Source organism: Diabrotica undecimpunctata, chromosome 6, assembly GCF_040954645.1.
Source record: "Diabrotica undecimpunctata isolate CICGRU chromosome 6, icDiaUnde3, whole genome shotgun sequence".
Classification (NCBI taxonomy): Eukaryota; Metazoa; Arthropoda; class Insecta; order Coleoptera; family Chrysomelidae; genus Diabrotica; species Diabrotica undecimpunctata.
This window is the reverse complement of record NC_092808.1, coordinates 126,439,892-126,728,249: the sequence shown is the minus strand read 5'-3', so window position 1 is coordinate 126,728,249 and position 288,358 is coordinate 126,439,892. Positions and strand designations below refer to the sequence as shown.

The 288,358-nt window shown below is 33.2% G+C and overlaps 5 protein-coding genes and 1 non-coding gene across 12 annotated transcripts; 4 read left to right on the top strand and 2 right to left on the bottom strand.

The window, feature by feature from the left end:
* Positions 1–68,344: 68,344 nt before the first annotated feature.
* Positions 68,345–96,475, bottom strand: KLHL18 (Kelch like family member 18). The gene is made up of 11 exons (XM_072535356.1): positions 96,059–96,475; positions 95,803–95,995; positions 95,601–95,731; positions 94,113–94,253; positions 91,876–92,064; positions 89,673–89,843; positions 85,454–85,810; positions 84,915–85,081; positions 82,714–82,825; positions 78,998–79,105; positions 68,345–70,992 (listed from the first exon to the last, which is right to left on the bottom strand). Exons 2-11 carry the CDS (start codon positions 95,989–95,991, stop codon positions 70,782–70,784), a joined length of 1,776 nt encoding a protein of 591 aa, XP_072391457.1. The 5' UTR covers positions 95,992–95,995; positions 96,059–96,475; the 3' UTR covers positions 68,345–70,781.
* Positions 71,500–75,620, top strand: LOC140443864 (uncharacterized). The gene is made up of 2 exons (XM_072535355.1): positions 71,500–72,248; positions 73,309–75,620. The coding sequence occupies exons 1-2, from the start codon at positions 72,143–72,145 to the stop codon at positions 75,381–75,383; spliced, it is 2,181 nt and encodes a 726-aa protein (XP_072391456.1). The 5' UTR covers positions 71,500–72,142; the 3' UTR covers positions 75,384–75,620.
* A 5,886-nt stretch (positions 96,476–102,361) lies between the features above and the next one.
* Positions 102,362–188,934, top strand: Rtnl1 (reticulon). Of its 6 annotated transcripts, none has more exons than XM_072535349.1 (5): positions 102,362–103,271; positions 126,362–126,397; positions 183,176–183,592; positions 187,274–187,379; positions 188,732–188,934. In XM_072535349.1, exons 1-5 carry the CDS (start codon positions 102,473–102,475, stop codon positions 188,784–188,786), a joined length of 1,413 nt encoding a protein of 470 aa, XP_072391450.1. In that variant the 5' UTR covers positions 102,362–102,472; the 3' UTR covers positions 188,787–188,934. The 6 variants fall into 6 exon arrangements, with proteins under 6 accessions (XP_072391450.1, XP_072391451.1, XP_072391452.1 ...); XM_072535351.1 differs by lacking the exon at positions 102,362–103,271 and adding an exon at positions 116,733–117,093; XM_072535350.1 differs by lacking the exon at positions 126,362–126,397.
* Positions 188,935–197,992: 9,058 nt separating this feature from the next.
* On the top strand, positions 197,993–227,524 carry LOC140442814 (acetylcholine receptor subunit alpha-L1-like). Its single transcript, XM_072533786.1, has 8 exons — positions 197,993–198,121; positions 201,959–202,152; positions 202,918–203,027; positions 207,582–207,804; positions 209,675–209,843; positions 215,269–215,421; positions 219,347–219,516; positions 227,276–227,524. Exons 1-8 carry the CDS (start codon positions 198,049–198,051, stop codon positions 227,504–227,506), a joined length of 1,323 nt encoding a protein of 440 aa, XP_072389887.1. The 5' UTR covers positions 197,993–198,048; the 3' UTR covers positions 227,507–227,524.
* Positions 222,011–222,129, bottom strand: LOC140444795 (5S ribosomal RNA). Its single transcript, XR_011951345.1, has one exon. It is a non-coding gene; the product is annotated as a 5S ribosomal RNA (ribosomal RNA).
* A 14,050-nt stretch (positions 227,525–241,574) lies between the features above and the next one.
* Positions 241,575–273,884, top strand: LOC140443861 (neuronal acetylcholine receptor subunit alpha-5-like). 2 transcript variants are annotated; one of them, XM_072535347.1, is made up of 8 exons: positions 241,575–241,735; positions 247,584–247,777; positions 249,935–250,044; positions 251,792–252,026; positions 258,695–258,863; positions 260,323–260,475; positions 264,443–264,612; positions 273,609–273,884. In XM_072535347.1, exons 1-8 carry the CDS (start codon positions 241,660–241,662, stop codon positions 273,819–273,821), a joined length of 1,320 nt encoding a protein of 439 aa, XP_072391448.1. In that variant the 5' UTR covers positions 241,575–241,659; the 3' UTR covers positions 273,822–273,884. The 2 variants fall into 2 exon arrangements, with proteins under 2 accessions (XP_072391448.1, XP_072391449.1); XM_072535348.1 differs by lacking the exon at positions 241,575–241,735 and adding an exon at positions 241,774–241,877.
* Positions 273,885–288,358: the final 14,474 nt, after the last annotated feature.

The following is a 288,358-nucleotide window of genomic DNA, read 5'->3' as shown; positions in this document are numbered from 1 at the left end:
CAACAAGATGATAAGAAATCAAAGATATAGCTCATGAGAGGGTTCAGAAATGAGTAAAGTGTTGTTTCTGAACTCTTCGGGATTCAGAACAAAAATCTAACAGGAACGATCAGAGAGGTGACTCGGGTGGTGGACTTTATATCGGTACCAAATATTGAACCATGGAATGTCCCAAGAGGAACAGACTTTGAGTCAATTAAAAAATGCTTATGTGGAGCTCAGAAGAAGATCAGGAAAGAAGCAAAAATAGCTTTTGGAACGCAAATCAAATAAAATCCCCATAAAACCAGAGTAGTGGAACTCCTAAAATCCAAGGTTAAAACAAACCTCCAGCAAATAAAGAGTCGAGAAAAAATAGGAAGTCTAATGAGCAGGCTAGGTCATGTAGCAATATCACAAAAGAGGGAACAGACACAACCAATATACAGACACCACACATAACAATATCAGGTTTAAGCAGACCTGATTATCAACAAACTGAAAAGCAATGGATTAGGTTCCTATCGGGAACTATAATTAATTTCTACAGGAGCCTGTGGGTTCTGAAATTGAAGTATCGATTTGGTAAAAGGTATAAAGGGATAGAGGAAGTTAGCATCAACTATAGTTAATACCAATAATATGCCTAAGCGCCTCATGGCCTTCGGCCGCGTTACCGTGAAATAAACCCGCCTAAGGAAACAAAATCAAGACTATAAGATGGACGACTGGTTGTTAAAAACTCGGAAGATCGGGCGGAATGCCCAAATTTAAGACTTATTACTGACTAGAATCATCATCATCAGTGGCATTACAGCTCGTTATGAGCCAAAGCCTTCTTTAGAACAATCTTCTATTCGCTCCTGTCGCTAGCAACTCTTCTCCATGGGTTAACTCCGATGGATTTTAGATCATCCTCTATGTTATCTTGATATCTAAGTTTTGGTATTCTTCTGGGTCGTCTTCCCACTGGTCCTCTTTGGTCGAACATTTTTCTGATCTTTGCATCTTCATCTCGCCTTGTGTACATATCCTATCCATCGAAGGCGTGCTAATTTAATACATTTTACAACGTTAGGTTCCTTAAAACTTCTGTATAACTCAAAGTTCTTGGACCCCATTCTTGGACTTCTCCATATATTTTCCTTGAAATTTTTCTTTAGAAACGTTTAAGCAATTCTTGGTCGTTCTGTGTAAGTGACCACGTTTCTGACCCGTATGTTAATACTGGCCTTATTAGTATTTTATATATGGTAACTTTAGTTTTTCTGGGTAGTTTTGGGGCCATCTGTTTCCTCAAGCCATAATAGCACTTATTGACAAGCACTATTCTTCTTTTAATTTCTTCGCTGACATTGCTGTCTTTGGTCAGCAGCGAGCCCAGGTAGACGAAGGTGTTCACACCTTCCAGTTCCAGATCATCAATTAATAGTCTAGGTATCTAGTTGTCTGATCTAGTATAATACATATACTTAGTTTTCTGTGCGTTTACTTACTGACTAGAATGGTGACCTTCAAAACTTGGTTTTGGAACGATGGTTTCAATCAAAGTTCTTCAGGTGATCCTCCACAACAGAAGACCGTTTTGCAAGACTTTCTGTTGCTATTAAAAGATTCGATATAGCTTTCATACAAGATTCCTGGTTTTACCAATGACAAATAAGAGATCTATCAAGCATATTTGGAGAACTTACTTATATATAGCCGATCTGCCAAATTGACGAGCATAGTCAAACGGCATATTAACATACTGCTGTTGATGAATTTCTACTCAACGACGATAAGGATGATAATCGCAGAGGAAGCAAATACAAAGGACATAATTCTTAGATCATCGTATCTTCTGTATGACGATAGCAACCAATCACCACCAAAAGAATTGGAACGGTTGGTAAGAGATTGCAGGAAAACTACACTGATCATCGGCTGTGATACGAATACGCACTATTTGGCCTGGGGTAGCACACATATCAATGAAAGAGGTGAGCCATTGTGAGTGGTATACGGCCAGTAGCTGGCCGTATACCATGTATCACAAAAAATTTATTTAAAAATTCCTTTATTAAAGGTATAATGTTAAAAAAACCCGTTATATTACACAACGTTTTCGGAATTAATATTCCATCATCAGTGATATTTGGATGTATATTGTTTTAGACCACTTAATACATGGGTAAAAACCCTTTAAATGTTGATAAATTAACTTTGAGTTACATTATTTACTATTACATTATTACATTACTATTACATTATTACATTACTATTACATTATAAACTAAGATGTTACAACTAGAATAGATAATATGGCAACGTAAGACTCCACTGGAGGTTGTTAGTCCTGAGACGAAGTGTCTACGAGCACTTGTTGGCTATCAAAGGGACGATAATGCATCCACTGGACAGCGTTCGAAAAAAATTGGCCGGAGATAATGCCAAAATTCTAACAGGAAGGTGCTTTGGTGAAATAATAAGCTTGTAGCATTTTGGTTTTACCCCGTATATCATAATAACCGAAAAATATTCTTAATCTTTTTACGTTTCTGAAATTGACGATCCTAAACATTTTGGAGTCTTGTGTATTATAAACATTTGTCTATAATAAACAAAGTGCTCTCTTGTTTGATTGATGCATGATAATATCATGATAACTGAAGTATGCCTAAATATGTTTGCTAAATTTTAATATAATATATTATCAATATAAAAAAGTACAAAAATCCAGTTCCCTGTTAAATTTAATGTGGGGAAACAGTTGAATAAAATTGTACCGCCAATTTTAGTTTAGAAGAATCAACACATAAACTGTATATTTACAAAAAGAAACCGAAAGATCTTTAAACACTAAACGGAAATAAATAAAAAACACTCATAATTAAAGCTCGGATTTATAGGCAACAAAAATTGAAGAAAAAGGCGCCTATATAGGCAAAGATTTTTATTAAAAAAGGCAGGAATATTAACATTTAGGCAAAATATAGGCAATAAAGGAATATAACTTATTATTTATTGTACAAAGTGAATTAACTTAATATTAATTTAAGGCAGGTATATTTACACATCATAATCATAACATTAGTATAAATAAACTAGTAACTAAATAACTGTAAATTAATAATTAAACATTGTAACCACCTAAAATTTTATCATTAATAGAAACCACTAAATGTTTTTCTATATTTTCGGTCTTAAAACTATGTCTTCGATCACTTAAAATTAATTTGTACATTGAAAACGAACGTTTGACATCGACAGATGTAATTGGAGCATATTTCAGAGTGGATAATAAATCTGGCATAATTTGAAATTCCTCGGAAAATGTCCCATTCAAAACTTTAGCAACATTAGATAAAAACGAAAAACCTTCATTCTTGTCGAAAACATATTTCATTTTTTTTTTTTTTTTAATTAATTGACCGTTACTTCCAGGTGCCGATTTAATTTTCGTCTTTAAATTATCTATTAATTTTACTGACTCACATAAATTTATCTCTTGTTTTTCTAATAAGGTAATTGTGGTAACTATTAATTTATAATTGTCATTAATATAAGCGAGTTCCTGTTTCAATTTGGGATTTTTAATATTTTTTTTGCTTCTCGAATGGCTTCGGAAATATCATCATCAAATTCTGACATAACTAATTCTATTTCATTGCAGTGTTCAAAGTAAAAAAAACTGCTTCGGGCCAGGTTCCCCACCTTGTAATTACTGGTTTAGGTGGCAAAGGGACACCGGGAAGTCTTTCTTTATATATTTGCACCCTCAAGCCTTTACAAAAACTTTTTTCATAAAATTTATAAAATTATTTACCAACGGAAACAGATTTCTTATTTCTTCAGCAATTCTATTTACTTCGTGGGCTACACAAGTGCAATGAATTAAATTAGGATAAAAAATCTTTAAATTAACTGCAGCTTTTAACGTATATGCCGCAGCATCTGAAAGCATTAAAACTATTTTATTCACTGGTATAGCGTTGGGTAAAAAGAGTTTGTTTTTTCCAATTCTTTAACGGCAACTAAATAAGGTTTTCTGGCAAAGTTTTCGTTTAAAATTCCAATCATTAAATTAGATATACCTGCCGCATACATCTGTCGTTTCATCCACGATAATATACAAAAAATTGCCCTCTAACTCCCGCTTAATTTTTAAAATACATTCCACATAACATTTTTCCACAGTATGTTTTCTCAATGTACTCTCGTCCAGTAAGGATTTATTAAGATATTTTTCGAAAAAGCATTTAAAACTGGGGTTATTATTTATTAACTTTATATAGAGGAACGTTGGATGCAATCATCATCTGGCATAAATCAAATTTAAATGCGTCTTCCTCCTTTTTTTTTGAACTGCTTACACTATCTCGCAGAGATATTTGGGCTAACTTAGAGGAATTTAATTTTTCCAAATTACGTTTATGAAGTGGGGTTCCACAATGCTGGTCAATAAAGTACTTTTTTCTACTTGAAATCTGAGAATTTAAAAAAAAAATAATTAGAATTCTAAAACCGCTTTAGAATTTAGTTATGTTGTGGGACGAGAAAAAAAGAGAAAAAATAAAACTTACCGATTTGCCGCATGGTTTACAAAATGCTCCATCTCCTTCTAGAGAAAGTTCCGAATAAGGTGCGATCCATAGCCTTAATTTAGATGTCATCTTTTCACACAAATGTCTAAAACGTTTTAAAACGTGTTCTTTGCTTTTCGGTATACGCAACAAAACTAAACTAGGATATAGCAATTTGTGACTAAACTCTGATACAGTAACCGACTGTACAACTGATAATAAACTAATAAAGCTTAGGGATTTCCAAATAGTTAACCCTCAAGTCTCGATCAGGTACATTTTCCTAGAAATCTGTTATATAAACAAACCATTGATATTTTATTATTGACCCAAAATTTTATTATAGAATGGTTTAGTAATAGAATAATATCATGAGTAGTACCATGAAATTTTAAAAAAGGCACAAATAGGCGGAATTTACGAAAAAAGGCCAAAAGTGCAAAAAACAATTATAATAGGCAAAAAAGGCATTTTGCCTATAATCCGAGCTTTACTCATAATTAGACTTCGGCAAATATGCATATTGCATATTTTGCATATTGTGCATATTTTATGCAAATATTTCATATTTTGGCATATTTGTATAAAAGTTTGCATAAAGTGCATAAAAGTTCAGATTTTTATACTGTATTTGAAAATTTTTAAACATACCAATTTATTTCAATTCTTGTATAAAATTTTGTAGTCATTTTAATCAAGAAATGATCTAAGTACGTAATCTCTACAGGTACAAAACATTTACAATTTCAAAGAAGATCAATTTAAGTAGCCCTCAACATTCTTAGAAAGTCTCGGTCACTGAGGCATTCAGTTATTGGATAATCGCTAAGGGTTCGCTCATTTGCATTTTATGATCTAATCCCCAAATCTCTCTACAATTTATTGTATCTTAACAGCAGGTAAACGGCTAATAGTTTTGTTCCTAATTTAGGGATTTTCCAAAATCTCCCAGTTTATTGAATTAGGTACCTAAACATTTCTAATTTGATGCTCAGATTTGTAAATCATTTTTGTTTTGATATTCAAAGCGTAAACACTCGTTGTGCGTAACAAAAAGGAAGATTGTGATTTTATAATGCCTAAAACAACCAGTGCTTCAACTTGGATTAAACCTTATAAAGAGCTGTCTATGGATATGGGAAAAATCTACTGTTCAGTCTGTGGCAAAATTGTAAGTATCTAATATTTTCTATTAAATATCTAATATTTCATACATACAGGGTGTTTCCAAATGACACTTACAACGTTTGACTGTAGATACTTCTCGAAAAATTGAACAAAACGATATAGTTAATGAGGGGGCAAACTTATTTACTTTTCGAGATACAGGGTGTTAAAATTAAAAAAAATTAAATTCTTTTAGTTAATAACAACAATAACTTTAAAGCCAATAAACGTATTTACTTGAAATTTAGTACTCGTAGGTTGTTTTTAAATGAAAAATAGCTTCCTTTGGTGAGAAAAAATTGTCCATGGTACAATACAATGGTGTGTATTTAGAAAAATTTTTCACCTTTACTTTTTTTTATGAAGTCAGCTATTCTAAAACACAATTATTTTTATTGTAATTGAATTAACAAAAAAAAAACTTTTGTTGAATTTTAAAATAAGTTATATGATGTACTAATGGTTAGTAACAAAAACTAATTTGTGGATTATTACTGCATTTAAAACACTTAGCGAGTGTTTTTTTTTCCAAACCAGTTATTTGATTAACCAAAAACACCTTGTATATTTTTATATTTTAAAGGTTGGGTTAAAATAAAGGTTTTTATTTTTATTTATAGATAGCATGTGAGAAGAAATTTCAGATAGACCAACATGTGAGAACTGCTTCACACATTGCAAAAAAAGGAAAAATAGGAGGAAAACATCAAACTTCAATGGCTAAATGTTTCCAATCTACTTCAAAAAAATTAGATGAGCAAGAAACTTTTAATGAAGACTTGTGTCGCGCATTAGTGTCTGCAAACATACCGCTTTCAAAATTAGCAAATGTAAATTTTAGTTCGTTTCTAAAAAAATATTGCAAACTTAATGTTCCAAGTGATCGGTCTCTAAGAAGAAATAATGTGAACGGGCTATACTCGTCGGTGTTAATTAATATTAAGGAAGAAATTGCAGATAATTATTTTTACATATCTGTAGACGAAACCACTGATTCCTCAGGAAAGTATATTGCTCATTTATTGATTGGTGTTCTTAAAGAAGATACCTTACCAAAATCTCATCTTATTTCATGCCAGCAACTTGAGAAAACAAATGCTTTAACAATTTCGCGTTTTATACAAGAAACATTAGCAACTTTTTTTCTTCCGACAACTATTCCTTCTAATAAATTACTGCTTATTTTATCGGATGCTGCTCCTTATATGGTGAAAGCAGGACAAAATTTAAAAATATTTTTCCCAGATTTAATACATGTTACTTGTGTAGCGCATGGATTAAACAGAGTTGCAGAGGAAATACGAAAAAAGTTTCCTCTTGTAAATACCATGATATCCAGTGTCAAAAAAGTATTTCTTAAATCTCCTATAAGAATTCAACTTTATAAAGAAATGCTACCTAACATTCCTCTTCCACCACAACCTATTTTAACGCGATGGGGAACATGGTTAGAAGCAGCTAATTTTTATGCAGATCATTTTGTTAAAATAAAGAACATAATTGATACGTTAACAGATGAAAGTTCCCAATCTCTTTTGGATTCTAAACAAACTTTTCAGAGTAACTTGCTTCAACAAGAACTTTCATTTATAAAATCAAATTTTAGTTTTGTTCAAAAAACAATTACTCAGTTAGAATCACCAAAACTGTCATTGTTCGAAAGTACAGCATTAATAAAAGAATTTGCGTCATGTTGTCGGAACGTTAGAGGTAATATTGGAAAAGATATTTTAAAAAAATTTGAAGCTACTATGGAAAAAAATAAAGGTTACCATATTCTTTCTGAAGTAGTCAGTGTTCTAGCTGGAAATATTTCGGAAACAATTAATTTAGAACCAAATGTTTTGGTTAGTTTGAAAAATGCTCCCGTTACATCAGTTGATGTTGAACGGAGTTTTCTCCATATATAAATATATGTACTCAGACAGAAGCCACAAGTTTTTGTTAGAAAATTTTGAACACCACTTGGTCATTTATTGTTACCATAATTCTAAATAAGTTTATTCATACTTAAAAATGATGTAGTTACTTAAAATAAATGTAAATCTTAATGAATAGTAGGAAATATTTAGTTATGTACACTTTTTTTTTTAAATAAAATTGTTACTATTTTACGATTTTTTTATTTATTTGTATGCATATTTTGTAAAATATTTGCATATTTTCGGGTAAACACGTGCATATTTATGCGCATATTTTCTACATTTTTATTTGCATATTTGCCGAAGTCTACTCATAATAAACAGGAAATTCGTGTTTTAGAAACCAAAATATTTAACTTACTAGACACTTAGTGACAATGAGCATATACCTAAATGAACCTTTAGTTTCGTACATGCTGACATTCATAGTAAAAGTCTGTAGAACTAAAACAAACAGTGATACGATTTGCATAAATACTAAAGATCCTGCAGCTGAATTAAATAGTTCCACAACTTCGTGTGCAAGTATTAATTTTTCTTTAATAATTGTTATATTTTTCACAAAAAGTCGTGCACTTTGTATTCTTTTGGATAACAGTTGTTTTAAAAGCAGTGTTAATGAATTGTAGTTTGACTTTAAAATATTACACGTCTCTAAAACGATTATAACCAAGTAGTTAACTTCCAGGATTAAGAATGACTTTCCAATAAAAGCGCATATAACATTCCACTTAATTTGATTATAATCAAGCTCATTTAAATATATCCATCGCTCAACAACCCAAAAAATAATTAAAAAAGATGTGTATAGTTTCAAAATTAAACTGGTAGATTTAGTAGCATGTTGATTAAGTTCAGCTAGTTTTTTCAAAAATAGTTGCAACTCTTTTCTTTTCCAGATTTTGACAAATAAGTTGTTTAAATGGGAAATTATTACCATGGTAGACCCCAAAAAGAACAATGTCATGTTAAGCATTTCCATTTTCCTTTCTTTAAGAATATCTATACAAAATAGTAAAAAAGAAGCAATATAAAAACCAGATAAAATTGAACATCCTGTGCAGTAAACTACAGTGCCCCTGTATGTTTCTATAGGTAAAGGTCCCAGGTATTGACCAATTTTTAATACTGAAATTTTCCAGTTCATAATTTCAGCGTTTTAAATGCTTTTAATGTTCATCTGCCACATACCATCAAATATAGACTAATAGGAATTTCCCGTAACGTTTTTTATTCAATATGTTTCAATATTAAAATTATTCATAAAAGCTTTTTTATTATAAAATGAAGAAATACATTTACATCTGTAAAACAATCGAAAAACTATTTGTCAAAAATACAATATTTTTATTGTCTTTTAATATGTTTGAACCTATTTGGCGCATTTTTTCTAAAACGAATATTGTTGTTTAATATTCCCTATCTTTATCACTTATAAATATCCAATTTATGATATTTAAAATATTCTTCTAAAATCGTATGCTTTTTTGATTTCGTAATTTAATGTCCAGGTTCACTAGTTTTTTCGAATAATTCAAATTACTCTATATCGATCGTAAATATATCAAATACACTATTATTTTAAAACAATTTTACAATCCTCACGTAACGCAATTCAGTGGTTGATAAGTGGGAACCTTTAATGGACATGTAGGAGAGGTGTGAATACCCGTGGATCAACAGTGTAGATTTGTTAATTTAAAATGTCCTACATATGCATCGAAATGTCCTACATATGTAGCGATTTTACCACCAGAGTCTCCATTTGGTCTGCCCATCGTGTTAGGGATCTTTCTTTTGGTCTCCGGTCTTCTACCTTTCCTTCTACTATCAATAGTCCCATAGTCCCCGTTCTTTTAGCTATGTGACCGAATTAATTTAGCTAGGCTCGGTTTACTGTTTTAATAGCCTGTTTTTTATATGAACCTGTTCCAGAATTGACAGGTTGGTTCTATATTCTCTCCAGGACATGCTTATAATTATTTTATAGATCTACATTTCGAAGGCTTCCATCTTAATTCTATTAATTTTTTTAAGACTCAATGTTTCAGCTGCTAACTTTGGGAGATTAAAGCTTTAGATGGCAAGAGCGCATTGCTGGGCTTGACAGTATTACTTAGCAACTCCTGGAAACAAAGATGGACAAAAAGATGATAAGAAATAAAAGAGATGGCTCATAAGAGGGTTCAGAAATGAGTGAATTTTTGTTTCTGAACTCTTCGGAGTTCAGAACAAAAATCTAACGGGAACAATCAGAGAGGTGACTCCGGTAGTGGACTCTATATCTATATCAAATATTGAACCAGTGAATGTCCTGAGAGAAACAGATTTTGAGTCAAATAAAAAATGCTTATGTCAAGCTCAGAAGAAGATGAGGAAAGAGACAAAAATGTTTTCTGGAACGTAAATCAAATAAAATCCACATAAAACCAGAGTAGTGGAACTCGTAAAATCCAAGGTTAAAAAAAACCTCCCGCAAATAAAGAGTCGCGAAAAAAATAGGAAGGTCATGTAGCAATATCATAAAAGTATTTAAAAGGGCACAGACACAGGTAATATACAGACACCACACGTAAGAAGATCAGGTCCAAGCTGACCTGATCATTAACAGACTGAAACAAGCAATGTATTACGCTCCTATCGGAAGTCAGAATTAATTTCTACAGGAGACTGTCTGAAGAAAATACGCCCTATCTGACCTGAGATAGCATACACATAAATGAAAAAGATGAGTCATTACCACAGTTTGTTCTGGAATATAATTTAGACATACTAGATATTGGAAGCAAACTAACTTCCGTAACTTCACAACGAAAGGATAATAATTGACATAACAATGGCCACGACTCACGTGGCTTGAACTGGTAAAAAATGTCATATCAAATGAGGTGTCTTGTTTAAACCATTAACACGTCTGCTTTTTAATACGAGATAATAAGCTTATCAAGATAAATTATAGTAACTCTTGTAAAATAAACTGGGAAGCATAAAACAAGTCTGGAGTATTTTTTAGGAGGGGTTAAAGGGGCGATAAGGCATACACTGGAGATGGACATAGCTGTCTAACAATTTTAAGTGATCTTGAAGCATACCAAGCAAGTCTTGAATATTGTTTAGGCAGGGTTAAAGGGACGATTAGGCATCCACTGGACATAGACGTAATTGTGTAACAATTTCAAGCGGTTGCCGTATCAGCGTTTGAAAAAAATTAGCCGGAGATAATGCCAAAATTCCAATAGGAAAGTGCCTTGGTGAAATAATAAGCTTGTAGCATTTTCGTTTCACTCCGAATGTCATAAGAACCAAAAAAGATTCTTAATCTTTTTGGAGTCTTGTGTATTATTTATAATAAAAAAATTGCTCTCTCGTTTGATTTCGTTTTTTCGCCTAGATATTTACGAAGGAAATAAATAATAATCTGTCTGCTTATGCTGACAAGAGAATGATTTTTGGTGATGATTACAGAATGAATCGATGGAGTTCCGCTCAGATTTGTCCGGTTTTTAGTATGATTTGTTGCAATTGGGAACGTAGGAAGTAAAAAAAGTTGGAAAGCAATAATGTAGTGCAGTACTACGAATATATAAGTACAACAGTTAAACAAAGATAAAATAAAGTGATAAGTGTACAGCAATATTATGTAAGTTGAAATAAATTTTAAAACTTTTCCGAATGTTGGAGATAAGATCGCTAAATGTCTTATTTCTGGTCAACTGAAGAAATACACATGCTCACTTTTATTGCCAACATATCTAGCGCAGTGAGATTTGTAAATGGCATCGTTCTTATAGCCGATCGTATGGATGATGCAATAATAATGTTTAAAGAATTAGATCACGCTTCCTTGGAGGTCGGACTAAAGATTAATATGAACAAGACGCAAATAATAAGTAATCTGGTACTAAATCGAAATATTGCTGTTGATGGAAGGGATTTGTGGCGCACTCAGGGGGGTTTTGGGGGTTAAACTAGAATACAATAATTGTATAAATACATAATAATTAATAACATTTTTCATAATATTTAGATATAGATAATTAATATTAGGCTCATGACAAAAGTAGACAGAACGAGTCTGTTGCGAGTAGCATGAGCCTACAGGACTGTATCTGCTGCAGCCTTGTGGGCTATCACGGATTGTGTTCCTCTGCATGTGTTAGCAGTAGAAAAGAGACATCTCTATGAGAGAAGAGAGCATTTGACAAAAGCTATAAAAAAAAGAAGAAAGGGAAAGATCAATGGAAAGATGACAAGAAGGGTGGAATAACAAGGAAGATGTTGCCCAGTGGATCAAGATGCTGATTCCGAGACTAAGGGACTGGGTAGATTATCTATTTTAGGGCGTATCTTCATAGGTTCAGAAAGACAGATACAGATAAATGCCTATACTGCGTATATTCCGACATTGTTACTCAGACAATGCTGGAGTGTAATAGATGTACAGTGGAGAGAAACAGAATGTATAAAGAAATAGGTATGAACCCTGTGACCGAAGAGAGATGATCATGAAGATGACGGGAAGTACGGAAAGATGAAATAGTGTTCACAATTACATCCTAGCAGTCATCAAAAAGAAAGAAGAAGAAGAGAAACACCAACCGGACCAACGACAGAGATAAGATCTAATTACTATTTTAATGGGAATAAGCCACAATTAAAGGTTAAAATAAGTTTATTGACGTTTCAATCTCCACTTTGGAATTCGTTCTCAAAATAAGGTAGGTGCGCTAAATATTGCCACTGTTCTTAATAGTGCCACCCCCGTATTACAAATACACGCTGCGCTAATAGTATCGACGCTGCAACTAAGGTGGCAACAGTGGCAAGTGTCTTTGTATATCAGCAACGTGTTTTCTATTCGGCGGTTTTAGTCTATGGCACAGTATATGGTATCCATCAGATGTAGAAGCTCGCTATTTGTTATTCGTGTCCTCGTTTTAAATAAACCTGCTTTTCCCGTTGACCCTACGCAAGACATATAAAAAATTTTTGGATTTATTGTAATTAAGTTTAGGTCAGTACACTCCAGTGGTTATTATTTTATGAATTGCATGAATTATTTCAAATGAAATTTTAACTTACGGATTTTTCTTCTGAACGTCATTTGTTCCTAATATTGCCATTACTAATAATTCCTAACATTGCCAGTGACAATATCAGGGACTAAATATTAAACTTTTTTGCAGCATGCCAAGAAAACTGAGTGACCAGAAAAAGATCTACGCTCGGCGCTGCAAATCATAGCGAACGGAATGTCAATCAAAGGGGTTGCCAAGCATTATAACATTCCTCGCTTAACGCTAAGTCTTTATCACAGAACACATAATCCCGTAAGAAAGCTTGGAAGATCTCCGGTGTTGTCTGCAGCACAAGAAAATGATCTTATCGAAAGAATTTACACATTAGTTGAAGTAGGTATGCCTATTACAAGCAAGATTCTCATGAAAAGTGTGTTTTCTTACGCTACAACAAATCATATACCAATCCGTTTTGTAAAGAGTCAAATAAAGCTGGTAGAATATGGCTTAAGTAATTCTAGTGCAGCCGTCCACACGTAGCTAGGCGATGAACTACCACACTGACCACACTAATGAATACTGCTCGAGCCCAAAAAATGAATATAATATTCGTTGAGAGTTCTTTCATAAACTGAGAGATACCATAGAAAATCTAAACCTATTTAACAAACCTGGTAGCATATATATTACGGAGAAAAAAGGATGCAGATTGACAATCCATAAGCAAATTGTTTTTGTTAAAAGGGGAGCAAAACGGGTACATTTAATCGCACCCGAGCACGGAGAAAATATGTCAATTGTAGGTTGCGGAAATGCGCTTGGTCAACCTGTAATGCATTTTGTGCTATTTAAAGGCCAAAGGTTTAAACCTAAATGGTCTGATCACTTGCTCCCTGGCTCAAAAGCTATTGTCACAAATAAAGGTAGTACGACATGCGAAGCATCTGTTTTGTGGCTTGACCATTTCTTTTCATTCAGAAACCCTGGTCCTACCCTACTAATATTTGAGGGAGCTTAAAGTCACCTAGATATTTCCATAGTTGATTCAGATAACCGCATGGACATAACTTTATTCTGTCTTCCTAGTAACACGTCACACGAGTTGCAACCTATGGACAAATTAGTGTTTAAAAGCTTTAAGACATTTTGGGACCAAGAAGTTCTACAGTTTTTAACAACAAACCCTGGCAAGGCGATTACCAAAATGAGGTTTGGAGAAATTTTTTACTCTATTTTAGCTAAAAGCAATGACACCATCAAACATTATCTCCGGTTTTGAATTTACCGACATTTATCCGTTTAAACCAGACGCTATACCTGAAGCTGCCTTTGCACCACGTTTGATCACTCACAGAGAAGAACACGAAGTAAATCACAGTAGCTTGAAGATGACAAAAAAAGTTTACTTGTCCTCACTGTTCTTAAGTTATATTTTTTGGAAATGTTTGTTCCATTTATATTATTTAATTGCCTTTATTTTTTTAGAAAAATGTGTTACTGTTAACTGTAGTTCTGCAGTGCCTAATATTGACATGAGTGGCAATAATAGGAGATCTATAATCCTAATATTGCCATTCGCAACGTCAATAAAAAAGTATTCTTTATTTAGTTTTTCGATATAATTAAAATATATTGTTAAAGAAAATACATTTCCTTACTACTACTCAAATTTGTTTTCATTTATTAATAAAAGTGTATGATTTATTTAGGACCAAACGGTAAGGTAGCAATATTTGGCTCACTTACCTTACAAACATGAATGGCAAACGTGTGGCTTATTTCCGTTAAAATCGTAATTACTTTAAAATGCAACAAGAAAATAGCTTCAGAACAATAGATAAGATCTAGATAAAAGAAGGGAGTGTTCCAAAAATGTCGTCATCCTTACAGCGGCCACCTCACTTTCGGAGTACGGTACGTGCGACAGTCAACTGCGCACAAGTAAGAGAGAGTGGTTTTAGTTGGTAGGCAGGATAATAGATACCTGAATCTTTGGCACTGCTATCTTTAGTACTTTAAATTAAACTAAAACCCAAATTTTGGGGACTCAAAATCGAGGTAGCATAAAAAAAATTCGAAACTCCCCCTCAGGCAAATTCCGGATGCGCCACTGGAAGGGATATTGTGCAGACTACATTGTATAAGTACCTAGGACATAAAATTCGGTTGGGCAGAGATAACCAGACATGTGAACTCCCACGTCGCATAGGATTAGCCTAAGCAGTCTTTGGTAAATTAAACTATGGATTTAAATCGGATCTACCCATATGCCTGAAAAGTAAAAGATTTGACCAATGTGTGTTACCTTCTTCTTCTTCTTCTTCCTACTTTATAAATAGGCTTAATGACTGTTTTACTTCGGTTTTTAGCCTCAATTGACGTTGTCTGACCATCTTTTCCTCGGTCGTCCCAATGATCTTCTTCCATTTGGCGATTTGTCTCTTGCTATTCGTACTATTCTATTTTCTGTCATTCTTTCGATGTGTTGATTCCATTTCACTTTTCTTCTTTTGGTCCACGCGTTTATTTCCTCTATACCACATCTCACTCGTATTTCCTCACTTCTTACTCTGTCTCTTAGAGTTTGGTTTGTTATTTTTCGTAAGACTTTCATTTCTGTTGTTTCCAGTACTCTTTGTGTTTTCGCCGTATCTGCTCTTGTTTCCGCTGTGTACGTCATTATCGGTCTTATTGTTGATTTATATATCCTGGTTTTTGTTTCCGTTGTGAGGTATTTGTTTCTCCAGATTGTGTTGTTGAGACATCCTGTTGCTCTGTTTGTCATGTTCACTTCTTTTTGTACTTCTTCTTCCACTTTTCCGTAGCTTGACAGTTTTATTCCCAAGTATTCAGTTTCCATCACTTATTCTATTATTTTGTTATTTACAACTAGTTTACATCGTCTCGGTTCCGCTGATATCACTATCGGTTTAGTTTTCTCTGTTGAGATCTCCATGTTGTATATGAGCGCCGTATCTTCGAATTCTTTAATTAATCTTTGTAGGTCATCTTCATTTTCGGCTGTTATTATGGCGTCGTCGGCGTAGCATATTATCCTTATTTCCTTTTCTACCATTCTATATCCTCTTCTTTTTTTAACTTTCTTTATGATTTCATCCATTATCAGATTAATATCAGATTAATAATGGGCTCAGCAAATCTCCTTGTCTAATGCCAGTTTTATATTTGATAGGTTGCGATAGTTTTCCTTTACATCTTACCATAGCTATGTTATCTTTATATATATTCTCAATGTTTTTTACTAAATCCAGTGATATTCCCTTTTCATATAATAAATGTATCGCGTCCCGAATTTTCACTCTATCAAACGCTTTCTTCAAATCTATCAGACACATATATGCTGGTTTGTTGTATTCCAGCGACTTTTCTTTAATTTGTCTTATTACAAAAACTGCATCCGTGCATGATCTTCCTGTCCGAAATCCTTGCTGTTCCTCTTGCAGAGATATTCGTTCGTTTATTTTTGTCGCTATTATTCTTGTTGTCAATTTGAATGTTGTATTTGATAGATTTATTGCTCGATAATTATTGGGGTCTTTCTTATCTCCTTTTTTGAAGAACATCACCATGATCGCTCTCCTCCATTCATCTGGTATTCTGTTCGTGGTAATTATTTTATTAATAAGAAGTTGCAGTTGTTGTACAAGGTGATCACCTCCATATTTTAAGAGTTCATTTGGTATTTGATCTTCTCCTGGTGCCTTTCTGTTTTTTAATTTGTTTATTCCTTCTTTCACATCGTTTTGGGAGATTTCGGTCTTTTCCTTAGTTATTATATTTGGCGTTTTTGGTAAAGGTTCTTCGTTTTGTTTTTTAAACATTTTTGTCAGGAAGGCCACCCGTGTATCCTCTTGTACGTGTTCTATTTCAACTAGTTCTTTCATTTCGCTTCTTTGTTGTCTTATGAAGCGCCATACTTGTTTCTGTTGTCCATAGAAATCCATCTCTAGTCCTTTTATGAATCTTTCCCAGTAATCTGTTTTTGTTTTTCTTACCAATTGATGGGTTTCAGTTCTTATTCTTTTATATTCTTCATATGATTCATTCGTTTTTTCTGACTTATATTTTAGGAAAGCTTTCTTTTTTTGGTGACATTTTTGTTTAACCTCTAGTGTAAACCATGGTATTATACCTGTACTCATTTATGTAGCGGAAACATAAACACTCACAAAAAAGGTAGTTAATAAGATTCGCATGACTCAGATGGCTATGGAGCGCCAGATGTTGGGTGTCTCTCTGGGAGACCGAATCCCAAACGAAGAAATACGTCGTAAAACAAAAACAACAGACGCTATCGAAAAAATGGCGTCATTAAAATGGAATTAAGCAGGACACGTCGCCAGATTATCAGACAACCGATGAACAAAACGTATTTTAGAGTGGAGACCAAGGCAAGAAGCAATACGGAGCTGAGGACGCCCACCAACTAGATGGACTGACGACCGGAAGCGAATAACTCGATGCAAGCCGCACAATACAGAGAGAGATGGGAAGAGTTGAGGGAGATCTATGTCCAACAGTGGACGCATACAGGTTGATAATGATGATGATATCTAGTGCAGTGCAGTGCAAAATTTTTCTATAGGCACTTTTAATTTTTTCGGGTATCCCATAATAGTCTTTGTTTGTAAATACAGCCCAACAGTTTTCATGTCAGTGCTCTGGTGATCAAAGGGAATTGTTGTGCCCTTTTGTTCAGCTTATTAAAATTTAAATTTTTTTGTAGATAGTAAGATCTAATGCCTATAATATCATGATAACTGAAGTATGCCCAAATATGTTTGCTAAATTTTAATATAATATATTATTAATATAAAAAAGTACAAAAATCCAGTTCCCTGTTAAATTTAATGTAGTGAAATAATTGAATAAAATTGTACCGTCAATTTTAGTTTAGAAGTAGAATCAACAAGTAAACTGTATATTTACAAAAAGAAACCGAAAGATCTTTAAACACTAAACGGAAATAAATGAAAAACACTCATAATAAACAGGAAATTCGTGTTTTAGAAACCAAAATATTTAACTTACTAGACACTTTGTGACAATGATCATATACTTAAAACCTTTAGTTTCGTATATGCCCACATTTATGATAAAACCCTGTAGAAGTAAAACAAACAGTGATACAATTTGCATAAATAGTAAAGATCCTGCAGCTGAATTAAATAGTTCCACAACTTCGTGTGCAAGTATTAATTTTTCTTTAATGATTGTTATATTTTTTACAAAAAGTCTTGCACTTTGTATTCTTTCGGATAACAGTTGTTTTAAAAGCAGTGTTAATGAATTGTAGTTTGACTTTAAAATATTACAAAACTCTAAAACCATTATAACGAAGTAGTTAACTTCCAGGATTATGAACGACTTTCCAATAAAAGCGCATATAACATTCCACTTCATTTGATTATAATCAAGCTCATTTAAATATATCCATCGCTCAACAACCCAAAAAATAATTAAAAACGATGTGTATAGTTTCAAAATTAAACTGGTAGATTTAGTAGCATGTTGATTAAGTTTAGCTAGTTTTTTCAAAAATAGTTGCAACTCTTTTCTTTTCCAAATTTTGACAAATAAGTTGTTTAAATGGGAAATTATTACCATGGTAGTCCCCAAAAAGAACAATGCCATGTTAAGCATTTCCATTTTCCTTTCTTTAAGAATATCTATAAAAAATAGTAATAAAGAAGCAATATATAAACCAGATAAAATTGAACATCCTGTGCAGTAAACTACAGTGCCCCTGTATGTTTCTATAGGTAAAGGTCCCAGGTATTGACCAATTTTTAATACTGAAATTTTCCAGTTCATAATTTCTCGAATATTTCCGTATAACGATGCAGCGTTTTAAATGCTTTTAATGTTCATCTGCCACGTACTATCGAATATAGACTAATAGGCATTTTCCGTAATGTTTTTTTATTCAATATGTTGTAAAATTATTTATAAAAGCTTTTTTATTATAAAATGGAGAAATACATTTATATCCGTAAAACAATTGAAAAACTATTTATCAAAAATACAATATTTTTGTTATCTTTTAATATGTTTAAGCCTATTTGGTGCATTTTTCTAAAAATAATATTGTTGTACAATATTCCTTATCTTTATCTTTTATAAATGTCCAAATTATGATACTTAAAATATTCTTCTGAGATTCCAAGCTTTTCTTATTAAGTAATTTAATGGCCAGGTTCACACAGTTTTTTCGAATAAGTTGAAATCATACTTCATCAATCGTAAACATATCAAATGCACTACTATTATTTTCAAACAACTTCACAACCCCCACATGGCGCGATTCAGTGATTTACAGGAAGGAACCTTTAATGGACATGTAGGAGAGGTGTGAATACCCGTGGATCAACAGCTTTGTTGATTAAACATGAAATCCTTCTCCTCATTCCTTGAGCTCTTGTCAGAGCGTGCTGACACTCTAAATAATATAAGCTTGTTGCCTCTATAGGCTTCGATCCTGTGCTATATGGACGGCTTCTTGTAGGGATTTTTGGTGGGAACCGAACTCACCAAAGTCTTCAATTGGTCTGCCCATGTATTTAAGATCTTCTTCTTAGTCTTGGGCCTTCTACCTCTTCTTCTACCACCAATAGTTCCATGGTCTCCGTTCTTTTAGCTATGTGGTCGAAGTAATTTAGGTGTGTTCGTATTACTTTTTTCCCAGAACCTTTTTCAGAATTGACAGGCTGGTTCTATGTTCTGTCAAGGACACGCAGAGAATTCTTCTATATCAGAGATCTGCTAACTTTGGCTGATTAGAGCTTTAAACGGTAAGAGCACACTGTCCGGCCTGACAGTATTTCGTTTCAACTCCTGGAAACAAATATGGATAACTAGATGATAAGGAATAAAAGACATGGCTCATGAGAGGGCTCAGAAATAAGTAAATTTTTGTTTTTTGAGCTTTTTTGAGTTCAGAAACAAAAATCTAACAAGAACAATCAGAGAGATGAGTCCGATCGTGGACTCTATATCCTTATCAAATATTGAACAGAGAAGGATGTCCATTCTCGAGAGGAACAGACCCTGAGTAAAGTAAAAAATGGCTGTGTGGAGCTCAGAATAAGATCAGGAAAGAGGCAAAAATAGCCTCTGAAACGTGGATAAAACCAGAGTATTAGAACTTGTAAAATCCGAGGTTAAAAAAAACCTACTGCAAATAAAGAGTCACTAAAAAAAGGGGGTCTAATGAGTAGGCTAGGTTGTATAGCCATATTAGAAAAGTATTTAAGAGGGCACAGACACAGGTAATACACACACGTAACAAGATTAGTCTCAAGCAGACCTGATCATCAATAAACTGAAACAACAATATATTAGGCCCCTATTGGAAGTCATTATTGGATAAAAGGTATGAAAGGTCTGTGGAAAGTACTTACTTATATATAGCCGATCTGTCAAAGTGCGGAGCATAGTCAAGCGACATATTAAAATACTGCCGTTGATAAAATATATCGAGTATTTACATCCCATTTGTTTCTTCGTCTAGCATTCGAGTATGAGCCAGATATTGAATATTATGCTAATTCGAAAGCGATGATGATTAGTATGAACAAGAAATTCCCCCATTGTTATAAACTTAAATGAAACGCTCCCCATAAATTAAAAAATTAGTTAGCCGGCAAATGTTGGGCGTCAAGAAAAGTGTAATAGAAGCCAGAAATAGAAACGCCATATGAACCATGGAACTGCTTAATTATCGGTACGGATATAGATTCAAACCTGTTCCTGAAGTCCATTCGCACATTGAATTCATACTTTTAAATGACATCGTCCGGAGCAACAGAAATAGTTTACAATAATGCCGCAAATGGTCACCAATGAATGGGGTGGTGTTTTGTTATTTTTATAGGCCATCATCGTTTACAGCGCTCCATTCCGCTTTCAATAATAGACACCATCCACACATACAGTAAGTTAGTTATTTTTTATTTAGCTACCAAATTATTCACGAGAAATAATTTATAATATGTCAAAACAACGTTTGCCTGGTTAGCTAGGAGAATTATAAAAAATATGTAGGTACTGCAAAAAAGTAAAATTCACTGTAGGGGAGAGTAGGGTAAAGTGGAATAGCTAAACTTTCAAATTAAATAAATTTTACATTTTTCGAAATAAGATTTTGTAAAAAACATATCTTATAACCGCAACGTTTATGATCATTATCTCGAAATATAAATTAAATTAAGTCAATAAATTTTTTGTTATGCGAGGGTTTGTCAGGCATTGTCTTTTTTCACTTTGCCCCACACGGTTGGGTAAAATGAAATAGTTGGTGGGGTAATGTGAGATATAACTAGCATATATAAAAAGTCTTTAAAATGAAAATTTAATTAAGAAAAATGACACAAAAGTACCTATTCTAATATTTGTTGCAAATGATAATTTAAAAATAATAAAACCATTTATGAAAATTTAATTATTCCATGGCGAAGCGCAGAAAAATTGCTGAGAACGCCGACAATTTCACTTTTTAAAATAACACTGTCGTCAGGTATATCTGGAAACACAAATGAGTCCTGGTGGTTTCTGTAGTTTCTCAGGTAAGTTATGTCATATGCTTCTTCCTCGTAAATGTTTTCTAAACACTGCCCTTTAATTTTTCCAATAAATTTCATGGCTGTTCCCTTTCTTATCTCTGTTAAAATTACCACGACATAATCATCTTTTTCAATATTCTTCTGTATTAAAGTAAATTCCTTATCTTTTCGACGAAGTAACTCTGTTGTTTCGAGTTCATCATCTAGTGAAATAAATTCTTCTGAATCAGAATCCTGGCATATATTCGTGGACTCTTCGGAAGAGCTTTCAGATTCCATCGATGTTTTTCGGGACTTCATTTTTTTAGCTTTACTTTTAATATTTTCTTGGCTCAAATTTCGTTTAACATTTTTTACGGTTTTTGTATTTGATTTTTCGAAACTCTGCTTTAGCTGTAACAAATACGGGGAAGATGTTATAATAGCAGTTTTACCATGCCTACGTTTTCTACCCTTTTTTGTCAGTTTTGATGTTGCTTTTGGTAATGAAAGAATATCACTTGGAGATCGTAATTCTTTTAAAGGAGATGTCTGTGAGCTGTCGGAAGTGTTCTTTACATTATAAAATAAACGACAAGAAATTGATAAATCACTCTTGCTCGGAGGTGTCTGGTTGTTTTCATTATTGTTACCTGCTGATGTTTCAATATTAGGTTCAACTGTTTCTTTAGTTACCTGATTGTTTGAATCACAAGAAGCCGAAGGTTCACAACTCGTTGGCTCAGGTTGAATAGAAGCTATTGCTAGAAAATAATCTGGGGTTTTTTCAAAAATATTTTCTCGTTCTGTTATTTATGACGGTGCAAAATCTATGTCTGAAAATTTGGTATTATCGTATGGGACAATACCTGCTGACTTAAAACCATTTTCTGCATTTGAGTGTGGCTTACCGTTGCATACGCTTTACCAAATATTTGACCTACATCTTGTAATTCAATAAGTTTATTCGATTTGTTTCTCTGCCAGTTTCTAACCTCTTGAGTATAATAATTGTTTAAAGAATACATGAAACTTACGTCAAGTGGCTGGAGCTTGTGTGATGTATGTGGAGGAATTACTAAAATATGAACATGGTGTTGTTTTGCTGTTTCAATTAAAGCCAAATTTTTAACGTGTGTTGAATGTCCATCTAATATTAGGAGTACAAGATCATTTTCAGTTGGATGTGTGTGTTTCAGAAAATGAGGGAACCAGATATTGCTCATTATTTCTGTCTGCATCCATCCAGATTTATGGAAAGTCACAATACTTCCTGGAGGCAAGTTTATCTCGTAAATAGGATTTCTTCTCTGACGAGGAATAATAAGAAGAGGTGGAACGTCATGACCTGCAGCACGAACACAAATTTCGGCTGTAATTAGAGTGCCTCTTTCACCAGATGTCAAGTTTCCCACCTGCTTTTTACCCTTTACGGATATAATTTTTGTTGGCTTATTTGGGATAGTAATTATATTTGGTATATATACTGATGTGTTTTCTGGTGTTCTCAATGTCAGTTGGGGAAGCCTTTTTAAAAATAGGTACAACCAGTCTTTACCAGCTAAACAGTTTTGTTTATGAAATTTGTTTGGAATTTTATTAATTTCTGCATACTGGAAAGCTAAACTTCTTAGTTCTAAATAAGAAAGACCAAAAAATAACTTATCCATACCAATCGGCCTAGCTACTTTCTTGACGCTTCTTCCTCATTTTTACCGGATTTGATTCTCCGATTTAACGTAGCAACAGGAATTCCGTATTGCCTAGCAGCTTGATTTTGGCTAAGGATGCCAGTTCGCACAGACCTGATTGCAGATTTCATTGCCTCCACAGACCATTGTTGTTGGGTCGTTTTTCGTTTATAATTTCGCATTTTACACCTGGAAAGACAGATATTCTTTATTTAATGGTGGTAATTAAGTATAATTACATGTGGGGCAAAGTGAAACGATATTTCAGTTTGCCCCATCTATTAACATTTCACATTGCCCCAAATGGATTTAAAAGCAATACTGGTCCAGTAAAAATTATTAACCCTAACCTAACAATCTATATTTTGTATAATAGATGGTTAACTATAATTGTTTTTGTGTGTTAGTTTCAAAAATATGTTTAGTTAAACAAAATAGAAGATTTAGCAATTACACTCACCTGCAGATATTACAAATTGTCTCCCAAAAATGTATAGACAGTGATATTTTCAGTAACACCGACAGACGACTACCACAAAATGGTCGATAAACACGTACTGCTTCTAAACATTGACTGGATTATAAGCAGTGGCGGCTCCGTTCGTGGAAGAATTTGAAAACGTGCTATTTCACTTTACCCCACCATTTCACTTTACCCTTCGCTCCCCTATATTCAAATCCAAATTTTTAAGATTTAGATCATCTAAAAGGCGTTCTAAGTCTTTTGTACTACCTATTAATATGGCATATTATATGTGTTGATATAATTGTTTTTCAGTAATTTTAATATTCTTTTGAGAGAATCGATTACTGGCTACTAGGCCAATTAAGTTAGATTTTTACTCGACACAACTCTATAGATGGGTTTGATAATTGAAATGTGTAGTATGAGATAAGTAATACAAAAAGAATCTCATCTAGGTATTCATCAATTTTCTAGCGAAAATATGTTTGAACGAACAATCAAAACGCCAAACTCATTATTTTACTCACAACTTAAAAACTTGTCTATTTACTTATAGATTTGACGTCAACAGACAACATTTTCAGAAAAAAAAGATGCCCAAAATGAGATTATGCTTAATTAAAATTGGATGATTAACAAAAAATATGTTGCAGAATAAACAACAAAATCGTTGTTTTTTTATTATTTATTAAAATTTGTTTTGAGGGTCTTATCGTGTTTGAATTGTGTGCAAAAGCTGGGCCAAATCGGTTGAATAATTTTTGCGAAATTTAATTTGTTTGTAAGATTTTTTTGAAAAATGGGCGCAAATTTCTAACGCCGATCCAGAGAATTTGATGAAATGTATCTCAATAATCCGGGGCTTATTTTCTTTGTTAAGACCTATATTATTGTTGTTTGTTTGTGTTTATATGACTGCCGACACTAAATCCATTCGCCAATCTTACAATTTTTATTCATTTTTTCATTAGTTATTGTTTCGTATACAATCTTATCCTAAATCTATTACTAGTATTGATCTCTAATATATAGTCTTTTTGTTTGGTAATTTGTTTCTAGTTTTTCTTTCTATTAGGTGCTTTTTTAGTTATTTATATATAAAATAGGTGATGAGGTCCTCAGAGTTCAATATCAAACTCTTCTGCAGCTATCTACTTAATTCAATAGCTACTTTACTATGGACTATCAAAGTTCCTCATTTTTTCTCTTTTTTTTATTATTATTTTTTTATTTATTTCTTATATTTTTTTTGTTTTATTTTTTTTTATTTATTTTTTATTTAATTTTCTTTTTCTATTGTTTTTTTTATATTTTTTTATATTGTAATAAATTACAAAGAAATACTTACTCTATATTTACACTTACAATTTGAGTTTAATATCTAAAAACTCGTTGTTTTCTAATGTTAATAAATAATTTAATTTAAATTAATGGGATGGTGGACATCGGTCAAAGAATACAGCAAATTAAAAAAATTATTAATCTTATTAGATATAAGAGAACAGTCCAAAATTTTATGTTGTAGGTTACCCATCTCACCAGAAGTACATTTTGAACTATCAGCTAGATTCATTTTAAACATTATGTTGTGTAAGACAGTGGTTAAATTTCATTCTGCATATACCTAATTCTTGTCATATCCTTTGTCGACTAAATTTTAGAAAACCAAGATTGATCGGTAATATGGTTTTTGATTGCTCTGTAGTGGTTTCCTGTATTTATATTCTCATTAATATACCTTTCTTTCCATTCTTTCTTAAGCTCTTTGAATATGTCTGATTCTATAGCTCTAGACGTACAAAGATAATGAGTTAATACTCTTTGTGTTACCGCGTTATTTGCCAATTTATCTAGTATTTCATTTCCAGTTATTCCACAGTGGCTTTTAATCCATGTCAACTTAACAGTTTTGCCTTGTTGCTGAAGTTCTTTAATTTTATTTATTATATATAATTCAATGTAATTTACTTTTGATTTAGAATTTATGGCACTAATTTTACTTAAAGAACTTTTGCTGTCACTATAAATTATAAACTTTGAATGATTTATATTAGATAAATATTTTAGTGCTTCCACTATCGCTATTAATTCAGCTGTGTATATATTCATTATGAAATTGAGTTTAACATTTTACTGTTTTTATTATTGTTATCCCAGTATGCACATCCCACACCTTCGATACTTTTGGATGCATCTGTATATAGCATATAACAATCTTTGAACAATTGTGAACTGTCGGATATAAACATTAATTTTCTTAAAGATAAAGGCAAATTACTATAGTCCCTTAACAAGTATACATGAACTTCCACAAAAAAAAATCTAATTGTCATAATATTAAACATAAACAGCGGCAACGTTGCGGTGAGCGATCTGCCCCTGACGCCGTCAAGCTAGAATCGGCTATTTATAGAACCGACCAGCCGGACTAGCGCGTTAGTGTTCGAGAATGATCTGGATTGCTTTGAACGGGATAAATACGCACGGCGCGGCGACATTGCGCTTAGTTTAAAACTGAACGCGTAACCAACGTCCAGCGGTTGGGTTAGTAGAGAACAACAAAAATAACATTATGGCAAGCAGTTGTAAGAAGGTAAAGACATACCACTTTCATTCGGAATGGGAAGAACAATACTTTTTTACAGAAGTTAAAGATAAAAATGTGTGTTTGTTATGTAATACTTCGGTCTCCGTTGCTAAAAAAGGAAATATTGAGAGACGTTATAAAACTGTACATTCTAATTTTGAAAAATCATTCCCACTACATTCTGCCGCCAGAAAGGAGAAACTGAAACAGTTAAAAAAACAGTTAATTGGACAACAATTAATATTTTTAAGAACAGTCGACAAAAATAAGGCTGCAACTGAAGCATCGTACCGTGTGTCCCAGATAATTGCACAAAAAAAAAGAAACCTTATGAAGACGGGGAAATGATAAAACAGGCGTTTTTAGAAGCTGCTGATTCGTTATTTGCCAACTTTAGAAATAAAGACGAGATAGTTTCAGCCATAAAATCTATGCAACTTTCTGCTAATACAGTGATGAGACGTGTAGAAGTAATGAGCAATGATATTTTTTACAGTTAAGAACTGACTTAGATAACTGTGTTTATTTTTCACTTCAACTGGATTAATCAACAGATGTCGTTGACACTGCCCAGATGGTCGTGTTCGTCAGGATGGTTTTTAGTGATTTTACGATTAAAGAAGATCTTTTGAAGGTCATTCCACTGAAAGGACACACTACTGGACAGGAGTTGTTTTCTCATTTAAAAAATATTATTTCTTCCGAGAAAATTTCAATATCGAAAATGGTAGGCTTGACAACCGATGGCGCTCCAGCTATGGTGTGATAAGGGTCTGGTGGCGTTATGTCGTAAAGATGAAACTTTTCCGCAATTTCTCTGTTACCACTGCATTATCCATCAGCAAGCATTATGTGCAAATTTTCTGAAACTAAACAACGTTATGAAACTGGTGTTAAAAATTGTGAGCAAGATTAGAGCTCAAGCGTTACAAAGAAGATTATTTAGAACCTTGGCCGATGAAGTTGACTATAAATACGGGGACCTACTCCTTCACTCTGAAGTCCGATGGTTAAGTAGAGGACGGGTGCTGAAACGTTTTAATGATGTCCAATCTGGCATAGTTCAATTTTTCAAACAACGCGATGAACCGACCCCGGAACTAGAAAATTCAATCTGGCTTAGAGATTTTGGTTTTCTCGTGGACATTACAGAGAAATTAAACGAACTTAATTTGCATTGCAGCTTCAGGGGAGAGACAAAGAACTAGCGGAAATGATTTCTGATATAAAAGCATTTATCAAAAAGCTGGAGTTTTGGGAACAAAACCTGATTAACAGCGATTCCAAGCATTTTCATATTCTTTCAGAAAAAATATCTCAAAATCCATTAGAACCCTATGACAACAAATATCATGTAGAAATAATTTCTACCCTGAAGAGTAACTTCAAAAATCGTTTTAAGGATTTCAATGAAATGGCTTTAGTAGCGCAGTTTGTTGTTTCACCCTTTATGGAAATTGATATCCAGCAGTTTGCAGCTTGTGTTATGCAGAACTTTGGCGAAGACATCGCTGCAACAGAAATGGAAGTCATTGAGTTTCAAAATGATTTAGCCTTAAAATCGTTAGTCTCAAGTACTGAATGTATCTGGCCTATTGTAAGTAAAGACAAATATTCAGTTCTATGCCGTCTTGCCTTGAAAGTGAAAGCATTATTCAATTCAACCTATTTGTGTGAATCTTCTTTTTCCAATATGAAGTTTATTAAGAACAAATATCGCAATCGACTTACAGATGAACATTTGGATAATTGTATTCGAATGGCTGCATCAAATTATACTGCAAACATTAAAAAAATTATCGATGAGTCTGAGTGTCAGCCTTCTCATTGAACGTGCTTCATTTTTCAATGTTTATGTTTATGATAGTGCGTTACTTTTTTGTTGTTATTATTAACTATTTTTAAATCATACGTGACATGCCGTTGTGGCTGGATAAAAGTTTGTGTTTATTTTTCAAATACCTTCGTTTGATCGGTAGGAATGTAGCTATGAACAAGTACGTTCTAATAATATTAGTTATTTTGTTATTAGTTTATTATTAGTACCTATGTATTATGTATTACCAGTTAAACAGTAAAATAAATACATATAATGATAGATTAACTGTGGATTATTTCATTTACGTTGCGTTACGTGGCATCCGTGTGGGTAGCTCGCTGTTTATTCCAAAATTAACAAAGTAGCTCAACATATTGAAGAGGTTGGCGACCACTGTTCTAGAGTATTAGGAACGTCATTTTTAAATAGAAATCTACTATATTTAGAGTTTTCTTTTTTATCCAATATTTTTCTGTTAAGTCTGCTAAAAACAGCTGGTGTATTTTGGATATTAAACTTGATTTTTTCTCGTACAATCTAACTAAAAGTCTGATGCCAAGTTTTTTGACGTGACAACGTCTTAAATTAGGTTGTGGCTCGGAGTCATTCATGAAAAAGTGTAACGCCCGCTCACGTCTGTTACAGTGAGTCACCGAACGAGAGAGAGGCCCGCCGGACCGGCGAATGCCTTGCGTCTCTCTCCCACTCAAACATGATCGGTCCGCTGCGCGCGCAGCACTAGAGAATTAGGCGCGTTGAATCGGTGCGTGCTTCCGTGCTTGTGTCTGTCTTTCTCGAGCGTTCTTGGCGTTCAAGACACATTACAGCAGAAACACTTCCTTTCATTTCATATTTCTCCTATCATCGTCCTATCCTCAACAAAATCACTCAAATAGAAATTAGTTAAGTTTAAGTTTACATATACAATGTTTTAGTAAACAAAATATATTTCTATAGTTAAAATTTGTGCAATTCTTATTTTCATTCAATTCCTTGTTCCTATTGTGCAATTTAATAATATTCATATCAATAAATATTCTACCGAGAAAAAGACGTTGTCACGTAAAATCTTCGCCCGTAAAACCGACTTTACAGGCGACCGATTATATCCATTGGCATTTCACTGCATTCGACTTGTAGGATACTAATGAGTGTACTTCTTAGGGCTCCTATCACAGACCACTAATAATAGAGGTAGGTGATTTGTGGCTCCTATACACAATCTAAGGCATTTAATAACGATTTTGTCTATTCTGTTTAAATGGCACTGTGATGCGTCACTGTATAATATTGATCCATAGCTCTCATATTATTTTTAAATAATAACAAAGAAATATTTGAATCTGCTCCCCATCGTAAGTGTGACACGAATAGAAGAAGATTTATTCCCTTTTCTGTTTTTTTAACTATATTGTCTATATGTTCTTTCCAGAGAAGCTATCTATCTAGAGTAATACCCAAATATTTAACATAACTTTGCACTGGATAGGAGACATTGTTTAGTTTATTAAGCTGTAGTTGGGTATTTCTTTTCGTTTTTTTGTAAAAATACATTATTTAGTTTCGGAATCAGAGATATTTAGTCCATGTAATTCACTCCATGTTTTAATATGTTTGGCTCCTTCTTCAATGGATTTGACTACATTTTCTATTTTAATGTGTTCTTGATAAATGAATATATCATCTGCAAATTGTAAAATTCTTGTGAAGTTCAAGTTTTTATTTAGATCAGCAGTATAAATTAAATATTATAACAACGGGCTAATATTCCTCCTTGAGGTAAACCATCCATTGCTAGCCTTGGACCAATTGTGTTACCATTTACCGATATATAAATTTTTCTACAGTCATATAATTTTATTATTTTTTGACAAAAACATTCGGGCAGACCTATTTGTGTCATTTTGTTATACAGTATACTTAAATTAACGTTGTCGTATGCTGATTCAACATCTAATAAAAGAACTGTTACCGAAGAATTTGACGTGAACGCTATATATCTGTTACCAAGTGGCTCACTGCTTTCACAGTAGAATGATTTTTTCAAAATCCAAATTGTGTGTGTGATATTTTATTATTTTTTTTAACCATCTTTTGAGCCTACGTTTTATCATTCTTTCCGGTGTTTTTGTTAAGCAGAAGTTTAATGAAATACCTCTATAAGATTCTGTCGAATCAGAATTTCGATTTTCTTTAAGTATGGGAATCACCCGGTACTCTCTTCAACTATCTGGAATATCTTCTGATTACCATATTTGATTAAACATTTTTAATAGTGTTTCTTTTCCTTTTTGATGTAAATTTGCCAACATAATATAATGTATATTATCTATTACCGGAGAAGTGTTTTTCTTGTTCTTAAGACTTATTTCTAATTCATATAAACTAAATGGCATTGAAAGTGGATGATTAGAGTTTTTCCTTTTCATTACAATAATTTTTGAAAATATGTTATCTGGACATAATTTTCTCAAAAACTCCTCAACCCGTTTTCCTTCGGTCATTGGATTTATTTGTGGTTTAAAGATGTTTTGTAAACGTTTGACTTGATTCCACATATTTTTTATTAGTGTATTTTTGTTTCACAAAAATTTCTCAATACATTACGCTTACTCTTTAATATAACTTTTTTGATTTCTGCTACACATTTATTATAATTTATATAATTTTGTATATTGGACTGCAAATTTAAAGTAAAACAAGTTGTTGTTCTTGAATAACCTTTTTACAATTGTCATTCCACCAAGTTTTCCTAAATCGTGGATTAGTCCTGTTGTTTTCTCCGGTATACATATTTTACAATATTCGTTTAATTTATTTAAAAATTGTTGGTAGCTTAAATTACTATCGAGTTTCATGAAATTATCAGTGATAGAAGAGAAAAGAGATCAGTCCGCTTTATTTATATTCCATTCTAATTTTGTATTTACACATTCAGCTTTATTAACATTAATATTTGACTTTATAACAATAACAAAATAATTTGATCCTAAAGTATTGTCCACAACATCTATTTGCCGTTATTTAAAAGTACGAGATTGGAGTCCTCAGTAGCTTCTAACAGATTTTTTCCTATAGTGTCTACAATACTACAACCCCAAACATAATTGTGGCTATTAAAATCACCACCAATTATAAAAGGCTTCTCCATACTATTAAAAAACTTTTTCCATTCATTTACCGTAATTTTGAGATTTGGTTTTACATAAATAGAATAAACGTTAATCTTTTTACCGGTTTTAATTTTAATTGATATGCTATTACATATTACGTCATTGATTGGATGAAAAGTAGGACTATTATAAAAATTAATTTTTTTTCAAAAGTATGGTCACACCTCCATATCCATCATTCCTATCGTTCCTAAAGATATTATAACCCGTAAAGTTAATTAAGTTACTTTTCTTTAACCATGTTTCCGATATTAGTCCTATATCGTTTTTATTGTCATAGAAAATTTTTTCTAAATAACCCTTATTTGTTTTAATTGACCAAGGATTCCATTGAAGAAATGATATGTTAGCCCCCAAATGACAGAAACTCCATCTCCCGGAAAATTTATACTACGTACGTATGTACTTTCCGAAACTGATATATGTGAATGTAATGGCATTTATGACGACCTTAACCACTGGATGTTTCAATGTCGGTAAGTTGGTATAATCAACAAGCCATAAAATTTTTATTTCAAGCTATCTCCCAACAAAAAATCATACTGCCGAGGAACGTTGCTTCTATTCTCTATTTAGATAGTCGAAATCCAACTGTTGGGAATTTATATTTATTGTACAGCCAGCAATTGACGGATTTGTAGTTTACTGTTTTTATTTGCGAAAAACCAACTCAAATTCCTACAATATATAAATTAACAATATAAAAAATTAATTAATTCCCATTACTTACTGTTCTCTTGCTGTCTGCTAAAATTATTTAAATTTTTCCCTAATCGGTGACACGTTTATTTTCTGACGTTTTTATTCTATTTGACATAGTCTATAGAACAGTGGCAACGGGAAATTTCGGGTAACATGATAGAACTTAAAATTAACTAAATACATTGTATAAAAATAACAAATATTCGTAACACTCCCACCCGGTACAGTTCTATGCAAAAGAGAAACTGTACCACGTACCACTTATTTTTCATCATCTTTTTAGTCTCCATTTATTGATATTACTGCTAATTTTATAACAGGACGTTCATATATTCCATTTTTTGTTTGAACTATTGCTCGTCGCACTTGCCCATCAGATGATTTTTTAACTTCAATTACCTTACCCTTTGGCCAATTGCATCTTGGTAAATCTTTATCACATATAATTACAATATCGCCCTGTTTAATTGGTACAACTTGTTTATGCCATTTTGCCCGAAGTAGTAGTTCAGGTATGTATTCAGAAATAAAGCGTCGCCAACATTTATTTGCAAATTGCTCTCTGTACAAATAATTAAATTTAAATACTTTAACATCTTCGTTTAAAAATCCAATTGGTTTATCTCCGTTTGAAGATCCAATTAGAAAATGATTTGGGGTTAGAGATTCAGATTCTTCAGATTCTATTGGAAGATAAGTAAGTGGTCTTGAGTTTACTATGTTTTCTGCAGCTATGAGACAACTATAAAGTAATTGGTCAGTAGGGTTCCTGCTTGGTAAAGAATCATATAACGAAATTTTAACCGCTTTCACTAGGCGCTCCCAGGCCCCACCCATATGTGGGGAAAGGGGTGCGTTGAAGTGAAATTTTAGCTCTGGGCTAATCAGTGAATTGGCTATTAATTTACTGTCAACCTTTTGCAGTTCTTCTCTCAATACTCGTTCAGCTGCAATGAAATTCGTACCTCGATCACAATATATATGCCTTGGTCGTCCTCTTCTGTTAATAAAATTTGTCAAACATAGCATAAAACTGTCCACATCTAGTTTGTAAGCTACTTCGAGATGGACTGCTCTAGTCGTGAGACACGTAAATAAAGCTCCCCATCTTTTTTCCGTCCGTCTTCCAACAGTTACATTTATTGGACCAAAATAATCCATGCTAGTATGTGTAAACGGAGCAGTAAATGTTGCAAGTCTACATGGCGGTAGAGGTGACATTTCTGGTGGTTTTGGCTTAGCAAATTTGACCTTGCAATTTTGACAATTGGTCCTAATCTTTTTAACTAGTTGTCTGAGTTTTGGTATATAAAATTTTTGTCTTATCTCATTTACTACAATTTCATGATTTCTATGGTGATATCTTTTGTGATAGTCTTCAATAATTAGTAAAGTTAAACGACTTCCTCTTGGTAAAATTATTGGCCTTTTTGTTTCTGAAATAACATCTCTAGCTTCATCTAATCTTCCTCTTATACGAAGTAAACCATCTTCATCCAGATATGGCGATAATTTATATAAACTGTTTGATTTATTAACTGTTTTCTGTAAACTACCAGAATTATTAGTTTTTAATTGTTTTATTTCATTTTTGAAATATTCACATTGAGTTTGCTTTATTAAAATATTTCTAGCACCTAAAAGTTCTTCCGAAGTTAATATTCCTTTAGGCTCTACAGATTTCATCAATTTTGCATAAACAATTCTTAAAAATCGAAACATATATGCAGTTGCTCTTAAAATTCTATTAAATTGACTGAATCTTTCAAAATCTATTAAACGTCGACTATTAAATTTTACTTCATGAGTGGTTAAAATTTCATCAGGTTTTTCCTTTTTAAGGGTGGTGTCTGGAGGCCAACTGTTTTCTAATTGATACAGAAAATCAGGACCTTTAAACCAACACCTGGTGTTTTTCAAATTGGGACGATTCGTCCATTTAGTAGCTTCGTCGGCTATGTTATTCTTAGTAGGTACATATCTCCAATGTGATATCATTGAGTTTTGTTGAATTTCGGCCACTCTGTAAGCAACATACTTTGGTAATTTTCTTGGGTCTTCATTTCTTAACCAGCTTAAAACTGTTGAAGAATCTGTCCAATAAACAATGTTGTGCACAGTTATGGAAAGATGTTGACAAAGGCTTTTAGCAAACCTTGAACCCATTACCGCACCATTAAGTTCCAATCGAGGAATAGTTTGTGGTTTTAATGGTGCTACATGTGTTTTCGCTCCAATCAAAGTACACTCTATGACATCTTTTTTCATTATTCTTAGATATGCCACACAAGCACTTGCGTGTTCGCTGGCATCTACAAAAATGTGCATTTGCGTATTGGTATCCTTCCAGTTTTCGAGTTTATTAAGAAAATATCTTGGAATTGAAACTTTCTCTATTTCTGGAAGCTGTTTTAACCAAACAAGCCATTTTTGAAACTGTTCATTGGTTATTGGTTGATCCCAAGAAATGTTACTCCTCCATATTTCCTGTAAAAGAATCTTTACATAAATCAAAAAGTTTGCTAACAAACCTAAAGGGTCATATACAGACATTAAGATTTGTAAAATTTCTCGCTTTGTTGGCTTTCTTAATCCACTTAAAACATCTTTGTTTCCTTTATTACATTTTAAATTGAAAATAAAATTATCACCCTTTAAATCCCACCACATTCCTAGAACCTTCTCTATGCTCTTATTGTTTCCTAGATCTAGGTTGACTTCTTCGTTATTTCCGTGGGAGGTGTTCATGATTTTCATTAATTTTTCAGAGTTTGATCTCCAGTTTCTTATTTCAAAATTTCCGCTGGCGTGAATTAAGGCAATTTCTTTTGCCAATTGGATGGCTTCATCCTCAGTGTCTGTTGATTCTAAGAGATCATCGACATAATGATTATTTACTATGGAATCAACAGCGCTAGGATATTCTACGCTAAATTTCTTCGCATTAGCGTTTTTAACAAACTGTGCACAACTGGGTGAGCAGGTAGCCCCGAAGGTCATCACAGTCATTATATAAACTTCCAAAGGATTATCAGAGCTACCATTGCGCCACAAGAATCGTTGTGCATGTTGATCTTCTTCTATTATACCTACACGAAGAAACATTTCCTTGATGTCTCCAGAAAAGCCAATCTTTCTTTCACGAAATCGTAGGAGGACGCCTAATAGAGAAGCAAGTTGGTCATCTCCTTTTAATAACATAGAATTTAAGGATATTCCCTGTACGGTTGCTGCTGCATCCCAAACTAATCTGAATTTGTCAGGTTTATTAGGATTAAAGGTCGGAAATATGGGAAGATACCATGTTTTTTCTTGATGCTCTAAGAGTTCTTGTTCTGACAGTTTTCTAATATATTTCTTTTCTAGAAAATCTTGAATTTGTTGATTAATTTTGGTACCTAGTTTTGGATTTTTCTTAATTTTTCTCTCTATACACTCCAGTCTTTGAATAGCCATGGGTTTACTATTAGGGAGTTTCAAGTTGTCGTATTTCCAGAGTAATCCAATTTTATATTGGTTACCAATTTGAACTAGGGTACTTTCTTGTATATGAATAGCCCTATCTAATTCTTTGGAAACAGACGGTTTAATATTTTGAACTCCGAGGCTTTCAACTGAAAAGAAATCTTTTACAGTATTGAAGAGTTCTTGGTTAGTAATGCTTTCAGAACTACATTCGCAAATGTGGTATGAGTAGTTTAATTCCACATCGTTATTTGAAAACATTGCAAAAATGGTCCAACCTAACCTGGACTTTGCAGCTATCGGTTGAAGTTCTAGACCTTCCTTCACTCGAAGTGGTAACGCCAAGTCCCAGTTATCTAAGCCTATCAAGATCTGAGGAACAGTGTTCTTATATAATTTGAAAGGCAAGTTTTTTAGATAGGGAAAGCTTTCTTTAATTGCCTTTGCATCGAGAGTTTGTTTTGGAAGGCCTAATTTTCTTACCGTTCTGGCTGGTCGGTGGTCAAATTCTTTGGCCCCATTATAATCACCAGCAATAGAAAAAAATACTTTTTCTGACGCATCTTCTAAGCGTTCTTGATTTCCTGTGCATTTTAAGCAAAGTTGTTCTGGGTTTCCCATTATATTTAGCTTTTTAGCAATACTTTCTTCTAACAAAGTAACGGAAGACCCTTCATCTAGAAAGGCAAATGTAGTGACCTCCCTAATTCCATTTCTTAAAACAACGGGAAGTATTCGAAAGCGTGTTCCTTGATGTGCATTACTTTCTTCATCTGCAGATAAGAGGTGTGATTCTACTGTTTGCATACCGCTTTCCTTTTTGATAAGCTTTGTACTTTTATTGGATACTTGTTCTAAAAATTCATGAAGAAGAGGATGATGCTTCTTTTGGCATTCTTCTTTGTTGCATTTTACAGGATACTTACAGGGAAATCTGTGTTTCTTTAAGCAAAGCCTACATAAATTTAAGGCTTTAACAGCCTCCCATCTTTGAGATAATGAATATCTCTGAAATTCTGAACAACCTGCAATCTTTTTACAATCTCTCTGATTACACAGTTTACAATTATGTGTTTCACTGGAGGCATTTGGTTCATGTATATTAGCATGCACATTATTATTAAATTGCCTTTTTTTATTACTTTGGTCATTAAGGGCTAGTGTAGGTAGAACAGAACAAACATTTGTTGCCAGATTATACAACCAATCAGCAAGTTCCCTTAATCCCTGAAAATTTTGAAAAGCACTGCGATATATCGCCCAATTAACTTTAATTTGTGAAGGTAGTTTCTCTAATAGTTCATGCATAAGGGTAGGGTTATTAAGATAGTCTTTTAAATTGGATGATTCCAATAAAACACATAAATTTTTAACTGCTAAAGCAAATTCTACCAAAGTTTCAAGTTTTTCCAGTTTAGGAGGTGGTAATCTAAGAATAGAATTTATATGAGCTTCAATAATTTGCTCTGGTCTTCCAAAAAGAATTTTTAATGTAGCTATAATTTGGGGCACACATTGAGGTAATATTAAAAAACTTGAAACACTGACTCTTGCTGGACCTTTTAAACATTTTTGTAATCTTAATATATTCTCATGATTATCTACTTGACATAGCTCAGTAGATCTTTCAAAACTACTAATAAAAACGGGCCAGTCATATGGATTACCATTAAAAATAGGGAGATCTCCAGGATCCCTTCTTTTATATAATATACCTGAACTTTTATCGTTATAAGTTGGCAGAGGCTTACCAAGTGTTCGTGTTAAAGGGGCAATATTGTCGATAACGGGCTTATCTATATTTAGAGAAAGGAATTTATTGACCAAAGGGTTAGTTTCAATTATTTCTTTTTCATCGATGTCTTGACTAGCATTCGAGCACTCATCTTCTTCTATAATTCTCCTAGACTCCTTGGTTAACTCTCGTTCTTGACGTAATAGATCTCGTTCTTCCTGCAGAAGTTGCAGCTTCATTTTTGTTTTGCTGCTTGTTGATGAGGAGCTTTTTAAGGAGGTTGCAGAACAAGACTTCTTGATTTTGGAACCTTGTGGGTGAGACTTCTTAGTGGCTGCGTCTATACAAAGAGGGCACTTCCAGCTGTCATCACCAATTACTTCGGAATCATCCTGTACATTTACGCATTCAAAACAGCACCATTTTTTACATTCTGTACATTCTACCATCCGTTCTTCACGATATGGTTTGCCGCACACAGGACATAGATCAATTTTGGTTGGTCCAACAACTGATGGACCCATATTCGTAGATCTTGTAAGATTGTATGATTCAGCAATCGCGTGTGATAAACAGAATTTGAGCTTGTTGGGAATTTATATTTATTGTACAGCCAGCAATTGACTGATTTGTAGTTTACTGTTTTTATTTGCGAAAAACCAACTCAAATTCCTACAATATATAAATTAACAATATAAAAAATTAATTAATTCCCATTACTTACTGTTCTCTTGCTGTCTGCTAAAATTATTTAAATTTTTCCCTAATCGGTGACACGTTTATTTTCTGACGTTTTTATTCTATTTGACATAGTCTATAGAACAGTAGCAACGGGAAATTTCGGGTAACGTGATAGAACTTAAAATTAACTAAATACATTGTATAAAAATAACAAATATTCGTAACACCAACTATTAGATAGATTTTATGGGAATTTTTCAAACGTACCAAACGGAAAATCTAAACTGCCTTTTTCAGTGTTGTGTGAATCCGAAATACGTTAGTTGTAGTATTTCACATTGTCTTTCCTTTTATGTCATTTACCTTTGAATGTTGCCTGTACTGTTCGTGTAAAAAAAAGTCACTATGAACGGCACCTTAGCGTGAAGCGTGTGTTCCTGTTGAATCCTTATTGTATAGTCACCCAATAGTATTTTCAATGGGAAGGTTAGGAAATTGAGTAAATGAACGAACGGTTAATAAATTGTCAGAAAGATATGTTAGCCATCACGATTTAATAATAATTGTGAAATATTGTTTTTCAATAATTCCAACGTTTTTTCATCTAAATTGTGATTAATCTGATTTAAAGTTGTTGAAATTAAGTTTACTATAATTTCTTCTATATTACTTTGATTATCGTTTTATATATGTGTACCCCGGAGGCTCTACACATGGGTAAAGCATACTATGTCCAGAGACAATTTTACGGCAAGTTACCGACTTTTTAATAAACACCAAGTCCACTTCCAGTCAGAGGTAAACAACACCATGTGAACTAGGTGTTGTTTACCTCTACTATATGTGTGCACCGTTATTTACCATCCGGACATAGTGTTATGTACCCTTGTACACTTCCCGTCATATAAAAATGGTACACTTTTTTTTTTTAATGTAAACCAGTGTTCAGACCAGAGATATATAAGAGAGCCTCCCTTATATATCTCTGGTTCAGACTGGAGACAATGGTTCGTGAAACAATTTATTGTTGCCATCACAGATAACGGAATTGCACTTAATCTAAATAAAAAAAATAACGTTTAAAAATGTGTTTAGATAAATATTATTTTTATTATTAACAACAAAAAACGGTATCTAATAAATTTAATAACCAGAGAGACTGTTGAGTTAATGTCCAAAATGTTTGAAGAATTTTTTAATAATGGAGATATGACAAAATACTATTATTTCAGCAGTTTCGAATTATAATACATATATTTAAATTCCACACTTGTTCACTGTAAAAGTTATTCATTTTGTATTAATTTCAAATTTAATTTTTAATTTTTTCAGTGTGTTTTATTTATTCTAGTATGCCACAACTCAATACAGTTTTGTGCTACACTTTACGAGAAACGAATGACAGCTCTCGATTTGAAATTAAACATAATAATTTAAAGTCATGTCTAAATTTTTTATTTTTTACATTATTTAATTAAAATATTTTCATAAATTATAATAAAACACGATTCAAGTCCTTCTTTTAGCTGGTTTGATATAATATATTCGTTATAAGAAAGAAGAGGACAAACATGATAATTTGTTTGGAGATGAAAATTCGGATATTGATAAAATATATGAGCCTCTAAGTGGTGAAAGCTCAGAATCGGACGACAATGATATGAGACGTATAAGTAAACCAGCGAAAACAAAGGTAAAAGAGAAAGCTATTATTACTCCTACGATTAGTGGGGCAATAAAAAAATCTCCTTCTTCAGGACGATTTATCCCTAAGCAGTGATGCAGGCAATTTCAATGAACATAATGAAGTTATTTTAGAAGAAGAGAAAAGTGTTAAAAGAAAGGTACAAAATATAACTAAGTGCAAACAAAAAGGTAAAAAAACGTGTAGTAAATGAACAAAATTGGGCCTGCAATGTTCGCAAACGAAAAATAGCTGGTGGGAAAGAGTATCTCAGTAAAAGAGGAAAAGACATGTTAAAGCCTCCTTGCATGTGTCACATGAAATGCTCTGAAAGATTGCCAGAATACGAAAGACAAAAAATTTTCAACTCATACTGGACTGAGACAAACGTTTCAGATCTTAAAAAGCAATTTATCTTCTCATGTATCGACATCCAACCTACTCTTCAATCAAGAAAAAAAGATCTAAACTCTACCAAATCTAAAAATAATACACTACACTACCATTTTACAGTGAACAATCAGCTATTGAAGGTGTGCAAGTTTATGTTTTTAAACACACTTTGTATATCTAATTTAGTAGTAGTAAATATGTTGAAAAAAATTGAGCCAGGAGGTTGAATAAAAACTGGTCAAAGAGGTAGACACACGCCAACCAATAAAACTCCTATCGAAACCATAAATAGTATACATCAACATATTAAATCATTCCCAAAATACGAGAGTCATTATTCCAGAGAAAGGAGTAAGAGAGATTATCTGGGCACAGAACTTACAATAGAAAAGATGTATCAACGTACATTGATGAATGCAATGAAAGACATTTAGATCCAAAGCTCAGAGCAAAAAAGTGGTTGTACGCAGATATTTTTAATAAAGACTTCAAGTTGTCGTTTAAACCGCCTGAAAGAGACATTTGCGATACATGCAGTACATTCACCGCTCAATTAAAAAATAATCTTACTGCAGATGAACTAACCAGTGTACAGGCTGATCATGATGCTCACCTAATTGAATCTAAAACTCGCTATAACTTAAAACAATTGGACTTTATAATAGCTAAAGAGTCACCAAAATACAAAGTACTATCTGGTGATTTGCAAAAATGTTTGCCTTTACCACTAACAAACAATTGTATTAGTAAGGAAGCTTTGGACATTAAATTTTACATTACATGATGCCAGTGATTGTTCTGTACAATGTATAATGTGGGACGAATCGAAAGGAGACCGAGGTGCAAATGAAATTGCCTCGTCAATTTTGAAATGGGCTGACAATACAATTCCAGGTAGTCAAGTAGAGGACATCACTCTTTGGACCGATAACTGCTATGGACAAAATAAAAATATAAGTGTTATTATATAATAAATATTATTATAATGTGCTATTTTTGGATACTGCAAATAAAGACGATCACTCAAAAGTATTTACTGAAAGGGCACACACATATGGAAGCAGACACTGTTCATGCTTTAATCGAAAGAAAAAGAAAGAAACTCTCCAATTTGGCCATTTTAACACCATGGGACTGGCAACAACTACTTAGGCAAACATCAGGTAAATACACAGTGCACAATATGGAACATGCAGATTTCAAAAACTTCAAAACGCTGTTCGATAAGAAATTATTATCTAATCCTCCTTTTGTAAGTAGAAAAAAAAAATGTTAATATGTCATCTAATCCTCCTTTTGTAAGTAGAAAAAAAAATGTTAATAAAGACCCTGTTCTACTGTCGACATGCATTTTCCTACAAGTCCAACAAGAACACATTGGAAAGTTCTTTTATAAGACCGATTTCAATAATCAAAATATGTATGAAGTGGACTTCATGAGGTATCGAAGACAGCAAGTAACGTTTCCAGCCCAATTAAATTAAGTCTCAGTAATCCCATTACCAATCACAAAACAAAAGTATAATGACTTAATTGCACTACTGCCTTTTGTTCCGTCAGTTTGTCATGCGTTTTATCAAAATTTAACACATAGCGATGTAGCCACAAACGATTACCCACAAGAAGATGAAGATGATATGGAGCATCTTTAACAATTTTGAAACTTGTCAGGTATATAACACTTCATGGAATGAAAGACGATTATACACACCACAATAATAATATATTAATCTTGGTTTAATATAAGAAACATTTGAGTATTTACTGATTACAAATTTAAAAAAATTTAAAACTGCTCTCCTGAAAAAGTAAGAAAATGGACATAGTGTCCTTTACCTCCGAGGTACCGATATGTGTTTTATTATGATAAGTAGAGTTGTTAAAATTATAACAAGGCTGACTTTGTACTTTTGGAGTTTGCAAGATTTTTCTGTGCACTTCCGTTATTTCTGTGTCTTCGTTACTAGAATCAATACTACTTGATCGTTTTTGTTTATAGATTGTATATTTGTTGGAAGTACTTTCTTGTTCTTTACTTACTGTGAATTAATATTTATTATTAGCTTCGTAATATGTTATATTTTCAGTATTCATAATCTTTTTAATTAATATACTCTTATTTTTCTCTTTCCGTACAATTTGCTCCCTTGTCAGTAGGGCTATGTTTTCCTTTGCACAATACACAAAATAAATTGTTCGGATTGGAACAATTTGATTTATTATGTTCTTCACCGCATCTTTCACACCTGTCTTTTCCCCTACATTGAGTACGTGTATGCCCAAATCTCAAGCACTTTAAACATTGTATGATTCTGGGTGTGTAATTTTCAACATCGTATACCATTTTTTACGTTTGTAGGTATAGACTGGCCTTTAAAAGTTACTATTACAGTTCCTGTTTTTACGTAGATAGTAGACCCATTTTCTTGTACCACTTTCCGCATTAGTCTTTTTACGTGTAAGACTTCAAACCTCATTCTAAACCTAGTTGAATTAATGATAACAAATCATCCTCTTCTATCTCTTTATCTACAGATTTAATAACACCTTTCCTTTGAGTAAAAAACGTTGGAATATATGCCTCGTACTGTTTGCTTTTTAAATTTTCAGATTCAATTAATTTATTAGCACTAGCAACATTATTCAGTTCGTCCTTAATTTTATTCCTACCATCTACCGTAATTTGTGTTATATTATTTTCAATTTCAGGTACTGAATGTAAAATTAATCGGGCCGTGCCTATCTTGTGTAATTTGTCGATATTACCGTTTTTATTTTCTATATGTACTTATGGTGCATTATCTTCTAATTTATATCTATTATTTAATCTTAAATTTATAACTTTATTTAAATTTGGATTACCTGATCTATCTATTTTATTAAATTGGGTCAAAGTTGCATCGTTATTAGAATCAAATTGATTACCTACCTCGTTAGTGCTGGTTGTTTGGCTTTTTTCGTTTGTTACCTTATCATTTACCCTAATGTTGCTATATTTTTTAATTCTTCAAATTCCATCATCATATCTTCTCTTAATTCTATATAAAATTTCCCTTTATCTGGAAGCTTCGGTGGAATTTCTTCCATGTTGATTTTATAGATATTTCACTTCCTACACACGAAATATACACTTTCTTACAGACCACTAAGTTTAATGTGTCTTTACACTATAAGTGATACCGTAAAAGTGAAGAAAAAACCTTTAAAATTGATATTTTTTTTCTAAGAGCTTCAAAATATCCGCCTTTTGATTTGACGTATATTTGACAGAGGAAGACGTATATTAATAACCTATTGTTTTTAAGTTAAAATAAAATAAATTCATAATATGTTGATTAAAAGAATTAGTGTATTTATAGTGTCAATAAAAAGAAAATACTACAGCCATTCGACTTTTTTCGCAAGGTGTGGTTTGTATAAGAGTAGAAATTATATGGTAAAAAATTAAAACGGTGAAGAAATCTAAATTTAATGTCACTGTTTTTAATGTAATTTTTTCTAATAAGGGTAGTTTTCACCCCTAAAAATAAAAAGCATTAACGCAGTCAGTCCCAGACACCAGTCCAATTTTTAAGTGGAATTTAAGTATAACCTAAATCCAAATTTCCATGCACATCAGTGGAGACAAGGTATTCAATGACATTGTTTTAATTATAAATATCCTAGGAAGTGAGATTTAGAGGTTAAACTGTAATAAAATCTTAAATTATGCGGTTTCACGTTAATTGACATTTATTTACTACATTAAAAGATTATTTGAATTAACTACCCGCTTTAATTTACAATTATACGATTTTTTTTCTAATAGGGGTCGTTTTCACCACTAAAAAATAAAAAGCAACCAACGGCGCAAGTCCAAAAGTGAAGCGGAGGGTAAGTAGAACCTAAATCCAATTTTTCATGCAATTCGGTGTTGACACGAAAAATAACACGGTATCGCCGTATTTCACGTTCATTTACTGACCTACTATAAAGATGTAATTAGTTTATTCTATGCAATTTATATCTTTTTCAAGCAGGTATTCGATAGTGTATAGATAACAGGTAATTAATCCTAAAATATAATTAATCCTACTAAGTATGCCCATAAATCTAGGTAAACTTATAATAGAAATGATCATGTAGGTAGATCTCAAGGTAGCTGTGCATAAGTATAAATGAGGATCTAAGATGCACATAATTTGCGAAAACCCTATATAGTTAAAACGGAAACCTGTAAACTTGTTTCGAATATTTATTCGCATACTTCGTGAAGAACAATTTATTGAATTGTTATACTAAGCTATAAATCTGTAAAATAATGATTAGGCCGAGACGAAAATTATTAATCGGAGAGGAAGGCTAGACTCTTTCAAGGATCGAAGAAAATCAATTAAGAAAATTGAGCGAAAAATATGAAAAAAGATATTTTGGTAAAACCATTGTAATGACCGTACGCGCATAATTGAACGGTGTTATACATCACTAGATTAAGCGCCATTCCAGAAATTGGACATAGTATAATATTTTGGTGTGCAAGCAAGTAATCTGTACCTACTAGGTACAAAAAATCACTGATATCATAGAAACGGTAACATATAACCGAATGTTCCAGATGTACCGACCGATGTACGGAGAAGCGGCGTTCATACAAGCGAGAATATAGGTGGATTACTTCAGATAATTATATAAATTTTCTTATTGAGTGAGTTAGTTGATAAGAGAATAATGTAAACTTTAAATAAATACGGAAACTAATTGTCGAATTTATCATCAGATGTCGCTATTGCGTCCATATCGAAGCCATTTTAGTGTTGCTTCTACTACGACAGGAAAGATTGTTTTAACTATCTTAACTATCTTTCCTTTTAAATAAATAGTTTATTTAAATTAGAACTGATCGTTTTATTTAAACACGCTACAATATTGTTGTGATATAAAATTTTAGAATGTGACTTAATATTGTTTGAAAACCATCAAATTATCTTAAAATATTAATTCAAAGTTTTTATGATATAAAGGTCAAAATTGAAAGTAGTGTGTCTATAAAACTGTTGTGTGATTTTGTGTTTAATATTGTGTGATCTGGTAAAAGCACGCACAGAACTCCAGAAGAGCAAACAGTTGAACTTCCACATATTGTTACCAAGCAATTTAATCTAGTACCTACTCGTATTAAGACAATTACAGTATTACATCAACTGTAAAATAATTATAAAATATGTCAATACTTTGGAAATAAATGTTGGTAAAAGGTGCTGGTTTATGACAAAAAATCCACCAGCAGTAAATTTCGGCATAAGATATGTCGACATATCTGTAAGTTGTACAACACTAGCGTTATCATTTTTCTTAAGAATTTGCAAATAAATGCACATTTGTCTAAACTTTTTTGCTTTTTTCTCGACTAAATCACAGGATAGGATTATAACAACGCAGTCCATCTAAAACAAAGACAACTATTAATATTATAATACATTTTAGTAAAAATGTAGTAGAAAAACACTCACAACGGGAAAAAGATAAAGAAATAGTAAATCCCAATATCAATTAAAACTATTTGTTGTTGTTTGTCTGAGTTTATATCACTGTTGACACTAAATCCATTATCACTCATATGCCTTCATTTATCGTTGCCAATGTCCGTTTATTTGCGCCCACCAAATTTACTCTAGGTATTTTGTAAATTAAATTTGTCAAATTAACTTCTTCTATTAATTTTCTGTTGATCAATGTTATTTCCGAACCGGTGTCTATCATAATTTTAATTGGTTTGTCTTTGATAAAACCCTCCACAAATTTTAGATTAGCTCCACTTCTTTTCTCATTTTTTCCTGCTAATTTAATAAATTCCTTCGGGTGACAAAAGATTCCTGTTTGGTTTGTTTTTGTTTGTTTGAGCGCCTTCGTGAAATAGAAGGCGCAAAATAGACATAGACTATTTAAATAAATTTTCAAGACATCCTGGTAAACAAAATTTATGTATTATATTACGATAAGATTATATTAACAGAAAGTTTTGCTTGTCAATAACTGATTTTTAAACAATCGCAGGTAAAATCTTTTCATATAGAATTAGAAAGCCCATACTCATTATAATCTTTTCATTGTTTGTATATGACCTAGGATTAACATATTGAAATTAACCTTTTGTTATAGAAATGAATTATGTATTTTTAACCAAAGAGAAAGCCAAGTTTAAAGCAAAAATTTTAGTTTCTCTGGAAACAGTAATGGGGTTTTTTCTTAATGATTGTAAACAAAATAAAGCTTTTGATTGGACAGTTTTTGTTTGAATGGAAGAATTGATAGTTGATATATGAGAGAAACAGGCAGTTGTTTTTTGATCATCGAAAGCAAAGGTCAAGTCTAGATAGAGGGTGTGTTTCGTGAGTTTGGATACCGGCATTGTGAAAGGAAGTTGGCAGAATTGTGGAAGGAGATTACAAGTCAATAAAAAGATATCCTTGGATCTAAAGTGGAGTTTCTGGAATACGTAGGAAATAGTTTAATGGCACCAAGTTGACAGAAAGAGGTCCTTGTGTCATTGAGAAGTAGCTGAGTGTTTTGGAGAATTAAATTTCAAGTGTTAATTGTTGGAGAATTGAGTCAGGTGTTTCGTACAGTCGCTGCAGGAGGATTGCAGATACAAAAAGAAGAAAGCCGAGGCGAATAGTGGCAGATCACATTGCTGTGGAGCGTGGACGATTCTGGGTATGGTCCAAATACAATCTACGAAGGAAAGGTCAGTGATTTTCTGTTCAGAATTGAAAATTTTGTAACTGTGAATGAAGTATGTTGACATCATTGTCGTTACCATTTTAATTCAAGAGTAGAATTCATTTGTAAAATGTTTTAAAGTTTTGTTTTGCAATAAAGTAAATATTGAACAATTAGAAAGATAAAAAGTTTTAAAGATATTCATTGAAATTGGCTTTAAATTTGTTTTGTCTTCAAGAAGACTTAAAATATTCTTTTTGTGTAAATTTTATTGTATTCATTTACGCTGATTGATAAGATAACGGCAAAATTTGATAATTGTTTTATTCTTTTTTAAATAAAATAAAGAATACCAATTTTTTGTAACATACTATTTTTATTATTATCCTTTTTTCTCTATCCCGATAAAAGACAACTAGGAAATCTTTGAACCCACACAACATAGGTTAATATAAGGAGATTTTTCACCCTGAGAACAATTAAGTTATGTTTTTGATTTGCTCAATTAATCAAGTAAAATCATTAATAACAATAATATATATATATATATATATATATATATATATATATATAATAATAATAATAATATCTAGGGCCTACGGTATACAAGGAAGGTAACATGGCCAGTGCTACGCTTCAACCGCCTATTATTACCCCTGGTTTTACCCAAGGTACTCATTTTATTCAGGCTGAGTCGACCTGGGGCCTATAGACATTTTTAAAAATGTCTAGTTGTTCTTGCCGGCGGTAGGATTCGAACTCCGGACCACCGGCGTGCGAGGCAAGCATCCTACCGCTTGCGCTACGCAGGCCCTACATATATATATATATATATATATATATATATATATATATATATATATATATATATATATATATATATATATATATATATATATATATATATATTTCAAATTATTTTTCGACCGTACTGTTTTAAATATTGATTTATAGTATCAGTAATCGGTCAGGAAATAAAACTCATTTTTGTTCATTCTCAATATTTCGTCTCAATATTTCGTCATGATTTTGTGACTTCTTCAGGAGAAAACTGTAAATTTATTAGAATAATTAATTATTATATGTAAACAAAGTGAATATTTTAATACTTACAACTATAAGAATAACAATTTAAATTTTTTTAGCATATCTAAATAAATGACATATTTTTTTGATTTTATTTAGGAGTTATGGTAACCGCAATATTTTATAGAGTGAATTCCCATTGTACAATTTTTAGTGAGTAGGTTAAAATAAACAATTGTTCACAATTGTAAATTATCACCACTAAAATTTATTACCGCTATCATTATGTAAATCTTTACTCACTGGATTAATTTCACTAATTTTATTTTCCACTCTTCTATTAATTTTTCACATTTATTTACAGTTTTGGCCCATATTTCTGGAGTTGCAGTTTTAACAGCTTCTTGCCACATTTCCCTAACTGCATCGTCACTGTATCTACTGAATCCAACGTGATTATCATAATATGTTTTACGTATATCCCAGATGTGTTCGATGGGATTAAACTGGCAGTGATACGGCAGTAACCGTAGTACTTAATATCCATAACTTGATACAATTTGATCAACTATCAAGGGTGTTTCAAAAAGGTATGTCATAAATTAAATCACGCATTTCGGGGACAAAAATAAATTGATTGAATCCAACTTACCTTAATACAAAAGTGTACACAAAAAAAATACAGCCCTTTGAAGTTACAAAATAAAAATTGTTTTTTTGCATTATCTCCTAAACTACTTGACATTTTGTAATAAAAATGAACACGTTACTTTCTTGTTCTGAAAGCATTTTTCATACAAAAGAAACAAGAAAATCTAAGCGCACAGAAAAATTTTGTGCAGCCCTAAATCCCCCCAAACTTTTGAGTGCGTTCAAATCAAATGAATTTTGTGGCATCATTAGTTTAACACATTATTTTTAAAACTTTTTTGTCTCTTATCACTTTTTCGAAAAACTAGTTTTTTCCTAGTTAGCCATAAAATTACAATTAGTTTCTACGGATACAATAATTACAAATAGTTCCATCAATAATAGTCAATAATTTGAAGCTATCATTTATTGTGTGAATAAGATTAATATTAAAAATTTTGATATTACAATAGCCTACACATTTCAGGAAATGGCAGATATGAATTTAATTTTGGGTAAGTTGGATCGGAATAAATTATGATTTCAATAAACTATCGGGAATATCGTAGGTGAATGTCAAGGAAATAGTTCAGCAGCCGCAAGGCGTTATGCAGTAAAATACCCCAATCGAAATACACCCGATAGACGATCATTTCTGACCATTGATCGTTGTTTACGGGAAACGGGTACACTCCAACCGCAAGTTGCTGGCAATAGTGGTCGTCCAATAATGGATGCAACTGATGAAGACATTTTAGAAATCGTTGAAGAAGCCCCTGGAACAAGTACAAGGGTAATAGCTGCTCTACTAAATGTTCCCCACGTAAGGGTTTGGAGACGTTTGAAGGATCAGCTACTTAAACCCTATCACTTAACAATGGTTCAACAGTTATTGGTTAAAGATTATCCTAAAAGGATTGGATTTTGCGATTGGTTATTAATGAAAAACACTCGAAATGTTAATTTTATTAGAAATATTTTGTTTGCTGACGAGGCTACCTTCAGTAGAAATGGAATAACAAACCATCATAACGAGCACATTTGGGCCGACTAAAATCCTTACGTCAAAAAAACGACTCATCACCAAAGGAGTTTCAAAGTTAATGTTTGGGCAGGAATTGTGGATAACAATCTAATAGGCCCAGTATTTCTTCCCAACAATTTAAATGGTGATAATTATTTGCAGTTCTTAGCAAACGATTTACAAGTGTATTTGGAAGAAGTGAATATTGCAATAAGACAAAATATGTGGTTTCTACAATATGGCGCTCCACCGCATTACAGTAATGAAGTCCGGGAATACCTTTGCAGGCAGTATCCTGGTCGGCGGATTGGATGGGGTCGTGACGCACCTATTTCTTGGCCACCCAGAAGTCCAGGCCTTAACCCCATGGACTTTTGCTTTTGGGGGTTTATGAAAGAGAAAGTGTATTCTGTAACAATAGAGGACGAACAACAATTGAGGGTTAGAATAATTGAAGCTGCAAATCAATTTCGTCAGAAAAATATCATTTTTCAGCGCATTCGGTTTTCCTTATTAAAACGATACCGAATTTGTATTGAAAAAAATGGGGGTCATTTTGAACATTTATTGTAATATTATATTTATAGAGGTTATAGACATTTTTACTTGTATATTAATTGTACTTGTTAATTCATTCAAGCCATTTATTTAGTTGCACGTAATTTTTTAAAGGTTAATGAAAAGGGCCGAACTCAATAAAAACTGTTTTTTGAAAAAAGTAATAAGAGGCAAAAAAGTTTAAGAATAATGTGTTAAACTAATGATGCCATAAAATTCATTTGATTTTAACGTACTCAAAAGTTTAGGGGGATTTAGGGCTGCACACCCCCTTAAAATTTTTCTGTGCGCTTAGATTTTGTCGTTTCTTTTGTATGAAAAATGCTTTCAGAACAAGAAAGTAACATGTCCATTTTTATTACAAAATGTCAAGTAGTTTAGGAGATAATGCAAAAAAACAATTTTTATTTTGCAACTTCAAAGGGTTGTAACTTTTTTGTGTACACTTTTGTACTATGGTAAGTTGGATTCAATCAATTTATTTTTGTCCCCGGAATGCGTGAGTTAATTTATGACATACCTTTTTGAAACACTCTGTATAAACTGTTGGTTTTTCATTACATTTCAAAATTTCCAGTAACTCTGATTTGAAGGCTTATTTCGGAAAATTGACATTATTTTTAACTAACCAATTTTTTATGCTCGGTACGTTCCACGACTGTTTTGGTTCTTCTCCAAAATATTCGAATGGTAAATGCATTATCTAAAACTATAACTGATGGTTCACTCAAACTAGGTAACAGTTTCTCCTCAAGCCATTTAACAAACATATCTTCATTCATGTTTTAATGGTAATCAGCAGATTTTGATTTTGAAGAAAAAATCAAATCTGCGTTTTCTATAAAGCCTTCTTTCCCTCCTACATGAAGAATGATGTGTCTTTTGCCTTCGCTATCTGTGTGTGTAAGTGGAAGTTCGCTGGACATACCATAAGACAACAACACGACAGATGGAATAAGATGATTATACACTGGAGACCATATAGTTACAAACGAAAAAGAGGAAGGCCACAAATGCGATGGTCAGATGACTTGAAGAAACACGCAGGCCCGAAGTGGATACAAACTGCCTACAATAGAGAGACGTGGAAGAAGGAAGAGGAGGCCTATGTCCAAAATTGGATAGCAAGGGCTGTATAGATAGATAGATAGATCTGTGTGTTTTATTAATTTTATACTGTCATCTTGCCAAATTCTTTTAATTCCACCCTTTGCAAATATTCATGTCTCATCTAAGTATACGAATGTTGCATTTTCAGATTTAAGTCTAGTATATTCGTTCAAAAATTTAATTATTTTGTGAACCACACTACTCCTTTCGCATAAAAGTAACCTATTATTTTCTTTTTTGAATTTAAATTCTAAATCTCTCAACACTTTCCAAAGGCTAGTCCTTTTAATTCCAGAAACTTGTCTTTTTCTTATTTTGGCAAGTAAAGTATCTAAACTGACATATTGATTGTTTTGAGGTATTCGATACAACATATTGCGAATTTCAAATTTTTCTCCATCAGGTAAGTCAATGCTCCTAGAATTTTTACGAGTTGTTTTCTTGTCTTGTGATACTCAGTCACAGTAAGATCTTCTTGACAATCTTTGACAGTCATCATTACAGTTTTTAGCTTACTTTCACTTATCCCGAGTGTGTCACAAACTCGTTGATTTATACATAATAATGACTTTTATACTTTTTAGACTTTATACATAATAAAGGTCCACCATTGTCTCTTTCCATGGTAAAGTATTTATGCACAGTTGCAATTAATTCATCAATATCCAACTTACGTCTAGGCATGATAGGCACTTGAAACTACACGTTTGAATTACAATATACTGAGCTTAGATCAGTATGACAGAAACATTCAACTGTTGTGCTTGGGAGGTAAAATATAATATTACCACTTACAAAGATCCTAAACCCATTAAGCAACTTAGCCTAATCATCATTAGGAATGTCGATTGTAATTTAAGTATGTTTGATAAAAAGTTTAGAAATGGTTGGAAACCATACATAAACAAATTAAAATGTTTCCCGCAATTATTTTATTTTTAAGACAAGTATTTTCATTTGAAAATAAAAAGTTAAAAAATATATATTTACCAAAACTTCCAATGTTATTATTAATTTCCAAACAAAAGTTGAAATGCCCAATCTCAAGACTTTTTAATTTCTATAAAGTTAACATTTTGCTTCCTCTGCTTCTTTTTCTTCTAAGTATGGCGTTTTTTACGATAATACCATCATAATTCAGTGTTCTATTTCTATGAAATATAGTTTAAAAGTTTAAATTAAAAAAATTCTAACCTTCTATTGATACATGCATTTTATTGCTATTTTTATAAAATAACATGCTTTATTATTTACACAACCTTGTAAAATTGTTGTAGTAACTATTAGAATACTTAGATATTGCAAAAAGCGCAAAGATTCTGTAAAAAAAATGAAAAAATAACGAAAAATACAAATTATCCACACTAAACAAGATTTGTTTGGAAAGTGAAGCTGACAGATGTCAATAAAATCTACGTCATCACTCCGGCAGTCCATTGACAAAATGTTCTAGTTTACTCCGAAGTATTTTTTAACAAAAATTAACATTTTAATAGTGATATTTTAGTACTTTAGATACTACAACTAAAGGTTTTCTGCGAATTCCGTTAATTGTTTAGAGGTGTAAGTTGGTTGAATGTACTGTATATTGTAGTTAAGGAGGGTAGAAAACTGTAACTGTATATTTTAGGCCAATTGTAGATGTACCACACTCTCATATATTATAACAGAAACACCAGATATTGATACCTACTAAAGGCGCCCAAATCGTAAAAATGGTGTTCGAGAACGCCGCATGTCGCATTTAAGCTAATAACACAAATCCCTAAGTGTCATTTCGAAGCTATGTGCATTGGCCTTTGATTATCTGATTCCTGATACGAGTTGTATTTTGCAAAAACACCAAGCTCAATTAAACCAATAAATCAATTAAACGGCAAAATCGGTGGATACATCGTCTTTGGGTAAAGTTTCAAAAAAATTTTAAGCGTTAATTTTTTTTATCGATAGATGCTAACGACGGCAAAAAGCGCACATGCGGGCCGGTGAGCCAGCGAGCCAGCCCGAGCGTGCAACCGACAGATATTGTACGTTCGCTTAAGCATTGCCTTTGATAATGTAATTTACTATTTTTATTGGGAAATCCTTCTTAAAATACAAAATATTAATAAATTAAACAAATTGTGTTTTTGTTAAAAATTTGATAATGTCTATCACAGCTATAAACTTCAGAAGCAATTACAGCCCAATACCACGTGATATAAACCAGAAAAGTATAATCTATAAAATTAGAAACCACCAACCCCGAAACTCTACCTCTTTGATATTATTTATAACCACTTACCAGAATTTTAAGCAAAATGCTAATATCTATTAAATAATTAACTTTAGTTTCGTATTCATATACATTTGTATGAAAAACGTTTAGAATCACCACAAAGTTTAATGCAATTTGCATAAACATTAAAGATCCTGCAGCTGAATTAAAAAGCTCCACAATTTCGTGAATAAGTATTAATGTTTCTTTAATAAGTTTTATATCTTTTATATGTTTTGTACTTTGTACTTTTTCGGAAAATGTTTGTTTTAGTAGAATTGTTAGTGGATTATAGATTGAATTGAGCAAATTAGACAACTCTAAAATCAGTGCAATAAAGTAGTTAACTTCCATGATTACGAACGCCACTGCAACATGTCTGTAGATAATAATCCATTTTGTTTGACTAAAACAAATATTCTTTAAAATTATACCTTGATTAATAACCCATACACATAGCAAAAATAATGGGTAAAGTTTAGATGCTGAACTATTAGATTTGGTGACATTTTCGTTAAGTACAGCTAACTTTTTCAAGAGAAGTTGCCATTGCTTTCTCTTCCAGAATTTAGTAAATAAGTTGAGTAGATGATAAATTGTTAGTATAGTTAGATATAGAATATACAGAAATGTTTTAAGCATTTCCGTTTTCTTTTCTATCACATCTATTACATGAATGCACAAAGAAGCAATAGATAAAAGAGATAAAACTGTACATACTGTGTAGTACATTACTGCCCCTTTATATGTTTCTATAGGTAAAGGTCCCATATATCGACCAATTTTAAATATTAAAATTTTCCAGCTCATCATTTCTCTAATACACCTTCCTGAATATAACGTTTTAATTTAGAAACAAGCTTTTGTCCATCTGCCTACTAACTTTTGATTGTAATGTTTATGTAATTTGTTTTAAAATTGTTCATAAAAGCTTTTTATTGTAGAATGCATTAAGATCTCTATAAAACAATTCAAAAGCTATTTATCAAAAATACAATATTTTTTTCTGAATATTTTGTAATACCGAGTGGCGATAATACTTCGATGTTAATTGAAAGTAAAGAAAAAAATATTTCTTGATTTTTAATAATATGTCTTTCTCTGTTTTGTGCCCTTTTTATCTCTTTATGTGCCCATTCCTAGAAAGGAATGATGAAGGTTTTTAATTTTTATCATTAATTTTTGGTTTTATTTAACAGAAAAACGTAATATTCATAATTATTGCTGAAACGTGTCTAAACTATACCTAATCGTTGATTGATAAAGTCGACAAGGGGCGAGCGTTCCCGTGCTTATCATGAATGGAAAAATGTACATAAAAAATTTTCAGAAAATGAAAACTCCAGTGGCCACAATAACTCCATCACTAACTCTCGGGGACAGCGTTATAATAATACGGTAAATATGTCGGGTAAATAAGCTTTAAATAAATGCCTCAGCTTTGGTAGACCAAAGCTGAGGTGGATGGACGGGGTAACACAAGATGCCGAGAAGATCGGAGTCGGCAACTGGAAAATACAAGCGAGGGACAGAATAGAATGGCGTAGAAATCTTGAGAAGGTCGAGGCCCTCTAAGGGCTGTAGTACCAAGATGATGATGATGATGATGATGTCAAGTAAATAAGGAACTCCAATCTAGAATAAAACATATTTTTTCTTAAAATTTCATACCATGCGCCAATCATTCTTAAATTTAATTGGAAACGCTGCTATCGAAATTTTCATGGAAAATGAAAATTTGCACTTTTTTCTCGAAAAGTACATATCATAATAAAAGTATATCATTTAGGTTTAAAAAAATTCTAGGATTTTATACTTTACAAAACAAATTTAATATTTTTCATTTATCAGTATTTAATGAAAAGACAATTTTTTCTGTGCAATAATTATATTATTGCACACATTATTGCACATATTAATATTTTTTTCAGATGCCCAAAAAACGGAAAGCTTGGGATAGGGAACAAATGATTTCCGCAATTTTAGCTGTTCGACAAGGAGTAATGGGCTACATGGAAAGTGCGCGAACCCACAATATACCTCAAACAACCTTAAAAAGGAACGTTAAAATGAAGGGGAATAGTGAAAACATAGTAAATTCTCATTTAGTACGAAAAATAGTATTTTCGGAAGAAATAGAGTCAATGCTCGCCAATCGCTGCTTAGAAATGAAAGGAATATTTTTTGGAATTTTGGAGTTTGTCGGATTTCTTGCAAGGCACAAGAAATTATCACTAAGAATGCCTCAAGGAATATGCTATGTGTGTATTAAAATATTCACCAAAGAAAACGTTGCGGCATTTTTTTATTTATATGAGCCACATTTTTGGAAAAAATAAATTACAATCCAGCAAGGATTTTCAATTGTGATAAACCGGTCTCACCATTGTACAACATAAACATCTGAGAATTGTGAGAACTGGGGAAAAAAAGGAAAAAACAAACAAAAACCACCTCAGCCGAACGCGGATCTTTGTTAACCACAGTTATGTGTTTTGGCACAACAGGCCAATATATACCACCCTTTTTAATTTTTCCCCGGAAGAATATGAAAATGGAACTAAGGAATGGCACTAAGTATGCGTGTCATGTATCTGGCTGGATTCAACAAGAAATTCTTGTTGATTGGCTCCGCCATTTTACTAACATCACAATCCCTAGTGCTGACGATGTATGGGAACTGACTACCTACCGAGATGTATGGGAAGCCTTACTTCAATTAAGAGAGCACGTACTAGAGTCCGACGTGCAAAAGTTAGCCATGCCAAAGTTAGAGTGCCGCCAATTAGATTGGAGGGTTATCCGAAGTATGGTGGAGGAGATCTTTAAAGACACCGAAGTCCAGGTGTTAGTCTGTTGCAATTCGCATAGTTACTGGTGCGGAGAGAAAACCGTCCCTTGTCATTTTTATACAACTGGAAGTTGTAAAAGAGGGTCCAGTTGCCGATACCTGCATACCGTTCCAGTTCCAGTCCCGACAAGATTCCAGGAGGAACCATCTTTTAAGAGGGGGGCACTGTTACGATAAATAATGACGTGTCATATGACTCAAAACTGTAAACATATTTATTGCTAATATCTTTTCTGTTCTAGTTATTTCGGCGCTCAGTTGAAAAACCAGTTTCAGCCGTCGACCGACTTCTAGTAAATTCGCCGAAAGACCAGTCCTTGAGGGACGTTCTCGTCTATTCGATGGGATCCCGTTCTAATGGAAAAGGTCATCGATCCTTCTAGATAACGGCATTATATATATAAATGGGACATTTTATTTAAGGAGAACAGTTAATTTTTGAAGATCGCGCCGCGTTTTTTAAAATGTAACGCCCGTATTATAATAAATTGTATAATTGTTCGTGTAAGATAAATTAGTAATAAAGACTTTAATAAATTTGTAAGTGTTATAAATAGAAACTTTAATAAATAAATAAAAACAATAAATTAGAAGAATAATAAAAACATAACAATACATCACATTGCCCACATAAAATTATGATCTTGCGCCGCCACTGTTCGGACAATCGTTACTAGCATAATCCTTTAAATTAAATTATTCATTAATTGAATTAATATGATTATTTTTTCACTAACTATGTATTCAGTGATAATAATAATTTATATACTATGCAATAAAAACTAATAATCGAGAAAAGAGAAAAATTGATAAAAGTGATCTTAATAATATACTGTTACTATCGGAACGAGTACATAAATTTTGAACATCTTTAACAATTATCCGACAAGCGAGAGCTGGCGGGTTGCGCGTAGAACAAATTGAAAAGTGGAAGGGATTGCTCATTTCTAATGCTGTCGGCTAGGACTTCATATCATAGTGATTAGTGCTAGATTTCTGACAGCATTTACATTTTTATTTGGAGTGGCCCTATATGTTACGAAGGCTTGTTACATCGATTTATAATAAACTTCCATATTCAGGAGAAAATGCTGCTGACAATTAAAAGATTGCATCAAAAAATTGTTGTAGAATTGCAGTATACCGGAAGCAGAGAAACTATTCGAAAAGAGATTCATAATTAAGGATTTCGTTGGAGAAAAACAAAAAATAATCGACATATTTTAATGGAAAAACATGAAATACGGAAATTAAGACTAGATTATCTTAGAAAAATTAAACAATTTCGCAGCGAAAAGCGAACAATTGTTTTTACGGAAGAGACATACTTGCACTCAGATTATTTAAAAGAATATAATTGGAGTGATAACAGTTCCGACGGTTTGTTGCTGCTGGAACTGAGGACGGATTCGTCAAGGATTTGTATCTGAGATGAAAATCTAAAACTGGAGAGTACAACGACGATATGAATTATGAAAACTATCACAAGTGGCCTACGGAAAAACTGTTGCTGAATTTACCTTCTAACAGCGTTATTGTGTTGGATAATGCACCGTACCACAACAAACGAGAGGATAAACTTCCAACTTCGGCATCTCGAAAAGCAGATACGCAAATGTGGCTTAGAGAACAAAATATACCGTATACCGAGGATATGCTTCGGACAGATCTCTACGAATCAATTAAATTACATAAGCCTCGATTTGTTAAATATTTCATTGATTCTGAGATTTTTTTTCTTTATTGCTTTGCGACCTGTAGTCCTGCTGCGAGAAGGTTTTTATTTATGTTTTTATTATTCTCGTCAATTTGATCTTAATTATATGAAGACTTCTCGGAATTGCTCTTCATTTGTTCTTAGTTTAAAGGCATCTATCCTCGTTGTTTTTTTAAAAATCCTTTTTCTCTCTTCTTTCATGTTAATATTTATTTTGCTCTAACTATACGATGGTCACTACCCGTTGTTACGTTGTTTATTGTCGTCACAACAAGGAGTGTCTGAGGAGTTTCGCGGAATGTGTATGTGTGTGGGGTCGACCTCGCTTTCTATCACAAACTTGGAAAGTAGTTAGAGATTACAAAAACTTTATACCTGAAATTAACTGAACCTATTGGAAAATAACGAAATTTAATTCAAAAATTGGTCAAAACTTTTGCATCAATTGTCTAACATAATGATAAGTATACAACGTATAATATTACTAACGTAATTTTCAGATCCCAACTAAATTTTTGATACGGCAACTACGCATTTGTGACACCCACATACCTCTTATACTCCATTCGCTTAGCTCGGGCATATTTTGACAGATTCATTGTCGGAAACCTACAACACAACAATTCCTACTTCTCAGTATTAATAGCTCAAGTATACTACTATTGCAGACTTCTTTCTTTGAAAAAAGAAGAATAATTATTCTAAATAGTGGAAGTGTATACTAAACCCATAACATTGTGGGTAGTATATATTTAAAAGATATATTTTAGTTGTTATAATTTAACATAACTATTTATTATATATGGTGCAAATAATATTGATTGTCGGTAATTTGTAAAGTTCTATTTTATATACTATTTAGTTTGTTTACAATTAATATTGGCTATAAGTACGTGTGCTTGGTTGTATAATAATTTTCAGCCATTCGAGTCTGTCAAAAAGTAACTAACTTCGCAAAAAAATAATTACTAAATTCACTAGACAGTTCATACTGGAGATAGCGAACCGAGTATTCGCTCCGTGCGTGACTGACGCGACACCTACCGCCTTCATCTGACTGTTTTGGACCTACCAATTTTCAGCTTAAACATATGACATATGTTTGACATTGTTAAATACAGGCGAAATTGACAATTATTAATAATTAACTTTTTAATTATATTTTTTCAGTTTATATACAAAATAAATGTAGTATTAAAAACTGGGTTTCTCAAAATTCATCATAATATATCTTTTTAACCCCAAACGGAAAAGAAAGGGAAAAATCTAGTACTGGCAAATCAAGTTTTTCACGTGAAAGAGCATATAATTAAAAACAGTAATAGTAAAAGGTATGATATAAAAGCTAAAGTCATCAGGCACTCTGCAGTTAGCTTGAAGTATTATAAAATATCATTTATGGTAAATTATTTAAATATTTCCTATTTCAATTGCATAAAAATGAGGTTATGTGATATTTTTTCATATTAATAGAACGGATCCATCTTTTTCTTTTCTCTAGTTTATATGTAATCTTTGGGAACCTATAAAAACTACACTTACTATGTTTGCTATTATTAGCACAATTAAATACGCAACATGTATTTGCACACATTTTTAATAAAATTTATGCGTAAAAAGATTCCATGATTCCAATTTTGTCATATTTCGCCGCTACGCACGCTGGCAGTTTCAAGGCATGGTACAATGAATACATTGTACCATGGTTTCAAGGTACCCCTACCATGGTCACGCACGGAGCGAATACCTCTCATATCTCTCTTAAGACAGTTTTACATTATGCTATTTTCATTCTAGGTAAGAGCCATGCAAGACAGATCATGGAACTGCGCATGTCCACGGGCTATTTCCATGCAATTTCTGTGCTAGACGAAAAATTAGAACATGTTCTATTTTTCATGCTATTTTCTTGCAATTTATCGTTAAAATTCATGTTTCCAACATAACAATTTATAATAGATTACAGAATAAAACATAACCTTATCTCTATCTTTAGCGTATATCATAAATTGCCCTACACACAATGTGAATATATTGAGATATAGCTGATTCTGATACTCTAAAATTGTACATTAGAGATTGAAACGTTTCACCAGTTGCCAGATACCTTAAAGTTATAATTAATTTTGTCCTTGATGGAATGAACTGGCGAAAATTGGTATCTCTTTTCTGAATTAAGGGATTAATTTTTTCCAGGAGCTTAAGGAAAGTGGACTCGTTGATTCGAAGAAAGTTTTTAAAACTTTGAAGGTCTCTAGCATCCAAGAACTCTTGGGGTAACTTCAAATTTCCCAGTCCTGCATTCAACCAAGGTTTGGCCCAGCATTTTCTAGGTTTTCTTTTTTTATTATTTTTCATGATTGTTGCTACAACAGCAATATTCAACAATAACAATGTTTTCTTTTCTTTGGTTGACATCCTTCACCCTGTTAACAACCATAAATAGTGTATATTTATTTATTAATTATTTATTTTAGTACTTAATTATATTTATTTAAAATAAAATAACCTCAAATTGATAAATATTTTCACTGTTGGCAACAATGAAAGTGGGATCTAAAATTGCACAGAAATATCTCTGATGTAAAAAGGTCAAGCTAGGCAAGAGATGTGCCATGCAAGACGGAATTGCATAGCATGAGACTTGCATAGCCTAGATGTAAAGCTGCCTTTAGAATAATTCCTTTTCTATTTTCGCGCAGCTCACCCGCCAGCTCTCGCTCGTGGGATTGTACACGCTCTGCATCGCTTATTGAAATTTAGTATACTTAATACTTACCAGGGATCTGAGGTCAATGATCGTAAAAGCTTCTATTTCATTGCCGGACGCACTTAAGTAAAAATCTTTCAAAAACAAAGCGAACACTGATGCGAATCGCATTAGTATTAAAAATCCTGTTGCTGAGTTAAAAAGCCTCACAATTTCATGCATAAGTATTAATTTTTCCTTAATAATTGTTATATTTTTTATAAAAAGTCTCGAACTTTGTAGTCTTTCAGAAAATGTTTGTTTTAGTAGCAGTGTTAGTAAATTATAGTTCGAATTGAGAATATTACAAAATTCTAAAACTAACACATTAAGGTAGTTAATTTCCAGAGATATTAACGAGTTTCCCATATAATTACAGATATTATTCCAATTTGTTTGACTTGAGTAAAGCGTCTTTAGAAACACAACTTGATTCAAACCCCATAAAACTAATAGAAATAATGCATATAGCTTGGGTATTAAACTTTTTGATTTATTACTATTTTGATCCAATGCATATAACTTACTCAAAAGTAGCTTCCACAGCTTTCTATTCCAGAATTTTCCGCTTATGTTGAATAAATGAAAAATTGTTAACATGGTTACCCATAGAACACATAAAACTATTTTAAGCATTTCTGCTTTTTCTTTTCTCAAATCCTCTAAACCATAAAATAAAGAAACAATATAAAAAATAGAAATCATTAGACATCCTGCGTAGTAAATTAGTGCTGTTATATATGTATCTAAGGGTAAAGGTCCGAAGTATTTACCAATTTTTAATAATTTCCAGGTCATAATTTCTCCAATACACCTTCCTTAATACAACGTTTCAGATATTTAGAACGCAAATTTAGAAATCGACTGCTAATGTTCATTTGTTAAACGTTATTAACTGTTAAGTGATTTTTGAATATGTCATAAATTTGTGCATAAAAGCATTTTCTTATAAAATAAAAGAATTAAATTCTCCGAAAAACTATTCAAAAGCTATTTATCAAACATACAATATTTGTTGGGTTTTAGGTATACAATTTTTCTTTTATTGTGCGTTTTATCAATGCATGTGGTTGTTATTAAAGTTTAATTTATGGTATTTATATTTTTTCAGCTCCCATATTTTTAAATTTTATTTTATATATATATATATATATATATATATATATATATATATATATATACATATATATATATATATATATATATATATATATATATATATATATATACATACATATATATATATATATATATATATATATATATACATATATATATATACATATATATATATATACATATATATATATATATATACATATATATATATATATATATATATATATATATATATATATATATATATATATATATATATATATATATATATATATATACGAGGCATGTTTTTTAAGTAAGTACCGTTTTGCGATTCCGCCGCCGCAGCGCTACGGTCGGCGTTCCGCGCATGAGCGCTGGTTACCTACATCTCTTGTCTACACACTGACGCCATTACAGTTTGATTCTTCATTGTATACTTGTTTACTCCAGTGTTTAAAATGCCTCCAACAATTGTGAGTCACGCTGATTGTGAAGTACGGGCTGTTATACGATTTTTTAGTGCTAAAGGCGTAAAACCGATCGATATTCATCGTGAGATCGTTGAAGTTTACGGACAAAACATTATGAGTGATGGAATGGTAAGGAAATGGGTGAGAGCATTTAAAGATGGCCGCACAAATGTGCATGATGAAGAACGGAGTGGGCGTCCTTCGGTCGTTAATGAAAATTTGCTGCAGAAAGTGGACGAAAAGGTGAGAGAAAACAGACGCTTTACAATTTCATCATTGTCCGACTGCTTTCCTCAGTATTCTCGCAGTGTTTTGTATAGCATTGTTACCGAGAACTTGAATTACCGGAAATTGTGTTCACGTTGGGTTCCAAAAATGTTGACGGATTTGCACAAAACCCAACGTTTAGGTAGTGCATTGACTTTACTTGAGCGGTACCACAGTGAAGGTGAAGATTTTTTAGACCAAATTGTTACTGGTGACGAAACGTGGGTGGCCTACGTCACACCAGAATCGAAACAACAATCCATGGAATGGCGACATTCATCATCACCCAAAAGAGTGAAGTTTAAGCAAACAATTTCTGCCCGGAAAATCATGTGCACAGTTTTTTGGGACAGAAAAGGAGTATTGCTAGTGGAGTTTCTGCCTCGTAATGAGACAATCAATGCAGCGTCTTATTGTAAGACATTGAAAAATCTGCGTCGTGCAATCCAGAACAAAAGACGTGGCAAGTTGAGTAAGGGTATCGTTTTGCTGCATGACAATGCCCGTCCACATGTGGCTAATAAGACCAAAGATCTCATCAAATCATTTAAATGGGAAACTCTAGATCATCCTCCATACAGCCCTGATCTGGCGCCCAGCGACTACCATTTGTTCCAGCACTTGAAGAAACACCTGGGCGGTCAGCGTCTTCAAGACGATAACGAAGTCAAAACATTTGTGATGCAGTGGTTAACAAGTCAGGCGGCAGAAGTTATCAGGAGGGTATTCAAAAACTGGTGCCACGTTATGACAAGTGCCTCAATATTCACGGAAATTATCTAGAAAAGTAGATTAAGGTACAGGCTTTCATGTAAAAATAAAATTATTGCCATATCTTTGCACGTCTTTTTTTAATTCCAAAACGGTACTTACTTAAAAAACACGCCTCGTATATATATATATATATATATATATATATATATATATATATATATATATATATATATATATATATATATATATATATATATATATATATATATATATATATATATATATATATATATATATATGTATATATATATATATATATATATATATATATATATATATATGTATAACCGCATATATACGCATATTATAGACCTATATTCTTTGTTAGTAGAGATAGTGCAAACACTCCTGCAGCGCTATTCTTGACCACTCGGAAGTACAAATGTCATTCTCAAGATCGAACGATGCGAACGAAATACTGTTTTTTGTATTCTTGAGCACATTCAACAATTGCGAACGTTCGAAACTCGCTACGAGTGGTTGTAATCATTCTTATCGTCTTCGCAAGTGAAGATTGTAACGTTTTATGTTAAAAAAATTATTATGGTTATGTTTATTTTTAAATGAAATTTGCAAATTTTGCGGTAGAATGTTGCTGTAACTTTTATGTATAATAATTGGAGCGGTAAATTATTATATAATTTTATTTATTCATTAATATCTAAGAACGTTTATTAATTTTCCAGGTAAAGTTAAAATCATTTTTAAGAAGAAAAATTCTACGAAAAGTATTAAATAAAGTAATTAAACATACTCATTTGTGTATTATGGACAATTTGCAAGCTATTGCTGCCATTGAATATTTGGAAAATGCCGAAGAAGCAGTCCAACCACGTAACCGATTTAACAACATCGATCCGTTTGAAATGCTATCTCACAATCAATTTGTGCAGCATTTTCGATTAAGTAAGGAATTGTGCCGTTACTTAATTGAAATACTCACTCCGCAAATGAGATCGCAAAGATGAGCAACAGATTTCAGCGTGACCACAAGAGTAAGTGTTTCATTTTGTCTTATAGTAAAGCCCTTATTAACATTACATCTTTTATAGGTTTTAGCTGCATTGCATTTTTTCGCAACAGGCAGTAGTTACCAGATGAACATCGCGATTGGATCATTTGTATCAATTTCACAACCGTCAATGTCGTGATGTCTAGAAGAAGTTAGCGTGGCACTTAACGAACCCGATATATTTAATACATGGATGCATTTCCCAAGAAATGTCGAGGAATTGAATGAAACTAGGACAAAGTTTTATGAAAAGTTTCAGTTTCCTGGTGTTGTAGGGTGCATCGATTGCACCCATGTTGCTATATTTCCACCAAAAATTAATGATGAGGCAAATCCTGAATACATTTATGTTAATCGGAAGGGGTATCATTCAATAAATGTACAACTTATATGTGATAGCAATCTTAAAATAATTAATGTGAATGCAAGATACCCAGGAAGCACACATGATTCATATATATGAGCCAATTCAAATCTTTTGGGTATATTAGAAAACCTACATAGAAGAGAATTTAATAATTATTATCTATTAGGAGACAGTGGATATCCGTTAAGACACTGGCTCCTTTAGAGGAGGAACCTGCTGTAAACGACCCTGAATATAATTACAATATAGCCCACTGACAAACAAGAAATGCAATAGAAAGATGTAATGGTATCTTGAAAATGCGATTCAGGTGTTTATTAAAACACAGAGTACTGCATTACAAACCTGCAATCGCTAGCAGAATAATAAATGCCTGCATAGTGCTTCATAATATGTGCATCGAATACAATATTCCTGAGATGCCTATTGATGAAGAAAACATTGATTTAGGACAAATCTTCAACGAACTGAACCAGCCACAAAATGAAAATTTATCGTGTCAATCCTGAACTTGCTACAGGGAGAAGGTTAAGGCAAAATTTAATTAACAATTTTTTACCAATAGTTAAATACATTAGTAATACGTACTCAGTTTTTACTTATCCCCTTTTCACTTTATCTGAGTACAGTGTATTTCCAGATGAACTGCACAAGAAAGAAAAATTGGTATTTATAAAAAAATGTTATTCTTTATAAAAGTTTGTTTTCCACAACTACTCATTTTTATTGCAAAAACATGTTATTTGCCTAAATATAAAGTTGCAGCTTCATAGAATTTTTATTTTTTTTTGAGTATAGATATCTCTAATTGCCCTTGTGTGGTATTTTTCATTATTCTGAATCAAAACCTATTGAGAGTTATTACCAAATAATGATTGTATTGTATTTTAAAATGAACCTATGTCGCTTCAAGAAAAGAAAACTATAAGTAAACAATCAAACTTTTAATATTGCTCCAATAAACAAACTTACTATAAAAAAATACAAATAGTCTTTTAAAAATTTTAAAAACTCATTAGTTTATTAGATATCTCTTCTAATACAGCTACAATGCGTTCTTTGGCAACTGCGCTTCTTTCTTTTGCAACTGTGCTTCGTTCTTTTGCAACTACCAATCTTTCGAGTAATGAAATTTTTTTTCATAATAATTTTTCTTTATCTTATTTTTTTCATTTAAAGATATTTTATAATTTTCTGCTGCCTCTGAAGTGTATTCTAATTTTTTTTGGTTTAGTTTTAATTTGGCTTCTTTCCAGTTTTATTGCACTAACTGTTGGTTGTTGTTGTTCCAATTCTTCTCTCGTATCTACTGCATCTGGTTCAAGTTGGTGATCGGTCAACAAGTTATCTACTTCATTAAAACAAAAATACAAAGTCAAAAAAACGTTGTTTTTTTAACTTTGAGGTGTTATAACTTTCAATAAGTTTGTGTGTTTTCTCCCGTTTACCTGTTGCGTATTCAAATTTATTAAAAGCGGTCAGAAGACTTTATCATAAATTAAAATACATAAGGGCGTCTTAAGGAAATTTAAATAAAAATTTTTTCATTTCTTTTTTTTGAGACTGATGCAAAACAAAAATTACTTGCAGTCTGTTTCAATTAATTGGTTAATATTTGATATTGGAAAATCTTTTTTCTAAAACTACTTCATATGTTACGATTTATGTTGATTTTAGTCTATATTTTTTTGAAATCTTTGTTTTATACATCATGTTTATTTTAACATAAAATTTTACATTTTTAAAACTTTTTTTAACATAAAAAATAATTTTTGTTGATAAAAATAAAAATTTCAATACTTATTTTATATAGGTAGATACGTAGTTATGTAATCTTAACATTTTTTTTAATTCGTTGTCGAATTATAATTAAATTATATTTTTTTGGTGATTTTTTTATAGAAAAATGAAAACATTTTATAACACCTACCGAACATACAAGTGATATGTTTTTTAATTTATATTTAGATCAATCATAATTGTTTAATCAAAATATTTTTATATTTTCATTTCCTTCACAGTACTGTTACGATAATTATGGCGTATAAAACTGTAAATATATTATGACTAATTCTTTTTTGTTCTAGTCATTTCGGCGAGACTTGTTTACCTGCCGGCAGAAACCTCTAGTCCCTTCGATAAAAAACCAGCCTGAGTTCCCGTTATTCGAGGCAATTCTTGTCAACACCGCCAACAACCAGTCTTCCCCAATGTTCGAGTCAATTCATGTCTGCTTCTAGGGGATTCCGAAACTAACGGAGTTTTATATTTAAAGAAGGAATTCTGTTGTAGGGGAACAGTTAATTTTGAAGATCGCGCCGCGTAAATTAAAATGTAACGCCCGTATTACAATAAATTGTATAATTGTTCGTAAATAAATTAGTAATAAAGACTTTAATAAATTTATAAGTGTTATAAATAGAACCTTTAATAAATAAATGAAAACAATAAATTAGAAGACTTCTAAAACATAACAGTACCATCACAATGAATAACAGCCGTGTTAGGGCCGACAGATTATTTACAACGTGTATAAGTTTATAAAAAATGAGCAAGAAAAAACAACACGAAATCTTCTGTTTCAAATATGGTTGTTGAAGCCTCTGGAATTTCTAAAAGTAGCGTTCAAAGAATTATTAAAGGAGAGAGTTTCCGATTTTTCATCTCCTTCTGGCAGCAGACCTACAATGTCATTGTGTTCATAACAGCGTTGTAAACAGCAATGCTGTTTACAACACTGTTAAGAATGAGATTAATTTCCAAGGTAAACTATCGTCGTTCAGAAAAGTGGTGAAGAAATTAGGTTTTAAATGGGAAAAAACAAATGACAACCGAAAATACTCATGGAAAAAACGGATATTCGAGCCAAACGAACCGAATATCTAAAAAAAAATTTAAAAAAAAAATAGAGGTGAAGGTTATGATGTTATCTACAATGATGAAACGTATTTCCACAGCAGCCATATAACATCTAAATCATGGGATGATGGTACAAGCAAGTGTTTGGTCTTCTGTTGCCAAAGGTCAGCGGTTAATTATCGTACATGCAGGAGGGGAAAAAGGCTTCGTTCCAAATGGCCTACTAATTTTCTAATCTGGTCAGCGTACTGGAGATTATCATAACGATATGAACCACGAAAACTTCATAAAATGGCTTCAAGAAAAGTTAATTCCCAACTTGCAACAGAAAACCGTGCTTGTATTGGACAACGCATCCTATCATAACGTAGCCTGTGAAGCGGCCCCTTCATCTTCATGGAAAAAAAGGACATGCAGCGATGGCTAACAGAACTTTATGAAAAAATTAAATTGAATAAGCCAGCTACAAACAATATGTAGTAGACACTATAATGGCGAAACAAGGACGCATTGTATTACGTTTTCCTCCATACCACCCTGAACTAAATCCTATTGAAAACATTTGGGGGAGTAGTTAAAAATCATGTCGCTTCAAAGAAAGTTTAAAATATCCGATGTTAGGCAGATAGCCGAAGAATTCAACAAACTCGGAGCAGATGTTGAATTCTTCGGCTATCTAATGTGATGTGCTATCTAATGAGATGTGAACTGTTCGAAGAATCTGCTATAGACAATTAAAACTCTTACGAGAATTATATACTCTTACGTGACTATGTCATTGAAAATATAAACAAAATGCACATAAAAATCATTTTGTTATGCACCGTGCAATTTTTTATTTATGACTCAGTCCAATACTGTAACAATTTCGAGGTTGCAGTCGGAGGTAGAACGTTTCAGTTTGGTTAGTATAATTCCACTTACAATAGAACCTTTCTGCCTTTACGTGAATTTTGACTCCGCCTTCGCGCAGCTCCATGGTCAGGAGTGTTTGCACTATCTCTACTTTAATTTTAAATCTGGACTATGACTGTGTAAATATACGTCGTATTACCTAGTAATCAAGCTGCATACTTACCTAGTAACAAGGTGCATAATATCATCTGTAAAGATTCTCATTCAAGTTGCCAGAAAATATGACAAACATCCCTAACGATTAGTCGAAAAGGACTAACTTTTTGGATGGAGGTACAAAATAAGGAAATGCCCAAAATTAAAGTAACAAAGAGAGGAATAATATAAAGAGCATGTAATAAAAAATGTCAGAGATTGAAATTTGAATTTATTGTAATTTAAAAAAAGTTTATAAATTATATATTTTAATATAACTTACAATATAAATTTATATATATAATCACAATACTGTCAATTCTGTAAAAACGTAGTCTTTAAATTGATTTGAAACCGAACATTTTAAAATGTTTAGTTTTTAGGTTTTTTTGACGCTAATATCCAAAAAACTTTTTATAATTTGTTAAAGCTTATATTATGATCAAGTTTAAACGATATAAAAGTTATCTCATCCTAAATAAGACATGAGTAGTAAAAGTTAGGAAATAAATAAAATATGATTAATACATAATGTAGCTCAGAAATCACAGGTAATTTTTCTAATACGTGCTTCGCGTCTTTGCTAAACAGATTCCATAACTCCTCTATCATAGCTATGTTCGACATTCTAATTCTATTGGAAAGCCATTGAATCTTAGTTAGAACGACAAGCGTTAAAATCAATGTAGCTAAGTCCTATCCTAATTTAGGATCATTTGTTTTGTGTGAGCCGATCTCTCCCGCCGTGAAACCGCAGTAAATTTTACTGGAGTGTCCTCGGTATAGTAGGCATATATAGTAGGTATATATAGACAATAAAGATTGTAAGATACTTTAAAGGCATGGTAATAATTAGTAAATATAAAAAAAATTTCATCGTACTTCTTCTTCTTTTTATGTAAACATGACTGTCTGTTTTTCAATGGGTCTCCAGTAAGTTGTCGTTCCATCGTTTTCGTGGTCTTCCTATTGGGAAACCGTCCCTTGCAGTCTTTACTGCTTACTCTATTTGTTGTCATTCGGCTTATATGATCGTTCCATTTTACTATTCTATTACCCAGTCCTTGATGTTCTCCATCTTGCATCTACGTCGTATGTTCTAGCTCTGTCCCATAGTGTTTTACCATTTTCAAGCGTTTTCATCTTTGCTGTTTCTAATATCCTTTTTGTCCTGTCTGTATCAAGTCGTGTTTTTGCCGCGTATGTCATTATTGATCTGGTGACTATTTTGTAAATTCTGCCTTTCATTTCTTTCCCGATACTTTTATTTCTCCATGTTGTTTCATTCAGGCAACTTGCGGCTCTGTTTGCTCTATTCACTTGATCGTCCACTGTTTCGAGCTTTCCGTAGCTAGATAATGTGATGCCTAGATATTTAAACTCCATCACTTGTTCTATTATCTGACCTTCCAGCTCCAATTTACATCTTAGTAAATTTGCTGTTATACCCATGCATTTTGTCGTTTTTGGGGAAATTAGCACGTTAAATTTTCTGGTGGTTTATTAAATTGGTGCAGCATACATTGTAAATCATCTTTACTTTGAGAGAGTAGTATTGCGTCGTCTGCATAGCAGATTATTTTAACTTGTTTTTCTCCTTTGGTATCCTTTTTTAGTTCTTATTTTTTATTATTTCATCCATAATCAGGTTGAACAATAGACGACTCAAGGAATTTCCCTGTCTTATCCCATTGCCAGTTTCAATAGGGTCAGTTAGTTCTTCTTCTACTTTTACTTTATTGTGTTGTTTTGGTAGATATTTATATCAATATATCATCATACTTATATTGCATAAATGTACCAAATAATTGTATAACCCTAAATACTACTATGCCAACGACACTTTGAGGTTAAGGCGTAATTAATAAAAATTTTTTTCCAGAATTAGCAGTTAGTTGATATAAATGCATGTTCCTATTAAAACAAAACATAAAATCGGTAGCGACCACTACCCCATTATAATTTCGTTGCCACACCAGAAAACCGTAAACAGTGAACCGAGTATCTTACAGTGGAATATTAAAAAAGCTGATTGGATTAACTTTACCAAAAAAATCGACCAAGATATTAACGAAACCAACTTCATACCATTAAAAGACACTAACGACTTTTTAAGTACATTTAAAGAAACTATCACAGTCGTCGCAGAGTAGTATGTAGAAAAAAAAAACATTCTAAAAAAGCATAAACCTTTTAGTTTATGACCTTTTATAACCTTTTAGAATATTTGTTTATCTGGTTTTGGGTTTTGGTTCACTTCCTGATGGCGCATATTATTCGAATGATCTCGAGGACGTGCACTTTCCACGTAATAGATACTCTAATAATCCTTTCATGGATTTGCTCATAGCTTTTCAGGTTATTTTCACGTATTAATAAATTATTTTTAATGAAAAAAGTTTAAAGTTAATATTATATCCAAACCATCGGAAAGTACTATTGTATTAGGGTATATTGTTATAACTATAACAAACCTCTGTTACCAGGGGACTCGCTAACACTTTAAATACAGTCGCGAGTAGAAATGCAGATCTTTTGAAAGTGTATGTAATCTTAAAAATTTCGTTAGTTCATAAAACGGTAAAATAAACAATTTAAAAAGTACGTTTTGAATATTGATAGTAAAAATATGGCTTCATTAAATTATATATTTCACGGTATAGAAATCACTCCTAAGCCGACTCCACCTTCATGTGCTATCATGTCAGCTGCATAGGTCCATTTATCACTCTTTGGATCATATACTTCCACCGTTACAAGATTAGATATACCATCATATCCACCTACTGCCCACAGTTTACCCATGTTGGCTGTTAGAGCTACTCGACTCCTTTGAGCGTTCATCGGTGCTACATATACCCACCTAAATAAAGAAAATTTTGAATTACTTACAAAATATAAATAATGATATAGTGTAACACGCCAGTTATAATATTTTACACCAGACAGTTATTTAACTTACCAATATGTATAAGATTTCTCCAAGTGCTAACACGAGTATATTTGATTCGATTACAGTATTTTTTTCTATATTACGTACATTTTTATAGCTATGTTCTGCCTTTAACGGATTTTGCGATTTTGGCGGTAAATATTTTCAGGTTAAGGCACTATTGCCGTCTAGAATGCTAAAAATGCACATTTCCAACAATATTTTGTATCTCATTTATTATATATGGCAATTAAACGTCTTTTATATTATTATACAACTTTTGAAGATTACAAAAAGTTTTTTTCCGTTTTTTTTTGCCATTGTTCGTGTATTTTAAAGAAGGCGTCAAAAATTTTTCGTCCAAAAATTATTTCTCTATGACGGACAGTTAATCTCTGGAATGGCAAAATATAAAATTGGAGAAGGATTTTAAAAAAGAAGTGCCCTTACGTGATAGTTTACCAGAAAAATTGAAAATTCTTAAAAAAGCAAAATGGGGGACATTTGAAAAAATTGTTCAAAACTTTCTTCACTTTTTTCAGTCACAAAAGTTTTATTATTTTGTTTCTTGTCAAATTGTGATAAACTATCATAGAGAAAACCAAAACAAACAAAATTCATCAAGGTTTATTGAAATCGACCGACTAGATTAGGAGGCTGGGAGATTTTAGATTTTGAGAAAAACTACGTTTTTAAAATTGGCGGACAGTTAATGTCCGGATCTAGCTGGTCGGTTTTAATAAACCTTAATCTGTACCGTAGAGGTAAAGGGTAGTAACTCCATTTTTTTCTAATTTGGACTTAATACTTTGGCTAAGCTTAAAATGTTCCAATCTTATTTGTGGCAAAAGATGGTATGTGAAGTATTACTGGTGGCCTAGATATTCTTATAAGAAAAAGTAGTATATCCTTTGGAGAACGAGGTAAAGCATAGTAACTCCATCCGCTGTCGGATTTGTTTATCGAGCAGGCTATTTCGCGCGCGGTAAACAGCAGTATCTCCAGACAAGTGTTAGTCACCTTGATTGACAGAGCGTTTTACTTGATAGATAGTTGACAGTTACAAAAAATAAAAGCAAAAATGAATTCCAAAGACTCTAAAACTTTGGAAAATTTAAAAAACATGGTTGGATCGAGGATATGTGCGATTGTGGAAAAAGCAAAAGCTGAAAATTTGACCGTAGACGGTAAGTGAGGTTAAGTTTTAATTTTTATATAATCTTATAACACTAGGAAATTGTTAACATGTTCTAAAAATGTTGGTTTGTCACGTTTTATATAGTAGGTGTTTACTTGTTCTTGCTCTTTAGAGTCTTTATAGTTTGGGCATTTGAAAATATTGCTGTTGTAAGAGTTCTGACCGGTAGATATTATGTTGTTTTATTCACTGCCCAATTCTCAGATGCATAAGTACATTTATTGCTCCTTTTTTAAAGTAATTGAAATTCTTAATCTTCAACAAATATTTGTAAAATCTAATACTAATACAAAATTAATATAACCAGTAAGGGGAAAGGAACAAAAATGCACAATTTTGACGCCTTTCAAAATTTTCTATGTATTTTAAATGTTATCGTTTATTTCGAATCCTGAGAAAACTAATAAGTATTTTTAACAAATTTAAACGCAAAATGAAAGGGCCGAAAGTCCCTTAGAATGAATAAAAATTTGTTTTGAATGAGATATTTCAAATTCAAAATCACACTACATTTTCTCTTCGTTTTTCACCCCCGTAACTTATTAAAATAAACATTATAGAAGTTTTCAGGGACTGTCGTCCCTCGGTAATAAAGGTAATCTTCCATTCTGAGTTTAAATTTTTCAGAAATACTTATTAGTTTTCTCAGAATTCTAAAAAAAATGAATCCCATTTAAATATCATTGAAGTCGAAAGTTCGTACCCATCCCCTTAAGTAGTATTTTTGTAGTAACTGGTATTGTATTATCTTTCTAAGAAAACATCAACCTGCAAAATAGTGAACTTGCTGCTTTTTTTGAGAATCACACAACAGTGCCTCTAATCCATTTTTTGCTTTATTCTGTGTATTGTTCTGAAGTTATTTTCTTGTGGTATCTTATGTAATTTATTATTTTAAATGGAAATAAAGCCACAATTTATTTTTAAATAAATTCATTTAAAAATAAATTGTGGCTTTATTCCCATTTAATATAATAAATTATTCTGTGTACTGTTAACAGTTCGACAGATAGAGAAGATTAAATAAAAATAAATTTTTTTATTTACAGAATCGACGAACGCCTCTGATATTGCTCAAGCTTCAACAAGCCGTGCTCAAAATTGCAATTATTTGTCTAATTTAACTGAAGAATGTGTTAGCGATGATGATAGCGTAAAAGACCCCGATTACACAGACGATGATGGAGAAAATATGGACAGCAATAACAATAGCTACAGTAGCAATTATTTGGTAGACAATAATGGTGAATTGGAAGCAGATGATGATGAAGATGTTCAACTTGACAAAAACTTGACTGAAAATGAAACGGAAACTAATAACCAAATCAAAAAGAAAAGACGTCATAAGAAACCAGAAACTTGGAAAGTAACAAAAAGAGTAGAGGCAACATTAGGAGGAAAGGAACACATCAATAAATCAGGTAAAATTGTAAAAGCTAAAGCAATGAAGCCCCCTTGCCCTCCTTGTCGACTAAAATGTTCAGAAAAAATAGCAGAAGCTGTAAGACAGCAAATTTTTGAGAATTATTGGTGTAACACAAAAAATTGGGAGTTAAAGCGTCAATTTGTGCGCTCGCATATCACTCCGAAGAGTGTAATACGTCGTAGACCTAAAAACCATTCTAAAAGGCCGAGAGAAGTCAGCATTTCTTATAATTTTGATATAAAGTTAGATGGAGGTGTAAAAAAAATTGACGTATGTAAAAAATTTTTTTTAAACACTCTAAATATTTCAGAAACAGTTGTACGTAACGTTCTAAAAAACGACAATATGGGAGGCTTTGTGGCACAAGACCATAGGGGAAGGCATGAACCAATTAATAAAACACCAGAAGCGGTTTTGGATCGAGTACGAGAGCACATTAAGTCGTTTCCGTGCTACGAAAGTCATTATTCTCGATCCAAAACTGTCAAGAAATATCTAGGACCAGAATTGAGCCGTGAAAAAATGTACAAATTATATACCTTAAAGTGTGAAGAAGACCACATTCCAAATAATGAAATTGTTAAATTATGGCTGTATAAAAAAATTTTCAATAATGATTTTAATTTAGCATTTAAATCGGTTTCCGTGGATACTTGTGATAGTTGCGATCGGTTTATGCTACAATTAAAAAACTGTTCCGAGCAAGAAACAATAACATTACGGCGAAATTATGAACAACATCTTCAAGAAGCAGAAAGTCGATACAAAATGAAAGCAAACGATAAATATGAAAGCAAAAAATCAGCTGGAAAAACTAAAATTATAATGTGTGATTTGCAGAAATGCTTGCCTACGCCCTGTTTGACAAATAACCAAAGTTTCTACAAGCTGAAATTATGGACTATAAATTTCACGATATACGACGCCACAGAAAATAAATCGTATTGCCTTATCTGGGACGAATCCGAAGCTGGAAGGGGTGGCCATGAAATTGCCTCGGCATTAACTAAATGGGCTATGACAGTTCTATCACAAACTGATGTGGAAGAATTGGTTATTTGGTCAGATAATTGCCCTAGTCAAAACCGCAATGTTATGGTAATGATGAGCTACTTTTGGCTTTTCAACATCTGCCCTAATTTAAAAGTAGTTAACCATAAATATTTACTGAGAGGACACACTCATTTAGAAGCTGACCAAGTGCACGCTATAATTGAAAGATCTGTAAAAAAACAGCCAACAATGCAGATCGTAACGCCTTGGGATTGGCAGCAATTAATCAGTTCCGTAGGTGCTCAGGTGATTAAAATGGACAAGGATGACTTCAAAAATTTTGAAGTACTTTACTCTCAATCTCAATCCCCATTCATCAGTAAAAAGAAAAATGCCGACAATAATAATTTCCTCATTTCAAACGTAGTCCAATTCCAAGTAAAAAAAGACACACCGACCATAATTTTTTATAAAGAGGCTTTTGAAGAAATTAGACCCAAAGAATTACACGTCGCTAGAAGAACAGCAACTGCGATCAATCTTCCAGAGCAGTTACCACTACGATATCAAAAACCAAAAGGGATCACACAAAAGAAAAAGGATCACTTACTAATCCTTTTACAATGGATCCCCAGTCAGTTTCAGGAGTTCTATAGAAATTTAGTTGTTACTACAAAAAAAGTTGATGATAGCGATGATGAATAAATGTTTTTTTATCATTTTTTGTGTTTTTGTTTGAATTTATGTAGGCACTTACTATTTTTTACAATGTTTTATCTGCCGGTACATGCCGAGGCAAAAGACCTTAAGTCCCAATATTATGTAATATATAAACAAATTTTTTATCACAGTAGGACAATATTGATTAACTAAAATATAACGTTACAATTATATAAATACATAATTTCATATGTCTTCAGATTAAGAATGGTTGCAATAATTATCTGGAACTCACCTTATTTTCCCATTATCTCAAAACTTCACTAAATGGATATACTACCCTTTACCTCTACGGTACGAAAAAATTGTTCAAAACTTTCTTCACTTTTTTCAGTCACAAAAGTTTTATTATTTTGTTTCTTGTCAAATTGTGATAAACTATCATAGAGAAAACCAAAACAAACAAAATTCATCAAGGTTTATTGAAATCGACCGACTAGATTAGGAGGCTGGGAGATTTTAGATTTTGAGAAAAACTACGTTTTTAAAATTGGCGGACAGTTAGTGTCCGGATCTAGCTGGTCGGTTTTAATAAACCTTAATGCATTTTTGTGTTCTGGTTTTATCTATGATAATTTCCACAATTTGACAAAAAAAACGTAATAATAAAACTTGTAACTGAAAAAAGTCGAAAAAAGGTCAATTTTTGAACAATTTTTTTGAAATGTCCGATATTTTGATGAATTATATTATCACGTAAGGGTACTTCTTTTTCAAAATTCTTCTCGAATTTTATATTTCAGATTTGCCGATGGCATGCACTACAAAATGCTCAAAAAAAAGTCCATTTAAATTTGCAGCTCTTCTTCTAATAAGCGGTAGCGTTAAGGCGTTAATTCTTGCAGAAACAAACGACGATGATTGTTCTCATTTTCGTTCAAATTTGGAAAATTGAGTCTAAATAGAGAGTACGCACTGATGGCTGCAATATCCAACAAAGTGAAAAAAACTGAGAGCGGCCATCTTCGTGTCGATCGCTTCGACGTATATTTTCTCGCCATCTGGTCTAAAGTATCAACATCTCCCTTAGTCTTATTATAAAAAAGATTGATATCTGATTTATTTTTGTATTCGTCGCTTAGGACATCATCAGAATGCTGGGTTGATAGAAAGAGTTGAGATCTTGTAGGCTTCTGACGTGTTGCATAAGAAAGAAGAGTAACTGGTGAGTTTCCGGACTTTGCATCTGAAAATGCAAACATATTTGAATACAATGGTCTTCCTTCCGTTTTCTTAAATACTTCTGGTATATGCCTGCGATTTGTTGGAGAGTGCCAACTAAAGTCAAACCGAAGTATTTGTATAGATCTTCTGCAAGCTCCACAGAAGTGTAATATCTGTCTGTCGTTACGTTACGTCTAGAGTTTCGAATCGGAGACAGTAATCTTTTTACTATTCCCTGCGGACTACTAGATGCTGGTGTGCTGCCTTCATATTTTCCTGAATAAACCTCCATACGCAAAACGTAATGAGTTGAATAATCTGCAAGTATTCGTATAAGAACACCATATTTACCACGCTTTTCCTTCATGAAAACTTTGAACGGACATCTGATCCAAAATAAAGATAACATTTCGTCTATTACGACGTTCATACCTGGTGTAAAATATTTCGAAAATGTATCGTTCAGCAAATCAAACATTTTACGTAAGGGTGCAAACTTGTCTGCCTGTTTCCTCTCAGCTCTGGTGGTTTTATCGTCAAATCTTAAAATTTTTGTCACTTCTCGGAATCTGTTCCGACAAATCTTGGCAATATAAGATGACCTGCAGAATTTTTTTGACCACAAATCGTGATAATCTAAGTTAGTGTCATCATTAGCTCGCATCAAAATGAAAATACCAAGTAAAGCTAAAATCTCGGTATCATCTGTTTTTGGTACGCTTTTACGTTCAGCTTCTTCATTGATATACCACACAAGATTTTGCTGTATTTGCGAAGTAAAGAATTTTCAATATATTTTCTACTTTGCCTTCGTGTCTAAGTATCGGTTGCTTACGAAAAATGTTTGGTGCAGCTCGCCGCAAAGGGCGTGGTGGGTTGGCTAAGTAGATTCTTCCTGACTTTGATTTATATACATGTGGCGTGTCACAGTTTTCATTAATTGTGTCGAAACTGGAACTATTCTCAGTTGAATTTTCAATGTCGTCGTCTTTTTTGAACACTTCAATGTGGTCTTCGTCTTCACTTACGTCTCAGTCACTGTTGCCGGAACTAATGTCTGACCGAACCTCAAAATCAGAGAGGTTTGCCTCCACTTCTAATACTTTTTACGTTAAATATTGATTCATTTTCAATTTTCTTTACACATACACTATATACGAAAAATTATTCAAACTGCGCTAAACCAACGGCTAAACGAAACAGAAACGCGAGACAACTTAACACGGCAGAGGCAGTTCAAATACTGCAAAATATAACTTCAACGTAACTGTTTACTTGTATTTACGACGTTGTCAGCCTAAACTACCGAGCAGTCTAGATTACTGACAGTTACATAATGAACCAACGGGGGTTATTTATAATCCGCCGTAAAGTTTTTATGAATGTAAGAGGAAATGAATTAAATTATAAAAATGCTAATTAAGGCATCTAATAGCGCAGTAGTATGCCGACAACTACTAATTATTTGAGATTTTTAGGAACAAAGGTATTTAGAAAATCGTATGTAATGCAATGTTGTGCATACTTTTTACCTAGCCTTGGTCCTTCTAGGGTTAATAAACAGGAACAATGGAAAAAAATTGTAATCTTCAAAAGTTATATAATATAAAAAAGTTTGATTGTCGTATATAAAGATACAAAAAAATATGTTGAAAATGTCTCCTTTTTAGCATTCTAGACCCTAATAGTACCTTAAGTGAGTAAAGTGGTAACTAAACAGTGTTTGAAGCACCTGCTTTGATTTTTTTTCTTTTCAAAACTACCTGCTATTTTTTAAGGTAAGGTTTTATTTTTTTATATAAATGTACTTGTAGTCCCTAAGTTACTGAAAACTTGCTGAATTCTATCTGTTCTAGATAAATATATTTAACACATATATTTCTACAATTTTCAACAAGTTTACGTATAACTAACTGTAGTTAGCAGTTGAATTAATTTTATTAATCGATTTAACAGTTATTTGACAACTGTCCAATCACTAAAGTTGCTTTTTAGGTGTGTAGTAAAATGTCGAAACTTAGAAAATACGCTTAAGCGTTCTAAAAGAACGCTTAAGCATCTGAACGAGACATAAAAAACTGGTTTACAAATATTGAAAACTACATCTAGAAGGTCTAACTGATCTATCAAGAATTTTTAATGGAGATGAGTCAGGATTTCAAGTGTGTCCATCTACAGGAAAAGTACACTCTAAATGAGGTGTGGACAGAGTGTTTTGTACCTCCACCTAATTGAACATAATATTAAGCTTCCAGTCATGATTTTTGTAGATTGGCACAAAAGTCACTAAGTTATCAGTTAAGTCTATTGTGTAATGAACTGCAAATTGAAGGAAATGCACTTTTTCCTAACGCCTCAAGGATTTTACAACCATGTGAAATTTTAGTGGACTAACGTACACAAAGTAAACTAATTTATAGGTACTGTTTACTTACTTATTAGTGGCTGGATCAAACATTTCCACAGTTTGAAGAAATGAACTTCCGTCGTATCCACCACATGCGAATAATTTCCCACCTAGCATTGCGACACCCAATCTACACCTAGAAAAGAATTATATATAGAAAAAACTTTTTTTTTTAGTCTAAGAATGAGTAGTTTGAAAATAGCTAAAATAGGCCACATTCAGTCAAATAAGGTTTGAACGATACTATTAAACGATACTAGGAATAACCTTTTATTCCGACATGCATCTACAGTTCACCTTTGAAAACACTATCTTTTTCACTCTTTACCTAGAGAAAGTAAAAGATTGCATTTCATTTCAAATCGAATTCCACCATTCACCTTTTGAAAGGTGAACTATAGATGCATGTCGGAATAAAAGATTATTCCTAGTATCGTTCAATAGCCTCTAGTAAGAGGCTGTGAATTTGCGGATCACCTGATTCGCTATCGAAAAGAGGTCTCCCGACTTCTTGTTGCTTCGTATAGATGTCGCTGCTAACATACCAGGCATGTTATTTTTATTATAATGGCCAAATACTAGACTGCATTTCATTTCAGTTTGAACTTCCACAAATATTGTTGATGAGTGTGAGAAGACATATATATATATATATATATATATATATATATATATATATATATATATATATATATATATATATATATATATATATATATATATATATATATATATGTCTTCTAGCTTTTGCGTTATTTTGCCGTATTTCAAATAAATAAAATAATTTCAAATCTTAACCTTCCGCCGGTAACGTAACGTGAATTCTCGTAACATAGTTAGTAACGTCGGTCTACGACACCGACTTCTTTAATAATGAATATCTTAGGTTATGATTTTCTGTTAATATTTTGATGTGACTAAATATTTAATATAACTATATTTAAATAACAATATAGTAAGAAATGATCAATATTTATTTATTTTCGAGAAAAAATGCACATTAAAAAAAATTGGCTTCTTTTAGGTACTAACATAATTGACAAACAATTTACAAAAACATGTCAAGTTTTTGAATACAAAATATCAACAAACATACGGACAAAGGAAGAAATGTCACAAAAAAAAAATAAAATTATTCAACAGATGTCCAACATAAACTGAAACTATTGTCCGTTTGCTTCCTCATTTTCTTCTACACTGCACACAACGCATAATGTTCCAAACAAATATATTTGTCACACTGCCTACAAAGAAACCGAGTTTTGCGTATTTTCTTACTACTGCAGAACGTATATCTTCCATACACATTATTCTGGATAGGTTGATTTCTTGTCTGCATGCCACAAATTTCCACTAACCTCATACGAATTGTCCTTGGAATATTTTGTTCTAGGGCTCGTCTGCGAATATGTTCGTCAATAACTTTCGTCTACGACTGCTTGTGTCTGTATGCGATTTGTATATAATGTAGGAATTTATCCCAGCGACATCTAAACAACTGTAAAAAATGATCATTGGCCAGCGACGGGTTGCTCTAGCGCAATTGTATGCCGCGCAGAGTTTGTCCAGGACATCCACGCCTCCTTTAGTCTTATTATAATCTATGATTATTTCTGGTTTATCTGTTGCATTAACAATGTTGTTGACGTAATGCATAGTAGATAACACTAAAACATTTTGGTACATACGAAACATACGATACAAGGGTACACTTCTCTTGAAATGCGAACATACTGGTTTTTTCTGGCCTTTGTTGTGTTAGCACTAGAGGAATTTGAGGTTTATTCTTTCGTAACGTTCCTACAACAGTTAGACGATGTTCACGTTGAAGTAATCGCGCGAGATGAACGCTTGTGAAAAAATTATCCATGGTAACGTTCCTTCCCGTTCCCCAAATCGGTTCACACAGACGAGGTACAAGTGACCAACATATACTTCCATCTTGGACGTATAATACATCTCAGCGTCTGCTAAAGCATATATTTTTATACCGTAATGATTTAGTTTATTCGGTATGTAAATCCTGAATGAACATTTGCCGCGAAAGGCTTCTAACTTCATCTATCGTAGTATATGCTGAAAAATTGTAATGCTTCGGTAGATTAGAATGAAAAGCTTAAAAAATCTCACGTATCGCGGTCAACTTGTCGAATTCTTGCCTTTGTATTCTACTACTTTTGTCATCGAACCGAATGTGTCTGAAAATGAACTGGAACCTCTTTAGCGACATCTTAAGACGATAAATCTCCATTGACCTTCCATCTGTTCTAAATAAATCATCAGCATTCTGATGATTGCTTTTGTTAGCGCCAGATATGTACAACAGCCCAAACAGAGCTTTTAATTCTATAAGATCAATTGGCCTAGCCGTTCTGTTATTGACTGTGGCATAGCGTTTCAATGCTATGAAATTATTGGCGCATTCTACTATTTTTTTTCTAAAATATGTGTAGTGACAAAACATTCCCAAATCTCTTTTATCACCAATTTTTGCCTAATATCACCTTTTGGTCCTGCCAGATTGAGTAGAAGATTTTCTGTACGAGATCGAACGTTACGATGAAATTCACGATGTTTCCTCCACCTTGTTCCATCTTTCCCAAACAAACGTGGTATGCGCGGTATTACTTCTACTGGTACATAATTTTCGACATATTCTTTATCACAGAAATCCTCCTCTGAATTGGCATCATATTCTAGAACTTCTGAACAATCATCTTGCAAACTTGCATCGTCATCTTCTGGTTCCGGTTCGGAATTAGCAACAATTTGGTCAAAAAGTTGTTGCAACCTGATTTGTTCTCTTTCGTAAGCCATATTCACATACAACTCTTAAAATGATTATCTATTATATAAAACTGTCTATGGACCAAAAACGACAAAAACTTACCGTTGAGTATAACACAAATGGTAACCTCGGTCGCTCACACCGTCAGGTCGAATAACATTTTTTGAAGACTGAATAGCGTGACGAGGATTCGAAAGCTACCTGGCCGCGCGGACAAAAAAATATGCGCGTTTGAGGTTTAGCGCGAAAAATCTACTATGTCGGTGTCAGGGACCGTACGTTACCACTCGAAGGTTAATATTTAATTATTGCAAAAAAATCTCATGTGGGATTCGAACCCTGAGCGTCCGCGTGAAAGTACGATATTCTCACCACTAAACCACCAAACTTGGATAATTCTGTATTAACAAGAGTGTATGAGACTTCTCAAATCATAGTAGAAATTATTCTTGATGAATAATTTAATTTTTAATTAAAAAATTACGACTAATTACATTTGCTTCAATCATTGTTTACTTCATGCGGAATTAAAAAAATTATGTTCGACGTCATACGTATAATTACGACTGAAGTCAACTAGCTCATAAGCAAACGTCTAAAGGTGGGAAACTATCGATAGTCATAATGTAATGTAAAGTAAATTATAGGTTTCTATAAATAATTCCCCACCTCTACTAATTTCATCTCTTTTTATTCCACGTATTATGTTTTCTATCTTTTGCGTTATTTTGCCGGTTCTTAAGGCACTTATCACTGTATACAGTATATATCTCGTTTTTTTTCAAATTATGATTTAAAGAAATCAGACTATTGTATACAAGTTGGGATAAGTAATATTTATTTTGACCACCTTGACTAATCTTCTAAAAGAAGGAATGCTTATTAAAAGGGCTGCTCTAATTAGGATTTTTTTTTTCGAAGGTTCTATATTATATTTTATATAAAAAGTTAATTACCTTTTAGTGAGCATTGGTGGAGCTTCGGTCCAGGTATTAGTTGCTGGATTATACCTCTCTACTGAATCGAATATTGACAGGCCATCATGGCCACCTAAAGCGTATATGTAACCTGCAAAACACACTTACGGTAAAAAAGAGTAAAATAATAATCGTTGAAATTAACAGTTTTCTCTTTTAGAGGTTATTTTAATTTTATCAACGCCTATTGTGTCAAATGTTATGCTGGCAGTATAAATAAAATAGGTAATGCATCGACGGTAACTGAACTTGAACACATAAATGGACCATATATCTTTTCTTCTTTAGGTGCCGTCTTCTTAGCGAAGGTTGGCGATGACCTCTGCAAAGTCTTCCCTATTTTGGGCTTTCCTTATATAAAAGGACCATATATAAAACTACAAAAGGATCCAACAAAATCACTGGAGTATAGAATATATAAAACACAAATTTAAGGAATTCCTAAAAGACTACCAAATAAGAACATTAACACCTCTGTTCAATCACAAATTAGTCCATTAATTTGTAGTCTCGCATTAATATTAATTTCCTGAATTTGTATAGTATCACTGTGTTTTCACGGTGTCTCAACTACAGTTTGTTCAACTTCCTGCAAACTATTGCCAAATATTATTGAGGAAATGCCTGCAATAATTTCCTCGGTTCAAATTATATTTGCCAGCTTTCAAAAGTCAAAAGTTTTTGTTCTATGCAGAGGGCAATACTCCTTGCCTTCTCCTTGCAATAAACTTTCATAGCTCCTCCTAGATATAATACAGGAGTCAGCAAATAACATAACATTTATAAAGAATTTACAGTATTTTCTGCAAAAACTAGCAGAATTAGAGTATAATCCTAACAATACGCCAGTCCATTTCGACCAGCCGCTTCATCAATGTACCATTGGAAAAAACTTATTTTTAACTAGACAATGATTTTTATAAACAAGATTTCGGATTAGCCATGGGCCTCCTGGAGCAGAAATACTCAATAAATTTTTAATGGGCATTCACTGTAAATAAGAATCAATCACATTCACAATGGAAAAAGAAAACAAGAAAACGCAACCTTTTCTGGACGTGTTAACCACACAGGAGGATACAGGATACATAACCAAAATCTACAGAAAACCAACCCGCACTTATACTTAAATTATCACTCAAAGCACAACCCAAAAAATTAAAAAAAAAAGTCAACAAATCATTATATAATAGAACCCAAAACACTTACTCCAACGAAAATGCATTTCAAGAAGAACAAACCTGTTAACAAAGGTCTTACCAAAAAATAATTATCCATTGCCATTTATAAAAAAGGAATTTTACAAGATTGAATAAAATATAAACAAGACAACACCAAGTACAATCCAAAAACTCTCACAAGAGGTGATTTGAAGATGATAGGAAATAAATACAAAATTACAACATTCAAAAAACCAACACACTGAGATCTATTTTGTCTAAAACCAAACCAAACAACGCAGAAGAGAGATCAAAGAACTGTATTTATAAAATACCTTGTAAATGTAAATGTAACAATTTTTATTTGGGGCAAACCTCACGACCAATAAATGTTAAGACAAATGAGCATGAAAAACAGAGACTTTCACAGATTCCAGATATGCAAAACATGCTTGAGACGATGTGCATGGGGTACAATGGGAGAATGCAGCAATAGTCGTAAAAAAACAGAGAGCAAAAAGAGAAACATGAAAGAATCATCTTTGATCTTTGAAGAAATCAGAATTTGGTATCAATTTGGGGGTACAAGATCACCCTCAGAATTTCAACACAAAAACGAGTTGCCTACAAAATCGACGTTAAGTAAATCAACTCTCAAATTGTCTGCTACAAAACCTTAATTGATAAATATCTATAGGTTAATACATCTCGAGAAAATCAAAATCATATATGTGGTTCAATCCCATATAAATACAATATTTAACGGTAACTGAAGAATATATAAATGATTTTTTAAAGAATAAAAATGATAAAAGAGAGTACAGTTAAAATTGAAACATAAAATTAATTCACGTAACCAGACTCACGTGTAGATTTAAAATAACTTGGTACAAATCGTAATTTTATTGCAAGCTCGGTGATCAAATATTGTTATGAGATTAGTAAATTGGCAAAATATTTCAGTATTCTTAGTTCATGTGTGGTCACATAACATATTTAAGTATTATTTTTTCATCATACCTTGACAGGCAATGACTGCACCTGCACTTCTCGACTTATTCATTGGTGCCAAAGAACACCAAGAATTGGTACTTGGATGGTATCTCTCCACTGAATTCAAAGAAGTCACGCCGTCATATCCGCCACATACATATATAATGTCACCTAATGCGGTTGCTCCTAGGGCGCTAAAATTTATAAGTTATTAAAATTTATAAAAAATATGTTAACATCAGTATTTATATTTAAAAATTGAAACATGTAAACATGTTTTACGTTGGCGCTAGTGTCTTTCGTTGATTCAGATAGGAATAAAAATAAAACATTCTCAAATTCATTTGAGGAAACAGATTTTGAATTTATTCTTACTTTTATGTTTTGTTAGGGTGTAAACCAATTGTGGTTGGTTTTCTATTGCGTGTGTTTGCTCTCATATTACGGAAAATGCTTTATTTTCTAATAACCATTTTTTGAACGGAAGAAACTTTTCTCATGGTAGACGTATATTAATGGAATATAACTAAAAGATTGCATTTAAGTAATTATTACTATTGTCATACCTTCTTTTACAAATCATCGGCGCAACAGTTGCCCATTCTTTCCTAATCGCATCATAAACTTCAACACTTGCTAAACGGTCTTTTCCATTATAACCTCCAAACGCGAATAATTTACTTTTTATCACAGCCACTCCTAATCTAGACCTCATCATCGACATAGGAGGTGCCATATTCCATTTGTCCTTCTTCGGATCATAATATTCGACTGTCGATAATGAGTCCCCATGTTTGTTTAAGCCACCGACAACATATATGTGACCTTTAATGTCACACACTCTCGGTTCGGTTCGAAAACTCTGTATCAACGCTCGTCGTTCCGGTATTAAGTGAAATGTTAAAGCTTCGTCTACGAGATCCCTAAAATTACAATTTATATTAAAAAAAATTATGTTATGTGATATTTTAGACGTTTATTAAAAATGTTTTAAACTTTGTTAAAAAAAAAAAGGTTAAGGTACTCTGCTAGAACAAGCGATTTCAAAAAATATTTCAAATAAGATAGTTGTAGTCCTACAACAAGTAAAGTCCTCGGATAAGGTCCAGGAATGTCTAGCACATCTGTTTTAAAAGAGGATCCATCGGACTATACGAGACCAGCGGTTCACAAACTTTTTTGGTGGCGGAATCCTATTAAAAGACAGAAGTTTTAACGGACCCGAAACCCTAAAGAACTAAACTAAAAGCAAAACTAGTTTTGTTTATTAATAAACATACAAAAAAAAAGGAAACCTAAGTAAGATTTACTGAGTAAGAAGTAAGTTAGTAAGAAAATCATAAAGTTCATTTAATGAAAAGCATGAAATTGTTTTTTACTCTTCTCCTCATCAACTGGGTAAATAGTCTTAAAGTCTTTCGATCTATGCAATTGTTCTACAATTTTCTAACATAATCTTTCAGGGTATATTACACTTTAATCCTACATTAAATTATAACTTTTTCTTTTTTTTTTCTTTAGTACGTTTCTCTATTATACAATATCCACACACCAACAAGTTGACCCCTCTGTCTTCAATAATAAACAACTCAGCATCATACATATATGAGTGGCTCAGAGGCAAAGGTGCATAACTCCAAAAATTTATTTTACTGGATTAGGGTTAATAAGTGCTAATAATTTCTGTAAAAATCGTGTGCAGAACCAGCCTAAACTTAATTTTTATTGGTTGGTGTCCCCATCTATAAACTGGTTTTCGCACTAACAAAATGTCATAGGAAGCTTGCGGCAAAACTGCCTAAACAACAAAAACATGGCGGATATAAACATGAGCAGTGACGCATCGGAGCCTTTCGGATCCGATTTCAGCGAATAGATAGCAATTATAACCCCAGTTCTTGAAATATCGAGTCTTCAGGTAAGACAGTAACAATATTATTAATATTTAAATATAAAATAAGCAAGATAATCCTTAAATACCCATTTATAAACAAATTTGGCTTAGGCTGTTTTGCCGCAAATTTATTTGTAATATATTTTTTATTATTCTAGACGAAAATAATGATGATTCGAGTGAAAAAAACTCAATAAATGAGTTGTCGAACACTACGAATCAAGACAATGATGAACCAGAAGGCAAATCGCACCAACATTCCAGAAAGAGACTAAGAAATCTTGAGAATCATGCAAGGTATAAAAGGCAGATAGCCAGGGAGAAAGGAGAAGAATATGTCACGGAACAAGGAAAACGTAAAAGTGCTAAAGAACTCGTAGTTGGCCAATGTTCGTACAAAATGAAGTGTCATATGAAAATTTCTAACGAACGAAAGCAAAGCATCTTTAAAAATTACTATTCGCTTAACTGGTCAATGAAAAATGCTTTTTATTCAAGGGCAAATAAAAGTAGAAGACAAAAAGAGGACTTATACCCAATATCAAAATTCACGTAGGTCTAAAACTCGTGTATATACTTTACCGGATGAAAATGGTTATGACCTAGTGGTATCTAATAACTTTTTTTAAAGAAACAGTTTCCATTACATATGGAAAAATTTCATTAGCTTTAGCACGAAAACAAGGGACACCTCTTCAAGATGCAAGGGGCAAACATCCATGTCGATCACGTATCGAGAGTATATGAAAAAAAATGCACAGAAGACTTAAGAAAACCCCTCTCGCTGTTTATGTTTCGCAAAATTTTTAACATCAAGTTTAATTTACATTTTCATGCACCACATAAAGATACTTGTCAAAAGTGTGACAGTCTTAATACTGAAATAAAGTCATCTGATACTTCAGAACAGCGTAAACAGGATGCAAAAGTTGAATTGGAATTAAACCAAAAAAGCACAACCAGTGACAGAAAACAAAAAGCAAAATATAATTAAAGCAAAAGAATCACAGCAAAAAATATTAGTTTTAGTGTTTGTCCTCAGACAACGCTTCCTACTCCTGAGTTAATTATAGGTGTATTTTATTATAAGAGACAACTGTGGACATATAAATTGGGGTCATGATGAAAATATCGCATACCTAGGAGCTCAAGAGATAGCTTCATGCTTAATAAACCACCTTGAGGCGCACTTACTTGACCCAACCAAATATCTAATTTTGTATAGCGATGCTTGTGGGGGCCAGAATCGGAATATAAAGATGGCTTTAATGTTAAGCAATTACCTTCAAAAGTATAAATCGTCACTCAAAGTTATAGAACAAAGATTTTGTGTATCTGGACATAGTTTTAATACATGCAAGATTTTGGGTTGATTGAAAAGGAGAGAAAACACCATAATCGAATTTTTGATCCCGATGATTGGGTTTCCATAATTCAATCGGCCAAAAAAAGAAATCCAAAATTCCAGGTCAAAAGATTGAACTCACTGGAGTTTTTTAGTACCAAGTCCCTTAAGAATAAGATAACAAATAGAAAAGTTAGGTACTATAACTGGCGAAAAAGTTGAATGGCTTAAAATTAAACAGATAAGGTATCTTAAAAACGAACCAAAAAAAATTTATGTAAAATATAGAGCACAGGACATGGGTTTGTTCATGAGGTTGATTTAAGCAAGAAAACCAAAGGCCGCCCATCATCATCTACTGTAATGCACAACCCAGATGTTCTGTATCCAAATGGGGAGCAATAACAAAAGAAAAGGAAAAGGATTTAATGGACTTACTTAAGTTTATTCCGCCTGAGTTCCACAGCTTTTATTCTGGATGATAGATAGTTCTGATGCATTAGATGAGGGCTTAGAAGAAGCAGTTATACATAAAAATTAAAAATATGCACTAGAATAAGTTTTTAGCTAATAAGTTAAAAATTTGTTTTCTGTTTATCTTAATTTTTGTTTTAGACAATTTACTTGTTTTAGTTTTCTTTATGGCAAATGTGCCGAAACATAGCTTAACACACAAGTTTCTCTAGGAATATATTTTTTTGTAACGGCAAATGTGCCTATACTTTTTAAACACAGAATTAAAATTATTAAACCTTGGGTGAGATTTTTCCTTAAATGTTGTTTTAAGACATTAGCTTTTCCTTAAAAAAAAAAAATAAAGTGTTTTTTTATTTAAAGTTAACTTTGACTTGATTTCAAAAACTCCTCTTTGTGGCTTAGTTACCCTTGAGTCTGAGCCACTCATATACCATCTAATTTTTAGGTACCAAATGTTGAATTAAAATATATAGGGCCCTATTAATGTTTCAGTGTATGCTAGTTTCATTAGGTACATGTATTGATGCTTGCCTACTTATAATTAAAATATTTTAAAAAGTCATTCCATGCATACAATTGTTTTACAATGTAACATAATCTTTCAGGGTATATTACACGTTAACACCAACATATTGATGTTTGCTACTGTTACAAGTAATAATAAATAAAACATTTTAACATATTCATTTAACACATTGTTGGGTAGAGTCGCATTAAGACACATACTACAAGTTACATTGACTGCTTTCTTCATACATCCGTCCTAAAAATGTCATTTTACTCAGTTGCTATCTAGGGCCCATATAGAGATTACATTTCAGGGACAACAACCCCCAATTGGGAGTCTTGCGTTGCCATGCAGTATATATGTTTAAAACTTTAACACCATACCAATTTATTATCAAAGATGTAATAAATATCAAATTTATTATAATTTAAAGGGTTTTTGGCTAATGCAATTCTGACAACTGTCAGATTAGTCTCGACTTGCAAGATATAATTATCGACATGCTTAAAACAAACAGTACACACAATGGAAAGAAGGCTCTTAAAAAAAGAAAATACTTACCGGCATTGTATGGAATACCTTATTTGTTCTTCATTTCTAACCCTATCGGTAATGTATAGAGGTGATAATAATGGCAATCTAACTAAGGACAATAATTCTGGCAAGAAATCTTTTCTTATTTCCACATCGTGTTTAACCCATCTCATACAAGCTTCAAAAACCTGTTCTTCGCTAAAAAAAATTTATATAAATGCAAATAATATTAAAAAATATAACAAGATAACGAATAAACGACATAAGCCAAAGCATTCCAAGTTTTTCGAGCATAGTTCTTTCGTCGTTTCTTTATTTGCTCAGTACAGAGAAATAGGTGGCGACTACCAAGGTCTTCTTGAGCCAAGGGCGCAGAACGACGGTTTAATTTATCTGTGAGTGACGTTTCGTTGCGTTGTGCCGTTCATTGGTTTCGTGGTTCCGATCATAGACGTATATATTAACATAGACTGAGCAGTCTGTAGAGATAAGTAACGACACCATCTTTTTTTCGTTGTTCGTTGTGTCTCTGTCTTATATCAAGTAAGTATAGCAGCGTCTCTTTTGGTAAGGGAGAGAAAGAGTGAAGAGTTGTAATGCGCTAGAGAGGGACAGATCGAACAACCGCAAAAGACCTTGTGGTCAGTATGCGCGGCCGGTATGCTCGGTTTATGTTAATATATACATCTATGGTTCTAATAAGACTTGCACTTCAGACACACCGCTATCGTTCGTTTTCTTCATTTTAAGTCGACGACAGTGCCAGGCGGAGAGTTTGACTGGGACGGTGCATCTGACAAAAAATAACGCAGGTGTCCTAAGGACAGACACCTCGCCAAACCGGATTTATGCGCTATGGAAGTCATGGAAAATTGGACATTTCTGATTCGCGCCACGCAAAGAAGCAGCGCAGACATTTGAACGATGTTATTTATATTCCATATATTTCAAAATACACACATGCGCGTCATTAAAAAGAAGCCACCTAAAATTTAATTTTTATGAAGCCTACATGAAATGTATTGTCATTATATGTTTGTGTAATGTTTAAAAATATGTTCTAAAGCAGTATGCAACTATTTTTTAACCAACAAATGTCAAAAAAAAATCATTTCTCCCAAAATGATGATTTTAATAGAAAATTTAAAAAATTAAAATTGTAAATTTTTTCTGTTTTCTTTATAAAAATTACAATAAAGTCGTGCCAACCGACTTATTTCTTACTCTTCGTCTGAGTTGGCCCCAAACATGCTCAATCGGATTCAAATCTGGGCTTTGAGTTGGCCAATTAATGTTTGGCACACCGACAGTTTCCAGGTATTGCGTTACCATTCTGGCTACGTGTGGCCGCGCGTTATCTTGAATGAAAATAATGTTTTCACCAACAAACCCAGCAAAAGGCATTACATGCTCGTCTAGAATTTCGATAATATATCGGTGAGCATTTAACGCTCCTCTATGAATAAACACGAGATCAGTACGGCCTTCGAATAACATGCCTGTCCAAAACATTACCGAGCCTCTTCCAAGCAACACGTGCTCGTCCAATACAAGCAGAATATCGTTTCCCATGTCTTCTGTACGTTTTGATATGACCGTTTGAGCCATAAAGAACCATCCTGGACTCATCACTAAACTAAACATGTTTCCAATCTTTTATCGTTCAATGCTCGTGGTCTCGTTGGTTAACAAAGGTCCTGTTGCTGGGCAACAAGCCCTTAGACCGAATTCCCTCAAACTGCTTCTCACTGTAGAAGTGCTTAATGTCCACCCGTAAGCATTTTGAAAACGGTTTTGGATTGCTCTAGCCGTAAAGAACCGATTTTGCAAAGAAGTGCATTGTAAAAAACGGTCTTCTCTAGCCATCGTGAGATCCAGTCTCTATGAATCGTTGGTGTTTTTTGAACCATACAACGACTGACTCCAAGCTACCTGGCCACTTCTCTTTGACTCATTCCATTATTAATCAAAGTAACAATTTGAACAGATCTAGCAAACCTCTCAGCCATAGTTTAAAATTTAAAAATTGCAAAAGATCAATTCTGTGAACTTATTACCCTTAATTGATCTGTCGGCACCCAGTGGCGGTGACTAAAAGTGTTTCTGCATTGTGGGAGTTTAGTTACAATAGAATAAATTGCATCAACTTAAAATTATTAAAAAATTCTTATAATATTCTAGGTGGCCCCTTTTTAATGACGCGAAGTGTATTTCACGATAAATTAATTACCTTTCAACTCTGAGATCATTTTTACTTAACAAATCTTTTATTTCTGTCACAGAGAGATTTAAATACTCCTCATGTTGGGAAACTTCATGGAAATATGATTCGATATATTTTTCTGCAGAATCTGCCAGTGTGGAACAGCCTAATGAATCTGCAAAATGTCTAAATCCTAATGCGTTCTGTGGGTGAATTCTACAACAAAATAAAAAAATATTTATAATCATGTTTCTACTGATACAAATCATTAACTGTATCCCTCTTTCCTATAACATAATATAATGTCAAAAATATTATGCTAATCACTCACCCATACAATCGTCCAATAGTGATGTATGGTTTTAATCTTTTACATAGAATTTTTAATAGTACATTGTGCTAAATATTATAGAAACTTCTATTATTCTTTCCCTAATAATCGTCTTCCGGGTTTAGAACTTGTCTTTTTTTGACGAACGGTGAGTGGATCCATGTCAAAAATTCGCTATTCTTAAAAGTAAGTTCTTAAGGAGAAGGGCAAAGCTGCCCATACAGTGTACTTTAAGTACTCAATGTACCCGGGGCAAAAACTTACTGCCAGAGCTGGATTCACACACACAGCAAGTCAAGTATTCGAGTTATGTTTCTTAACGTTTTCCCTTTTTTGACTTTTGATGACTTTTTATTTTTTTATACATTAAATATAATATTAAATGCACCATGGTTTCCCTGTAAAGGTCGTGGCATATTATCGTGCACGTTGCATTTCCAGCACAAAGCGTTTAGTTTCCAAAAAATATCATTTAAATTGTTTTAAATATGAACAACGCACACTGTCCGGAACATAGCGTTTCAGACACTTAACGCTTCCGTTCAGCGTATTCGAAAACAATATTTTACTGATGCCGACGGCTACGTAACGGTTTGTAAGGATAATGTGCATTAGATGTTCGTCGTTTTCCCCTTGTTTATTTAGGTATTTGTTTGATTTTGATACAGAGTATGTATTTAAAAAAATAAGTTTCGAGGCTATTTTGTCATTTATGCATGTGTTTTATTGCTTTGTGACAATTAATCACGGAAGTGATAAACAATTAGGACTTTTGTATAGAAGTGATACCTCTTCTTTTTAAAAATAGTTTTTGGTTTGATATGTACTTTTCGTTAAATGTAGTATTTTGTTTTTTAACTGCAGATGAAATTAAATTTAAAACATATTTAAACTGAATCCCATTCATTCTAAAATATCCATAATATTTTTCATCGTCATCAATTAATTCTCTGTATAAAGTCCAGTATTCACATTCCTTCTTCCTTTCTTTTAGCATTGGATGTACTTCAAACCTTCTTTTTAACACAGTTTTTCATTCTTCATCGTTAACTAGAAGAGCAATTGCACATAATTTTTGTCGAGAAAAGCGAGATCATTTCTTCACCTAACCAAACTGAAACATTCTATGTATGAAAGAGTGGAAACGCTACGTGCCCGAAACGCTACGTGCACGATAATATGCCGCGACCTTAACTCTACAATTTCCAAACATTTGTTTTATAATCGTTTTTATTTGGTTCCAATGACCTCGATGGATTCTTGTTGTTCGTTATTCTCAAAATTGCTTTCTAGATTGATTGAAATTACCTGAATGTTGTTTCTAATATAATCTATATCCAGTTTGTTGGATGATCGCTGTTGTTTTATCTGTTTAAACTTAATTCTAATGCAGCCAACAGTAGATTGTGGTCAGATGGAACATCGTCACCAGGAAAAATTTTTACAGATTGTACTGCATTTTTATGTAATGCTCACTGATAGTTCTGTAGTCAATTTGACTTCTTACGATATTATGAGGGGTATTTTCTGGAGATTTCCACAAATATAATATCCATTTAGGTAGTTTCAAAAAGGTATTCATTATATTCTTTGCAAAAATCTGCTAAATAGTCTCTCCTTTCATTTCAATCACCCAGTCCAAAATCCCCAATAATGTTACTTTGTCTGCTTTTTCCTTTAGACCAGTATAAATATGTGATTCCATGGCCTACCTCAATTACAATTTGTTTTGTTGACTACATGCTATACTTAAATCACCCAAATTGTACACATTGGCAAAATGGATGACAAAAGAGTAATAAGGGAGAAAAATGCGGCCCACAATATAAAATCGCTACAGCTAAATCATTCTTTAATGCAAAAATTAATAAATAAGTGCTAACATTAAATAAAAATTTACCTGACGTTAATACTTATAAGTATACATTCTTACCTTTGCAATAAGTAGTTGGCACAGGCATCTCTGACTTTGTTCAATTGTAAATAAGATGCTCCTATCATAACACTCTGTACATTATTTTTATCTAGAGTAACTTTTCCTGTGTAGGCGAAGTTAACCAATGCTTCAAGTGCCCTGCAAAAATATATTTAATATATGGAATTACATACATGTCAACCATTATATCTGTGTTAATGAGCAGTTTTTGAATTCATAGATCAAAAGATGCACTGATGGCTTTCTCTCTCATGGTCACATGCATGTGGCTAAAATTTGACCCACCTATAATGGTCGACATATACCTCTAATAACAGAAAAAAAGAGTTACATTTAACTAGTAATGCATGAGTTCATTAAGATTTTTAGGAAAAGGTAAATTTCTTATCTAGTAAATAGTTTATTTTAAGCATGGACATGGAATCATAAAAGGCATTCATACATTTATATAAGACACAGTGTTTTTTACTTTCTCCAATGTAGATAGTATGCTACACTTACCAAATGGTAAGAATTTGGCATACCTCCCATCTTTTATAGAAAACACAGTATTTTCTTTTAATATGTTAATATTACTATCTGTCGTGGTCATATAATTTAAGTAAATTAATATAATCAAAGCTTCTTCTTCTTTCTGTTATTCTTATAACAGAAACTAACTACTACTATCGCCTGCTTTATTGGCTTGATCCTCACAATACATATTATTAAACCCATATCTCTATCTTTTTATAATAAGCCTTGTTGCTCAGTTAATGATAGTGCTTTGAAACCTTTGTTATGTGTTAAATGCCAAAAATTAATTTAAATTGAAATAATTTTTTTCTGTATACAAACTATCTGTAGAGGACTGAAATCTGTATTAAAAACAAATGTTAAAATTGATCTACGAATTAAACACTTAATTTGTAAAAATTAGTGTATTTATAGCTTGGATTTTGTTTGTTTTATTAGTCTCATATCTAATCACATCTTTGTAATATGTAATAACATTATAAACAGTATAGTTTTGTAAAATTTTGTGCTGACCAGTCAGTAATCTTAAACTTTTGGCTAAGAAAATCACAAGTGCCCAATACTCCACATGGAGAGATGGAACAATTTTATTTTCTATTTCAACAAACAGCTAACTGTGAATAATATATTTATGAGGATCATTTATAGGGACAGGAAGATTAGTTAATTAATATTTTATGACAATTTTGTAGATGTTTCTTTGGAGTCATTGCATTAACAGGGTTCTGGATATAATAAATTAGTATGTGTGAATCATACCCCTGACCTGAATAGGAAAACCATGCCCATCAGCTGCAATCAAGAAAAATGCCATAGAGACAATATTCCTTGAGCACTAATCATACCGTGTTATGATACACTACACTACCTTGTCGTTCTCAATTGCAAATTATTTTTTGCTGTTTTGATTATGCCATATAAATGCTGTAGCTATTAATAACAATATATTATAAAAATGTAGTTACTTACAAAGCATCAATGCATTTTATTTCAATTTCTTTATTACGAGATTCGATCATATCATTCATAAACATTGCTTGAAAATATGGAATGGTTGATGCCAATACAATCTTGTGAGCACTGAAAAACTGTCCTTCCACCTAAAAATAATTATACTATTTAAAAAATTTGTTTAGACTAGTGAATGAATTACATAAAAGAAATGACCCACCTTCAATACAACATCACAGAGTTTTCCTTGCCTTCTTATATCAGCCATAATAGGAAAAGCTGATGGAAATAGATCATTTTGCTGGAAAACTAAGTTCTCATTATTCATTTCTAATACATTTCGAGTTATATCACCAGCAATCCAATGAGATTTGCTTTCTAGCCCATCGTAATGTGAACTCCTATCCATTGCTCTTTAAAACAATAATAAAAATGTTATTGACAGTGAAAAATACCAATAAATAATTAAAACATACCTGTTAATTTACATTAACCTTTTCCTATTTTAAAAACACTCCCGGATAAAACCCAAATCAACACATGAGTATTTTGTTGTATAAAATATATTTGAGAAGTAAAGGATAAAAATATACTGTAAACTAATCAGTCCAAAATATTAACCATATTTAATCAATTTTTCTAACAATGCAAGGCTCAATGTCACAGTCAATGAGTCAATGCTCAATAAATTTGACATTTGCTCCATCTAAACATAATTATTCAGGACATTCTTCAGATTATTGATTTATAATTAAATTTAACATATTTATTTATTTAAGTCTTGTTAAACTGTTATGGCAAAGTAACTCAGCATAAACATTTGTGAAATATATTTGTATAATTTTAATTATCTTCAATTGGATCATTCAAAATTCCAGACTTCTAGTTAAAATGACTTATTCATGACAAAGATTATATGAATCAGATGTCATCAGGCATAGACGGAGATGTACAAAATTATTGTGGGGTTGAAAGCTTCGGCATAAAAAGTTCCTTGTAATTTGTTAATGTAATACCCTAGGCCATTCTTTCTATTGCTATCACGTTATTAATTAATTAATTCAAAAAATTAAATTAATTTTTCATTACTTTAACTTACGGATGTGGCATTATTCTGTAGTAAAAAAGTATTTATAGTTTATTGTAATTATTTCCATTAGCAATTAGTTTTGCTAATAATAATTGAAATAATACAACTGATTTTATATCTACCAAGGTGTAGGTATTATTTTGCAAAATATTGATAATTTAAAATTCAAAATGCGATAGTCTCACAGCTCTTTTGTGCGTCCTCTGGGATGTTTTGGAGGACGATGAAATGAGCGCTGTTGCCTTCTGTTCATTTGCCCATCCATTATTTTGTGCAGCACCTTTGAATTGCTTTCTATACACTGGTCAGGAGGTCTTGCCGTCGAATATACAAGGCTTAGTTTTATTATTCCGTTGGCAAGGGAACAAATCATTTCTAGTTTACCTTCAACTCTCAGTTGTTTAGTCTTTTCAATTTCTAGGCGGATATTTTCAAGGGTTCTCGTTACCTCATTATGTATTTTATATACTAGATATTTTAAGAAGAAGAAGTACGACAACAAAGCTTAAAAGGAAGTAAAGCGGCGGGATCTCTTAATGACACAATCTGGAAGAACAAACACCTAAGACAAGACACAAAAACAAGAATCTATAAAGCAGCAATTAGACCTATATTAACATACACGGCGGAGACAAGACCTGAGGCCTGAGACCCTAGACACATCTAAAACGAGACGACTACTAGAAACAACAGAGATGAAAATACTTTGACGAATATCAGGGAAAAGTCTGTTGGATAGGGAAAGAAGCGAAACCATAAGAAGAGCATACAATATAGAAGACAAAATGGATGGGTGACACAACGGAAATAGAAGTGGAACGAACACATTAGTAGAATGGCAGAAGATAGGATAGGACGAATAGCACGAGATAAGTTACCAAATGGACGAAGAAGTATTGACAGACCAGGAAAAAGATGGTGCGATAATTTTAACAATTTAGGAGGCTAATATTGAAGAAGAAACAGGCTTTAAAACAGGCTACATACAAGAAGGAAGAAGCAGAAGAAAAAGATTTATTATTATTTCAATTTCTTTAATTATGTCGTCTTTTGTGTCTTCAATTTCTCTTTTTATATCTTCCTCTGTTTCTTCGAGTTCTCTTTTCATATTTTCTTTACTCACTTTTGAGGCCTCGATTTTTGATAGAACGCCACGAGCAGTTTTATATCTTCCTGGCGACGTCTCTCTTCAGCTGCCTTTTCTTCCTTACGTTACGACGTCTCCATTCAGCTTCCTTTTCTTCCTGAGGACATCTCACTTCAGCTTCCTCTTCTTACTAAGGATGTCTCCCCCCTTTTTTCCATTGCGGTAACCATATCTAAAATTTCTTCCATTTTGGTCTCGCTTCTTATTTTGATCATACAAATTCTCGAAAATAACTTATCCGGGTTTAGAGATTAAGTGAAGCACAACGTGGTTTAACTAACTTTATTTAACTTAACACTCACTTAATTACAAATATTACAATTACTAATTACATTGATAATTATCGTTTATAAAACAATTCGAACTTATTCGTAGAATCGCCAATACTAATAATCAAAGGTCGCCTCGGCTGGCTTCTAATGAGAACGAAATGTTCTGCTAAACAGCTTACTGGGCGATGAGAACATCTCCTCATCGATAGAAGTGTATATCTTGGCGGTGAAGAGGTAATTCTGAACTTCGCTAGAGCACACGACCACGACCGGGGCTATGTGACACAACAATATGCAGTACTAACAGTAATATCAAATATGATATCTGTAGCCTGGTTTCAAAGATGGCCAACTCCATTATCAAAATTTTCAGTATAGGTATAAAACTGTTTAAACTACTTCCACACAATTGGTACTGTTGAATTTTTTTTTGTTGATTAATAATTATTTCCAGAGCATCTTGGAATAATAATATTTATCCTTTTTACTGTATTTAAAGGGATATTTAACGTTAAAATATGGAGTTGGCCGTGTTTGTAACCAACATGTGGAGATGGTCGTTTTTGTCACCAAAAATATTGCTGATGATGTCCCTGATACCTTAAGCCAGCAGTAAAATATCAGTAGCAATGCATCAGGGCTTACCCTATACTGAATATTTTTTTGGTGAAAATAAAAAAAAATGAAATATGTGTTAAAAATATTAATAATTTATTGAGCTAATACAATATTTGTCAATAAAATTTAAAAACCCGATCAATACACTAACAACAAAAGTTCTTTAGATACCTGCTTGATCGGTAGACAATATCTGAATCTTACAATAATTCTGAATCAAAAGTCCACTTCAACTTGGTTGACTTCCATGAATTTATCACAGTCTTCATTATTTAAGCACTCACATTCAGGAAGTGGATTTTCAGGCATCATTTCATTATTGTTTATCACTTCGTGATACCATTTCACATTTTCCATTTCACTCCATTTTTCACCATAATGTTTTTGTAATAAAACGTGCACGTCTTTAATTTTTAACGCATTCACTTTGACTCCAAGCGTGAGTTCAGTTGATTTTATATTCCATACTTTTTTCCCTGGTCTCATGACACTCAAACTTGAATTAATTGGGAAACTATAGTTTTGTTCGCCACTGACAGTTACTGACTTTTGTTTCTTGGTCAGAATTAACTTTTGACTTATTAAACTTGTGAAATTTTGAAATGAAGATTTGTTGGGTTTTTAACATAGTTTTTAGCTTCTGACTTCCAATCTTGGTTAGTCCTGTCTTTTCCTAAAAGTTTGACTGTGTCATGCTTACTAAACTCTTAATAATACTCTTCAAGCTGCACAATTGTATCTCTTTTCTTTACACTTCGTTCTATGCCACCAAAAATGTTATCACTAGGCATATATGAGTGACCGGTAACAGGAAACACAAGCTCCACTGTTGTTATTGAAGTTTTAGTCCTGTGCAGCCAAGCAATGCACATCGTAAATACAATACTATTCTTGTTTTAGCCTGTACACCCATCAGCTACCAGCCTTAAGGTGTCTTTTCCTTCAAAGTAACCAGATTTAGATCTGCACTCAAGTTCTTCAAATACTGCAGATGCTATTTCATTCGAAGACTTTTTCATTTCATGTTCGGCCCAAGAGTAAATTGATACATTTTCTTTGCGTAAAGCTTCGGTTCCAGTAGAACATCTAGAAACTATCGTCAGATTATATAGTAGTATAACTATCTTGAATAGTACACACTCTGATCTGGGAGCTTTGGCAGAGGCATATTTTTTTGCATGTCGTACGACATTATAGAAACATTAGGTTAATCTTTTTTCAAAAGGTTGAAAAAACCCTTTAGCATGAGTAGTGTGAATAGTGTACTCTGCTTTAAGCGTTTGCAATATTGCCTCATTTTTTTCAACTATAATTTTTTCTTTGTATTGAAGACAGGTTGAACACACATCTGTCGAAGGCCTTTTAAAGCTAATGTTGAACCCAGTTACGAATATGTGTCGAAAAACGACTCTTTTACTTTAAATTCATCAACAACTGATTCTTCGTACATATTCCACATTTTAGAAATGGACAGGGTGGAATCAAGATAAATACGAGTACACCTCGCTCTACTGTAATGTGATTATGTGCCTTTAAACTGCTTTACAAAATCAATTTTTTTCTGATGTGTGTTAGCCTTCTTATAACCACCTCAAGTTTCAACAGGGATGAGATCTCCGTCTTTTTTAAATCTTGTGAAAACACCTTCAACTCTGTGTTTTGTGATTCCCAATAGATTAATAAACGTGTTTCCACAATATCTCTAATTTTCTGCTGTTGTTTCAATACAATATTGGTGGGTTACGCCTTTAGTATGTCTTGATCAGTCTCCTGGTCTGGTTCTTTTTGGTATTCTGCTGTGCAATACTTAAAAATGAAAGCATATTGGCTGGCTTTTGTCTTTTCAGAATAAAATGCACTATAAAACCTATGTCTACCTCGCATCTTCAGTAAACTGCAATTTTTCTTCCCTCTGTGGCCACATGCAGGAACATCAATCTCTTTGAACTGGACCTAAAACTAACATTGGATTCAAAACCAAAATACACACTGTTTTATGTCAGGAGAACTTATTTTATTCTAACATAAGTTAAAGAAAAATAAAAATAATGTGAAGTGTGAATAGGTTAGGCCTAATAGAAATTGGTCCATTTTCACTCTAATACCTAGGCCTAGACCTAAGTAATAGTAACTTTGAATTAATGATATTTAAGTTTGTCTATTAGTTTATTTAATGTTAGGTTACGGTTTAATACTAACATCAAAATCTTCTGTTTGGCTCTTTTCCAATTTAAAGGATTTGGTAGTTTCTTTCTTCCTTTGAACAAAGGAGATTCTTTAGCATTAGTTCCTTCTATGTTATTTCTGTAGGTTTATTACAGTGATATCTTTTTAGTATATTAGTAAAACTTTAAAATACTAAACAATAAAACAACGCCAGTCACAACACACCAGAATAGCTCAGTTCACTGCTGTCTTCTGTTTCATCTGAGGTGGTGAGGTCACGTGATAGAATGAAGCCATCTGATTGGTGCTTTGTGGAGATGGCTGTTTTTGTCACCAACATATTTGAGAGCTGGCCGATTTTGTAACCAATTAAAATGCAGTTTTAACATTGTTCTGGCCATTTGTGTCACCAAAACTATTTAGATTTGGATTCCCCATGTTATTTTAGACAAGAATCCGTCGATATCTGAATTTTCAAAAAAAAAAAAAAGGAGTTATACTTATAGTAGTGAAATTTGGAAGAAGGAAATAAACGGACATAGGTTTCTTACCTAGCCATAACAGGAATCAACTCGCTGCAATCAAAAGAAATAACAGCGCAAGACAAAAAAGCTGCTTAATGTATTTTATCCTTTGTGTAATAAACATTCGGTATCCAAAACTAAATAGATGTATTTTTTGTGAAAATTTAAAATAAGATTGATTTTTATACGTATAATATATATTTTCGTTATATAAACTATTGCAAATGACATACAATAAGTGATAATGATTTCTCCTTTGTTCTCAAAAAGATTCAACTTTTAATTTAAAATGCTAGCCAATCACCTAAAATTAATATTTTCATAATCCACCAAGTATTTCCGCATTTCCCAAATTACACTAATATACATTGAGAAAACATTATTTGTTTTTTTTAATTCAAATTTGCGTCTACTACTTCATGCTGAAGAGCGCATTAAATTAAACATACCTCACGAGGAAGGCTGAATCTATCACAATTTTCTATAAACCAACAATTTTTTAATTACTCTAAAGAATAAATAATTACATCACTGAATATTATTATCCTTTTAATTTCTGTCCATAAAAGGGCGCAACATGCTTTATTTAAAAAGAAATAAATATTTCCTTCGCTTCCTATGTTACCTTCCAGAATTTAAGATTCGTCCGCTAATGAATGATCGGGTGTATTCGAAATACAGTTGTCTATATGCCTATTCAATAGGTTATATCATTTATTAAATAGATATTTAGTTAATTAGTTAAAGTTATAGATAGAAATTTTTTTATTAAATATAGGTTTTCCATTTTATCGTTTTATCAAGAAAATTTATTTATACAACCAAAATTCGCACAGATCATCTGAATAGCTCTTTATATTTCCCATTTATTACTGTTCTCTGATTCGTTGTTTTGCGAATAGCGAATCAGATTTCGGGAAATTGACATCATTGTTGACATGTTTGGGGAGTTTCAAGTTTGGAGCCCAGTTCGAAATTAGTTTACAGTGGTAAGTGCAATAGGAAGAAGTAGAAATCTATAATATTTTTGTATTAACGGGATATTCTAGTGTTTGTAAAATTATTAGTTAGATATGGAACAACATAAAGACATCGAACAAGGAGCATTTAACATTAAAAGGGAAGTAGATTCGGTGGATGATTTCGAACATTTAGGACATGACTCAAGTCCTTTACAGGATTTGTTGGGTTTGCAACAAGACAAAGAGGTGACAGCACCTGAAACAGTCCATGAAATCAATAACACGCCCAAGACTGCGGTGAGTCATCAGGCCGGTGCTTCCAATTTAATACATTCTTTGCAAAATCCACTGATTCCTGAAAAAATGAATAGAAATCTATTGGAAGACGATTTCCTGGATAGAGGCGAAGGTAAAGAAAAATTAGATCAATTTTTACAGGATGCAGCACTACCTCCTGCTACTTCTGTCTTCGATCATGGAAACAATAAATTATTCTCCGCAAATCTAATAGAAGCTGAAAAATTCATTGAACCCGAGAAAAAAGAAGTTGATCACTTCTTAGATTTCGAACAAGAGCATCCTGAACCGGTTAAGCCTAAAGAAACTGTCAAACATGAGATTTTTGAAGACGCATTTAAGTCAGATGTACCTCCATTAGTTCCCGAAATTAGTAAGGAACCAATTGTACCGGTACAACCTGCACCTCCAAAACCACAACCAGAGAAAATTATACCATCTGCTCCTGCTACAGTTTTAGCTCCAGAGAAGAAAACAGAACCAGAAAAACTTGTCAAAAAAGTGGAAGAAAAACCTGAAAAAATAATCAAAAAAGTGGAAGAAAAACCAGTAGTTACTCCTGCTAAAATTGCCCCTACCGATGCAGCAGCTATATTCTGTAAAATGGGCCTAGGTAAGTTCTTTTTTATGTCTTTTTTTATATAGCCAAACATTATTCTAAAATAAGATGTATTAAAGTTACTAGAGCAAGAAGTTCAAAGCACTTATAACAGTGCTACACTTTCCTGTGTTTAATTAATTTGCTCAATATTACATCATTTTAAGAAATAAGATACATTAAAGTAGTACAAACAAGCTATAACACCTTTATGGATTTATTTGACATTGTCAGGTAATTATCAAGGTTGATGAATCATACTAGTTTTTATTTGCTGTTGTAAATTTAGGAGCAATATAATATGAAATAATTCAACTTTTTAGATACCATATATATATATGAAATATTTTAAATTGTACCCATTTTATTTACAAAAAATTAAAATCCTCTTTTTGGATTTTTATATCTTTTCTGTATTATATCTTGATACTATCTGTTTGGATTGTCCAGTATACAATATACCCAATCTTTAATGTACATATTCCCATCCTGCTAGGTCTTCAGCAAAATTCACCTATTTGGAACCATCAGTAAACTTTAGAACATAATCTAAGAGGGAGTAAGAATAGTATAGGAAAATGTTATCCTGATTGAACATTCTTAGGGGTTACATAATTGACTTCCAATGCTAATGTTACATAATTGATACCCAAGGTGCCTTTATGTAACAATGTCTTCTTTCAAACTTTAGACTTTTTTATTGATTAATTTGTATAAGAGCTTAGAGTATTAGATTGGAATGAAGTTTTGGCTTTTGTGGTTTATGAATACCTTTCTGATGATTTTCAGATGAAAATGTATTATTTAAATATTTAACATATTTAATAAATATGCTCCAAAATATTTAAGTTTGTTTTACATTGGCCAGATGGTCATATTTTACTGGATATAAAATATATAATCTTATTCAGTCTTCAGTAAAGTTGGAGATCACATTAACAAATTTAATAAAACAGTAAATAATACTACAATTACTGAAATCTTATATTATAAATACACCCTAAACTTGAACTAGTAGTTTTGTATATGAACAGTATATCTATTTGAGCTTTGAGGAAGGCCAGCAATATTTGAAAATGAATATTTGATGATTATAAACATGATTTCCTAGAAGGGGAAACACATGAGTACACAATAAGAAGATTACAACTTTCAAGAAATAAAAGATTAGAAAAAATACTAAAAATTAATATTCTACTTCAAACACAGTATTATCAGATTATCATAAAAGAAATCATTCAGATTTACATTGTAGATTATTGTTTTACATTTAGAAAGGGTGTGAAAATTGATGTACTTATTGGAAGAGCTATCCTTATAAATAAGAACATGACAATAGTATATTTAAAATATGTATACTGGGGATACTTTTAAATATTTCATTGATAAATTATTGATAAGTGGATAATCACAACTAAGAGAAGGAATAATACTACTTATGGAATATGCTAGGAGGAACATTATACTCATTGATGAATAGGTAACCACAACTATGAGAAGGAGTAATACTCATGGAATATGCTAGGAGGAAAAAGGTTTAAAACTTAGTGGGACAAAAACAGAGATATATTTGGAATGTACATTTAAATATGGAGTTACTAAAAATACAATAATATCTTTGGATGGTGAAATGACTGAAAAGTAATAATAGTAAGAACCTAGGATTGGTATTACAGAGTAACAGGGAAATAGAGATGCATGCAGTGGAATTAAGGTTGGATGGATCAAGTGGTAGGAAGTCAGTGGTGTGCTGTATGACAGAAAGATTTCAATGAAGGTGAAAGGAAAATTCTATAAAACAGCCATAAGATTGGCTGTGGTCTACAGAACTGAATGTAGGCAGTTAAAAAAAAAGAAGAACAACAGATGCATGTGGTGGAAATGAGAATGCTTAGATGGATGAGTGGGGTGGCAAAAAAGGATAACATTAAGAATGAGTATATTATTGGATATCTAGTAGAAGTGGCTCAAATTGATGCCAAAATGAGAGAACATAAATATGTTAAGATGGTTTGGTAATGTTCATGTTAATCATCCAATACGAAGAATTGCTGATTTATAGGTCCTGGGAGATGAGTAGGAGAGGAAGACCAAATAAGACCTAGGGGGAAACACTTAGGCAGGACATGTCAATAAAGGGGATATATATTAGTGTGATCGAAGATACAAACTTATGGAGATATGTAATTTTGTCAATTCATGTTGCTGGAATTTTCGTAACAAAAGATTTTCGCTGATAAACACTTACAAAAAAATTTTACACCCTCATTAGTGTGTGATTTCCAGTAATAAGACATTTTTTATGATAAATAGAATTGCTTAAAAGTGTTTGGTGATACTAAATGAAGAGAAAAAAACAGCATAAAATAATAAATTACCAGTATCTTAATATCATATTTTATGTTAGTAGTAATAATAGCTTAATATAAGCATACCTAATAAGCAAATTAAATGTTGTAGGGTTTTGTGCATATATTGTAAATGGTGCAATAATTGAACTCTGTTGGATACCATATAAAGTATATATAGGGTGACCCAGAGTAGTCTGAAATATTTTTGAGGGTGATTCATCATTCTGTTTTATTGAGATACTGTGGATTTGTGGATTAAAAGTTTAAAATTTGAATTAAAATAATATTATAGATCAAAACTGTTCATATATTTCTGTCCAAATATGGTGAATAATGTGCTCTTTAAAGAGTAATAATTTGTAACATCAACTAACATTTGAAAAAGTTAACTAGCAGAGCTGCAAGCTTAGAGCATTCAGTTGCTAAACCCTATTCATTCTACAAATGCCCAATCGTCAATAGAACCACGTGTAAGCCAAACAGGGTCGTACTGATGTACGACCTATGTATCATACGATTTTTAAAAATATTTACTTTTGAAACTGTTAGTGTAAAAATTTCTTGAAATTTAATCATTATATCACAATTAAACTAAACTCTAAAAAATAACACGACCAGTAAATAACTTAACAATAACTATAACATAAATATAACACAATATTATATTAACTTAAAAATCAACACGATACAATTAGAATTTAAAATGTTGGCGAATTGGGATCTGTAACATGAGAATCTATCTCGCTTACGGTAATAAATTATATTTTATCGCTTCTTGACGAATGAGACGGCGAATATCAACACGTGCTCATGTTTGCTGATGGGAATTTGGTAAACGAATACACTTTATCAACAAGTCCTCATAGACACTTCATCTAATGCCTAGCCTAGCAACCCCAGTGTTGGAGATCTACATTGCCATGAAGTAAATTCCATCTATAACTTAAAAATCCTAGTTTTTTATCAGCAAAAATGTACTTTAAAATTTATTTATCTATATTTAAAGGGTTTTTACCCAGATATTTAGAGGCTTCCAATGTGTAAACCTAGAAAAGCACAGATGATGGAATATTCATTCTGAAAATGTTGTGTCATGCAGCCTGATAGTGTTTTTATATTATTATACCTTTTATGAAGGATTTTTTTAATACAATTTTTGTGATTTATTGTATACAGCCAACTACAGGATGATATATTCTGATTTTTTGTGGATGATATATTCTGAGACTATCAGTGTGAACTGTGAGACTTCTAGCAGGACAGTCTGATTTAGGCGAGAACATAAAGCACTCACCCTACCAATTTTCCACTCGCAAGATAAATCAGTGTGCTACTTTTTGCATTCGATTCAGGAAAGTGTAAGGAGAGTTTTTGAATAAAGTTCATGATAATAAAATGAAAATTACATTTTGTACATAAGCAAAATGCATTTCCAAAGTACATAGAAATTGAAAAATTTGCAACTGAGAAAATATCAACAGGAATGAGTTCAACTCAGTGGATTTCGAGGTCGCTGAATACGAATATGGTAATGACGAGGGTCATCAAACTACCTGGTGTCCAGGTGGACCTCATCTCCTGGAGTATGCTAATTTCATTCTAAATCACCCGACATTCATTACACAGAGTTTTTTGATTTCGTTGAACACGAATATAATAACCACTATGGTCCTTGAGCATCCTGGTGCCCATGATGGACGTTGTCTCCGGGAGTTTTATTATTTTTATTTGAAATCAGTCGAAAGTCATTACTCAGGGGTTTCGAGGTCGCTGAATACAAATATTATGATGGAGATGGTTTTCGAGCTACCTGGTGGATGGTGGACCTCGTCTTCTGGAGTTTAATTTTATTTTCATTCAAAATCAGTCGAAAGCCATTAATCGGATGTTTCGAGGTCGCTGAACACGAATATTTCGTTAATAAATGACCTCAGAATACTCCATGCAACTTTTATATTTAAACTTTAAAAAATTAACTATTTTTTTTTAAATTTGTCACTTTTAAGCAGTTGGTAGCACTGCTGAAGTGCCAGGTGTACATAATATTATCTCCCCTGTAGCAGATATATATATATATATATATATATATATATATATATATATATATATATATATATATATATATATATATATATAATGGCTATACACCCCAGCAATATTTCTTGGGTGGATCAGTCCCTGTTGTTTATGTTATCTTCTTGACGATATCTCTTCATTTTTTTCTGTCTCTAGTTTTTTCTTCTCCTTTCTCTGACTCCTGCTGGAGGTCTTCTTCAACTTCTTGCAGCCACTTTGATCTTGGTCTTCCCCTTCTCTTTCTTCCTCCTGGATTCCATTCTATCATTGCGTAAGTCACTGCCTCATCTCCTGCTCGCTAAATGTGACCTAACCATCAAACTCTGCATTGCTTTATTTTAGTCACGATGTCTTCCTTAAGTTCTTCCTTAATCTCTGCATTTGTTCTGCTTCTATATTCATTTTGCTCTTTTCTGATTGGTCCCAGTATGGTTCTCATAATCTTTCTCTCCGCTATTCTTAAGTCTTCTTCATCTTTTTTAACCATCGTCATTGTTTCTCCTGCATATAATAATATTGGCCTAATTATGGTGTTATAAATGTTCATCTTAGTTTTCTTAGTCAGTGTTTTGCTTTTAAGTAATCTTTTGTTTGCAAAATAAGCTTTATTTGCTGCTAATACTTTTTCTTTTATTTTGGACTTCTTTTCTGTTTCTGTTTTTGCTTATTGTAACTCCTAGATATTTGAAGTATTCTACTTCTTTAAACTCAGAACTTCCTATTTTGATTTTTTCTTTCTTTGGCTTTTTCCCTAATCTTAATATTTTTGTCTTTTCTTGATTTAATCTTAGTACCATTACCTCCCGTTTCTCTCTTATATCTTCTAGCATTTCTTTCATTATTTTCCTGTTCTTTGCAATAATAGCAATATCGTCTGCATACGCCATTATTTGACCACCTCTTGTTCTGAGAAGGCTCCCGCCTTTTACTATAAAATAACTAAAATAATTTTTTTAACTGCATTAACTTCTAAATTTATTGATGGTGAGATTTATTAATGACTGTTTGATGATTTTTTAAAATTTCATCACTTCACTTCATACTAAATTTTGTCACTAGATCTTGTCAAGATCTTTAGCGATGATATGATCATGAATGTGATCAATTGGTAATCTTTTGAGGAGTACTTACTTGATCTTATATTTAGAGTGGGAGAACAATCTTTTTAGTTTGGAATCTGTTTTATTTCATATACCTTGCCCGATATGCTTATGAATTTTCATTGCCGGTTTCTGATCTAGAATTCGTATGTTTGGCATAATAGAAACTGTGTCGTTTACAGCTTTAGATGATGTTTGATCAACTAATTCGTGATCTTACGTTAGATATAATCCATATAAATGTAATTGTTTCACAAGTTTATAAATGATGAATGTTTTTGATGTGTACTAAGTTGGTATTTGAAGGGGATATGTTTAAATCTTTGTAGTGAGCTCAATGAATCTTATAATAACATTTGTTTCTGTATTTATATATTGCTTTAATGTATTAAGAATTGCCTAAAGTTCCTCAGTATATATTACATTCATTCTTTCGCTGTAAGTGGGTGGCTGTAGTCTACCTAACATACTCTGCTTTTGTCTACTTGTCCAACTCATAAATGATTTTGAAACTTAATGTTATGTTGTTATTTGGTAAGGTAGTGATGATTGTTGCTGGCTGATATATTTTGTAAGGTACTTCTGTGTAGCAATGATTGAATTTGTGTTCTATAAACGCTTCAATGATTTTGTTATGCTTCATTACATCGAATTGCTTATGAAAGCTTAAAAACACCAAAACCAGATGTCTGTTATATCGAATTATGTTCACAAGAGAAACCATATTGTATGAAAAGAATATAACAACCCAAGTGGAATTTTGTCATAATTTTTCAACAGACATCAATGATTGCATTGATTATTTATGTTGATTTATTTGCTCTATGCCGAATGTTCTAATTGTAATGTATCTGACATTGAGTTCTGGTTTCTGGTGTTGGCTTTACTTATTAAAGAAACAGCATCGTACATCTATTTACTCAATATTGTTAGTTTAAAAATGTTTGTGTAACCACTTTGGTAAGATTTGTAGAATGGTAAGATAATAGACTTTTTTTTAGTATTTGTTCTTTTTAAAACCGTATCCAGTTTATTGTCTCTATAAATAGACGTTTTAATAAAAAGTATTTTTACAAATTATCCTTTTAGTTTTCAGAGATAAATTTGTCAAAATTTCTTCCAAAAGCATACAGGTGCCATGGCCGGTGAGAGAAATCCTGTGTGCGTAAAGTTTAGGTGTGTGTACGACAGAGAGAGAATTCGGAGAAAAGAAATAGAAATTTTTGCTTGTAGTTTTACGTAGGACGGAATAAGGGGTAAACGAAATATGGATAATAAAATGCCATTTAGGTTTTTATAGATATATTAAAAGCAGTTTATAAAAGAAGTGCAAGAAAATCTGGTATTAATTTGTTAGATAGTACCGTTTTTCCATTTTTATGGATAATAATTCAAAAAAATATTTGACGGTCATAGAATTACAAGAATTTGCCAATAATTTGCCAGATGTCGAGGATATAATGGAGTTTATCCATTAAGGCGAAGGTGAGGTTGAAGAAATTAATCTAGAATACTACAACAGCGACTCAGGACAATTCGGAGACGAAGATTTCCAAAATTCGGATTCAATGGAAATGCACAACTCTGATTTTGCCAAAGATGACGAAAATATTTGGAAGAACACACTAGCAACATTAGGTAAAATCAAAGCAAACCTTATAATAAAGGATCAGTCAAAAATATCTCGACTAAATTGGAATCATTTCTTACATTTATAACCACCGATATGAAAGAGAAAGAGACTACAAATTAACGTCATGTAATCGAATTAAGGCTTTATTTGGAGCTCTTTTTAAATTGCAGTCAAAAAATAAATCATGCAAATGTTTTGGAATTATGGTCCAAAGATGGAACTGGAATGTTATTACTGTTACTGAAATATCACTTTCAGTTATAAGAGCTTTCTTCTTCGTAATTTTCGCCTTGAAAGTATTCTAACCAGAAAAGATCGTGAGAAAACAGACAAATTAGCTGCTAAAGTAAAGACCATGTATGAAGACCGGTTTCCCATTTAATTCTAATAACTTTATTACTACGACTCTGCTCAACAAGTTTAATTTAAAAAAATTTTGTTTAATTTCTTGTGATGTGTAATGTGATGTGTAATGTGTATGCCTTTAATAGAACAAATTCCAAGATTCTTACTGAACATAAAATATAGAAAATTAAATCATTTACTCTTCAAGTGATTGGAATTAAATTTTAAAGCCACTGTTTGAGGCCCACTGATCATCGCTTAATTAGTTATCGGACTTCATACATGGCTTCTAGTTTATCAGGTTCAACTATGCGGATTTTGTCACGAATTTCGAAGGGAATTATAGTTTAGGAGAATTTGTCACTATACAGGGTGTTTGGTAGGTCGATGGAAATTTTTTAAGGGATAAGAGGCGAGGTCATTTGCAAAATTTTTTGCTAATAATGTATCGCTCAAACTGTTAACGTTTCCGAAATAAAGCTAAATTTGTCAATATTCGAAAATAAGGCTGTTCGTCTATTTTATTTTTAAAAATAATTATCTAAGATGTTGAATCTTAATGCATTGTTAAAATAACCTTCATTAATGCCTTATTAAGTATGTACATAAACTTAAAAAAACAGTCATTGTTGTTCAAAATGAGAACCACTATTCCTAATGCACGCTCTTGCCCTGCATCGTATTCTTGATGTGGTTACTTTTAACCTCAGTTCTGCCCTTATAATGTCAGCTGCTTCGATAATCCTTTCCATTAAATGAGCTCTAGTTCGGATTGGAATTTGATAAACAAGTTCTTTGAATCTGCCTCAGATGTGGTAGTCACACGGTGTTAAATCGGGCGATCTAGCAGGCCACAAAATCGGTCCAGTTCGTCCTATTCACCTATTGGGATAGTGATTGTTGAACCAAGCCTTAACAGCACGTGCACAATGTGCAGGGCATCCGATACATTATAAGCAAAAAATTTTGCAAATGGCGTCCCCTATTATCCCTTAAAAAATTTCCATCGACCTACCAAACACCCTGTATATGAAATGTGACATGCGCTTTTTGACAGAAGGACGTGCTATACCTGGAACTTTCAAATATACTACGCTCAACAGTTTGATGGCTCTTACAAGATATCTATTAGCTGAATATCTGATAAAATTGGACTAACGTTAATTACCATCTTAAAAAAAAATCCCACCCGATTTTTTACCAAATAATTCACACCAAGTAGGATCGACTCTATGTTTTATTTTTCCACGTTTTTGAAATAAAATATTAGATTTAACTATCTCCGATTTACGATTATTTAGAATTTTATATTAAGCATAAGTACATCTTTTTGAACTTAATTTATACGTTTTTCTGCTTTCGGCATAAAGTGCCGTCGCGCGTTAACTCTTATGATTTTTTTAAGCAAGACCGCCCGAGGGTTAACACTAATTTTAACCCTAAATCTGTTTGTCAGGCGAAAATTTTCAAAAAAAAAAATAAATAAATAAATTCTTAATAATACGGCGTTAATTGCAGCCTGTTAAATTATATCTGAATCTGAGTAACTAAGTGTTTGTTTTTTACTTTTGGTCTCTACGCTAGCATACGTTTCAATCTAGGGAGTTCTCCAGCCTAACAATTTTACACCCCGTTTTTTCTCCAAGAAAGCTCTTTTAGGTTTTAAAGAACTTTTCCTCAGTACGTATCAACCTAATGTCCCGTCTGTGAGTTAGTTTACTTTATATCACTGAGCAGTTGGGACTTCGTCGATAATTTTAATCTTTTATGGTTCGTATTTCATTCTCGGGCACCATTTTGTCTTAGTCTTCATTAGAGCAGTTTTGTAACTTCCTCAGTTCACCCTCGAGAAGTAGTTTGAGGTTTGATATGCATTGCCGCGATACTTTTAAGGTTCTCGGCGTTTTCAGTAAGAATATAGAATTCCTCTTGTAATGTTGGTTTCCTGTAACTCTTTTTTAGTTGGTTGGATATTCTTTTAGGAATTAGTTTTGTTAGTTTTTGTTAGTCAGAATAGAAAGAAGAGGTTTAAAATGGTTTGGACACATATTGAGAATGCCTGACGAACGTTGGCCCCAAAAACTTCACAGATAGAAGCCCCCTGGAAGAAGAAAAAGAAGTAGACCTCGACGCTCATGGAATGAAGGAATTAGAAGAGCGATGGAATCGAGAGGTTTGGAGGAGGATCATGCCTTGGACCGGAGGATTGGCGGAGGAGAACGGAAATACAGCAATAGCCGTCTCCACAATGTATTGTATTTACAAGTTGGATCCTGTAATATATATGTATATATATATATATATATATATATATATATATATATATATATATCTATATATATATATATATATATATATATATATATATATATATCTATATATATATATATATATATATATATATATATATATATATATATTTATATATAGTTTTTGTTCGTCCTTATATATTTTTTTAATTTCTTATTTTTTCCATTTTTTTTTATCGGTGCCTTAATCCTTTAGCCGAAATAAATTATTTCTTATTGGTTTGATACATTCTCGTCCCAGGAGTATGGGAGAAAAGGGATTAGCAACCAAAGATCCCAATGTACGTATAGAAACTAATATGAAAGTAGATGCTCCATCGTATCGTTTGTGGCAATTCTTTTTAGACACTTAACTGCTATGTAAATTTGGACAAGGTATAAGAACGCATTTATTTGGTGTGTTGATATTCTCTTGTTCCCACAAAACGCATTGTATGATTTGGTTTCTTGGGTCACATCACAGGATTGATTATTGAATCGTAAGGCATCAAATGTAATAGAGAATAGGAATTCAAATACAAATAGTTACAATAGTTACACTTGCGCAAAAGACTTTCATGTTTCTATTTAAAGTATTAAAAAATTTATCAAATCGTTCCGTTAAAATCTTGATCAAAAGTTGAATTTTAACAATTAAACTACTTAGCTAATCACTCCATATTTGCTTATCGCCAATAAAAATTTACATGGAATGCATTGATATCTCTTAACATTATTTCGTGAATATTATTTAATGATTTGCAAAAATTTTAACTGATAAATTATTGAAAATAGTGAGTCAGTGTTAAATAGAAGTTTAAAAAAGTTGCACTTCATGGGAGAGCGTGGCTGGGACGATTAAAAAAATTGTTTTTTCTGGTTCTTTTTTGATTTTAGGCAAATTGACTGATTTATCTTTATACACCTATCCTTAATAATTCGATTTTGCATGTGTCTTATGCTATCATAATGTCGTGGATATACAACATTCTGAAAAAATGCTTTCCATTTTATCTATTTATTTTTTATTCCAAGTTATATATTTATTATTATTATATTCTTTACAAGTTGTATTCGATGTAAAGGTTTAAATATACACTCTCTCAATGAAAATGCTGGCATCAAGCCATCGTCTACTACTTCTTCGGTGGAGGAATGGTAGATGATAAGAAAATACGTGGACAACCATATCCCAGCAAAAGGATTCTATTTCTCGAGGCTACAAGCCCGTAAAAAGAAAAAATCAAAATAGATTATTAGCACTTGCTACAAACAGCAGAGCTCCGAAAGGAGCACTTGCTACAAACAGCAGAGCTCCGAAAGGAGCCCTCCAGGGGTAAAGCCCTATAGTGGAGGGTGCATGGCCAGTCAACGGGTATGCCGTGCTCTGAGACTGAAGAGAGCGATTGCCTGGAGGTGTCGCATACTTATCTGTTTTGAAAACAACGAAATATGGGCACTTTAGTACAACCGCCAATAACAATTATTAATATTGTCGAGAGGTAGGGCGATGCACGCCAAAATGCATACGGTGATAATGCTTTGGTTATTTCTATATCTAGGAGCGTCTTTCCAGTATGAAAAAAACTTATATCCTCATTTCTGCTGCTTCCAGTCATTTGGATTTTGATATTTTAGGTCTAGTTTCTGCATATGTCAAATAGGTCTTATAGATATGTGCTCTGTGTGAGAAATTACTCCCCAACAACTAAGAAATGTAATTAGAAATATTCATAAACGCTACGACAAATGTATCCAATTTTATGTTTCCATGTTTCTGTTAATACAGAGTGTTTTTTTAACGTTAATACAGAGTGTTTTTTTAACGTTAATACAGGGTGTTTTTTTCTTAGTGAGTTTTAAAATTTTTAGTTGTCATAAGTTTGTTATTAATAAATATATCTTAATGAAATTTTTGTCATAGCTATTTGAAGCCACTCTAAATCCAGTGGCGTAGAATTTTTTTTTTTAATAAAAAAATCGCTAATATAAATTCTCCATTTTCGACGAAGAAAAAGTATCGTAGACTACCCTGAAAATTTAACTAAATATTTCATATTTTGTCCCGCAATAGACCTCTTATTACATGACATTAAAAAAAAATTGGTTAAAATCGGTTAACAACTTCAAATTTTATAGAGGTGTTTCCAATCTAAATGGGTCACACTGTATATATATACTCATGGACAAAAATATCGAATATTTTGGAGTTTTAAAAGTTTTTTCAAAATAAATTCTGGTCAATCAAGTCGTTTATTGTAAAATAGAGTTATTTATTAGTATTATTTACCAATGTTTAATGAACAATTTTAAGTTTTTATGCGGAGAAAAAAATAAATGTTTAATATTAGGTAAATAAGGTTATTTTACTCTAAACTTAAATGATAATTTAAATTGCTTAAACAAGCCGTTTTAACTGAAAGAAGTGCATGATCAGTAACGAGTATTCCCCCCTCTAGCTCTTATTACTGCTTGCATCTTTCCCAGCATGCTTGCAAGTAAATTTTGGACATATCCTTGGGAAATTGCATTCCATTGATCCTGTGCAGCAAGCCGAAGCAGCTCTATCGTATTTGGAACGGGATTTCTTTGTCGTATGCTACGTTTTAGGTGATCCCACATGTGCTCTATTGGATTTAAATCCGGGCTAGACGGTGGCCAATCCAATCTTCGAATTTGGACCTCATCAAGATAATTACTCAGTATGGCAGCGGCATATGGTCAAGTATTATCGTGCATTAACGTGAATCTTTCATATCCAATGTAACCAACATATGACAAAAAATGATATTGCAGGATGTTTTAAACGTAAGAATCACTAGTCATCCGCCCAATCACTTCCACAAGTGCGGTACGTACCTCCCAACTAATACCTTCCCAACGAATTATGCCATCAACCCCAAAACTAACGGTCTGGGCGAGATTGCAGCTGGCGAATCGTTCTCCAACTCTTCTGTAGACGTAGTTTTGACCATCTGGTCTAAGAACCAAAAAACGGTCATCAATTGCGGTTGTGCACCCCGGCGTCTTTGACCAAGCCTTCGTACAAAATTTCTTGTTTCGCGGTACGTTTTTAGAGTATTCGAAACTATAGATTCAGTTCTGCTGAGACGTCGTGAGATACCTTTTTGTGCATATCCTTCCTCGTACAAAATTACAATATGTGCTACTTGGACTTCATCGCAGTGTCGAATTGGTGGGATACTTGTTTTAAACTTAGTTAAATCAAAACAATATTTAATTAAACTTAATAAATTAAACTAAAAATAACCGAATTAGTATGATTTTTCCTTTGCATGAAGAAGGATTTTTATGATAAAATGTACGAATGACACTAACCACTGAATAAACGTCAAAATAAACATCAAATATTTTAAACCAGTTGAGTACATCAGTCTACTGTATGAGTATTATCAGTAATCTAAAATGATTTTGAAATAATAGTGACTACAAAAAAAATGGAAAATTCCAAAATATTCGATATTTTTGTTCATGAGTGTATAAATAATTTTCTTGTCTATCAGGCCTAAAGTTTTATGTTATCATGATAACATGAATCACTTATCACCTGCATTGTAGTTCATAGTACATACACAGATTATACTTGTCATAGTACAGGGCAAAGTTCCTCGAGCCTCTGCCGACGGTTCCAGATATTGGTCGATATCAGTGTCGGCGCTTGCTCAGTTGTTGGCTGCAATCGGGCAGGCAGGTAGTTTTCCTATATACGAACTTCATTTATTCACTTCATATATGTACTAAATATAGACGAGTGTGTAATTATATCCTTCAATTTAAACTCGTCATTGTCAGTATAACAAGTACATAGCGACCTTACATCTCAAATTCAAGGTTGGGTGCGGATTGTTTTGGTTCGGTGGTTTATTAGTGCATGCATTATGTCGGAAGATTTTAAAAAATTAGCAAACGAAATAGTCCAAGACGTTGTGGACGGTGTACAGGAGATTAAACACTTAGCTGGCAATGATACGTCCAAATCCGGTTCTTGTCAGAGATCGTTACTTTGTGTTTTATTCAGCCCTAGTATGTATATTTTTCAACATAAATTTGAATATTACTTTGAAATAATATTTGTTTTTGATTTTTTTTTCTTTTACTTTTTTTAGGTGTAAAATTTCATTTAAAGTGTTAACACAAACCGGCCTTGAATGTTTACTTCATTTACAAGTCTTAAAAAGAGTTTTATTAACATTACCATAGATTACTTGTCAGGGTTTTACTTCATGCATGACAATAAATAATCTTGTTTCTAGGGTATATTTAGTTATGTAATTATCACCTAATTTTAATATGTCTCGAGTTCATACAATTTTGAGTGGTTTTATTGAGAATTAATTTCTTTTTCGTTTTATCTTTTACCAAATACACACGATACACGTCCTAGCACGTGCTTAAATAAGGATCGAGTGGGAGCAAACTGTTTTAATCCCTATCTATTTGCAGTCTGCCAATATTTACACATTCATTTTTTATTCTGTGCTGTAAATATCTTCATTTTATTCGAAATTATATCTTTCTTTCTCAAGTAGTTATACCTTATGTGGTTAGACCAGATAGGGTATATATAAGGTATGCATTTTTGTACTTATTTTTTTTATTCACAGTATAAACCTTAGAATATCATGCTGTCTATTACGTCTGATATGCTTAAATATTGCTTATTTTTTAGTTTTAGGATAATTTGGCTTTTCACTTTTTAAAAACAAATTGTATTCCAACTATAAAATTTTTAGTCATATTTATTCTATTAATCGTTTTTGCTGACTCATATTATCCTGACAATCTTCTTTCCATTATTTTATCAATCTCATCTTTGAACGATCTTCGATGTATTCCTTTTTTACTTTCTGACCGCTCTTTTGATGTATACGTACTAGACTATACATTTCTAAATCTCTGTGTTCTGACCAGTCTTGTGAGTCTACACTACTACTTTTTCTTAGAAATGCCATCTCTACTGCCTTTATTTATTATGTGTCAAGACAAGTAGGTATGTCAGCATAGTTCTTGCCATGGTGTTGTATATTCCCGTTTTTGTTTTTATAGTACTGCTTCTGTTATATAACGCTGAGTTCTGTTTTCTTAAATGTCTCATGTTTTTCTTAGTCTATTCGTTATATCTTCTCCAGTTGTTTTTCTGTTTTATGTTATGAATCGTAAATATTTAAATTTGTCTGTTGTTGTTATGTATTTGGTTTATCGGCATTAAATTTTTGGATACTTATGTTCTTTTAGTCATAAAACTAAGGCCGTTTTTATATTGTGCCGTAACTACTTGATCCCCAGCGTATCTTAAGGTGCCTCTAGAGATATTCATCTGGTACTGTGTAATATAATAATATATTAAAGTAATAATATATTGTGTCCCAAAAGTCTCTCCCTCCAATGGCGCTATAGCCCAAATCGGGCTTTGGCCTCCTCCAAACTATGCCACCAACCTTGTCGGTCCCACGCCGATCTTCTCCAGGTTCTCACGTCTAGCAAATTTTGCGCGTCCGCTGCCACTTCATTCTCCATTCTTACTACATGATCAGCCCAGCGAAGTCTCTGAAGTTTAACGAATTCTGAGATCGGTGTCTCTTTGAACAGTTGGTAGAGTTCATGGTTGTACCTGGATCTCCATATTCCGTTTTCGTTAATAGGTTTAAATATCTTTCTTAGGACTTTTCTTTCGAAGACTTCCAGTTTTCTTTTCCTCTCCTCTGTCATCACCCATGTCCCAAAAGTAACAAATAAAATTTTGGTACTGGTACTGGTATGCTCATTATTTCGCCTTTCCCTTGGTTCAGAGTTTCCTCTAGAAATATTTTTAACAAAGTGGAGGATGCAGAACTCTTCTTTCAGTGTGTATTTGCCTACTTTTTTAACAGCACTTGATTACTGTAATTATCTTTCAGGGGTTTTCTTTATCCATTATTTTGGTAATTAGTGATTTTAGATCTTTTTATCGCTCTTCTGTTTTTTATATCACATATTCCCTCAGTAGCAACGTTTTTTTCATTATCCTTTTTACGCCATTAAGGCATTTTTACTCTTTACAATATGTCTAAATTTACATTTTGACATACCTAGTGGATTTCAAAGAGGTAGTTTGATGTCTAAACCTTACCGAATTGCGACCTGAAAGCTCTCGTATACACCCTCTACTCTAGTCTTCTAAGAAAGCTTATTGTCCGTTTCTTCCGTGATAATGTTGTAAAAAGACCTGCTCCAGGTATAAACGTGTTTGCCAACAACTGTCCTGCAGTTCCAGAAGAGAATATCTTAGGCCGTTTCCCATTTATCTACTTTGTTCATTTTACAGACATGCTATCTGAGTGAGCAATGTTCAGTGAGAACACTTTTGACTACTCCGAAGCTCCTAGATTGATTTTGAGTAGCATACAGGAGGGTTTTTTGATCTGGAATATTTTTCCAGTGGGCCACACTAAGCTCCTTTTTATTCTGATATTCCTATTAATTATCTTTTCATTACCTACCAACTCTTCTGACGAAATTTGGTACATCTTGTCTGAAAAAAGCTTCTTTTATCAGGACTTCAATAACCCCATATGTTATTACTTTTTTTTTTATTTTATTTGTTTACGCTTTGTCAACAATTTCAAAACATCATTAATTTATTATTGGTTTGACTATATTTATCTACTTGATATTAATGTTGTTTATATATTTACAACTTAATCATGTAGTTACAGAATGACTATAGGAAACTTTTATTGATTTTAGTGACAATCTATAACTAACAACCAAGGTTATTGTACTTTTAGTACTTTTGGAAATCTATATGGTTAATTTTACTCTTAGAATATCTGTGTTCTTAATTTTTAACATTTTCTAAATGCCTTTTTTCTTGTTATCGGTTGATAGTTTATATATAAATGACATTTAATATTTCAATTAGTCTTATCTCTCTTTTTGTGTACTATCATCATTGTTTCATTATGATGGACAATTAAGTAGTAATCTAATCAAATATTTATATAACATAACATTTCAACCTTAGTGAAAGAAAATATTGAGAGAAAGGGGAGACTAAGAAGAAAAAGACTATCGTGCCTAAGAAACATCCGACAATGGATAGTGCTCAATTTTGAACAGCTAATAAGAACAGCTGAAGACAGGGTGTCGTTTGGCAATTGTAGTAGCCAATCTCCATTGGGGAGAGGGCACCTTAAGAAGAAGAAAAACCTCTTAACATTTTTATTATCATATAAATTGTTCTGCTTCAAGATAATAATTATAGGTTGTTACATTTTAGTGAAAGGTTTTAATTTTGTCTGAATATAAGTATATAAACAGGGCTTGTAATGGCATAGTGATTCTGATGCAATGTAAAAGAGTTATTGGTAGTATCTGGGGCACAACCCAAAACAAACATGATGGATATGGTATGAATCCATTGTCAGATCTGCACTTATCCACGGGTGTGGTGTTTAGATTAATGCAGTCAATTCTGGATGTCTTAAAATCGCTTCAAACAGTGCAAAGGTTGGCATGCTTAATTATATCGGGGATCCTTCGGAGTACTCCCATAGCGTCCTTAGAATTTTCACTACACATACCACTTATAGATATTTATCTAAAAGGGGATGCATATAAATCCATCTATCGGATTGAAATATCTGGAACATGGGCGGGAAAGAGCCTGGTTGTCAGGAAAGGTAGACTTCGTAGCCATGTAGACATAGGTGGTGAAGAAGGTAGGCGGGTGCTTCCCGCGCTGGCGATGCCGAAAGGCTCATATACTCCGTTCTGGACCTTTGATCGTAGATTTAAGCGAAAGTTGAGTATAAGAGTGTGCTAGAAGTATCGGAAGATACGACGGACACGGTAATGTTTATATGGATGGTTCGAGAACTGAGAAAACTGCAGAAAAATTTTATCAAGCAGGTCGGACGTCTCAAATGGAGGCCTGGTGGCAATCTCGAATAGCGATAAATGTTTATAAAGGAAACCTTTATAGATAATAAGTCCAAGACCTGCGTCCAGTTGCTAAAGGACAGCCCTTAGAAAAAAAATAATAATGTAGATACATCGTTAAATGCAATTGTGAAAAATTTTATATACAGAGAAAGTTCCTCTATTTTATTTCTCACTATTATCCTTATACAAAGTTTTGGCGAATCGATTGTTTACTCTAGATATTTAGTTTAATCTCATTATTATTCTTAAAATGCTATAAATGAATATATTGTGTTTAATTTTATCGATATAAGCATATTTTCTTTTTAGGAATTTGTTCTTTTATAATAGGAACCAGACTCTACTACATTGAACGAAGGATTTTTGCCACTCAATTTGCCCCATTTACTACAATGAGAACAGCTTATTTACAATCCGTTTTACTATTCTTGATTCTGGTGTTATTTTTTAGAAAAGAGAATTTAATGTCGTTTGATAGTAAATATTAGACCCATAACTTTCAAAAGCATATTGTCAAAATTGCATGTCATTCGGTTTATTATTTACCGAGTTATATACGCTTATTTTTGATTTTTATAAATAGTGGGTTCAAAGCAATTTCATGTATTGATTTATTACTGTTATTTGATTAAGAAAAATACCGTCCAAAGTAAGCAATGGCTCAAAAAGTATTACTGGTACTCTACTTCATCAAGTACAACCATTAAACGATGTTTTCTCAATTCACCACCATTGATGCTGAGCGTTCTGAGCGCAGTTATTCCCGAAAACATCGAATAAACGCTGAAAATTGTTATGGAAAACCGCAAAGTGAAGTTGCGAGATAGCTGATATTCTAAAGTTATCAAAGGGTAGCGTTTTTACTATTATACACGAACTCTTGGTTATGAGAATGCTGTTTTTCCAATGGGTGCCGCATTTTCTCACACCAGGACAAAAACAACAACGAATTGATGAGTCTCGGCGCTGTTTGGATATGTTAAATCGGAATAAGTCGGAGTTTTTGCATCGGTGCATCACAATTGATGAAACATGGATCCATCACTTCACTCCGAAATCAAATCGGCAGTCATATGAGTGGACAGCAGCCGGAGAAGGCCGACCAAAGACGCAACAAACCGCCATAAAGGCTATGGCCTCTGTATTTTGGGACCAGCAAGAAATTATTTTTCTTAAATATTTGAAACATGGAGAAACAATCAACAACTACTACATTGGTTTATTGAAGCGTTTGAAGATCGAATTAGCAAAGAAAAGGCCTCATTTGTCGTAGAAAAAAATTGTTGTTTCATCAAGACAACATACCGTGCCACAAGTCGATGGCAAAAAAGCACGAATTGGGCTTTGAATTGCTTCCGCACTCACCATATTGTCCAGAGTTTGGCCCCCAGAGCCTACCACTTTTTTCGGATCTAAAAAAATGCTCCGTGGCAAAAGATGCCGCTCCGAGACGAAAGAATTCGCCGAAACTAAAGCCTATTTAGAAGGAAAAGTTTAAAGTGTTTTCAAAGGCGGCATCGAAACATTAGAAAAGCGTTGGAATGAATGTATCGCTAATAAAGGAGATTATTTTGATGAATAAAAAATACTTTTTGCAAAAAGTATTGTTTTACTAGTCAGGCCTTGGACGTATTAACCGACGTAATATTATTAATTTTCCTCTGTTCTTAAACGTTTTCACTGTCAGTCTATTTTTTTTCGGAGGTTTATTTTTCTTTTCCTTTTCCTAGAGATTCCTTTATTTCCGATTTATTGATTTTAGTTTAGTTTAGATTATTTTTTTCGCTTTACTGTTAAATTATTTTTGCATTTCTTCTGGAGGTTTTATACTCGTATTGCCACAGCTCGGTGTAGTAGACTTAAATTGTTTTTTATAATTTTTTCTTTAGTTTTTTCTCTACTCCTTTTTATCTTTGATTATATTAATTTCGGTTATCCCTAGTTTTGCTTTCAGTAATTTCATATTACAACTCTTTTCTGATTTCTGGTTCTGTATAAATATGGTTCGAGTATTAGCTGGAACGTTGTAAATATTTACATTTGGTTGTTTTTATTGTTTTAAAACTTAAAAATGACCCAATATTTCGTGACAGTTCGAACAATAAAACCGTTAAATTGAATTACACATTAATGGTAATTAATTGATCCCAGTTTAGTTGAGGTTAATCAAGTGTGAATCTTTTATTTTCATTATACTGTTGTGATAATGACGGTTTTTAAATACAAAATTTAAAGCAATTCTGCATTTCTATTTTAAACTTAATTACGTAATTTTTACATAAAGGATTATTGCAATAGTTACACTGTATTCACGATAATAGTACTGGTGACATAATTTTTTTTATATCCTCGTGCGACATCACTTTGAATTTTTTTAAATTTTCTTGATTATTGAATAGAACTTCCACTGTTCATTTAGTAATCATACTTGTAGTCAAGTAGGATAATATACCTTTGTATTCCAGACAGATATTTACGCAATCTTGCATTGTGCAAGAAAAATCAACATGAGGGAATTTCGAGAAGAACTCGATAGACTGGCATTGAAACCAATACCCGAACATGCTCAATATTATTGACGAAAACAAGCATGAATTAGCTCAGAATCATAACAGGCGTCCTTACTGGACTGGACATGAACCAGTCGAAGGAATTCTGCATACAATGGGACTGTTTCATGTATTTAATTTCCACTTAAGCTGTAGATTCTATATCAGAGGATGTAAAATAGTCGACCATATCTTTCATGATTGCGAGTCATTAGTTTGTAGGTGGCTATGGAAATTTCCAAGTCTTTAAAGTGACTCAAAAACCTGTGGGTACCTACAAGGTATGGTAAACAACATTGACAGTTTGAAAATCCACAGCGTGGTTTATCAACAATAAATTTTCTAAACAATCAGTTTCGTAAAAGAAGATCTCTCATGAAAATTTTCGTGTAATGAGGATGTGAAACCGTCGACCATATCTTGCATGATTGAAAGGCATTTGATGGCTATGGAGACTTTCAAGTGAAAACATATGGGTACTATTTATGGTAAACACATTGATAGGATGAAAATCCACTACGTGGTTTAGCAGCAATAAATTTTCAAAACAATCAGTTTCGTGAAAAAAAAAAAAGATCTCATGAAAATTTTCGTGCAATGATTTCATGCGATTTTTTACAGATTGTTTGAAGAATTCAAGCTTGGGTGCACCACCCTCAGTGACGAATTCCGTGAAGGTCGTCCGGTCATAGCTGTTTTTCCGGAAATACATTGATGCTATACATACATGAAATACAAACACACGGGTCGTATAACATCCTGACTGGACACCGTCTGATTTTTTGCGTTTACGAGAATCAAAAACAAACTACACGGAAAATGTTTTAAGATGCCAGATGAGGCGGTCTAAGCATACAAAAATCTTGTTTCTGATATAGCTATTTTGGACTGGCATAAATGCTTCGACGATTGGCTTATTCGAATGTAAATGTGTATGTGGATACTTTGAAAAACAAAAAAGCTGATTTTTCTCAAAAATATGTGCAAAACTTTTAGTATACGCCTCGTAGCCGTCCGTCAGACCTGTACGAGGTGATACACGTTTTGCAATAAGCGAATTAGACAGAGAAAAAAGATAATGAACTTCCATTTAAGTTTTGTATTGCAATTAACTCGTAATGAATCATTTATGATTACAATATGATTGACTATTTTGTTAATATTGAAGTTTTGATTCCAAAAACAGATTTTACTTTTGCATATCATTGTTTTTTATTTTCTTCATTAGATGTAATGTCTTCACATAAATGCAGCGCATTAAAAACAAGTCATCCGAGATGATTTTTCTATTAACAATAAATAACATAAGTAATGCTTTTTTAAATTTATACTTTTTTCGTTAAATTATATAAAGCAGCGGTTCTGAAACTTTTTGGTGACGGAAACCTTTAAAAAAATAAATTTTTAACGGAATTCTAAACGCTAAAACGCAAAACGTTTAACAATAATTAATAAAAAGCAAATGATAACACTAAGTTCATTTAATGGTAGGCGGGAAATTATTTTTTATTCCTCATCAACTGGGTAATGTCAGGCTTGATAGAAGAAAGTTGAATTCTCATTGGTTAGTGATCCAGTCTATTGCGGTATTTTTTTTGTAGCTGTATTTGCCGAAAGTCCCATTTCACACAATAACATTGTTGTTAGGGCAGAAGAAAATTCAAAGCCTCTGTGGCAAGTTGCGGATATTCATCACGAACCTTGCTTAAAAATCATCCAGTGAAATTGTTTTGAACAATGATTCCTTGCTTGTATTTTGTCATTTCTAAAAATTATTCATATAGTCCAGTCGTCAGAGATTTGACCCCTAAAAATCATACGAAGAAGCTGGATTTTGCTGAGAATGTCAATTTTGGTACCACAGTTTATTAAATAAAAATATTTCAAAAAAAGTGTAGCCGAGATAATTTTGAGCAAAAATGTTTATTAACACTTTTTGTTTAGAATGAAGCATTCTCTCAGAAACAACGCTTGAAGCGACCGGCGATTTTGAATGTCAGTTACTCTCGCGAATCAATTTTGATTAAACTTTGTATCAACTCGACAGTAAAAATTCTATATCTTTTGATCAAAGTGTCCTATGGACAAAAATAAAAATGCATTTTAAAGGTGAAGAGTGAAGATTTCGTATGCAATTTTTGGATTTTGCCACAAATAATGTCTAATAAAAATGCCTGGGAAAAATAATAAAATCGGCTGAACTTTGGTTTTTGGCTGATACCCGGAGTTGAGCGGATCTTAGCTTTCATTTGGGACGTGTTTACGTCACATAATTAGCAACCACGAATGAGTATAAAGAACCCCTACCACTCTAACACTACGACATGGTCTCACGGCTTTCAGAGAAGATCAATCATAGAATCATATATTAGGCCTTGGTTGCTTGGTAGGCTTGATTCAGTTACCTTTTCCTGGCGGCACCGCTCCTGATCGCTCGCTGAATCTTTTTTGGTTTTTGCTTCTGGGAGAAGGTTAATAAAAGTCGGCAATATTGGCACATTAAGCTTTAATCTGATTAAACAACGAGAGTTCGCGCCGATCTCTTGCGGATTTTGGTGAAATACGTTGCAACAATTGTAATGACTAAACAAAGTAGTGTATTATATCGACTTGGTCTTATGCTATTAAAGCCATTAACTTATTTGAGAGCTGTGTAATTTCGTATAATAAAACATAGTCCCTTTTTTAATTAAAATGCTTCTTTTTTATTTTGTCATTATTTTTAATGTGAATATTTGTATATAGATGTATATTTTTGTATAAAGCTTACTATCGCTTTTAACTACTAACCTTTTTCTTAAGCTAATATTTATTTTCAGATGCATGGTTTAACCCTGAGAAATTGGATCCTAAAGGTAAGGACTAATTACTAAAAATAACTTTGTAAATATTTTTAATGGTATTGACTTGAAATTTAATTGTTTTGTGTTTAAATTGAACAGTAACTACTTGGTCTAGAAAAGATAACCAAATCATGTTATTTTTCTGTTACCTGGTACATTTTGTCCGATTTACGTAGAGCGAATGTGGTTCACACTATTTTAAAACCAAATCCATCAATTTTGAGCATTGCGATAGCAGACTGATAGTGAGATACATTATCCTAATTAAAAAGAGCACTTCTCTTTTACCAAGTGGTGTTGTTTATCTTTGACTTTCTGTCCCTAATTTGTTGCAGCAAGTTGAAATATTACTCACCATTTAGATTTTTTCTCTTTTATAAGTGTTTGTCCAAGTTGATTAGAATTCCAAAATAAGCTTTCTTTGGACAAAATTGTCTTTTCTGATGCGAAAACCTTGTATTATTGCCTGAATATAACCCAGTTTTCATTGACGGTTATGAAACGAGGCAAAATCAGTAAAATATTAGTCCACTGTAATCTACCGTGGCACCAAATACGCCAGTCATTAGGAGTAATAGTAATTTTTGTATGTCCATTAGCAAGGAAATATTAACTTAAAGAATCTACTTACTTTTAACACATGAAGTTATATTAGCTTTAAAGAATCTACTTACTATCAAAATTAGTAAAAAAGACTGAAATCTCATTAATAAACTGGTACAACAGTGTCTTTATGCTAGAAGGAGGGGTATCGTCCAAGAGAACGAATCAGCAGACTTGCTGGCAAATCAAGGCTCTTAATTATTCTTTAAAAGCCATGAACCATTCTAATGCATCACGAAAGATGCCTTTATAAACGCTATTTAAAAGTGGCTGGGAAAACCGTCGTAACTACAAATTTAGAGCCTTGAATGGCAAAACCATATGAAATAAATCATTAGCAACATTGGCATGATACTTTCTTCTGGTCTAATAGATCTTAGCAGGCGAGTACTGAAGACGGCCGCCTCAGATATGGTGACTGAACCATGTTGCGGGAAATGCGAAATGGAGGAAGAACATTAGGCGGGTGTACAACAGCAAAACATATATTGAATAATGAGAAATCCTTGACTTTTGACGGTGTTTAATTCGTGCATTCGTGTTTATGCATTTTGTTACCTTCTTTTGTCTAGCATTTGCTAGAGAAAAGTATATAATACGATAATATCTAAGAATTTGTGACTTGTTGCAAGGGTCTCTGTCGTCAGCATATTAGAACTTCAATGATTTGGTTGCAACCAAACAGCAATATACATATCATCATCATCACTGGCTCGACAACCCTTTTTGGGTCTTGGCCTGTTCCAGGATTCTTCTCCATTCTGATCTGTTTCGTGCTTTTTTTCTCCAGTTTTTTATTTTTAAGGTTGTTATATCATTTTCTATTTGTTCTAAGTATCTCAGTTTCGGTCTTCCTCTTGTTCTTTTTCCTACTGGCATCTGTTTGAATATTTTGTTTGGTATTTCGCCTTCTTCCATTCTTTCTACATGTCCTATCCAACGCAGCCGTCCTATTTTAATGAATGTTATAATATCCGGATCCTGGTATATTTTGTATAGTTCAGAGTTGTATCGTCTTCGCCATATTCCGTTTTCTTTTGTGCCCTTATATATGTGTCGCAAGATTTTTCTTTCGAAGGTGGCTAACAACGTTTCCTCTCTTTTAGTGAGTGTCCAGGTTTCTGAGCCATATGTGAGTACCAGTCTTATTAGGGTTTTATATATTTGGCATTTTGTCTTTCTTGCGACGTTATCTGATGTTAGGTGTCTAATTAAGCCATGGTAACATTTATTTGCAATAAATATTCGCCTCTTCACTTCCTCCGTAACGTTATTATCAGACGTGACTAGGGATCCCAAGTATATAAATTTTTTTACCCCCTCTATGTTGTATTCTCCTATTGTTATATTTTGTGGTTGCCTTATTTCTGCGTTTTTACTTACCTGCATATATTTTGTTTTGGTCTGATTGATTTTAAGACCACTATTTTGTGCAGCTCGTTCTATTTGGTTGTATGCCTCTATCATTTCTCTTCTTGATCTTGCGATTATGTCAACATCATCTGCAAATGCTAGTATTTGCACGCTTTTATTAATGATTGTTCCTCGTGTATTGACTGTTGTGCCCCTTAGTATTTTCTCTAGTACGATGTTGAACAAGATGCATGATAGAGCGTCTCCCTGGCGTAGTCCCTTTTTCACATCTATTGTTTCCGTTAATTCATTTTGTATCCGGATTCTACTTTCCACTTTTAGAGATTCTTTTATCAGTTCTATTAGTTGTGTTGGTATATTAAATTCTTTCATTGCTTTTATTAAGAATTCTCGGTTTATATTGTCATATGCGCTTTCAAAGTCTATGAAGAGATGATGTGTGTCGATGTTATATTCACTTGTTTTTTCGAGGATCTGTCGCAGAACAAATATATGGTCTATTGTTGACTTCTGTCTACAGAAGCAACTTTGGTATTTGCCAACTATTTTTTCAGCGTGTGGTCTAAGTCTTTCATAAATGACATTGGACATTATTTTGTATGCTGAATTCAGCAGCGTGATACCACGGTAGTTTCCACATTCTAACTGATTTCCTTTTTTATGTAATGGTACAATAATACCGCTATTCCACTCCGTTGGTAGCTGTTTATTCGACCATATCTTTGTTATCAATTCATGTATTGTTTTTTGTAGTGCGTCTCCTCCTTCCTTTAGTAACTCCGATGCTATTTGGTCCGATCCCGGTGCTTCATTGTTCTTTAATTTTTCTACTGCTGCTCTAATCTCGGCTATTGTTGGTGGAGTCTTTTCTCTGTTGTCTGCTTGGTCTAATGGTATGTCAGGGGTCGTCTCTCTCCGATCTCCTTCAAACTTTTCCGTAAAATGTTCTGTCCATCTTCTGTCCATGTTTCTGTCCAGCAATATACATATACTATACCATTTTTTAGAGATTATTTTGAATTGTAAAGACAAAAAAGTAAATATAGAATCTGACCAAAATAAGATGAATTTCAAGTCGATGTTATTATATATTTTAAAATTGTGATTACTTGTATATATTGCATGCCTATTTCCATCCAAATAATTCCTTTTATTGAATCACTGTATATTTCCGCTGAAAACACTATTAAATTTTTATTTTCGGTAGATGACGCATACCCATTAATTTGAAAATTATTATTTGTCGGTTTAAAATAATATAGAATTCTTTCTAAAATAAACATATGTTTTACACATTTATGAATCTAGTTAAAATAATTTTATAGAAACAAAATCTTCCAATGTCCAAAATTTATTCGTAAAATATAAAATACTGAACAGCTCCAGGAATGTTTGACTACGTTGATTGAATGACTATGTTGATTTCAGTTTCACAATTTACAACAAGCGGGACTTGATATATTATCTGACAGCATTAAATATATATAATTTCATTGCATGACCAAAGAAACTTATTACTATCCATCTTTCATAGATGGTTCTGACACAAACAATTGATTTATTTATGAAATCGGCGGGTACGAAAAATTCATCTTGAATAATATAACATAAAACACTACACTATTTCTCTGAAAAATCAGCTTCGCCAGAAGAATGATAATTTTAAAGTGACATTCTTTTTCATCTTGCATTCAGCGTCTCCTCTTGAGGTTGCTATCCAACATGGCTATTGCACTTTCGAAACTGCTGCAGGGAATACTTCGACCGATGTCATTCCGAGCCATTCACCAAGGTTTCGTAGCTGAGGAATTCTTCTACGTCCCACGCTGCTTCATGGAACTAGCTTTCTCTGGATTATAAGCTTTACAAATTATCCAAAAAAATCACTTATTTATAGAGACATACGCCAAAACTCAAAAATACAAGAATATTCAAAACTTTCTGAAATTAAGAAAAACATTGATAATAAATCATTATCTAGTGTTTCCCCCTCGGGCCCTTATAACAGCCTGTACACGTCTAGGCATTGAGGTAATTAACCTCTGGATATCAAATTGATCCAATTGGTCCCATATTTCTTAAAGAGCCGCTGTAAGTTCAGCCAAGTTGTTTGGACGGGTACTCGTGCTCGAAGACGTCTTCCCATCATATCCCATAGATGTTCTATGGGATTGAGATCGGGACTGCAAGCTGGCCAGTTTATACGGACAATTCCCACCTCCTCTATATATTGGTTGACGATTCTAGCACGGTGAGGACGCGCGTTGTCGTCCATAAAAATAAAGTTACGTCCAATGAAAGGAGCAAAAGGTACCATATGCTGATCTAAAATACTTGTTATGTATCTTGCAGCAGTCATAGAACCTCTATCTACAATAACTAAATCAGTATGGGCTTCTGAACTGATACTAGCCCAAATCATAACGGAGCCCCCCGATAACTTATTCTTTCCGCAATATTACATTGAAAATATCGCTCTCCGTGTCTTCTCCAAGCCCTTTCTTGACCGTCTGGTGACCTTAGACAAAATCTGGACTCATCTGAGAACAATACATTACTCCAATCTGCATCACTCCAGTTTTCATGTTCTCTTGCAAAAGCAAGGCGAGCTCTGCGATGTTCTATGGATAGTATTGGAGATGGGGCTGGCCTTCTGGATAATAAATTACCTTCTACAAGTCGTCGATGAACTGCCCATCTGCTTACATCCACATTTCTCACTTCGCTCAGACGATTTGCCAGTTCAACTGAAGTTAGATGCCGATTTCTCAAACATGATGAGACTAGAAATCGATCATCTCTTTCGGATGTTACTTTTCTACGACCTGATCCTGGTCTTCTTGTGAAGTTACCGGTGTCGCTAAACCGCCGAACTGCTCTTTGAACCGAAGATCGACTAACACCCAACATTTCAGCTGCAAAATATTGGCTACGACCATCTTGAACTTAAGTCACCGTCCTTGCAGCATCTGTCGGAGTTAGAGACATTTAGGAAGGATAATTAAATAAAAATATAACACGTTTTGAAAATAAAATCACTACACTAGTATGGTTGTTGAATTAAAAACAACATTCAATAAATATCTACTTGCTTCAGACCCTTTTTGACAAAAACCTGAAATACCAATTTGTTTTAAGAAATATAAAAAGCAATAATATATTAAAAATATTATTTTATTTCTCGTATACCAGGGTACACCTAAATGTACATACGTAATTGAATGTCTCTAAAATTATACAACTTCAAATAAATAAGAAATAAGGAATGGATCGATTTTTTGCACCTGAGTGTATATACACTCATGGACAAAATATCGAATATTTTGGAATTTTCTAATTCCTGTTTTTTCAAAATAAATTCTGCTCAATCAAGTCGTTTGTTGTAAAATAGAGTTTATTTTAACAATGTTTAATGAACAATTTTAATTTTTTATACGGAGAAAATTGTGAAAAAAATAAATGTTTAATATTAGGTAAATAAGGTTTTTTTACTCTAAACTTAAATGATAATTTAAATTGCTTAAACAAGTCGTTTTAACTGAAAGAAGTGCATGATCAGTAAGGAGTATTCCCCGCTCTAGCTCTTATTACTGCTTGTATCTTTCTCAGCATGCTTTCAAGTAAATTTTGGACATATCCTTGGGAAATTGCATTCCATTCATCCTGAAGAGAAGCCGAAGCTGCTCTATCGTATTTGGAACGGGATTTCTTTGGGATCGGGAACGGGATAATTACTCACTATGGCAGCGGCATGTGGTCGAGCATTATCGTGCATTAACGTGAATTTTTCATATCCAATGTAACCAACATATGACAAAACATGATCTTGCAGGATGTTTTAAACGTGAGAATCACTAGTCATCCGTCCAATCACTTCCACAAGTGCGGTACGTACCTTCCAACTAATACCTTCGCAAAGAATTATGCCATCAACTCCAAAACTAACGGTCTGGGCGAGACTGCAGCTGGCGAATCGTTTTCCAACTCTTCTGTAGACGTATTTAAACGAGATGAGACGAGATTTAAAATTGGAACTAAAAGTTAGGTTGGCGAGGTGCTATGTTTTTTCGACTTTGTTTTATGGAATGGAATCTTGGACCTTTATTGCGACATCAATGAAAAAACTGGAATCATTCGAGCTGTGGGTGTATAGAAGAAAATATCGTGGACAGAACACGTCACAAACAAAGACGTTCTGAGAAGGATGAATAAAGAAATAGAAATTTTAAATTCAATTAACATAAGAAAATTATAATATCTCGGACATATTACACTTGGAGAGAAATACACCTTGCTCCAACTATTTATGAAGGGAAAGATCCAAGGAAGTTATTTACTGGTCGTGTTATTTTCTAGAGTTAGTTTAATTGTGATATAATGATTAAATTTCAAGAAATTCTTACACCAACAGTTTCAAAAGTAAATATTTTTAAAAATCATGATACATAGGTCGTACATCAGTACGACCCTGTTCGGCTTACACGTGGTTCTATTGAAGATTGGGAATTTGTAAAATGAATACGGTTTAGCTATGATGATTACCGACCTCCACCGCGGAGATGGCACTTGAAGAAGAAGATACCACATTCGTGTTTGTTGAGATCCAGGTGCCGTATATTGAATTTGTGGGACGGCACGTTTACAAATTTATAATTTTAGATAAGTAAATAAAAAATACACCAAGAATATTTGGACGAATACAACCAACGAAAAATTCAAAAAAGACTTTTAGTTTGAAATATTTCAATCGCGTACCATTTTTTTCCTTTAAAAAATTGAAAACATTACCCGTTTGCCTGCCAATAATGAATATAAAATGCGTAATTGTATGGAAAAATTGCGCAATAACTACCTCTTAAAACTCACCAATATTCGTTTGCATATCCCAACCGATTTGAGAGCAATAAATAAATCATCAGTTTGTAAGAAAAATTTCAACACCCCATACTCGGAAAACGAATGTAGACATACATTTATATAGCAAACAATCATTATTTTTTCATGTAGAATCATTCCCTGAAGTTTGTTGTACTTATTTACTAACGCCCTGTATATTACACAAATATGTATTATTATTAAAAGTGACACTTTGAACCCCCGTAAAAAATGATTTTTGAGTTTTGGGGTACTGAGAACTTTTGATCATCATGATCAAATCTACCTCTCTGCAAAGTTTCAGACAATTTAACGAAAATCATTTTTATATCAAAAAAGTGCCGGGGTTTTTAGATAGTATAATTAGAGATTAGATACATACACTTTCTATTCTAGTATCTGACCTTAGTTTATGACTACCAGTGCTCTATTCTTCATCGTTCATCTGATGGATTTTCCTTTAAACTTCATTTTCAGTTGGACAAACACAAAAAAATAGCAGGGTGATATATTTAGACTGTCCAGGAACTGGCAAAGTCTTGTAACCTTTTTTTCTGGCAAAAACAGTGCAAAATTAGATGAATGTTTTGGTCCATTATATTGCACTTACTTGTGTCGCCCCTTCCCTTAATATACTTATTCTTAATTTTATCCGTTATGTTACTCTATTCATCCATCTATGCTTTCTCATTTCCGCTAATTTCATTCGTTTTTTCTCTTGCTTTTTAACTGCTTAACATTCAGTTTCGTACATCACGGCTGGTCCAATGGCAGTTTTATATTATACAATATTCTCTTCGGTTTCATTGTAATCTTTCTGTCACACACCACTCGCTTCCTTTCACTTCATACATCTATCTCCTTATTCCCCTAGGTATTTAAAACTATTACTTTTAACAACCATCCCACCATCAAAAGTTATCATTTTATTTTTAGTAATTCCATCTTTAAATGAACATTTCAATACTCTGTTTTTTGGTACAAGTTTTAAACCTTCTTCCTCAAGAGCTTGTCCGAACTGTTCCACTTTTTGTTCTAAATCGTTTTCAGTATTTCCCACTAACACATCACCAGCATACATTAGGCACCAGGGAATATTATTCCATAGTTTCCCAGTTTATCTGATCCATCACTAATGAGACTAAATAAGTACTAAGCCCCGAGCCTTTGTGTAATTCTACTTTTATGTGAAATATATCAGTCTGTTTCAATCCGGCCCTAACACTACTCCCTTGTATATGTTTCAATGAATACCATATGAGCATCTGTTTCTATATGCCTGTATTTTCCATTAGCTGCCTTATAATGAACTGTTGTTGATCTGCGTTGCATAAAACCAATCTGATTATCGGATACTTCGGTTTCGTCACGTATACGTCTATCAATTACTCTCTCCGGAGTTCGGTTCTGCATCGATAACTATAATGTTGTACTCAATGTGGGCTCCGAATATTTTTAACATTAACAAAGTTTAATGTAAGTTATAAATTGTGAATCTTAGTGATATATTGGAATAAACTGTAAGTGTACAAACTCTTTACATAATATCCAGTTAAATTAGCATTCAAATCAGCAAATTGCAATTATTTGTTATTGTTGTCAATAAACAAATCCAGTTTTACCAGCAAATAACCGCTTTTAGTAAAGACCGATATACCTGTTTTAGCAGGTGTACAGAGTCGGACTTACTTTTCATAAACGTTTATCGAAATGAATTTAAACATGGAATCACACAACAGTTCTACAATACAAGACCATCAAAAACAAATAAACACATCACAGTCATACTCATCGGCAGCGTCGAGAGTGCAATTTCCTTTAAAGTCCCAAGCAATTATCTTTAGTGCCTTAGAAAACACCAAACTTCAAGACTACCTTCTCCCACTTGGAAATATAATTCAACCGAAGAATATAATCTTCTCTTCTAGATTGTCTAATAATCGCATATGTATGTATTTATCCAATAAACAAATAGTGGACGATTTTATGAATAATCATGGTCAAATAGAAATACAAGGTGAAATTGTCAGAGCAAGAAGGTTAGTTACACCAGCGGAACGACTTGTGCTCTCCGGCGTGTGTCCTTCAATACCGCACGACTTGCTTATCAATGAGTTACAAAAAATCGGCATAGTTCCTGTCTCCCCCATGACCTTTCTCAAAATAAGTGCTTCTATGCCTGAATACAATCACATCCTTAGTTTTCGAAGACAAATCTATATCAGTCCACACAATCTAACACTACCAGAGTCATTTACTCTTGTTTTTGACAACACGACATATAGAATATTCATTTCTCAAGACAGTTTAGTTTGCTTTAGATGCAAGAAGCCAGGACACATCGCTTCACAGTGCTCCGAACCACTAGCTCAACTAAACCCCAACCAAAACAATGAAGCATCGGTATCCAGCGCAACAAATATATCCTTGCAAGCATCCAATGACATAAACCCTTCTCAGTGTGAACAAATGTCTATTTCTAATATCCCGGAGATACCGAACAAAGTAGATGCATCAAATAAGGACAGTCACATAATTAATCAACCAAAAAGAAACTTTGATGAAATTATTTCACCTGAAGCAGATCCATCTTCAAAAGAATGTAACATTTTTCCACCACCTAAAGTCCAAGCAAAATCTAAAAAAGCTAAAATTAGTTCAGCAAGCACTTCTGAATGCTCATTTTCTCTCTTACTTGACCCTGCTAAAAACTTCATAGAAAATCACCCTCTACCTTTCCCTCTAAACGTTGATCAACTTAACATGCTCCTAATGAATATCACGGGGTCAACAGATCCTATAACCACAATTAAAGAATATACCACAGACCTATCAGCTTTGTCCGATATGCTCAGTCAAGTTTATCCCCATTTAAAGGAAAGATCCATAAAACGTAAATTCACGTCCATAAGGAAAAAAATCTATAATTATCTTAACAGTGAGACATCGGAAGCGGAAAGTGACACATCTCAGTTAAGTCAACATTAAATTCAAGTCTCTACTTCAGTGGAATATTGATGGTTTTTTCCATCGCCTTGCTATGCTCCATCATCTAATTGGTGAACAATCTCCTGATGTAATATGCCTACAGGAAACTAATCTGAATCCCCCAAAAAAATATAACTCCAACCAATATGACTGTTTTCGCAAAGACAGGATAACAAATAATAATTTTTCTTCAGGCGGAGTAGCCACATTAGTAAAAAAATCACTATCGGCGAAAGAATTTCCAGTGACTACAAATCTGGAAGTTGTAGTCGTGGAAATACAATCATCAAACAGGTATTTTATTTGCAACGTTTACTTACCCTCCAGTCGCCAAGTAACGTACAACGATTTAAAGGAGTTATTCAATCAAATACCATCCCTCTCGCATCATCGTGGGAGATTTTAATAGCCATAATATTATTTGGGGCTCCTCTTATTCAAATGCTAGAGGAAAAATTGTCGAAAATATAATTTCAGATTTTCAATTGAATTTTCTTAATGACGGATCTCCAACCAGATTTAACATTAATACCGGAAATTCTTCAGCAATTGATCTAAGTCTTTGTGACCCTGCACTCACACCTCGATTATTTTGGGAAGTTTTACAATACACTTATGGGAGCGACCACCATCCTATAGTAATAAAAAACTCTATGGCTCTGACCCATGACGTTTTCATACCCAGATGGAAAACTGAAACTGCTGATTGGCTAAAATTCGAAAATTATATCGACAACTTAATGCCGAACTGTAAAATAGCTGAAAGCATTGATGAATCCTTACACAATTTGAATAGCATTATCATAAGTAGTGCTGAACAATTCGTTGGAAAATCAAAAAAGACAAAGAATAATCAGACTCCTGTACCTTGGTGGAACTCAGAGTGTGGAGCAGCTATTAGAGCAAGTAAAACTGCATTTAATAAATATAAAAGACATAAAACACCTGAAAATAAAACCATGTTCAAATCACTTAAAGCTAAGACACAACTTATTATAAAACAAGCTAAGAAGGCTTCCTGGTCCAAGTATGTTTCAGAAATAAATACCTCAACTCCTGTCAGCGAAGTATGGAAAAAAATAAGAAAAATTTCTGGTCTGAAATACACGCCAATGATTTCTAAATTAAAAGTTGACAATAGGATTTCAACTTCTCCCCAAGAAATAGCTAATACCCTAGCTGAATCTTTTAGAGAAATGTCTTCAAACAGTAACTACAGTGATACATTCCTTGAAAGGAAAATAATAATAGAGAATACTGATCTTTTTGCAAATGACAATTTAAATGATCCATTAGATCTACCTTTCACTTTTGAAGAACTGGAAAATGCTTTATCCGAATTAAAAAATACTAGCCCGGGCCTAGACGATATCCCGGCAATATTGCTAAAACATCTTCCTTACTCAGCAAAATTATTTATTCTTCAACTTTTTAACTTAATTTGGCAAAATAATAAATTTCCATCAATTTGGTCTAAAGCTATTATATTACCTTTTTTAAAACCTCAAAAATCAATCCTAGAACCTGACTCATACAGACCAATCAGCTTAACATGTTCTATGAGCAAATTGATGGAAAAAATGGTAAATCTTAGATTAACGTGGACATTAGAATTATCAAATCGTTTAGTTCCGGAACAAAACGGTTTCAGACAAAATCGTTCGGGCATTGACAATATTCTTGATCTAGAATCTGACATTCATGAAGCGCTAGCAACCAAACAACATTGTATTGCAATATTTTTCGACTTGAAAAGGGCATTTAATACTTGTTGGAAATTCAATATTGTGAAAGAACTACATTCATGGAATATTCGTGGAAATTGCCTGAAATTTATTAAAAACTTTCTACAGAACCGATCTTTTTGCGTAAGAGTACATAATACTTACTCAGAGGAGAAAAGTGAAGAAAATGGAACACCCCAAGGATCAGTCCTAAGCCCTACTTTATTCTTAGTGGCAATAAATAATATTATTAACAACCTTACTAAACCTCTAAAGGCTCGACTTTTCGCAGATGACCTTGTTGTCTATATCAAAGGAAATAACACCGAATCAATGACAAACGCTTTGCAATGTTTTCTAAACCAATTAGAACAATGGTCTCTAACGACCGGATTCAAATTTTCAGTAACAAAAACATCAGGTATACTCTTCTCCAAAAAGGTCTCATCAATGCCCCCTACATTAAAATTATACAACACTACGCTACCATTTAAACCAACGGCAAAGTTCTTAGGTATGTGGTTTGATCAAAAACTTACTTGGCAAGAACATATAAAACAAACAGTTTTAACATGTCATAAAAGACTGAATCTAATGAAAACATTGGCAAACCGAAATTGGGGATCAGATCAGGAAACTCTGTTGAGAATATATAAAACACTAATTAGATCTAAATTAGATTATGGATCAATTGCATATGCAATATGCATCTGCTTCAAAAACACTACTTAAAAAACTTGACAGCATACACAACGCTGGTATTAGAATTGCACTCGGAGCCTTCCGGACAACTCCCTCCGAAAGCATACTGAGCGAAGCCGGCGAACCACCTCTAAATTACCGAAGAATGTACTTAGCTCTAGCGCATGCTACATCTATAGCCTCAAATATAAAAAAACCCCTCTACTGTAATACTTTTAGTAACAAATATATTAATTATTACAATAATAAGCCCCGTGCTCCCAAACCTTATTACGAGAGAATCCGATTATATAGCTCCAGACTGAACATTCAATTCCCAACAGTATTTCAAACGAATACCAATAACTATCTACCTTGGACTATTGAACAGCCCAAAGTCATTACAGCGTTAAGCATATATAATAAACATGAAACTAGTCCTATTATTTTTAAAGTTAAACTAAATTCAATCCTAGATCAACAATACAATGAGTGGATTAAAATTTATACAGATGCATCCAAAGGGGAACTTGGCGTTGGAGTAGCAGTGGTAACCCCAAATGACACTTTTCAATTTAAACTTCCTCTAAATTCAAGCATCTATACTGCAGAACTATTTGGTTTGCTCAAAGCCATCAAGCAAGTAAATATTAAAAACATCCCTTGTTGTCTAGTCCTTTCTGACTCTCTCAGCGCAGTCAAAGCTATGCAAAATGTATACCCTAAACACCCCATTGAGAAAATTATCAGGGCCGAATTAATGAAAGCTCAAGAAAATTTCAGAAGAGTCCACTTCCTATGGATACCATCTCATATAGGCATAGAAGGGAATGAAGAAGCAGATACTAGTGCGCGTAACGCTATCACCAGTGACGTATCAGAAACAGAGTGTCGGAGTATCGCAGGCGATCTAAAAGTTCATTTCAAAAATAAGGTGTTAACTGCGTGGAATCGGGAGTGGAGTGACTCTAGTTCGAAACTCAGAACCATCAAAAGCGATATTTTTTCATGGAAGTGCACAGCCAGAAGTAGAAGATGCCAAACTATTATTACACGTCTACGACTTGGACACTGTAGGTATACTCATGCCTATCTCTTCTCAAATAGTGAACCACCAAAATGCGAAGCATGCAATACAGTAGACAGTATAAAGCACTTCTTGATAGACTGTCCTAAATATGTAAATCAAAGACAGTCTTGCAATTTGCCAAATAACCTGAAAGCACTACTCAACAAAAGTTTAGTTCCGGACAATTTATTAGGTTACTTAAAATGTATAAATATGTTACACAAAATTTAACTTAATTAACTGTTACAAATGTTCAATTGTTCACAAATTGTAATTAATTGTTACAATGATTGACTGTTACAAACGTTAATTTAATATTATTACAAATGTTACAGGAGTGTCGCTAATAACCTTTGGGTGGATGCGACTTTGTTTCTTTAAATAAAAAAAAAAAAAAAAAAATTACTCTCTCCTATATTTTTATGGTGTGACTAAGTAGTTTTATGGCTCTATAGTTTATGCAATGTTGTAAATCTCCCTAGGTTTTGTAAACAGGTACTAATATACTTCTCCATTCGTCTAGCATTTGTCCCACTTTCATAATTCTCTTAAATAAACCCCTTTAACCAACTTGTTTTGTCTCTCCTAAAACATGTCTCCTGTTTATGTGCTTGAAACACTTCCTCGTTTGTTATTTTTTTCCATCTCTTTTTGACATTCTTTTCTTGAACTAGTATTTTATTATTTTTATCTTGGATACGTCTAGTCTGATTAAAATCTTTTGCTTTCTATGCTCTGTTGACTATTTTACTTTGTTTCACCTTCCGGAGTATTAAGTTGATCGCATAGATTTGTATTCGCTACTGCTTTAGCTTTTGCTACAGCAACTTTGCTTCCTTTTTGGCGACCGTATCGTTTTGAAGATCTTTGTCCGATCTATTTTCTTGCCACTGTTTATATAATTTTCTCTTCTCCTTTATTTTTTCTTGAACTTTGTTTGACCTCCACCAGGTCTCTTTATTTCCAAACTTCTATCCTGATTTTTCCAAGTATTTTAGTAGCAATATCTCTAATAATGCTGGCCATATTCACCCTACTTGTATTAGGACTACCTTTATGTTCCAACATAATTTTTCTACTATTTTTGTTCTGAATAGACCTTCTTTTTCATCTTTTAGCATTCACTACTGTCTGTGGTCTTTTCCCGTATTTTACTTTAGTTTCTCTTTTTACTTCGATGTCCAGCACAAGCAATATGCAACTTCATTACAAAACTAAAGAATCAGAAAAAAGTATCTTCAGAGCATTATATCGAGTTTTATATTATTTCTGCTTGTTTTGATGCATTCGTTTGGAAAATATATTCGATTTTGGTAGATTTTGTATAGATTTTGGTGTGTATATTTGAGCTGTTCACAAAATTCCGAAATTATGATCAAATTAACGGTTAGGATCGTAATATAAATTACTAAATTTGTTTAAGTATAACCAATGTTTGTTTTTATGAAACTCATTAGATCATCTGCTGTAAATATGCACGTAGTAAGACAGGTTGATAATAATAAAAGATTTTCAATGTCACGTACTTTTTATGTATCCATAATAATTGTAGTATGATCTCAAATTATTATGCTAGGAATGTCTTTACTATCTGCTTCGCTTTTTGTTCTACCCTGAAGAATACATAATGTATTAACGAAATAAATCATTAATATGGATGTAAAATATACAGGACGTATCACGAAATTTAATGTGAATGTCCCATACTACACAGGACATTTGTTGTTTCTCTACTATGCAGGTAGTTCCACCCCGTAACAGATATCTTGAAAGTGTCTTGTTATTATCCACAAGTAAAATGAAATTCCTGTATTTAGCTGCATACCATAAATCATCAAACTTTTATTTAAAAAATCCTTTATAAAAGATATTTATATATTCTAAAATTGCCTTTTGGGTTACATCACAAAACCTTTTCGGACTAATAAGTCCATCATCAGTGCAGTTACCAGATATACATGAGGTAAGCCATTAAATATGAGGGTATAAACCCTTTAAATGATGTTAACGTTGTTAATTAATACATATTTGTTAATAAATTTGAATGATGTATTTTTGAACAGATTTACTTCAAGGCAAAGTAAGACTCCCAGAGGTTGCTAACCCGAGACAAGGTGTCTCTATGGGTCCTCAATAGAAACTGTTAGTTGCTACGGGATGCGTTGTAGAAGAAACGGAATAAATAAAATAAAGATGTTTACTACTTTATGTAAATACACTATCTTATCATGTATGTAAAAATACTAGCCGTGAAAGCCCTATTAGCCTTAAATCCGTGTTCTTCCGATATTGGGAGCTTATTCCTAATTCCAATCCTATTTATAAAGGCACGGAGGAACTAATATAGCGAATAATATCCGTATCAAGAGCCCATTCTCTATTTATTATGAATATGTATCTTCGGTTCGTCTCCATTTATATCTGTCTTCGATTTATCTCTTCCACATTTCACCTCCAGTTTGATTATTTTGTGGTCCACCACTTTGCAGTATATAATCCCCAAGGGCCAATATCTTTATCCATATTCATATCTTTCATTATTTTCGTTATCTTTCATCATTTTTTCCATTTTATTTTTAGAGTATGTTGACGGTGTCTGTTGTTTTGATTTGGCTCTTTATCGATATTGCAAAATTGCCGCGATATATCCTGATTGGGCTGCGAAACTATCAGTCCTTTTATTAAAATCACCTCCGTCGTTAATTTTATTTTATTTTTAAACATGTGGATTTATATTTTTCATTGCCATACAAGTAATTTAAAGATACTTGATGATTGACGCCTAATTAAGAATGTCAATTTGTTATTGTTCCTTGCTAGTTCTGCAGTCAGACGATGAAAAAATAACAACTGAATTTTTTCAACAGGGTTTTAATTCTACCTATACTAATCTTTGAAAATAAATAAATGAAGTTATTTTGACGTAATGTTTAAATAATAAAAAAAACAGATTATTTGTAAAAAGCATACCTATATTCACCAGGTGTTTAATTGGTTGCATATATCTATACTGTATTGAATTGTCTTTTACTAATGCTTTCAATAATTTGTACCTTGCGTTAACTTTCCACTATATTATCTTTATTTCCAAAAATAAGTTCCTCGAATATAGATTTCACTTTATCTTCGTTTTAAATTAATCGAAAGATGTCGCATCCTTCTATATTTCCTTGCTAATTATTAATTGACATTTCATTAGTAGCCGCCCAGAAAACAAATTTACTTAGCCAACTATGAAACCAACAGCGTGGCTATTTTTGCTTCATTTCATTTGCAATATTATCCCACCACCACACCGGTACATGTGATCGACCGCTTGCCATCTTCTGGCGCAAATAAAAAATCCGGTCAATTCATCTGTTTTTAAGGGGCATTGATTAAATAAATTTTAATTTAATAACACTATAATCAACGAGTTAGAAGTGAAATCATTTAAAAGGTTATACATATAAAAAAATGAAAAAAAGCTCAGTTGTATTTAATAAACACTTCTAATATGTTCGTTGATAATAAAAATGATGTGAATTATAAATAAAAGAAAAAGGATTAACTACCAAACAAGAAATTGAATTTTAAATAAGTAGTTTGTAGATAGGCGGTTTACATTTCCTGTAAAAATTATATTTTGTGGTTAATCTGAGATATTTTAAATAAAACCCATCTTAGGTCGTTATATTTAAAGATCTGCAGCATTTTTGACTTAATTGATTTGTATCAAGTCGCTAGGATGAGAAAGGCAATAGAAAGGGTTTGGGGACCGAAAAAATAAGACGTTGATCTCTAATAAAAGCCGTACATCGTGTCTATGTGCTATATGTAATAAATAATTGATGCAGTCTCTTATTGTACGCTGAACGTATCGTGCAACTGCTGTACAAGCATACAGACGCGACGTATGGCGCAATGCGATACGCAGCGTACGGCGTTTATTGGAAACTACCGCCTAAAATTAACAGTATGCCAAAGGTTAAAGAGTATATCACACAAATCGACAAGGACCGAAAAAGGGTTGAAGTTATAATGGAATAAATAATATAATACAGAAAGGATAGGAGTAACATTATACATAAACAACAGGAAGAGCGAAATTGATGGGAGAATCAAATAAAACGTCATTGAAAAGATAGGAGGCTATGAATTGGATGAAAAAATAAAGCTAAAAAAATGTTTTAAGGGAACAGGTGTATATTTATATTTACTTGGAGTCCATCAAGTGCAGCGTGCTGTATAGTCATTTTCCACGGTCACTTGGCGCATTCCAGTTTGCACTGTTGTGTAACGAACCAATTACAATTTTGTGCTTAGATAAAAGTAACTTAACAAAGAAAAACATTTTGCAAAAATAGAATTGAGAATTTTTGATACGTCGATTGTGAATATAATTAATCCACCAAAATTTTAATAGGATCTTAATAATATCTAATTTCGACATAAAAACTGTTTATGACTTTCCATCCATTGTTATAGACCAACACTCCATATCTTCTTACACATTTTGATTTAAATTTTTAAGGGTTTACTCTCTGATACAAAAGTGGTGGCTATAGTAAAGGTCAGTGTGCCTCCTATTTGTAGTTTTGTGTTTCTATTAATGTCTATACTTAAAGTTTGACTACAATCACAAATAAATACATGGACAGTCAAAGCTGACTATTCAGGTTCACTATGTACTCAATTGTTCCGGCGTCACATCCAGGAAGTCGGTTACTTGACCAGCGTAGGATCTCATAGCGCATTCTGTCACGATATGGTGGATTGTTTATCTCGCCGCACCGCAGTGACATTCTGGGAAAGAAGTCCATCCTGATTCTTTTCAGAGTCGTCAGGCTTTTCGAGGCAGATCGAATCCTGGAGACTGGCTCAGTACCAGTGAGTTTTTGGGTTGTGGGAGGACCTCTTTTTCCTTTTTTTTTTTCACCATTCAGCAAAGGAAAATGAGTTTTGTATTAGTGCCTTGGTGATCATGAACAAGAGGTTTAGTCTGGAGAGAAATCTATGTTGGTCAATTCTTCTACTAATAGCATAGAGTTGCATGTTGTTCTGTAGGTTTTGATACTCCCTTATGAGGGTAGATTCTCTATGCACGTGTAGTAGCGAGATATTACTCAATATAGATGGCCAATAGGTATGAATTGATTTTATAGTCCCTGAAATTCTCATTATTTGGTTTAGTTCTACATGCACTTTCTTTGTCTGAGTACTATTTAACCACACTGGAGCACAGTATTGTGCTGCAAAGTAAACTAATCCTAAAACTGAGGCCTATAATTTTTGAATGATATTGTTTCGAGTACGGATTTTTGCGACGGTGTTGGTAAGATGTTTGTAGCACAGAGTTCTATCCAGCATAATGCCCAGGTACTTTGGAGTTTTATTGCAGAGTAGCACTTTACCATCAAGATGTATCGTGAGTTTCTCATTTGTTAATTTATTATTCAGGTGGAAACGCATGGTCTCTGTTTTTGTCCGACTAGGTTGCAATCTCCATTCTCGAAGATATTTTGTTATGCAATCTCCATTCTAGTAGATATTTTGTTATTATCATGATGTCGTATTATGTTAATACGCTCTCTTATGTGCGTTTCAGAGCTCGATGTTGCTTGGCTACAAATCAATCATCTGCATATCCAAACTTTTTAGCTCTAGTTATTGGTATATGTATTTGTTATGCATAGGCTGAAGAGTAGTGGATACAGAACAGATCCTTGCGGCAGACTAATTTGTTGTTTGTTATAATGGTTGATAACGGTAAATAACTGTAGAAAAAAGTCATATTCTACAATCTGTATTAATTCTTGTTTATTGTTTGGCTCCTTGTCTAGAATCATCGTTCGCATTATTATTGTTTACTCTTAATAATATGTTTGATTTGGTTTATTAAAGACGTTAATCTTAAAGTGTAGTTTTTTATGCCTTATAGTTTGTCATTATTATTTTATTTAATCTTATTGTAACGCCTCTCTGCTCTTCATCGAATGTTCTTCTTTACTCAGTACGATGCATTTAAAATCGTTTCACCATTGAGCCTTAATTATAGCGAATCGTATAAATTTATGAAATTTCGTACGGTTCAAAGATATTGGCAGTTATTTCGGTATGGGCACCAGACAATACTAAAATAGTATGTCTTTAACAACCAACTGTCTGTAGTTGAACTTTTTTTTATCTAAAATCGTTAGTTCAATGTCCGTTGTTACGCTTCAAATTGATATCTATGCAAAATGGTTCAAGTGGGACTATTAATACACCTAATTTTTATTAGTCTAGAGATTACCAAATGTACTTTTAATACTTGCTATTGATTAAAAACATACATAGATCACCGTTAAACATTACACTTAAATATGAATTATGGGATAAGTGTCATCCTAAAAATAAAAAGATAGAAAGAATTATACAATATAATATAAGTATACGGTGCCGGTTCGCAACCAGACTTTTTATAAATTATATTACGATTTCTATAAATGTACAACAAAAAATTAAAATCTAAAAGTAAAAAATCTGAACTAAAAATATGGTTTAGTGTACCTCTTATGGGAAAAAGATAGATGAAAACATAAGTGAAGACCAATTTGATTTCATAAATAGTATGGGCTCAGAGACGCTTTATTCTCAACGCAAATATGGGTAAAGTACGCTGAGGGTTATTTCTTAGGCGTTGTTTGATTTTGTGCCAAAGTATTTGAATAATATCCGGACTGCTAGAAGGATGTGATAAAACTTCATATTCAAAATGTCATATTCTCTCCCATCCATTTTTTGGTAGATTTAGCCATGAGGCTCTGTCCTGTTGAATGGCTGCGTTTACTATGTCTTCAATAAAATGTAAAGTTCCCAACTTTTTTTTTAAATTTATTTTTTGATGTAATTTTGCCAGTAGCCTAACACACGTCAAAATAAAAGCAGAACAATAGTTCTATTAAAAAATCTTAAATTCTAATTACATAAAAACACAGATCAGTTTGAGTTAAAATAGTTTAAAATTGAAATTTAAGATTTTCCTCACTATTAAAAAATATATTTTTTATTAAAAGTTGTGGGAAAATCCTTTAACCCTCTCATGCATAATTTGACTATTTTTTTATATTAAAAAATTAAAAATATTAAATATTAACATTAGAAAATAGTATATTAAGTGGAAAAACATAAAAATTTTTTCTTAAAACCTTAAAAAATAGTCCGTCCACTCTAGTGGTCACTATGCACTTGCGGAATCGCGGTAGCGTCAGTTACTGGTATGAAAGTATTCAAAGCACGATGAACACAGCGGCTCGTTGCATCTTTTGCAGATGTATTTTGTTTTCCTTTTGCAAGCTTTAGAGTGACATTTTCGAGAATTTGGTATATCAATTAGTTGTGGCCAGTGCCCCCAATTACTTTGTCTAATTTCAGGGGTGCATGGTGATTCGGTTTCTTCTTCTTCAAAATGGGAAGTGGTGTACCAGACGAAGGTCTATATCATCTATATCAAGAATATCTTTATTTTCCCGTTTTTTAAATGAAAAATTGATAAATAATTGACGGAAATATTTGCAAAAAAGCAGTTTTTTGCACTAATTTATAAATTTTATAAATTTTTTTATTAACAAAATAAAATGTTATTAATACATTTGAACATCGAGGAATTACCGTCTTTTTAATTTGTGTGAAATTTCCCCCCGATCGGTCAAATAGTTTAAAAGTTATTTAATTTATTTATTCCTGAGGCTAAATGTTTAAACTATTGAACTTGCTCTATTAATGACGCTAGACACATTTAGCAAATTTCTTAGGATTCTTCAAGACTTAAACTATCTCAGAAGTTAAATGCATATTGCGTTTTCATCGAAATTATTTACAAAATAAACGTTTGAAAAAGGGGTATGTTTTTTACTTATAAACAATTGTAATAACTTCTATATTTTTCAAGCTACAGACTTGTACGTACAACCACTGGATAGCTGGTAAAAAACTCACATTAAAAAAAACCTTCTATGACCAATAGGAACGAGTTAGGTACTATTTTGACGAAATGTTGGAGCTTGGCAGCTGCTACTCATCTTGCCTTTTTTATACATACTAAGATATATTACCGGTTTTGTATATAGATGACCTTTCTCCTATTCACATGAATACATATAAAGTGTAGGGACACGAGGACGGTATACTCTGTAATCTTTGGAGATATTTAAGCTACAAATTAACAAAAATCACTGTACAAAACCTCATTTTAAAGGATTTTAAGTATATATTAGTAAAAATTATCACCAAATTTATCAAAAGCAGTTGTTATAGATACCTGTATCAACGAGTGTCTTGGCAAAATCGTTAGTTCCCTGGTCTATTATTCTTTTTTGCTAGATCGACTTCCACCAAAGAAATGGAGCATATTTAAAGTCTTTTATTAAGGATTAAAAGATTAAACGTAGTTTTTTCTAATACGTTTATTTCATTTCTAGTAGTCCGTATATTAAAAATTATATATTATTTTCTTTAAATGTATTCTAAATATTACAAAGTATTGACGGCAAATCCTTTCCTTTGTAGATATGGTATTACATTGTGACATATAATCAAAATAATTACTAATTACTTTCTTTGTTATACTGTCATATTTTTTAAGCATGCGTCGAGACAAGACTTTGTGACTAGATGAATGTAACGAAATATCGATTTTCTTAAAAACGCCACCTTGGCTAGGAAAACTGCATTTTGCGACTGCGCCCACCATTGCGCAATTCGTAATTTATTTATTTACCACCAAGAACCATTCTCAATAAAACGCGACACGGAAAAAGGGTTGAAGAATAAATATATATCTAAAATAAATTCAGCTCTACGAAGTCTATGTGTGTTTGACTGCCGTCTGCTTGTCACATTGCCAAGACGAATCTGGGTACTGAAATTCTCAAAAGCGTCCTGAGGGTTTTGTAATAGTTTGTGAATGGTAAAACATCTACGATGGAAGCGCTTTCGAGTTTGCTGCAGCGTGATCAGTGTAAGTTTGGAATTTTTTTTTAATTTTATATACTGTGTGGTATGGTGTGGGAGGAACTGTGATTCAAGCGGCTCCGAACGATTTTTCTGAGTATCGAAATTATCCGATGCTATCTCTTGCTTGGATTTTTTTAGATACATCGTAAGTATTTGGCGTAGTCGGGTGTATTTTCGAATGGAATAGTGAAATTTTTAGTGAGGATCGCTATTTTTGGATTAGCCGCTCAAAAGTAGGTTCTTACATCTATGTTTATTAAGAATTTTTGTGCTTGATTACTTAATACTAATAGATATTTTTAATATCACTATTTTTAAGACTGACTGGGGACTAGGTCACGATTTTGTTAATTCTCCATACATTTCGGCATTTATAAACAGCTGTTATTAAAGTTAGAATAAGATCCACCAATAAAGGTCAATATTCTAACATTAAGTATCTAAATGGGCCCTAATAAAAAATTCTAAATTAACTTTTTACTGACTACTTTTGAGTTTTATGCTTCACAGTTGCCATTGTATTTCAAACGCGACATGAATCGTCATTCTAAGATTAGACTCTGTGATTTTAAACCTACTGATTTGAAAATTGCATAATGCTATTGAATTTTCGGTATAATTATTATTTTTTTACTTAAAATACAATATCAGCCCTGTGGTTAGGTATGGTTTCTTTTATACATTTTTACAGAAATTTGTCTCTACTCTGTTCAAATAGTATACCTATCTAAAGATTTTCCATAGTTCATTACATCTTCAAGTTAATCTAGCTATACTAGGTCTTAAACCAAAATGCCAAAGCCTAGAAAGAACCGCAGGAGGTATTAAAAATAGAAAGTCAAATTATTAAAAGTTGAAATGTCAAAAGGTGAGGTGAAAATGGATGGACATATATCTGTAGCTATGAGTGTATATACAGAAAGAATTCTATATATATTTAGGGATTCTACAGTATTCACTGCCTTTCTTCGCTTAACCGTTTCCATCTCTCTCTGTTGTCCCATTTTCCATCGTTTAGGCCTCTCTTACTCATGGCGTGGTCTACTTCGTTCCTACAGGATCTTCGGGGTCATCCTCTTTTCCTCCTTTCTATGGGGCTCCATTCGGTTATTCTCTTTATCCATCTGCTGTCGCTAGTTCTTCTTACATGCCCATACCAGTTTAGTCTTTTTTGTTCTATATATACTAGTATGTCTGTTTCTATTGATGTTCTTTGCCTTACTTCGTCATTACTTCTCCTATCCATTCTTGTTACTCTGCAACAACTTCGCAGGCATTCCATCTCTGTTGCTACTATCTTACTGCTGTAATGTTTTATAAATCTGTGTTTTTGTCTTCATATTTAGGTGTCTATCCCACCATACTGAGTTAAGTTGTCGGATTGCTGTTCTTGTTTGTCCTAATCTTTGCTTAATTTCTTCCTCTGTTGTTGCCTTTTTCGTGATTATAAACCCCAAATATTTGAATTTATCCTTTCCTTTGATTGTTACGTTGTCGTCAATCTGTAGATCTTCTATGTCTTCTACACTTGTAGATAGGTACTCTGTGTTCGCGAGGATAATATCTAGGCTAGCCATGGTATAGTCTTCTTGTAGTTTCTTTATCATGTAACTGAGGTCTTCTTGGTCTTGTGCAATTACTACTTGATCGTCTGCAAAGCTTAACGTATATAGGTATTCGTTTCGTACTGGTACTTCCATGACTTCGCATTTTCTTTTCCATGTAGTCAAGCGCTCTCTAAGTATATTCTAAAGAGAATATTTTATAAGAAAGAATTCTAAAGCAGATAAATTATTTATTATATCTTTAATATTTTGAAAACCATTATTGAATTAATCTAAATGTTTAAGAAAAGGCATTAACTGGAACGATTTAAACATTAATTATAATTCTGCTAGTTTTAGTCCCGGTGTTAATCGTATAAATTATTCAGATATAAGTATTATCGTATTGTTTGTCTTTATCTTTATTTTTATTTCGGTGCCTTTGTGTCCTAGATATGACTTAAAGTCTTAAATTGGAGCCTTAAATTTTTTATGTCATACTAGCTCATTATTATTGTTTTTATTGCTTATACTACAGTAAATAAAAAACTAAGTGAGTCATACGTGTGATCATTAAGTTTACCGTATCATGTAGCTAGCAATTCTGGGAAGATCCGGTAATAGATAGATTGCCAGCAGCAAATGGTGATTCATGTTTCATTGTCTGCGTATCAAGTTTATGTAAGGAAAAGCCAGATCCAAAAGGTATGCCTGCCAGCATCCCTGAAGTCTCATTTTTTGAAGATATACTACCGTCTATACATCCTTCAGCAACTGACATACTCTCCCATCCGCCATGCCGCTTCAGCGTTCAGCTTCAAACCCAGATATTTTGCAATGATAAAGGGGATTTTTCCAAATTAATTTTTTCCAACTGGTTGTACAATACAGTGACCTTGTCTATAGGCAGAAAAAATATTTTTTCTGAACAACCACGTGCGTAAAGACATCTAATCTCTTATTAGCTTTAAACTGTTCATTTTGTCTTCGCCAATAATGGTAAAAACTCGCCTTTTGTCGGTTTTTGTCTCTGGTGCGTTTTCCGCAAAAACTGATTTTCCATCTTCTACGTGAGTAATTAGCATATTCACTAGCTCTTGCCGTAGACATCCACCAAATACACCAAATTATGAATGCAACTTTGTTCATTAAAAACGTCTCATCGGTGCTTCGTGGATAAATTTTAGAACATCTTTTCTAGATAGTACTTCAGACTTTTCTGGCTGGTATCCTTTTGACCATTGCTTCAAATATTCGCCTAACCTATAGTAATTAGCGATGTTAATATTCTTATTTACCATTAAAGACTTCTTTACCATTGAATATTTGGACCATAAGGAATCCGGAAAAAGCTTTTCAGCGGGATTAACGAAGTATACAAGTAGCACAGTTTCAGTAATATTTTACATAGTTTTCTGCCCTCCAGTTTAGTAATTTGTCGTATTCTCTGTTGTATGCGTCTCTCGGTTACTTCAGTTGCAAATTTTGTGTTGCTTTTTCCGCTTTTTTGCGATTTCGTCTGGAATTTCAAAACTTTCCTGCATTTTCACTTTCTAAGTTTGACAGCAGTTTATTTATGTTTGACATCATTACCCTAACGGCGTTATTGTCTACTCTACTATGATAATTTTTTTGAGTCTTTAAAAATATTTAGATTGAGAACATTATAACAAACTCCTCCGCCTTCCCTGTTTTTGCTGTAATTCTCTCTCAGTATTTCCTACTAACACTACACCATAAGCTAACATGAAACGCGGTGTATTGTCTGCTTGGACTTTTGAACTATTGCTGCAGAGACTTCCCTGTTTTCTGATCCAACCCGAATGAGAATATGTGTTGGCCTAACACTGAAGATGAGTATAATTGCTTGATGTAATCCTACTCTCACCTGAAATTTCTTAAGTGAGTAATATTTGACCTAACATTACTTTTTACTGTATGGCATGTTACCACCCTCTCCTACTTGTGCGCAGTTGACTGTTGCACATACAGTATTCCGAAAGTGGGATGGCCGCTGCAAGAGGCTGACGACACTTTCGAAGCACTCCCTTCTCTTCTTCTTCTTTCTTATTAATGACTGCTCGGATGTAATTGTGTACACTATTCCATCCCTCTTTACGTCCCGTCATCTTCATGATCATATCTCTCACAGTTACAGGATTCATACCTGTTTCTCTATACATTCTGTTTCTCTTTCTTGGTAACCTGCTTCTATGTGAGTAGTGATAGAGAACACTTAGTCAGTGGTGCTTCTGTGTGGTTTGAATCTTGCTTGTTCAATTGATATTTTTTAAAATAGCTTTGAACCAATTCTGTTAAGAATTAATCTTTGGAGAAGCTTGTAAGTTCTGCGATTTTTGCGGCTAAGTTCTGCGGCTATTTAAGGCGATGGGGTGGTAAATCTATGGCTTTCTTGGTTTAAAGATAGATATGATTTTGGTTGCCAGATGCCTAGCAAGGTTTAATGTCTTTGATCAAGGAAGTATTCTGTTTCTAATGGATAGGTAGCTTTTAAATGGTTTAAGTTTCTTTTTTATAGTTGTGCAAATTTTCTATCGTATGCTCCTTTGGAGTTGGGACATATGTGTGAGTCGATTTTATTGCGATTGGTGTAATGGATTTGTCGTGTTGTTAGTTTTTCATTTCCAAGTTCTCTTAGAAGCGCCAGGCTCAGTAAAATTTGTCATTAGAAAATTTCATTTATGCAAAAATTGTGTTCGTACACGGAAACTTAATAATCCTTATGCTCCTTACCAATAAACTGTGTCCTTTGTGTTTTGCTCGGAATTGAGGAAACATTGTTCGTCTGTAAGTACATGTTTGAAAAAACTTTGGATACTGGTCAAATCTCTGTTTTCACAAAATACAACGTGTCGTTCTTGGTCTCATGATAGATTATGCTCAGTAAGATGGACATCCCTTACCGTAGTAAATTTTTCGAAACTTTGCTAATTTTTGTACGAGTTGATTTTTAAAAGAAAAACTAGAGTATTTACGTCGAAAAACCGAAATAATATTTTTATTCTGTTTTTTTTTATCCAGAATAATTATTTTATATTATTTAAATACTTTTAACGATATAAACTCTTTCTTCGATAACTAATAACTTTTTACTCGAGTATGTTAAATAGATTAACGAAAAGCAATAACTTGGCAAAATTATAGTAAACCTTTTTATAATAATCTGCACTCTTTGCTTTTCTTCTATTCTTTGGCTCATCATAGCGATATTACCGTCAAGAAAGATAATCTTTGTGTCCAATTTAAAAGGGACAAAGTTTTGTATCGCTCGAATTGATTTCAATATCATATTAAATCTTCTATATTCAATTCTTCGCGTCCATAAGCTTTTGTTTATCCATTTTTCTTCAATCAATGCTCCGTTTTAATCTAGTCAAAAGCAGGCAAATCAAACTATTTGTACATCGAAATTAAATCAAATTATTGACCTAACTTAATGTAGTTAATTTTAATAATTTTCAGTCTAATAATATTTTTTTCTTTAGACTGATACATGTGTAAGAACACATGACGATATCACCAAAGAGGAATATAATTTTAGTAGTAACATACTAGAGGAATAAATATACAGACATAATGGTCATTCACCTCGACGATGATACTGTTTCCGACGAAAAGTTTAATGCTTCCAGTGATACAGACGATTAAAAAAGATTATTTTATAATTTAATAATTAGAATGTTTACTTAATAGGACTAAATATTTTGGTTTTCTTTTGGAAAATTTACATTTTACAACATATTCATATGTAAATGGTTTTTTGATTTTATCTTATATTATAAATGATAAAATATCCGATTAATATAAACACTCCAGCCGTCAGAGACGAAAATGTTACCGAACCTATAAAAATTATACGAACAAGCGTTAATTTTGTTGAGAATGTCAATTTTGCTAGCCCAAAAAAATGCAAAAAGTTTGCCACTCCTACCCCGGGCTTCCATCTTAAACACCCTTCGAAGGGGGGGGGGGACACATCAATTTTACAAAGAATCTATACGCCACGCTGTAAAAAAAATATTTCATACAAGAAATGATATAGCTGAGATAGTTTCAAAAATGTTACGCGCGCGTAATCGTTTTTAACTAAAATTTGTATCAACTCGAAGGTAAAAATTCGATCTTTTGATCAGAGTGTCCTTTCGACAAAAATCAGAAACCGTTTTAAAGGTAAAGAATGAAGTTTTTTCATGCAATTTTTACAGTCAGTTCCTAAAAGCTGTTAAATAAATGAACGTTGCGCGATTTTTACAATTTTTTATGATTTTCATAAAATCAATAAAATTTATCACTTCCATTGATAGGTCGCTGTGGAATTTACATTGTTAAAGCCTAATCTTCAAACCCTATAACATGAAATTTCGATTTTGAGTTATGGCAACAAATAAATGAAATATCTCACGTCATCGAAAATGCTTCTACGAAGATGGCATTGGGTGGAATTTGTAGTTGAAGTTGTGTAGAGTTTGGGAAACCGTACTTATGCAATCGAAAAGAAGCCGTTTAAAACGTTTTAGACTTGCAAACTGACGTCATTTGCGGCAAAATGCAAAAATTGCATAGCTGCACTTTTCACCTTTAAAACGCATTTTGATTTTTGTCGATAGTATACTCTGATTAAAAAATTGATTTCGTGCCCGGAACTGACTTTAAAAATTACCGGTCGCTTTAAGCATTGCTTCTGAGAGAACGGTTCATTCTACAGAAAAAGTGCTAATCCACATTTTTGTTCAAAATTATCTCAGCTGCATTTTTTGTTGGAAACATTTTTTTCTTCGACCTACATATTCATGGTAAACCTATGTTTTCCGTCTCCCCCGTATTAGGGGGAAGCCCGTAGGTAGAAGTAGCAAACTTTTTTGCGTATTTTTTGGGGTCCTAAAATTGACATTCTCAGCAAAATTCAGTTTCTTCGTCTCGTTTTTGAAATCAAATATCTGACGACTGGACTAAAAACAAAGTTCTAAAAAAGAAAGATAGTCCGAGTTTTAAGGTATATAATTAAAATTGGGCAGATTCATATTTATTGATCTAATATTTAATAATGTATGATTATGTCTAGTCTGCGCCACTATAATTTTCGATCTAATAAAAGCTTCTAACTTTTACGAAAGCAACTTTTAAATAAATTTAAAATGTGATATTGAAATGAAATGGTCGGTGATACAACTTGGTATCATATTTGGATTCCGTACTCTAGGGCATAAGAAGGTATTTTTAGTAAAAAAAATGTTTTTTCATTGTTGGCCTGTGCAGTTTTATTGTGCTATTTATATTTTTAGTTCATTTGTTCAACGCCATATCGTCTAAAATGGTGAGCATACAAGAAGTATAAGATTAATTAACAAGCAATTTATTGGGACACAATATACACACATGTCCAAAAGTTTGGAATATTGGAATATTTTATCTTTTTATTGATTTTTATTTATAAACTCTTCTGAATAGTTAAACATCAATTTGTTTCAATTCTCAACAATACTAAATAAATCTCAAAACCAGATAAACGATATGCGAAAAAAATATTTAATTTCTTGGAGTACTTGGAGTAACTTACATTTAAAAATAAATTAGTATAGAAAAAAATAATTTTTAATAAAACTAATAATAAGTACTTCCTCCATTGGCCTGTATGCAAGACTGTAGGCGATTTGGCATGCTGCCGATTAACTGGTCGAGTTGGGCTTGCGGAATTCTCTCCCATTCTTCACGAGTAGCATCTTTAAGTTCTCGAAGTGTAATAGGGGGATTGTTTCGCTTCTTGATGCGTGTTTTGAGAATGTCCCAAGCATGTTCAATAATGTTCATGTCGGGGGAATTCGAGGGCCACTGTAATGTAGATATTCCTTCTTCTTCAAGAAAATTTTGTACTGCTGATGTTCGATGAGGAGGTGCGTTGTCATGCATAAACACAAATTCATCACCTACTGCCCCTCGGACTAGACGTACGACAGGATTTAAAACTTCCTTGATGTATACAGCACCAGTGACTCTTCTCTTCAGAACCAGCAGTGACGTCCGTGTACCACTCATAATACCACCCCAAACCATAATACTGCCACCTTCAAATGGGACACGCGGTTTAGCTGTTTCTAGTGGGGCTTGTCGTCCTGGGGCCCTCCAAACCAGTGTTCTTCGCGAATCAGATACCAAGTCAATTTTTGACTCATCAGAGAACATCACGTTATTCCAGTTAGGATCGTGATGCACCATTTCTCTAGCCCATTGCAACCTTATTATTTTGTGTTGGTAGGTTAGTTTAGGAACACGTAGCGGTCTTCTACGATACAAATTTACCGCATTTAGTCTGCGTCTTATTGTTTGCCGTGAAATATTCAGTCCTTGAAGCCTAGAAATTTCTCTGGATATACCACTTGTAGATTCCAGACGATTTCTACGAGCTATAAATGTTATTTGCCGGTCTTGTGCTGCTGTTGTACATCGATTTCTACCATTTCTGGGACGATCCTTGACGTCATTTGTATCTTCGAATTTTTTTTAAATTTTCGATACAGCACTCTGGGTAACGGCGTTACGGCCTTCTCCAGCTGATTCTCCAAGGGAAAGTAAATGGTAAGAGAGGACCGGGAAGAAGACGCATTTCCTGGCTTCAAAATTTACGAAAGTGGTATAACACGACTACCACTGAACTGTTCCGCGCTGCAATAAATAAAGTAAAGATAGCCGTGATGATCGCCAACATCCGGAACGGATAGGCACTTTAAGAAGAAGACTCTGGGTAACATCAGCAATATGCGCGATATAACTTTAAATAAATTCCTGTTGTAACAAAGCAATTACTCTGGATCTGTCAAAATGAGATATCACGTTTTTAGGCATTTTTAAACGGCTCAATTCAAATTTAAACAAAGACTGAAATAATGTGTAAATACGCTAATCAGTTGAATGTGACCAAAATCATACAAAAACGATTCAAATTTTTTATCATTTTCATTTAAAAACCCTCTAGAATGAATATCAACAACAGTTTTAAAACCACCATAGGCGTAGATATATTATTTGTACGTATTCCAAACTTTTGGACATGTGTGTAGTAGGTTCACGATACGTTTCTATAGATTCCAAGAGTGGCTTAATTTAACACATCGACAAATGATGACGACGCTGCCATCGCAGGGATGAATTTATTATTAAAATTTTCATATGTGCATTTTCACTCTTAATGGCATCATAAAAATTATTGAAGAAACGTTATATAAATTATTGAAGAAAAACCAAAAAAAAAACGGAATTAAATGAGTTTTTAAACAGCGTTTCGAAATTTGTCTTACAGTCTAAAAATTATGTTTTTAATATTCTTTAATTAATAATAATTAATCAATAATTAATTAATTGAATAATTAATTAATATTTTTTTAAAAGCCGCTTTTTAAAATCGTCAATTGTTTCGGCAATATTGTTTCTAATGTTCCATATATTGTATATATTGCCCCAATATCGATGATACTAATCGCCGAATATCCAGTGGATAATATAGAAATTTAAGTAAATTTGTTATTGCAATAGTGCAATGCGACTAACAAAAATTCTAAACAGATAAACAGATTATTAAACTTTTGTGTGAATCCTCAGCAAGGGCGGATCCTGGGCCGATTTTCGGGGAGACAAGAACTTTTTTAGGGGAATGCCCGTTGTCTGGGGGAAAATTTTAAAAATTAGGGTTAAGATGGTGGGTTTTAAGGCACTTTTCACATACTTTTGAGTGCCATAAGATTAAGTGTTTTTATTTGTCTAGCAATGAAAAATCATCAAATTTTAACCGAAAACCCCATAAAGTCCAACAAGTGCAAAGAAAGAAATGTAGTTTAGTCTATGAAATTAAAATAGCCGAAATAAAAGGCGAATAATATTGGTCAAGTTACTTTATTTTAGTGTCAAAATTATTCTTGTACACTAAACCTCATACAACAAATTCGAGTCGTTTGGCTCGCTGATGTACAAATCGCTCTATTACTTTTTCAGTGTCTACTTTAACGTCTCGGTAAACATGAAGGTGGCAAAGACCCGTGAGTGGGGTTTCCCCATCCTTGTCCCCAGCCAAGTCTTCACATAGCTTAAGTTAACTCACACTTTACCTTGTTCAGCACAACCTCTACTACACTCAAAACTAAAAACATTTTTCTCGTGGCAAGCGGGATATGTGTTTGAAACTAAAAAAATTGAACTTTAAATATTTAAATTTATATTTTTTCTAATTCTCTGGGGGGACATGGTCCTCTCTCTGGATCCGCCCTTGATCGCCAGTAGCTAGGAATCGAAGGGTTAAGGCAAGCTTTGTTAATGAAGGTTCTCCCTTATTGGGCGTCTGTTTTTATAATTAACGGACTAACGTTATTTAAAATAAACTCAAAATCACTTTGGAACATTCTAGTTTTTGATTAAAATATCATTTTATTCACAACACAATGAAGTTTGATTCCGTCTTGATAAAAATTCGTTTTCTTTCTTTTTTGCTTTTAACACATGATAATAAAAGCGCTACAAACCGCCTCTGCAAGAAAAATGTCGTCACTGGCGAGTGCAGTATGAATTGATCGCACATGTATGAAAGTATTGTCTAGTTACTAGTTTCTTCGAGTTGCTCCTTATCGCTCAATATTGTAGTTGCTAAACATTTTGCCAAATCGATGCTTGTTACCGTTGCCGTAAATTGCTTGATATTTTATCACGTCGCAATCGATCATGATTGCTCATAATTGATCAATTTTTGTTGCTCATGCAAGCACACCTTTAGATTACCGATGTTGCTTCGGGCAACATTAGTAGTATATATCAGTACATATTAGTTGCCTTTCGAACTATTCATTCACCATATACGAACTAAAAATACATTATAGGACAAACAACTTTTTCTTTCGTTAGTGAACTTGACATCTGATTTCAACAGCTGTTGGGTTAAAAACAATATCTACTGTTTCACCGTTCAATGAATAAGAATTTAAACTACTTCTAAAACACAAGATTTTTTTATTGTTAATAAACTAAATCGAAAAGGCTTCAAAACAGGTGCCATCTAAATAGGAGGCACGTGTAAAATTACGAAAATTTAATAAGGTCTAATCTTCCCCTGAGCTTTAAGAGCTGCTCCAATTCATTTAGACGTTGATTCATTTAAGGATCGGTATGTTTCTGGAATAAGTTCGTTTCAAATTTCGTCTATTTTGGCTTTGAATTGAGCCAAAGTTCGCTGGGGTTGTTTATCAATGTCAGTTTTATTTTATTTCATACATGTTCAATAACGTTGAGGTGGGAGTTGTCAAAATGCCACGAGAAAACGTTTATGTTCTGACCATTGAACCATTTTTTTTGTATAGATATAGCTGGACAATAAAATTAATAGAGATATATAATAAGAATAGTGCTCTGTTCTTTTTTTTTAATACCTATGACTGCTAATTTTTCCGATTAATTTTTAGACTTTATCCTGAAACGTTAAATTTTTCTAATTCCTCTTTAAACGTAATAATATTCCTAAGTGAAGTTTATTGTAGTTTAAACGACAAAGTTTTTAAATAGTTAATAATCTGTACTATTCCCAGTGACTAAGAAATGTTGATTTAGGGAAAAACAAACGAGGTATTCAACGAACCCCTAGAGTACAAATACAAGCGGTATCCAGTAATTATTTAGTCAATAGTTCCATTTAAAGGGTATTGCCATTGATATTATACACGCAACTATATGCACAAATATCGACTTAACAGTAAAAGTTTGATATTTTATCGTAATATTCTTTACAAATAGAAAAATCTTTTCTTTGAAAAATTCTTTAATTTATATTGTTATTCCTTTCTCAAATTTTTTAAACAAATTCATAAATATCCACTGATTTAAATCGATTATTTTGTTTTCTTCTTTTTGTATAGGCTTGATCTTGTCCATGTTTTTAATGAGTTTTTAGAATCTTGTGACTCTTTTTGTCATTTTGTTGTTACAGTACTGGTCTTGCGGTACAGAAACCAATTTACGTCTGCTTTATAGATTTTAAAAAGGCCTTTGATAGGGTCCAACATAATAGGCTTATTGAGTATCTCTACAAATGATTGGAATATATGATAGAGATCTGAGACTTTTACGACATCTATATTGGAATCAAGAAGCTTCTATTCTGGTGGGCAGCAAAGAAACAGACAAAATTTCCATTCAAAGTGGAGTTCGAATTGGGAGAGAAACTATTAACAACAGATATGCAGATGACACAGCAATCATGGCTGAAAGTATCGAAGATCTTTACATTAAAGACAAAGGTACTTGTGTCGTGGTTAGTAACTTTTTAAGTGTTTTTTAGCCAAACTTCTATTTGTGTTAATACAGGAATGTGATCTGAGTCCACGTCTGTACTAGGGTTACTTTTTACACTACCAATGCTATTTCTTTATACACACAACGCAAAAGTCTAGGGATATTTTTATAAATAGACGTATTTTGTTTATCTGTAATCAACTTAAAAAAGTAATACAAAATTTGTAGTTTAAATTGTTGTTTAATATGTCAAAAACCATAAATTGCAAAAAAAAAACAGAAAATTGGAACAAAAAAAAAATATTGCAAATCACCCATGTTTCAAATACCACCATAAAATGCCAAAAATACGAAATATAAACTTAAAATAAAGTATGGCCACCACGTTGGTTTATCACAGCTCTACATCTACTGTTCATGCTCCGAATTATATTTATGTCTGCTTGAGGTAGTTGTGTCCAATGTTCTCTCAGAAGCTCTTTTAATTGAAACTCATTGTAGATATTGCCCATATGTGGAGTAATTCTTCGTTGGAGCATGTCCCATATATGCTTAATGGGATTCAAGTCCGGTGATTGTGCTGGCCACGGCAATACATCAATACCCTCGTTATCTAACCAGTTTGTTACAATATGCGCAACATGTGGTCGAGCGTTATCATGCATAAAGTAAAAATTTTCTCCAACAGCAGCAGCAAACGGGCGCACAACAGGTTCAAGAATAGTGTCCAAATATTGCTGACTTGTGAGAAAGCCACGTGGGAAAATGAGGCCAGTTCTTCCGTCAACCATGATTCCGCCCCATACCATTAATGTACCACCTCTGTATGCATACACTTCTTGAAGATATCGTAATCATTCTCCATTTCCAGGTCGTCATAATTTAGATGAAATCCATATCTAGACTCTAAACTCTGTCACTAAACAAAACTTTGGCCCAGTCATTGTCAGTCCAATTCTGAAACTCTTGACACTAGGTTAATCTTGCAGCGCGATTGCCTCTAGATAGAGGTGGACATCTCAGTGGTTGCCGATTACGAAGATTGGCTTCATGGAGACGATTCCTCACAGTACTACTGCTAATTGTTACATTATGTGGAAGATAGAATTCAAAAACCAACTCGGGTGCTGTGATTGTTGGCTGCCTTCTGGTGTTTAAAATTAAATATCGGTCTTAAGCGACGGTTGTAGAGCCACCACGTCTTGGATGTTGCTCGGCTGGACTCCCAGTGTCTCTAAACCGACGCCACAAACGACTTACGACGCTTTGGGAAACATCCAGCTGGTCAGCCACTTGAGTTTGTCGCATACCAGCTTGAAGGAGGCCCACGGCTCTATTCATCTCGTCCAATGTTAAATGTTGTCGTTGCATGGTAAAAAAGACAATATCTTTAACTCACCTATTAAGCAAAAATGGAATAAAGTGACTAAAATTAAAAATAAACAAAACATAAAAATGTCGATTTTTTTGTCCCTTATAAGAAACATCCTAAAACACGTATTGCTATCAGTTTTACAATTTTTTTTTGATAAGAAGTGAGTGTCTGTATCAACAATTATAGTACAGACAAATTTATATGGTCATGAAATTTCTGACATTGGTATTGTCAAATTATTAAAATATCCTTAGACTTTTGCGTTATCCGACACCCTGTTAGGGTAAAAGGAAGGGGAGAAAGAAAGACTTTTGCGTTGTGTGTATTTGTGGTGCTATGATATAGACAATCTGATTGCTAACTGTGTAATCTTGTGTATATTGGGAGATATCCATGTGTAAAATACCTTAATGGGTAGTTTGAACCACGTGTTAGAGATTAACATTTTCTCATTTTTATTGTCAATATGAACATTTTGAGTATATTATGTAATACATTTAGATACAATTGCATGAAGGTATTGTGTGAAACCTTACTATTCCCTTAACTACTGAAAGATATTAGTCATAGTTGACATTGTTGGCAAGTATTGAATGTTTTAAAAATACCGCGTACTGCACGGGAAACCACATTTTTTTATTTAAATGTTGGCACTGGCAATCAAGCTTCCGTAATAATTTTAATTTAGTTATTTCAATCGGAAATCTGTCCACAATTAGACAATAATTTAAAGTTGTAGTTAAAACATTTGTCCATACTCAACTACATTATATGATATTGTTCATTTCAAATATAATTAAAACTGATGTAAGCAATATTCAATCTCAGGATGCAAGAGGGTTTCTATTTTCTTAGATCTTTCCTTATTTCTTTTGATATTTTTTATTTGATTCGTTTCTTCGTTGTTCAATAAGCTCTTTTGTATGTTAATTTATTTTGTCACATGTTTTATTTTGTTTACTACAAGATCTTTCTACATTATCTCTCGGAGCACCTACTATGTGGTTATTTATTTCTTCCAGGTCTTTGATTTCTAGGTTTTGAAGGCCGTCCCCTACATATTCTACATATTTAAAGTTTTTTCTGTAAGTCTCTTTTTCGTCAGTTTCTAAAATATCCATAATGTTCTGAAAAGTCATTCCAACAGTATGAATTGGTCACTATAGTCGTAGATGGAATATTGATGTCTTAAACTTTATCCAAGTCAATCCTACCACTAAAAAGAGTTAAAATTCAATTCACTTAAACACGCCCGTTACGGAAAAATGTATACCATTTCATTGAATAGAATAAAATAACCCAATGGTATGTCAAATTGTAATATTCTCAGCTTCACTTATCCAAGATTAACAGAACGACAAGATTTAGACTTGTCTACTGTGTTCTTCATTGGTTGCCATCAATAACATTAGACAAGGCAAAAGTCTCGGGTTCTTTCCAAAAAATATTATATATAGATTTTTTTGCATAATCACTTTCCTTAGATATTGTTGATAGTTGAAATTGTTCAAATTTTTTAAGCAATTTTTTTTTAAACAAATTGTATCAATAATTTTTTTCGGCTTGGATACATTTTTTTTAGGTGTTTTGGATCATTATGAACAAGAAAAGTCTGTTTTCTTCAAAGTTGATTCAAACCAGCAAAAATTTGTGGCATAGATCTTGTTTCTTTTTCTTATCAAGCGCCCTTCATGTCATAAGCGCTTCATTAACCGTTAAAAAACAGAACAGAACTTTTGAACCTTACTTTGAGGTATCTCATGAAAGCAAGCTAGTAAGCAATTTAATTTAACCCAGCCTGTGAGACTTATACACCCCTTAAGAATGACACTCGGGTGTTTCAATTCATTGGGGCGAGGAGGATTAACTCTTGTACTCAGGAGTCACTCCACCGCGCCCTAATGCTCCAGACCATTCCTTTCCCCCTATAGCACTCTGATGTGCGATAGGGGCACAACTATCACCAAAGTGCTTTTCGTGTGGAAGTCCTGTGTACAAGAACTCCAACACGATATCCTATCCCGATCAAAGCAAGATAGCGTAATGCGCTCTTTTCCTGCTATCTCAGGTGACTTATCATCGAATCTGAAATTGCTTGCTCAGGCCCCAAATCTCCACTCCGTGTTCGGCGACTTGGCGAGGATGTGGGCCTCTCGTGCCCGGGTTTAGGGTTTTTTGTTAATTTTTTTGGTGGCTTTCGCCTTTTTGTTAGTAGTTTTATAATTTTTTTGGTGGCCGAAACCGTTTTTTATTTTTTTAGAGATGTCTGAAAAGTAATATCATTAGTCATTATTAAAATTACCAGTGCTATGTGCTGGGTTTTCTTCTGTTGATAGAGCTACGATTTTCTAAACTTTATATGTTGTCCAGAATTTGCTGTTTTGGTCTTTTGTGCTTCCATAGATGGAACGCATCATATCTTATTATCAGTAGTATCGGACTTGGGTGGGTCTATAGCTCAGCAAACTTTTTTCTGGCTTTTTCTTTCATCGTATCTATCACCTTTACTTGTTTCAGTTCTCTGAACAGGAAACGTTCAGAAACGTATCGGGGTATATTTACCGCTTCTATTGGCAGTTATTATGTGCTGCTTGTATCCTCTTTTTGTTTGATTTACTAATGTATCCCCATGCGTGAGATGCATAGGTTATTATTGGAAGTATTTAGTCTTAATTTTCTTTTTCTACCTTTTAATCCTCTTATTGCCGCTCTGGCTGTGGTTGTCTTTTGGATGGTTTGGTCCACATGTTGCGTGAATATGTTGGTCCTTGATCCATTGTGACTCCTAGTTGTTTTGCTTCTCTTTTCCATTCGCCGGGATTGTTTTGTACAGTAAGCTGTTCGTCTGAGGTTTCTCTTCTCTTTTTGAACAAGACTGCTTGAGTTTTTTCTGAGTTGATGTCTATTTTTTATTAAATACTCCATTCTTCTATTTTATCCAATGCTGTATGTATCTCATGAAAGTGATTATGCAAAAAATCTCATGGGAATATTTTTCCAAACGAACCCGAGCTTTTCGCCTTGTCTATATTTTGTTATAGTCGGTTCGCTATTCCCAGTCCAAACTGTCTGGTGAATTTAGTAATTATTTGCGAAGTTAGTTACTTTTTGACAGACTAAAAGTGGCTAGAAATTACTAGACAACCAAGCATACGTAGTCATAGCCAATATTAATAGTAAACAAACTAAATAGTAAATAAAATAGTAGGTACTTTACGAATTACCGACAATCAATATTTATTTATCTGCACCATATAATAAATAAAAAAAAATCCACAAGGAAAATAGTTCCTGCAGCTGGCTGTATACCACGTATAACAAAAAGAGGTTAGTCTTTGTATGTGGGTATATTTTATTTTATAAAAACCCTTAAAAGGGCAACATTAAAAGCACGAACGTTTTCGGAACAACTGTTCCATCATCAGGTTAAAATACAGGTTACCATGTTACCACACCCAAAATTTTATGGGTTCAGTATACACTTCCACTATTTAGACTAATTCTTCTTTTTTCAATGAAAGAAGTCTGTAATAGAAGTTTATTTAAGCTGTTAATACTGTGAGCTAGTAACTTTTGTGTTGTAGGTTTCTAGCTATGAATCTGTCAAAATATGCTCGAGTTGAGCGAATGGACCTTATTAAGCATAAAGAGAGTAATATTCATATTTATTTAAAAAAACGGTAGTGTCTAAGTCAAATAACTTATATGAGTAACATTAACAAATCTGCTGCACATATATGAAATATGAGTCATTTTTTTTATATCGAATTGTGATATTTTATTAGTACTTTTTATTAAAATTTGCTAATCCAAAAAAATATCAATTATTCTCATGATTAAGGCTATCGCATATTTTTTATTTCAAAAGTGCTAACATTCAAATTTAGTATTTATCGATCGACCTTTGTATATTTATACAATCGACACTTCGAATGGTCTGGCGTCTACAAAGATATGCTTACACTTGCCACGTTTGTCTGTGTTGAACAACGTTGCCGTCTTTGGAAAACATTCTCATTTTAGACGACAATTTTTCCTTGATATTTGTCTTACTATGATACGTCACTATCATATAATTATACTTGTTTTTATTATTTTATACAAAATAATATGTTATACAAATTTGACTATTCTATCAACAAACATGCAATAGTGTATGGATACGATAATAAAGCTGACAAATATATTCATTCTTCAATCTTTCCCGTGATTTTTATTAGTCGCTTTTCTTATATTATTATTATTCTTAACTCATGTAAAACATGCAAATTATCTATTTTAACCCTCAACTGGCGTCGTGATTTATTCTGCCGTTAACTGCGTCCTGGGGTCTACCGGACCCCTCTTTTTTATTTTATTTTTTTGTGAAATTAATCAAGACATAATTATTTCGTTATAATTTGTAATCATTTAAGCTGAAATAAAACCATGTAAGCCAATTTTCTATTTATGTTTCATTAATAATAATGACAAATGCTAGAAAATACCCATTATAGAAATAGTGTTTAGTAGGTATGTACATGCGGAACCTACGTCTTGGCATTTTTTTACAAAACGCTCAAATAACCAAGACACTGCTGCAGTCCGATCATTAGTTTTACGTTCTTCTCGATCTTCTGCATTATCAAACCTAAAACAAAAGCAATAAAATATTTACACCAACGGTTCAGTCAACAAACCTTAGACATGCGACCAACACATATACTCTTTTCAAAGACATAATGGATCTGAATATGTCTCGTCACGTTCCATCTGTTGCAAATATTTCTTGCAGGTCTTCATCATTTGACTTGAAAACTGCAGAGTAATACAAGATAGCGGGAAACGCTCTAATTTCTTCCTTTATTAGTTCTCTCAATTCTGTTGTATCAGAATTGCTAAATTTATCTTAAAATAACAATATATTCTCATTTGTCCGTAGAATTATTTCGTTTTCCATATCCTCTGTGAAAAGAGGGCTCCATATTTTTAAGGGATCAGGGACATTACCACATTTTGCAGGTCCTTTCAACCCCAGAAGTACTTTTACCAGATTGTGTTTTGTTGTTCTAATATTCAAATCTGGATTGGCCGGAACAGCAGACCACTTGTATCGATTTTTACCAAAATAAAACTTTCCATTTGTTATTTCTAGTCCCTCTTATTCTTCATCTTCCATCTCAGAATCAGAGTTATAGTCACTCTCTGGTCAAAAATCTTTGTCGTTGTAGTCCTCATAATGACTAAACTCGCTTTCTAATTCATCATACCACCACATTACACTTTTATCAAAATTAGGCTTTCCGAAATACACTCTTTTGGAAGAACCTGCCATTTCAGAAATAAAACACTATAACGTCGTGGTATGAGTGGTTTACGAGTACTTTAAGGTAAATGGCGTGGCCAGACATAAATGCTAAATTTGCAAGTTTTACATGGATTTAAAAAGTACTGTGGGTCTGCCTGACCCCACAACGTCAGTTGAGGGTTAAATTTACACGTCTGCATAACCGCTTATAGATCATCGCTCAACTTCTCTCAATATTGTTCAAGATAAATTATTGGACCGTAGCGCACGCTCCCTTGTCCTACTGGTAATTTATATCAGGCGAAACCCGTCGCCCTTTTTACTTCTATTCTTTGTTCAGTCAACGGTTTTTTTTTATCGGTCATTTTTGTCGTTTACATTAGTCTTGGTTTTTGGTGGTTGGTATGTATGATTTAGTTCCATAATAGATTTTAAAGCTGTCTGGTATTTTTTTTATTTAGATCTCGATGTTAATACATCTGCCTCTACATCGAAAAAACCTGCAAGTTCATTTATCTTCGCTTAGATGTTGTTTGTTGTATATGTACTTCCCATAGTCTTGATCCCTCTAAAAAATCAAAAATATTGCTTATGTCACCGACTCATAGACCATGACAATCCTCGAAGTTATAATCTGTCTAATACGGCTACTCCTAGTCAAGTACTGTTATTCGATCTTAGACGACGTTAAATATGGTCCCGTATACATATGTACACTTAATGATACACTAACAGATATATACGCAGATGAGTTGTCTACCCTCAAAATTTGGTATGGCAAATACACGTTTAGCCACAAAGCATTGAACCGCTCCTTTCGTCTCAGTCCAAACGTACTATGGTCACGTTTAAACACAATAATACTGTGAGCAAAATTGGTACGCACGGTCCTTAGTAAAAAACATCTGTGCACCAGTCTGGTGCACATGGGGCTAAACGTGTTAAGAAGAAGATAGTCTTAATAAATGTGTACGGTAATTCTCTATTGTAAGGAAGGTATATGAGGATCTTTGCATTGGGCATCTTCAAACGCGTTTACCATGTCAATAAAACATATTCTAGGAAAAAAAATTATGTTTATGTTATTTGTTTTAATCTTTGTTGCAACTTTTAATGAGATGTTTATTAAGTTCTCTGTAAGTGACTCTGCAACTATAACGTGTTTTCTTATCTACCTTGAGTCATTGTTTGTTAATATACTTAATATAAAAGTAGATATTGTTATTAGTATAATAATTACTTTTCACGAGAACTTTAGGTATAAAAAAACTACGAGTTGCATCATATTTACTGTGCCAGTTTACGAAGGCGATAAAAATTATGTTTTATTTTACAACTATGCTCATTAATTCGCTTAGATCAGTTGCACCAGTAGTGTGTACTGTTAATTAAAAATCTATTTTTGGAACAATACCTAATATTAGCAATAGAATATGTTTCAATATGTTTAAATTGTATTACGCGACAGCGTATACAGAAGGATGCTTAGAATAGCATGGACGCAGAAAAAACAAACACGAAAGTATTGCAAGAGATAGGCAAAGATTATGAAATAATATACACAATAAGAATGAGAAAGTTACAATATCTGGGACATGTATCGAGGTGACAGCGATATGAAAAGCTCAGATTGATAATACAGGAAACATAAAGGAGGAACAGAGTATTGGAAGAAGACAAGTGTCATGGTTTCCAAGTATAAGGAACTGGTTTAAATTTAGTTCAGTAGAACTCTCCCAGCAACGGTAGTACATACAGAAGATATAAATAATTAAGATATACACATCAACCATAATAGGTTATTAGTGGGTATACTGGTATACAGTGGTTTATAGGTTATACAAGTGAAATTACAGTTAGAATTAAACTTTTACCATCCAACGCGCAGTTAAGTTCACAAGATAAATTGCTCTCCTGTTTCTCAATCTGGAACAGTGGACAGTCTACAACAATATATTGCACAGTTATGGTGGTATCGCAAACAAAACAGAGTCTTGGTGGTTCCTTCTTCGGTAAATATTCGTGTGTTATTCCAGCGTGTCCTTTCTTCATGCGATATATTGTTACCCGGTCCCTACATTTTAGACAATAAGCGTCGTGTAATAACCGTCGAGTATTTCTAGTCTGCAAGTTTCTTTAGCCATACAATCCAGGAATCCAGGTCAAACTTTTTTGTTTCATGTTTTGTATCGCGGTAAGATCTTTTTTAATCTGATTTAATATAGGATGATTTGGATAGATTCTTTTTATACTTGTAATTGAGCTCAAAGCTGAAGACTACTGATATGATATCTTGATTAACAATTGGTTGCATCGCTTTGGCAGTCGCGAAAAGTTCGCCAGAATATATTGAGTATTCATGAAGTAATGGAAATTTTTGGGTAGTCATCTCTGTTATAATCTCGGTTCCCAATTGTTTCATACTCAGGAATTTTGGATCTGTATAAACAAAATGGCTAGAATTATATTTGTCCATAAAAGAGCTAGTAGGTAGATACAGGGGTGTTTCTTTTGAAGAGATTATTTATTAATGAATTATTATTGAATTATTTATTACTTTAGCAAACTGTATTGGGTTCTGCACAAACGATGACCTCAATATAACAATTGGGGTCATCAGAAAGGGGAGAGAATATATTCTGTTCAATCCAGAACTCGCTGGTTTCCCCATTTACATACCCTTTCGCATAGGGTATGTAAATCCCCATAGAAATAATAAGCAAGACGATCGTATGAAATTCTATTTAAAAATAAGTAAAATCAATAAACAAATTACATACATTTAATTACAACAAATCCTTTATATCTGCAATTTAAAATACGCATGACAAATGCGTTAAGGTGAATGAATTAACGTAAAAACACAGCTGTTTGGAACTAAATATGATACGATGGATATCTATACATCATACAAACCGCTTGTCTCCAGATGAAATCATAACAGGAATATGCTAGAATATGATCCGACAGACAATACCAAAGTCAATGCAATAGAATACTTTTGTGTATATATCAAGATAAACGAACCAAACAATATTATAAGTAGTATACATAGTTACACATCAATTAATAGTAAAATAAAATATACAATTAAACTATACGGTAAATACGCTAGAATGAATGTTTATATATACGTAAAATGTTCTTTTAAAAGTTCAAATCACGACACAAATGCGAAATAGCTAGTTCAGCACACAAGATGAATTTCTTAACAATATACATATACCAGTAAATAAACAAAACAAATTCAAAATGTTCAATTGACCATGTTCAATCGCTATCGCTACACAACTGAGATACAGTTCTAAACAAATATGAAATCTATACACCAAGTAAACGTACTTTATATATGCAGCAACAAGATAAATGGTGTATTGTACCTTACCCAATGAAATGATAGCACCAACCGCTATCGCCAACGACGTCTTAGCACCAACCGCTAACGCTAACGACGTCTTCAGCGACGTACAGGAACCACAAAAAGTTAATAATGGACCAGCCTCCACCCCAACTGCATAAAACGACTGTCTAGGTCACTAGACCGAAGCGAAGTGTCTGTGGTAGGATACACAACCCTCAACCCAAACCCACGTGTCGTTTGGGAGACAAAACTCGACTATCATTTTATAGATGGGATTCGCCCCTTATCTCACACACACGTCTGGTGTTATTTCACAGATGGCTCGTCTTGTAAATTAGTTCTTAAAACCGCTGTGCCCTTCTCGTTTAAATATACTTCTGGGAGAATCAAAACTAACAAAAAGCCTGTTAATAATTTATAAATGTTTATATATATCGTTGCGAAACTGCAACAAATTAAAAGCAGTTAATTTTTTTACAAATGATAGGCGAAGATTATGATTTTGATTCTGATTATGATTATGAATTCAGCGTGGAAACGTGTAGTAAAGACATAGGAATAGACAGGGTTTTTGTTGTTACCTAAAAGTTTTGTTGCGTACTGTAGATTTGGATGTAATATTCTAATTGAGAGTGGAGCAATATTAGCTTCGCAATATAAACTTTCAACAAGGCTAGATCTATAAGCTTCTAGAGCTAATCTTAGTGGGATATTTTGCACCTTATTCAACTGTTTTACAGTTGAGTGTCTGAATTGTAAACAATTGAGCCATAATTTCATTTTTATATTAGCAAATGGTGTCTGTGTCTGGTGTTTAAGTTTTATTTTTCATATTGACGTATGGGACATAAAATTTGAGAAGAAAATACAATAAAATTTCCTCTCGATATTGTTATCTGATATAGTGACTAATAAACAGCAAGGAAGTAATGCCTTTTTTGTTGATAAAATCTCAAACTTATTCAATAAATAAGTTTACAATGTACAAAATTAAAATTCGCAAGTGTTTCATTGTTTTGGACGGTTGCCCAACCGCGAAATTGTTAAGCTGTTTAAAGATCAAAATGTTATTCTGGCAACGATTTATAGAACGATAAGAGACAAAGATGTTATCCATTATACTCATTTTCTGAAAACTAGAAGATCTCGTGTTTTGACACAAAATAGGATAATATTTTGATACAATCCGTTCAATGCAGAATTTGTGTTTCTAATTGAAAGCTGGTTCGTCGTTTTTGAAGTGTCATTCAAGGCAGTTGTCCAGCTTCGGCTCGAAAGAACTTCTCTGCATGTTGCAGAGCTTTGAGACGAAGCCATTTTGTAAGAAATCGTGTCATTGTAATGGACGAAGAAAATTTTGTTCCGCTCTCACCTTTTGAAATAAAAGGATATATTTTCATCATCATCATATAACGGGGGTCCTACGGCGATTGCCGCTTCCCGCATTTCAGCCTCCATCTTTTCCTATCTCTCCAATCTCCCTCTTCTAAGCCTCTAGATTGCATTGTTTTTGTAATTTTTCTTCTCCAGGAATTTGGTGGTCTTCCCCTTTTCCTTCTTTCTATCGGAACATACATTAAGGCTTTCTTTGGCTCCTCCATTCTCATCACGTTACCATACCATTGTAATTGCCTTCCTTGTATTCTATCTGAAAGAGTATCTCTAATTCCTGTACGGTTTCGTATTTCCTTATTCCTGATTCTTTCCATTCTCGATACTCAACATGACCTTCTAAGATAATCCATTTCCACAACGTCTACTTTATCTCGTTCATTCTTTGTCATCGTCCAACATTCGGCACCATATGTGGTAATTGGTTCTACAATTGCTCTGTATACGCGAAGTTTGCATCTTTATTTTATTAGACCACAGTAATAAATTCAGTATTCGGATGCATTTTATTCCTTGGGTTATTCGGTTTTGTACATCTATCTTAACTCTGCCATCTGCTGATATGATGCTTCCTAGATATTTATACTGGTTGCAGCCTTTTATGACTGCGTTTTCAAGCCTCAGATCTGTGGTATTTCGTCCAATTTTTAAATATTCTGTTTTGCTTATGTTTACAGTAAGCCCCCATTTGGCATATTCCTCAAATAATTTTCGATTCATATAATTTATATCTTCCTCATCGGTTGCAACCACCACCTGATCATCTGCAAACAACAATGTATACACAGTTTCGTGTCCCACTTCGATGCCCATAAATCTACATTTATTTCTCCAATTCCTCAATGCTTCTTGGACGTATATTTTAAAGAGTGTCGGTGACAAACAGCATCCTTGCTTTAGGCCTTTAGTGACTTTAAATTCATTTGAGGTTCTGGTTCCAATTTTTACACAACTAACTGCATTTTCGTACAATTGATATATCGCTCGGATATACGTCGAATCCAATCCGGACCTTTCGAGGACCTCAAACATTTTCTTTAATGCTTTCTCAAGGTCTATAAATACCAAATGGGTCTCCCTCCTTCTTTCGACACGCTCTTCAATTATTTGTCGTAGGATAAATATATTATCAAGGCAGGATCTCCCGGTACGAAAGCCGCTTTGTTCTTCAATATCTTGTATCTGTCTTTCAACCATCTTCTTTAATATTCTGCCGTACAACCGGCCCACAGAGCTCATCACACTAATACCTCTATAATTTGAACAGTCTCTTTTATTACTTTTTTATATATGGAGCTTATATAAGATTTATTCCAATCTTTAGGAATTTCCTGGTCTCCACACATACATTTATTGAAAAGGTCTACTATTAATTCTAAAAGTGCAGTCGGCCCATATTTAACCAGCTCTATGGGAATGTCTCCAGGCCCTGCGGCTTTTCCGTTTTTAACCTCTTTTAAGGTTTCCGTCAATTCAGATAATGTTATTATAGGGATTTCCTGTCTTTCATCTCTGTTGTCTATTAATTCCCTTATCTTTTCCCATCTGTATTCTACTCTATCCTCTTTCAGCAGTTTCGTATAATATTCTTCGCATTCATTTAACTTTGTGAGAGAAATATATTTATGAGAGGATATATTTTACATATCTTATATTGGAAACAATTCAGACGAATTTAAGTTTAAAGAGAAAGCGAAAAAAGAAATTTGATTCCAAAGTTGTAGTTACGTGCGGAATTTCTAAAAGTGAAGAACACACCCATTTTGTTTAATAAGCAAACAGTAGAAAATTCTTAAATCCAGAATTATTAGGAGTATCTCAAAAACACCACATAAAGATATGATAATCAATATCAACAGATACACGTATTTTTGTCAAAGGTCCCCATCCTTTGGGCCTTTTCTAGCTTCAGGTTGAAGACACCTGCTAGTGCAAAACACCCAAACATTCATCTGAATAACAACTATTCTATTTAAATTAAATTCTATTCTATTAAAACATTAGAAAAAGACATTTGACAGAAATCTTAAATTTTATAACCAATGTTTCTATTATACTAGTTGCAGTATTTAATAATTAAAGTATTAAAAACTCAACTGTTAAAATAGTTCATGAATTCCTATATTATTAAGTAGTATCCATGTAATTCTTTTTTACAATCTGACAACGCTGCGTGGAGTATCTACTTATTGAAAGGTGGTACCGGGACTGGGTGAGAGGCTAGATACATACCTACCTCATGTCTCTTTTTAACAAAACTCTCCTTGTATGTGTACGCTATTTTAAGGCTGTATGCGCACATTGATATCTTGTAGTGCTATTCTAGGATTTTGTTTATATTTTATTAAAAATGGGTAGAAGACAGAATAAATATCAACAAGATGTATCTGAAGATCTACCGGAAAGAGGACCTGGTAAGACTTTACGACTTTTAATTCATGAAATTTCAAAAATTCCTGTCTTTGTTTCAAAAACATATGGCTTGACTTTATGGTAGTTTGACACGAGGTATTTTTTAGTTTAAAACGGACCTATTGTATATTTTTCTTTTATTATATACCTATTAGGAGTTTGTTAAATGTGTGGATTATTTCATTAATGGAGAGATAAAAGCTTTTTTATCGGTTATGTAAATAAATCCTACACATGATAAGTTTAAAATACAAAAAATTAATTCACTTTTATTAAAGTTTAGGTAATTCATGAGTTAACGCCCTTTTTATATTATGAAGATACGGACGTTATCATTATTCTATTTTGTTACTGGTATAAGAAGAATAAAGTATCCTATAAAACATTTAAATTATATGCACGACAGCTATTTCGCAGCAGTGGAACGTGTGTTTTAAGATTATTTAAATTTTTTAATAAGGGTCAACTTGTTGATCATAAAAAGGTCATTAATATGCTTCTTTATTTCTCAATTTCCATTCCCTTTAATAAAAAAAGTTAGAAGTTTCAGTTTTAATTAGTAGTTTTTAACTATGTTAATTATGTAGTCATCACCGTTATTAACTTAATATAATTCTAAAGGTTTCGATTTTCTGGGAATATGAATATTTGATGTAGCAAATATGTTTTAAAATATTTTATTTGCTCAAACTATTTAATATTCACATTTTCAGACAGAAAACGTTCTTTCAGACAGACTACATAATTATAAAACTGACGTAATTGTCTGTTCAGTAGTTCATTGAGTTAGCATTGGTAACGTCATTAATCCAAATTGAAATTTCAAGTTAATTAGCTTCCTTTTGAAGCAATTTGTATCTTATCCTCTTTATTGCATTTTGATTTCTTTTTTGTTTTTGAAGCGAAGCTTCTACGCTTCTATACTAGCACTAGTAGCCCAGTCCGGTTAAAAAAAAGGTCGAAAATTTTTTCACAGATATCTGAAGCTTTTAAGACATAGGTGGGGGACGAATAGATGAAAAAGTACTCGTATTTTTACCTTGCGTGTTTTTTTAACAATAATTTATGGACACAATTTGTTTTTTTGTATATTTTTTTTTCCTTTTTACATAAACAATATTTATATCATTTTTTATATCAGGAATATCTTTATTTTCCCGTTTTTTAAATTAATGTTTAATGTTTACATTTAAATGTTATTAATACATTTGAACATGTTATTAATACAGGAATTACCGTCTTTAAAATTTTTGTGAAATTTCCCCCCGATAGGTCATATAGTTTAAAAGTTATTTAATTTATTTATCCCTGAGGCTAAATATTTAAACTATTGAACTTGCTCTATTAATGATGCTAGACACACTTAGCAAATTTCATAGGATTCTTTAAGACTTAAACTATCTCAGAAATTAAATGCATATTACGTTTTCATCGAAATTATTTACAAAATACACGTTTGAAAAAGGGGCATGTTTTTTACTTATAAACAATTGTAATAACTTCTATATTTTTCAAGCTACAGACTTATACGTACAACCATTGGATAGCTGGTAAAAAAACTCACATTTAAAAAAACCTTCTGTGACTAATAGGAATGAAGTAAGGGACTATTTTTTTAAAAATCATATCTCCATTGTTTATAAACATTAAAAAGTAAAATTTGCACAAATTTTGAATGAAAATCTAAACTTTATATTGAAACTTATACCTATAAAATTGATCCAATTTTTCGAAACAAAGGTAATTTCGAAAGATCGGCATAGGAATGTGGAGGGGATAACTATTTCAGCTCCGTTTTTTTTTCGAGATAGGAACTTCAAATTGAAACACGTAGGAAAAATTTACATTATCTCGGCTTCCAATGCAGCTAGAAGCCTCTTTTTTTAATCTGGGGTAGCTCGTCGAAATATGAATAACTACATAGTTTTCACTGGCCGGAAAATTGGGAAACCTCGGAAAAATCGAGTTCGTTTGAAATTCACCGTAAAAATTTACTTTTTTTTAATTTGGCTGGAATAGTCTGTCGCAGTATTAATACTGATGACATAATTTTCACCTCCTGGAAGTCTCGGAAAATCAACATAATTATAATTAATATAAGTAACGAATATAATAATATAATGTGTAAAAAATTACCTGAAATTTAATTTATAAAATATATACTTAAGTATTATTACATCATTGATATAAAATGAAAAAAAATATATGATATTGTTTATGTAAAATATAAGAAAAAAAAAGTTTGGTCACCGGCTAAACTGTGAACTCAGTTTTTATTACCGGCTAAACATATTTAAAGATTTCTTTCGAATATGTTTCACGTTTCTTACGTGAACGTAATTGTCGCAGGCTTTGTTTCATTAATTTTCCCAGCCTTTGTAGATTTCTTTTTATCCAGCTGCATAAACCTAGCGTTATGCAGTTGGTTACAGGTCTTTCAATGTATATTGTTCGTTTTAACATCAGACTCATTGTCAAACCGGAGACTCACACCTAATTATCCACTGGCAAACGTCTTAGAGCCCAAGATTGACCAGCGCTCCGTTTCGAGTCCTTTATTTTGTTTATCAAAATGGGCTAATATCACTTTAAGATCCCCAGTGTTGTTATATTGAAGGTGTGTCAGCATACCTTTTGGATTTAGAGAGTTATTTAACTTTCGACTCCTTTTTTTTCAAGAAAATCCTTGTGAAGTTCACCCAAAAAATGATCAACTCAAAGTACCCGTCTTCCTTTACATAGAAGAGCACATAGAGTTTCATCGTTAATTTTTTTAGAACATATTTAATGGATCCTATTTCATTCTCGGCGCCACTTTACCGGCTACTTCTTGGGGATCACTGCTGTCTGATTCCTATTAGAGCAGTTTGATAACATCCATCACCACAATTTTTTGGGAAGGAAGTTGCAGTCTGTCGCGTCTGTTCACACTCGGGAAGTAGTTGGAAGTTTCCTATGGTCTGCTGACCTGACCTTGCTCATTTCAACACTAGTGTAAACCGTCCTTGCAATGTGGTTTTGTCTAGATGTTACGGGAGCTGGTAACTCTTTCTTAGTTTGCTGGAAGCAGTTTTGTGAGCAGATTCTGGTCCGACGAGTATGGGATAAATATTGGTGTCTCCAGCAAATCGTCCATGACAGTTTTTTTAAATACGCAATTACCATGCAAGATTGCAATGTCCCAAATGTCTGAATGTTGACCAAAAGCGTACAGGAGAAAAAATTATCGAGATAGGACGTGGAAAGTTGTTTAAATGTATTTTGTTTCTACAGGACAATGCCAATGCATACAAATCGCATGTTGACATACAAACATTTCGTGATTTAGGGTCCGCATTACTCCCAAACCCACTAGATCGCTAGATCTGGCTTCGTCCGACTTTTGTGTTTTTCTTCAAGTGAAAGAAAGCATTTGCAAACAATTACATAGCATTTAATTCTACTTATTCATACCAGAAACGATCCGCGACCGTAAAATGTTTTTTATCGAATAATTAATTCGTTCTATTTGTATTTCACTTTCTCAATATTATTACATTTATATATTTTTTTCCTCTCATGCTATATTTCTTACGAGAGAAATCAAAATTTTTAATTATAGTTCTATATCTGAGTCAGCGATTAACACACACTTTAAAATAGTATGAATATGTTCTCTATAATAAGATATTCCTACAGCTAAATGCTTTTCTTTATAATTCATTATGCGTAGGACTTAAACCTGATCTTGCTTTTGCTTATGTAGTTGCAAATTAGCCATTTTATAACAATTTAAGGTGTAGGTAGAAAATAGTTTTGCGAAATACCTGGCTAGATTAAAGATTTTGTGATACCTTTTTTTGACTACTTGATTTTATTACTTTATTTTGTAAGAAAAATGTAGTGTATGTATATTTTTATCGAGCAACCTATAAAATCCTTTAATAAAAGTTCTATATTAATATCGTTATTTCTGCATGATTTACCGATGGACCTTCAGACGAATGAAATACATTTTAAGAATTCCTTTATACACACCTGACAAATAGTCACTACTTCGGCTATTTCTTCCAGCAAATATTAGCTAACAATCCTATTCAATTTTTATCAACTTGTCAAGCTTCTTGGTAGAAAAACATATTTTATTTAGATACATTTCCTTATTTATAAAATAAACCACATAATTATTACGTATCCCGCTGTTATCTTCAAGCATAATGGAAATTTTTATTATTTGGTTAAAATGCGACAAAAATCAACCACATGATCAGACATGCAGTACTCATAAATGTAATAAATTCATATTAAAATAGCTAGAACTATATGTATGAAAATGAAACAATTGTTCTGCACGGTCCGAAATAGAAAATACTCAGTTTAGATTTGAAATCATGGTTATGGAGATTTCTACATTGTTACCATTACCGAAGAAACTATCTTCCAAAAATTCTGAGACTATAAGAAACAAGAGTTTCGAGTTAAGTATCATCATCATCATCCAACCTTCATTTATCACGTCCACTGCTGGACATAGGCCTCCCTTAAACTCATCCATTCTTAAGATTTTGTGCTCTTTGATGCCAATTTTTCGTGATACGCCTGATGTCGTCAGCCCAACGTGTAGGTGATCTTCCTCTACTACGTTTGTCTGCTCATGGCCTCCAATTTGTACTTTTGCTCCTCCATCGTGAGTCATGCATTCTCGCTACATGGCCTGCCCAGATCCTTTTCAGTTCCGCTATGCGTTCCACAACATCAGCAATACTCGTCCTTTTTCGCAGATACTCCCAGCATAGACCGTTCCATTCGTCTCTGTGCCACTCTCAATTTCGAAGCCGTAGTCTTGGTTAGAGTAATAGTTTCCGCCCCATAGGTCATGACCGATAATACGCATTGGTCAAATACTTTTTTTTTTGAGGTTAATTGGTATGTTGGCCCTAAGTGTGTCTCGTAGTTTTCCAAAGGCTGCCCACGCTAAAGTAATTCGTCTTTGGATTTCCTATGTTTGGTTATCCCCGCTGATTCTTATTTCATGACCCAAATATGTATATTTCTCCACCAGTTCTACAACTTTGTCTTGAATAGTTAAATGGTTATTGGGGACAATATTTGTCATAAACTTAGTTTTGGTCATGTTCATTCTGACGCCCACCTTCGAACATACAAAGTCCAATTCATTTAACATAATTTAGGCTCATCCTAAATTATCTGTGATAAGGACAATGTCATCTGCAAAACGGAGATGGTTAAGCTTTTCGCCGTCTATTGTTACTCATTTTTGGTCCCAATTTACCATCTTAAAGGCAAACTCCAATGCCGTTACGAATAATTTCGGTGACAATGTATCTCCTTGCCTTATCCCACTTTTTATTTTTATTGGTCGGGTTTTATCGTGTAACTTAAAAGTCATAGTGGCATTTTTGTAAATATTGTAAATAAGTTCACTATACATATGGTCAATTCTGCTGCCATTCATTGCTTCTATAACGCTGTCTATTTCAATCATGTCTAACGCTTTATGAAAATCTGAGGACAAGAGGTTTATTGTATTCCGCAGATTTTTCAATGAGTGTTTACTGTATCTTCTTCTTCATATGCCGTCCCCATTAACGGAGGTTGGCGACCACATTTTTAAAAGCTTCTCTGTCTTTTGCAACGTGGAATAATTCGTCTACAGTCATGTTTGTCCATTCTCGAATATTTCGCAGCCATGACTTCCTCTTTCTACCTATTCCCTTTTTGCCATCGATTCTACCCTGCATGATAACCTGCAGAAGACTATATTTATTATTTCTTAGTATGTGTCCAAGATATGCAGTCTTGCGTACTTTTATCGTTCTCAACAATTTTTTGTCTCGACCCATCCTTCTCAGCACTTCCTCATTGGTGACCCTGGCAGTCCATGGGATTCTCAACATTCTCCGGTATATCCAAAGTTCAAAGGCTTCAATCTTTTTAACTATTTGCGCTTTTAGTGTCCATGTTTCTACCCCGTGCAATAGTTGCGACCAGACGTAACATTCAACAAACCTCAGTCTCAGCGCAGTATTCAGATTTTTGTCACAGAACAATTGTTTGAATTTTAAGAACGCTGCCCTTGCCATTTCTATTCGTACCCGGATCTCTTGGTCTGGATCTAATTCTGTGTTGATGTAAGCTCCCAGATATTTATATTTTGTCACTCTCTCTATTTGCTGTCCACCAAGAGTTAGTTGTTCATTATTTATTGGACTCCTTGATACTATAATAAATTTGGTCTTATCTGTGTTGATGTCAAGTCCCATTTTAATGCATTCACTATTTATTGCATCTAGTAAAGTTTGTAGTTCTTCTATACTCTCAGCCATAATTACCGTGTCATCTGCAAATCTCATGGTGTTTATGATTTCTCCACCAATTCTTATTCCCTCTTTTCGTTTACTGTATGGAGGTGATCATTGGTACCATAATTTGAACGGAATCCTGCCTGCTCTCTCGGTTGCTTGAAATCTAATTTTTTATCCAATCTTTTGGATATTTTTTTATAGCATACTATTTTTTATTTTTAAATGTAGCAAATAATTTTTATGTTACTATTGTTACTTCTGTTGATTGTCACTTTAACAAATAAGAAAAATGATTCCGAAGATCCCACGGTATCACGTATTCGTCTAGATATTTTTTGTACTGCAAAGACTGTAACCGAAGGATTGTTTACGAAGCTTTTGAACTTTTGACTTTTACACTTTTGTGCCTAGGCGTAAAAGTGCTCATTCATTATTTAATACATTATTTGAGAAATAAAACCGCGAAGGAAACGAAAGAAAAGCTGGATAAATATTATGGGACTCCTTCAGACTGCACTGTCAAATTTTGGTTCCGTGAATTTCGTAGTGACCGTACGTCTTCATTGGATGAACCACGTACTGGGCGATCTTCCGATGCAGTTACCGGAAAATGTGACTATGAAATGGTTTTAGCTGACCGTAAAGTGAAGGTGCGTGAATTGGCAGAGGCCAAGAATTATTAAAGAGCGCACTAGTCATATTTTGAACGAAGTTTTGTATATGAAAACAATATCTTAGCGGTAGGTGCCGCGTTTGCTGACCGTTGACCAAAAACATGATCTTGTGGTGACCGTCACAGAATGAATGCACGGCAGTGGTCTGCAAGTCGGCAAAATTGCTCCGAAGCGACCAAGAGTGACTCAATTGGTTTTTAATTGACTATCTTAAAAACGGTAAAAGTATCAATAGATAGAAGAGATATGTAATTGACGAAAAACGCCTATTATGCAGAGTTTCCAGTATCGTATTATTTGGACGTCATAAAGAAGTTGTAAAATCGCTGGAATCGTTGTACTGAGCTAAAAAGAGAGTATGTCAAGTAAAATAAAAGAATTTTCTAGAAAAACATGTTTTTCATTTTAAAGTGGTTACTTATCAGACCACCTCGTATTAAGTTATATTTTTATATCATTATAAACTACAGATTCGATAATCGAACAACAACTAGATAAATTTCTTTTTGCATGTATAAAAATAGCCTTGGAACTGTGGAAGCTGTATTCAGCATTATGTTCAAGGAACGTTATACTGACTATTAAACAACGAAATGCTATAGTTGTGGTTTTTATGTAAACAAAGATAAAATATGAAATAGAAAAATGGTTGAGTGTTCTTATTTTTGCGTAATATTCCAGTTATAACCTTAAATATTTTCATTCGAATCTCTAAAATATTAATAATTTTTGCAACATTCTGTGCATATTTATTTTTTCGTAAGCTACATTTTTATTCATTTTTTATTTGCGTATTTTATTCAGTATTTGCGATGATGTAAATATGGATTCAATATTGGGAAAATAGTGTGTAGAGAACATGATTTTTTAACACGTTCACGACAGCATTAAATTTGTCAGTAACATTTACTGACGTTACTATCTAGTATCTGGTAACACTGTCTACTGTTCGGACGATACCAGACCCATAGGTCATATGGGTAAACATATCTATAAATAAACGGTTTCTGTGACTTTGTATTTGAAATTACCTTGAATCTAAGACTGCCATCTCATAGTAAACATTCTAATCCATTTCTGGCAGACATAGCACCAGATTCCGATGTCCGGCAAAGTATTTACGGTATATAAAAAAATATACTGATACTGATGTGGCAATTTGAAATATTTTACTTTTAAAAAATAAATAAAATGATCAATTTTTATTTGAAGTAATATTAAAGTGTACAATATTAGAATTGTCGCTATCTTCACTAGGAGTGTATTCAGGTTCTTCATCGGACAAGTTTTCAAATGGATCACTATCAGATTCACTTTCAGTTTGTATCCAAGCATTTTGGTGCTTGTTCAGCACCAATTTAACCATTTTTTCGCCTCTAGACGACATTTTTATGGATTTTAATAAAAAAACAACACACTTGTACAATAACAATAACACTAATAGCCAGATACGGAGTTCCGGTAAATCCCATAGCGTAAAAAATTTCTTTGTGGGACGTTACCAGGTGCTGGCATCTGGTAACTTAAAACAGAACTAAAATATAAGGCACATCATGACGATTCCGTATGTACCTATATCATAATATTTAGTTCATAAATAGCCATTTTATCGTTGTCGTTGTCGGCGCTAGCGCAAGTTCTAGAAATTTTAGTGCCGGTTGAACGTAAAGCTCATACCAGACCCATGTATCTGGTAGCGGCGTGAACGTGTTAAAATTTATTTTCGTGATACATCTAGACAAATTCTCTAAACATTTGTAAACATTTTTGTCGTATTTAAAATTGAATCTAATTTATTATGATTAAAAACAATATATAACTGAGAACTCGAACTTAACTTTAATATATATATATTTTTTGTTTCAGTGGAGAGTCTGATCTACTGGCGTGATCCCAAGAAATCTGGTCCGGTCTTCGGAGGAGTTCTCGTAGTTCTACTCGCTCTTACATATTTCTCTCTAATCAGTGTGGCAGCGTACGTTTCACTCATCGCCCTCGCCGTTACTTTAGCTTTTAGGATTTACAAAAGTATTGTACAAGCTGTTCAAAAGACTGGTGATGGACATCCATTTAAAGAATATCTTGAACTCGATATATCGCTACCACAGGAAAAAGTTAAACAGATCACAGAAGTGGCCATTGCACATGTCAATGCCGCTATCGTGGAACTTAGAAGATTATTTTTGGTCGAAGATTTGGTAGATTCCATCAAATTCGCAGTTTTATTATGGACCCTTACTTATGTAGGAGCGTGGTTCAATGGCATGACTCTAATTATTCTTGGTAAGTTTTGTGAACATTATGTCTGTATAATTTAATTCAATAGGTATTCTACTGCTAAACTTTATATGGTGAGAGAATGATTGATATAGAGAGAGTGTATGATATAAGAGAGAGATAGGGTCAAAATCACTGTCAAGTTGCCATTCCTTCTGTTTTAATAACAAAATTAAGACTTAAGGTAAAATTTTAGGTAGATACAGTGAAATAAGGTATTCATGAATATAGGGCAGTATTATATTTAAAAAAAGTCGAGTACGTCATAATTTTGACAAGTATAACAGAAAAAAATTGTATGTGCAACAAAAAAATTACAATTTGAAGATAAAATCAAACTGTTTTTGTGTTTTTTCCAAACTCTTATCGGGACAAAAATTATTATGAATTTTATGCTTTACTTTTGAGACACACTGTATATTATTATTATATATTAATAATGATACATATCATAATATAATTATTGAAGTTAAAAGAGGACAGACAATACATTACAACGATAAATGCCAAATACGATTATTCTTTTTAGGTTAAAACTAGAATAGAAAAAGAAAGGTCGTCCTTATTGAAGACGTTGAAAATATTTATCAGCCATGACATTAAAAAAAAATCAAAGTTCAGAAGCTTAAAAGTTATTTTTTTCCAATACGTGAGTTTTTAAAAAATAGTGAAGGTGTTTCAGAATAAGTAGAATTACCATGAATGACCATATATCCAATGAAGAAGTATTAAGAATACTATATAAAGACATTGTGAAGCGTTTCACAGACTTCAAAAATGCAAACTCGAATATCTAGGTCATGTATGCGAAATGACAACAAATATGAAGTGTAGAGCTAATACATTCAGAAAAAATACCCGACGGAAGGAGTCTTCCGTCGGGTATTTTTTCTGACTAAAAATTAAAGCCTAAACTTAAAGACTAAGAATTTTCTGACTTAAAAATTTGAGGATGTGGTTTCAAACAAATACTGCGCAGCTTTTCCACGCCGCTGCCAATAAATAAAGAATAAACATGATATTCGCTAACATTTGGTAACGATTAGGCACTCATAGATAGAAAAAGAAAAGTCTATTATACATGATATAACAGTATTTCACCATTGCACAACTTACACTGACCATGGATTAGTTAGAGCGAAGGTTCTAGCGATAGGAGAAGGATTTTAGAAGGTTATAGCGATAAACAAATATACAAGGAGAAAATTGAAAATATAATGCACGATAAGTATGAACCTCTAACTAAGGGAATTGACGACAACAGTGATTGATATTCTAACAGAAGCATTACTGAAAACCGAAAGAGAAGTGGCACCTATGGGAAAGTAAAAATAACAATGAATCTCACAAGTAACAAGAACATTATTGGAAGATTGAAGAACACTTGTTCAACAAAACAAGTGACTGGCAATAGAATATTCGGAGATAAACAAAATTACCAAGAAAAAGATAAAAGGGAAAAAGAAACAAACAAGAAGAACAAGTAGAAGGAATATTTCAACAAAACTGGGAAAAATGCAAATAAATTCCATTAAGAGCGTAGGCGCCAAATTTTGCGCAAATGTGTCTTAAATACATTCATTTTTTTCGAATCCTGAGAAACCGAATAAGTAAGTATTTTTGAATAATTTAAACGCAGTATGAAAGATTACATTATTTTCGAGGACCGAAAGTCCCTGAAAACTTCTATAATGTTTATTTTAGTAAGTTGCAGGGGTGAAAAAGAATAGAAAATTAACTGTGATTTTTAATTTCAAATATCTCATTCAAAAGAAACTTTTTATTTATTCTATGGGACTTTCAGCCTTCGGTTATAATGTAAACCTTCAATCTGCGTTTAAATTTTTGAAAAATATTTATTAGTTTTCTCAGAATTCGAAAAAAAAATGAATACATTTATATAGCTTTTGCCCGAAATGTTGCGCCTACGCTCTTAAAAACATCTTTGAAGAAGAAACAAATGACATACATGACATAATACAATGAATAAATAACACAACAGTATTATTTAGATCTGTATCAAGAAATGCAACCACCATCACAAGAAATTCGTCAAAAATTGGAAATTAAAATAAAAAATATAAATTCTGAGCTACAATCAGAGATTAGTAAACCGGAAATACAAAAAGAACTTACAGAAATGAAGAATAATAAATCACCAGGGAGATATTACAGTCGAAATGACTAAAAACGGTGGGAGAGTTACAAGATAAATGCTGCATATTTTAATGAACAAAATGTTAAGCACAAGAAACATATGGAATGGAGCAATCACGCTATTATTGTTCAAAAAAGAAGACAAAACAGGACTAAATTGTTATAGACTGATTACTTTACTTTATGTAGTAACCAAGAAGATGGAAGATGTACCAGAAGTCCTTCCGGAAGAAGTAGACTCGACAATTACAAAAATGAAAAGCGGTAAAGCAACTGGAATAGATGCCATAACAGTGTGGAACTGCTTAGATATGCTGACAAAAAACCTGGAAAATCTTAGCAGGCATATTTACGAACTGCCTAAGATAAAGATGTATGCCAGACAACTATGAAATACCACTAGCATTAACCTACATAAATTTTGAGAATGCTTTCAATTCCATATATCCCAAGGCAATAATAGAACCTTTGACCAATCAAGAAATTAACAAACCGTACATATAGACTTTAGCAAATATATATACAGACAAGCAAAAGCTAAAAGCAAAAGATAAAAATTTATGAAAACCTTCCAGAAGTTCATACTACCAGAAGCATCCGACAAGAAGACGTAATATCAGAAAAGCTCTTCACTGCAACTCTAGAAAATATATTCAGCAAAATTAAGTGACAGAACAGAGTCCTATCTTGATTGCTAATAATGCTGCAGAAGTACACGAACTTATAAGCGACCTGAATACAGCTAAAAATGAACTTGGCAAAATAAAAACCATGTATGACGAGCTAGTGGATGTCCAAGATGTAATAATAAACAATGCACTTAAGACAGTAGAGACGAGTCCTGGAACAATTAATACATAAATCTGGCTCCTTACTCAACAGAAGAATGTAACTCACTTGGGCATCTTTTGGTAGAAATGCAGTTATATTCAAATCGAACATGCCACTCCGCTTAAAGGAAAAAACATTCAATCAGTGTTTACTACCAGTCATGACATATGGCTGCGAAACTTGGACACTAAAGAAAGAGATAATAGCGAAACTTAAAGTTCCTCAAAGGTCAATGGAGCGATGCATGTTAGTTATAACAAAGAGAGATTGTAAAAGAATAGAATGGATCAGACCGAAATCCAAGGTTACTGATGTGATCCACAGAATTAAATCTTTAAAATGGCAGTTAAATGAGAAGAGCCAACAATAGATGGTCCACTAGAATTACACTGTGGTAGCCAAGAGGCGTCAAGGGACCAAGAAGACGTTCAAATTTAAGATGGGACTATGACATAAGAAAACAATCTGGTACAACATAGCACAGAAAAGCAATATTAGACAATCGTGGGCAGAAATGAAGACCGACTATGTAAGAGAGCCTGCACCATAATCTGTAGAATAAGCTGAGAATGATAATAATGATAAACAAAATAATAGATGGTAATAATATTTTATCAAAATACACAATACACTTTCTTAATTGGTAGCAATAATAATAAATTTTGTTTTATATATACTAATATTTCATTTTATTTTTAGCTTGGGTCGCCCTCTTCACTCTTCCAAAAGTTTACGAAATAAATAAGACTCAAATCGATGCTAATTTGGAGATTGTTCGGACAAAATTGGCTGAAATTACTTCAAAGTAAGTGATCTTATTCCATTATTTATATTGCAGCGCGTTAATTAACTACTCGAAATATTAAACTGATCATCATCATAAAATGGCACTACGATTCTTGTAAATGCCAGATCTTCTGAACTATACTTCCAATCGTCTCGAATGGCTAGCTCCCGGATATCTCTTCTATTTCATCTGTCCACTTAATTCTTGGTCTATCTCGTAGACGATTTGCTTATGGTATTTGTTGGTATACTTTTTTTCGTATCTGTGTTTGGGTATGCGTTTTTGTCACAAGACTTGGGTATCCATAGAGCTGGTTGACTTCGGTAGGTACATAGTATTATTTGAACATATTGTCCATTTGTTTAAAAATCTAATTTTACTTTACCTAATTTAGATGATAATCTTTTTATCACAATATATACACTTTGTTTTTTTACAATCATGAAAACTCAGTGTTTACTTAATAAAAAAATTTTTTCAATAAAATCCTTTATAAAAAGGTATATAAAAAACCCAGTTGGGCTATGTTAAATTGACAAAACGTTTTCGGAATAAATATTCCATCATCAGTGTCGAGTTAATACATGGATGTAGCCACTAAATATGGGGGTAAAAACCCTTTAAAAATTACTAAATGAAATTTAGTTTACATTATGTCTAATTTAAAATTAAGATGGTAAAGTTACCGTTGGATTGGTAACATGGCGACATATGACTCTACATTAAGTGACGGTATGTCTACGAGGACTTTATTAGAGCAACTCAAGTTAAAAATTGGAAGTCTTTGTCCTTGTGAAACATTATTAGTACGTTTATTCCTACAATGATGATTTTCAAGTTCTCGTAACTTTTTTGCTTCATGAGTATTTTGTTTTTTGTCCATGTAAGCTTATCTGAATTTCCTGCTTTTTTAGCCCTATTTTTATCCACTTATCTGGCCTCCGAATCCGAAACGAACTCAAAAACACTAGTTCTTCTCAATAACAAAAAGACTGCAGTATACATTAAAGTATTATTTCAACAACAAAATAATATTGCTTTAAAGGAGCTATACCACAATACATCCAAAATGATAACAAACTCAACTAACAGTCTGGCACAGTGGAACAGGGGTACAAGTGCACTTGTATCTCTTCTCTTAAGTAACTTGCCGGTAGAAAGCAGCAACTATTAGACTTATCGCTTAGATCTCTTTACCTCCATATAGAATGAAAGTTTTCCAGTTCAGCGATGCAGTGCTCTCAATATTTACAAAAATGTCATTTATACCCCTTTACTTCTAGAGTCCTCAAATCATATTTTACTTTGATTATTTGAATAATTAGGATAACTTATTAATTTAGTAACTAAAACATTTATTTATTTTTTAGGATAAAGGCACAAATACCAATGGGCAAGAAAGCCGAAGAAAAGAAGGAACAATAGATTTAACAACATCTACCTTGCACACGCGAGGAAATCAGACTATATTACTAAACATATATTAATTTATTGTTGTTTCTTTATTCCATTAAACGTTCTTATGTAATGTTTCTAAATATAATTAGTGTACATATATAAGATGTTATTTTAATGTTTTTTTATTTGAATTTTTTGATGTTATTTATTTCTTGTAATACATAGAGTCGAAGAAGAATATAGAATTTAACATAATAAATGTGTTGCAAAGAAATAATTATTAAATAGAGATATTTGATTTTCGTTAATTGAATTCACTACACTATATTATCATTATTTGATAGTTATCAATTTTGCTCAAAGTTTATCAGAATCGAATTTGAAGTATTATTTTTAAGTTTGGCGTGTGAGCAACTTTGAAAACTGATGATCAGTTTGCAATATGTTCTTTTGTTTTGATCGTTTAAGTCTGTCTTTAATAAGACAGACAGTCTTGACTAGTCGTATGAAATCTATCAGATCCAGGGTAAAGCTGCTATCTATTATTTATTTTGTATAAATAAAATAACTGATTATAGTAGAAAGTAAGAGAAGAGTCTGAAAAGTCTGTATGTTTGTTAACAAGTAATAATACTCCAGTCGTAGTAGAAGAGTGAGCAATATGATAGTAATAAAGGAAAACATTAACAACCTTAGGACTAAAAAACTAGGAGCGTACTGATAAATTATCATTTATGACATCATTATAAATACAATAAAACAATTTTGGGCCAGTTGAAGATGTTTTTGTAGATATATGGATACAGCTGATGTTGCCGGCAATTATATAATGAGATAATAGGCTGGTTGGTTTACCAGAAAGCGAATGCGCGAGGAGTTGTGCGATTTAAAAATCAAGGAAAGATAAACAAGAGTGTGTGAGCCCTGCGTTGGTGTACGGCGTTAAAGTGTGGCCTGTAAAGAAAGTTTAGGAAAAGAAGATGGCGGTAGCTGAAATGAAAATGTTACGGTGGGTGCTGGGTAAGACTAGAAGGGAGAAGATCAGGAACAACGTGATTAAGGAAAGAGCCGGGATGACTACAGCCTTAAAAAATATTCAAAAACGTAAACGGCAATGTTTTTGTCCTTCAGATGTAGAAATGAGAATTATGTGGAACGAAAGATAGAGCTGTTAGAAGTTTGAGAGAAAGAGAGGTAGAGGAAAACCGATGAGAAGATAGAATGACTGTGTAGCAGAGTACTTGAGAGAGAGAGAGAGAGAGAAATATATAAACTATGTACATTTAACTGTGCAGAGCACTTCTTGTGCACTACTCAATGCACTGAATACAAGTTATCAGTCTGTAGGCCAAGAACGTTTGTGTGTGTATGATAATCATCATTTATCAGTCCAATTACGTAATGTCTATCCTGTTAAATCTATATTTGTTACAAGTTCTTTATGTTTGTACATCGTACATATTCGTTGATGCGTTTCATCACAAAATTATTACGAAATGATAAGAATGGAAGGATACATGTAATAAAAAGACTGCTTTTTTAAATCAAACCTAACCGAATAATGTGCATATTATTTTACTGTTTTCTGGCTTTGGGAGAATATGCCATGCTTTGTTGTTTTTACATTTGTAGGCAGGTCAAGTACATTGCTATTTGTGTGGCTGTGCGGCTGTTAAATCTTTTTTCAACGGTCTCGAACACGGTTTCATCAATGCTGCGCATTATTCTTATTATAATGAACAGAAATATAACACAATGAATGAATATATAACAGCAATGAAGCATCATCCCTTGTCGAAGTCGGGTTATATTTATAAAACGATTAAGCCACGAACATTATATCTTGACCCGTACTTATAAATGATTTGGAAAAACTTACTCTTTTCAATGTTGAATCAGTTGCACATGTGAGTCCATTTGAACAAGGTTAGAGAAATAAATGTTAGACTTACTCTTGCTGTTCATCGTCTGGTCTCCGGAAAACTTACTCAAGGTGTAAAAATTTACAAATTGTAATTATTAAGGTTCTATCAGGTATGTTATAAATAGTGCCAATATTACGTATCCGTGGTTTGAACAAGTATATAAATAGTACTTACATGTCGGTTTAAGAAATGTTACGTAAACGCTTATTTAGGTTATGTTGTTCTTTGAGGGCCATCAGCTTCATTACAAATCGAAAAATGTGGTCTTCAGAGGACAACATAACAGAAATGAGCATCTAGTACGCACCCTGTAACTACTTTCCTTGAACCGGCATGTAAGTAGGTATAGTTTCAAATCATGCATATGTAATATTTGCACCATTTATAACATACCTGATAGAACACCAATAGTTTCAATTTGTAATTTTTAGCATTATATTAATTTCTGGTGAGGTACCAACCGGTTTAAAACTCCAAGAGGAGTTTTAAAAATGATACAAGGAATATTTTTAATGCATACATGCGCAATGAAACTAGCGACTTCAAAAATATCAGTCAGTGAAAAGTCTTAAAGAAATTGGAAAAATTTCATGTAAGCAATTTGAATAGTTCTATACCGATGTATAATGATTTATTATGAGGAAAAACTTATACAAATAATTCTCTACAAATAGAATATTGCTGGCATACCAGTGTGCTCTGAAAAAGATCTTGCATTTACAGATAATACATGAAGTAATTTATCTGCTTTATCTACTACTGTACAAAGTAAACAAATAATAAATATGTTCATATTTGAACATCAATGGCGCAGTTTTTCTTTTTGTATGTATATGTCTACGTACAATAACCGTTGTACAAACTTATAAAACAGAAGAACGTATTTGCAATTTTACTTGATATTTCCATTTAACTGTTTTCATTGTACTTGTTTTATTATAAACTGGCCAGATGTCACACCTATAGAATAAGTTGTCCATGCTCATTCAGGTGTGGGCAAATGGATAAAGTAACTTCATACATAACGTGCCAGCAATTAAAATTTAGTTTGTGTTCAAGCTGATCGTTAAATAATTCCCGAATTTTTCTCTCTCTTCTTGATTTACCGTTATCTACTTCAGATAATTTAACATCTATGTTCGCGTTGTATATGGTCTTGTCAGTGAATTAATGCAGAAAAATGTTTTAATATACTACGGACTCCGCCGCATCCGAGCATAAAACATATAAATTCAATATAATAAATAAAAATTTCGAAGTTAAGAAAATGCGTGCGAAATGCATAAACACTGCTTGGTCAGCTTTCCGAACCGCAAACTAGCTGTAGGTAGTGTACGGAGAGAGTCGTATCTCTAGAAAAATTTGTTTTTCTATAGTTTGCGTTTATATTACATCCTATTGTTCTAAATTAGAATCTGCTCACGTGCAATTGTTTGTGCGTGCTTTCTCTTGATTCTGAATAGATTATAGTTTTCTAATTAGTGGGTCAACTATGTTTCTAGATTCGCTATCGTCAGTTTATAATAAATCGGGTACACTTTAAACTTTAAGAAACGGTAAGCCTTCTTAATAATTTTAAATCATACTTAAACATAGACATATGTTCGGCACACTAAAACGTGTCATGTTGTATGTGATGTTTTATAGTTCAAAAGCACGCAAATTTTTGTTTTAATCTTCTGTTAAAGTTTTAAAGTGGTTTTTTAATATACATACTCTGTTAATGAATGTAATTGTTTTTATTCCTATTTCTTTTAGCACGCTAAGGAAAAATTTAGTGTTAATAGAATCTTCAATGTTTAATATTGACGAGGTTATAATAAACATTTATAAAATCGTAGAGTAGACATAGTTATGTGTTATTTTGTTGGAAGCTAGTGCAATTTAGAATATGTGCAGCAAACTATTCATCAATCGACTTCTTGATTAGATAAAACGCTCTGACTAGCAAGGAAGGTCTTCAGTTGTAACAGTTTATAACAGTTTAAGAGATTTAAATCATTGCCAAGACATCTTTACCTTATCTGATGGAAAATGATTTTTTTCTCCGGCAACGCGCAGGCCAGTTTCACTAGAAGTTTAGAAAAACATTCTCCAGTTATCATTTTATCTTTTTCAAAATAGTCAATCAGCAAACTACTTTAGACTACTACACTCAACTGCTACATCGTATGACCTGGAATTTTACATGACATCAACACCTGTATCAGCGTAAGATTAAAAATATGCGAGTATTACTGAAATCTGTGGACGAGATCAAGAACTTATCAGACTGATTTAGTCTTATTTATATATAAATTACTAATATGACAACTGATTGTTGCCTTTTATTGTAAACAATTAACACTAAATTTTCCGCTAGCTCTTCCTGTAAACATAACTAACTGACTTTATTAGTCAAGATGACTCACATTGTTGTAATATGTGTTTAATATGCTCTATTAACATTTTATTTTAAAATTAATGCTACAAATGTCTTTCTAAAATTAATTATTATAGTTTAGTTCAAATACATAATATTCATGTTCATTCTGCAAACATTTTAAACTGTTCTGAACTATAACTCTAAATTAAATGTTAAGGGTTTCAGATAAATTGATGACGGGGAGACTACTGACGCTGTATACAGCAGAAATAGTATATCATTAATAAGAGAAAACAATATTATGTAATAGGCTATCGAAATTGTTCAATGCTTTGCTCGAAACAAGATTCTGTGACGCATATTTCTGCTGTGTACGGTTATTAGGACGAACCTCATGAATCAATCTATGCAGCAGATAAATTTAAAAAATGCTCTATAACTTATTTATTTTTTCAATTATATAGTGTAAGCTGTACGTGTGAGCGCATTTTAAAAAATATGGATTGGAAATACCAAAATGGGAAATAAAATCTAATTTATTTGTATATTCTAGATATTATTGTATGGCCTTACTTTTAAATGAGATTATTTATAAAATATAAGATGAGTGCAATTGATTGTGTTAAAAAAGCGAAATACAATGTAGAAACAACATTTACTTTTTCGATTGCAAAGAATTTGCGTATATTGGAACTTTTGTCCTTGACGTTATCGAAGATTATATTATAACTCTTCCTAGGCTACAATTTATACTTTTAAAGAAATTTTATGAGGTTATTATGTATGTGAAAAAACGAGAATTTTTATTTAAACTGTTGCATACTTTTATATAGCTTTGTATTTGCTTTTGAGATTATCAATAAATTGTTTATATCTGCTTAACAGTGATTTTATTTATTCCTATTCCGTGGGCGTACCTTTTATCGCTGGAAATATGGATCTTTGACATTGAAATTACGTTAGATTTTGCATTTCCTGTCATCTTTTAGAATAGTTAAAGAGCATGGAGATAAGCGAAGGATTTATGTTTGACAACAAACTATAGATAAAGAATCGGGTTGAACTAATAAACTTTACCGGATAATGAAGTATTTTAAAATTCCTAACTGATACATGATTCTTACAGACATGAGATGTAAACAATCATAGACATTTGTCGGTTTTATATTAAGAACTTAACGAAAGTACGTGTCTCCTACTGGCTTTCTACGAAGAATAATAGAATGGCTAACAGGGCTATCCTGATAGTACGGATCATAGTCTATACAGGGTGCCCTAAATTAGTACGTTTTGCAGCGCATACGGAAAACTAGAGAAGATAGAAAAAAAGTAGTTAAGGTTAAAGTAACGGTTGCCTAATCAAATCGATAGTACGGATCATAGTCTATACAGGGTGCCCTAAATTAGTATGTTTTACAGGGCATACGAAAAACTAGAGAAGATGGAAAAAAAGTAGTTAAAGTTAAAGTAACAACGATTGCCTAATCAAATCATCAATAGTTCCATACATTAGCGAGATACAGGACGATTATTGAAAAATGTCAAAGACGACACAGTGGCGCACAAAAAAATTCTCAAAAGGGTCTCAATAAGGAAATATAATACCACATTATGTTTTTTATATGTGCCACCCTATATATTTTGACATTTTACGTTTAAATTTTAAATTCTCTTTCAACTGATATGCCATATTATATATCTATTTTCAGTCGTTGAAGCTATTGTGTAAATACATTGTTTATTTTACATCACGTTAAATAGCACATTCTATTTTACTATACGGAGAGAGACTAAGCCCTCACAGTTTTATTTACCAGAAATAAGATCAATCAACATAGAAAATATAATAATAGTTGAATGCTTAATTTTAATTATTGCTTAGAGTAAAGTCAGTTTTATAAATGTTTTTTAGAAACCAAATAAAAAAATTTCAGGTGCATTTAATTCTGGTGAACAAGGGGCCACCTAACAGTACCGTAAGTTTCAATCCACTGATTATGAAATTTTTCATTTAACCCTTTCATTACTGATTTCTTTGTAGCTAAATAAAACTATTCTGAAGCTATTTTCTTGTGACATTTTAAATTAATTACTATTTAAATGGGAATAAGCCACAATTAAAGGTTAAAATACGTTTTTGACGTTTCAATTTCCACTTCGGAAATCGTTCTCGGAGAACGATTTCTCTTCTAGCGGCCTAAGCGGCAACGTCGCTTCTCATAAGCACTGTACTGAAATCCTCTCGTGAATTTGTTCAATTTGTCTATATAGACAAGGTATTAGGCAAGGATATTATGCTGTTTCCACTACTAATTCTGATTAATATATACACAAAATATATTCTGAGAACAGCCCTTGAAGAATTGAAAAAGTGCATCCCAATAAATGGTCGAAAAATAAACAAAATAAAAAACAAATAAACTGTGGTTGTAGATGATGTCCTTACGAACAGTCAAGAAGAGGTAAGAAGAGGTAATTGTTTTCATTGATTGAAAACTGTTTGATATTCCAATTACTAACGCAGAGACAATCCGAAAGGAGAAAGATAGACGTCATTGACATGCTATGTTGGAGAAAAATTTTAGGAATTCGAATGATAAAATCAGAGATCTATGGAGATAGACTGTATTCGACATCACGACGACCCCTACACTCCCTCCGGGCGGTGAAGACTGAAAATGTCAACACGTTACCAAGTAGTTATTGAAGGGCGCAAATTTGCACTACTTAGGTATTAAAAAACTAATGTTCCACGCTTAAAATGAATCAATGAAACAAATATTGTTCAGAATTTTGACAGTTGTGATTTATTTTTAAATATAGAATTGTTTTCCATTTATGTTTTGTTGTTGAAATTAGTTTTATTCCTCTATTCCATAAAGGACCCAAGTAGAAACTAAAAATATAGAATTTCCATGAGTATTTGTTATCGACAATTTTAACCGCGTACACATCTTGTTCCCTCTTGGGAACATTCGTTCTTATTGTGTTTATTGTGTGTTGCTGATATACCCATCGGTTGTTTAAATAAATAGCAGTTTTGTTTGAAATGACCTTGGGGTACGTTGTTAGTGTAGCACGCGTATAAGTGTTGTAAGGATCTACTGAAATATTGAAATAATAAATTTACTTTGTTGTTGTTAGTATTTGACCCAAATTGTTACTGTTCCCATCCAGGAACATTGTGCGCTAAAGGTAAATTTTGACACTGAAAAAGGGAAATATTTTATAGTTTATTTTTTGCAGGTTGGTAGACTTCTTTAATGCATTATTGGTTTAAGTAAATTAATTTGAATAAACCTGAAGTAAACTTTCTTTTCAGAAAAAAAATGGACGAATTTGAAGGTATTCCAACATCATCGTCTTTCCTATAAGTTTCGAATCCCAAAAAGTCTCATAAATGGGGATACAAGATGTGGGTTCTTTTAGGAATATCGAAATATAGAAATTTTGGCTGGAAAGATGGTTACACAGAATTACCGAATGAAGTAAATTTGGGCGCTGCTAGTAATGCTGTAGTTCGATTGAGCAGAGAAATACCGTCCAATAAACACCACAAACTCTTTTACGATAATTATTTTTCAAGTATACAACTGGTGTCATATTTATCAAAACGAGGCATACATTCTATCGCAATAATCCGACAAATTGAATTCTGAATTATAAAGGTTGGCAAAAGAAAGAAATTAAAAAATTACAAAGGGAAAGCATTCAGGAACACTCTGGTACTTATGAGACGACTGCAATACATACAGTCCAGTATAGTGGTGTGATAACAAAATTGTGTCTTTACTGTCAGATTATTGTGGAACCCAACCAACAGCCAAAGTGGAAAGATTCTTTCGCATCGAAAGAACTAGGAAAAAAATTGATTGCCCAGACATTGTACAACAATATAAAAGGCACATGGGAGGTGTGGATTTGTAAAATTCCTTATTGGGATTATATACCATAAAAAATGGTACCACCGTATTTTCTATAATATGCTGGATGTAGCGGTAGTCAATGCTTGGCTATTAGACAGGCGAATCAAAAAACAAATTGAACTGCTGAATTTCAAAACAATTCTAGCTGAACAACAAACTAACAGTGGTATTTTACAAAAAAGAAAAGTAGGTCGGCCTAGAAGTTCCACACCTGAACAACCATCCAAAAGAAGATGAATTGAACCTAGACCCAATATATATGTACAAACAGATCAGTTTTCACACTGGCCAAACTGGACTGTAAACAGGGAAAGAGGTAAGATGATAAACTGCAAGAGAAAATCAAGGGTCCAGTGAGAGAAATGTAAGGTGCATTTATGCTTTCATTCTAAAAGTAGTAACTGTTTTAAGAAGTTTCACAATTTGGAATGGTTTGATACTGACAATACGTTGATCTAATGTATATGACAATTGGTGCTAATAAGTTTTTATAATGTTCCTAAATGGGCACATTTTATTTTTCTAAAAAACCGGATCATTTAAAAAAAATATGTAACGGTGAATTCCACACACATCTATTAAGAGTAATTTAATATAATTTTATTTTATTTTGTCAAAAAATAAAATAAGATAAATTCATGCAATAGAAGGTTGACTAAACATATTTTAACATTATCACAGCTTTTATCGAGGAAGTTAGAGATTTTTAAAATATATTTTGTGTTGAAGATATTTAAAACCTTATAAGAAACTTTTTTTGTTGAGTAACTTAACTTTTTACAAAGCAATATCATCTATTAACTAAATTATAATAAACTGAGTTTGTTGATGGTGATGAACGGTGACAAGATTGTGTTTAATTGAACTAATTATTTTCATATAAATAATTTTTATAAGCCCCAAATATTCCGCCTATGAAATACAGAAATAAAATCATTGAGGCTAATTGACAAAAGTGGGGGAGAAGCGATAAATGTCCACACAGGAAATATTTATCAAATTAAACTTTATTTAGATGATTTTCATTCTTCTTTTAGTTGGGTGTTGTCTTTGCAAAAACTGAGTCCAATATCATGTTAATATATATATTTTTGTACTCAGTTGTATATTTACAAGGCTGTGTTCACTCAAAATTTACTACTACAAGTAAGATTATAATTTATTATTAATGTTAACTGGTTAATCTTTGAATAAAGCCACCTCATCAAAAAATAATAGCTTTTTGTTTAGATAAATCGACAGAATTATAATTTTAGTATAATAATCCTTATAGCGTAAAATATAACCACGTTTTTTATATCATCATCTCATTATCATAATAATCACTATCACATTTGATTTAAATCGCGCACAACGGATTGTTTGTTGTATTGGTCTTCGAATTTTGTGGGTGATAGATCAAAACAACGAACTTCCTGCTTTATCGGCTTCTTTATTTGTTGAGGTTTTTCATATATAATTCACAATATAATCACATCATATTTAAGCTCACATAACTTAGTTTAATTGATTTTTGTTCAATACTAGTTACTCCTGGAACAATTTTTAGAAATATTCTTACAATCTAAGTATTAATTTTAATCAACACCTAAAACCTAATTTCTACTAAAGCCAACTCATTCTTTGATTTTTTTTATTCATATAAGATTTGATGAATTTAAAAACTTACAATGTAGTAAACATGTACTAACTGTGAAGATGTCTATATTGGACAAACCAGACAAAACTGCTTCAATCCAGAATTCGTTCTCACAAATATCACTACGAACACAAATCATGAGAATGGGAAGTAGCGTAAATTTAATTTCAAATAAAATTTAACCGATTATTATCGAATCGAATTATATATCGAATTAAATATCATATCGAATCGATTATCGAATCAAACCAATTATCAAATTGAATCGATTATCGAATTGAATTGATTATCGGATCAATTATCGAATCGAATATATTATCGAATCGACTAGATGATCGAATCGAACCAAATATCAAATCAAATACTAAATCGAATCGAATCAAATCTAATCTTCTTCTTTTTATGATGCCTATCCGTTACGGATGTTGGACACTAACATAGCTATTCTGACTTTGTTGACTGCTGCCCTGAAAAGTCCGGTAGTGGTTAAGTTAAACCATTCTCGCAGGTTATGCAGCCAGGATATTCTTCTTCGTCCTGGACCTCTTTTTCCATGCACTTTACCTTGAATTATGGTTCGAAGTAGGTTGTATCGTTGTTCATTGCGCATTATATGGCCCAGGTATTCTAGTTTGCGACGTTTTATGGTTATGACTAGTTCGCGTTCTTTACCCATTCTATGTAGTACTACTTCTTCGTTGGTAAATCTGTCTATCCAGGAAATCCTCAACATGCGTCTATAGTACCACATCTCAAATGCTTCGAGTCTCTTCAGTGCTGCTTCAGTTAAGGTCCATGAATCGAATCAAATATTGAATCGAATCTATTATCAAATTAAATCGATTATCGAATCAGTTATCGAATCGAATCGGAATCGAATCGCATCAAATATCGAATCAAATCGAATTGATTCGATATTTGATGCGATAATCGAAATCGATTATCGAATTAAATCGATTATTATTCGTAATTGATTTAATATCTTGCAGGATATCATCACACATAAATCCTTCAAACATATCAAAACTTCATTGTGTTTCTCTGAGAAAAGTTTCAGTTCTCGAGATGCAACCGTTATATGGGCTAAGCCGAATGCATGTTCTTAACAATATATTACAGGATCCAACTTGTAAATACAATACATTTTTTAGACGGCTATCGCCGTATTCTCGTTCTCCTCCGCCAATCCTCCCGGTTCAAGGCATGCTCCTCCTCCAAACTTCTCGATTCCATCGCTCTTCTAATTTCTTCATTCCATGAGCGTCGAGGTCTACCTCCTTTTCTTCTTCCAGGGGGCTTCCATCTGTGCAGTTTTTGGGGCCAACGTTCGTCAGGCATTCTCAATAGGTGTCCAAACCATTTTAAACCTCTTCTTTCTATTCTGTCAATGACCGTTTCTGAAGCATTCATGTTATTTCTTATAGATTGGTTGGTCTTCCTTTTCAGCCTTGATGTTCTAGCACTTCTTTTCAAATAATCCATTTCAACTACCAACAATCTTCTCTTCAAGTCTGCTATATTGTCCATTATTTAGAGCCATAACAACCATATTCTTTTTTTGATCCTTTTGGAAATGTTGCGATCCCAACATAAGGAGTTCAGAAATCCTACAATCTTACGTCCCTGATTAATTCGGTGTTTAATTTTGGTTTCTACCAAGCTGTTCTTATCAATGAGTGAACCTAACTATTTAAATTTTCCTATTTTACATATTCTCTGTATAGACGCTTTATCATAAATTCTAGATCATAAAAATCTTGAGCTAGGATGACTTGGTCATCCGTAAAGTTCAGGGAGTACGTCATTTCCTATGGGGATTCCCATTCTCTGGCAGGGGTTTTTTCAATTTTGGAGGGCAGCCTCAATATATTAATTAAATAGTAAGGGTGACATACTGCATCCTTGTCTTAGTCCTTTAGTTACTTTTATTGGCTCTGATAGTCTATTTCCGATTTTTAGGTAAGTAGTGTTATCCCTGTATACTTCTGAGATTATTCCTAAAAGGTATGGACTAATATCGAGTTGTTGTTAAGCTTGCCACAATTTAAGTCTTGGAACTTATACAATATACTTATACAAAGAACACATAAAAATAAGATTTATCCAATTTGGTGCAGTGCTTTTGAAGTTAAGCGCGTACAAACATTTCGGTGATTCATTTTTATTTATATGGTTTTAAATATATGTATCATTATACATTAGAAGTTATCTACGGCATTGTAAGTAGTTTATCAATTATTATTTAACTGAATTAGACAAGTAAAATTAATGAATTGATAATTAAAGAAGATGCGAATAAATTAAGATACGGATTAGTATGTTATTTTTTTCAGCATAACCCTCTGAAGCCGAAATGTCAAATAAATAAATCATATGTATGTCTTATTCCCAATATTATGTTTAATAAAAGTTTAAATGCAAATGAGGGCATAAAAATAAACGGCGAGTTAACAAACAATATAAGATATGCCGACGACACGGTGATCCTTGCCAGTACCATAGACGAATTACAGCAGGTAATGGAAAGAGTTTATTCAGTTAGTGAGGAATACGGCCTGAGCCTCAACTTCAAGAAGACAAAGTGGATGCTGATAAGCAGGAAGCAACAGCCTGCTCGACAGTTACGGATAAGTAACATACTAATTGACCATGTAGAATCTTATGTGTACCTTGGCACCAACGTAAATGCAAAATAAGAACAGGCCACAGAAATTAAGGCGAGAATAGAACGAGCTAGAGCAGCATTTAGCAATATGAAAAAGCTCCTCATAAGCAGGGATTTGTCTCTTCCCCTAAAACTACGTCTAGTTAAATGCTACATTTTTCCGATCTTACTGTATGGTGTGGAGGCCTGGACGCTGACGGAAATGCTCACGAGAAAACTAGAAGCATTCGAAATGTGGGTGTACCGACGCATTCTTCGTATATCCTGGACCGAACATGTCACCAACACAGAGGTAATCCAAAGAATCGGAAAGGAGAAAGAAATCGTGAATACAATTAAACAAAGAAAGCTTGAATATCTAGGCCACATATTGAGACACGATAAGTACCGTCTACTGCAATTGATTGTCCAGGGAAAAATAGACAGTAAGCGAGGGCCAGGCAGGAGAAGACACTCGTGGCTCCAAAATCTGAGGAAGTGGTTCGGGCTCACATCGGTCGAACTATTCAGAAGCGCCGCAAATAAGACCAGAATTGCCATGTTAATAGCCAACGTTCGCAACGGACAGGGCACTTGAAGAAGAAGAAGAAGAAAAGTTTAAAGGTCGTAATGAAACAGGTTTTCCACTTTATCATAATTTAGTCGCATTTTTTATAATTAACATGTTTATAATTTCCAGAGATTGGGCCACAACCGATTTGGAATGAAACATTTACGGACAAACTTCGTCATGATCTGTTGCTAAATTATGACAAATTTTCTAGACCTGCTCAACATTACAATGTAACAACTGTACGATTTGGAATGGGTATACGACATCTTGAGTTTAATGAAATGAAATCATCACTTACAGTTTACGCTTGGTTGCGGATGGTAAGTTAATATTTTAATTATACTTAATATAAAATTTGTGTTACTGTTCAATCACAAATTAAACCCTTTAATTTGTAATCTTACATCGATCCTAGCTTCCCATATACCTATATAATATTTTACCTATTTAATGGAAATTGATGTCTATATTTTAATTACGAGGTTATTTACCTTCCGGTAATATTAGATCAATTGCTAAATTATGTTGCAATAATATTATAATTCGAATTATATTTATGTAAGCACCTAGATACAAAGCTACAAGCTGCAAGTTACAAAGGAGTGGTCTTTTTAATAAATTGTAGTTATATTTGTGAGCTTATAAATAAGGGTTAAACTCTTTTTAGTATTTAGTTTATTAGAATGTTTATCTCAGCCAAGTACGCTAGGTTAGTTTGAAGTTACGTCTAGTGTACTTATTTTGAAGCTAGCTACCAATAAATCATTTACTCCACGACTTCGAATTATTTCACATCGTCGATCGTGAAGTTCGGCCATAGGACACTCGAATTTATATTCGAATTTATGCGCTCAAATTACAATAGGCGATACACCATTAAAAAGAGTGGACATATGCTATTTGGGCTGCAATATTAATAATACTTGGGATCACAGCTACGAAATAAAAACTCATATTGAAAAAGCCAGAAGTTCTTTCAACAGCCTTAGGAAGATTCTCTGCAACTTATTTATTTTTAAATGTTTCATTTATTTAATTATCTTTTGTAAGATATATATTAAATTCATATTTTAATTGTTATATAGAATTGGAACGATGAAAAGTTAAAATGGGATCCTGAAAATTATGGAAATCTTTCAGTTTTACACCTAGCTGAGCATGAACTATGGCAACCGGATATTTATTTATATAACAGGTAAGAATATAAATAGATAATATATATTTTGTATATTATATTATAATAATATATATGTATATATATATATATATATATACATCGTAGACACATTGTATATATATATATATATATATATATATATATATATATATATATATATATATATCTTCTTCTTTTGGTGCCTATCCTCTGTGGATGTTGGCAAATACGTTGGTCCATACAACTTTGTTAGCTGCTCTAAATAGATGTATGGTAGTCATTCCTGCCCACTGTCTGATGTTCTTCGACCACGATGTCCTTCTGCGCCCTTGAGATCTTTTGCCTTCTATCTTGCCTTGTAAAATTAGTTGAATTACTTGATACTTCTCATTGCGCATCACATGCCCTAAGTATGTCATCTTTCTGATTTTCATGATACGCATAATTTCCAGATATTTATTCATACGTTGGATCACGGTGTCGCTTGTAACATGATGGATAGCACCACATTTTGAAGACTTCTAATCGTTTGGATGTTGCCTCCGTTAAGGTCCAGGTTTCGACTCCATATAAAAGGGTAGAAAATACATAGCATCTCAAGACTCGTGTTCTTATATCAATGTTCAAGTGAATATTACATAAAATCTTCCTGAGATGATTGAAGACAGCTCTCGCCTTTTCTATACGACATATGATTTCCTGTGAGGGGTCCCATTCCTTATTTAGGCTGCATCCAAGGTATGTAATTTTGTCGATTATTTTCAAGGGTTCATTATTAGCTGTGAATTGGTGCTGTATTACGTCGTTTTAAGTTACTACAAAAATTTTGGTCTTACAGTTTAATTTCATACCGTATCTGTCACAGGCATCCACTACACGGTCTATTAATGTTAGCAGATCCTCGGTATTATCAGCAATCAAAACCGTATCGTCCGCATATCTTAAATTGTTTATGATTTCACCATTGATTTATATACCTTCTCTTAAACTATTAATAGCTTCCCTGAACAGCATTTCCGAGTAAGTATTGAACGTACTCCCCGTTTTATCGTGAATTCTTGTAAGGCTTCGTTGTCTACTAGTACAGTTGCTCTTTGCTGTAAGTAGGTATAAATTTTTAATTAGGCGTAAATCTTTGTCATCAATACTAGATTCTCTCAGTATCTGAAATAATTTTTGATGTTGCACCTTGTGCACCTAATGCTTTTTCAAAGTCTATAAAGCATGCGTAGACTTCTCAACTTTCGTCTCGAGCTCTTTGTATCAATACTTGTATGGAAAATAGGACCTCTCGCATTACCAGTTTGCTTCTAAACCCAAACTGAACACTGCTAATGTTTTCTTTCTTCTTCTTCGCGTGCCATATCAGAATTATCCGACGTTGGCGATCACCATTGCGAAGGCTTCTCAGATCTTCTGTTTGATGTTTTCTTTAAGTTTTCTATATATGCGAGAGTGAATAACAGAAAGAAGGATTTTGAGTGCATGGCTCATTAAGCTTATAATTCTGTAATTAGAGCATCTGGTGGCATTTGCCTTTTTGGGGATAGGGATGAAGGTGGAAACTAGCCAATATGTAGGAGATTCTTCAGTTTCATAGATTTTGTTCAGTAGACTCGTTAGAAGTTTGAGTTGGTTGTTTTCAAATAGTTTCAATATTTCAGCTTGTATGTTATTAGGTTCAAGTGCTTTGTTGGTTTTTAGTCTTTTTATTGCATATGTTACTTCACTGAGCGTTATTTCTGCTCCTTAACATCTAAAAACACTGACTTCTGTCTCTTGCTCTTCCTTGAATAATTCTTCCATGTATTGCCTCCATCTCTCAAGTATTCTTTCATGTTCATAGAGCAGATTGTTGTGCTCGTCTAGTATTAAGTTATGACTTCGTGATCCGTTTCCTCGCGTTAAGTTTTTGATCTTTTTATGTAGGTTAAAAGTGTCATGCTTCTGTTCTAGGGATTCTATTTCTATGTATTGATCTTGTAGTCATGATTCTCTTGCTTCTTTAATCTCTTTCTTAATGTTTTGTTTATTTCTTTGTACCTTTCCTCATTCATATTTCTGTGTTTTCTTCGTTCTTCCATTAGCTCTAATATTTCTTGTCTCATCCATGGCTGTTTCTTTATATTGTTTTCTGATTTAAGTTTATTATCTACCACTGAATTACAGAGTCCAATATGGATAAAATAGTAAAAGCACAAAGAGCGATGGAAAGATCAATGATCGGGGTGAGACTTATAGACAAAAAACAAACAAATGGATTAGAAAAAACCAAAGTAAAAGACGCAGGAGAACATGCTGCCAAATTAAAATTTAGCTTCGCAGGACACAATGCCCGACTGAAGGATAAGTGATGGAACCACGAAATACAACAATGGACGCCATGGTTAGGAAAGAGAAGCAGAGGAAGACCACAAATAAGATGGGCTGATGACATTAAGAAGATCGGAGGATACAACTGGAAGCAATTGGCGCAAAATAGAAGACACTGGATTGATTTGGGAGAGGCCTATGTCCAAAGTTGGATTACTTAAGGCTGAAGAAGAAGAATTAACAGATTTTTTTGATTTTATTCCACATATCATCTACAATTATGTTTTCTTGATTAATATCTGAGATTACCATGCTGTTTATTTTGTTGTTAATTTCCTATTTGACTTCTTCTCTTGTGGTTTTATCTTTCAACTTCTGGATGTTCGGATTTCTTTCCAGGCTACTAGCACTTCTTGCCGAAATATTGCTAGAGTCTAGGTGGAGTTCTAGGTGCCGAAATCAACAAATCAACAAATATTGGTGGGGAATAAGCTTAGTGTGCCCATTATTTGGACTTTGTTTCTCGAGTTTTGGGTGTATATTTAGTCAAGTGTTATTTATGGTATTTAAATTATGAAATCTCGTAACCTAATCTTCATATTATGGCAAAAACGTGGTAAAAATAGTAACTAACGATAGTCTTTGCTCCGGTATCGGCTAAGTATTTTTTCGTCTTCAATTTTGACTTAAAATTCTGTAATCACTTTCATTTAAGATACCTATTAATCTACTATTATATTTCACGTTTAGTGGTACATAATACAATAATCATCATAGAGGACCTTTTCAATTAGATATATTCGGGGAGGTACCAATGTTTTCAAGTCACTGATGGCTTAGAATGTAGAATAGAGCAGAAGACAGAAGAAGATGGAGAAGTATCAACAAGCACTTTAGTGAAAAAATAAAGTAATCCAAATGTACTTTTTTACTCTAGGACTAGAAGGCCTATTGTGCACCGTAAAATTATAAATTAAATATGGTTGGGTATCTCCTACGGATTCACAATTAGCGACTATACAATCACGCTGAAATTCAGCAAAGCAGCTGTTAGCCATTGAAGTCATCATCATCATCTTCGGCTAGACAATCCTCTGTGGATCTTCAATACAATCGTATTGTCTGGCATTCGTATTATGTGTTCAGCCCATCTAAAATTCTGTGTTTTAATGAACGTTAGGACATCTTGTTCATTAACCCTTTCGATACTGTTGTCGTAAAAGTACGAATTTCATTTGCAGCTTTGATGAGTGGGCGCTGTAATATTACGCAAATTAATCTCCATCGTTAAGGTTCTGTCACCGGACATTCTTAAGTATTTACATCTTTGAAGAGCTATCATCGTAAAAGTACGTTCTACATTGTCTATCTTGCTTACTAGTATCGTTCATGTACGTTACGATCCACAAATACATCATACTGATGCCTTACATACATGGCATCATATCACCCACCCTAGCGTCGTACTTTCTGAATATCGTTTTTTTGAAGTTTTACGAAAAAAATCCACTAATTCGATAAAACCAATATAAAGAAACTTGCGACAAACGAAAAACGATTCAACCACTTCAATATAAAGAATTTAAACTACTGAGTGGCCGTCTCGATTGCGAAGTGCAAAATTCTCCCGGCGCCGTATATGAGCAACGCACAACCGATACTTTTCCCGTAGCGAAAGGGTTAAACAATTGGTATAATTCGAATTTATATTTTTTGCGCCACCCACCTTGGTCATTTATAGTTCCAAATATTTTGCGCAGTGTTTAACGCTCGAATATTCCCAAAAGTCTTTCTTCCTTCTGCGTTATAGTCCATGTTTTCGTCCCATATGTGAGGACCAGCCTCAACATTGTTTTGTATATAATAATATTAGTTCTTCTTTGGATATTTCTTGAGTGGAATTGTTTTTGGACTTCATAGTATGTCCTATTTGTAAGGTTTATTCGTCTTTTAATTTTTTCGCTAATTTTGTTAATGGTAGTCACTAGCGAGCCAAGGTATGTCAAGCTGTGAACACGTTTAAAGATATGACTTCAAAACTTCTCGCTTGCTACGCCCTGTTATGTCAATGTCATCAGCGTATGCCAAGAAACATTGAAGTATTTGTGCAAATATAGATTTGCGTAGGTTATCTTAGTTTATATCGTGTATGTTGCGTCATATCAAATAAAAATCGTTAAGCGAATGATCAGAAGACATTACTGGAAAATTTATTTTGTAATGCAGATCAATGAGTTCTCTTAAAATCATAGCTATACTAAATATTATCATTTATTTTAGTGCCACTAGTACTGCCGTTAATCAATTTGGAAATACGCATTTCCTAGTTTATTCGGATGGAAAAGTTTTATGGGTTCCTCCAGCACAATTGGTGGTACTATGCGGATTAAACTTAAAATATTGGCCATTCGATACACAAGAATGTTCTATGAAGTTCGGATCTTGGACATACAGTGGCGATCAAATTGATCTGCTTCATTATAATGAAAATGCTGAAGTTGGGGTAAGAAAGTTATTTTACCTTTTGTGTTTATTTACAGATGGCTTCCAAAGAAAACATCGCTTTTGACATCTAAACATATACACAGAAACACATGCTAAGAATAATACTGTTACAAGAATTAATATTAAACTCAACAGGCTTCCGGGTTGAATCTCGTCGAGCTTTCGACATCCTCTTTGATGTCTTATTTAGGGCTTCCGAGGTCTCAATCTCCAGCCACTAATACAATGATAACTAATCAATGCATTACTTCTACTGGGAACAGCGGACGGTTAATTTATAGTGTCGATGGTGACGTGGTTTGGGTGGAGGTTCGCGTGGGGGTTGACGTGGGGGTTGCCGCAGTGGTTTGCGCGAACATTTCTGACCACATGAGTTTGATTGGAGGGTCGAGCGGATGATATTTTCTTTATGAGAGGTATCCATGTCAAAGGTAACCGGATACCATCATCTCTTTTATTGAGACCATTTGACCTTTTTTCGATTTCGATGGCTTCTCGGAAAATTCTTGGATTATATAAGTGGATGGGGGCTATGGTTCTGGAGTTTTCAAAATCAATTTTATGACCTATATAAAGATAGTATTGACCTAGAGCTGAAATTGAATCGGAATTGCGAACAGAAACTGAATGTTCATAAATCCTATTTTTGGATTCTATGATTTGTTTGGCCTATATAAGATCGGGGGCAGTCTGCATAAGGAATTTCATAAATTACGTATTGTTTATTTGCAATGTTGTCTTTGATTGATCGGACAAGAGATGAAAGTTTTTGTTGGGGGGTAAATATTGTCTTTATTCCTTTTTGTTTAAGAATTTTGTCGATTTTGTCAGTGATACTTTTGATTTGAAGAAAAGTATTCGTGTGATGAGGGCATGAATCTTTGGGTTGAGATTGAGTGGGAGATTGATGTCTGTGGATGCTTCTATTATTGTGATTTTTGCGGCAACCGTTTTGGATGATGGTTTGTTTTAAACTAGAGGCTCTACTTGCATCATCGCAAAGGCATATTGATCTGAAGATAAGGATATTACTGACTGAATTAATTTTTGAGGGTTGATGATGAGAGTTGGCATGCAAGTGAGGATTGGTATGGGTGGGTTTTTGATAAACAGAGTGATGGAAATCTTGGACTTAAAAATGGTGATTCTTTATGATAACGTTGAGAAAGGGTAAAGATGAATCCGTTTCCACCTCCATCGTGAACTGGATACTAGGATACTGGATACCATTCAGATGGGTCTGAGAAGATACCAAAGCATACCTGCCGTGGGGCAAAATGACGAATATATCATCAACATGTCGTGGAATACATGTGGGTTTGAGCAATGATGTGGATAGTGATCGGGACTCGAAGTCTTCCATAAAGATTTTGACAATTACTGTAGATAGTGGGGAGCCCATTGGGGCACCATTTATTTGTCTGTAGAATTGATATTGGAAGATGAAATAAGTGTTGGACATACTACTTTATAGACGTTTTTCTCTGATGATGATCTGATAGAATCGAAAACGGTTTGAAAATTTATAAATCCATTTTGGATAATTTAAAAAAAAATAAAGAAAAATTTTATTCCATTTTACAAAGGACGATTTTACTTCATTGTAAGATTTTTAAACTATGGTATACAGCCAATCACTGGGAATTTCACTTTTACATTTTTGTTATTGAAGTATTTTAGTGTTGTGTCTACTATTATTTGGAGGTCTTCGTAAAATTTCAACCTATGTTTGTTTTAATTAGCAGTTCTCGGGGCCATATAGACTTACCTTTTTTTAAACTGAAATAAAAACAAAATGAGTACCCATAAAAATGGAACTAAGACGTCAATACACTTTGATACATTTAAACACTTATTTTTAATTTTAGCTAGAATTTATAATAAACAATTCAGAATGGGAACTAACTAAGGCTGTCCAGACACGACACGTAAAATATTATTCGTGTTGCGCTGAAGCTTATCCAGATATAACAGTAAATTTAACGTTAAATAGGATATCTACTTCGTACAAAGCGATTATAGTGACGCCTGCATTTGGTAAGTTTTAAAAATAATAAGTATGTACTATCACACAAAAAAAAATTCGAAGATATATCTAATAATATGTCTGTAAAGTTATCATATCCATTTTATAGGGCCGAATTCAGACTAAAACTATATTTTATTGCTAATTTATTACGGAAAGAAAAACTTTATTGTTGTAGCCATTTCCGAGAAACAGTGGGTATGGTAACTTTACCGTAAAGCCAGCATAGCCATAACTATATCTCGGCAATGATAGGGGATACGGACCCTTGGCAGGACCCTTAAGCTAGCGAGGACACATGAGCGGGGGTCCAATTTAACCCATGCCATATTTTTTGACCCATTTTTCACTAATTTAGTGCCACCCTAATAAATTTTCACTATCAAACCACTCTTAAGGGGAGCGATTCTGCTTGCTTAAGATTCAAGCTAGCAGCATTAAAAAAAAAACTTTTTGCCTAAGGCATATCCTTTCACTAATTTATTACCACCCTAATAGTTTTTTACCATCAAACCTACCCCTAATGAGAGCGATTCCGCTAGCTTAATATTCAAGCTAGCAGAATTTAAAAAAAAATTGATTTACCACAGTGTTCTGCTAGGATTTTACGAATTCATTACCACCCTACTAATTTTTCATCCCTTAACTACCCCTTATGGGAAGTCAATAATTCTGTCGGGTTAAATTTTAAGGTGACAAACTCTTCTTTTACAATTTCACTGTCCTCGACTTATAACTGAAATAAAAAGTGTTCTGTTAAGTTTTTACTAAACTTTGACCACTCTGATAATTTTCCACCCCTAAACTAATATTATTTTGAAACGTTTCCGCTTGCTTAATAAGCTTAATATGCGAGCAAAAAATATTTTTGAAATACCACAGTGCTCTAGGTTTTTATGAATTTATTACCCCCCTAGTAATTTTTCACCCCTCGAATAACCCTTGTGGGAAATCAATAATTCTGCTAGGTTAAAATTTAAGGTAAAGAAATTATTTTTTTATAATTTTACTGTGATCTAAAAATAGGAAACTGCTAGTTTTACTAAATGTTAACCAAATACACCAATTAGACCATTTATATTAGCTGAAGACAAAAAAAAATCTTTTCGGAAATACGAAATACTACAGTGTTGTGCTAGATTTGTACCCTTTAACTATCCTCTATATTCTGCTAGGCTTTTTATTTTTTATTTACTTTATTGCTTTTAATAACATAGTAAGAGTAGTACAATTAAATACCAAACGTACAAATATCGTAAACCAAAAAATAACGAAAAAAACTATACCAGAATAAGGTTTACAATACCGAATAAAGTACCTATACCATTCATTGATTATAGATGCCCTGAGTTTAAGCACACTCGAGATAAAATTAAAAATTGCTTAAGTGGAATCAGGTAATGGATTGCCAAGAAAAATTTTGCTAAGTTAAAATTTAAGGTGATAAAAAATCTATTGTTACAATTTTACTGTACACTACTTGTAACTGAAAGTATAAATTGTTCGCTAGGTTTTTACTGAATTTGATCCACCATCATAATTGTTGACGACCTAAGCCACAGTTAATGAGAAATATTCCACAAGCAACAGATTCATGCTAGCTGAATGTAAAATCTTTTTGGAAATACAAAAGTGTTCTGCTAGATTTTTACTATATTTTTACCAGACTAGTCATATTTTTCCATACTCAAATAAGACGGAAATTACAGGTTGGTCAGAACATTTGCGTAGTGAAATAATACGTACATTAATTATATATATATATATATATATATATATATATATATATATATATATATATATATATATATATATATATATATATATATACGCGTAGAGATGCATGCAACGGAATATGAAAGTGGACTGAATAAACGCTCTGCTCTTTAATTTAATCATGTATAAATTTATCAAGAGCTTCATTAAAAAAAAGAGGATACAGATTGGGGAAAAGAAGCCAAAATACTTTTTTCAAGAAAAAAGAAATTTTTTTTCAAAAAACAGATCAGCTGTATTCAAAACTATCAGAACTTAAAATTCAGACTCCCATAAACATCACCTATTTACTCTCCTTAGATAGTAGAGAAGTATAGGAACTAATATGTAACTTTCTTTTTGAAGTTGGATCCATTATTTAAAAACTAATATCTTACAATTAATTACAATTCTGTGGCTAAAGCACTGGTTTGCCAACTCACCAAACCAAACACACACACACACACAAAGTATTTTATGATGAAGATAGTTTACAAAGACTATGCAGCAGAAAGAAGGCCCGATACAACTACAACAGAAAGAATATTGAAAAGGGCAGAGCGTTAGAGTAAATGTACTAAAAGATCGAAAAATATAAGAGGAGTGAAGGCATCAAAGGAAATTGTAATGTACACGGTATAAACGACTGGATACTAAACAGAATACAGGAGTCAAATTGATCAAATAGCAAGAGATGAGAAAGTAGACTTTCTTATAACAAGAAATAAGAAGAAGAACGCTTAAACAAAAAACTTCTTGCAACAGGACATAGAAGCCTGATGCACGTAGTCGTATATGCATAAGGTTGGGGAGAGCATTTCGCAGTACACAATCTAAGTTTTTGCAGTTGTTTTATGTTGAGAGATAATGCCCGAGCCCATACATATGAACAGTTATCCAGCATCTTAAAAATGCCCGAGTTTCCCACGCTTGTATGGTCAACTAAAAGTTGATTATTATTATTACATAGAACATCTCTTCTACAAAATTTCACGTCCAAAGTTCAAAAGCAGAGTTAAGCAATATAATGGAATGTTGGCCAAAATTACGAAAACTGAAAAATTGGACTATCGACCCATCATTACGATTCTGTTTTTTGGCAGGGTTCAGTACTAGGTCCCATCCTGTGGAATGTTCTGTACGACGTGACGAGGTGCTGAGGCCACAGATGTCAAGGGGATGCACTCTTGTAGCTTATGCCGATGATCTCGCACTGGTTGGAGTCAGAAAACGGACATGGATAATGCGGCTAACACAGCCCTGAGTCGCATTAGTAGGTGGATCAGAGAGAACTATCTACAGCCAGCGCCTCAGAAAACTGAGGTGTTAGTTCTCAAAGGGAACCAGAAAAAATCCTCTCTTCACTTTATAATGGAAGGTGTGGAGGTTGCACCGGTTAAATCGATTAAGTATCTGGGAGTCTGGTTGTCGGAAGGACTAAGGTTCGGAGTACACATCCAAATGACGGTAGAGAAAGCGAACTGAAATCTGGAGGCGTTGATACAGCTGATGCCAAACATTGGAGGCCCAGGTAGCACCAAAAGAAAGGTGCCAAATGGAGTTTTCCAGTCGGTGGTAACCTATGCTGCCCCCGTGTGATGTAGCGTACCAAACACTACGAAATACGCTAAGCTGATGGAGACTTCGCAAAGGAGAATGATCCTCAGAGTATCTAGCGCATATAGGACAGTTTCAAATGAGGCTCTATATGTCATTGGAGCGGCGATACCGATGTATCGCCGCTGTTTTGTTGTGCAAAGAGCGAGCGAGGGTGTATGTGAGGAGGATGGATGTAAATATAGATGAGAATGAGAGAGAAAGAATGATAGTAGAGTGGCAGGGAGAATGGGCGAATGATAGCGGTAAGGCAAGGTGGACAGAGGAGCTTATTCCCGATCTGAGACCGTGGTGGGAATGTAAGTTCAGGAAACCAGACTACTTCCTGACGCAGTTTCTGACCGGACATGGTAGTTTGGCACCTTCACAAATCGAATATGCAAATCTGCCTCGGCAGACTGTACTGTTTGTGGGGTACCGGACGCTCCCGCTCACATATTTAACTGCCACAGATGGGAAAATGAGAGGGGATATTTCGAGAAGCGAATGGGTTTCGAGTTGGACGAAGAAACATTGAAAACATAATGTTGAGAGGAGAGAAAGAATGGAGAGAAGTACACTGTCTGATTTCTGGGATGAAGAAAAAAGAGCAAGAGGACAGAGGAGGAAATTGAGCCAGGGATCTGAAATTTATGGTTAATATTATTTATTAGTTTATGGCTTAACGTGAAACATTTTCTGATTTACAGTTAAAAAAAAAGTTTCTGTATTTGAGGGGGTAAAGAAATCAGCTGATTTACTCTTGGCAATATATTTAATACCCCTGAAGTCAGTATCATCTGTATGCAACCGTGAAAATGAGTTTCCAAGTTTTAAAAGAGATAGATTTTTCATTGAAGAAAAAAAGATCGGAAACTCCAGTTTCTATGTCCATCACTTAAATAAATGTAGTTCATCTCATGATTTTATCAGATTTTCAAATTGGGCTAAAACAAGAATTTGAGGCAAGACTCAAAACAATTTTAAATAATCGATCGAAAGAAGACACTGTGTTTTCAAGGCCTAGACATTTCTTCTTAAAAAATTTACTGAAAAATTTCTTGCTTTAGTTTCTTGACAAGAAGAATTCATGATTGATTTTCTGGATAAAGGTAGTAATGCGAAGCATTACTAGATTGCAGACGACAAACACTTTTTGAAGACTCCAAAAGCATATGGTACCACTCTACTAGACTTGTGCAGGCGAGTACGGGGTTCCAGCATTTAGCTGCAGCCGACCCGATTATAACAGATTGATTTTTTGGATAAGAGTAGACTAATAACTGAGAATTATCATTTGACGTTATTGATCACTCTATGAGACAAAAATTACGAAGAGAAACGCTGTCAAAAAGTGTGTTTTTATGTAATTACATGTCTGTTATGTTAGCTAACCTTCACAGACAAAATAAAGGAACTCCACAGTTCATTGAAATGTAAATGAGGTAAAGCAATATAATGGAATGTTGGCCAAAATTGCGAAAACTGAAAAATTGGACTATCGACCCATCATTAAGTTTCTGTATTTCCGCATGCTTCCGTACTAGGTCCCATCCTGTGGAATGTTCTGTACGACGAGTTGCTGAGGCACAGATGTCAAGGGGATGCACTCTTGTAGCTGACAATTGCCCAATTGAAATTGCTTAATATGAAGATTAGTTTAATTTTAAATTCTTGGTTAGAAGGGGGGAATAAGCACACAGAGACATATAGTTATAGGTATATAGTTCTTAAAGAGCAGTGCATACATCCAGTTTCTTTGATTAAATTTGTAATTTGTGGAAGTTTGACGTTTTGATTGTGTTGATATCGTTTTTGCTATATCTTTATGTTGAAAGCGTAACAGATTTATTGATTTATAGAGCTACATTAATGAGTAAAATATCTTATGGTGTTATATCTAAACGAGTTATATGTTGTATTCTGAACATTGAATACAATGAGACCTTATCATTTTTACCAAATATATTAGTTTTTCACATACAGTGGTATAGTAATAGGTATCGCAAGTATAAATTTTAAACACATCAATATCTTTTAAACAATACAGTACTCTAATAATTATTTTTAAATATTTATTTTTAGTGGTGATTATGTTAACAATGTTAAGTTTCACTCTACCTCCTCAAGCTGGTGAGAAAATTATCATAAATGCTTGTACAGCGATAGTAGTATGCCTTTTTACGTTATATTTTACACAAAAGCTACCGATGATGGGCGCCGAAACACCGTTGATTGGTAAGTTCCTTTAAATTTAAAACAAATGAAACAATAATTATTTCTCATCATCATTATCATCGCCCTACAGCCCTTCGTGGGCCTTGGCCCGCTTGAAGACGTCCTTCCATTCGGCTCTATCAAATGCCCTCCTTCTTCATACTCTAATTAAAATAGTTTTGAGATCCTCTTCCACGACGTTAAGAAATCTCTAGTTCTAGTTCTTACTGGGTTTTGGAACATGGATATTCTGGTGGAGTTTCCAGGGTTCATTCTTAACCCGGCATTAGACACGTGGCGTGTGAGAAACCTCAGTGTTCAGAGAGTAACCGTTATAAGCTCAAACTTCTCTCCAAATGCCAACAGCGCTTCAGTCAGGTCAATCGGCAACTGATATACCGTGAGGGCGTGTGGCCTGGTGTGGCTTTCAAGTTGTCTGGGGTTTAGCACACCCCACGTGTCAGAACTGGCAAGTTTATTTTTTCCGTTTTTATTTAGTACTTCGACGTAATTTTCAAAGGTAAGCCATCTTATATATACTATTTATATTGAGTTATTCATAATTTCACTCTCGTAAATTTGGAAAAAATGGGCGACTATGAAAAAGCAGGCTCATCTCATGTTTGTGTGGGAAGAGTGTGAAAATGAAGACGAATTTATTGATCAAGATAATTCAACGATATAAGACAATATTGAGAATGTAAGTATCAACAGAGATTATCCCGATATGGAACAAGAACCCGAAGAAGAAGATGGAAGTCAACAAGCTGTTGTAGAAAGTATCAAACAAGGTTGTTATTATTCTGGAAAGATTGGAATGAAATAAAGTAAATAACCCAATAACTGAAATGTTCGAACAAGAGCAGAAAACTTAATTACACATTTAACGGGAGTCAAAAATCACGCACAGCATGCCAAGACACTAATTGAGTGCTTTCTGCTATTTATTGATGGACAAATGATTGCTGACTTGGTTAAGCATACTAACCAACGAATTGCAGAACAATCTGAAAGTTGGAAGAACTCTCCAGATTATGGGAACACATCTGTGATAGAAATCAAGGCTCTGTTGGGGCTTCTTTATCTGTCTGGTGGATTCAGAAATAACCATCGTCATTTATATGAATTGTGCAACACTAATAGAACAGGAATGGATGTTTTTCCTTGAACAATGAGCCAACGTCGATTCGAATTTTTAATTTCATCTCTAAGATTCGATAACAAACAAAACCGTGAAGGAACAGTCAAGTTAGATAAACTGGCTCATATTCGAGGTTTATTCGACAGATTTGTGGAAAATTGCAAATCTGCATATTCTTTCTGTGAATTTTTGACAATTGACGAGAAGCTTGAATCGTTCAGAGGGAGATGTACTTTCAGGCAATATATGCCAAATAAGCCATCGAAATATGGAATCAAGGTACATGCATTAGTTGACGCACGTACGAACTACCTACTCAATATGGAAGTGTATGTGGGACAACAGCCGGAAGGTCCATTCCGAATTAGCTATTCCCCGAAAGACATTGTAGAAAGATTGTTGGCTCGCGTGTCTCGGACCAAACGCAATATAACGTTTGATAACTAGTAACTAGTAACGTTTGATCTCTTGGTGAAGTTTCGCGAGACTCATAATTTAACTGCAGTAGGTACTATCAGAAAAAATAAGCCTGATTTTCCCATAGAATTCCTGCAAGGGAAAGGAAGAGAAGTTTTTTCCAGTATATTTGGATTTCAGAACAGATACACTATTTTTTCGTATGTACCAAAGAAAGGAAAAGTTGTTTTACTTATATCTTCTCTCCATCATGATACAATAGTAACAGATACTCATAATCAAGAAATTTACTACCAACGTCTTTGTCACTGAATATATCACCAAGTATAGAGAAACCTATCTAAAACTTATCAAAACAGCTAAAAAAATATACTATCAAAATCGTCTGATAAAAATCATCTGATCGTCTGATCGTCATTTTGATAAAAAAAACTAAATTTCTACGGAATTCGAGGTATTTCTTTGAATTGGCTCCAATCTTACTTGAGAAATAGGAAACAACTAGTTAGAGCAAATGACACTGACTCTAGTCACAAAAGCATTGTACGTGGAGTACAACAAGGTTCAATATTGGGTCCTCTACTTTTCCATATCTTTATAAATGACATCACTAACTTAAAAATCGATGGAAATTTTGTTTTTGCTGATGATATCAGTATTACCTGGAGGAACTCTAATATTGCAACTCTTCATGCAACTATAACTTCCGATCTACTTAAAATAAAAACGTGGTCCGGCTCTAATTTACTCTCTTTTAACGTGGATAAGACAGTAGAATTATCCTATAAAGGAGCTCTTCAACCCTTGCTTCTTAAAACTGCCAGATCAGTACCGTTGGTTCTGTAAAATTTCTTAGATAGTCAAGTTAGTTTCTTAGATTTCAATAATGAAATAAATAAGTGTTGTTATATTTTAACTTTTTTTTATTGGCATAGACTAGGTGTCAATCAGATAGTATATTTTAACTTCTTCTTCTTCTTGATGTGCCTATCCGTTACGAATGTTGGCGATCATCATGGCAATCTTTATCTTATATGCAGCAGCTCGGAAAAGCTGCACAGATGTATTGAACCAGATTCTGAGGTTCTTTAACAAAGATGTTCTTTTTCTTCCTGGACCTCGTTTTCCAAATATTTTTCCTTTCAGGATGGCTTGAAGGAGAGCATATCTGAATTAATTTCGCATAATATGTCCGAAGAATTATAACTTTCGAGATTTGATGGTGGTCAGTATCTCTCGGTTCTTATTTATTCTTCTGAGGACCTCTTCATTTGTGACTCGGTCAGTCCACGGGATCTTAAGCATTCTCCGATATAGCCACATCTCAAATGATTCTAGTTTTTTGCACATATTTTCGTTCAAGGTCCACGATTCAATACCATAAAAAGGGACAGAGAAGACGTAGCATCGCAGCATTCTTACTTTTGTATCAAGAGAGAGGTTGTGACTCTTGAAGAAGACCCCCATCCGATTGAAGGTGGATCTAGATTTTCCGATGCGTGCTCTAATCTCCTGGTTGTTGGTCCATTCTTCATTTATTATGGTGCCGAGGTAGTTGTAGTGCGTCACTCTTTCTACGGGGGATTGGTTGTCGTAGAGTTGATTTTACCTTAAATAGTGAAATATCTCAAACGTGGTTAAATTTAGGTATGGAGAATACCGATACCAAAATAATTGGTTTAAAAAAATACAGCGGAAAACTTAATAAAATACAGGGTGTTCTATTTAATGTAAGCATTTTATAAATGACAAATTGTGCATATTGGTGGATAAGTTTAAAACACCCTGTACAAAATACCAATTAGTTGGACAGATTTTGTTAACGAGCAAGCGCTTCTTGTTTGTTGGTTACAATTTCTCGTCACTAGTCTTGTTATTAATGGATATATCGTTATTCAATTTTGACTAGGATTACTTCAAAATTTTGAAAAAATCGAAATATCTCAAAAACACTTCGTTTTTAGTATAGGTATACATTGTATACATATAGTATACATTGTGCAAAAATTTTATTTAAAATTTTATGTAGAATTCGAAAATAAAATAAAAAATATTAGGTTCTATGTAAGGTAAAAAAACTGACGTCTACTTCCGGTATAACTGAAAGTGCCACATTCAGGACAATATTATATTTCAACTCAGCGTCATCCAAAACCTACACCTTTGAATTTCTAGATTTTTAACGTAGGTAACTGTATGCTTCATTACTTTTAATCAAAAGTTGTCTCGCCACACCCTGTATATGTTTTTAACCGAATATTATACCAATTATTTAGGTATTATTATTTTACCAATTTTGAACTACATATGTCTATTTCTATTTTTTCATATACTTAGTCATTAATTGTTCATATATGTAATTAAAGTGATTTGATCTTTATCTTTTAGTGATGTTCTACACCAGTTGTCTGTACATCGTCGGTTTTTCAACAATCGGTTCTGTAGTAGTAATTAGTTTATCAAGAACCAAACATTCTACATCAATACCGTGGATTATTAAACAACCTTTAATAGGAAAGATTGGAAAAATATTAGGATTGGATAACTACATACAACAAGTAAGTCGAATATTGCTTTAGTTAGTAAATATATAATAAATTGAATTCATTATTTCTTTCAAAACTCTATAATTGTTTTTGTTTTGATCGCTGTGTAGCTTTATTGATCAACGCAAATTGATTCGATTGGCCTAACTGTATCAGTTGGTACATGATGATTAAAGACTACCAGCTTCTCTGATGCTTGTTCCTTTGCGTATTTCCCTAATAGCGACTTCAGCATCCTCTTGCATCCAATCACGTACATCACGTTTTCTTTTGTAACTTCTCATCTGAAAAACTAATTAATAAAAACAGGGTAATGGGAACTACTACGGGGTAATGGGGACCACTACGGGGTAACAGGGACCGTGGTTCTGTCTGTACCTATGTCAATAGTCCCTAGTACCCCAAATGTAACTATATTGGAAAGTTACTTATATTACTCAGTCAAAATGTATGCAATGATAAAAATTTAGGTTAGTTTTGTAGATTTTTCAATGTATAATATCAATGTACACTCAGATTTTCTCAATATTCTAGAAGCTTTTTTACAACACATAATATTTTGGTAAACAATTTCTAGCATTTTACCATGAAAACTCGATTTTATTGTTTAATTGCACAATAACAAACAACAAGCATAGAACATACAGCAGACATAGAACTGAATTCGCTTCTTGCCAACCTACTAGTGTCAAACTGCGCACGAAATTCAACATATTTGTGTACGTAATGATGGTGGTCCTCATTGTCCCGGTCTCCCCTACTTTTTCCTGCCTACAGAGTGTCTCAAACTTCTTCATCTTCTTCTTCTTTTTATATAGACATGACTCTGTCTGTTTTTCAATGTGATCCAGTAAGTTGTCGTTCCATCGTTTTTGTGGTCTTCCTACTGATCGTTTTCCTATTGGGGAACCGTCTTTTGCCATCTTTACTACTCTATTTGTTGTCATTCGGCTTATATGATCGTTTCATTCTACTCTTCTATTTCTTACCCAGTTCTTAATGTTCTCCACCTGGCATCTACGTCGCACATCTGTACTTCTAGCTCTGTCCTATAGCGTTTTACCATCTTTCTTTTAAGTGTTTTCATCTCTGCTGTTTATAACAATCTTTTTGTCCTCTCTGTGTCAGGTCTTGTTTCTGCTGCTTATGTCATTATTGGTCTGTTGACTGTTTTATAAATTATGCCCTTCATTTCTTTCCTGATATTTTTATTTCTCCATATTGTTTCATTCAGGCAACCTGCTGCTCCGTTTGCTTTATTCACTTGATCTTCCACTTCAGTTTCGAGCTTTCCGTAGCTAGATAATGTGATGCCTAGATATATAAACTCCATCACTTGTTCTATTATCTGACCTTCCAGCTCCAATTTACATCTTAGTAAATTTGCTGTTGTAACCATGCATTTTGTCTTAACAAAAACCGACATGAAATTAACATGTTAAATTTCTGGCGGTTATATTAAATTGGTGCAGCATACGTTGTAAATCCTCTTCACTTTGAGAGAGTAGTATTGCGTCGTCTTAATAACAGATTATTTTAAGTTGTTTTTCTCCTATTTGGCATCCTTTTTTAGTTCTTAATTTTTTTATTATTTCATTCATAATCAGGATGAACAACAGAGAACGAAGGCAATCTCCCTGTCTTTCCCTTTGCCAGCTTCAATATGGTCGGTTAGTTCTATTTCTATTTTCACTTTGATTGTGTTGTTTTGGCAGATATTTTCGATCGTTTTAATTATTCTTAGTATCTTAGTAGAAGTATCTCTCTTGCGTACAGTAAGTAGATAACTTCTTTTAATTTGACCCGGTCAAATGCCTTCTTAAGGTCCACGAAACATAGATATGGCGGTTTGTTGTATTCTAATGATTTCTCTTGCACTTGCTTTATTATAAATATAGCGTGGGTGCATGATCTTCCCGACCTAAAACCTTGTTGTTCTTCTACTAGTGTTATAATTTCATTCAGTTTATTTGTTATCACTTTGGTTGTTAATTTTAGTGTTGTGTTTAATAAATTAATTCCTCTTTAATTTTCCGGGTTCAATTTGCCTCCCTTTTTGAAGAGAGGTATTAGGATGCTTGATCTCCATTCTTGAGGAATTCTGTTTTGTTCTATTATTTCTTGGATTAGTTTTAATAGTTGTTTGGTCAGATCTGGTCCTCCGTACTTTAGAAGTTCGTTCGGTATTCTGTCTTCTCCTGGTGATTATCTATTTTTTCATTTCATTAATGCTTCCTTTACCTCTTCCTCCTCAATATTTATTTCTTCGTTTGTCGTCGCCTCTGGTGTTGGTGGTTCATTATCGTCACCTTTAGTAAATAGGGATCGAAAGGATCTCAAACTTAACATAAGAAAAACATTTCTTTTCTTCCAACCGGTATAAGCCCAAAAGAGAAGTTTGAGTAAGCATTTGTGTAATAGTGTAAATACCAATTTAAGTGCTCTGCTTTAAGTGCTCTTTTGTCGATGGCTCGATATTAATTATGTTAAAATAATATCAAAAATTAAGTAACAACATGCGGTGTTCCCAAGCGGTCACCCATCCAAGTACTAACCGCACCCGACACTGCTTGACTTCGGTGATCGGACGAGAACCGGTATATTCAGTGTGGTATGGCCGTTGCCGATTACAAAGGAAACAAATTGATACCAGAATGAAGTAGGTGACCAAGTTGTACAAACAATTTAACAGTTACGCTTTTTAAGTTTTCTTTACCATCTTCCTATGTGAAATTAAACTTATTCGTTCATCTCATAATATCGACTATAATAATATGATACATTTTAAGCAAGTTACTTTAAATAATGTATAACATATATGCAAGCTACTTTGGACAATATAAAACAACAGCTCTGTTAATATTTCCTCAAAGAAACTCAAACCAGCCATGACAAATATAAATTTAGATGCTGAATCCTTTTTTGGACTGCTGAATTCTTTTCAATAAAAGATGAAACAACAAATTATTCAACTATACCTATATAAATAGCCCTGTTCACGTATGGGCCAGAAGGATGCAAGAATACCCCGAATTGGCGAGCGAAGGGCAGAAATGGTTGGTTCCGTTTGCAGCATCTTATTTACTGGAGTTGAGTTTCTCATCAATGACTGGTTTGAAGAGCTAATTTCCGAAAATCAGGCACATACGGAATATGTATTTCTTTACTTTGTAATGTATTTTTATGTAAAGTGATTAATTATTATGTTCTACGAGGTAGTCAAGATTATGTTCCTAAATAAACAACAACAATATTATGATTACAACAATTAGGGCGTTATATTTTTATTTGATATATTTTATTTAAACTATGAAATAAACTCCTTTTAAAAAAATTCCTTTTTTTTTAATTATTTCGCGACCTCTAGAGGGTCGCTACTGGTCGCCACCCACACTTTTGGAACCACTGTTTTAACTGTTTTGAATGAATTTCTCTATCTTTATTTATTAAACAGTAATCTTTTGAATTATAACAAGTCTCTCTTTGTTAAATTGTGGAGATTTTCAGATATATATATATATATATATATATATATATATATATATATATATATATATATATATATATATATATATATATATATATATAGTCTTTGCATGGGTAATTTGTAGAAAGTTTTTGTAATTATGTAGTTGTTATCTTGGCAAACTTGTATCAATATGATGCCTTTTCAGGCAAATCGGTACCCGCCTACATATTTTTCATATATTGACGTGACAACGTCTTAAATTAGGTTGTGGCTCGGAGTCACTCATGAAAAAGTGTAACGCCCGCTCACGTCTGTTACGATGAGTCACCGAACGAGAGAGAGGCCCGCCGGACCGGCGAATGCCTTGCGTCTCTCTCCCACTCAAACATGATCGGTCCGCTGGTGCGATGCTATTTCTCCTATCATCGTCCTATCCTCAACAAAATCACTCAAATAGAAATTAGTTAAGTTTAAGTTTACATGTACAATGTTTTAGTAAACAAAATATATTTCTATAGTTAAAATTTGTGCAATTCTTATTTTCATTCAATTCCTTGTTCCTATTGTGCAATTTAATAATATTCATATCAATAAATATTCTACCGAGAAAAAGACGTTGTCACGTAAAATCTTCGCCCGTAAAACCAACTTTACAGGCAACCGATTTTTTTTATTATTTTTAAATGACCTCTTGCCTTTCGGCCCACAGCCAAGTGAAATTTATGTTCCTTTCTTTGTTGAAATTTGAATGATGTTTTATGCAGGTGTATCATCAAGTGAAATACTAAAACGATGGACAGAATTTTTTTTTTCAACTTCTGATCATAGATGACGTTTTTAGACACAAGAACTGCAACTCTATGCCTATGGTCACCAAAGTGTAGACACCTAATGTCACTGATATCTAGGATATCTAAACAACTTTATTGAAATTAAACTTTCTTAGAATCAGGTTCTTTCAATGTCAATTAACTAACACAGAAATAAAAATCATCCACATTCGATTAAATCTTGATTTATTCTAATGCTTTCTGCATGTAAGTGAATTTCCCATTCTTCATCTAAACCAATTTATATTTAAGATACACAAACAATAACAATTATATGTAGAAAATATACAACGTTTACTTAACAATAAATATATTATTCAATAATAACCTATTTTAATTAAATTTATGTTTTATTATAGAAGTGAATGTAGCCGCAATTTGAGAAGTTTCCACAGTTCAATAATGTTTCATTGTTCGCTTTATCGTTTTAAAAATGATTAAGCCTTTAGGGGTTACCTTGGTAGAGGTAACACCTTTAGGCTTAATCAAAAGCATTGTGAATGTCTCATTGCGTCCGGCGGATTTATAGGCTTATGACTAGACTTCGGCAAATATGCATATTGCATATTTTGCATATTGTGCATATTTTATGCAAATATTTCATATTTTGGCATATTTGTATAAAAGTTTGCATAAAGTGCATAAAAGTTCAGATTTTTATACTGTATTTGAAAATTTTTAAACATACCAATTTATTTCAATTCTTGTATAAAATTTTGTAGTCATTTTAATCACGAAATGATCTAAGTACGTAATCTCTACAGGTACAAAACATTTACAATTTCAAAGAAGATCAATTTAAGTAGCCCTCAACATTCTTAGAAAGTCTCGGTCACTGAGGCATTCAGTTATTGGATAATCGCTAAGGGTTCGCTCATTTGCATTTTATGATCTAATCCCCAAATCTATCTACAATTTATTGTATCTTAACAGCAGGTAAACGGCTAATAGTTTTGTTCCTAATTTAGGGATTTTCCAAAATCTCCCAGTTTATTGAATTAGGTACCTAAACATTTCTAATTTGATGCTCAGATTTGTAAATCATTTTTGTTTTGATATTCAAAGCGTAAACACTCGTTGTGCGTAACAAAAAGGAAGATTGTGATTTTATAATGCCTAAAACAACCAGTGCTTCAACTTGGATTAAACCTTATAAAGAGCTGTCTATGGATATGGGAAAAATCTACTGTTCGGTCTGTGGCAAAATTGTAAGTATCTAATATTTTCTATTAAATATCTAATATTTCATACATACAGGGTGTTTCCAAATGACACTTACAACGTTTGACTGTAGATACTTCTCGAAAAATTGAACAAAACGATATAGTTAATGAGGGGTCAAACTTATTTACTTTTCGAGATACAGGGTGTTAAAATTAAAAAAAATTAAATTCTTTTAGTTAATAACAACAATAACTTTAAAACCAATAAACGTATTTACTTGAAATTTAGTACTCGTAGGTTGTTTTTAAATGAAAAATAGCTTCCTTTAGTGAGAAAAAATTGTCCATGGTACAATACAATGGTGTGTATTTAGAAAAAATTTTCACCTTTACTTTTTTTTATGAAGTCAGCTATTCTAAAACACAATTATTTTTATTGTAATTGAATTAACAAAAAAAAACTTTTGTTGAATTTTAAAATAAGTTATGTGATGTACTAATGGTTAGTAACAAAAACTAATTTGTGGATTAATACTGCATTTAAAACACTTAGCGAGTGTTTTTTTTCCAAACCATTTATTTGATTAACCAAAAACACCTTGTATATTTTTATATTTTAAAGGTTGGGTTAAAATAAAGGTTTTTATTTTTATTTATAGATAGCATGTGAGAAGAAATTTCAGATAGACCAACATGTGAGAACTGCTTCACACATTGCAAAAAAAGGAAAAATAGGAGGAAAACATCAAACTTCAATGGCTAAATGTTTCCAATCTACTTCAAAAAAATTAGATGAGCAAGAAACTTTTAATGAAGACTTGTGTCGCGCATTAGTGTCTGCAAACATACCGCTTTCAAAATTGACAAATGTAAATTTTAGTTCGTTTCTAAAAAAATCGGTCTCTAAGAAGAAATAATGTGAACGGGCTATACTCGTCGGTGTTAATTAATATTAAGGAAGAAATTGCAGATAATTATTTTTACATATCTGTAGACGAAACCACTGATTCCTCAGGAAAGTATATTGCTCATTTATTGATTGGTGTTCTTAAAGAAGATACCTTACCAAAATCCCATCTTATTTCATGCCAGCAACTTGAGAAAACAAATGCTTTAACAATTTCGCGTTTTATACAAGCAACATTAGCAACTTTTTTTCTTCCGACAACTATTCCTTTTAATAAATTACTGCTTATTTTATCGGATGCTGCTCCTTATATGGTGAAAGCAGGACAAAATTTAAAAATATTTTTCCCAGATTTAATACATGTTACTTGTGTAGCGCATGGATTAAACAGAGTTGCAGAGGAAATACGAAAAAAGTTTCCTCTTGTAAATACCATGATATCCAGTGTCAAAAAAGTATTTCTTAAATCTCCTATAAGAATTCAACTTTATAAAGAAATGCTACCTAACATTCCTCTTCCACCACAACCTATTTTAACGCGATGGGGAACATGGTTAGAAGCAGCTAATTTTTATGCAGATCATTTTGTTAAAATAAAGAACATAATTGATACGTTAACAGATGAAAGTTCCCAATCTCTTTTGGATTCTAAACAAACTTTTCAGAGTAACTTGCTTCAACAAGAACTTTCATTTATAAAATCAAATTTTAGTTTTGTTCAAAAAACAATTACTCAGTTAGAATCACCAAAACTGTCATTGTTCGAAAGTACAGCATTAATAAAAGAATTTGCGTCATGTTGTCGGAACGTTAGAGGTAATATTGGAAAAGATATTTTAAAAAAATTTGAAGCTACTATGGAAAAAAATAAAGGTTACCATATTCTTTATGAAGTAGTCAGTGTTCTAGCTGGAAATATTTCGGAAACAGTTAATTTAGAACCAAATGTTTTGGTTAGTTTGAAAAATGCTCCCGTTACATCAGTTGATGTTGAACGAAGTTTTTCCATATATAAATATATGTACTCAGACAGAAGCCACAAGTTTTTGTTAGAAAATTTTGAACACCACTTGGTCATTTATTGTTACCATAATTCTAAATAAGTTTATTCATACTTAAAAATGATGTAGTTACTTAAAATAAATGTAAATCTTAATGAATAGTAGGAAATATTTAGTTATGTACACTTTTTTTTTAAATAAAATTGTTACTATTTTACGATTTTTTTATTTATTTGTATGCATATTTTGTAAAATATTTGCATATTTTCGGGTAACCACGTGCATATTTATGCGCATATTTTCTACATTTTTATTTGCATATTTGCCGAAGTCTACTTATGACATAAAATATTCCGCATTTAAAATGAATAATAATCAATACAATAACCTTTTTATTTTAGGCTACGACTTCAAGTCACAGGGTTACTGCGGAAGAAATGAGAGATCACCCAGTGAGTGAATTTGATGATAGTAATAATAGTGAAGATAATCATATTATTAGGTCACATCTATCGTCTGCCAAGCCAAGCATACAGAAAGACTGGATACTTTTGGCGGCTGCAATTGATCGAATATCTTTTATATTTTATTTTCTACTTTTTGTAATTTTGTCGATTGTATATGCTTTGTAATAATAATATAAAATTAAATATTTTATTTTTATTGAACAATATAAATGGAAATCATAATATGTAATAGAAATAAGACGTGAACCCAAGATAATGGTACGTATTAAAAATAGACCACCTATTCATATTGCAATAATTTAACTTAAATTGTACCATTCATAGTGAACTAGATTATTAAGAAGTAAACTTCTTACCAATACACAATATGCTCGAAGGCACCGTTGATCAATCCTGGTAGATTATGGATGGGGTCGTTTATAGAAGTGAGAAATACAAGAAAGGGTAGATACAAAACAACAGAAAAGAAGCAGGGAAATAACTCTTCAAAAAAAACGCCACTGTTTCTAAATGTTTGAATCCCAAAAAAACAGAAATAGGATATTCATAAGACAAAGAGAAAATTAAAAATGTCATAAAAATAAAACATGGTAAAATTCACTATATCAAAATATATTTAAAATATCAAATATCATAAATATCTCAAAGTAATAAAATAAGTTGACGGAACTGGAGGAAGAACTCAGACATGTGAAATGGGATATTATAGGAATTAGCGAAGTCAAAAGAAGAGGTGAAGATCAGGTCAAACTAAAATCAGGCAACATATTCCACTATAATGGGGAAACAGAATCGACAACTGGAGGAGTAGGTTTATTAGTACACAAAAAATTACAGAAAATGATACAGAGCATTGGCTGCATTTCCCCAAGAGTTATGTATATAAATCTAAGACTAAATAAGAGATACAATCTGAATATAATCCAGGTATACGCCCCCACCAGCGATTACGAAGATGAGATTGTTGAAGCCTTCTATGAGGAAATCGAAAGAGCAAAAAAGCAGGAACCGGCCCATTACAATCTTATAATGGGAGATTTTAACGGGAAACTCGGAAGGAAAAAGGACGAACAAGAAGTAGCAATCGGAGATTTTGGAATCGGAGTAAGAAACGAAAGAGGCGAAATACTTACCAACTTTCTACTGCAACACAAACTGTATGCAATGAACACCTTTTTTAAGAAGAAACAGAGTAGAAAATGGACGTGGGTTAGTCCAGATGGAAGAACTAAGAGCGAATATGATTATATAATAACAGACAAAAAGCAAATTATTCAAGATGTCATTGTACTTAATAAACTATCAGTAGGAAGCGACCACAGACCAGTAAGAGCTAGAATAACGATAAACCTACAAAAAGAAAGAGCAAAGATGATAAACAGTGGCAAACGCATAGTTTGGAATTCACCAAATCAGCCAGAAGCGTACATAAAAAATATAGCAGAAACTTTACAGAGTAATAATCCCAAACCTCTAAGTATCGACGATCATAATAAATTAATTACAGACTCGGTTAGAAACGCACAACTCAAATTTTGCAAGAAAAATTACACCAAAAGTGAAAAGATTAGCAAAGACACAAAAGCTCTCATGGAAATACGACGAAACCTAAGCGAGAAAGAAAAGGGAAACAAAGAAGAATATAGAAAACTAAATAAAAGAATTTCAGCGGATATTAGAAGAGATATAAGAAGATATAATACTAATGTAATTACTCAAACAGTAGAAAAGAACAAAGGTTTAAAGATAATGAAAAGAGAACTCACACAAAGTAAAAAAGAAATATACAAGCTAGAAGATAAAGACGGAAAGACAACAACAGATAAACAAAACATTCTGAAAATAACTAGAGAGTTTTATAAAGACCTCTATACCAGCCAAAGACCACAAGAAAATTTACCGACACGAGTAAAGACTCTCATAAATCAGGGATCGGAAATACTTTTACCCATTACTGTGTCAGAAGTAAGATCAGCTTTAAAGGAAATGAAGAACCATCGATCGCCTGGTGACGATGGACTCGTTATTGAGGCAATAAAAGCAGGAGGAGAAATTCTATTAAAATCAGTAAGCGAACTGCTTAATAAATGCTTACATGCGGGTACGATTCCTAAAGACTGGAACAATGCAGTGATAGTCTTGTTACACAAAAAAGGTGATATTACTAAATTAGAAAATTATAGACCCATCAGCCTCTTGACACATATGTATAAACTCTTTATGAAAATCTTAACAAAGAGACTAACACCTAAACTTGATTTCTATCAGCCCAAAGAACAGGCAGGCTTTAGGAGAGGATATGGCACAAATGACCATTTGCACACCATAAAGATCTTAATTGAAAAATGCATCGAGTATAACATACCACTGGTTCTTGCATTTGTCGATTACGAGAAGGCTTTTGATACTGTAGAGTTTGAAACCGTACTGGAAGCCCTAAATCAAAGCCGAATAGATTACAGGACACGTCACCAATCAAAAACATCTACGAGAACGCTACATCAAGTATACGACTACACGAAGACACAGAAAAATTCAGCTTAGGTCGAGGAGTAAGACAAGGAGACAATATTCCACCAAAATTGTTCACGGCAGCTCTAGAGTCAATATTTAAGAACACCCAATGGCAAGATATGGGCATCAATATAGATGGAGAAAGATTAAATCATTTGAGGTTTGCAGATGATGTCGTATTAATCGCAGATAACTTACAGGATACAGTTTCTATGCTACATTCGCTTAAAAGTCTGTCTGAAAGAGCAGGATTAAAGATAAACTTTGAGAAAACTAAACTTATGACAAATCTCGTAATGAGTGGAAATATAACTATCGACAATAATACCATACAACAAACAGACACTTACAAATATCTGGGACACGAGATCAAAATAAACAGAGACAATCAAACAAATGAAATACAGAGGCGAATAGGCCTGACATGGGCAGCATTTGGCAAACTAAGCCATATTCTAAAAAGTTCAATTCCCATGTGTCTCAAGCGAAAAGTTTATAACCAATGTGTTTTGCCTGTACAAACTTATGGAGCAGAGACTTTAACACTCACGCAGAAATCTGCGAATAAACTAAGAGTTACACAACGAGCCATGGAACGTGCAATGCTGAATGTGAGCCTCCGAGACCACATAACAAACCGACAAATCAGGCAAAGATCAGGAGTTCAAGACGTCATCGAAAGAACCACGAGACTTAAGTGGAACTGGGCAGGACACTTAGCCAGAACACAAGATGGACGATGGACAAGACGAATTATGGAATATAGGCCCAGAAATTATAAAAGAAGCCGAGGACGACCACCGACTAGATGGACCGACGACATAAAAAGAGTAGCGGGAACTTGCTACAAGCGGCCCAGTGTAGAGAACACTGGAAAGAACTGAGGGAGGCCTATGTCCAGCAGTGGACGGGATTGGCTGATTGATGATGAATAAAATAAGTTAATCAAATATCAATAAAGCTATAATATCATAAGAAACATGAGAACGGTTTTAATAACTGAAATCCTCTTTGAAATGGATTACGTTTAGGATGGATTTATTGAAAATATTTACGTTTAGCTGATCCATTTTGACCTAAACATGTTTAAAATAGAGACTGCCCAAAACTATGAAATAACATTTAATAATAAAAGAACTAAAAGTATTTTCTAATCACAAATTGGGTGCAGGAACGGCTATTCTTCTACAATTTTATCAAGCTCTAATTTAAGAAGCAATCTAGATTACGGATGTATATGCTACGAAACTACTAAAAGTCAATTGAACAAACTGGACATCATTTAATCCACAGCATTACGCATAATTTTCGAAGCTTTCAGAACAACGCCAATTAGCAACCTTCAAGTCCTAGCAGGAGAACTGACATTAATTCTTAAAAGCCAATATTTTTCAATGTGTTGTGCTACTAAATATCTTAGTGCAAATGAAACCCTATTCATAATAAACTTAATAACCATTTAAACAAAAAGCTAGTGTTTTTTTGATATTTTCATACATTGCCAAATAAAATTTATTAAAACAAAGTCTAGAAACAAGATATTTGGAAAAGTGTAAGGTGTACATGTATTGTTGTTTTACTCAATTACACAAAAACGCAATTCTAAAAATGCATATATTGGTTTTGTTTAAAAATATTTATTAACAATGAGACTGAGCGTCAAATAAAGTTATCCTCGTTTTTCTTAACGACTTTCCAAGAGGTAATATGGTAATAGAAACCCAAATACTCTCCAGACATATTGGAGAATTTTTTTAATGTCTGTTACCTTTGTTTCATTTATCGTAATAGGTTCTGTATATGCTTTGTAGGTAGGAAATTGGGGGTTAACATTTGGCTTTACCAACTTAAATGGATGGATAATAAGGCCTTCTATGTACCCGGTTATGGTAACATAGCCTGGTGCTTCGCTGCAGTATGTGAACTGTCTAAATTGGGACACAGTGAAATTAATTTTTTGTTCAAGAGACTTGCACGTCTTTTTGTAAAAACTGGGCCATCAGTTATTGAAGTCAAGAAAATCGTTGTGTCTAATACAGGATACAGTGAACGGATTTGCTTTTCTACAACTTAAAATCATATTTTATTATTCGTCAGGCAGGTAAACACAATCAGATTTCCATATTAGTCTCTTAACTGTCACGAAATCACGATCACAGGGTAAAAATGATCACAGGGTAAAAATGAGTGTCCGCGGATGGGGAAATTATGAAAATATTTTTTTAAAGCGTTTGATACTTGAAAGTGTCATCAAAAATCTTACCATTGTATAGTTGCGATTCTGACCAGGACACCTATCAGAAAATATATGCAATTCAGTTATTTCTGAAGAAATCTTGTTCAAAATGTAATTCAAAAGGAAACTGCATACCTCGTTAGGACCTTTATAAGCCTGCCCTTCATGGCACATGTAAAAATGACCAGCTTTGTCTTTTAAATTATGGATTTCAAAGGAATGTACCCATAGCTTATGATAATAAAAAAATTTCCTGTACAGGTATGTTTGGAAAGGGTAAATTTTGCATAAAGTCGAAAGATATACAACAAACATCGTCTCTTTCAGCATACAGTTTTATTACAGTTTGAATTTGGGTATAAGACTTTTTTGCACATCGTTTGTACACGATCAAGTCGGCGATGTGACGGTAACCCTTTTTGCATTATCATTTAGACGCGGATCTTTCAGCACAAGTTGGCGATGTGACGGTAACCCTTTTTGTATTATCATTTAGACGCGGATCTTTCAGCCCTATTTCAAGTCGTTCACATTCACCGCATACGTCCACTTGTCTTTCAAAATTCTAAGAATAAGATTCATTGAAATGCTTAAGATCGTAGGTACTCATCTTTTACCTGTTTTCTCAAATCTGGTCAGTTTTTAATGGAAAGTTCGTACATAGTTTTAAAACCAAGTTTAGCATCAAGATACTGCATCACTTTAGAACTGTTATAATGGGATTCTGTATGTTTTTTTTATCGTACCATTGTATTCTGTCACCGATGTTGTTTAATGCCTACACTGAATCAGTTTTTGAAATAGCGTTAAATAATCGCCGCGAAGGTGTTAATATCGGTGGTGAAATTATTAACAACATCAGAGACGCCGATGACACCGCAATAATGGCAGAGAGTCTAGAAGATCTTTAAACCCTGTTGAATGCCGTAAACAACGAATGCACTGAAAAGGGCTTAACAATCAACGCAAAAAAAAACAAAATGGATGGTGGTCGGAAAAATTAATATCGAAGACTCAGTGCTAAGATTAGATAACAAAATCCTGGAAAGGGTGGAACACTTAAGATATCTGGGTAGCTGGATTGACTGCAGGGTTGGAAGTGACGAGGAAATTTCGACCAGAATAGAACTCGCACGAAAAAACTTTATTAACTGGCGTTCTGTATTATGAAGTAGAAGTCTGTCGTTGACCACACGTCTAAGAGTATTGAAGTGCTACGTCTGGTCCACTTTGTTCTATGGATGTGAAACCTGGACAACAAAAATAAAAAATCTCAACAAATTAGAAGCGTTTGAGTTATGGTGTTACCGTCGCATGCTCAGAATCCCGTGGACAGCACACATATCTAATGAACGCGTGCTAGAGACCGTGCACAAAGAGCGAGAATTGATCAACATCATCAAAATGAGAAAGGTCCAATACTTCGGTCATATAATGAGAGGACCTAAATATCGCTTACTCCGGTTAATCATTCAGGGCAAAATCGAAGGAAAACGTTGGGTCGGAAGAAAACAACTGTCCTGGCTGCGTAACATTAGACAATGGACAGGTCGAACGGTCGAGGAACTGTTTCATCTAGCTGCTGACCGAGAATCATTTCATCAGCTTGTCAATATGACGATAGCCAACGCTTGAATACAAGCACGGCACACAAAGAAGAAGAAGATTATATTCTGGAGGTTTCACATGTCAACGAGTATTGTGCTTGCCCTTTAAGTCTAAGGGGATATTACCAGCTTTCAAACGCGTATTCAAACTTTGTAGTCGTCAGTTAGAAATGTCATATAAGCTGAGAAAAGCTTTCTTACAAATTAGTATTTTATCACGTTCTTTTCTAATATGATATCGAAATTTGCATTTTTTATGACATTTTGACTACGCTCCGTACATCTATTGTGCCACCTGCAAAATTGTATATTGTGTATGTGATGTGCGAAAAAAACTTTTGGTTTTCTCGCCACAGAATTCTATATCTAATATTTCCTTCCTTGAAAAAATTTAGCTTAGGTTAGGTCTCTGTCCCGAAAAACCCAAAAATATTTGTCTCAAAATCTTAATACAAACAATAACAAACTTGGCTTAATGTGCAAGTCATAAGTATGTATTTGGTAATATAAAACAAGTTAATAACAAACAATTTACTCGAAAAGCACTATAGTTTTTTTACTAAAAGTTTTTCCGGCAATGTTGACTATTCATTGCAATGAAGACGATCATATTTTCGTTTGTTTTGCTTCCAGTATCGAGTCGCATTTTTCGCATAATGGATCTCTCGGGAGAACTATCACTATTACTACTACTTGTACTAGACATGATTTTATCGGTCATATAATTTACAAAAACTCTAAAATATTTAAAATAATGGAATGTAAGATGGTTTACCTTTGACTAAATGAATCATGCATGATTACAAGTGGCGCGCGACGAAGTAACGCCATTGAGTGAAAGAACAGTATAAGCGTCGCACTTTTACCGTTCTTTCACTCATCTACCAAATCGCCCTGTATAAAGGCGTTGGCAACCAAAAAAATAAAAAAATACTAACAAAAAGGAGACAGCTATTCAAAAAAATTAACAAAATGCCAAAACCCGGGCACGAAGGGCCCACATCCTCGGGCACCGAGTTGTCGAACTGAGCGCAGCCTGGAGCGGAGACTTGAGGCCCGAACAAGAAATTTCAGTTTGATGATACGTCACTAGAGAAAGCAGGAAAAGAGCGCCTCACGCTAGCCTGCATTGGTCGGGTTAGGATATCGTGTTAGAGGTCTTGTACCCAGGACTTCCACACGAAAAGCATTTGGTCTGGAAATAGAAAGGGATGGCGTGGAGCATTGGAGCGCGGTGGAGTGGTTCCTGATAACATGAATCAATATGTCGTTTTTGATGTTTATATTAATCTTTCACTCACCGATTCAATTACTCCTCTAGAAACTTACCTTTCAGTGAACGCACAAATCGATTTGAATACCATATACATCAATTGAGAGCCACCTCTACAAAGAGATACTACTCTCGTCTCTAGAAGGTTAAAATACCAAAACTAGATTTTATCTTACTCAACTATCCCAAATATTCGCACAATCTTTCCGAAATAAAACAATAGTTCGAATCTACCATCTCCATATATCCTGATTTCAAACGAATTTTTTCTAATTTCTCCAAAAGCAGCAACGCTGTAGCTGCTGCAGCTATTTCCGAAAACAGTATCTCTGTCACCCGAATAGCCAAAGATGTGTGGCATATATACTGGAGAACTGCAAGCACCCTCCAACTCACTGAATCAATGTACCAGCAACGATATAAATTTTCTTATATAGCATTTTTCATATAAAAATGCTTGCACGTCATTCAAGATTTACGACGTCAGAACCCCACAGCGTTGCCAAACCATCAGAATAGTTATTAAGTGAGGAATTTTTAAAATGTCAACTATTTCTCAAACTATTATATAACAGTAAATACACTTAGTTTGAAGACTACTGCAACACACTAAAATACATAAGAAAAATTTTAATACAAAATTATATATTCTAAATTTTAAACTTACCTCTTTTAGGGCTTTAATAGTATAAACGTCCCGCCATTATTTCTTGTTCAAAATAATCTATCTTATATGAAAGCTTATCAGCTTTCTACAGACTATTTATTTGTTTTGGCATAGCACAATCACAATACACAACAATAATTAGTTTTTAAAGCTATTAATCTAAATTTAATATGTATTTATAAATACAATTTATTAATATATATTATATTATGATCAAATTGTGTAAGAAATCAAAACATAAACAAAATTCTTACTCTAAAAAAGCGGCAACACTTTATACACTTTTGTCACACGCTGAACTGTTAATAAAATTTGAAGTATTCCCGTATCAGTTGCGTACAATTGTCTAATCTATTTAATTAAAATTATTATTTGGTGGAATATTATACTTATAGAGTTATTTCATAAAATTTATATTATTAATAATAACACATTTTTTTGGTTATTTAATGAATATAATTCTAAAATTTCCAATATAATGATGATTACATTTTTCTGATTATCAGGCCATGTTACGCCTATGAAAGATCGAGCAGCTCCGTATCGAGCAGTTCCGTATGGGTTTTGTATTATTAGCTGTGTTAGGAAAATTTGAACTCTAAGGTTGACGTTCTGGAAATTTTAAATATAAGTCACTTTATATAAATTGTGACGTGCAATCATTTTTATATGAAAAATGCTATATCAGATTCTCTGTCATAGATAAGAGGGTTAGGTTCTCTGTCAAACAGATATTCGCGAGGAACCGCAAAGTGAGCGACGCCTGGTGGTAGATTTCAAAAGCATCCACTTCGGGAAAATCTTGAAATTGTCATTAATTTGTATACATATTATCGGTTTATATAAAATTTAGTAATTAACAATGACTTCGACTTCAAAAAGCTATTGCAGTATTCCTCAATGTGCATCCTATTATAATTCACAAAAAAAATCCATACATAAGTTTTCGCTGGACGAGAATATGAGAAAAGTTTGGCAATGCATTTTGTGAATTGGCAAACCTATAACCAAGTAGTACATGACTGCATAGATAAATTACACCTAGATTGGTAACAGGGATAGCCAAGGTCAAATCATGTTCGGATTAGGCGCCCATTCGCTTGGTGGCGCTGCTAGTCTCGTTCCTGCACGGAGTGAGTGTGCTGTGATCAAGTCAAAGTTGAGTTTAGACAAATACGGCGCCATATTTGTATTTGTTTTATTTTTTATAATTTATTTTATAATTTAAAATTTTTTGTATAAATAGTGCAAAATCGTACAATTTTCGACGATTTTTTATTATGGAATCGAACACATTACATGGAATAACAATGTAGAGACGAAGAACTGAACAAAAAAGATGTGTTCCAGATTGCATGGATACTACCAAAGAATATAGAAGACGCTTAAGCGTCTATATTCTTTGATACTACTTTTTTAAGTCCAGGACATTATATGGATATGTTTGATAAATGGGTGAATGCTGTTAAGAGCCCTAATTAGAGAATGCTGCAAAAGAAACTATTTATAACAATTTTCGTGTATGCGCTAGTCATTTTAAAGAGGAAGATATAGTCAATGTTGGAAATAGCGGTATTATGAGAACAGCCGTTCCGAGTTTGTTTTTACCAGGACCAGGTAAGAACTATTATACCACTGACCTATATTCTTATTCACATTATATCTGACCTTTTACTATAACATTAGTTTATAAATTTAACCTAAAATTATATATTATAAAACCCGTCTTACTTAGCTTAGTATTTGAATTATTTGTAGGTGGTGGTTCAACAACTATCTTAAAAAGCATCACCTTAGAGAGGGTTCGGCATAAATTTCTACAGGTGTGCGCCTTTCAAAGTTGGATTAGATTAGCAGACCATGACTACACTATCATGGAGAGGTCTATGAGCTTGCCTGCTTTAAGTATGAGGATGGATCTGTCCCTCTCTTGTGAGTGAGATTGGTCTTAGAGTACCATATTATAATACCATGGTTTGCCTCATCTATGTACTTTTAATGTTCCATTTTGTAAAACAACCTATGGTGCTAATAGCCCACTGAATAGATACTTATCTTTGTTAAACAACCTAAATGTAAATGTATTTAATATGTCCCTCAATAAATATATAAATATTAGTAGAAGAGTTACTGGTACCATAGAGTTTGGAAACTTAACTGTGTAAAATACTTCATGTTTTTATTGTAACTAGGTAATACTTTACATATTTTTTTATTTTTGTTATGTTATTTTTCCATCTTTATTGTTTGTGCTGGATTTTAGAATCATAGAACTAACTGTTGGGTTTATAGGTTTTAAAATGTCATTACATCTTTAATTATATATATATATATATATATATATATATATATATATATATATATATATATATATATATATATATATATATATATATATATTGTGTACATGCATGTGTTTGTGTACATAATATATTTTTATTTCACATTATTTGATTTTATTATCTTCAAATACTGTGTACTTAACCACTAAGTTGTAACACTTAATCGGCTTGTCCCGTATATTAGCCTGCATCCACATAGACAGCGGTAAGGCGTTCAGAGTTATGAATAAATAAATTTGAATGTGTTGACAGGGATCTTTCCTATTCTGTTGATGACAGGGATGGGATGTCTGATCTTAAGATGACATACTGGTGAAAAAATCTGTTGATTGTAATTGTGTTTGTCATTTCAGGCATAAAAACATTATTATCCTCTGTTGTTTGGAGTTTATACTGAGCAAATAAAGTTACTATATCAGGTTTTAGCAAAGCTTACATTCTGGGTGAAAACTTTAAGCATACCTTAGAAATAAATTATTTACCTTATCCATTGTTCTTTTTTTTTGTTCGTTTTTTCTATTTGCTATCATTCGGTTATTCCTCATTCTTGGGTTTTCTTTTTGCAAGAAGCAATATTTTGCTAATCTAATCAAAATCATAATTTTGTTGATAACCAGAATATTTTTCTGGAACTCATATTATGATTCTGATTATAAGAATAAAAGTATTATCGTATAAATATATAACATATAGTATGAGTATAAATGTATATAAACTTCTTTCTAGAACTAAATCATTTAATTGTTCTGTTTCCAACTTAGCAGGGTCCTTGAGTTCTCTCTTTCTGTGAGTAGAACGCCAGACTGTAAGAGTTTTCACTGACCACTGATAGTGTGTGTTATTGCATTAGGATGAAAGTACTACAAAAAACTCAGAATGTCTGATGGCTGGCTGTTGCTTATTAGGCTTTAATTTGACATTAGAATTACAAAAAAAATATTTAAATACTGACAAGTTCCTGTTACAACATTTAGAACACTAAATTATACTACATTCACCCGTCCCTATTTTTGAACAAAATATTGCAACTATTTTGGTTTATTTTTAGCTCCAGCTGATTTACAGCTAGAATGAAAATCTGAATTTTCCAATCTTGGTTCATCATTATCATCAGGTTTTTGAACAGGTAAATTTTCTGTCTCATCTGGTATTTATTTAGTAGTGGAATTCTCTAGTGTGTTATTTGGACCTTCATCATTATCTTGATTCAATAATATAACAATTATTCAACAGTAAACTTCTTATATAGTGCAGAGCACATGGTAAAGCAGTTTTCCATTAAGTGAATTCTAAATTTTTGGTTTTCTATGCTAGATTCACCAATTTCCATATAACTCATTGTATTTTTCGACTTAACCATTTTCTTCATGATTATATCGTGTTGTTCTACTTGAATATATTCCTTTAGAGTGTAGATAATTAATAAATTCTTGTGAAGTAAAGCTAGTTCTCCTTGTTAGATTTGATATATACCGTCATTCTATATAAACCAAATAGTGATTTAATCTGTAATTGGTTAGAATTGCTTTTCTACCAGATAATGTCTGCATTTTTTTAAATACTTCAACTCATTTGCTTTTTTTTCCAATTGCATAATGTTTTTATTAAGAATCTGTGAGGGTATGTGTGAAAAAAGCAATTGGTTTTCCAGATTGATTGCTTCGCTTATGTAATCGTAGATTAATTTTTTAAAAGCATGTACTTATCTTTACCTTCTAGGGATTTATCTTTAGATTCATTGCTTTCTAAAAAATTCTTGAATGTTATATACTTACTAATGTTTGAATTCTTTGGTGGAAGTTTGACAGTTTGGACCAGTCTCTAGTTTATCTGGTCTAAAGTACTTCCCCATTGTAAATTTATGCGAATAAAATTGTAGTAAAATGTCTTTTGCAGAATTAGGCTTTTATTCACATAAAACTTGATAAGAATGACAAAACAATTATTTAAATACTGACCCGTTCTTGTCACAACATTAAGAAAACTAAATTATACTACACATGGCTTGTATTATTAATATTTCTTGTAACACATATAACATTTCTTGTAACATTTTTATAAATAAAGATTTTATTCTGTAATTTTTTTAACCACTTTGGCATTTTAATGTAATGGAAAATAAATATAGTCCCAACATAACAAGAAAACCCAAAAAGTATACGAAAAATATTTATTATCGTATAGGATAAGGATTTTTCTTGTTATTTTAGGATTATATCGATTTTCCTTTACTTTAAAATGAGTTCACAATCCTAGGTAATATTACTAAACTTTTGAATTTAGCGCCATGTATATATAGTTATGCGCCCGATCACTAGGTGATGCGCCAATCATTGTTTTATTCCTTAACACGGAAGTTTCAATGCTAGGTGGTAGTGTGCTATGCATGACTGTGTGGAGTTACATTTTACTGAGAACGATTACTGTCCAAGTAAATGTTGATAAAAATATTATTTATATTTTAATATATCTATATTTAATTTACTTTATAGTAACACCTGAAACTAAATTGAGACTGAAGAAAAATGCTGTTCCATCAGCTAAATTGCCCCAAAGATCTCATGAAGTTATTAGTAGAAAACGTAAGGCGTAATTTACAAAATATAACATGGCCAGCTCCAAAAACTGCCTCACCCTCAACTAAAGATCTCTGCCGACCTTGCAACCACAAAAATAATTGAAATAATGTAAATTTTACTTTCCGTGTTTCAGACATACTGTAAAAAAAAACAAACATTTAATTTTATTTTTATTCAGGTTTGGGAGTCAATGACCTTATGTATAAACTCGAATCACAAACAAATAAACTTTGAAGAACGTACTCCAACTTTTACTTTGGCAAAACACACGTGTAATGGATTTATATTAAACGTTTTACAACTTCGAGATCAAATGACAAAATGATTTGTTTTCACGAAGTGATCGTCCATCTTTGAAATCTTGAGCGCCCCCTGTCGGAATTGGCTATCGCGAATAATCTACTCATACCAACGTAGCACAAATAAAAGATATAATATATAATGCAAAAATACGTAGAAAAAAACATAACATTCTTATGGGTACCCTCCCGTGTTGGGATAATGTGTAATGAAGCGGCTGAGAAAGCTGCAACAGAAACTGTCAATAACATGATAATCCCTATAACGCAAAACATACCATTTTCAGAACAAAAAACCTTCATTAACAGGATCTGGCAAGAAAAATGGAGCCAAACAGAAGCAAAACTCTCAAAAAAGGACCCTCAGCCGATTTGTCACAACTGTCAAATACCAATTTCAATGTAACATATAACGATAGACTGTCCGGTGTATTCAACAGCTAGCAAGATCGACAGCAAAGATTTCTCAAAAATTGTAAACTGTATAACAAACTGTATGATTTCACTAAATGTTTGTATTTTTTAACAAAACTGGTTTGTAAATATGCTATGTGTAAAAAACTTTTTCTAAAATAAACCACCCCACTAATAACCAAAGGGGTTGATGCGTTTAAAAAATATTGTAGCTAACTTTAGATGTAATAAAATGAAACGAAATTAAATAAGCTTTCTTGTTATCAATTTAATCTAGTTCTTCCCCCTCGCTGATCTGTTTTAATGTAAAGAGATGATTTGAAAACAACAGGAAACATTTATTAAATTACAAATTACTTGGTAAGTAAGTGATATACTAAAGCGTGTATGAAGAGAACTGCTAAAATGATACGTGTTTTGATAATTCTGTCAATATGTACGGTTGGCTATGGATTATCTTCAGGTAAGCAATAAGACAATAATTTTATTTTTTCTTGCCAAATCATTGAAAATGTATGTTATCGACATCAATTAGAAAGTGATTAATATCTATTAATTAAAAAGTTGTGTCTAAGCGAAATTTGATGACTGTAGCTTTAAATAAGGTACTGAAGTTGACACTATTTTGAAAGTTTTCACTAAAATAAGTTTATAAGACTTTTTTAAAACACAATCTTATTTTTTCCATCTTGGCGATATTATTCATTAGTATTATAAAGCAATACTTAAAATATTCCATTGGGCTTAATTAATTACTCATAATATCTAAGAACCCGATAATAAATAATCGGTAAACACCAAATTTAAAATTTTACAGGACAGTAGAAAAACTTAATATTATAAAAAATTACAAAAATTCGTTATTATCGGTGTATTCTAACTTCATAGGTATCAACACTAAATTATATAATAGCCTGATAAGATTTGGACGCTTTTTCAATCTTTTTAAAATCATTTTTGAAAAAAAAAATACCCCTGGTATGAAATATTTCAGGAGAAATCGATCATCTGATTAGGAGTATGCACAGATGTATTTATGAATACACATGAACATGTCGTGGAGGCTCAACACATTATTAATTTTTTTACATTTTTTCCAAATGTTGATAACTACAACTTGGTATAGGAAACCAACGGCTTTCAACAGGTTTCTCAATTGCCATTCTTGTCATCCAATCCTATCCAAATATAACCTGCCCCAAGACCTTAGTTTTAGATTACATAGGCTGACACATATCATTAACCGAAGGGAATCCCTTAATCTATTAAAACAGATTATCATAGATAATTCTTAACCCATTTCCATTATCAACAAATTTCTCTTTAGTAATAGCTACGGTAATATTCCAATGGATTTATACAGGGTGAGTCATAACTATTGGGATATAGACTAAGGACAGGTTATTTGGACCAAAATATGGCTATTGGGCCAAATATGCCTTAATAAAATGTTGCTGAGAAAAAAGATACAGGTGTTAAAGTTAATTTTTGTTTTTCGTTTTTTGCTAATAGTTTCCCTGTATATTTATAAATTGCTATCAAAATTGACACAGAGCCATAATCTTAGACAAGAAATAGTATTTTATTTGCAATTTTACGTTTTGTCATAGAGGGCGCCACGTGGATCATTCCTAATGATCAAATTGAGTCTAAACTTTTTCTGATGAAACTTTTTAGTAATTTTTATTAGAAAATATGACGTAAACATCATTTTTACGTAAAATTGGTACTCTTGCTTAAACATGATAATTTCAATCGTTTTCGATAAAAACGCAGTCGAACTGCTTAGTGTCTTAAAAAAGGATTTCAAAGATTATTTCATTTATGAAAAGTATGCTTTGGACTGTCAGATAATTGTTGTTGGTAAATGTCATTTGTTCAGAGTAAATTATTTTTGATTTGACAGTGTAGTGTAATGTTGCATTTTTTAAAAGTAATCATTACTTTTTTTGATTGAATTGCCTCGTCACAATCATTTTACTAATGAAGAAATGCGAGATATGATTTGCGTATACGCACAAGAAAATTTTTGCGGTCGCTCGGCAGCCAGAAGGTATGGAATGTTATACGCAAACAGAAGGCAACCAAATCACAAAACTTTTGCAAGATTATATCGTAGTTTAGGTGAAACTGGGTCATCTCACACTAAAAATCGGGTGGTCGACCGAAACAAATCACATCTAATCAAGAAGATGAACTTTTGGTTCGAGTAGATGAAAATCCTGAAATAAGTTCACGACATCTATCAGCAGCAACAGGAGTAAGTCAGTCGTCTATTGTTAGAATTCTAAAAAAAGAGAACCTCCATCCTTATCACTTCACTCCTGTTCAAAATTTACTTCCAACAGATCTTCCACGACGGTTACAGTTTTGCCAACGTATTCTGAATAAACATCGCAATGACAGACACTTTATTAAGAATATTATGTTCACCGACGAAGCAACTTTTACCAGACGAGGGGTTTTTAATTGGCGAAATAGTCATTATTGGGAAGAAGAAAACCCGCATGCTATAAAAGCTAGACATTTTCAGCATGAGTTTAAATTGAATATTTGGTGTGGCATTATAGGCGACCAACTACTAGGGTCTTATGTTCTTCCTCCGAATTTAAATGGAGATTCTTATTTATTCTTTTTGGAAAATACTCTTAGTGATATTTTAGATGATCTGTCACTGGATGCAAGAAGAAAAATGTGGTTTATGCAGGATGGAGCGCCTCCTCATTTTTCATTAGCTGTTAGAAATCGTCTTAATGACGTATTTCCTCAACGATGGATTGGCAGAGGCAGTGATTTTCAATGGCCACCAAGAAGTCGTGAGTACAACCCGCTAGATTTTTATTTTTGGGGACATATGAAGTCCTTAGTTTATGCCAATGAAATTAATACACGAGACGAACTTTGGAGATACATTCAAAATGCAGCTAATCTTATAAGGGGACAGAATAATATTTTTTTTTGACGTCCGAAAATCCTTGATAAAAAAAATTAGAAAAGGCATAGAAATCGTAGGAGACCATGTAGAATATTTAGTTTGAGTTTTTGTGAGTTCTTTTAAGTTAAAGTGTGTTTAGTTTTGATTTATCGTCAAAACGGAAATCTTACGTTAGTTGCAACTTTGTTTATTAGTTTGGTATTTGATAGTGGAATTGTAAATAAAATACTATTTCTTGTTTAAGATTATGCCTCTGTGCCAATTTTGATAGCAATTTATAAATATACAGGGAAACTATTAGCAAAAAACGAAAAACAAAATTAACTTTAACACCCTGTATCTTTTTTCTCAGCAACATTTTATTAAGGCATATTTGGCCCAATAGCCATATTTTGGTCCAAATAACCTGTCTTTAGTCTATGTCCCAATAGTTATGACTCACCCTGTACAATGATGAACGACTTAGATGTATTTCCAATAATACAATCCAGTAAAATACTTTACACGATGGTCTTTTGACTTGGTTAAATCTTAATTACTTTTCCTTAATTTACTTTCTACAATTCACAGAAAAACTCACTTCATTGTTTAATAATTTAGTAGTTAAAATAGCTCTAAATGAACGCCAAAACTGTCGGTAACTTGTTAAAACTAAATCTAAAACTAAATCTCTCTTTAAAACTAATCAATCAATATTGTTTATTACATACCATGCGACGATTTCAATGCTTGTTATATGCCTCCACTACACATTGGCAGACGCATCTGCAGAGGTATCAAGAGGTATCACCACAAGCTGACCACACATCTTGACACATCTGTAAATCGTTCAGTCTGTGTTAAATCATGGGAGATGCAATATCTACGCGAGCATTAAAAAAATGGATGTTGATGTTGAGACCATAGCTGCCGTAGCTATATGCCTATTTAGAACGTTCAACTACTACTTGAGTGTACATCGGAATAGAATCATTAAAAAATGATCGGAGAAGAAGAAGTCAGAAGTAAGATCTGTGGAAAGGCGTCGGACGTCCGCACCGAAACCCTTTGATCTGTGCTAAAAAAACCGACAACAATCGGATATCTTGCAGACGCATCTGCCGACGTGATATATAAACAACAGATGATCAAATTACCCCATCTACACATCTCCAGATGCATAAGTAGATGTAGTCCGCGGACGCTTCTGCCGATGTGTAGAGGAGCCATTACACTGAACAAACTTGTCATTTTGTTAAAAAGCCTTTTACTTTTCATAGAAGTGACATCAACATGTCCAAATATTCGTGTGATTTGTCCCAACATGTCATTATTCCAAATATAAATAAACTTCTCTGGTAACAAGATCGTATGTAAGGACAAAAATTTCTCCAAAGACAATTCTTTAAAACCTGCGAAATTTTTCGTCCCATCTTGCCTTAATAAGAATACTTATATCAGCAATTTAGCCAAATCTATCACTCATTAATTCTACACCATATTTAAAACTCAAGTAAAAAATCAATTAATTAATTAACGTCTATTTACATAATATTCACAGTAAGTTTCTTCAGTTGGTACTGACTAATGGCATATTATATCGTCGATTACCACTAGCCCAATCTTGTGGCTACAGTAAGTTGTCATTCCATCGTTTTCGTGGTCTCCCCACTGCTCGTCTTCCTATTGTGGAACCGTGTCTCGTCGTCTATTAAATTTGTTGTCATTCGGCTTATATGATTGTTCCCTTCTACTCTTCTCTTTATTACCAAGTCCTTGATGTTCCCCACTTTGCATCTCCGTCGTATATCTGTACTTTTAGCTCTGTCCCATAGTGACTTACCATCGACTTTTCTTAGGGCTTTCATCTCCGCTGTTTCTAAAATTCTTTTTGTTCTTTCTGTGTCGGGTCGTGTTTTTGCCGCGTATGTCATTATTGGTCTGATAACTGTTTTGTAAATTCTGCCTTTCATTTTTTCCCGATGTTTTTGTTTGTCCATATTCTTTCATTCAGCCGCCCTAAGGCTCTGTTTGCTGTATTCATTTGATTTTCCACTTCTGTTTCGAGCTTTCCTTAGCCAGACAGTGTAATTCCTAGATATTTAAACTCCATCACTTGTTCTATTATCTGATCCTCCTTTCCCAATTTACATCTTACTAGATTTGCTCTTATAACCATGTATTTTGTCTTTTTTGGGGAAATTCTGTTAAAGTTTCTGGTGGCTATATTAAATTAAATTGGTGCAACATACAAAGACACAAACATAGAAGAGATTATTGGAGTGGAGACCAAGAGCCGACAAGCGAAGTCGAGGCAGACCACCCACCCGATGGACCGACGACCTAAGGAGAATAGAAACAAACTGGATTGCAGCAGCTAGAGATAGAGAGAACTGGAGACGTTTGGAGGAGGCCTATATCCAACAATGGATGTGAAAACGGGGTTGGATGATGATGATGATGATGACGTTGTAAATCATCTTCACTTTGAGAAATTGGTATTACGTCGTCTCCATAGCATAGTGTTTTAAGCTGTTTTTCTCCCATTTGGTATCCTTTTTTCATTCTTACTTTTTTATTATTTCATCCATGATTAGGTTGAGCAATAGAGGGCTCTGGAAGTCCCCAGTCTTATTCCATTACCAGCTTCAAGTGGGCCAGTTAGTTCTTTTTCTACTTGTACTTTTATTGTGTTGTACTAGTAGATAATTTTGATCGTTTTTACTATTCCTAGAGGTATCACTCTTGTGGACGTGATACGTCCTTTAATTTGACCCTATCCAATCTCATGATGCACGGAACATAAATATGCCGGTTTGTTGTATTATAATGATTTCTATTGTACTTATCTCATTATAAATATAGCGTCGGTACATGACCTTTCCGACCTAAAACCTTGTTGTTCTTCTGCTAGTGTTATAATTTTATTCAGTTTATTCGTTATCACACTTGTTGTTAATTTTAGTGTTGTTTATAAATAAGTTAATTCCTCTGTAGTTCTTCTAATCTGATTTGTCTCCCCTTTTGATGAAAGGTATTAGAATGCTTGATGTCCATTCTTGTGGTATTCTTTTTTGTTCTATTATTTTTCAGATTAATTTTAAAAGTTATTTGGTCAGGTCTGGTCCTCCGTACTTTAGGAGTTCGTTCGGTATTCTGGCCTTCTCTGGCGATTTTTTGTGTTTTATAATTTCATTAATGCTTCCTTTACTTCTCGCTCCTCAAGTTTATTTCTTCGTTTGTCGTCATTTCTGGTATTGGTAGTTTATTGTCATCACTTTAGCAAATAGCTTCTTGACAAGTTTTTTTTGGGACTCTATATATTATAAATGGATTAACTACTTATAAATAAATTAACTCGCTTAGAACATATTTTATTGTAATCAACTTTTTATAGAGATCGGAACTCTGTCAATGTGGACTGCAACACAGTGCGACAAACTTCGTCATGATCTACTTTTGAATTATGACAAGTTTTCTAGACCAACACATCATTCAAACACGACGAAACTTCGTTTTGGAATTACCATTACTCATGTTGAATTACAAGAATTTAAATCTACTTTAGCAGTACATGGATGGATAAAAATGGTAAGTTTTAAAACATTTTTGTTAAATATTCTATTTGTATGGGATTAAGCAACAATTGATTGTAATGAAAATTACATTTTATAATTATTATTATAATCGATTCAATTTACACTCCGAAAATAATTTCAAAAAAGATTGTTTTAAAATAGTGAGCTGTTACTATAACAATTTTGGTGGTTCTTGTTTTCTAAATGGACAGGTGACTTACTTGGCCTCGATTTTGTACGCAAATAGCCATGCTTTTAGTTTAAAATTCAGAGTACAAACACCAGAAACCATTCTGAATAAAATTCTAAAATCCGAAACCCGCGTAAGTTCACCGAATGGACTTTACTTTAGAATGGGTAGGACTGAATGCCATTCCCTGGAAAAACCGGTATCTAACATTTAGCATTTTTAGTTTATAGCTAACATTTTACATCGAGCAAATTATGGAAAAAAAGAATCTAAAACCCTTCTTTTTAATTCAGTAAATACTTTAAAATAAAAAATTCATGCTCGGCCGGTAACGCAGATTCAACGCTTACCGACAGTGACATCACACTGTCTCGCCTAAGTGCCACATAATCTGGTGTATGCAGATTCACCGCTTACCACCAGTGACGTCACACTGTCTCGCCCAAGTGCCCCATACTCTGCTATTCTGTTCTCTCAAATTGTTGATTTTTCTCTTTTTCATGTCTGTTTCATTCATGACTATTGATGCATCTTTTCATTGTGCTTTGTGCTCATTGTCCCAGGCATATTTGCATATCTGTAATTTGTCGAAGTCTCTGTTTTTGATGTATGTTTCATGCTCGTTTATCCTGACACTTAGGGACCTTGCGGCTTCTCCCACATAAAAATTGGCGCACTCACAGGGTATTTTATAGACGCAATACTTTGACCTCTCGTATGAGTTGTTTTGGTTTTGGAAAGAATAGGTATTTGCACATGGTTTCCTTTCTTCAATGACAAGACAACTGTCTTGATTTATAAAAATGACTGTTTCCAGAAACAAAAAGCTGTCCCCATTTTGCCCATTTCATATAAATAATATTTAATAAGTGACCAGTGTCCAGTGAAAGAACCATCTGTGATCATTTTAATTTTCTGAACCTATAGAAATATTTTTGCATAACGAGTAAAATGTTATAATAACGTTTTTTCTTACCCTTGTTCGGGAATAGTTTTCCAGTATAATGCACTAAACTTCTTTCTGGTTCAATAAGAGGAGTACTAGCTTCTTCTTAAGCAATATAGCTATCAGCAAATGTATTATACGTTATACCCTGACACCCATAACAATATTTTGTGCTTTCTCAGTTACTTAAGGAAATCCTTGAAGTTCCAAACAATTATGGACCACCATACTTCCATAGTTACACCATAGTTTGTATACTTCAGAGTCTTTAGAGTAGTTTGGATGTCAGAGGCAATAAATATTCAGGACGAATAGTAATTCCTCCTGAAATATTATAGGACTCTTTCCAAGTCCAATCCTTCAAAAATAATGATTTAATATTAGATTACTACTTGGCCTTATTCTTACTAAATTCATGAATCTCTTATTCCTACTCTTTCAATGAATGATTAGTCAAACCCAGACCAAAAATACGGATACCTACCAAATCGAAAATAATTCTCAATAAAAAAACTTGAAATATTTATTTAAAATGTTTAAAATATCAGTTAATTTGTAAAATATAATAAAAACTTGCCTTATATTCTAATTTTGTAATTTTTTTTAAAGGAGAAATTCAATTACGCGTCTTAGGTACCTTTGGATGCCTCTATGTTATTTTCTCAGTTAGCTAAGTCACGCTAAGTCGCGTCCCATTTGTCTTTCCTTGGTTTGTTTTAGTGATCATGATGTACGTTATTGCTCCATATACAACCTTGTACTTGCCTTCACTCTCTAGCTTTTGCTCGGTTATAATGTCCGGAGTTAGTTCCTCTTCCAGAAGCAGGTTGACTCCCTGCCGCTCTCTGCGAAATATTTCGCAGAAAAAGACTATATACTACACAGTGTCACGTTCATTGAATGAACATCTCACAGAATGTTCCATGCTTAGTGAATAAATGTGTCAGCCAACAGTCCATTGTGCATTTGTTCCTTTGAACTTTGGGGCTTGAGGTTTGCTTTATAATTAATTGAGTATAATCAATTTTACACAGGTGTGGAATGATGACAAGCTAAGATGGAATGCTTCAAACTATGGAAATCTTTCAGTGTTACGGTTAGCAGAACATGAATTTTGGCAACCCGACATTTACTTATATAATAGGTAAGTGAAAACTTTTATACGATAAGGATTAGTAAACTGTAAAAGGACTAAAAAAAGAAGTATCTTTGTCAATAGATTAATTAGTATATTTAAGTATTATATCAGTAAATATTTAATAAAAAAATGAACAAATGGTTAGTATTTGATATAAAAATCAAGACAAGAATGGAACGCTCGAAACTTGGACTGACTCTCAGAGACAGGGTTAGAAACGAAGATATAAGAAGAAGATGCCATAGAGCACATGAGAATATCACTAGCAGACAGAAGAAGCAGAGGCAGACCACCTACATGATGGACTGACGACGTCAGAAAAATCGCTGGGAATTGGTGCAGGAAGCATGTTCAAGCTGTGGGTAAAAAAGGTCGTTTTCATGCACTAATGGGTGAATCTTTGAAACCTACTCTGTTATAAAGGGTGATGTCAGAAACAACTCCCCAGTCCGTGCATTAGCAAATTTTTGCTTATTATTTACTTAGGAGACTTTGAAGCGAGTGCTGTGTTTTGTGACATAAAGATTCCAATGAAACTGAAGGGAAAATTCTGTAAAACCATAAGTCTACTTTATATTATGAAATTTTCATGCTATTCAAGACAGATTATGCAACTGCGCATGCTTACGCGATGTTTCCAAGCAATATCTGTGCTAGTCGAAAAATTGCTGTTTTAACTCCAGTACAAATGGTCGGGTTGTGACACTCGGACCATAACCAACATTTTTTAATGTGTTTTTTGTGGAGTCCAGTGTAGAGTCCTTTGTGTATTTTTTCATTGTTTAAAACAATTTAAAAAAGAAAAGAAAAAATAGAACCAGCAATTTTCTGCTTACCACATGATCTCTCCTAGTAGGATACTTTATATTTGACCATAGCTCGGAAGATGGCTTTGTAGGCCGAAGGCGCTTAGCTAGGTATTAAAATATTTTGCACACTTCAAAAATACTTCCCGTTTCCCACTTTTGATTTAAAATCTAAATTATTCTCTCGACGCCATTAAGTCTTGCTTTGGATCGTTCACGTAGCATGATTGAAACAGTGTGAAATCATCTAGACTAGATAGCCGTTCGGTGACGTCAGAATATCTAGATCTTTGTCGAGTGGGATTACTTGGAACTAGATCGTCGAGCACATGCATAGTCGAGTATCTTCTAGACAGTCGCAGCACAGTATAAATAACAAGTTGTCTATACTGTGGTCGCAGGTTATCAAACGCCGATCATAAGCGTAGCAATGGCGGGGGTAACAGTACGCAAACTGCTATTACCCTTAATTATAATTAACTTATCATCATCATCATCAGTGGCATTACAGTTCGTTATGAGCCAAAGCCTTCTTCAGAACAATCTTCCATTCGCCCCTGTCTCTGACAACTCTTATCCATGCTTTAACTCCGATAGATTTTAGATCATCCTCTATGTTATCTTGATACCTAAGTTTTGGTCTTCTTCTGGCTCGTCTTTCCACTGGTCTTCTTCGGTCGAAAATTTTTCTGATCGTTGCATCTTCATCTCGCCTAATTACATGTCCTACCCATCGAAGGCGTTCTCATTTAATATATTTTACAACGTCAGGTTCCCCAAAACTTCTATATAACTCATAATTAACTTATAAGAATAACAAATTATAAGAAAAGAGAAAAGAATTTTCCAAATATGCTATAAAAATATCTCTTGTCAATCAAATATACAGTATGAATTTTAAGAGTTAGTTTTAAAAACAAATAATTTTAATTTTTTATGGTTTTTAGTGCATTGAGCGCCTCAGTTAACCAATACGGCAATACTCACAGTTTGGTATATCCAAATGGGGAAGTATTATGGGTACCCCCAGTACAGTTAAATGTTCTTTGCCAGTTACATCTAAAATATTGGCCGTTTGATACGCAAGAATGTTCTTTAATGTTTGGATCGTGGACTCACCATGGTGAACAAATAGATATTCAAAATTATAATGGTAAAGATAATAACTCAGTTATTGTCGAGGTAAGATATAAACCCTAGTTTATTCTGCTTTTTAAATGTAAGCTTACAATACAAATAGAATATATTTTGATTAAGAAAAATCTTTAATAAATAATTTTAAAAATCCTGATATACATGTTATAACAAATGATAAACTATTGGCATAATGAATTAAAGTAATCTTTAAAACATTATCGAGTAATACTAAGGATGTATGACAACTGGTCTCAACCGCTCCAATCACGTGATTTTTCGCCAGTGGTACACATGTTGATAGATGTCATGTAAAATTGATAGATGTCATGAAAAAAGTCTTTCCCGGAAACTGACTGTAGGCACTCGTTTGAAACAGTTTGAATATGCGTGGTGTTGAAAATGGAAAAATCTAATATTGTACTGTAATAAAATTCTTCTTAAAAAAGGTTTAACACAAAAAGTGTAAAAGGTTTAGGTGTGTGCTGACTTTTTACCATCAGTTTTAGTGTCCTAGATTATTTTGGCGAAGGACGTCCAACAACTGCAATCGCAAAAACAGAAAATCATCAAACAAATGTTCGGCGTTTAAAAGAAAGTCAAATTAGTAAGACTCTAAATACATCAAAGGAACGTATTGGTCATATCTTGCATAAGGAACATAAAAAACATTCAGCTAGGTGGCTGCCGCACTTCTTGCTACTAATCATTATCATATTCGCATGACACTTTCAGAAAAGTTTTTGGTGTCTTCAAAGACTAAAAGTGAATTTTTGTTTCTATATGTACAAAAAATGAACTTCATCCCTACAGCTAACAGTAGATACCCCAGTCAATGAAGAACAAAAGCTGAAAAAGTCTTATACAGATATTTGAAGGTTCTAAAAAATATAAAAATATATACAAGGGGTAACTGATAAAAAATCCGTAAAGACGTCCAGTTGATTTTGTTTTAATTTTTTTAAACAATCTTAAAAACTGAAAAACATAATTTTTTGCCTATAAATAGTTTATTATACATTTGAGAGAAAAATGTGTCAAATAAAAGGTATAGACCATAAAAAATTTATTTAGACCATCTTTATTTTGAGAGTTCAAAATAAAATAGATAAACAATTGACCGAGATAATTATAAAAAAAAACACTTATTTTTTAGTAATTTATAAATGTTAATAACTTTGTTTTTGTCGGAGAGCGATTATTTAAACAACTGTGCTTGCTCAAATAGTCACTCTAGACGTATTTTATAAATCGCAATCGATTCTTTAAGAGCTTCATTTATAGAGTGTGTTACAAAAATTGAACATTTTATTAAATTTGTTATTAAAAAACAGTTTGAAAAGGGGCTGACTTATTAGCTTGTAAACATTTATAATAACTTTAATATTTTTATGCCACTTTTATTTCATTTATAGAGTGTTTTAAAAAAAATTGAACATTTTATTAAATTTGTTATTAAAAAACAGTTTGAAAAGGGGCTGACTTATTAGCTTCTAAACATTTAGAATAACTTTGAGATTTTTATGCCACACGGCTGTAAGTAGGCTCAATGAAAAGCTGGTGAAAAAACACACTTTCAAAAAAAAACAGAACCTTCTATTACCAATAACAAGAAACAAGCTGAGATATAGCAGCGAAGTATTTTACGAGTACCATTATTTTAACGGTTATAACTTTTTACTTCTTCACTGTGTATGCCATCTATTAGTTGAATCATAAAATTTAGATCTTCTTTTACAATTTGTTCAAGTTTCAGCTCTTAATGTTAATAAACAATGAAAATATGGTTTTAAGAAAAAAAAATGCTATATGGTTTCCTATAGGTCCTAGAAGTTTCTGGTTTTTTTAAAGTGTGTTTTTTGACCAGTTTATCATTTTATTATCATTGAGCATACCTACATACTAGTGTATGATGAAAAAAATGGCAAAGTTATTATAATTGTTTATTAGCTAAAAATTCATCATTTTTCAAACTGTTTTTTAATAACAAATTTAATAAAATCTTGAGACCTTTTTAATATACCTTAAAAACGAAGCCTCAAAAAATCGATTGCAATTTACAAAATACATCTAGAGTGACTGTTTGGATAAGTACAGTTGTATAAATAATCACTCTCCCGGATAAATAAATTGAACAACTTATAAGCTATTTGGTCGATCCGTTTGAATTGTAGTACACTTTAATAACTCATTAAATGCCACAATTTTCAGTAGTTACATTACACGTCATTATGCAAAAAACAAACTTCTTAACAGTTATAAATTACTTCAGGGTTTTTTGAAATTATCTCAGTCAATTCTTTATGTATTTTAATTTTGAAACTTTCAGTATTATAGGACTTTTTTCATCTATAACTTTTATTTGAACTATTTTTTTCTAAAATGTATAATATAAAATCTTCACGGAATTTTCATCACCTACCCTCCATATAACTTTTAGAACCTTCAAATATCTGTATAAGATTTTTACGTGAAATCAATGATTTTTTCCCAGATAGATTGGTGTAAGACAGGAGTCGGCAAGTAATATTATGTGGGGTCCGGATACTAGAAGAAAATTTGAACAAGGTCCAGAGAAAAAAACAAATGATATCATTTAATCACAAGATGTTTGTTATTTTGGTATATTCTTAATAATAAAACAAAATACTTTAAATTAATGCGAAAAATTGCACCGACGGCCTTGAGCTAGTTGTTTGTGGTCTGGTTCTCGAGTCAAACAACAAATTCGAAGTGTATCTTCGAGGTGGGCGTCCGTTAATCGGAAGCGATATTTGTTTTTCAAAAAATTCATTTTTGAGAAAGACGTTTCGCACATATATGTTGTCATCATCGTGGTCAAATTGATTGCAAGTTGTCTGCAATTTTCATATTTTGCTGACACATGTTTGGCCCAAAATTCTTCGGCGGATACCGATTTATAAAAGTGCAAGGACGAATCTTCTTGTAATTCAATAATCTCCATTTGAAGTAATGCTTTTGACAGATTAAACAGCTTAGCAGCCACATCTGTTCATTCTCCCGCTGCATCAACTTCAAATGGTGATTTTAGAAATAAAAATAGTTTGCTTACCTGTGCAAAGTCTTGGAATCTTGAAGCAAATTTGTTCCTAAGATCACCCAGAAATTTTACAAACACTGAAATGTCTTCTTCAGATTACTCCTTATTTTTATTGTATTCAATAATAGTTGGAAAATGAATAAATTCTTGTTGTGCAATATCTTTTTCAAAGATATCCAGCTTACGACGAAAAGCAGACACGCTTTGTATCAGATCACATACTAATTTTTCATTTTCTTGTAACTCTGTGTTAAGCGCATTCAAATATTTTAAAATATTTTTTAGAAAAGCCACAACCAGCATGTTGCGCTTCTTTGTTATATACTCAAAATGTGCCCTGGCTCCCTGCGTATCTATATTTTGTAAGAACGAGATCATATGTTCTTTTATTAGCCAGAAACGTTCAATAACTTGACCTTTACTTAACCAACGAGCATTATTGTTTTGTAGTAAGTCAGAATATGCTGAATCATATTCAGAAAGAAACTCCTTGAAATGTCGGTGCTGGAGAACAGAATGAGATCTCATAAAATTAATTATCTTCACTAAGTCTAGCAATAAGTTTTCCACAAAGAACTGGCTGGTGTATTATGCACTGATAAATTTTATTTCCCCATATTGTATTTTAAAAGTTGCCAGATTTTGAACAGAATTCCCCAGATTTATATATTTCAGTTATTGTAAACATACAATATTATTATAAAACAATATTTCGTCACTTATCTTCTTCTTGATAAACTTGGGAATAAATGAGTTTTAAAATAAAACGATAAATAACATATCACAACAGAGAAAAAAACCGTCATGGATGATTTTGGAAATGCTATAAAAGATTTACTACAAGAAAAACTACAAGAGCAAGGATAAAACCATATACGTACACAAAAATACGGTAATAAATGAGTAATATTGAATTTTACAAAAGTTTATACATCGAAATTAGTAGTATTCTCAACACAGTGCGACCGAAAATAAAAATATATAATTTAAGTTGAGTTGAGTTTATTTATCGTATTAATAATGAATTCGGATGATAATTGTAAATAATTTTATAGCTTAATTTTATATAAAAATAAAAGCAAAGATTATCCTGCGGACAAGATTCAAACTTGTGATGGTAGAGCTCAATGCAGTAGCTTGGTTCTAAAAGGGCCAAAGTCATAAAACGCTGTTTTTGGGAAACTGCTTTAGAAGATTCTTATACAAAATGATCTACAGTTATTGCTAATATTTTTTATATTGCAACACTGTTTTTTTGTCTTGTCATTCTTACATAGATTACGGAATGTTTGGCATTAGTAAAACTGACCCACATTTGTTTTTTTTTTATTGGAAATATGACATTGGCCCTTTTAGAATAACAAAAAAATACTCCAAAATGTTACTTTGGCCCAATTAAGGAATAATAACATTGCAATAATTTGAAGAGATTAATGTTTATTTTATAAAAACATAGTCACAATCAGTAGGATTACAATGGTAATATTACATCTCATCATCTTGATCGTACTCCTCATCTGCAATAAAATTATCCGTTGGATTTAAGGAGTAAAGAAAACTTATCGCAAGTAGTACACGTATCATTATATGGTTTTTTAAAACACAAGTTAAATTCTTCCACGAAAATTTGTCTGTACAGTGATTCGTTTCTAGGTGTTATGTTGTTTTCTTGGCAATACTCACAATATAGCCTATACATTTTTGAAATAGAAAAATCGGGAGGCAAATATTTCTTTGCAGTTTTCTCTCGAGCGTAGTGACTTTGAAACGAAGGAAACATCAGAATGTGTTGCCTTATTACATCTTTCTCCTCTTCCTTTATTTTTGGATGGTTCGTATGTTTTCCACGACCATCGCTTGAGCAAATATTTGATGTTGAGGAACGCTTTTTGTTCATTATTACCCGAACTTTTTTTAAGGTTACATCTAACGTTGATAAAAACATAACTTGGCAAACCTTAATTCTCTCTGAGTTACAATCTAAATAATATTGCCTGCTGTACTTTCTTCTACTTGTTTCATTACGGCCTGTTATTCTTTGTACTGCCTTCTCTCTTTCTTGAATGTGACTGGCAATAAACTGATTTTGAGCTTCCCAAGCAAGATTATAAAATTCACTAAAAATGGTCTGCCTTTCTTCATTTGATAATTTTTCAAAACATTTCTTTCGACATTGACATGGATTTTTTAATGCTTTCTCTGAAATCTTTTTACCTTGAATTGTAACATATTCTTTTCCAAGTGTTTTTAAGTTCTTTCTTTTATTCTTTTCCCAATTATTTGGATTACGCTTCCTTTTTCTAATTTGTTCTCCGTCCAGAACTTTTTTTCTTCCTCTTCTATAAGAAGTTTCATTCCAGACAGTCAGCGTATGTTCTGATTCTGCAGTAATATGATTGTCTTTTTGTATTTTACTAGGTTCTGAGTTGTCCGAGTCAGAAGAGTCACTATCATAAGGTTCAAATTCGTCACTTGAACTTCCATCAAAAGTCTTAAATCGTTCTGAGTTATCATCTTCTTCTTTATATATCACAGAAGATTTCGACCTCAGTTTATTCTTTATTGTATTTTTCGATGATGATTGTTCAGTTGTTATATCTTGTAATTTATTGTCTGAAACAAAGAGAGCAAAAAATTAATTATCTGAATCAAAGAACTATTTACATTGGTTTATCTACGTGGCGAAATGCTTAGTCTAGGATCCTAGTTTTCTTGTAAAACAGTCGAATCATCCTGTTTTGGAGGCAGCGGCACATTATCTAAAATTTAAATAAAAATTGTTATTAAATTGCACTAAGTGATTTGAAAATAAGATTTATAGGACTGAAATGTCTTAGCATAAGTTACTAATATTCATACAGTCGGCCTAGTCACTAAATTTGTCCTACATGGTACATTTTTTGAGTATACAATTTTTTACTTAGTTATCATTTCGTCCTTACATCTAAATCTTGTAATATTACCAATTTTTAAAATAAAGTTAACCTATTTACTTACCGGCTTGTTTATTTGCTTCCATTTTGTCTAACTTACACAAGTTAACAAGTTTCTTTCCACGGTATAACTGCTCCATCACTTTTTGTATTTTAAAACACACACTCAGAGGCCTCAGAGCCACTGTCGATTTTTTAATACAAAGATTAGGTACTACTTTTGCACTCACGATAATGTGTATAGACAGAAACCTAACCTAGAAATAAGGGGCCAATGTCAAATCAAATCGAAGAAGGTTTTGTTAAAAAAGGGCCAATGTCAACATTGGCCTGTATAGAAATAAAATTTTTAGAAGCATTGAGGCTGAAGTCTACATTGGTCCTTGTTGCTTTAAAAATTAGTGTTGATTAGAGATTGACATTGGCCAAAAGTAATGCTGTAAGTCTGTTGTTACTCTATCTAGACATTGGCCCTTTTTACACAGTGTTGTTTATTTGAAATCTAAGACAAAAATGCACTTATGCCCAAACAGTCTAAAATTGACATTGGCCCTTTTAGAACCAAGCTACTGAATGGATTTCACCAGCCTCCTTAATTATTAAACCATTTTTTCGATTTGACTTTAGAAATAATTGTTTTCTATATTCTATTGTTCTATTTTTAATTGGAATTGAAATAAAAAAAAATCTAATAACAGAACTAAGTCATTTACTTGTTTTAGCTTAGTATGATTCTTGACAGAGAATGGAAAATTTTAGAAGCTATACAGTATTTGGACAAAAAAGAATATGAGTGTTGCCCCGGCGAAATATATCCTTATGTAAGCGTTAAATTAACTATATCAAGAGTTTCTGCTGCCTATAAAACTCTCCTAGTGACACCTGCATTATGTAAGTTTACTTTATCAATGGAAAATCATCGAAATGCCAATCTATGTATATAAAACTCACACTGTTTGTCCGGTAAGATAACTCCTAGCGCCACATAGGAAAGAAATCTGAACTACCAGCTGACATTTCAACCTATTGAGTCAATCATATATTGTTCTTGAAAGGATACGTTTAATTAATATTACTAATAATATTAATTACATATATTAATACATATTAATTACATATATTAATACACATACTTATATATAATTAATAATTATTATTATTTTAATGGGAATAAGCCACAATTAAAGGTTAAAACAAGTTTATTGACGTATATATTTGACAGGAACTTTACAAATGCATTATAAATTCTCTGATTTCCATTAGCTAACAGACTAAGGATATTTTAAATGGAGCTTGTATATTAAGATCGTACAATTGCTGCATAATTTTTGTTGTGATTATTGTGACCAACATTCATTCCAAATTGTGAGGTATTTCATTTTAATATAAACGACTGCATCACAAAAACTTACAGGAAGTTTATTTACTTTTTTTTCTCCAGCATATGAATATGCTAGTCATGTTTGAGACCGGTATGTGCTTTAAACCCATACAAAATTCGTGTTTTTATTAACTTTTTGCAGTTTAAAAATTCGTTTTTTAGTTTCATATATTATGATATAATAATTGGAGGAGTAACTTGGGTATTTAGCCAAAACCAAAGAATTTAAAACACACAAAAAGTCCATTATAATTATTGCAGAATCAATTTAGACCTGTTGTCAGAGATATGATTTCTAAAAATCATACGAACAAGCTGAAATTTGCTGAGATTGTCAATTTTGGGACCCCAAATAATATTCAAAAAAGCTTACCACTCCTACCTCTTCCTACCGGCTAACCCTAAACCCCACTTAGAGGGGGGTTTAGGGTTAGAAATAGATAGAAATTAAATGTAACATATCAATTTTTATTTTATAAACTTAAATACGTAACAAAACTGAACATGTAAATAAAATTTATTTCAATACAATTTTGTGCTTCGAAATGCAATTTTTACTATCGAAAAAACTCATTTTTTTGAAATTTTTATGTCGGTAATAATCGCTGCGTCGAACAATTCAGGTTTGTGTGACCATAACTGCTACTTGTGAACAAGAATCGGCTACACTGTACGGCATCTTGTGGTTACGTCTGCTATAGAGAAGCACAAATAAATATACTAATTAGACATTCTATGATTTCTGATAAGAAAACGCAAATTAAACGGGTAGTTTTCGGGGGCCGCTGAGTACATTTAAATTTAAGGACATTCGGCGTTTAAACGATGAAATCACTCTTCCAAATAGTGAAATTTTATAGTCTGTGCCATAAAAAAATAAATCTACATGCTTTATTGATTTTGCATGCATAACTACGCAAGATTTGTGTTATAATATACGTATTTATTAAATACATTTGTAATTTTCAGTGGTAATTCTTTTAACTTTATGGAGCTTCTGGTTACCACCTCAGGCTAGTGAAAAGGTAATCTTAAATGCCTGTACAGCGGTTATAGTATCCCTATTTCTACTATATTTTACACAACAGATTCCAATTGTTGGAGATGAACTACCACAAATAGGTAAATAAATATAAACATAAAAAATAAATAAATTTTTTAAAATATTCCAAATGTTTCTCAAAGTATGTAGGGGAGATCCGTGTACCTTGGAACCTTGTACCTAGGGACAGCCATAGACGTACTTTAAATTTGGCGCTATAAGTGCAAGTGCCACAAGCGAACCTCGCTTTCTTTTGTGTCCAATCGTACCGGAAAAGTCGGCTATTTTGAATGTTTACGTCAGTGGTTGCACATTAAGAAAATTTCGTTACTGTTTTTTGTTTCTTTATATAGTTTCATCGATGTTTTGACTGCAATATTTCGAGGTAAGAGGTGTTATATTATGCATAGTTACTTGTCAGCTAATGTGTATTGACTTATTTTGCTGTTTTTTGATGACTTACTCAATAAATTTACATAACCTCAATTCTTTAATAAAACAAAATAGTTTTTTACCTTGCGATACTGATATGTCTGTATCTTGAGACTGTCCCAATATACAAGCTATTATATCGCTTGAAAGTTCACTTTAATGCGACTGTTATTTTTGTTGTTTTAGATGCCACGAACTAAAAAGAAAGTAACTAAACTTAAGAAGTTCAATACCGATATCAAAGAAGCTATAAAGAAGATTACAGAACAACAATAGTCAATTCGTAAGGCAAATGAAGAATTTAATGTTTCAAAATCTTTGATAGGCCGATATAAGAAAAATAAAGAAAGCTGGAATACAACAGTCATGTAAAATCCCAATTTACAATATTGTTTGAAAGTATCCAAATTTCATTATGGCATTTTTGCAAAGAGGAATTTCTGAAGTTATTTTGAAAAAAGCCTGCCCAAGTTCTTGGGACACAACTAAAGCAGCTAGAAAGACGTTTTATGCTTGTTTTAACAAACAACTCCAACATTTAAGCCCGAGAAAATCAGTAGCCACAAACTTAGCTCGTGCTGCAGCTTTTAACCAGACTAACGTTTTTGAGTTTTTTCAAAAATAAACTGCTCGACGCGCTACTCAAACACAATTTCACTTCTAAAAGCCTATACAATTTAGACAAGTCTAGGCTGTCTGCTGTACATACGGCAACGTGCCATTAAGCGAAAGAGGTAGCAACGTCACTATTATCACTTGTGTCAATACGCTAGGAAATTCAGAGTGTCCTTGTATGATATTTCCAGGAGTGCATTTTCAGCCCCCCCCCCCATGATTAATGGCGCACCTCCAGAAACATTGGTTCTTGCTACTCCCAATAATTGGTCCAAGTATTTTCAGATATCAAGAATCCTGGTCAAATAGATCCGACCATTTGGTTTCATCAGTATGGAGCAAGTCCACATTATGATGTAGTGGTTAGAAATTTTCTAAATGCAAGTGTTCCCAATCGCTGGATAGGACGACGCAGTCACATTGAATGGTCTGCTAGGTCGCCAGATTTGAATCCCATGGACTTTTCTATTTGGGGTTATTAAGTAAGGTATATGTAAACCGACCTACCAATTTGGTAGAACTCAAAGGTCTACCAAATTGACCTTACTGTCCCAAAGTACAAGACGTGATTCTACCTTGGAACAAAATCAGTCTACATTTTTTTATATACTCAAAAAGGTATTTTTTAGTAGTTCTATGTATGACTGTATGAACCGAGGACCCGGTAGAAGGAGAATATCATGGCTGCGGAATTTAAGAACCTCAACGGAGCTGTTTCGAGCCGCAGCGAGCAAGGTCATGATTGCCAATATGATTTCCAACATCCGAAACGGATAGGAACCAGAAGAAGAAGAAGAATGTATGACTGTTTATTAATATTACTATAAAGATGTGATACAGATCGTTAAGTTTAAAGGTAGATATACACACTATAAATGGCAACACTGCGTGCCGTCGACTTTCCACGAACCTCAGTTGACACGTCTCCAGTTGTTTGAAGCAATAACAGCGTAGATTTTTAATTTCTTTTGTAAACAAAATGTCTGTTTATACGCCCGCAGAAAAGGTTCAAATATCAAAATGGTTTTATGGTGGTACTACTGGACAACAAGGTGTAGATTTATTTTCTGCGTTTTTTTGAAAGGAGACCAATTCCTTGTGTACAGTCAATTCATAACGTCGTTAATAAATTTGAGAGTTGTTATTGCCTCAAATATTGCAGAAAATGTCACGCTCAAGAAGTGTCGCTAGAAAAAGTTAAGGAAAGAGAATACCGGGATTACTCAAATTTGTGCAATAATCGAGGTAGATTTAACACGTTCAATGCGAAGCGTTGCTAGAGAGTTAGCAATGTTACTTTAACAAAAATATCGAAAAAGCACGGTTACAAGAATTTTAAATATTCGAAAACGCAGCAGCTTTATCCAGACAATTACTTTTGAAGATTTTGTGAAACTCTAATAAATAAGGCTAATACTGAACCAAATTTTATTAAAAACGTTTTATTCACTGATAAATCTTCCGTTTTGTTAGTAGGAAGACACAATCCTTCAATTACGATGTATTGGGCGCGGGAAAACCAACACAGACGTGTTGTTTACCGAACTCAACGTCCTCAAAAAGTTAACATTTCGACTGGCATTTTAGGAGACCACATAATAGGTCCATTTTTTATTGAGGGCAACTTGAATAGTAGAGTACAACTCGATTTGTTACAGAATCATATTCTTTCCGCTATTCTCAATATTCCTGATGTTAATTTGGAGAATGTTTGGTTTCATCAAGACGGCTGTTCAGTTCACAACGCTCGGATAATTAGAGAGTACTTAAACAATACTTCTCGAATCGAGTTATCAGTGAAACAGGTGGTATTATGTGACCTGCGCGATCTCCAGATCTTACATACATTGACTTCTTTTTTTTGGGAGACATTTTAAAAGCATCATCTACGATTATTCTGAGGCTAGAGCCCAAATTTTGGCTGAATTAAAGAACCGAATACGAGAAGTCTCCAATTCTGTTACAGCAGAAATTCTTAAATCTGTCCTCAGTTTTTATGACAGATTGGGATAGTGTTTAACCGTAGAAGGTCAAATATTTACATCATGTAGGGCATAAAGAATTATTTCTTATTTTATTAGGAATTATTTTTTATTTTCAATAAGTGTATGAATTTTGTTTTATCTTATTAAATAAATGCGCTTGAATTTTACATTTAACCACAAAAAATTGTTCACATTTATTAAAAACACCAAACACATTACAAATGCACCGCCTTATAAAGGTTTATCGAGTTTATGTTATAAGAAGTGAACCGGATTGAGTTACCGAAAGTACAAGCTGGTTATAGCCGCAAATGTCAAATATGGAACAAAAAATTTCGGTTTAGCAGTTTTGGCATGTTTTTATAATGCAGATGCTGTATGCTTCAAATATAAAAAGAGAAAGCTTTAGAAAACTACATTTTATTTTAAATAGTATAATCAAAATGTACTTTTTAAAAGCTTTCTCTCTTTATATTTGAAGCATACAACATATGCATTATAAAAACATACCAACACTGCCAACCGAAATATTTTATTTCATATTTCATTTCAAAAATCGACGGATGGAGATGCATATCCCATGCATTGTTATGTGTTACTAAATGGTTTTATTTTATCGTTTTTTGTCTAGGTGTGGCAGGGGATCGAAGAATTAAAATTACCTCATACGAGGCAATGTTGCCGATTTTAGCGCTTTATGTAGTGTACAATATCTAATCCAAAATTTAACGTACTGTATATGAAAAATCAACACTTCAAGTTAATTAAAACAGAAGTTTGGGATTGAAGAAAAGTGTCCTAAGGTACAAGGATCTTCCCTATGTAGGTATTGCTTTTTGAGAATAACGGCGCACATACACTAATAATTTAAGTACCGTTTTATCCCGTAGATAAAAAAATCTATTTAGAGTGTTCTAAATAGAAAGTAGCGGGTGTTATTCACTACATATTTGAATTTTTCTCTAGATGAACTGTAACAGAATATTCCATATTCTTAATATATTTTCTGTTTTAGTTCAATTTTATGTGCACTTTTTGTTTATAAGTGGATATTCTATGATTGAATCAGCTCTAGTGATCAGTCTCTCACGAGCAAATCAAACAAAACCTCTACCTTGGATAATTAAAAAACCGCTGACGGGATTATTTGGTCATTTACTGGGATTAGGCGAATATATCAAACAGGTTGGTAAGAAAAATAAGCTATCTTTATTGCCAACAGTTAGAAATATTGTAAGAAGGCGTTTAAGCAAAATTAACGCTATAACGCTATAATATTATAGTATATATGTTTTATATCAATATTATACTGACCCACAAGTTTGTTCAAAAATTGGAAAAATTAAAAGTGGCAAAATTTGTTCGAGAACCCAATTTTAAAAAATAAGCAAATTTAAATGACAGTATGTCCTATACGAGTCTGCATAACAAGTTGGCAATGTTACTTTTCACTAAATTATTATGCATAAGTACACTAATTTGCAACCAAAATATAGGAAGAAATCAGTTAAGATCGATTCTTGGGAATTTGACAAATCGAGTTTTATCGAGCTCCAACTATAGTGGGAGACCTGTACGGAATGCCATTATCATTATCGTCAAGAAAAAAGACTCTTGACCAATAGCAGCATGAACTGAATGTATAAATCATAATGATTATATTCCTATTCAAATCCAATATATTTTAATTCACTAATTGACTAATTCCTCCATATACCCAGCGCCGGTTTAATCAGGGGTATTTTCAGGGCTGTAGCACCGGCCGGTTGGAGGTTCCCGGGCGGTACGCGCGAAACCTGTGCTATTCTGAAATTATATGGTTATGGTCAAATAAAATTTGCACACAAATCCACATCATATAATAATAATAAAATTTTGTTTTATCATTAACTTTGAAACTTAACAATTTATAAATAAATTATTATTATTACCGTCGACGTATATGGTTTATGCACGGTGTTCAGTTTATGTTATCTAAATGTCAGATAACGTACAAACATGCTGCCGTAAAATTATATCATTTTACGTCGTTTAGAATAATGTGCGAACACTGCGTTTGTACCGCGTTCAAATGTACAACTAAACTACGGTAAGAGGCTTATCTTACATTTGAAACTATAGGTAATTATAATCTGTAAATAAAACATTAATACAATTAATATTCAATAGAAAATATGGAAGGGCTGAAACAACCTGGATCTTTCTGGCGTAAAAGGAAACAAGAAAAGCAGACGAAAAGAAGACGACACTACAAATATTTCCCAACCCGGTCCTAATTCTAGTGCTACTAGTGATAAATATATTCATATTCGACCACATAAACCTATTTTGAAGACTCCAGAATCAGTGCCAGAGCACTTAGTATCTCATGTTTCAAAAGTATTAGAAAATGATGAAGCAACCACCAGTAACTCGGGTAAGGCATATAAATTTTTTGTAACGAGGCTTAAATGCAAAAAGGTAACGGTGCCTTTACAAATAATGGTACAGGTACAGGACAATGACAAATGTTTTTTTTTATTTCTTTTCAGATCCAAAAACAGGATTTACCTAACTTTGATGAAAATGATTCTAAAAAAAAAACAGATATGCCAGTAAGCAAATATTTTATAAAAAAACTGGTTAATGGAGAAGTGGTTCGCCATGATTGGGCAATTTACTTCGAGAGCACTGGCAATATATTTTGTCTTTATTGTGTCTTATTTACAAAAAAAAGAACCAATTTAAAACAGGATTTTAATTATGCAATAAAAGTAGGGAAGATTTGACGAACATGAAAGATCCAATCATCATATAGATAATCTGAAAATTTATACGTCTCGCTTATTAAAGCAAGGAAGAGTTGATGTAGAACTTGAAAAGAAAATTAGCACTACGAAAGAATATTGGGTTAAAGTACTAGAAAGAATTATAGGTGTAATAAAGTTTCTGGCTACCAGGGAATTGGAATTTAGAGGTACTCATGAAAGAATTGGCGAAAAACGGAATGGAAACTACTTAGGTTTCCTGGAACTATTGTCAGAATATGATCCATTTTTAAAAGATCATATTACTAAACGAGCAAATTTAGGTAAGGGCAAAACGTCATTTCTATCAAAAGATATATTTATGTAACGAATTACTGAATATTTTGTCCAATCGAGTCATTGATGAAATTGTTAGACAAATTAAGGCAAACAAATACTATTCTATAAGTGTAGATTTAACACCTGACATAACACACCATGACCAACTTACAGTGATTTTGAGATATTGTAACAATAAAGGGAATCCCGTGGCAAGATTCGTGAGATTTTATAAAAACACTGGGCATAGCTCACAAGAACTTAAGGAAACAGTTATTGGGATGTTAGAGTCTTTGAAATTAGATATTAAGAACTGTAGAGGCCAGTCTTACGACAATGCCAATAATATGAGTGGCAAGTATTCTGGTTTGCAAGCACGTATTAAAGTTTACAATGATTTAGCTTTTTTTTTGCCGTGTGCTGCTCATTCTTTAAATTTGGTTGTCCAAAATGCAGCAGATTGTTGTCTGGGAAGCAACATCTTTTTATGTTGATAAAAGCTATCTACAATTTTTTCTGCATGTCTACATACAGGTGGGAGTTATTGTCTCGAGCAATAAAGGATTCGCCTGAGTCGGGGCAGACACTGTTACCTAAAAGAGTGAATGCAACCAGTTGGTCTTCTCAGTTTGATGCCGTAAAAGCGTTAAAAAGCAATTACGGTTTGATTAAAACATGTTTTATTGAAATGTCAACGGATATAAATGAGAAAAATGTAGTAAGAGTAGAAGCACCTCGGAAAAACTTGATTTGTTGGAAAACGGAATAATTTTATCGTTCTGGCTAGACGTTTAACAAAGGGTTAATGAGGTTAATTCTTCTACTTCAGGTGCCATCTCCGTTACGGAGGTTGGCAATCATCATAGCTATTTTAATTTTTGAGGCAGTAGCTCTAAATAGTTGTTTTGAGCTCCATCCAAACCATTCTCTCAGGTTCTTAAGCCATGAAATTCGTCTTCTTCTGATGCTTCTTCTGCCATCTATTTTTCATTGCATTATGAGTCGCAGGATGTCATAATTCTCGCCCCGCATCACATGTCCAAGATACTGTAGCTGTCTTTCTTTAATTGTAAGTACAACTTCCTTCTCTTTACCTATTCTTCTCAGTACTTCATTGTTCGTAACTCTATCTACCCAGGAAACCCTCATAATTCTTCTATAGGTCCACATTTCAAAGGCGTTAAGTCGTCTCATTGTGTCTAGATTTAACGTCCATGATTCCACTCCATAGTATAGTACACTGTATATGTAACATTTTGTTAGGCTTACTTACTTTACTTTATCGTGTCCGGACATGTCATTCATAAAATTTCGGCCCAGTATCGGGCTACGTCGGTTCCATCTTTGTTGGCGAGCCACAAATCTTCGAGGGTACATCGATGAGGACAGTTTCTGCATGTAAGAAGATGTTCCATATTCTGTGTTTCTCCACAGTCACAGTTCACATCATCTTGGTCGATTTTTCCCCATTTTGCCATGTTTGATTTTACTGGAGCGACCCCCGTTCTTATCCGATTCAAAGTTTTCCACGTTTTAAAGTCTAGGGACTGGCCGGTCCATTGAACCTGGGGAAGAGGAAAATACTCAGGCGGTTCATCCTGCACTGTTCCAAGGAAGCTTTTCCTAGATTTTAGTCGCTTTCGTGGTGTTCGAGCTTTGTATAGGGCATGCCGCTCGTCCGCGATCTGTTTAATTTTCTCTATGTGCTCTGCAACGCCTCTGCGTGTTGAGGGTTCTGCAAAACCCGCTGCTTTATATAGATTTGAGAGTGGCGTCGGTTTCATGCACCCCGTTACTATCCTGCATGTCTCATTTAGCGCAGTATCAACTTGTTTGGTGTGGGCAGATCTTCCCCAAACGTGGCACGCATATTCAGCAGTTGAGAAACACAGTGCCTGTGCCGTTGTTCTTAAAACGCCAGGACGTGCGCCCCATTTACTTCCCGTTAGCTTTCTGAGTATGCTGTTCCTAGTTGTTACTTTCCCTTTCGTTTTTATGCAATGTTGTCTGTAGGTGAGGGACCGGTCCAGAGTTACTCCAAGATATATAGGTTGGCTTGTGTGTTCTAATGTATTACCATTCCACACAATTTGGAGTTTTCGCTTGGCTTCCTTTGCGCGAAGGTGGAAAGCGCAGACTTGGGTTTTAGAGGGATTGGGTCTCAGGGAATTCTGCAGGTAGTACGCTGTCATTGTTTTTAATGCAGTTTCGAGTTTCTTCTCCACTTCTTCAAAACTATTTCCTTGAGCACATATTGCAAGATCGTCAGCATAGAGGAAGTGCTTGGTTTCGGTCGGCGTAGGTTGGTCGTTTGTATATATATTGAAGAGCATCGGTGCTAAAACACTTCCCTGTGGAAGGCCATTTTTTTGAACTCTCCACCTACTTACTTTACCCTCCAGCATAACGAAAAAACGTCTGTTTTGCAGTAAGGAATATACGACCTTACCCAGATGGTGGTCATTTAGAGTGTCGTATAATTTGTGGAGCAATGTTTTGTGCCTTACTGTGTCATAGGCTGCTGTCAAATCTACGAAAGCAGCCCCTGTTATAAGTTTTTCTTCAAATCCCTCTTCAATGTGTTCTGTTAGTGCGAGGACTTGGCCGGTGCAAGATTTGCCGGGTCTGAATCCTCCTTGTTGTGGGATGAGGTGCTTGTCGACATTTTTTTCTATTCTGGCGAGTATGAGTCTCTCGTATAGTTTAAAAAAGTGACACAACAGCGAGATAGGTCTGTAGCTACTGGGGTTTTCTGGGTCCTTTCCTGGTTTTAGCAAGGCTATTACTTTAGATTTCCTCCATGATTTTGGAATTTCGCAGGTTTTGCAGCACGTGTTATAAAATTGCAAGATCCAGTTTTTTGCTCCTTGGCCTAAATGTTTTATTTGTTCACTGCATATATCATCCACACCTGCAGCTTTCCCGTTTTTTAACCTGTTCATACCGTCGTGGAGTTCTTTTAGTGTAAAAGGAGTACCTAGGTGGTTTATCTCCGAGTCCAATCTTCTTCTAGTGTTTGGGCTCTTATATCGGTTCGTAGTTCTTCCATTCATAAGGAGTTGAGCAGCGACTTGGTTTGCTGTAACCTTGCAAGGTGGTTTATGTTCTTTTGGATCACCGCTAAGTTTTTTTACAAGGTTCCATGCTATTTTGCTACTATGTGTCATGTCCATTTTTTCCAGGGTCTCAATCCACTTTTCCTGTCTGGCTTGACTTAGCTGTTGGAGTAGTACTGCTCCGCAGTCAACCGTTTCTTGGCTAAAAGGGTCAGTGGAATAGAGGGTTTCGTATGTTCTCATTAGTTCTTTGGACTCGCTGGACATCCCGGGAACATATTGTTGTCTACATCCTCTGGGGATAGCTTTTCTAGACACATTTTTGAGTACCTCTACAAATTTTTCATAGTTCTTTACTTTTGGTTCAAGACTTAACAGCTCAGAATCTAGCATGTCTGCATACTTTTGCCAGTTTGCCTTTTTGAAGTTAAATCTCCTTCTGAATGGAATAGTTTGTGGTCTGACGATTGGAAAGATATTTATACCAATAGGTCTATGCTGAGTTTTTGGTATGGGGCCATATACTACTTTGGTACATCGGTCTTCGAGGTTGTTACTTGAAAAACAGATATCCGGGTTATATCCTCTTTTCCAGACTTTACTCTGAAAAGATGGTGGAAGCTTAGGATCATGGATTAACGTGAGGCCACTCGTTTCAGCCCATGCTTCTACTGCGTCTCCATTTGCGTCCGAATTTGCATAGCCCCAGAGTAAATTGTGACTGTTAAAGTCTCCCAGTATAAGCTGATTGGGTTGTGATTGGAAGTTAGTTGGGGGTGAAAATATAAAAGGCTGGTTTGGTGGCTTGTATACCGACGTTATTGTGCATTTTCCTATCTCAGTGGTTATTATCTCTATACCGCGTACATTTGTTGTTCCCACAGATGAGACTATGGTTTGAGTTCTCACAAATACCGCGCTTCCATGCTTATTGTGTGGTATCTCCGCAATCAGTTTCATACCGGAGACTTTCGGTCTCGCTGCAGTTAGGTCTCTGTGTGTTTCCTGGATGCACAATACCTCACATTTCGTGTTTTTGCAGAATTCTGATAAGATGTCTTGTTTGGCTGTAGTGATGCCCTCGATATTTATGCTCGCTGCTGTCAGTGTTGGTTCTGAGAAGAACCGTTGTGGCTTGATGTTTGCCATCTAATTTGGTATGGTCCGGTGTTGGAAGGATTAGCCGTCTACTAGTAGACGTTTCCAGGGGACGCCGTCAATAGTGCTTACTTTATAGTTGATGTGGCACTACCGATCTCGTGGAGGCTCCTTCCTTGTCCCCCATTTTGTTAGGCGTACTTTAAGAGCTAATGTTAAGTCTTTGCCACATAGTACCTTTTTCATTTTCATAAAATTAGAACGTGCTTTTTCGATTCTGACTTTGATTTCTGCAGTGTAGTCATTATTTTCTGTTATAAGTATTCCTAGGTAAGTGTACTTTTTTACTCTTTCGATCTGCTGGCCCTCTACTATCAAGATTTCGTTAGTATTATGGCTGTTTTTACAAATTTTCATAAACTTCGTCTTTTTGATATTGAGCGAGAGTCCGTACTTCCTACTACACATTACTATTTTACTTATGAGTCTTTCCAGGTCTTGTAAACTCTCGGCTATTATTACTGTATCATCTGTATATCTAATGTTGTTAACTAAGACTCCATTTACTTTTATGCCGACTGTTTCATTTTCCAGAGTTTCTCGAATTACCTCTTCAGAATAAGCGTTAAATAATAGAGGTGATAGTATGCAGCCTTTCCTGACTCCTCTCTTCATTTTCATTTCTTCAGATGTCTCTTTTTCAATTCGTACAATGAGGTTAATAAAGAGTACAAAAGGAAAATATGGATTTAAGCACAACCGCTCATCTGTTATTATCTTTAGCAAATTACTTTGATTTCTTACGTGATCGTTTTGATCACTACGAGGCCTTAGGAATGTTGTTAACAAGGAACGAAAATTATGCTGAGAAGAGAGAGAGAAGAGAAGAGAAGATTATCAAAAAAAAAATTGAAATTAGGAGAAAAGAATTCGGATGTAAGTTAAGGCCAAAAAGAAAAATTGCGAACACAATGTTATGTTTTTATAATAGACAATCTTAAGTCGGAGATTATTCGCCGACCTGATAGTTATAAATCTTGTTCAAGAGCATTTGAATTTTTGGTTAAACTAAAAACTACGGAAGATGAAGATATTTTCAGATCGGCAACCGAATTACAACAAAAATACGAGGAGGATTTGGATGAGTATTTTCCCCAAGAATGTGTTCATTTGAAACATTTGTTAACGTCTCTTCTCCAATTAAAAATAGACACTCCTTTAGAATTGGTACAGGTTTTATACGAAACTCAATATCTTCATTTCCAAATGAAGTGCAAATGCAAGTGGCGAACGCTCTCTTTCGACACTAAAAAGGGTAAAGACCTACTTACGAAATGCAATTTCTCAAGAAAATGTGAACTCCTTCAGCAGTTCTATCCATTAACGAGAACCTGCTAAATGAATTAAATATAAATGATATCGAAAATTTCGCTTCAGTAAAAGCAAGAGAACAAGCTTTTCAATAGTAAAGATATTTGATTAGCCTACCTCATGTTACCTGTTTGAATGTTATTAGGTACATTTTTATTTTACTGTTTGAAGTTAGCCCTTAATTTTTTTCTTGTATTTTGTTAGTATTCATTTAAGTTTGAAACCCAAAAAAGTTGTAATTGTTTTCCATATTTTAATAAACTTGTATTCAAAATATGTTTTGTTGAATTGAAATAAAATTAAGAAATAATATTTTTGAGCCTGTGCGCGGCATCCGTGTCAGCACCAGGCGACAGACTGTGTTAAACCGGCACTGCATATACCGTAAAAGAACTTCCTCGAAATGTTTGTCTATTTCATATTTTACTCTATTTAATATTTTTGAAGAGAAGCTTCTATACTGGCGTTGTATTATTCTTTTTTTTCTATAATAAAATGCTGAGGCGAGCGTCACGGAACTAGCGCCACAAGATGGCGTCGTCACGTGTAGCGTCACAAAATAGTGGTTTTTAACATTGTTTCACTAATCTCGATCAATTCGTTTCTAGTGATCATATTTTTACTCTAAGCAATTTTAAATTAAATACACGAAGAAGAGTATGTTTTGTGGTGAATATGGTAAAGCAGAAATGTGGTACAGTTTTATATACGATTTATAAAAGTTTTATATACGATTATTGCAAATTTATATAAAAACATATATAGATGTTGTTTGTGAGTATATAATTATTTTGTGTTTTATTTTCATATATTATAACCCCTGGGCGGTATTATACCATCAATGGGCACAATTACCAGCATGGTCTGATAATTCCGCCCGAGTATAAGTTTGTGAAAATAAATGTAATACTCCACAAAATATAATAAATCAACACTTTTTAGGCTTAAATAATTAGAAATCGATAATATGACCTTATTTTGACAGTAGACATTTTGTTTCAAGACCTACAGTTTTTGTTTAACTCAATAAATTGCTTAAGTGGGCGGCAATACCCGCACTTCCCCTAATTAATAGTCTAAGACCAAACTGCAGGATCACTACGTTCATAACGTAGTTAATCAACCTCACATTTTTACATACATTTAAAATTAGGAGAATACAGCGGCAATCCCTAATTTTCGACCATTTTTTCTCAGGCAAGCTTAGATCATCATATTAAGAAAAAAAATTGTTTTAATTTGATATAAAAAAATGTCATGACTAGCGTATTTTATTTAAAAAATTAATGAACGAACTAAAATTTTTGTTAAAAAATTAGTTACTATTACTTAATTGGGTCAAAAATATTTGCGGCAACTTTTTGAGTGGCAACCTATTATCCATGTATTCTCCTAATTTTAAATGTATGTAAAAATGTGAGTTTCATTAACTACGTTATGAACGTAGTGATCCTGCAGTGAGATCTTGTACTATAAGGCATTTGGCTTTTAGTCAGATCTTTCAAAACCATACAGGTCAGAAACATTCAAATTAGAGTGATTTTGTCGTCGAAAATATTGTATTTTTTTATGTAACTTTATTCTATTTTAGACCACTAGTTCCCATAAGAATGTAGAAGAGACAGATCATGGAAACCACGACTTCGTTCACTTATGTAATGGGGAAGACAGTTATGTGACTAAATCAGCATCCAATATATCATATAAACAAGACTGGATTTTGCTGGCTGCTGCGATAGATCGAATATTTTTTATATCCTTTTCGCTGTTCTTTATAATTGGATATTTTTGTTTAAGTAAATAGAAAGACCGTTAAATTGGCAATATTTTGTAATATTTACTTTATAATAAACCTTTTATCATTAAATAAGCATCTACAATTTTTTTTGTTCTAAAAGAACTACAACAAGGAGTTTCATCATCACTATAAATGATACTACTTCCCAAGCTGTATCCTACTGCCAAAAATTCCACGCCAGTCTCCATTGCGTATGGTCTACACTATCCTTTCACCTAAGTCTTCTGATCTGAGGGAAGTAGGGACAAGTCAAGATTCAAGATGAACTCTATTATCCGTCTATTATCCGTCCAATCTAATTTTATGGACGATATTATATCACTGCGATCAAAAATAATATCGCGTTTTCCAGATGCCATTTTCATAGATTCCACTAAATATTCTTTTTAAGATCTTTTAGAAATAGTTCATGTTCCCTGTCCATATATCACCAAAGGTAGTATCTTATATATTTTTAATTCTATTAACGTTTTATACGAATAAGCCCTATATCCTAAAAACCCATCCATAATGCATAATAAAATATCGTTCTCTTATCAGTTCAACTGCTCTTAACAGGATAACCTTCGTTATGATTAATATGCTTTACTTACTTCAGTAAATAATTCAAACCTACTTGTTACAGTCTGTACAGAATACTTTCAATGTAACAAACACCTGTCTATAGCTCTTTCAAATTAGCTGGAAACCATTTATACAAAGTATATAATCAAAATGTTTAAAAGGTATACATTTTTTAAAAATTCATAAGAAGAACCTGGTGGGGAGCAGATCCACAATCGTGTTTAACTTTTTACAAAGCCTTTATTAGGTTCATCCTGGATTACGGATGTACGTTCTATAAATCAGCCAGTGCTTATACCCTAAAACGATTGTAAATTACTTATATAAAATTGGTGCCGTCAACACCGAACTTTGTAAAACCTGCAATCTGGTTTGCGACTTAGATCACATTTTTATGCTTGTAGTAAATTTTAAATACAAAGACAAACAATTAATCAAAAAAAAAATGGCAAAAAATAGACCAGTACACATGGCATTCACAGATTTAAAAAAGGCATATGACACGGTCCCCAGAAAACAATTATGAAACATGATGAAGGAAATCCGAATAACTCAGAGGTTAACAGAAGCCGTAAAAAACCTTTACAACAACAACAAGGTAAGAGTTAAAACAATAAATAATCCAACGAATTTAAGACCACAAAAGGCTTATTGCAGGGATGCTCTACATCTCCGACACTGTTCAAGATATTCCTCGAACAAATATTAAAACCATGGAAAAGGAAATGTGAAGGGATGACCAAGTGGTAACGGCTCAAGATGAAGAAGATCTGTGCTATATGCTCCGAAAATTAGAAAAGGAATACACAAAAAATTGACTGGAAATAAATCTAGAAAAGACCGAATATTTAACAACAGAGCAAGAACCGGTGAGAAACTTGGAAATGGATGGACGATAATAGGGAAATTAACGGCACTGACAAATTAAAATATTTAGGATTCATACTCTCAAAAAATGGAACCTAGCAGGAGATAACCAGCAGATTAGCACAGACAAGAACATGTATTAAACAAATGAACGGGGTACTGTGGGATAGACAGATTACCAAAAATACAAAGAAGAGAATTTATAACACCTTGGTACGCAGTATAATGACCTATGGAGCAGAGAATTGGGTAATAAATAAACGAAATAGGTCCAAAATCACAGCAACTAAAATGGAGTTCATGAGAAGAAGCTGCAGAGTGACAAAAATGGATCGCATCAGAAATGAGGAGATAAAACCAAGAATGGCAGTAGAACACGACATACTCAGCTACATCAAAGAAAAACGTTTAATTTGGTATGGACATGTGAGAAGAACAGATCATACAAGGTAGATAGCAAAGATTTCGGATTGGAGCCCAATAGGAAGGAGGAAAAGAGGTAGACCACGAAGATCATGGAGGGTTGAAGTGGACGAGGCCATATAAAGACGAGACCTTGGAGATGGAGAATGGCAGAACAGGAAGGACTGGAGATGTTGGCTGAAAGAAGGAAGGCGGCGACAGCTGTAAAAATCCTTATATAGATAGATAGATAGACAAGTACAAATATTCTTAAGTTTATTAAATTAACTGGCTGTATGGCAAACAGCCAAAGCCATATCAAAAAAAGTTTATTAAAATGTGCAACATAAAACTTTAGTACAGGTGTTAAGCTCGTTACCTCTGTTGAATTGCCAAATACTTTCTACCTTTCTACCTATAGTTTCCGTGATCTACCCTTTAGGTCTGTGAGTCACCTTGAATGACTTTTAGGTGCGAAAAGTACCTAATCCTAGTTCCTCTCCCATCGTAGTTCTTCTTTTAATTTTCAGAATAGTAGTGTAGTTAGTTTAGTTAGAATAGGTTAACGTTATTACACATTTGCTGCTGGATGGAAGGGCACTTAAGCCCGAATGCCAAAAAAAACTCTTTCAAAAAAGTTTAACCCATTGTAAAAAATATGTTTCAAATTAAAAATTTGAACCACATTCTTAACCACATCATTTGTAGCTGCATGAAAGGAAGTGAGGTGTGATCTTTAACTCAATTCAGACTTTAAAATGTAGGAAACTCTTCTACATTTACATTAAGTCTACATTTACATTAAGTAGGTAGACCAAAACGAGAAAAACTTTCTTTAAATACCTCAATGGTTTTTAGTAAAGAAACTCTTAATAATAAAAACTTCAGGTCCTGTCGAATCAATAAGTAATTAATATGTTTACTCAAAAAATTCCCTAATCAGCGGATCGTCACTCCAGCCTAGGGCTGGTGTGAGGTAATTAAATTTTACGGCTTTTTCGTCTGGGAATGTACTATGGTCTGTTTTTTAACCAGGAGGAGTAATTCAAATTTTCCGCGCTGTAATGCTTGTTTGTAATTGGTCCAACCGCAGGCAAGTTTACTCCACTAAATTATAACATATTGACACTAATGACATTTGTGAAATTTTAAAATTCAATATTTAAGTATATCGACGATTTTTTGTATTTTCTGCGTTATTCCTTACATTTTTAGATATTTCGTTTGTATTTATATAAAAAACAGTTCTTTTCAGAACTATTTCGCGACATATTAGTGTTATTAAGATAACAATGTGGATTCGATGCCAAGTACTAGTGGTAATTATTCCTCTACACCTAAAAAATGTCGGGTAGATTTGGGTCATATATCTTCAAATGAGAAACAAAACATGATTTGCTTATACATTATAAACATGTATAAATAAACAAATCAAAATTGATAATTCTGGAATGAAAATAACAGCCACGCTAGCAAAAATAAAATAGGCAACAGGTTAGTTTTGCAGAATAGTTATTGTTAAAATCAAGATTTACTAAAGTAATGCTAATTTTATTAGCACATTACTTTAGCTTGTATTGGAATATAAGCAGACTTCAACAGTAGTATTGTAAAATTCCATTGGCTTTTAGATACCATTTTATCACGAATATATCGCTTTCGTATACGTTCTTTTTACGATTTTCTTCTTTAATGTGATAAATAAACTCTAAAAATTCTTCAACTTTTTCATAACAGTCCAACATTTTTTTATTGTAATTAGAAATACTAAATAATATATATTGGAAGTGAATTCGAAAAATTATTATTCAAACCCAAAAAAGAAGATGTATTTGGTGACTTTTCTAGTAACTTTCTTGGGTGTGAATCTGTCTTTTTAGTTTACTCCTCCTGGTTAAAAAACAGAGTATAGTAGGTATCATCATATTAATATTAGGGTTACGTGGATATAGTCGAATTTGTACCGCCAAAGCAAACTGTATTGAAATAAAACGTTAAAGCCACACTTGTGTATCATAATATGAAAGTAATTTTTTTGTGCTTGGAATTTACCAGGTCCACTGATTTTTCAGTAGATCTACTGATTTCAACTTCAATTTACTGAAACACTATATTGATCTACTAAAAAATATGTAATGATAAAATCATGTTCAAAAAGTGATTATTATCTCAGTGTTCAATTACAAATTTAAAAAAATCTATTTATTGATATATATCCATTATTCTCAATTTACTGAAGAAATAAAATATGACCTGTCAACCTTTCTGGTGCCGGTTTAGGCTTCAGTCAATTCCATACGATTATGCGTCCCCTCTCTTTCCTTGTCTAAGTTCCAAACTCACAAGGTCTACATTGGCCTTGGTCATTTAGAAGGTATTTTTCTATTCCTTTCGCTGTTACAATAAAAATAAAAATAACAACCTTAACTTAACAAACAAGACCCAAAAGTTTTGAATAAGGCCATATTATAACTAAAATTATGACTTCGCCGTTTTTTATTTCCCGTTTCCATTGGCCTCCGTTATTTAGAAGGTATTTTTCTATTCCTCTCGCTGTTACAATAACAACCTTGACTTAACAAACGAGACCCAAAAGTTTTTAGAATCACCGTATCAAATCGAACTGCCCTGGGAAAAACTCGCAATCAGACAGGTGTACCAGAAGATACATGATACAATCAGATTTGAACCCTAAAAAATCTCCTGGATACGATCTGTACTACGATAATTCTGTACTTAACACAGATATTAAATGTAATCCTAAGAACGGGTTACTACCCCATCCCATGGAAAGTAGCACAAATTATTGTAATACCTAAGCTAGGTAAACCTGCAGAAGACATTTAATCATTAAGACCATCAACCTACTGCCGATGCTGCCAATGGTTTTTGAAAAACTACTTTTGGATAGGCTACAAATTCTTGTAGAACGCCAACTAATACCTAACTACCAGTTTGGATTGAAACTGAGACTGAGACAAGAACATGGAACATGCCACATCAGATCAGAATATTTCGATTTCGTCGGATCACATGGAGATGGAGATCGCTTCTAAAAATGTTAGATTGGCAACATCGCTTTGTCAGTATGTCAGTGTCAGTTGTACAGTTGACACGACAACACCACAACAGTTTGTTGTTGTTGTTGGTTGTTGTACTTGACCTGTATTTTATTGGTTATAATAAACAAGTTTTGTTTTTCAGGATTATATATTAATTTTGGTTTAATTTATTTATTATGGAAGCTAAAATTGAAATTAAGGAAGAATTAAGGGAATATGACCAAAGATATGTGGATAGTTTGTTATCCCCATCACCAATTCCTGAAGACTTTAAAACTGAATCTGAAGAGAAATTCTTAGGTGAGACACATAATAAAACATAAGTATTAAAAATGTGGTGTAGTCTCTTACTTTAATTTTCGATTTAAGTAATATAATAGTGGATTTTCTATATTTTGGTAAATTTATCTTATTGTAGATTTTATTTAATGTCCCAAATATCATTTACAGGGCTTGTATGAGATAATACAGGACCAAATTTTCACTTTGCTCATTCTGGGAGAAGTCTACTTGTCTATGTACATTGCACACAACAAGAAAGACACAATTACAAGAAGATCCTATTAGGTTCTTGTCCTTAATATGTAATAACAAATGCTTACAATGTTTTTCTGTATATTACTTTTACTAAATACTTTTTTAATTACTTCACCAACATTTTTGGAGTAACTATCTAATAGCTCTTTGATTATGAATAAAAACAGGTGAGATTGGCACACATATTTTTTGAAAGAGTCATCATCATGGTTTCACAGCTCTTTTAGAACCCTGACCTTCAAAACTTCCTGGACCATTCTATTCTGTCACATCACTGGGGATTTCCACTTGTGAGCACTGATCTTCTTGGCATTTTGTGTTACTCCATCTATCCACCTTAGCTTTGGTCTGTCCCATTTGATCATTCCCACTTATTGCACTGTTGAAATTATTTTTATAATGTTTGATTCTTGGGCCTGGACTACATGCCATACCCACTGTAGACTTTCTCATGAGCATAATGTAATGTATTTTCCTTCAAATTTATGCTTTTATATATTCTTTAGTTCAAAGTTATAGCTGCGTCTTCATATTCCATTTTCATCAACTACTCCGATTATTGTTTAAACACAAATGAGACATAAATGTCTAAAAATTGTGTAAATATTAATAAGAAAAATTGTTAGATAAGTAATATTATTTTGTAAATTTTAGAAGTTCGTAGTGATTTCTGATTATAACCTCAAATCACACTATCATGAATGTTTACCCTTGTATTTCTTTACATATAATACGATATTTTTTGTTTTTCTGGATATCTATATTAAATTTCAATTTATTTATTAGTTATTTAATTTAAAGTTGACACTAACGAAGAGTTTGAGAAACATGACCAAAGATATGGCGATAACCAGCTATCAACATCAATAAATCTTGAAAATATTAAGAATGAACCAGAAGGAGAATACTCAGGTGAGACAAATAATAAAAACATAAATACTAAATAATGTGATATGATCTCTTACTTTAAATTGAAGTTTAAGAATAATAATTTTCAAAATTGTGACTTATTTTTAACATTGTAATACTACAGTCAGTAAGGTCCGGACTTCACTAGTAAAACTCTTTTTTGTAGAATCTATTTCATCTCTTCATTAACACTTTGATGCATTTTAGTTGAACAATCTGGCTTGGCTCCAAATTATGCCTCAATTTCAACTTATTTTCAATTAAGAACATGTTTATTTCCTATTAAAAATACTAGATAACATTAAATCTTCTATACAACTCAAAGTTATAATGACTGTGCACAATCCTTGCTTTTCACACATTCTGCCCTGTATTATTTCTGCTGTATATATTATCATTATATAGCTTTATTTTTAACTGAAAAGCAGGTTATTCAGTCAGGGATTCTATGGACATGGCTATGATGTCAATATTGTCTGTTTATCTGACCACTTTTACAGATTTATTAAAGATTGTGTTTACTATAAAAGATTACAGCTCCCAGTTTGGGTACTTTGCATAACTTTGCCCCAATGCTCTGCAAAGTTTCCGATAGGGTACCTCCGGAGACACAGAGGCGTCGTATTTGGTTAGTTACTGTATTGCCCAAGCAGGAGAAATACTTAATGAAAAGTTTCTTTGGAGAAAATAAACTTAATTGGACGACAATGCATGATAGACGATGGTCGAGGTTTCTGCCTACCAGTGTTACAACTTGCATCACGTAACTGAATCGGTACAAGTGAAAAAAAAAACAAAATTTTATCAATGTTATCACTATTGGTGAATTTCTGTTTGTATGTGCTGTGACCGAAATTTTCATCGCAACCCCACTTACTAATAATAATGAATGATTTGACAGGAGACAAATTGTTGATAACTTCACGCTGTGCAGAAACTAAATGTTTGACAGTTTTATCTAAAATGACCTGAAATTTAGTTTCTGCATGCGTCTCGTTAACAAGAATATGTTTCTCAATACGATAACACTCATCCTTACCTTTCCTAATACTATAAAGGTATGGAAATACCTAATGTCCCGCTTTCATGCTCCACTTCCGAGTCTATTTATATCAATTACTGGATGACTTGGAGTCCACATAATATGCCAAAGCTTTCTCTTTCGTTAAGGACCTTTCTTTTGTGCAGTCACTCGACGTTACAATTTGCTTCATCTTCTTACATATGTCGGCACTTTCACTAGCATCCTTGATAACTGTCGCCAAGTTCTTAAGTCCAGATAATTGCACTGACACTTCCGCAGCTACCACTAACTTGGTTGTACCACGTGCTTTAACTAAGTCATCAACTCGTCTCCTTTTGCTTTTATCGCTGCACTCGCTAAACTGCTTCCGTGGCCGCCCGGGATTGGTAAGCATACCAGATGTGGATGGCTCAGAATGGTAAAAGGAATTTCTAGTATCAAATCTAAATGATTTGACAGGAAGCGTTCTCAGCACTTTTTTTGGACAATTTGGTTGAAAATCTGCAGATAGAATTCTTTGTTTCTCTCAGTGCCCGTGATACCCGAGAAATCATGCTTCGATGACAAAAACTTGTGTAACATGCAGTTTTGCTTCTCTTTTCCATTTTTAAGCCATTCTTCAAAAAGGTAAAATTTTGAAATAGAGTACATGTATGCTGAAAAATAGTTTTACAAAAATGTACTAATAAAAATTATAATTAAAAGTAGAGGCTAGCAAGTATCACATGAATAGAGGCATTTATTTTTTGGACTTATAAACAGTAAACATAAAGAAAAAGTCTCTAAATAACTGACCTGTGCTTTATTTATGTTATTAGCGATATAAAAAGTACTCAATTTTTGGTTCAAAATCCATCATAAAAATATATTATATACACTAATAAAATCACTGATATATATATATATATATATATATATATATATATATATATATATATACATATATATATATATATATATATATATATATATATATATATATATATATATATATATATATATATATATATATTATCGCAATAGTCAAATTACAATTATTTTCAAATATGCTTACTCATTTCCTTGTATACTAACCTTAACAGCACATTATTAATTAACTTCTGTAAAAACGATTCTTGGAATTGTGACACAAAAGACATTGTTTACACTTTTAGAAAGGATTTCCCAGAAATGAATTCCTGACTTCTGTCCACCCAAAGTCTTATGATTAGCACACTATGAGGCACTGGCACTTTCTATCAAATCAGTGTTATTATCGTACGCAATATTTTCTACCACATTGTGCCACGGACGCCAACACGATTCAAAATAATTAAATTACGGCAAACAACAACTCTACACTTTACTAACGAACTGCTTCCCAACGAAAACGCTTCTGGTGTGCTTCAGCACAGGCCAGTTGTAAAAAGAAGGGACCAAACGTCGCCGCATTTAAAGCGTTAAACAGTATCTGTTACTGCGACTATACGGAGCGATTCAAAGTCTGTTCATAAATTTAGAAATATTTCATAATTTTAAGCAGGTATCTTTTGAATAATTTACATTACACTATATTAAAAGTTGTTCTAGAGGTAGAAAAACTTTATGAAGAATAAAAAAAAAATTAAATTTAAAAGAGAAATTCCCAATGGTTGGCTGTATCTTCTTCTACGGCACTACGGCCCAAATTAAGCCTTGGCTTCCTTTAGTTTTTGCCTCCCCCTTACTTGTCTGTGGCTGATCTTTTCCATACACGGACTCCTAAAATGGCTTGTGCGTCGCTGTTTACTGTCTTCCCCGCGCTTTCTTGGCTTTCCAACCGGTCTCTTTCCCCGCATTCTAGCATACAGTGCTCTTTTTGGTAGCCTAGGCTCTCTCATTCTTGTCCCAAGTCCGGCCCGTTGCAATCTTTGTATTCTAATTATGTCTGACAGTGGTGCTTCCTTATAAAGTTGGCTGTACACCATATTTTGAAAAAACTAACAATGAAGTAAAAAATTTCCTTTATGGTATAAAATTTTTATTAAAATTTTAAAATTGTCCAAAATGGATTTATAAATTTTCAGAACGTTTTCTATCCTGTCAGATCATCATCAGTGAAAACCCTACAAATAAGTAGAACTACTTAAAAATGGAAACAAAAGGGTAACATTTTTACTGTTAAATTGAAAACGTGGTTAATATTTATGTCTATAAAGTAATTAGAACTAGCCACATAATGAGGTCAGAAAACCCTTCAATTACATAATTAAATGAATGAACTTTGTATTTGTTAAGACATTAGGTCGATGATAAGGGATTACATTTTGTAAGGGAACGAACCAATTTCCCAGTTTGAAAAAGGGACTTTATGCCCTGAGTGGCAACAACCATGTGTTGACAAAAGGAAGTAAAAATTGTTTTGAAAAGACAAAACCTTCACAAGTGATAGGTAGTTTTTAGAAAGTGATCAGATAATATATACCCATTAAGGGTGTTATTTAGAATCAAATTTATATTAATGTTATATTATTGTTTTAAATGATATTGACTTGTCTATATATTAGAATTTAGTGACTGAAATTACGATTCTTTCACACAATACGACTTTGGTCGCTACAGCAAGAGGTCGTACGACCGTTTGTCGTATTCATCTTGCTTTCACACGTTACGGCAGTATAGGGCACATGGCGTACAATGAATCGGGCAAAAATTTTGGCGTTGTGGTTAAATGGAGATTTTATGGCTTCTTAAGCACACTGCTCCTGATCAAGGTAGTCTCGGTGCAATGAATCTTAAACTGATAACAATATAAATATTAAATAAACACATTGTGAAACGAATGCAATAGATATTTCTACTAGATAACGAATATTCTACATTTTGTATATTTGGTTTTAGGCTTCAAAAAGAAAAAAAGAAAAAAAACTTTTGATTTAACTAACCCCCAAGATATTGAGGAAGTTAATAGATTATTGGCGGCGTCTGATGAAGATGATGAGGATGTCAGGGGTGAAAGTTGCGGAGAAGGAAGCGAAATTTATTCAGATGGTGTAGAAGAGCGCGACGAGGGATCAGACACAGAACAAGAAGGTGCTGACGAAGATGAAGACAGTTTCGAAAAAAGTAACATCTTTTATTTGGGCAAAGATAAAGTTACAAAGTGGAATAGGACTGCGCAGCCAAAAAATATAGTGCGAGCGTCCCATAACAGCATTACTCAATTACTTGGTGTTATTGGAGAAGCGAAGTTGGCAAAAACTCCTGTTGAATGTTGGAATTGCTTGTTTACAGATGATATTCTAAATGATATCGTGATGTACACTAACCAGTATATAGATGCCATCAAAGGAAGATTTTCCAGAGAACGGGATGTAAATAATACAGATTTGCTTGAAATAAGAGCGTTTATAGGATTGCTTTACTTGGCTGGAGCTTACAAGGCAAATAGGATAAGTCTTGAGGAACTTTGGGGAAAAAATGACGACGGTATCGAGAAGTTTAGCCTTGTAATGAGCATTAAGAGGTTTAAGTTTCTTATTCGGTGTCTCTCTTTCGATGATCTCAAAACAAGATCTGCCAGAAAAGAATATGACCGTCTAGCACCAATACGTGATATCTTCACAAAATTTGTTCAAAATTGTCAAACTAGTTACTGTGTTGGTCAAAGCGTTACGATTGACGAAATGTTGGTTGCTTTCCGTGGTAATTGTCCTTTTCGACAATACATTCCATCAAAACTCAGTAAATATGGGATAAAAGTCTATACTCTTGTAGATGCCAAAACGTTTTATTCTTATAACTTGGAAATTTATACTGGGAAGCAAAACGAGGGACCTTTCTGTGTAAGTAACAAGGGACCTGATGTAATAAAAAGGTTGGCTGAACCTCTGTTTGGTTCGGGAAAAAACATAACAGCTGATACCTGGTTTACAGAAGTAAGTCTTGCGAATGAATTGAAAGAGAAAAAATTATTCTATGTTGGTACAATTAAGAAAAATAGAAAACAGCTACCGAAGGAATTCATTGCTACCAAAAACAGAGCACTATATTCTAGCATCTTTGGCTTCAACGATAATGGTGTCACTTTAGTATCCTATATTCCAAGAAAAGGTAAAAACATCCTTCTTCTATCAACCCTGCATAACGATCATTCAATTGATCATAATACTGGTGAAAAGTTTAAACCAGAGATAATTACATACTATAATGCAACAAAATTAGGAGTAGATACAGTAGACAAGATGATTGCTTCTTACAATGTATCCCGTAACATAAAACGGTGGCCCATGGTAATATTTTTTGCAATGTTAAACATTGCTGGAATCAATTCTCAAGTCATACATGTTGGAAACCGATCAGAATTTATAAAAAGGAGAGTGTTTCTAAAACAACTCTCTCACGAACTCGTGCTTGGTCAACTCGCTCGACGATCTACAAATACAATTGGTTTGTCATTACACTTCCAACGAAAACTGAAAAGATTCTGTAGCCCCGATGAGCAAAAAATTGAGGAGCCTCAAATACCACCAAAAAGACGAAGATGTGAAACATGTATTTTTGAGGCAGGCATAAGAAGACTATCCAAATATGAATGCAAAAAGTGTCACAATGCTATCTGTCTCTCACATGCGGTGTTCATGTGTTCCCCGTGTTATAATATGTAGAATAAGGACGGATATCTTATGAATGCATGATGATAAAAACGTAAGATTGGCTTCTGAAATGTTAATTTTTAGAGTTATTAATTTTGTAATCTGACGAATTTTGTAAGTAGATATTTATATTCATTAAATGATAACTAAACATCATGATTACATCAAAACGAAAGCGTTTCCCAACCTTACAAGAAGCATGCGAAGAAATCCAAAAAATGCGGGAAATAAAAGCACCAGAACTGATGAAACTCTGCATAACTCCACAAATATGGAGGTACACACCTAGGCAATTCAATTTACAGTATTATAGCAAGAGTATAGGAAAAAGCAACGAAATAGATTATTTTATTACAGAGAAAAATTAATTTTTAAAGATGTCACCTTACTTACTCCGTGGCGTTCCAACCCTTCGTGGGTTTTAGCCGACTTGACAAAATGACCTCCATTCGTGTCTGTCTTGAGCAATCTCCATCCAATTCTCCACGTCCATAGCTTTAAGGTATCCGCTCTATTATCTCTCCACTAGAGTCGAGGTCGCCCACGTAGTCTTCTTCCAGTTGGGGCTTCTGCCTATTCCAGCCTTACTATTCTTCCGTCAGAATGTCTTCTGAAGTGTCCGCTGACTGTAGTCTCCTGGACTTTATTTCTTTTATTATGTTCTTCTTCTTGATGTGCATATCCGTTAAGAATGTTGGCGATCATCATGGCAATCTTTATCTTATCTGCAGCAGCGCGGAAAAGCTGCACAGATGTTGTATTGAACCAGATTCTGGGGTTCTTTAACCAAGATGTTCTTCTGCTTCCTGTACCTCGTTTTCCAAATATTTTTCCTTGCAGGATGGCTTGAAGGAGAGCATATCTGGATTCATTTCGGATAATATTGATCGCATAGATTTGATGGTCAGTACCTCTCGGCTCTTATTCATTCTTCTGAGGACACATCTTCGTTCAAGGTCCACGATTCAACACCATAAAAAAGGACAGAGAAGACGTAGCATCGCAGCTTAATTTTGTATCAAGAGAGAAGTTGTGACGCTTGAAGAAGGCCCCCATCCGATTGAAGGTGGATCTAGCTTTTTCGATGCGTGCTCTAATCACCTGGTTGTTGGTCCATTCTTCATTTATTATGGTGCCGAGGTAGTTGTAGTGCGTCACTCTTTCTACAGGGGATTGGTTGACGTAGAGTTGACCTTCTGTTACCCTTTTCTTGCTAATTTTCATAAGCTTTGTATTCTTAACGTTTATATTGAGTCCATATTGTTGATTGTAATACGTGATTTTGTTCATAAGAATTTGTAGGTTTTCTAACTTGTCCGCAAATACTATGGTGTCATCTGCATATCTGATGTTGTTTAGCTAGTAACCATTTAGTAGAATACCATTTTCAGTTTCGTGCAAAGCTTCGATAAATATTCTTCCAGAGTACAGATTGAAGATTAGGGGAGACAAAATGCAGCCTTGCCTCACTCCACGCATGATTTTCACATAGTCAGTGTGTTCACCTTAAACTCTGAGATTTGCTGTCTGATTCCAGTAAAGATTTCTAATTATTTTCAGCTCTTGGTTGTTAATTCCTGCTTCTTTTAGTATTCGCATCATCTTGGCGTGCTGTACTCGATCAAACGCTTTCTCGTAATCAACCAGACATGCGTATACGTCGCAGTTGACGTCTCTGCATCTCTGGAATAAGACTTGTACTGAGAACAAAGCCTTTCTAGTACTAACAGCATTTGTGAACCCGAACTGGTTGAGAAAATTTGACTTTCACACAGCTTGTAGATTCTCTTATGAATTATCTTTAGGAACAATTTTAGGAGATGACTCATGAGGCTTATAGTACGGTAATCTTCGCATTTTTTGGCTCCTGGTTTGTCCCACGTCCAGTTTGTGATATATTCGGTTATGGATGACTTTTAGTAGTAATATTAGCACATAAGACATCAAGCTAATGGCGGTAATCGCTGCATTCTCTTGCGTTTTTCTTTTTGGGGAGACAAATAAAAATCGACGTTAACCACTCTTTGGGTAATACACCTGAACTATAAATTTGGTTTAAGAGTGTCACTAAAACATCAATGTGCTTCTCATCTAGAATTTTTAGGATTTCTATAGGAAGCATGTCAGGTCCAGGACTTTTCCCACTCTTCATTGTTTTTAATGCGTGTAATATTTCTTCTTTTGTAATATATGGACCTATTTCTTCTGACGTAAGTTCTATGTGCTCCAGATCTCCTCTTTCATCATCGAACAAGTCAATATATTCTGCTCATCTTTGTACATTCTCGTCCTTATGTGTTATAGTAGTTCCGTGTCTATCTAGAATTGCTCGAGTTGGATTTTGTTTTCTTAGTCCTGCCAGTTTTTTAACTTTCTTGTGTAGGTTAAACAGATCATATTTATTTTGAAGGTCTTCGATCTCTTTGCATTTCTCTTCAAAGTATTTTTCTTTTGCCTGCTTTATCATCTTCCTGATATCGTGGTTTATCTCTCTGTATTTATTGTTTAAATTGTCTCCGTTGTTCCATCATATTGAGTATCTCGTCATTCATTCATTCTTCTTTT

Excerpts from the sequence above, each read along its gene's own strand:
- KLHL18 (XM_072535356.1), bottom strand. The coding sequence starts at position 95,991 with ATGGATAGGAGTTCACATTACGATGGGCTAGAAAGCAAATCTCATTGG. Across the intron at positions 95,732-95,802 it reads TCTGTGATGTTGTATTGAAG|GTGGAAGGACAGTTTTTCAG; the intron begins GTGGGTCATTTC and ends AATTATTTTTAG. Across the intron at positions 85,082-85,453 it reads CCGATGATTTGTAAAAGAAG|CGCCCTAGGAGCAACCGCAT; the intron begins GTATGACAATAG and ends TATAAATTTTAG.
- LOC140443864 (XM_072535355.1), top strand. The coding sequence starts at position 72,143 with ATGAATTCCAAAGACTCTAAAACTTTGGAAAATTTAAAAAACATGGTT. Across the intron at positions 72,249-73,308 it reads TGAAAATTTGACCGTAGACG|AATCGACGAACGCCTCTGAT; the intron begins GTAAGTGAGGTT and ends TTTTATTTACAG.
- LOC140443861 (XM_072535347.1), top strand. The coding sequence starts at position 241,660 with ATGAAGAGAACTGCTAAAATGATACGTGTTTTGATAATTCTGTCAATA. Across the intron at positions 241,736-247,583 it reads TGGCTATGGATTATCTTCAG|AGATCGGAACTCTGTCAATG; the intron begins GTAAGCAATAAG and ends AACTTTTTATAG. Across the intron at positions 252,027-258,694 it reads ATAACTCAGTTATTGTCGAG|CTTAGTATGATTCTTGACAG; the intron begins GTAAGATATAAA and ends TACTTGTTTTAG.
- LOC140442814 (XM_072533786.1), top strand. The coding sequence starts at position 198,049 with ATGTTAATATATATATTTTTGTACTCAGTTGTATATTTACAAGGCTGT. Across the intron at positions 207,805-209,674 it reads ATGAAAATGCTGAAGTTGGG|CTAGAATTTATAATAAACAA; the intron begins GTAAGAAAGTTA and ends TTTTAATTTTAG. Across the intron at positions 215,422-219,346 it reads CGCCGAAACACCGTTGATTG|TGATGTTCTACACCAGTTGT; the intron begins GTAAGTTCCTTT and ends TTTATCTTTTAG.
- Rtnl1 (XM_072535349.1), top strand. The coding sequence starts at position 102,473 with ATGGAACAACATAAAGACATCGAACAAGGAGCATTTAACATTAAAAGG. Across the intron at positions 126,398-183,175 it reads TGAGAAATTGGATCCTAAAG|TGGAGAGTCTGATCTACTGG; the intron begins GTAAGGACTAAT and ends TTTTTGTTTCAG. Across the intron at positions 187,380-188,731 it reads TTGGCTGAAATTACTTCAAA|GATAAAGGCACAAATACCAA; the intron begins GTAAGTGATCTT and ends TTTATTTTTTAG.